At 44.2% G+C, this 247,058-nt stretch overlaps 2 protein-coding genes across 3 annotated transcripts; one reads left to right on the top strand and one right to left on the bottom strand.

The window, feature by feature from the left end:
- The first annotated feature begins 17,630 nt into the window (after positions 1 to 17,630).
- SOBP (sine oculis binding protein homolog) lies at positions 17,631 to 133,410 on the top strand. Of its 2 annotated transcripts, XM_065681111.1 has the most exons (7): positions 17,631 to 17,813; positions 27,278 to 27,416; positions 29,263 to 29,448; positions 41,586 to 41,737; positions 82,542 to 82,637; positions 117,076 to 119,030; positions 133,323 to 133,410. In XM_065681111.1, the coding sequence occupies exons 1-6, from the start codon at positions 17,718 to 17,720 to the stop codon at positions 119,026 to 119,028; spliced, it is 2,622 nt and encodes an 873-aa protein (XP_065537183.1). In that variant the 5' UTR covers positions 17,631 to 17,717; the 3' UTR covers positions 119,029 to 119,030; positions 133,323 to 133,410. The 2 variants fall into 2 exon arrangements, with proteins under 2 accessions (XP_065537183.1, XP_065537184.1); XM_065681112.1 differs by lacking the exon at positions 82,542 to 82,637.
- Positions 133,411 to 171,607: 38,197 nt separating this feature from the next.
- SCML4 (Scm polycomb group protein like 4) lies at positions 171,608 to 215,223 on the bottom strand. Its single transcript, XM_065679134.1, has 7 exons — positions 215,068 to 215,223; positions 207,541 to 207,670; positions 204,779 to 204,979; positions 201,671 to 201,865; positions 185,267 to 185,536; positions 176,412 to 176,557; positions 171,608 to 171,733 (listed from the first exon to the last, which is right to left on the bottom strand). The coding sequence occupies exons 1-7, from the start codon at positions 215,221 to 215,223 to the stop codon at positions 171,608 to 171,610; spliced, it is 1,224 nt and encodes a 407-aa protein (XP_065535206.1).
- Between the last annotated feature and the right edge of the window lie 31,835 nt (positions 215,224 to 247,058).

Here is a 247,058-nt window from a genome sequence, read left to right as displayed (position 1 = left end):
AGCATACCCATCACTGATGCCTCTTTGCAGCTACATGCACCCAAAGATTTTGTGAATTCAGAAAATGAATTTTCTATACCCCAGAGAAGGAAAAATCACTGACCATCTTCAGAAATAGGGTTTATGTAACTTCCTCAATTCCACAAATACTCCAGCAAGAATGTGATCTGTTTGGTCTTTACAAACACTTTCATCCATTCCTCCTCTAACTTCCAGGCTTTGTTGCAATGAGTCAGGCAGAATTCTGATGAAAAAACAGTCCCATTGACTAGATTCTTGGAAAAATTATGGTGTTACATTTCTTACCTTTACAAGTACAAGATACCTGTCAATTTTGTTTGTATTATTCCACATGATTAAAAAGTTACAATGAAGTACACTGTTAAAGAAAGTGCAAATAGAAAACACCTCCATTACAAAGAAAGATGAAGTGCATTTCCAGAAAGCACAAATAAGTCTTGAAGTTACAAGGGGGAAGCTGCTAAAAGGAACGTCCATACCTGTTTCACATGACAATGACAAGGTATTTATTATTCTTTTGCCTGAGATGACTCAAAATGGGCACTGGAATTGTAAAAGTTACTGTCCTAAGGAAGGGGGTTTGACTGTGAAGTCAACAACGGCTGTACATGCCCATGGCATCTCATAAGCAGCTTCTCGCCAACTGGAGAGTGATAAAAATGGAATGGAGAGAACTCGCAAAACCTGGAAAGATGGCAGGAGCTCTAAGGTTCTGCTGTCAAACCGTCACTTTTTGTGCTGCCTTCACTTTTTGTGTTGTCTCTCAGAGAATAAAGCTTTGATTTGAAGGAGCTACCATTCAGTCAGTAGAGATAGCTAGTGTCACAGGGCAAACTGTTGCTAAATAGGGAGTTTCAGCTCATAAACACAGTCTAAAAATGACAGGATGCAATGGCATGTTTCTGTGCAGAAAGACTAAGTTAATGGAAATTGCTGAAGGGATGCACTTAAGAGGAGCTATCAAGGCACTTCATCCTGTAATGGTGACAATTCCTTGATTCGTTTCCCAAGCTGTATCCATTCTTGCACTTAATGGGGCAAGTGTTCTGTGAGACACAAACATGGTTATGCAATTAAAGTCTGCTTAAAATAATACGTATAAACTGAGGAGAATGAGGATTCTATGAGCAGTAAACCTACCATCTCCTAATGTGTGAGACTGGGTTTTCAAAATCACTGGTCTTTGTGTTGCAGTCTAAGAAACCGAACCCTTCATGTAGAATTCCCCTAAGTCTGAATGGTTTAGAACTAGGACAAGACCTTTGATATCCACAACATCTCACACTGCCACCAGCGCTTCCTCAGAATTCACCAGCAGTGGGTTGATGTTCTTCAAATGCAGCAGTCGCTGGAGAAACAAAACATGCATTTTGTCAGTGAGTTCCACAGTTTTGGTTTGGGTTTTTTTTGCCAAAGAGACTCTTTGAAAAGTTTTATGCTGTAATATCCAAGGACTCTGTCTCTCACTCTCAGCCTAATGCTTTCATCCCTTTCCCTTCTCTTAACAATGCAGCAGTCTTACTTTAGTAGTCCATTTCTGACTCCTGGTCCAAGTTCATGGCTTCTTTCTCCCAACATCCTTGCTTCTTTTGCTTCAGCCCCCCACACCATCTCTGCCAGCTGCTGTTCTTTCATTCTTGTCACAGCCTCCTCATCTTTTTCTCATTATGTTCCAATATCCTCGTGTCTGCACAGCCTGCATGGACTCTTCATACGTTTTTATGGTTGGGACTGTGGGGAGCAACAGCAGATCCCTCTCAGTTCTTGCATTCACCTCTACAAAAGGCCTCTGTTGCTAGGAAAAGCCATTGCTGGAAAGTCTTGCCTATCCCCAGCATATCTAGAGCAGATGTCTGTTACTGTTGGACTTTTCAGACAGTGGAATGTGAAAAGACCATTCTGACTAGAGGTCTGTATTTATGTGTTGTAATAGGGGCAGTCTGAGACATCCCCCACCCATCAAATCCTTGGCAAACCCTTTGCCAAATTTCTGCTGTATAGCACAGAGGCAGAGTTTCTTTCTCAGTCATGCAGTCCAATAATATTTTTTAACACAAGCAAAATGTATTTTTTGCCAACCTTATTTTGCAAACTGACTGAACTGCTTTAAAAACCAGCTTCAGGCTGACACATCGATTGCAGAAAAAATCATTACAAATTAGCTAATATTTGACAGTCACAGGCATCAAAAGCCAGGGCCTTATAATGGGTAATGATGCATCAACTTACCCATAGGCATTGCCGCTTGTTCTGGCTGTAATTTGGAGATTCTCAGTTTTTCTCTCTCTCCCCCCCCCCCCCCGAAAAAACCCAAAAAACCATCAGAAGTGAAAATATGATGTACTTACCATATTTTAAGTTGCGGACAAAACCACATGCCTTTTTTTTTCTTCTTTTTTTTTTTTTTTTTTTTACCTCTTCCTTCTCAGCTCAGTTCCCCTCAGGATTTGAGAGAAAAACCCACACTATTTCAAGAGCTTTAGTGACGATACAATAGATGTGTCTATTTCTTTAGAGTCTTAAGAAGACTAGAAAAATGAAGTTCTTTTTTTCTCTATCAATTGACTTTGTTAAGCCTCCCCAGGAGGAGAAATAAGCCACTGGAGGGGACCAATATCAAAGTTGAAGAACAAAGATGAAAAGTGAAGAGTCGCTTCTGTTTACATCAGCATGCTCTTGACTAATGTACCAGAGAATACATCAAAGCCACTACTCATGCCAGCTCCAGATATCTTTTCTAACAAATGAAATGTGGAAATATTTTTCCAACTACCATCTAAAGTAAAACAATTGCAAAGCTCTCTCATTTGATTGACCTTTCAATCTTTCAGTCACTCTGGCCTTATCCAAAATAAATGATGTCCACAGGGGAATTAGCAATGTTAATAAATTATACTAACTATACCCTGCCAATATTACATATCTTCTTCTAGATGTTGCTTAATTTTTTAATATATTAAAGCATGGGTTCACTCTTTGGCTGCTTACAAAAAATGAAAGCTAACAGAAATATGTCTGTTCCTTCCAAAACATCCAGGTAGTTTTCCCCCCACTGTTCCATACGTACAGAAAATTGATTTACTCCATATCATGACAGGGAAGCAGACAGTTATGATCATTTCCAGTTTGGAAGTCAGGAGGTTTAACAGAGAGGTTGTGTGATTTGTCCAAGGCTTTGCAAAACCCCTAAGGCAAACTGAGGAAAGAATCTACTTTTCTTGACCTCACTGTCTGTGTCTTGTCTACAGGGCTGCCTGTCTTCCCACTAGCTGACAGACTGCCGAGAAAGATGAAGGCCTTATTGATCCTATAGGTAGATGCTGAAAAAGCAGCATTGTTTAGCATCAGTTGATTTCAGTAGGAGTCATTTCCCTCGGACAGAATTTGTCACTAAAAGGTATTAATTTTTAAGCCTTCTAAGATACCAGTATCAGAACATAATGTATTGCTGGTTAATAAATGATAATAAATGCATAATTATGTAATTTTTTTTAATAAATAAATAAATATAGCTGTGATATATAGGGATCCTTTGCATGAGTAGGTGTGTGTTACCCGTTCCACTCTGCACACAAAACGCAGTGACACAGCAGCTCATCAGTGCATGGCACAAATGAGAAGCCAAAGCTCCTGGTAACTCCCAGCAGCGCTGTGCAGGCGGTAGAACATGCCCCTCCTGTGCCGCACGCCTGCAGATCACAGCTCCCTTCTCACAGGCTCACCAGCCAGCACTGCAAAGAAAACAAAATCAATTGAAATCCCTGCATTTCAACAAGCTGAGTAGGAACAGAAGCAGATCAGTGTGTGGCTGGTAACGCCCCTTCTTCATATAGTCAGTGTTTTATAACCTCCCAACCCAATTTCAATTGTAAGACAGCCTCTTAGGCCATCTCCTCTGACAGGCAGTGCTCCACTCTGGGGAATTTGGACAGAGACTCTCAAAACCGCAACATTTTGGAGCCAAGTAATCTACAGTAGAAGGTGGAGGAAGATAAGCACAATGTTAATTCTGGTCATATGCAATTGAAGCTGACAAAGCATCCATCATCCTGTACAATATTAGCCTTTAAATATTCAGCTTTATCAGTTTCCCCATTCTTAATCCATCATTAACCACCCCATGAAGCCTCAGCTGATTAGCCCCACCTCTGCAGCTTGGCAACCCATTAACTATTTATTATGTGTATTTAATTGCACTCTAGTAGCTTTGGAAAACTCCAACCAGACACATTTCAAAAACTGGAACAAAGGAGATGGTCCCTTGCCTGTGGAGTTCATGGTCTGGGCAAGAGTGAAATGCAGCAAAGAGGAAATGACAGCCATGCTAAACAAAGGCTTACCCACATGCCCTCTGTTCAACTCCCCACCCCAAAAATCTGAAGGTTTTCTACGGATTTTTTTTTTCCCGGTGAATTCCATTCCGGTATCCTTTAAAATCACTAAAGATGATGCATTTTCAGAGGGTCCAGTAGAAAAAAAAAATTGGGGGGATTTAGTATGGTAGGTGAAAAATAGATTGGAAAACTCTACGTAAGTCATTCCACAATTGCTAGGTAGTGATACAGGGATTAAAGTCATAGTATAGTAGGAAACTGGCAAACATATACAACATACATATTTTATGTGAATTTAAATAAATAAATGGAAGCATTTTTCGGTTAAAATGCTTATTTCTCAGGGACTAAATATATGTAATTTATGAAGTGTTATTTATATTTTGCTGCTTGCTATTCGCATGCATAATCCAAACACAGATACAATGCTAAATGTTCTTTCTGCTACTGATGCTGGGTTTGAGGGGAGAAGATCTGTACACCTTTTTCTGTCTTTATTTCTTTTTTGCTTAGATGGGAAGCTGTGTATTCTCCACCAAGGCTGGCTGCACATTTCCTCTGAAGTAAACTTTGCAGAAGTCACCAGTGCCTTTGTTACCCCCTCCTGGGTTCCCGTACCTGTCTATTTATGAGTACCTTTTGATCTGTGTCTGAAAGATCCAGTTCCCAAGACAGCCACTACCCACTCCTTGAGCAGTGCCACACAGCATGAGCACTCCACACCAGAGACTCAGTACTGGCTTGCTGTTTACTGATCAACTTTAAAACCCAGAGCACTAGAGGAAATGGTTTTCTAAGGGGTCCTCTCCCTCTGTGCCCACCCCACTTGTCTTGCTACCAGGTGGAGAGTAATGTCTGTCTGGGAGCCAAGTCTCAGTACATGAAAGTCAAGCTGGATGATAAAGAAAATGGGCTTAAAATTTGGGTTAGAAGCCACAAGTTAAACAAAATCATGTGAATCCATCCTTGTAATTCTGTGTCTGAACAAAATAATGTATATTAAGTAGCATTGAGTAAGTGGCTGTGAGAGACTATCTGTAATCAGACTCCACTGTCCATTGTCTCAAAGACTGGTATGAGAAGCTGAGATAAGACTCTTCTGTCCATTGCCTGGAAGACTGGTGTGAGGAACTGAAATGGAACTCCACAGACCATTGTCTCAGACATGGGTGGGAGGAGTTTGGATAAGACTCTTCTATCCATTGCCTGGGAGAAGGGAGTGAGGAGCTGAACTGGGACTCCACCATCCGTTGCCTGAGGGATGAATAAGATAAGACTCTTGTGTCCATTACCTCCAGGATTGGTGTGAGGAGCTGCTGTCCATTATCCCAAGAACTGCTGCAGATACCTGTGTGTGCAGACGCTCACAGTTGGAAGAGCTGGCTGCGAGACCAGGGAAACTGGTCCACTAGGAAGAGGAATATGTGGCATGAAGAACATAGGTACTCACCCCAACTCATTGTAAAAGGGGGAGTAAGACATCGCCAAAATGGGTACCTTCAATGGGACTCCAGAAGGACATCTCCTTGAGGACACCCACCTCCAATGGACTCTTGGGAGACACTCTGCTCCAATACTGACTACGACCCCTGAAGAACTCCCACCACTAACGACGATGACAACGGATCCCTGCGACACCGCTGGATCCACTGTGGTGACTCTCCCTCTCTCTGCACCCCGAATCCTTGCCTCATTTTCTACCTTTTTTCCAATCTGTCCTATCGCTATCCTCTTTATTATAATAATTGTCCTTTCATAATAAACCAACTAATCGCATATGGTACTTGGGATCACAGAATGAAACAGGGCACTGGGGTTTTCTCCAATCAGACCCTGACAGTGGCTTTGTGGAAATTAAAACAAGATAAACGAAGGTATTCCTCTGTACTATACTGTACTATCTATACACTTTCTTCGCCATCTAGGTAAACCCTTTAGTTCAACATAGATGTTTTCCAGCACTCTTAACTCTGCTTTTGAATTTATCCCGATGTCAGTCTGTTGGAGACAAAACAGTGATGACCTTCAGGGTACAAGGGAGGATGCATTTATTTTTACCTAGCACTTGACTCACTTGCATCTGTTCTCCTTTTAATTCCTATAATTAAAATGCCTGCCTGCCATTTCACTACATGACCTAAAATGATTATAATTTGAACATTATAGCAACCATAGTTACTGCTGCTGTACAAGAGGAAGAACAATTGATCTAGGCCAACACAGTTAAGTAAGCTATAGAAGGGAAACCACATGCTAGTAATGGAAAATAGAATATAAGAATATTGAGTCAGGTGAAAAGAGCATCTAAGGTAGTATACCCTGTCTCTGATAGAGACAGTATGAAACTGTCTTCATGAAGGGAAGAGCATGAGAAATGGAGCAAGTGTGGAGAAGTATGTCCTGTGGCATGTCTGCCCATCTTCCACCTGACTGCACTTTAGAGACTTCTTGAGCCAGATGCTTTTTCAAGTCTTTCATGTTTAATAAACCAGAATGGATCAGTTTTCCCTGACTCCCAGGTCCGGTTCCTGTAAGCTCTTCTGTGAAGCTGTTTAGATGTTTTCTCCGCTGAACATTCTGCGGACATGTGTTCCACAGTTTTATTAGGCATAATGTGAGGAAAAAACCCCACTTCATTATGTTTAATTTAAGCCTCCTAACTAATAGTTTGCATTCAGACCCAATGAGGCATGTCCAAGATAGTCTAAAAGAAGCCTTGAACAACATCTCCATCTCTTTCTGTTTTATTAATTCTCCCCATCTTAATATTTTTCTATCTCATTCGCTCTTTCTTTTATTCTTATATTTTCTCTGGATGGTGCTACAAGCTACATAGGCATCTGATTTACGAATTTATGCCTATTACATACCAAAATTCAAAAGGCGGAAAGCATGGCAGTCCTTCAGAGTCACACTCTTTCACAGTGATGTCAGTTGCTTGTAAGGTTAAGTCTTAAACTTTGGCACCTCACTTCCCTTCTGAGCTTCTGAATTGTGGTGACCTGGTTTGCGGAGGTGCTTAGCACCCACCACCTTCCGGGGGTTGCTGCAGGCATTCAGCACACACAAGAGAACACTTTTATGCAAAACATCTGCCTGGCTCTGGGCACTCAAGTATTAAATTGTTATTCTGCATTCAGCTTCACAGTGTAGTGATACATGAAATCATCAGCCCTGGAGTGAAATTAAGAACCTTAGGACTGGCGATGTAACCCTTACTTATGGTGGTTTGAGGGAAGCAATCCTCTTGAATTAAATATTACTAAATATGAATCTTCCCATTTATTTTCAAGATCAGTGGCAAATGGTGCAGAGGACAGTCATCTTACAGATTTTGTGTAGTATAAATGTCTAGATCATTGTTATATCAGGAATCCTGCTTGGACATCTGATTTTCAGCTTTATATCTGTTTCCACAGTAAAACACACCAAAACTTTAACTTACACGTTCACCTGCACAATCATCCAATAGATACTTTCCATCTGCCCTATATTTTTTTCTCTTTCTCTGCTCCTCTCTTGCTCTTGGAATTTGCTCAGACCTATTCTCTAGCCAAAAGTATCTTTCCCTCCCCCGGCCCCCCTTCAGTGTATTCCTCTTTGCATTTCTTTTTGCTTTCTCGCCACCTTTCTATGTGTCAGCCTTGTTCCAGTTCTTCTCCCCAGTGGCATTCAGAACTCCTGCTACTTTCATACACTCTCACCATTTTAAGCCGCTTTCCCACATGCTCCCTTTCACGGAACACCTTCCTTCCACTGATTTCCGAAGCACAGATGCTTGTTCGCTTTCCGTGATGGCAACAACAGTTCTAAAAGAAACATATCATTTCCCCTCCTGCAATTCATGCACAAATGCCTGGCATGTGCTGCCTAGAGAAAGCCTTTCAACTTTGAATTTCCCTGTCTTTGTGGAATCTGTGAAAAAGTCTGATAAATTACAGCTTTGGCAGTTATTTCAAATAACTTTATTTGCAGCCAACTGAGGCAAAATCTGTCAATGGTGCCATTCCCGTGTTCTTTCAAAGGTCATTGGTGTTTCATGAGTGAGCTCAAAGTCAAGCTGGTTCAAAGGGAGGCTCGCATTTCATTTTTTTCCAAGAAGGTTAGATTACATGTTCTAATGGTGACAGGACTCTCCTACAAGACATAAGAGCTGGGTTCTAGCTGAGGCCATGAGACTCTTCAAGTACATGTGTTTTGTCACTTTATCTATCTCCCTCCTGATGATTTTGCATCTGCAGAATAGCTGTAATGCTAACTGGTAGTTGTAATATCAATTAACAACAGACAAGAGGACCCTAAATAATCATATGGGTCAATAATCTATTGAAGTTGGCTTTGGACCTGGTTTTGGTGTTGGCCATTCAGGTAAAGCCAATAAACCTCAGTCTACAGCTCCTCACACTGGGGCGTAAGAGGCACGAGCTGCGACACACTTAAAATATGCAAGAGGCAATTTCTTTTGTTGTTCCAGGGGGTGAGAGAAAGCAACAACACAGTCTTGGCTCTGTAAGCCAACGTAATTGCTGCCTGGGCTTGCAGGTATGCTGTTGCACCCGGGGTCCTCTAGTGATACTCAGAATAAACCACAACATGCCAGGGTTGGCATGTATGTAGGCAGGATTTCAGTGCAAGCTAACTGAGATATACATGGAGTTCCTGACCCTCCAATCCCTGAAGCCTTCCGGCAAGCCTTCAGCGGGCCGGCTGGGTGGGATGGCAGTTGTACGCAACCGTCTCCAGCAGCACCCCCTGGTGATTTGAAGGGAAGCGGTGAGGACGCGTCAATTCAATTCTCTCTAGTGTGATAAGAAACTGATAACCACACTCCTCTTCAGGAGCCTCAGATGGTACTGGATACATACAATGATGCTCTTTTAAGGCAAAAAATCTCAGCTATGTAGAGGGCTCTCGGGACTGAATTTGAGTAAAACCTACTTTTTGTTATGGCAGTAAGAGACATAGGTTATTGTCATTAATATTACATGCATGATTTAATTAGGAAAAGCAACACAGTTCAGGAAAACAAAATCTTTCCAGATAATAGTTATACTAATTATCTAAAGATCATAAATCAAAGAAAATTTAATAAATTGCAGGAGAGATGAGCTGACAAGAATCTTGTGAAGTTCAAAGAAATCTGAAGTCCTGCACCTGAAGAGGAATGATATTTGTAGTAGTACAGGCAGGGGACCAGCTAGAATGTAGCTTTGCAGAGGAGGCCCTGGGCATCCTGGCATTCAATAGTCTGAACATGAGCCAGCAGTGCACCCTTGCAGCAGAGAAGGTTGGGGTGCATTGGGAAAAGCACTGCCAGCGAGTTGAGGGACGTGACCCTCCCTCTCTGCTCAGCCCTGGTGAGACACATCTGGAGTGCTAGGCCCAGCAGTGGGCTCCCCATTATGAGACACGTGAACTCACTGGAATAAGCTCAGCAAAGGGCCATGGGGAGAGGCTGAGACATTTGGGGTTGTTTAGTCAGGAGATAAGAAGGCTTGAGGGAGATTTGATCTATGTGCATAAATACCTGATGGTGGAGGGTAGAGAAGATGAAGCCAGGGTCTCCTCAGTGAAAGGACAAGGGGCATGTGGACACACATTGAAATACAGCAAATTCCATTTGTATGATCTCCAGAGCTACCTTCCAATCTCAGCTGTTTTTTTTTTATTTGCTGAATAACAACCGTATTCCTACACTGAAAATACATGGCACATCCTAGTCCTGAATATTTTTTTCTGTTATACATTCCCAAGATACATTTGGGGACTTTTTTACAGACTTTTGACCAACAGCAATGCAAATGCATTGCCGTTATGTATTAGGATGTGTAAATATAACTGAGAAGATCAAGAGATTGAATCACATGTCATGTAGGATTCTGGTGAGATGCTAGCAGAAAAGCAAGCACTGCACTAGAAAACTGATTGTCAAAAAATGACATGTGAAAGCCCAACTTTACCAAAGTCTAAATTATTTAATATATGTCACTGTAGATACCTTGACATGTTTCTTTGGGTCCAGGAAATACATGAATAACCCACTTTACCTTGTATATGTAATGCAGGGGTAATTTGGACAAAATGATGTAATGTTTTGGAAAGCATGACAAGAAAATTAAGGATGAAAAAACTCCAGAATGACTTTTATGAATGAAAAGAACCTGTAATTGCTTTCCATCCCTTGACAGATGTTACTTAAACTGACATACTATATCATGCAACAAAGCTCACAAGGGTAATACAGGATTATGAGAAAATGTATAAACCACTATCTTTATTGTAAAAAATCCTTTTGTTCTTCACAGAAAGGCAGAGAGGAGGGATGCCTTTTAGCTTGATGCAGATTACTGTAATAATATTTTCAGAAATGTATCAGCACAATTGATCTATTAAAAAACAAAGAATGAAGTTAGAAGGGAGGGAGAACTTTCTGCTCTACCCTCTCCCCTCTCCTCCGGTCATTGTAGCATCCGGGAGACTTCCCTGTTTATTAAAGAGAAAACAAGAAGACTCCCTCCTGCCTTCTTCTGTGTGGAGAAGTAAAAGAATGGGAAGGGGCAGAAATGGTCATTGTTGAGAAATTACAGGTGAAGAAATGGGCATGCCCTGGCTGTAGATATTCTCAGTTCGCCTCAGAGAGAGCTGATAGCTGTGGAAGAGCTGCAAAGAGCACAAGTTTCCACCCCTCACCAGTTTCACTTCTAGCTTTGACAGTTCCCTGCTTTCAAGGTATGTGAGAAACAGTGGGTGGACACAGAGACAGTAGGAGGGTCTCTCAGGTACCTCTGACCTTCTCCAAAGTATCCTTTGGAGGTCAGCATTTTGAGTGTCAGCGACAAGTTAAAAAGAACCCCTCAAGAAAGCAGAACTTGCTATATACTCTTACCAACCTGTATGACAGAGCAAGTACATCACTGGTTTGGGTTAAATGAAGCTGCAAAAGATTGACAAGTACAGTACAGTCCTTAACCTTCATGAAGTGTGGAGGTTTGCGAATGCATAGTTTGTCACAGGCAAGTTCAATCAGGTATAATATGTCCAAGTTTCTTGCTCATCCATAGGTCCTTCATTTCCCTCTACCTGATTTTTGGCATTATATCCAATATTAAAGCATCACAGCAGAGTCGCTGAATAACCGTAGTGGATAGATAGGGTGTAGCAGTAGACGGATGATAAAGATTTTTCCCCAAAGTCAATACTGGTGTCCGGGGCATATTTTACTAATTTGGTTTTTAATGCATTTTTACCTTTTTAAAGGTTTAATATTGATTGATTTTTAATGGCGTGGGTGCACTCTGATGCTGAAGAAGGAAAAGACTTCTCCTGGCTTCCTTTTGCTGTAGGGAACAGGAGAAATGAAACAAGAAACAAAAAAGCATTTTAACAGGAGTCTTAGAAGTATTTAACAAAGAGAAACAAATGAACATTTCTTTCTGTTTATCAAATTATGTGAAGTTTCAAGCAAGAGAAGCAATCACTAATTAATGATTTAATAAGTTATATAAAGTTTTTCTCTCTTTGCCAGAACTTTAAAAAGCATTAACAGTATTAAGGCTCTGTCTTGCCATTAATCTGTACAGACTTGACACTGATACTCTAAAACAGCACAAAAAAATGAAATGCTTATCAATATTAAAATACCTCCAAACATTTCCAGACCTTAGCATTTGGAAAGCCGCCACTGCTCCCATTTCAGCTGCCATACTGCATCTGCTTTGGAGAGGCTACCTCTTGACATTTTGCAGAACAGCCTCTAATCTTCTAAGGAAACTCTGGATTGAGATTAGTATCCACAGCAGAAAAGAATCTGCAGACACTACTGTGTGTGAGTAATGCTGCAGGCATTCGTCCAAGCTCAGGAATGAGTGGAATGTACCCTTTCTCAAAGGTATGGGTGAAGTAACATCACTGAAGTGGAAGTGGGGATTGGGTGCAACTGAAGCAAGGGGGAAGTTCACATGTGTCTTTTCCATGTGCATGAAAATGGCTGGCTGTACTTGTAAAAAAAGAGAAAAAACCCAAAATTGGGAACTGGTATTTTAATTATTCAGTGTATTTATTTGCTTCTGATGGCATAAATAATCTATCACCTTAGCGTGTCATACAAAAGTCAAAGGAACATTTCCGCTCCAAATCAAATAGAAAAAAAAAAATCAACATAACGGTACTTTTCTGTGAACACATATAATGAATTTCTTTGTTTAATTAAACACTTCAGCAAACCAAACACCTGAATTTAAATTGCTGTTTATTACGGCTTCCCTTCGGGTACAGGTGAGATGAGAATAGGTTGGCTTGTGAGAGGCTGCAGAGACATGCGTTTTCCACAGTGACTGGCATTGGTAAGCAAGCTGACAGAGAGCTGATAACACCTTGGCAAGCAGGGCACGGTGAGGTAAATTATCAGCGATATTAAGAAAAACCAGTTAAGAGCCACACCTTTACTGTGGCCTGCCACGTCTGCGGCTGCTGTTTGGGAAGAAGTACAAGAGACTCCCTGTTTAACTTCAGCTTTCTCCCTGGACGTGTGGGTGTACAGGGACGTTTATACGTGCATAAATGCACGCAGCCTGGTGCTTACACGCGTTTTGGTATCCGTGGTTCCATGATGCGTTTTTCCCACCGTGGTGTCGAGGCGGAGGAGGAGAGAAACAGGAGGGGGAGCTCTCGCCGCAGCTGCCACGCCGCAGCCTGGGCTCCGCCGGGCAGGAGGGTTACCCCGGGCAGGGGGGCTACCCGGGGCCGGGGCTTGGGGCCTGGCCTCCTCCTCCCTTCGGGCAGCAGCACGGCGGCTGCAGCGATCACCCCGCAACTTGTCCTAATTCTGGCGGCTTTGAAAACCGCCACGTCGTTTTCGGTGTGCCCGCAGAGTGCCGTTTGCTTGACTCCGCTGCCTTTAAGAAACCTTTCGCTCTGAAGGTTTGTGCCACTCACGGATTTACCAGCTGGGAAAAATCCGGGCTGCTCATTTATCTCGTCCTCTCCAGTAAGCAACCACAAGAAGAAATAGCTCAGTAGTAACATTAAGGACTTAAGCATTAATAAAGACCCTTTGAAGAACGTAGTTACAGCAAATTGTTGCTTTTTTGTTACCCAAAAAGCAACTCTGCCAAATGGACTGATGCCCTTTCAAAACACAGAAATACTAATAAATAGGAATATGATTAATAGAATGTAAATTAAAAGTGGGATGATTTATTTTCGGCCACTCATTTGCACCTGTCATTTTACGAACAATTATTTGGTTTTCAGAAGTCCAAGTCAGTGTGCTTGCAAAGACTCCAAGTGCAAATTCAGAGCTGGAAATGCAAAGCTGTGTAGAACAAAAATATAAATATACTTGGCAGAGCCTGGCAAAGCACCTTGGGTGTAAAACACGTGCTTGGGCAATGGAAGGAAAAGCTCAGGTTCTTGCTGCGACTCAGATACAGCAGGGACCTGAACCTCAGTCTTGCAGGTGACTTAGAGACCATAGAAGGGCAGTTCATGTGACGTTTTTCCTCCCAACTTTGAACCCAACCAATGAGCTAACCAAAAATATCCCCAACCCGAAGCCCTTGAACAGGCAAGGCAGTGAGAAGCTTACTCTGTTGCCCTGTGGTTAGAGCACACACTCATAGTGGGAAGCCTGATCTGCAGTTCCTACTCTTTTTTGAGATGAGTTACAATAAGGAGTAGGAAGCTTCTTTTTCCCTCACATCGAAAAATCCTATTTTTGCTTTGAGTGTGAATGGAAACATATTTTGAAAGCCCTGAATTTTCATTTACCTTTTTTTTTTTTTTTTTTAGAACATGGAATTCTTGCTTTCAAATGCACACTATATAATAGATTGATTTAAAAGCACCTTGGAAATTTCACAAGGAATTTGGTCTCATTAAACTCAGGAGCAAAATATTCACTGATTTCCACAAGATCAGGGTCCCATCTTTGGCTGAAATCTGCTTACTGATACCACATACCCCAGTATCTCTGGCTGGCAGAATAAATGCGAGCAGCCCTACTGGTCCAATCAGCCACCTATTTTCACCTATTTATGATGTTTGCAGAATCCATAGTGAGCACTACTGAACCAGGTTTCTTTACCAAAAATATGGGTTTTCCCACAAGAAATATGTGCTGTCACAGTTCAGTAAATGTATTTAATGTTAAGGTCTCTGTAATGTAAACAGCAGATTTATTTTCTCGTAGCTTTTTGGAGACGTTCAGATCAATGCCATTGTATGACTGACAAATTTAAGGCTTCCACAGATTCTGACTCTCTTTACAAGTTTATGAGTTACCATTAAAACCTGAAAGCGTTTTGGGTGGATTTTTGTTAGTCATTCCCTCTGCAGTAACAAATGGAATAATTAGACAGTTTCCAAAACTTTTTCAGTACCTACGATGTGTGTCAGATAACGTCAGAGCACTCTAAATGCATGAACTTCTGTGTTGACAGTCAATGGTCCTCCATATGCTCTCACTAGAAGAACAACTTCCCAAGAATATGTAGTATCATAATGTGCAATGTATAAAGGTAATAACAGCTCTAGAAAAGTAGGAATCATGATAGTTGCAGAAATAATCTGCCATCAGATGAAGAGAGATACTATTATTAGGACACAGGGAGGTTAAACTTTTGTATCTACCCCTAGACCGTATTAGATACTGGGAAAACAGGATATGCTCTCAGTCCATGGCTTTCATCTGGTGGTTGATGACATACGGAGGCGGCCTGGAGGCTGTTTTTAAGGTGCTCACCAGAAGTAGCCGTTAAAAGTGAGCCTCCGGTCAGGAGGCATAAGTTCACATCTCCATTCAAAAGTCCTTGGAAAAATACCGGGGAAAAAAGCCTTCGCTATTTTTGGTGATGAAGAAGTGAGGACCCGCATTCAGAATTGGTAGCAAGTGAGGTGGGAAGTTCTTCCATTCAAAACCAAACCTTCAGCTGTTAGTCAGGGATAGTGGAATGACAGATTTGATCCTGAAGGCATTTGTTTCAGTCTATTTACCGTAACCTGCTGAAGACAATTTGCATCTTTTGGGCTTGCAAATATGCTCTCCAAATCCCTTCCAACATTAAAGGAAATTCTGGTTTTGTTGGGATTTGGAGATTAATCTTTTTGTCAGAGTATCAACTCGGTTTGTTACATTCATGCAGCAAACCAATGCTTTATTACAGTATATGTAGTAAGTGTTGAAAGTACTTTTCAGACATTTCACTGGACAAGAACCGTTTGAGGCAATACTCTGTTTAGCAGAAGTTCTAAGGTTTTCAATAAATGTCTGCTACCAGCTCTACAGGGAAACTAGTGCTATATCCCTAGTACAAGAATTAACTTTGCCTTTTTCATTAGAATGACTGTGTGTATCAGCAAGGTGGTGGTGATTCAAAGCAGAATAGTTGCCTGAGATTGGCTTGCTTTGTTTCCAGCTAAAGGTTTCAAAGAACTCTGAGGCTATGTAAGACTGTGTTTATAAGCAACCTCCCCTTGCGCTGCCTGTCTTATCCCTACTGTGTGAGATGATACATTAGGATTCTGGGAATATGTCCTGTACTTGGTGAGAGCTCAACCATACCGATCTGTTTGTAATAGAATACAGTGAACAAAACATAGAGATGAGGTTGCTGCTGGTGGTGGAGGGGCATAGGAGGGAAACCACCCTTTGGAAGTTACTTGCAGAGTCCAGGTTAGTTTCTCCAAGTTTCAGAACTCACTGCATTGTAATATATTACAGGCAAGAAAAACCAAACAAACAAACCACTCCCCCCGATCTTGATTTCTTGTGCTCTTTGGTGGTGACCTTGAGGCCAGAGCTTGTGCTCCTGGGGTGTGCAGAATGGATGGAGCCCACAGCACAACCCCCGCTGCGCCTGGCTCCTATGGCTCCTTGCTGCCAGCGGAGCCTTCTTGAGGGTCTCTGCAAGGTTCCACTGCTCTGCCAAAATGAACCATCAGATCTGTTTTGTTCCAGCATCCGCCTGATTCTTCTGGGCAGGAGGGGAGTGGCAGCACTGTCGCTTCACAATGGCCATGACCTTACCACTGCGGATGTGCTCTGGGATTTTACAGACTGAGGTCTGGTTGCCACCTCATCTTTTCATGCTCGCTGCTCTAATAGCCAGGACTATGCCAGGTCCCAGCGTCTTCCTCTTCTCAGTGCCACGGGGGAAAATGTGCTCTGTGTCTCGAATCGCTCTGCTATCTGAAGCAGGCAAGCAAAGCTCATTTCAGTCACGAAACGAGCAACGGAGTTGCCCTCAACTTTTCATACCAGAAAATGTCAGTGATTTAAGCTTCAGAATCAGAGGATGTAAATTAGACTTTGTTGCACACAAACCGAACTTATCTTTCAGAGGCTCAACAGCGATTTTTATGGGAAGCCTACTCATACCCACACTGAGCATCGTTTATTTTTCGACTGCGGGTCTTCTTTCATTTTTTTTTTTTGGATGTTCCGTTTTAAGGTGTACCGCAGTCATAACGAGAAACCCCGTGCAGCTCCGATTTTGACTAATGGAACAACGGACACCCCCGTGCCGTACCGTGTTGCAGCAGGGCAATTAGGGACTGCCTGCCAGGGAGCGCGAAAGCACAACCCAGGAATAATCAATGCATCGCCCACAGCGTGCGCTGTAATCCAGCCCCTCGCCGCTGAACCGCGTCCCTCCAAGCCCTTCATCCTCCCCTCCCGGGCGCGGATAAAGGCGCAGCCAGGAGGTACCCAACCTCAGCACGCCGGACAGCCCCCTCTGACCCGCCCGGCCCGGCCCCGCGGGGAGGTGCTGGGGACACACCGGGGGGGGGGTGTGCACACAGCCCCCTCCCCCATCCCGCCGCTCCGCCCCCTCCGCTCCGCTCCGCCCGGTGCTCGGCGCGGCGCCCCCCCCCCCCCCCCCCCCTTTCTCCTCCTCCTCCTTCTCCTCCTCACCCCCCCGGCTCCCATGGCGGGCAGCGGCGGCCGATTCGGTGCCGGCAAGCCCCGCCCGCCGGCGGGCCGAGGCCGGCCTCCCCCTTTCCCCGGCCGCCCCCTCCGCGGCAGCCCGCCAGCAGCGCCACAGCAGGCGCGGGGCCGGCTCGCTCCGCGCTGCCTCTCGCCCGCCCGCCCCGCCGCCCCGCCGCGCCGCGCCGCTCCCATGCAGGCGGGCGGCGAGGCAGAAGATGGCTGACTCGCCGGGGCACCCGCGCCCCTGCCCGCCCGCGCCCCCCGCCCGCCCGCCGCCGCCACCGCCACTGCCGCCGCGCTCCCCCCGGGCCCTCCGCGGCGCCGCCTGCCACCACTGAGAGCCGCCGCCGCCGCCGCCCCCCCCCCCGCGCCCCTCCCGGCCCCCCCAGAGCACCAGCAGCCATTTCATCTCCACCACCAAGTAGGCGCAAAAAATGGCAGAAATGGAGAAAGAAGGGAGACCTCCCGAAAATAAAAGGAGCAGGAAGCCGGCTCACCCGGTGAAGCGGGAGATCAACGAGGAGATGAAGGTGGGTGCCTGCGATGGGGAAGGGAGCGGGGGTCTCCCCCCACCCCCCGCCTCCGTGCGGGGAAACGAAATAAGAAAGGATCTCTTGTCATTTTTTTTTTGTAGGATGCACTGAGTGTGTCTCAACTCCGCCTCCTGGGCTGAAAACAGAGACGAATTCACAGGCTGCAAGCCCTGTTCATTCACCAGCTTTATTTATTTTTTTTAGCATAACTCTCCCTCCTCGGGCTTTCTCAGCTCCTTGGGTGCCAGTGATGAGCCTTTTCCCCTTCCCTTTTCGTTTGTTTCTGCAGGCATCCCCTCAGGTAGCTGGGAAGCCCCTAAAGTTAGGAAAGAAAGGCACCTCTTTTAAACACTGTATTTCTCTCCTTTTCCCAGTAGCCAGCTGCAACTGTGTAATTAAATTGTCAAAGTACAACGCTGCGGTCTGAGCCGCGCATCGTCGTTCTCTCACTTGAGCGCGGGGACCCCTTTCCTCTCTTCCTCCCTCTCGCCTCGTCCTCTGCTTTCTGTGTTTCGCTTTCCAGTCCATCCCAGCGGCAGAGGTGCTGCTGGAAGCTGCCTGGTCGGGGTTGCTTTTGCTGGATGTGTATTACGCGGAAGGCTGTCCTGCCTGGTAGGAACCGGTGCCAGTCCAGCTGTGCTCTGAAAGTAGCGCTTGAGGCTGCCGCTCCAGATGTTAGGGTGGCTGCGATTGCACAAAAAACGTGATTGCAGGACTTCTTTCATCTTTAGGTCGCCGCTCCAGGCTTGACCGGTCCTATTTTTCTGCGCCTGTTTTCCATGTCTGTTCCGTGTCTGTTTATGTCTCAAATTCCCCAAAGTTGGGAACAATGTATTGGGAGACTTCAGCTGAACTTGTTGTTGTTGTTCGGTGTGCAGATAAGGCATAGTCTGGTTATGAGATGAAGCTGCTGCATTTAATTTGAATATGTCATTTATTAGGAGGCTGATTGTAAGTGGAGGACTGCCTGGAAAGTGTCACACGTTCGCATAGTATGTATAGTATATAGGCGAGTGTATAAATATGCATGATGCCTAGTGAAAATGTCTTTGCTTTCCGGAGCAGTGATCTCCCTGTGTAAAAATAAACGGGAATGCACAGTCCCCTCCCCTCTTCCCTCTCTGCACACCACTGATTTCAGTTAGGTGCCCTTTCCTGCCCAAGGCAGGCGTTCTTGCTCCTGCTGCCTGGATGATGAGCATGTACACAGTTCTGCGTGCACATCGACTGGAAATGTGGACAAGTGTAGTATTAGGGGAATGAACGCAGTAACGTGTCGGCACATATCTTTGGAAACAAACCGCACGAGTTTTGGGTCCTGAGGACCGGTATTACACTTTGCGAGATATACGGCACATCCTATTTTCGGAGAGGGCTCTGTGCAGGCACTGAGGATTGAGAGTCATGGCTCATTGTAGTACCACATAGTTTTGAGGACTGCAGAGGTCTGTAGTATAGGGCAGTGGCCCCTTAGAGCATCACCTAACGTGATCTATATGGATTGCAGCTTTTAAGTTTCATAGGTTCTAGAATTACAAATTAGCTGATTTTAATCAAAACATGTGAAATGTTATCCTGGCTGGATATAAAGGCTGACTGTGCTGGATCCTCTGGGTTTGTTTTGTTTACTTTGGCTGCAGGCACACTCAGCGGTTTGGGAGATAGTTGTTCTTCTACAGTATAACAGATGTTTGTCTGAAAGGGTGAGGAAGAAACAAAAACAACATTGTGTGAAGGAGAAAAATTACACAATTTCAAACTAATGCTTTGGTATTAAGCACTGGCGTTAACCTTCGTGTAGAATTTCTCTTTTTTTAATCACGGGTGGCTGCTTAAGCTTAGAAACCTCAAGATTTCAGCTGACTTAAAAATTAAAGGCGGGTAGAAATGGCATTTTGAACGGATTGGATTTCTGGTTGAGAGCAAGATAGCTGATGGCAGAACCTTTCACAAAACACAGGCCACCTTTCAATGTAAACTATGCTGTATATGCTATGCATTTTTAGTAGGACAGTTGGCTGCTATCATCTAAGAAGGGGAAAGAGGGGGAGAAAAAGAAGAAGTGGTTTGAATTTTGACTGGTTAAGAAAGTTATAATCCTGCGGCGATCATTTACTCTCTTTCTTTACTGATGAATTAAGGTGTCTAGCTGTTCTTCCTAAACCCAAAGAATACAATAATGTAACAAACTTGTTACACTGTGCAAAATGTTTGCAGCAAAAGGACGGAGGGAGTACAATGTGCCCTTGTGTAGGTTCATATCTGTAATGTTCAAACAGCCTGACTGTTTCCCTTAATCTGAACTGCTTTCATCTGGACCACTGTAAAATAAGCTCTGGTAAGTAATCACGGCAGAGCAGAAAGAAAGGAATGTATACAGCAATAGACAGCCTAAGCTGTAAAAACTGTAACCCGAGTATCAGCAGCAGATCAGATATCAAGGCTTTAAGGTAGGGGAAATGAAAGAGATGAAGGGGAGGAAAAGACGAGAGAGGGAATGGAAAAGTCAGCTTGGAAAGTGAAGGAGAAGTAGGAGGGCCCCCTCAGGGAAATCTGGCTCAGGGATTAGGGAATTTTATCATGGTGTACGGTGACCTACTCAGGTTTCAGCCCACGTTGGATCGAATTGCCTCCCTTTGCTAGCAGAAAGAAAAAAGGACTGGTGTATATGTGATTTTTTTTTTTTTCTCTCTCCCCTCCTTCGGATAATAAAAAAGCCATTGGTACAAGCATCTATTTTAAGTACAGCAAATGCAGGGCACTATGAATGAGCAATAAAATAACCTCATCACGGAGACTTCCTTCAAGATTCACTGTTTGATACGGCCAGATATTTACTCGAGAAGGTTCACAACACGTGACTGGCCTGGTTTGGTCCCTTCCGACAGCAGTGTCACAGCTCGGTTTTGACATGACTGGGTGGATATTCAGGTTGCTTGCTCTCTCCTTATGCCAGATATTAAGTTACGTTTTTGTTATCGCTAACCCAATGTACATGATGGTTCTAAGAAATTTTAATTTGATACAATGCTGTGTGCAAGAAGTACATGTCTGCGCGGTTTTCTGATATTGCGTTACAATGACAAGTATATTGAGGAGGAACTGTTTTGTTTCGCTCTGACCTTCACAGCCTCTGGGTTTTTCTAGTTATTTTTTTCCTTTTGTCCCCCATCCTCATTCAGACGATAGTTTCCATTTTTATTTCCCGAGGTAGTGTTGTTCACCTCATGCTCTGGAGGAGAGCAGATAGTTACTCCGAAATTCAGTTCGGTGCCATTTCTCACTTGCTGGTGAATAACGCCTAATAGATCCAAAGCTATTGTAATCAGGGAACCCAGTCCTGGTTTAAGACCAAAATATTTTTTCACAGTTTCGTTGATGAAAGCACTCATCACGGCGCTGTGATGGCTTCCCCATCCGTCTATCCCTCCCCAGCTGATTTCCATTTGCCATCCTGCTGCCAGGCAGCAGTGCTGCTCTGGAGGAGCAGCTAGGTGCTCTGCAGTGTTGTGAAATGAAGTTGTGTCCAATACTGGGTTGCACTGGAAGTTCTCCTGAACAAACCAGACAATGTGTCCACGTGTCTCTGTCAGTTGAAAGGCGAGCAGTTAATTTGCGCTATAATTTCACAGGGTTGCTCCATGTGCCTGAGGAGTTTACCATCTATAAATATTCTCAATAACTAATTTGTATCTAAAATTGGGCTTCGTTCCTGATGCCTAGAGCTTAAGACAGCCCCATCTGTTACAGTTTAATAGTAAACTCATCAGAAGATCTTTCAGTTTAGTGTTTTAATATTCCCCGTTTGGCATTTAGAAGTACTACTGTCAGAAGGAGGGAAGCAGTGAAGCAGGCATAGCAGCCCTGCGCCTGGAGCGAGCCAGATCCCTCAGAGTGCTCTGAAGAGTCCAAGGAAACTCCTCCCTTCTCTCCTGAAAAGCAGAAAATGTCCTTGGGAAAGTGGAGAAGCAGGGAGGCTTTATCAGTTGGACTATTTCAGGAGACTGATGTGGAGGGCTTGTTTTTGCAGTCTGCATGGAAGGAATTCTGTGGGATGAGTGCAAAGAGTTGTGCTGTCTGTACAGGGAGCCTCACCTGCCTGTGCGCCGCAGAAACAGCACTTCCCCAAAGTAAGTTTGTATTGCAGAGCCAAATGTGTATGTTGGAGCACAAAGGAAATCAAAGCATCAAGACGTTTTGCTTTCTCATAGCATAAAATTCAATATGGTGACAACATACATAAGCAAAGAAAGTGAGGGTGGTAAAAAAGACATCCGAGTTCGTATTGTGGCCATAGAAACCTTCTTATTTCCTTGGTGTAAGTGAAAAGTGAATTTGTGGGGCTTAGCACTGAGTGGGTTCTGCAGGCAAGGAAATGGAATGGAGCCACTGTGCTTCCTCCCAGATCTGAAATAAACATTCAGCAGTAAAACCTAGAAGAAAATGAGTCTGACAGACTCATTCTCCCCTGCGTTTCCTGCCTCCGTGTTTGCCAGGCCTCGTTTGCTGAAGCCAGGCCTTGCCCCCTGTGAATAATGTGCATAGAGAAGGGAAAGCAAGAGGTCTAAGATGGAAAGAGAAGCATGGCTCAGCTTCAGAATGTATTAATTAGCAAAGATTTGGGAAAATGATGCATTACAATGTAAAAAAAATCAAGCTGTAGGTGTCCTGTTACGATGAAATGAATCCTAAAGAGGGAATAAATGTGATATTTTAGCATATAAGTTAGTCTCACAAAGGAGAGAAACCACAGTCTGGCGAGTCAACACCCTCTTCTTCATCTTTACTATGAATAGGAAGCAAATTCAAGTCAAAATACCAATGAGCATAATAGTTAGGTAGTTATCCTGGCTCTTCCAGGAGGAAGGCTATTTCTGTACATCACAAGAATAGAGAAATCACACAGTTAAAACATGCAAATTGCGCATTGCCCTGCAGTGGTGATAAGTGGTTTGGGACTTAGCAGGGGGCAAAAGAAGAATTGCTGTCTATTAGGAAAGAAGGGTGTTGGCGGTGTTGTGTGACTGTGGCCATTGGAGCGTTTTTGGGCCAGTTTCTTTGGCAGGGATGCGCTGGTTGTGCTGCATCCACACTAAATGCCTGGCGGTTAGGCAGCTGCAATGGTGCGCTGTCAGCTAGAGGAGCATGAGAGATTTGGCTCTGGGAGGATGTTCACTGACTGCCTGGGTGCACTCGCAGCTGAAGAGGTAGTCGGTGTTTCCACCACAGCCTCGGGAGTCTGGCTGCTTGGTGCATGCACAAGAGGCTGAGTGTGGCATGGTGGCGTGAGCACGGAAGCACACGAGGCAGAATTTTGGTGCTTGTCTTCTCAGCTCTGGTGTTAGCCCAGTCTGAACAGCACAGAGGCTTGGTCTCTTTGTTTCCCTGCAGGGGACTGAGCATTGCCTCCTGGGGAGGGCAAAGCTAGTTTCTGTGCTGTAATTTTGCAATGAAATCCATGGATCCTGCAAGGCTCCCATTGGGTTCAGTGGAATTTGTATTGGGCCAAAGGGTCCCAGCTTAGCAGTGTGGCTGCTGACTTGTATTTTATTGATGATGGTCAGGGCTGTGGGGTTGGGCTGGCAGCCTTCAACCTTCAGACCCTCCACATTCTTTTTGGGAGTGAGTCTGAAAGTAGGCATGGAAGAACCCAGTGCCTCTGCTGTCCTGTTCCTGCAAAAGCTTGGAATTGCAGCTACTTGCACATCCTTCATCTGGTCATCCATACTTGTCTTTACATCTCCTTTTCTCTGGGCTTTGGCAGGTCTGTCATCTCTCAGTTCAGTTGGTTCCTGTCTAGTCTGCTTCATCAGTGCTTCTTCTGCTCTCATGCTTCAACCTCAGGTTGATCCCCCATTCTTGCTTTTCTGCAGCACTCTTTTTACAATCAATCACCCTTCCTTTCACAAACCCTTTTAATCTTGTACATCTTCCACTGAGGTTCTGCTGTCTGTGTACAGGTTGTGTATTAATTGTCTCGCTTCCTTCCCTTAACTTCATCAGGAACTGGGCTTTCTTGCCCTCCTCTGCCCCCTCCCTTTTTTTTCCTGCATTCACACAGAAAATTAGTCTTGTCTCATCTCATCATTTGTATTTTGACTATTGCCACCACACTGGTCTTTACAAATCCCATCTTGTTACTGCATCTTGAACCCACATAGATTGGGACTACCGTTGCAATGGAACGAGTGGAAACAATGAAATAAGAATACTGGTCATCTTTAGGGCAGCAGCTGCAGCAAGGATACGGGGAGGGACTTTATAAGAGCAAGTAGTGATAGGACAAGGGGTAATGGCTTTAAACTGAAAGATGAGATACTGGGAAGAAGCTCTTCCCTGTGAGGGTGGTAAAGCACTGGCACAGGTTGCCCAGAGAAGCTGTGGATGCCCCATCCCCTGGCAGTTTTCAAGGCCAGGTTGGATGGGGCTTTGAGCAACCTGGTCTAGTGGAAGGTGTCCCTGCCCATGGCAGGGGGTTGGAACTGGATGATCTTCGAGGTCCCTTCCAGCCCGAACTGTTCTATGGTTCTATGACATGACCTGTGTGACCATCAACTTGATTGACAGGATATTAAATGATGCTGCAAATGGGTGCTGTAGTTGGGGGTCTGGGGGAAGGTGATGTACTTCTGTGGATGCCTATCTATGTGAGAGAGTTAGTACTGAAGAAAACATCTCTCAACTTTGACTACCAGCTTTTATAAGGATGGGATCATCCTCTTGGTTCGATATGCATAAAGTACTGTGTAATGAAGCTCTGGCTGTCAGCCACAAAGAGAATAGTTTAAGAGTGATCATCACTGTAATAGGTAAGATAAATTATGAAAGAGTAGAATTTTTTTTTCTTTATCCATGCATCCATGTTGAGAAATCACGGTGTTAAAAAGGGGCTTACTTTTGTGAGTGCAATATGCAGCCTTGCTGTACTCTCGTTGAATTTAGTAGGAAATACCCCAGTGATATAATTATTTTTTTTAAGAGTCAAGTTTCTATGATGGGCGATTTCAAAATAATTTGTATTTTTGTCATAATGAGTGTTCATTTTTGTGTGTCACCTGTCATGGGTAGAAAATATGAGACTTGAAAGGTACTTAAACTTTGTGCCATTACAAACCAAATCTGGTCACTTTGATTTGATTCTGAAGAGACATGTACGTGTATGAATTGCAGGAGAAACATACATATAGCCTTGTTTACACTTTCTTTGACAAGTAATTAGAAATTACTCGTTGCCTGAGTTGAACAGCAGTGCAAATAAAACACAGAGCATTCACAGGAAGCAAATTTAGAGCTACTCAATTTGGTTGCATGGGGTTTGAGTCAGGAAGACTTTGTCAATTGGTCTCTACCTTGCTGGCTTAGTCTCTAGGGCTGTGTCTCCATAGCTGAAATTTAGCGAAGGAAGGGAGGCTGGCAGAAGCTTGCCTTTGTGCCTCCATGGACCCATCCAGGTCGTTCTGGGTGAGCTTCAGTGGCAAGGTTTCACTCCCCATCTCCAGGTCATTTTGTTGTTGGATTCTCAGCAGTTAGAGACAGGTTCTGTGCAGAGAGAGAAGTTTTCAAAAAACCTAAAAACCAACCAACCAAAAAAAAAATTAGAAAAATTTTGTTTTTGCTAATATTTAAAACACAGCACTGCATCAAATGAGAGTGTAAATGCATGTATTAGAAATGGGTGTGTGAGATAGCCACATGATGCTGTATTGTACTCATTGCAAACTCTAGTAGTGACATAGTTCAGATGTAATGGGTTGTCATACTTACAATGCTTACAGTAGAGGTGGAGGTGGAATGATGCAATGTTTTCTGGTGATTCAGGGCAGCACAGGACAGCCGTGGAATTGAGATTTCCAGCAGGAGGTCAAGTGAAAATGAAAGGGGGAAAAAACAAAAGGAAATTGATGCTCCAGAGGTCTACTGTGGGGCTTTGTTTTGGTTTTTCTTTTCCCGAAATGTGTGTTTCTGGCACAATTGCACAAATGATACTCCTGGAAGAGTACAAATTGCTTGTGTTTATTGCTTATAGCTGTTTTACAGCGCTCCTTGAGTGACAGGAACACCTATGCAATCTGGTGTGATGAATGAGCCAGGAGCAGTGCAGGGCTCTGATGTTCTGGGGCAGAGCGTCTGCTGTAGCTTTGAATTTGGAAGCAATTATCATCTGATTAATTTTATTTATTTATTTAAATGACTGGAGAATTGCTGTGTTCTGTCATTAGACTTGCTCCCACTCAAAATTAAGCTAGAGCAGCTACTAAACAAAATCTAGCAATGTGCAAATTTGACATGTACCATTTGTTTTGAATCGGTGTCATATTCTCCTTATTCATTTGCTGGTAGCCAGAGTCCCGGGAGATGGTGCATACCGGGGGCATTATTTTAGATGTCAAGATCTTAAAGGGAAATTAAATTTGGAATTTATTTTTAAAGAATAATGGTAAAAAGCCATGGAGACCAAATAGAAAGGCTTTGTGTGTGGCTTTTTCGTTTCATTTAATAGTTGTCATACTACTTTAAGCTGATCTTTGCCATCACAATAATTCATTAGCTGGTTTCCTTTGGTAGTTTCCTAAATCCATAAGCTGTAGAGCTCCATAGCACTATTTGGTTTCTGAAAGCTCTGTTGCCTGGCTGCAGATTTCTTAACTTATTCCACTAAATCTCCTGGCCCAGTAATGAGCATTTTCTGCAGAAATATTTTTGCCACGTGACCTAGAGGATGTGTTTTTAATAGAATTTCAGAGTTATGACAGTCATGTTCCATATTTTGCATTTCCATGCAAACATAAAACGTAACCACACGGCTGCTTGGAAATCGGTTGAAAATAAATACGGCAAAACTGAGAAAGGTTTCCTTAAACAAATATAAGAGATGTTTGTATGAAACGTTATGGTAAAATGCTTTCACGGTGAAGAGTTTTTAAGTGGTTTGACTATGTAAGGGCTTATAACCGAGGAAAAACGTCTTCACTGTGATTTTATTTGATTTGGTTCATGGGCATCTCAAGGAACTGTAATTGTGTCAGTGACCTGCTCCAGCTGAAAAGATTGTAGCACAGTAAGATTGATTAACTGCTGGCTGAAAAAAATCCCTTCTTTTCTGTTATTCTCTTGCTGCAGTCTTAAATATTTTATGGCAACACAGACAAGTTTGTATGACGAATGTATGTTAAAATATGTCTGACATTGAATATCAGAGCAAAAGTCATAAATAACTCTCCTTTCCATTTTTTTTAAATTACAGACATATGAGTCTCTGTCATAATTACATGTGCCAGTCAGAGATTTAAATGCATTACACTTTATGCACTTGACTTATGAAATGAACATTAGTCTTTGAGGAGGTGGGCCAAACCTGACACTTCCTCGTGTAGCACAGATACGGTTCGATTTATGCAGTCCTCCATTCTTTCCAAATGGTTATTGATTACATAAATAAGTAGGTAATTTTTCTCTTTCAGAACTTTGCAGAAAACACTATGAATGAGCTCCTTGGCTGGTATGGTTACGATAAGGTTGAATTGAAAGATGGAGAAGATATTGAATTCAGGAACTACTCAGCAGATGGGGAAAGCCGCCAGCACATTTCTGTTCTTAAAGGTAATGCGACTTCATGTTTCTGTGTTCATGCAAAGAAGGATTAATATCTCAACCTGTTGGAATTGGCATGGGTTGGGAAGCATGTTCTGCTGCTTGCTTTGTGGTTGGTTTACATAAAAATATCACAGAGTGCCTTCTGGTCTGAGGAAGCCAATAGGGTATGAGGAAAATCCCTTAAAATTACTGTTAGTAGGCTTACTAATATATCTTCACAAATAATATCTTTTGTGAGTCAGCTGAAAGTCCTGTACATGTGGTATAAATAAACTGCTCAGCTGGAAAAGAGGAGCACTTTCTTAGCAGTGTGGCTTTAAGGAACCCTTTTGCTTTCAAAATTGAGGCTTTTTTGGCTATGGCTTTTTAAAATGCTCAAGATTTTGAGCTGAAATATTCACAACACATGTAGGAATGAGAGTGAACATTCACAAAAGGGTCCTAACCCATGTTTATACTATACTGTCTTCTGCAAGTGCTGTAGAAGTTCTCCAGGGATGGGATTTGTTTGGAACAATACTGGATCTTCATGGTTCGAAATGTAAAGGATGGGATCCAGTCTGTTTGTTAAGCCCTTCAGTTGCTGCCTTCTGACTTTTCAGGCACAGGGAATGGGTAGGGACTTGTAATCAGAGTAAAGGGAATGCTGCACCTTGACTTATCCAGCAAGAGTTTCTCGAAGGTTAGGTAAAGAGAGGAAACTGTGGCAACTTTTATGTTCTTAGACTGCCACTTTTCACTACGTTTGTGGCCACCTGTATTTGGGTTTTCCTTCTGATGGCCCACAGCCGCTCTGTATTCAGTGAGTGTTGCAGTGAGTACTGGTATCAGAGAGACAAGTTTTGAAGGAGAGATGGTTAGGAAAAAGGTGGAAAAATTAGAGCTGAAGGTGAAATAACCTAACCGTGTTAAAATTGAATGTTTGCAGCTTGTTAGTTCTGTACTGACATTGGTGATCGATATGTATTTTTCATTGAAAATGTGATGTCATTAAGTCACCTTTGAATAAACTTGTACTTGAGTAGTGATATGATTCATTTATTTATGTTTTAATAAATAGATCTTTCATTGAATGGTTTATGGCTTCAGTCTATGCCTGATGAAATCTGTGATATACTTCTTTTATAGACACGTGATCTGAATCATATGTTATATGAACCAAAGAAAGATGTCAAATACCTGTGGCAGGTAGAAATCTTTGGCGTATGCAGTCTGTTGGAGGGAAAGAGTTGTGTTTCTTTTTCTGAGAGATGGGAGGAGAGGAAATAATAAGAATTAAGTCCTGCCCCATAGCTAACTGAGGTGCATTAGAGAAATTCCTACAGATAAGAATCCTGAGGTAACTTGGGATTGAAGAAGAAGAATAACAACTGTCATAATTTCATGTGCAGTTTGCTGTAATTTCAGTGTGTTGTTTTCTTTCTTTAAATCCTTTCCATTACTACTCCTCATATTATTGCTAAAGAATTAGGAATTCTTTTATTTTTTGATTTATGCTTCTTATTTTGGTGAAGTTATAGTACCCTGAGTGTGATCACCGTGCAAACAGTAGAAGTAAAGGACAAGAATAGGGTGTCATTGATTAAACCAGGCATACTACGGGTATGCATGAGGAAATAATCCTATCTTTTCTTAAAAAAAAAAAGAAAGTGAATTTTATTTTTAAAATATAGAGCATTTCTGAAGAATGCTGGCAAGTATACATTTTTTAAACAGAGGACATATATAGGGGTTATTGTGCACTCTGCTTGTATTAGGGTAAGTAATTTAATGAGGAGGTTGGTGAAAGTATGTAGGGGCATTTAAGAAATCTGGGTGTCATACTGTACAATGTGTTCTTTGTGTTTTACAGAAAATTCTTTGCCAAAACCAAAATTACCTGAGGACAGTGTTATTTCACCGTACAATATAAATCCAAGCTACCCAGGGCTTGCCACAGGAAATGGACTATCAGACTCACCAGCAGGGTCGAAGGATCATGGGAATGTACCGATTATTGTCCCATTAATTCCACCACCTTTCATAAAGCCACCAGCAGGTAAATCCTAACGAACATTTAAAAATGGTTACCGTCATTGACACGTCCTGAGATTGCTAGATCATGACGTCTTAGTGATGGAGCTAATTTCAAAGTGTTTAAAAACGGTTGCAGAGAACTTTAAAGCAGAGTGGGAGTGTGACTTTATTTGTTAGTATTCTTGAAAAACTTCTGCAAATGCAGTGACAACAGACTTGTGCTGCTTGTGACTCTCAGCACGCTGGATTATACTCTCAGCACTTCAAAAACATCTGCTTGTGAATGAAGGCTTTAAATAAGTTAATGGAAGATGATTAAATTAAAAATAGGCTCCATGAAAGAAACAGTGGAAGAGTCAAAGCCATCAACTCAGTATCATGCCTTTGTATCAGGTTAACAAGCTCATCCTGGGAAAACTGTCTTTTGACTGTTATTGAAATCCCTGACCGTTGTCTCTTGAGAGTTTAATACGATCATGACTATCAGGGAGACTGCACTGACGTGTTTTACATTTTCATTAGATTTTTATCAGGAGTGATTTTATAACATGTCATTCCTGAGTTTGCATGAAAAATGATGTATTCTACACTGCATGCTGCTTGCCATAATCTGTGACACGGCTACACCAGGGTGGTTAACTTCTGTGTTATTGTTTACTGCTGTACGCAGTGTGATAATTGGTAGATTTAGATAGGAGCAGTCTCAGTCCTACTTCCATGGATGTCCCTGGGTGTTGCTCTGGGCTCTCTTGGGTGATGAGGCATCAAGGAGCACAGGGTGACTTGCAGTACCTACCAAAGAGCAGTAGCTATCTGCATGCAGGGAGACAGTTGGCTAAAGAGTCCCCACCAGGTGTGAGGATGCTCCTGCAGAGGCAGAACAACTGGTAGGATCAGGTCCCAGGTGTGAAATGGTCACCACTGCCCTTTGTTACGTTGACTAAAGGTAACTATAAAATACTGACTGGTCCAAGAAAGCTTTTGCCTGCTGACAGTCATGGGATAGACTACAGTTGCTCCTCCCAAATTATTTTTACGCCATTGAGTTTTATCTCTAAAAGAAGTATACTAATATGCTATGAATAATTTTCAGATGTTACTCAGTATGCATTCTTTGCCAAAGACTTTTCATCTATTTTATATGATATTTGCTAATTACCAAAGCTATTTGGGCCCATTCCTGCAGCCTTTACACAGCTAAAGATCTCGGGCCATATGGGCTGGATCCTCAGCTGTTGTTGATTTGGCCCTAAAGCTTTAATCAAGGGCTTGTGCCATCCCAAGCTATTTTCTCCTCCAATCTGAGTCACAAATGAATTCGGGATGCTGAATTTGTGGTATGCGAACATAGGGCTATAACATGCATTGTGCAAACTGCCACAGTTGCTGGATTTTTATGACATCAAACAAGCAGGAGGAGATGGAGCTGTGAAGTAGAAAAACAAATTACTGCAACAGTAGTTAAATGGGCACAAGGGAACCTCGTCCAAGTCAACTGCCTTCTGTTCTTTGCCTGTCCACCTATCATGTGTGATCCCATATTCGAATGTAATGCTAAGGGTAATGTGCAGAGAAGGCTATTCGTAAGTATATTCCAACTTTAGGTTTTTAATTCATTAATTCATAATGAATATCATTATTTTACTCGCGTAGGGGATATAAATACATAATCTCTGCCTCCTCTGACTTAGTCCCATGATCAGTAATGAGCACTAGATTACCATGACTTCTGAGCAGATGAGCATATTTATCTCACCTTTGTTTTAGAGGGCAAAGCTTGGTAGGACCAGAGAGGGAGGAGACCCACAACCTTTGTGGGATTTGCAATAAGCATCAGTAGTAATTGCTTTGTTTTATCTTAGGGCGTAGGTGCCCTAGTCATGATCACCCAAAGAGCCTGGCAAGACGCAACTGGTGGATACAAGTAGAAAAAGGGAGTACAAAGGAGCCAGGAGAGCCAGCGTGTAAAGCAGTGGTCTTGGCACTGCACTTTGACACCATTATGTGGGCACTACATCAAAGCAGAAAACTTCAGAGTGATACAAAGCCAGACAAGAGTAACTCTGGGTATGTTTTCTCAGAGCCCCTCGCAAGCACAGGGACGACTTTGGAAACAGCATAAAGGTGCTTCTTAGAGTTGAGCAGGCAAATGGAAAAGACGTCATTAATTGCTAGAGCTGAAAGTCAACATTTTCAACATGGGAGAGAGAAGGGCTGTGGCTGACCTGCCACAAGAACAGAAGCTGCTTACATTTGTTCAGGTTAATAAAGGAAGAAGGGAAACAGCCGGGAGAGGCAGAAAGAGTCCAAGAGAGAGGTTCAAGGTTAAAACGCTGGGCAGAGAAAGGGACTTTTGCCACACATTTTGAGTAGAGGTGCATAGAACAAAGTTATCTTACAGGCCAGAGAGAAAACCAGGTAGTGCTGCACTGCAGTGACTGAAGTGCTGAGGACTAGGATGGGTCCAGACTTTGTAGATGGATGCGGAAAACTTTTATATACTGTACAGGAGAAAAATCTGCAAGATTTAAATGTGTCTCAAAAGAGAGTGCCTGTGGATGCAAATGGTATTTAAATAGTGAACCTGAAGGACAGGAAAGATGGTGGTGCGGTCTGCTGTTATTGAGCAAATAACAGCAGGGAAAAATTATTAATACTTAAATTTTTGTTGTATTGGTCTTGATCTGAAGGGTCAGCACCAGTTAGGAAGTGTCAGAGAGACAGGCTGAGCTATTTATTTAGACAGGAGAGCAGTGTGTGGAAAGGATAAGAGGAAACAGTCACAATGAATTATTAGTTGAATAATTTTGGCAGCTAAGATGCTATACAGGTAAGAGGCAGAAGGGAAAGAGCGGAGCATGGGGGTTGTTCACAGAAGCCTGAAGGGAGAAATGGGAAGGGTACTCTGCAATGTGCACTGGTATAACAGTTGCACAAGTAGAAGCAGCACTGGTGGAAGGCGAGTCAGGAAGCTGAGGGAAACAGGCTTTCCAGGGGGGCAGATATGATTCTTGGTATCAGAAATTGTTGCCAGAAGTAAGAAGGAGTAGGAAGGAATACTGATCCTCAGCTATGTCTAGGAAGCAGTCGATGAAGATTTCAGCAGATAGGTCTTTCTTGAGCATGTTGGAAAGCAGAGCATTGTCCTGTCTGCACTTATATTTTGTATGAATAGGCTAAAACCTTGAACAGTAACAAAATTACCTTCCCCCCCCCCGCTTATTTTACAGGAAAGTGTTGTGTGGGTTTTAGTTTTGGGTTTTGTGTTGGTTTTTTTCTTTTTTTTTTTCCTCCTCCTTTTGAAAACCAAACAATTATGAGCAGTCTGACTAAAATTGTACCTCCAAGCTGTTCAGCTCTCTGTTTTAGTGAAATGAAGTATTAGGTAAAAATGTGGCTATACAATCCAGGAAAACATTAGAGTTCAACCTGACCAAGTATGAACAGCTTCAATAAAGACACTCTTTCCTTGCTATACCTGAGAACTACACCTGAGAAAAGCTGAGTTGAATGCCTGGGCACTCTGTGATGCACTGACTCTCTACAGGCTCGGGTTATGACTTGTTGGTGCAGGGCACTAAATCCAGTCATGGGAAGCCTCCACAAAAAGGATGCACTTACTCAGATCTGGAGGCTATTAGCAAGAGCACCACCAGGCAGGTAGACCATACTCAGGCAGTGCCCAAATCAAGTGAGACTTTATCAGTCAGCATCAGCCATCTGACCTGCATCTAGAAGCAAATAAGTCAGTGCAGCCTCCAGAGAGTTGATGTAATAGTCTCCTTGTGGCTGATAACTGTTCTTCTTCTCCAGCAGGCTGGTAGCTACGTTTACTGCTAGCAGCTGATTCTGAGTGATCTTCAGGGTTAGTCTCCAGTGCAAACCTTTGCCACAAACTGATACTAAAATTGGTTCTGCTTGGTGTTAGAAGATTCTTATGTTCTACACAGCAACGTAAAGAAAGTGGTTTTTTTGTTTGTTTGGGGTCCCCCCCTGCATTAAAAATTGCACAGAAATAACGAAAAACCCAGAAGGAATGACCTAGAAATAGAAACCCCACATCTGTGCAGGGTATGTGTCTGTAGTGTGCATCATGCAAACATCATAAGTTATTCTGCAGCCCTTAGTGGTAAATCTGAGAGGGCACTTAGGGTGACTGCCCTTTTGCTCAGGCAGGTTTGAACGGCTGTTGTTACATGGGATGAAGGAAGGCTAAAATCAAGATTAGTCAAAGAAGAATGCAAAAAATTCTTTCAGTGCAGGTGAGAACTTGCTGCCTCCTTCCCCTGGCACCTGCAGCACCTGCTGGAGGCTATGTATGGTGTCTCAGTTTCCCCATTTTTTGAAGAGTGCTCTTTGGTTTACTTTCTCTTGTGATCCTCATGGCAGTGCTTCGGTAGGGGAGGTACAACTGCTGGTTGGTCTGGCCTTTGAGCACGGGTGTTGGCAAAACTCTTCCCTTTCTTGCCTCCTTCTGTGCGTACAAGTGATGCACCGGGCGCATCTGCTGTTCTAAACATCCCACACAAGAACCAGCTCCCTGCCATGCTGTGCTGTGAGGGAAGGTCGCTGTCAAGGGACGAGGTGGAAGGGGAGGTAGAGAGAATGATGGCATTCAGTCGACTGAGATTTCCACAGGGGAAAGAAACGCAAGGGAAAAATAATGCTCCTTCCCAGGGTTTTCACAAGATAACGAGTATTTGGGAAAGGAAATAGGATTAACATCCTCCAAGCTGCAGATCAGAGTCTCTACATAATGTTTGCTTCAGTGATTTACAAATGATAATGTTTGGGGTCATACCAAAAGTTATCAGCAACTTGTGAAAACAAAGGAGGAATGGGCTGGAGGAACTGCATCTGTTGAGACAAAATATCTTAAAGGGAGAGCAGAAGCATTTCCAGTGCTGACTACCTTGTAAAATAAGCCTGTGACCTAAGTTGTCAAGTAGATGTTATATTTAAATACTAAAGCAAGTAACTAGTATTTTATAGACAGGAACAATTGATTTTCTGTGTTACAGCTTAACATAGCTTTATATTTAAAGTTTATGGGATTTTTTTTTGTAAATATAAGTATACATGGGTAACTTGGTGAGATGTGTCGGATTAAATAGAGTCTCTGCCCTGTGAACACTCTGGAATTGCCCATTGTAACCTCTCTCCATATTTAAATTGTATTGGAGGAATCTGGAAGCACAAAAGCTGTTTTAAATGGTAGTTAGCAGGGCAGTAAAAATTAATTCCAAGATCATCTGTCTAAATTCACCAGGGAATTGGTTCTCTGACTGCATTACCAAGAAGTCTGATTCCAGGCAGAACCTTGTGGCACTTTGCCTTAAATAAAGACCCATATTATCAGATCTAATTAAGTCTGTATATTGAGGAGACTTTCATTTTACTATGCTCTGGATCCCTGTTCGGTATTTCTCAAATCTTATTTCAGTTACTGAACAGCATTAACAATTTCTCTAACTGCAGGTTTAGCTCTCTGGTAAAGACCACTGCAACAAATCCTGCAGTCGCTACTCTTCCAATTCTTTTTCCTGTTTTCAGTTTGAAACATCACCTAATTTACACTGATTGTAGGGGTATTAGTGCTTGGTTTTTAAAATGCCAATGGTTGCCAGAATGCCTGCCCCATCTAGCCCACTGTTGATGTCTTTTGCTCTCTGTTGAGGGCCAAGTGTTTCCTTTGTGCTAAAAAGAAAATCACTAAGTCCATGTATGCACTGTAATAGCATACATTCAAAATACCCAGGGAGTTCCCCCCCCATTAGCTGAAATAGGTGCCTTTTTGTTTGCATGCTTTAAACCTGCCTAAATGCCAGCTTTTAATTGTGTTGTGCATTCAGTCCTTACTGAACTATGCATGAGAATGTGCCTCAGCTCATGCATAGAAAACGTGGGCAAGCTGTGGTTCCCCAAAATGATTTTTTTTAAAGGAGCTGAGACACTTTGCTGTATTGGCAGAGTCATGAACTTCAAGAGACTGGTCCTTAAAAGGAAATGCATTGGAGAGCCCCTGAGGTATTTCCATAGCGATAATTGCAGCAAGCTTTCTGTTGTCAGCCCTTTTTTTCTCAGTCTTCCTCCTGTAATTACTTTTCCCAAGGTGCTTTTTGTACCTTAAGTTTGTCACATACCCCATCTATTTAGAGGATCAGTGCTTAAGTGCTATCACGAAGGGATCTGCAGCAATGTCTCAGGAGTTTTGTTTGTTCATTTTTTAGTTAGAGATTAGTCAGATAAAGCATCTTGAGTGTAAGAAAACTGACTGTAATGGTTCTGCCTTGCTTGGGATCATCAACCTCAGGAACTGCTTTGGGATGAAAAATCTGAATACATGCTACTTGGTTTTCTTCAGCGGCAAGCTGGGGTTTCAGGAGCGGCAGGCGGGTAACTCAGAATTAACCATTCTGAAATCCTGTTATGTCCCAGTGGAAACAGTGAGCCTTGACTGTTAATGCTGCAAATGCTTGAGTCAAGTTAAGATCTAGCGTCTTTAAAATGGGGTTTGCAGCTTTTCATTAGAAAGGAGTGGTGAAAACAGCTAAAATATTTCAAGGTGTGTGCCAGTGGATTTAGCACAGTTCCCAACAAAGGGTTAAAAGGGCTATTCTAGCTCTCTGCCCAAAAAACTGGGATCCAGACTGCCTGTGTGAGGGGATGGGATGCAGCAAAGGAAAAAAGAGAGGAAAACAGAAGAAACCACTAGCTTCTGATAGCTGTGGCGGAAGGAGACTCGTACCAGGAAGAGATGGGTGATGCAGAGACACTGAGGAGGGATGGGGTGCTGAAACATTTTCTGTGTCGGATGGCAGGTACAACAACAGCAAAGGTACAGGTTTCACACAGGCTCACTTGATCCAGGGGATATGTACCCTTTGAGATCTCAGTCCCAAACCCTCTTGGTCTTCCTTCCGTACAACAGGACTACTTCTGTACTGCGGCTGGGCACCTTCAAGAGTGATATTTTCTTCTTGCCAGAAGGGTTGAGTTTCTCCTGCTGAATTCCTTGCAAGGAAATGTGAAAAGTAAAGTTTTGGAGTACTTGCCCATGGATCATCATAATCTGCAGGATTAGAGCTGTAACCGCATTTAGTTTCACCCAAATTCTTGAAATTGGAGTTAAAATTGAAAATAGGTATCATTTAGGTCATGGTGGTAATAGATTGTTGCAGCCTGAAAGTTAGCAAACTGATAAGGATTTATCTCCAGAATTCTAGGGATTTTAGAATCATCCTGCTAATCACTGTGGGCCATGCTGGGTTGCTTAGATAAAGGGACAGAGCTGTAGATGATGGATTTACTCTGTTGTACTAGTTGCCTTCCTTCACTTCCCCCACCTCTTCAAATTATGGTTCCATATAGGATTGATTAGTGTAAACTGCTGCTCATTGGGTTTAAGAGGAACAATTTTCTGCAGCTCCTTCACACTGGTTTGAAAGGAACAAAAAAAAAACCCAACCCAACCAAACATTCTGCTTAATTAAGACCTAAAGAGGCGGTGCAAACTTTTGATGATTAATTGAAGCATGCTTTAGACTGATGCATATTTAGTTATTATAATGTGATAATTTTATCTTGTTATACAAACTACTCCCTTTGGGAACATGATTTAACACTGCAAACACTCGGTGTTTATTGCATTGTTCATTATGAAAAATAAACAAGCTAAAAACTGCAAGGAGATGCATCTGAACAAAATCTGTGTGGCGGGTGCAGGGGTTACTGCTTCCACCTGTAGTGACACAACCCAGGGGCAGAAAAACACAGTATTGGGACTTTCACAATAGCTCTCCCAGTGAAGAGTTGAGAACTCAAAAAAAGCAGATGTTGGGGATTGAGATCTTGTGCTGTATGTGGAAGGAGTATGTCTTCCTAGTACCTGGTGTAATCATAGAAAGCAGCAGTATGGATGTTTTACTGAAAACTCTTCTGTTAGTATTCACTTGTCTCTGTGCCAACTCTTCTTTGTCTCACTGTAGGAGTACCTACCTGTCGTGAGTGTGACAGATCTGAGAACATGCTAAGCACATTGCAAGAGCAGGTCATAAAGTTGCAGGCCCTGATGGAGAAAATAAATACAGTTGTTAAAAAATTATTCTTTCACTTCAAAATGATCTGTATCAGGATTTGAAAATGTTATTTTTGTACTTTACAAACATGTGTCAGCCTACTTACACGAGTCCTAAAAGTGATGGGGGATGATCTTTGTCAGAAGAGCTGCTCTGGTGAGAGCTCACATGATAGATGTAGGCATGCAGTCAGCATGAGCTCACGTTACTCCAGCAGATATGCTGAGCCAGACTACCAGCACAAGTTTGTCTGTGAGCAAAGGAGAACATTTCAGACGTAGTATACTGATGTAGTTACCGTGGAGAAGCTTTCTTAGGGCAGATCTAGCCAGAAAAAAATATTAGAATAAAAATTCAAGACTGATTTCACTTAAGCAGTCTCAAACTTCTGGATTTGGAATTCCCTGCTTCTGGTGTTCTCATTGCAGCAGGTTCTTCTTGCTGAGTGTTCTAGGAATGGGGATTTGCTACGTTTTCCTGAAAGAAGGGCAAAAGTGTGGTAAAGTGATGTTTAAAGACTTTGGCCTCATGAAGCAGAGGTCTGTGAAGAAGTGAGAGGATTTTATCTTGAACGGAAGATACGAATTTCTGGTTGCAGATTATTCCAATTTGAGTTTAGCAAAAGACAGCAATTAAGGCACGAGATTTTGGCTTTTCTTATTTCACACAGTCTTAGTGTTTTGAAGTTTAAGTTACTGCTTCCCACTGCTGTGGATTGTAATGGTAGAAATACATGGACTATTACTTTTCCGTTAATGTTGCAGTCCTCTTTTTCAGTCACTAAGCTTAATACACTGTAATGAAACATCCCTATTAATTACTTTCAAAACGTCTGCTCAGACCTCTACTGCAACCAGTGTCAAGACGGAAAGCACACGATCACGTTTGGACCTTTACCATTGTCCCCAACTGTCATCAAGCCCATAGGACATGGCTCTGTACCTATCCCAGGTACCAAGAATGGGCCCTTTTCTCCGCCGTTTTTAGCTTCACTTGAAGCTGAAGAAAGGATTTGATTTTAGAGCCAGTCTTCCTCTCACTAGGCTGCACAGGGCTCTTGTTGATGGTTGTTAGGGAATTAGTCATGTGGCACTGGATGTTTTCTTTTTCTAAGTGATGAACTGCATTACAAGAAGTTAAGAGTTGCATCAGAAATTGACTTGGGCAAACCTACGCCTGATGGAGCAAAGATGACTTAAAAAGTGACATATTAGTGCACCGTTTCAGGCAGCACATGCTCCAGACTCCCTTCTGAAGTACTGTTTCCTGGCTGCTTTACGTCACCATACTCAGCTAATCCTTTCGTGGCAGTGTTCCTGAGTCTATTAAATGGAAGAGGCATCTAGTTTTATTATTGCTGCTACTATTATAAGGATTATATTGTGTCCATTCTTTGATGTCTGGGGTGAGAAGGGAGTAAAAGAGAGAAATAATTGAAATTCTTTGTATTTAGGCACACTCCCTTCTTTCAAAATGATGAACATTTTCATTAGTATTGATGGTGCCTTCTGGATATCAGCTGTCTGTTCCTGGAAGCGCAGACAGTGGCTGGAAGTAGCAGTCTGTAGACCATTTTCTGCTGTTTTATTGACTGTCAGATCCATGGACCACAGGTGAAGCAATGCTGCTTCAAAGGATTCCTCTTGAGGTGGTGGTGACGTTCTACTGGTCAGGGCATGGTAAGACAACAACTCGACAGAGTAAGTGCCTCTTCCTCTCCTCCGTCTATCTCAGAGGAAGCTTTTAGCAGAAGGTGGTGGATTGAGCCTTACTGTCCTGCATAACCTCCTGCAGATAAGTGTGTAATGCGGCTTTTCCATGTAAACAGCTGTTGCTGCAGCTGGAATGCTGTGTAATTGAAAATGGACAGTTGTGTGGTCTTTCTTATCACCCATGAGAGAAGTTCATGTGTGTCAGTGAGCAGCAGTTGAACGACAGCTGAGGGGGTTCCCCAATGAAGCCCTTCATCAAAGCCCCTGAGAATCCCAGTGGTGGAGCTCTGTGCTTCTTAAAAGCTGTGCCCCAGATGAGCCAACCTGCTTCAGAAAGACCAACTGCAGCATGTACTGTGCCAGTGAAATCTCTTTCAGCTCTGTAATTTCCTTTTTTTTATTTTATGTCAGTTACTTGCACCAGAAATGAAGGCTATTAGAAAGGTATCACTGATCACAGATCTTCTGTTTTCCAGAGATAAAATACTTGTTATCGGTAGGAGAATATGTATTGCTGTTACCTGAAACAAGAGGTTTCAGTTTGTTTGCTTTGGTTCACAGCATCTTCTGTTGTCCTTATACATTCAAAGGGGCAAGTTCAGTCTGTAACGAATTGGTTTATTATGGTGCTGAAGTAGCTGAATCAATGCACCTTTGTACTTCAAATGGCTCGGGGTAAAAATGAGGGGGAAGAGCTCTTGGGCTGTGCTGGAGTAGTTAGAATCCTGGCCAAGGCCGGTCCATAGAGAAAGCTGTGATGACACTGTGCAACACCACCATAACAGCACTTTGTGCTCTTCTGTGCCTGGCTGAGATTGCAGCCAGCCCAAGGGCAGGCTTCTTGACCTTATAGATGGCTAGTGATAATTTTGGCGAAATTGTTTTGATTTCCCTTGATGTTCAGTATATGAAAGCATTTATAATATTGGCAAATCCCACTCTAAAGGGTAAGTGATAAAATACATTAAACACAAATCTATGTTATAACTTAGCCTTAAATATACTTTTAAAGGTAGACAGTCTGATTAAAACTAAAAGGTTATTATTTTACATCGTACAATTTTACTTGTAGCTATAAATCATAATACAATTTGTGGAAGGAAAAAAGTTATTAAACTGGCAATATTTATTCCATTAAGGTGAATAAAATGCAGCACGTAGTTCTGAGTTATGATAGCTGGGGAAAAGAGCCAAATCACTCTGCTAAAAATCAGTTTGCCAATAATTTTACAGAATGATGACAACGTAGCTTCAAAAACAAATCCTTTATAGGGAAATGGGATGGCTGCATGACAGACTCCCTGAGCTATGAATTCTCCACAGCTCATGGACCAGGAACTGCTTTAACAATTAGTCTCCGGGGATTACTTTTTTTTTTTTACAGAAGTTAGACAATGGCTGCTGTCTGTAACTGAAAGGTCAACTGTATCATAGACTGGACATGAGAACTGGAGAAGTCTGAGTTTTAAGTCAGGAACATTCCTGCTAACTTACTGTCTTGCTCTGTTCAGGAGGCTTAACTATTCATTGCCCAGTCTGTGAAGCTGGGGTGGGAATGATGACCACACAAGGATATCATTAGCACTTTAGTAGTAAGCCCTGGGTTTTTTTTACACGGCAGAAGGCATAGATGCCACATTTATAACACACACTGGAGAAGAGCTCGAAAGAGGTTCAGAAACTCTGCCTGAATTAAAATTTGACCAATGAGTGTGATGACTGGAAAGTAACCCAGCAGGCTTTACCACAGTGCTGCATCTTCCTTCTTGCTCGAGTCTGTTTCTGTGACTGCAGTATTCACACAAAAGCTCCCTGTTTTGTACACTTGTCATTATTTTGAAGCAACACAGAAACGGGGCATTTCATGTTCCTTCTTACTTAGGAAAGGCCTTATGTTAGAGACTTGCCTTGGTGCAGTACTGCTTGGGTGTGTTTTGTCACCAGCTTGCTGAGCAGAACTTCTCAGGGGCTCACTATAACAGACTGCAAGTAACAAGAACAAAGCAGCCATACTCATTGAGCCTCTAGTCTTGGCTACTTGTTTAACGAAGAGTTGTGCACTCTGAAACATGCTAAAAGCTCTTGAGATTTCCAGAGCTTTTCAGCAATGCACCATTTTTTTTTTTAAGCTAATAATCTTTTCCAGCCGTCTTAGAAGCTTTGCCAGTCTGTCGAGCCTGGCTGGTACAGGTCACTGACTGCCTGAGGACGAACCTGGTAATCACAGGCATGCACAGTTCAGCTCTCAAACAGTGAGGAAGTTAGAAATAAGATGAGCCGGTGCTGGTTGTAGCTAAGAGTAAGTGTGCAGATGTCTGAGGAAGGTGTTTGCCTCTCATGTAAACATTGTTCTTATATTTTTGTTGTAGAAGATGATGTGTCAAATGTACAAATAATGTGTGCCTGGTGCCAGAAAGTTGGAATCAAGCGCTATTCCCTGAGTATGGGAAGTGAAGTGAAATGCTTCTGCAGCGAGAAGTGCTTTGCAGCTTGCCGAAGAGCATATTTCAAGAGAAACAAGGTAAGAGAAATAAGGAAAGATGTAACCTACATAGACATAGCTTTAATGAGGCCCAGCCTGGGTCTCATTTGGCACCTAACAGAAGCTCTTTTCTTTTGTTTCTCTGTTTCACCTAGTCACTCCACTTTCCATCTGTATTGTCTGTTGGACTGTCAGCCCTTTACTAACCTTGTTTCTTTCAGTTTCCTTCAGCTCAATGTTTGGGTTTTGTGAGAGTCAGGGGATTTAAATACTAATAAGCATTAACATAAGAGTCCCAGTTTGGGCTCAGAGTCTCAGGATACTTGCTAGATATACACAATAAAGAGGAGGTATCATGGAAATAGAGTAGAGGAGGGTTTAAATATGACAGTGTCACTAAATCCCATGGCATTGGGATCATGGCCAGTGGGTAAATACTTTTGTGGCCTAAGTCTGGGTACCACCACAACAGCAGGCATCTACTCACTGTAGCTTGTGAGGTCTAGTTTCTTTGTTTTAAAAAGTATCATTATTAATAAATTATCATTGCTGCAAAATTCAGATGCTATACAGTTTTGAGGTTGGGGTAAGCAATGTTAGAACATCTAAAGTAGCATAAAACCCCCTCCTACTCAATTTAAATTTAACTCTGTCTAAAATTAGAATGCAATCCTAATATTGAGTGTCTACAAAAAATGCTGTAATCACTGAAGTACAGTGCCTGAAAATGCCCTCTAGGTTACTTCAGCAGCTGTTTTTCTGCAGCAGAATGTGTGATGTGTCATTTAAAGAAAAATAATGAAGGAACACTCCAGCATTTTTAGTTGTTGAAAAAGTAGCTATGTCCTTTTGGTACTTAATAGCATGAGTCTTTGTATAGCCTTTATTGACTTAGATATGTTTATTACTCATAAAACCCTTTACATTTTGGATTTCTAAATGATGCCATTTTCCCTAATGCTTCAGAACATTCAAAGCCTGTCAAGTTCAAACTGAATTCAGGTCTCTAAATCTGGTGTTTTACATTTGTGGTAATAACAGATAAGTACACATGGATCCTAGATTCAAGATGCATTGTTATAGCAAATTACCCTTAATAAAATTGGGTCACATAATCCTTAGAAAAAAATAATAATAAACCAAAACAAAACCAAAAAGCCTGAAGAATTAGGTTGCAAAAATCAGCAGAGTGGAATTTTAGTGGCAGTCTTGGAGAATCAAGCTCATAATGTCTACTGGAGCAGACAGGCAAGCTAAAGTCACATGAGCCTTCTGTCAGAAGTGGTGTTTGTATCCTTTTTTATCTAGGAAAAAGTGTAGGGGAGGAATGGATATTCACGCTCCTTAGATGCTCCTCATTTGAAAATAAGTTCCCATGGATGTATGTGTGTGTACGCACATGCACATTTACGCACATGCAGTTCAACATCCTTGCAATGTGTAAGACACTCTGGGTTGACAGGACCCAGATCACCATCTGCTGATGCTCCTGTGACTTTCAGTCACAAGTGAGGTCTCACAAGAGCAGAGTAGAGGGGCAGGATCACCTCCTTCGACCTGCTGGTCACGCTCCTTTTGATGCAGCCCAGGATACGGTTGGCTTTCTGGGTTGTGAGCGCACACTGCAGCTGGCTCATGTTCAGTTTCTCATCAGCCAGCACCCCCGAGTCTGTATCATTTCCCCCCCAGCCTATACCAGTTCATGGTGGATTCTCTTTCATCTACAGCTTAGATCCTGAAATAGGAAGTTTAGATCCCTACTAAATGAAAATAAACACGTTAACATAATGCATAGGTGTATTTCAGCCTTCTAATAACCTGTGAGTTGTAGGATTGACTACTGGTTTATGGCCATGAATGTAATCTGTCAGGCAATATTTGAAAAAGTCCACTTTTACCTAACTCACTATTTATTACCCATGTGCTTTGTTTGGGGCCTCCTTGTCCGTATGTTATGAGAAAGGATGAATTAGAGCATCTCAGTCCCCCTGGTTCCCTTTCCTACACCTCTACTAACTTCTTCTAGAAGCTGAAAGACACTGAATATTTCCATTCAGAAAGCTCAATGTATTCATTACTTTGTATGTATCTAAATAACAATAGATGTTCCTAGGCTTTTCATATACCATCATATCCCAGTGGAGTGTCCTATTCTTCACTTAAGAGGTTGCAAATAAACAAAATGTCATATGGGAGGACTTGGCAAAACATGGTGAAATAACATATAATTCATAGCATGTTGGTTGCTGCATTGGCTCTGCTTCAAAGCTGAGCCAGTGAGTCAAATTTTCTTCTTCTTTGTGCTCTGCAGAGTCTGGAATTGCACAGGATCTGACCCAGCAGGGGAAATCTGGAGCTGCCCCTTGCATGTGTAGTTGTGGCATTAGATGAATATTTAGGAAATGCTGCCATTAAAATAAGACAAATGCAGCAGAACTCAGCAGACCCTCTTCTTGTTTTGCACTTCACCTGTTAGTAATAGAGCAGAGTCTTGAGGAACAAGATCAAAGGAACAGGGCTGCAATAGTTTCAGATTTAACTGCTGACCTTTAATCCGTTATTACTTGTCCAACAGGGTACCTGTCTTCTCCATGAGTCTAATGCTTATTTATGTATTTGAGAAGTCATGCTGCTCTACACTTTCTCATTTTTCAAACAGAGGAGTAAAATAGTCACGTTCACCTGCCTCATGTGTGTTTTAAACAGCGGATCTGCCACAATATTGGGTAGTGTTACGCTAAATATGTACAGCTGCTGCATTTCTGGGAGCTGATAGGACTTTGTGGTCACTTCATTTAAGGCTTGAATTTCCTAATGGATTGTGTTAAGCCATCTTCCCCCCGTCCCCTGGATAAGAAGTGCTGTCATAAGCACTTGCTTAAAATGATATGGCTGTTTAAATAGTAAAGGAAAGTCATCACTAATGTCTCAAAACAGCACTAAGTAATGCTGCAAATTATCCATCCCTGAATAGTTGCTGTGTTCAGAACTAGGACTTTTGTCATCATCCTAATAACAAAATATTCTCCCATACACAGGGCAAATGCACACTGAAGCGATGCATGCCCACAGATTCCCAGCTGGGAGAAGCCTTAGCATGAGACCACCTTGAAGTGCCCCCAGAGAGCAACAGAAGTGCTCCGCAAAGCCCTGGGTTAGCTGGGTACTGACTACTTCCAACCTCTAATTCCTTCCTCGCGGTAGGTTTAGCAAAAATGGCAACGCAGTGAAATGAGATGGTACCTTGCTGACCTTGGGAGTGTTTGAACCTAAGCAGTTTAGTTGGTGGTGCACATCCAAAATGCACTTCCTGCCTTTTGTCCCAGCAGAGTTGTGTCCCTTTGTGCTCCAGAAGCTTGCCCCTGTATCCTCTGCATCCATATGAAGAGGATGCAGAGAATCCTCTGCAGCTTCATGGGGATGGGGAGTTTGTAAGGAAAAAGACTTGTGCGACTGGAAGTTGCTCTTCTTGTAAGAAATGCAAGTTTTGCCACAGCTCTTCTTCAGTCATGATCATTTAAAATTATCTATCTCAGCAACCATGCCTTGAAAGAATAGAAGCTGAATTCGATTGTTTTGAAATGATAGGGGGTCTCCCCACAAAGTTTAATTATATCTAAAATATCAGAAATAAATAAAAAAATAGAGGGGTTTTACCACATGAGGCAAAAAGTGAAGTACCCCCAAAACCACCCACCCCCCCAACCAAAAATAACTCAAATCTGCATTCATGCTCTTACTGTATAATGATAACCTGTTGTGCATCATAATAATACCAATTAAAGGGAAGTGTTGCAGGAAAAGGGAACATTTTGTACTAATGTTTGTAATTGAAGATTTAAGATTTGGAGCTGTTCTGATGCTCCCTTCCTTAGAAACTTAATTTTATAGGCCATCTAATAAAAAGTTAAGTACCAAAGAGGCACATAAGGGCAAAAAGCACTAGACCACCAAGTTTTAGAATATTAAATTTAAAGGGAACGATTTGATTCGTAATTGGATCCAGTGAGTTTGAAGCCTGAAAAGATTAATTTTGAAATTAAGTTTATTGACTCAGTGGGTCAGAAAACAAATTTATTATGGCCAAATAGCCAAACCTGGAGTGAAGACTGAATTCATAGAGGTCGTAGGCTCACTTCACAGATCTATTAAAGCATAATTTACTTGATTTGACTAAGACTTCAAGAGATAAAGTGACTGCAAGGTCATCAGCCCGTATTTTATACTTGACCTTGTTCCTGTTCCACATTGCCTCCCAGTCAGGAAAAAAGATGATAGATATTTTTGTTTACAGTGCAGTCAAATTTCATTTATCCTAATTAAAAAAAGGCATACATCAAAAATTAAAAGTAAACTGCTGTTTAGCAGCATAAAGATGTAAACAGTGATGGCTCTTTCCTCCCCACACAGAACATGGATGGGCAGCACTGTGTGTGAGTCTGTAGCACAGACAGGCGGTGTGTTTTATGCTCTTTTATCTACTCTGTGTAGTAAGAATGAATGTGAACAATCAAATAGGGCTGTAAGAAGTTGAATGTTTATTTAGTCGTGAGTTCTGTTGCATTAGACAACTCCTTATGTTTTCAAATTATATTTAAAGATGATAAAGTGCACAGAACTTCATAAAGCCTTAGTACTCCTGCCTGAGTAGCTTTTTGGTTAATTAATGTATATCACTACGTGATTAATATGGACATGTATATACAAACACATACTAAAACCTGGGAGTAAACAGAAGCTATCATTCCCCAAAATTATTACTGAGTGTTGTCAGAAAAAGTTCTTCTGATTTCAGGCTTAACCGTGCAGCCTAACAGTGCATAAGAAACACTTAACGATCTCCCTGTTAAGTCAATGAGTAATGGCAAAAAAACCCAGTTTCTTAATTCTGTAACTTATGCACCTGCAAAATTTAATTTGAAAAATTATCATCATTCTTGTAAGTTTGGAAAATTGCTTAAAGCAGCTTGGTGCAAATAATGCCCCTGACAAAAAAAAAAAAGGCTTGACTGTTACATCTTCCTATAGACTTCCTTTCCATAATAAGTTTTGAAACACATGGGGCTCTGAATAGAAAGCCTGTTTCTCCTAGAGATCTAAATTGCATTAATTAGGTGTTCAGAAAGGTCAGTGTAGAGCCCGTGTCCTACCTGGTTTGCATAAAATTGTCCGTATTTGGTTCTGTGCAGCTGTAGAGAAGCGGGATTTAATAAATGGTTCACAAAGGTGCTGCTTCTGCTGTGGGTTTGAACAGAATGTGTGCATGTGTATTTATGTGTGCTTGTGTGTGTGCACATCTGTATGTGTGTGCGTGTGCACATGCGTATTTGCCACAGCACCCAATTCATAAGGTTTCTTGCAAATGCTTGAAGGTAGATGGGGAAAAGACAACAAACCTCTCCGCAGCTATGATCGCTGTGTTGAGATACAAATGAATGCTGATAAGTGAATGCAGATGAGAGGCAGAGTCTGCAGAGGAGATAGTTCAAGTGTGAGGCACAATTGCAAACTTCTTTGAGTAACTGTTTGGAGAAGGAGGGAAAAGGAAAATATCCTCCCTCAGAGGATGTTTAAAGTTTGTGGAGGGTAGAAGGTTGCAGGCAGTGACCAAGAATGAGGACCAGACACTGATGTCTCAAGCGAATCCTGAGCTGTGAAAAGAGGTGGTGGCATCAGTCAGAAAGGAGAAGAGTTGGCATCATTGCCTAGCTGTCATTAGCTGGCCTTTTTGCTTACTGGATGCTAAACCCAGAAATCTCATAAAACTCCTTCCCTAAACCAGAGCTAGGATTTTTCATGATTAGAAGAGGCATATGAAATTCCAAATTAACCTACTGAGACCATCAGTCAGAATATCCTCACTGCTCACCCACGGCAAAGCAAAACATATTAACATGGCTAACAGTGAAATGCATCAGCACCTGACTGATGCCACCAATGACTTAATGAAGGGATCTGGCAAACCTAGAGTGCTTGCCAGTTTGCAAACTCAATGGACATTTTACTGTCCATCTGCTGCCATTCAATACTATAAATTTGAATCAAATTCCCATTGTCTGAATTACTAGCAGGTATCCAATCCAATTAAAAGGCGTGTTCACTTTAAATTTTAACCACCATGTCACATTACATCAATCGTGTTGCATTCTGGCTACTTTGGTTATATCAAGATGAATATGCTAATTACAGCTTGAGAATCTGCTGCCTCCTGGACAGCCGGCGTTTGATTCCAGTGAAGTACGCAGTTCACGAGAGGTGCTCTCACGTCAGTTCTGGACAGCTTCACAGATTACATCTCGACAGAAGTAGATTTTGTTTACACACAAATACTACAACAAAACGCCACTAATTGCATTACAACTTGACTAGAAACGCTTTTAAGTTTTTTGCACGCTGGGTGTAAGCAGTTTAGAGCAATGATTTGGATTTAAATAGATGTTACAACACACTGATACGGGAGAAGTCAAAGAAGTTGCTGCCTAGCAGAGTGACTGAGGAAAGATGGCCAGTAGCTATTTTTCTGGAGGTTGCTAAAGTGCTCTACAGAAGTCTTCAATCACTTAGGATGCATTTTTTGAAGTGAAACAATTTGCTCTGTTAAAGAGTTAGGCAAGATAGGCTTCATGATCTGTATCCAGGGCATTTTTACATCAGCAAGGGATTTTTGGTCAAAGAGTTTAAGTTTGTAACAACGATGTGTTCAGAAAATAAGCAGATAACACATGGGTATTTACTTACCTCTGAATAGTTATGGCTCCAACCTATGTAAACTAGGCAGTCACTCAATAAAATACTGCTCTTCTCTATATTCCATGTCTTGGTTCAGGTTACATTAGATTAGCCCACATTGCCTTGGCCTTGTGTGAAATTATGCATCTTCCAGCTTTATTTCCACATGATCAACACAGAATGAGCATCGAGAACAGTCTTTATTCTGATGAAAACTTAGGCTAAATCTCCAAAGTGAATCTAATTTGCACACATTATACTTGGTGCCACTTTTCCCTTTTTTAACGAACACATCAAACATAAATACTAATACGAGCTGGGCAAATAGTGAAATGCATATTAAATAATACGCTTGCTCAAAAAATATCATGACATTTGAATAAATTATTGCCTTAATGCATCTGTTCACTTCTCAGTCAGCTCATTAACTTAGGGAAATATTGAAAAAGAAGCTTGAGGGATTTTTTTCTCTATATATTTTTATTTAAAAACTAAAATCAAGCAAATATGGTTTTCAAAAATATGTTTGGATTAGGAACAGTGTTGTGAATGACACCTTCCATACACACTCTTCAAAGGATGTATGGAATATTGCAATTAACCATGTAGTTTAACAGGATGAAATCCTGCCCCGGCAGGGGACCACGATGGGCAGCGGTAGAAAATCTGAGGGCCCTAGCTGAAGGTGGAAATTATGTCTAGTCCTAAAGTTTCTCATTAGAACACTGTCACATTGCTGTGGCATTTCAGTCGCGGCGAAATAATTTGTGCAGGTGAGATGGCAGTTCAGTGGAGTTGCAACATTTCTTGTCAGATGACAGTCTGCATTTGATTCCTCTCTTACTCTCCCATCTTCCCCCCTCCATCACACATAGAAATCTTGGGAAATTCAGGGATGAAACTGAGTCAGACCACGGTGGTAAATCATATTGTGTATCTTTTGGCCCCTTCTAGGTTGGAAAGTTTAATCCCTTTTAGGTTTCTTTGCAAGCATTTGCTGGTTTATGGGAAGACTGAAGAAACCCTTACACACATTAACCTTGAATCTGGCCTCGTGAGTCTAAATGAGGCTAGGAGAGGCCAAGTGGGTATAACTTACAAGCTGCCGATGAACAGGGAAATCTACTACCGGGAATTGTTAGTTAAAGTCAGTTTCTCCTATATATCATGCCATGCTCGATGAGCAAGTGTTAAACTTGCTGGAAGAAAGAGGTGGGTTTTATAGAGCAGAAGTCTGAAAATGTGAAATATCTTTCCCAAAGAAAATTGTTTCTGCAATGATAAAGGACTGTGGCCAGCTAAGTTCAGTGACAGGCTGCATTCCGTTAAAACCCAAGCATTGCAACTCGCCCGTTTGAGTTTAAATTGGGCTGAAAGTAAACATATGTTGCAAGTTGTAGGCATGGATGCAGTTTGGTATCTAAAATAAATGTACTCATCTGTTTATTAATTTTTAGAAACAGTCATAAAGTAGCTGATGGTTTTGGAGGTGGGAGGGTGTGTGTGTCTTCAGGCTTTGGTTTATTTAATCTCCTGCCTAAGAAACAGGAGGCCAGACTGCCTCTGTGGCGTGGAGGGGCTGGTGGAGATGCTTAGACAAGAGCCAGCTCCTTCAGCTGGCAGGGGGAGATGTGGCTTCATTGCTATCCATTTACTTCAGAAGCAGAGCAGAGCATCCCTGTGGCTTTTACCTAGACTTTATGAGAAGAACGATCTTTAGTGGGGAATGGTATCTCAGCACAGCTTTACTGGGGTGTGTGTGAGACCGTCAAGGACTCAACTTCCCCAATGGCTGAATGCAGTAATTTTCCCCATATAGCAGAGATGGATGCAGCAGTGCTGTCCCCCATATGACTATTGTCATCCCTTCCCCTGAAATTTGGACTGTCAAATGAAAGGGGAGACCTTTTGAGTTAGAAATCAAACAACTCGGTCTCAGTTACTCTTATTAATTTTAATTTAGCCCCCAGGCTTTCACAGTTGTCGTGCACAGCGCTAAATCAGGTGGAATTGAGCTCGTAGAACTAAATGTAAGTCTTAAAAGCATAATCTAGAGATTTAAAATGAATACTGACATTTAGATATTGATGAGGAGGTAGGTTTGAATAATTTCATGATGTAATAATGGTTAATTTTGGCCATTGTCAAATGGTTCAGTCTCATGCCTCCATTTGCAGAAGCAATTTATCAGTATCAATGCCTTGATAATGCAACTCCCCACTGAGTTTCATCTAATGCTCAGGCGAAAAGAACAGGTAACTATACTCCCAACTTCTGTGGCAGAGGATGTTAACTTCATCCTAAAGAAAGGAAGCACCAGGAGCTCTGAAAGAGAAGTCTCTAAAATACTGAGGAAAAGGGTTAACCAAGGGAAAGTTTAAAAAAGGGGGAAAAAAGAAGCATTGAATCACTCTGGAGGCTATTTAAGAACACCATATTAGATGCACAGATGGTATGTATACCTCTGAGCAAGGAAAAAGTAGAAAGGGGAGAGTAAATCTGGCATAGTTAAGTGAGGAAGTGCATAAGCTTAAAGGGACACTGTCAACTTAAAAATCACACTTTCATTGGAAAATTTGTTACCTACAACAGTTACAAACAACACCTATGATTACTGTAACTGAAGGATGAGACAAAAACCTCTCTTTGCTTTTTGGTGTGCTTCCTTTGGGCCCAATCCAGATTCCATTAGTGTCAGTGGGCGACGTCCCATTGCTTGTAATTTACTCCAGATCAGGCTCTGTGCATGTTTGCCTGTACATTGTGTATGGGCAGTTTCATTACTTTGTATGCAGTCTGGTTTCTTATTGTTTCTGTGGGTTTTCACACAGCAAGAGAGAAAAAAACTTTTTTTTTCCAAATTGGAAGTGCAGTTGTTAAACTATGGAAACTGCAGCGCTGTCCCAACATAGCAAATGTTTTGTTTTTAAAAGAAACCATTACTCTTCAAAAAAACAGAAGGAAAAATGTGATCAAGTTGGTTATAACCAGAGATCCCTGGGATAAAGTGCAGGAATAAAAGGACAAATAAATTATCTGAAAGGCATATATACAAGGCACTGCAGAAAACAAAAAGGCACACGCACACCTATAGGCCGTGCAGCACTGACTGTGGTCCCTTCCAAAAAAGCAGAACAGAGGAAAAATGGAATTAAATTTTCTGCATCTTTTCATCTTTGCCATAGAGGATGATGAGGAGATTCCTGTCCCAAGGACACTTTTCACAAGAAACCGAGAGTGTTGCCTTACAGCAGAAATTGGAGTCTCTTAGGAGGAAGTTACAGAGCAACTTCAGCAACTCAAGAGCAGTAAATCACCAAGAGCAGATGGTACTCAGCTGAGTGTTCCTAAGGAAATAAAAGTGTGAAGCAGCAGAGATATTGACAAGGATCTGCAATATATCATTAAAACCAGCAACTGTTCCTGAAAATTTGGAATTCATTTGTATGGTGCTTAGAGAAAAAAAAAAAAGAGATAAGAAGGTTGCTTTCTTCTTGAGCGTAGGAAATGAAGCTGGGAGTTCTTAAGTAATTTTTATTTAATTTGCTTAATGGCAGAATAAAGTAACTTTCAGTTAGGCATGACTTGACAGGTTATACCATTGTAAAGAACAGCTGGGATACAATTTTTATACGTAACAGCTTTCAGACAAAGATATTTAAGTGAGCATAGTTTGTTTGAACTGAGGATCACAATTTGCTGGATAAAATTTGTTGGTTTTGATCTGTTATTTGGTGTCTGTGGTTAGTTTGATGCCCTCCATGGAAACAATGGATGCATTTTGGCATAGCGACACAGTTTGGTCCATGTTTTCATACGATGTTGGACATTTAAATAAGAAGCTGATTGCATTCCAAAGGACCTGAGTTTACTGCTGGTACTGAAATTACTTCATAATGCTGAGGAATGTTTTCATATGAGCTATGAAAGTTTTTAATTGAATTTGCAATAGAAAAAAAATAATTGTTTTCAGAAAAAAAGTTGAATTTTTCAACAAAAAGCAAATACTTCGATGCACAAGCCCACTCAACCAAATCCCCAATTTTCTGCGGGTCTACCATATGGGCAAGGAGTAACAGAGGACTACAGACATTTTGCCAAGCAAACACAGCTATTATGTACACACACGCATGGAAATCAGCAGAGGGAGGCAAATTAGAAGTTCTAATGGATTCGGAATTTAGTAAAGCACTTGAAATAGCATCTCATGAAATCTTACCCTCGGATTAATTCAAATTACTTTGGATATGAGCACTGTCAAGTGGCTCAAGAAATAAAGTAAAGGGTGATGATTAAGAGCAGCATATCAGGTTGTGGATAGAGAAGTGCCAGAGGGACTTCTGTGAGGTTGGTCTCGTTCCATGTTTCATTGATGATCTTCAGGAGAGAACGAAGAGCAAGTTCACAAACTCTGCAGATGATACTAAACTAGGAGGAGCTGCAGATAGCAGACAGGATGAAAAATAATTCTCTGGAGGAATTTGAAATAATGAAAAAACCCCAAACCCCAAACCAGGTAAATTACCTGTACTTTGACAAACGTGAGTTAATGTATCTAGGGGAAACAAACAAACAAACAACCTGGAAAAAAAAATCTTCGTGGAATGAATGAAGCTGGACAACAGGCTGAAGGTTAGGATAGGTAAGGGACAATAACTTGGCCTGTGCAATGTAATGGTAGCTAAATGGCCATAGCCATGGCCTGGAGTGTGGGGATGTTGAAGAGGATTCTGGGGTGGTTGCTGAAACATGGATAGAGCAAGGAGTGGCAGGATCTGGAGGGAGTTTGTATGGGCATGGTTAGGGGCTGAGCAGAGACAAAGATGATTTAGGGAATATGAAAGTGTTAAGCTTGTGGAGAAAAGGAGGAGAAGGCTGGAAAGAAAATCGTTTAGTTTCAATGTATAATACTTCAATGTGTTAGTACTTGGAACTGTGGCCTGAAATGATCCACTTTGCTTGGGACAGACTAAGCTGAGACAAGCAAACACTAGTAAATACCAAAGCTGGTACTGGCAGAGAGAATGCATACACCGTCTTCTGTGTATTTTCCATCTCTGACTTCTGCAGAAATGAAAGGATAGAATACTTGTATTCAGCAGGCTTCAAAGTTTATTTCCCAAAATTACACTGCCCGTTTTTAGACTGAACTATCAGAAATAATAGTTAAAGGCATGAACCATAAGCCACTGAACTAAACAGGATTGCTCTGTCTGGAGAAGCAGTTGAACTGGGTCTGAAATTAAATAGTGTAGTTGCATAGGTGGGATTAAACTAATGAATATTAGCAAAATATATAGGTAAGCCAAGTAACAGAGCAATAGAAACCAAGCCTCATTCATCAGAAATACTGTCTGCCAGTGTAAGCCCCAGATATATCCTGTAGCGGCATAGATTATAGGGTATTTTTCACTCCTTCCTTCAGGTACTGGCTATTGTTAGCAGCAATTTGCCAGACGAGATGAGCAAATGGGCTGATCAGTATGGCGAGACCCATCTTCCTACTCAGAGTGGTTGCACGGATGGCATAGCAAGCGTGAAGGGCTCTGTGACATAATCCAGATCTAAATTGACATGTCCTATTTGGTCAGCCAAATACGTAACCGGTATAAGCAGGCGTAGCTTTATTAAAATCAATGGGGCTATTTCCATCATCTATAATTTTGGCCCAGTGTAGGAGTTGTAATAGCTCCATTCAATTCCTTCTGGGTCTGGAGAAGCAATAGGTTTGCTATAGTGTGACAGGAAAGTTTTTAATTATCGTTAAAATGTTTTCTCTCACTTTCAATCATCCTCAAATCTCTCGTAAAAATTTTCAGCATTCAAAATGCAGCTATCAGTGTCACCATGCTGCTCTTTTGGAGTATTTTGAAAATGTCACTATTTTCTAGTATTTGTGTTGCTGAAAATATGGAAAGTGTAGAGGACTTTTATAAAAGGATTAAAGCGATATGTGAGGTTGTGTACAGTCTTATATAGAAACGGCTGTTTTTAAAGTAGTGTCATGTAGAAAACTAATTCGTTATATTTGGACACTTCAGTGTAAAATGTAATGTGTAGCACCTTCACCATGCCTAACTTTTCCAAAGAACACAGCTTGAGATATTAAAGCGTATTGCATAGTTTGTAAGATGCTTCCTAAAATTGGTTTCCTAAGGAAAGCTAATCGCAAATGTGGTCATTTTGAGCTTTTTTGTTTCTTTGGCCTTGAAGATAGGTTGACCAGCTTTATAAATGGCAGAACAGAATACTCAATAAGGTACTGACCACCAGTTTCAAAACAAAGGCAGTATTTTGGTCTTGCGGATGTCAGGGACAGTATTTCCACTGATGTGAGTAGTAGGATGAGAACTGAATCCCAAACTACAAGCCAGTGGTGGCATTTCAACAGGAAAAATGAGGATTTAAGTATTTGTCTGTGTACTGTGTCATCTGCAACTATCACTTTTTGCTGATAAAGCTGTATAAGGTATTTAACCTGGTTTATATTAAATAAAAGAAAGCCCAGCCCTCCCACATTTAGGCTGGATAGTTCTTTGTTCTCTAGTAGCCCAGGGCAGGGAGGTAATGCACATCTTTCCTCCTTCACCATTCCGCCTTATCTTTCCCTTGCTTTATTTAACTGGAACCTTTCCAGCCTTTGCAATACAGCTACCAAACTTTTAACCTCTCCCTGGCTGTCTTCCGACATTTCCTAACCTGTTTCTGCATTTTCACTGGTGAGGTTAGGATGTGGTATGGCGTTTACTGTTCCATGTTGTGTTCTGTGTTTGCGGCATGTCTTGCATTGTCTTATGGATGTTTTCTTAGTTTGAATTTTTTCTTTCGGTGAATAGTACTGAGGAGTTTCTCAGTTGTTTTTTTCTCTGTGCCCTTAACGGGATTTAACTTACCACCCCATTTAACAGTAATTTCTTATGTGCAATTGTGCTTACTGAAATGTAGGTTGCTATTATTAATCATCTTTCCATTTGTACGGTTATATTAATCATGTGAGGAGACGCGGGTGTGAGTTTGGATCCAGCAGGATGACAACTTCTTGTTCACGGTGATCCGAAATTCAACCCGTGAAGCAAAGAATGACTTTTACAAGTCATTTTCGTGTTTGCCAATTTTGAAGGCAGCTCTGTGCCTTTTTGCAGTACTCCATGCTAATTGTGACCTGTGTGGATTTAGGGATTTCATGAATAATACAAGAGATGCAGGAGCAGTTGGAAAAAAAACAGTTTCGCACGTTGTTTGTGTCAGGGCTCAGTAATGGATTTACTCTCGAACGCAGCCACTGCTAAGAAGACATTCTGGTTTCCAGGGCCTCACACTGTGCACGCAAGAGTCATTTCAGTTTTGCACGCACGGCTCTCTAGCTGCTCTCCCTTTGTTCCCAAATAGCATGTGCTCTGCCGCATACATGTGCCTTCACATATTCCTACAGGAAATCTACTTTCACGCCCAAGAGGAAGAAAGTCTAGCACGTTTTCTGCAAATAAGCGTGCTCCTTTGGGAAGCGTGCTTGCAGAGGAGCAGAGAGGACAGTACAGCTGTAAACATTCTGCTCGGAGATAATCAGTGCCCCAGCAGGAGCACCTTCCCCGCACAGCTGTACAATTCCCTTTGCTCTCTAGAAGGCCCTGCACCCTACGTGCAGTTTCCAAGCTACATTTAACACAATTGCCCATCAGCACTTAGGAAGCAGTTACCACAGAAACCCAGCAGAGACCAATTAGTCACATGATTAAATTAATTAAAATAACCCAGGGTATCTGCCATCTTGCTTCTTTCTGCTATGCATAGCACATGACCCAGGTGGAGCTGTAATTGGGCAGCATTATTGTGCCTTTTAATCCTTGAATCATCTTCATACTGTACTGGAGTCAGTCTTTGATTTTTCTTTTTCTACTGGTCTGAGTAAATCCCTTCCCGGAGAGCCGCGTTACTCCCTTGCCGCAGAGATGCATGATTCCTTTTCTGGAGTTCTGTGTTATTGCACAAAACACATTCTCCAGCCCCCTCAATAAGCCAAGTAGTGTCAAATTTACAAAACATCAGATTTAACAACAGTGAGATTTGTTATGTTTGGGATAAGAGGATTTGGAAACGTTCAATTGCACAGCTAAGACTTTTGGAGGTCTTTAATGACAGCTCTAACAATACTTGCCAGAGAGAGCTCTGTAATATGTATTAGCACTTGACCTGAGAACTGTAAAGCACTAAGAAAAGACTGTATGTTGTGTCTTCATTTCCCAAGTAATACTGTTACTGCAGTGGGGTGAGTTTAAGTGGAACAAGCTGTCTGCCTTGTAATGCTGCTTCCTGGGAAAGGCAGGCAGTTTGGTTTCCTCACTCAGTTTTAAAACCTAGAAATGCACAGTCATATTCTAACTTAGTAAACCAGTCCTTTGCCCTTGGTCTCTTGGCTGCTTTGATAACGGCATCCCCTGCATACCCATATCACCTGGAGATTTCTTCTGTTATATCAGTGTCGTACTTCTGCATATGTACAAATCATCTCTACCTGAAATGGCATAAAACACAGAGCATTGCAATTTCTATCACATTGAAGATTTGCTGGCGACTGCTCTGAAGTTGCCTTGATCCATGGCACCAAAAGGAAAAAAAAATAAATGAAATATTTCTATCTCTGGCCACAGAGTAGAGAGCAGCTTGTCTCCCTTTCCAAAGCAGATTCCATACAAACAGACTTGACAAAATAGCATGCATAAATTACATGCCTCTGATGCATTAATTTGTGCCTAACAGAGCAAGTGGCAACAACACTACATCTACAATGGATGGGTATAAGATGGAAGAAATGAAATCTGTGGGTTAATGTATAAATAATCAACTGTTACGGAATTTGCAAATATTATGGAAGAAAGCTAGCAGGTTTTGCGTGTGCTGTATTGCTAAAGTGCCATGCACAAACACATTTGCTAGGCTTAACTGGCTCTGACTAGCCCGTCAGGAAGGATGTACATGTTTGGCAGTGCTGAGGCACAGATGCTCCAATATCAGATAGGGTCTGGTTGTGAAATGAGGTCTCTGTCCACCAGAATAATGCCAGTGACAAAAGCGAGCCCCCAGGAAGTCGTAGCACATTTCCTGAGGTGAAGCAAGCCTTGTGCCAGGTGTAATGCAGGTCTGTGATTTTATAGAAATTACCCCCAACTGACCATCATCACCTGCATCCAGGGGACACACACACAAACACAAATATTACTAGGCGAAATGAAACCAGTGCTCTGAGTGTTTCCATTCTACTTGTGTTTTACTTGTAAATTGTCATGGGCTGGGGCAATGTATATAATACCCGCGGAAAAGTTGCCTCTTGTGTAATGTTTGATCTTGCTATTTTTCGCAATAAATGACAATAAGAACACTGAGAAGGAAATTCTCCAGTTTTACAATGTAGTAATCCCATAGAAATTGGTTGAATTCTGTTCTGATATAACTGAAGTAAACTAGTGGAAAATCTGGTCTGAAGATTGTAGATGCAGCAGCCACATGCTGTTGTTTCCAGAATTAAAAGATGTCCCATAAATATCCTCATGAAAAGGATCATGAGGAGGATGCTTTCTGTTTCATATTTAAAGTACTTCATCAACAAACCTGCCTACTAGGTTCTCAAAGTGTTTCTTCCTTTATAAAGCCAAATAAAAGTGTTTTGTTTTTTTGTGGTTTCTTTTCAGACTAGAGCAATTAAAAGTCTTGACTGTTGTTTCTTGTCATCTTACAGAAAATGAATGTGTCCAAAAGCAAAGGAAAAGACAGGCTCTTCTGTAAAAGCTCACGTGGCTCTTTTGAAGTTCTTAATATAAAAAGGGAGGGAAGGGTTTTGCTTTTGTGTACAGGGGCTCTGTGTTCTTGATACAAGTTTCTTGGTAGGGGTTTCTGGCTTTTCCCAGGAAGCAGGCAAGGCCCCTTTACCCAAGTATTATAGAGAAGCAAATGGTGATGGAAATAAGGGTCCTTCTCCCAGTTGTCCTTGGGGCTGTATTGATAAACGAGAGAGCAGAGACTGAAGTAGGTCAGTATGTATCTCTGTGCCATATCTGCATTTGAGAGAGATGTGCTGAGCTCTTCCCAAAGCAGGAGGTGGAGCAGTCCCATGGGTGCTGTTCTCCTCGCCAAGTAGTTGTAGAGTTCATAAGGGCACTTTAGAAGTATGGTCACTGAGCTGCTGCTGGGATGAGCACTCCAGGAGCACACAGATTAGAGGCAGGGATTACAGAAGAGAAGTACTGGGGAGTAAAGAACATAATGTTTTGATTGTGGAGGTATTGGGCAGAATCAGCAGGATTCCAGGCTTCCTTTATGAAAAGGTGAATAAATTATATTTGCCCTCCTTGCAGTAAGAAAAAGGGAGGATATAAAAGAAAACTTGATGAAGTGCAGTCAATTTAGAAATAACTACCGTGAATGAATGTTATAAATGCACACTGTATTGCATGCCAGAATAAATGAAAGCTAATCAAGATAGCAAAAGAATTTTCTGCTTACTACAATAGCCAAAGCAAAGAGTAAAAAGCCTTATCATAATGATTTGATTTTCCTAGGTGTAGTAAACACCTCATCACTCAGGAAATGCGATGAGGCTTACAGCTAGACATCCACATCTGGGAAAGTCAGGTCATCTTTGGCCTGTTTGTGGGTAGGCTGAAGTCAGTAGGAAGCCTGAGCTGAGTGGCAGTGAAGTGATTGGCATTTGGCTTACATGATTTTAAACAGGAGGAATGGATAAAACATGTACTTCTGAATAATTGATGTATGAATATTTTAGTGTGGTAGAGGATATGTAAGATAGTCTTCAGGCCTAAGTAAAGAGTCTGATGCATCGCATGAGAAGGTAATATAGGTGAGAGGAGGTTAATTTGGGGAAGCTTGTTTTTGTCAGAAGTCACTGCTGCCAGTTCAGGAAGAGCTGGTGAACCTACTGCATTCCGATAGCCAAGATTCATCTGTCCCTCATCTCTGCACTCATTTGTATTCCTAAAATGGCTCAAACATGAAAGTAGCTAGGGCAGATATAACCTCCTGGAGGCCTTCCAGGCATTTCCCTACATTGCAAGAGGGTTTCTTTAATTTAATCCTAGTCTATCCTCATGGCATTACTAGACAAAAAAATATAATAAATAGTCTGAGGGACTCTAAGGAGGTACTCTCTCTTTTGATATATTTCAATAGATTTCCTCAACTACTTGAAGTCCATAAAGTGTAACAGAATAAATAAAAGTCCACAACTAACTTTCCCAACTTGTATATACTATTAAATATGTAGGCTGTGGGGTTGAATTGTGGTCATTCTCATCCGTTTGTCTCAAGTGATTTTAATAGATTAACTATTCATTTTGGAACAGCTGTATTCACAAGTGGGCCATTGCTTTAGGATGTGGACCTGTTAGTATGAAGGATGTTGTTCGTATTCTTGATTAGAAACAGTGTACCATTTTGGATAAATGTCAGGTGACACTTATGCAGCTCAAAGTGGGGGACATGTTTCCTAGTCAGCTGGGATAAAGGAAGATCCAGGTGATTCCAGTTTAGACAAGTACAGCTTGTTCTGAGGCCATTTGGATAGGACCCAGTTTCCAAAGCCATATCCTCTATGGCTTGTGTTATCATTCAGGCAGGCTTTATGTAAACTGGATGGGAGTAACTTGCTATTGTGTGTTGTCCAAAATTCCATTGTCTGAAGGCTCAACACTTTCTGCTTTTCTGAGCAGCGTTTCTGTTACTTTTGATTTACTTTGCCCATCCTTCTCTCCCTCTTGCCACCAACTTCTGCTTGCTCCCTTGACTCTTCCAGTCTGTTGTACGTGCTCTCTGTAACTGCCCTCATGGATCCTGGCACTTTCTATGCACCATTGACATTTCCTGTGGACTCCACAAGAAATCAGAAGAAAACTGTTTCTAAATTCCGTATAACAAAGACTTTTTCCCTAGAAGCACTACATAGTCTTTTAACATATATTGATACATATTTCTTGCGTTAGGAAGTGACAGTCTCTGTTATTCCCCTGGCATTGCTGGTAGATTCGTAATACTATGGCAAAATAACATGGCTCTGCCTCCGGAGTTTGCTGCCACTGCAGGTGGCAAGGAACAAATGCCAAATAGGTAATGCTTTTATTTATGTTCAACAGATTCTTAGTAGTTTTTCCCCACATTCCTGTAGCAAATTGCACCAAATTCCTGGTCCCCATGAGGGGCAGAGTGACTCTGGGGAAATTTTGGTTTATAGATATGGTCTGTGGATTTCCATGCCCCTTTTGCTCTCCAGCTGTCCCCTCTGCTCTCCTGTCAGCACATACTCTGTTTCTTTCTTTTTCACATCTCCCTGGGGTCTAAATCCTGACCCCTTTGAAAGTAAAAGTTAAAACTCAGCTGGTTTCAGATGGGCAGGACTTTAGCCCAGCCATTCTCATTGAGCAGATGCCTGTCCCGTGTTGTAGGTGGGTGTGCGTGGCTGGGATGAGGCAGTGGTGTAGCAGGCTTGGTCAAGGGAGAGCATGCTAGCAAGTGCCAGAGGAGAGGCTGAGGACCCTGAACCAAGTTATCTCAATGTTGTTATCTCTGCATTTCAGAGCTGCTTAAAGCACCGCATGCTCCTCTGTCAATTGCACACAGACTAAAAACCAGAGTGAAATGTTCATTTTTGTGCTTCTGCACGAGAAATCAGAGATAACTTAGATACCTAATATGAATCTGAAAAGATAAGTGGGTTTTTTTCCCCCTTCCATTGAAGAGTGTTGCAGAAAGAAACAGTTCTCATGAGCTATGTATAAGATGGTTCCTTTCTCCAGAGAGTTTATTACCCTTCATCTTTCATTACCCTAGGATATTTACAGGTAGCATATTCATTACCTTGAACATTCTGGCATGCTTGTACGAGCACACAGTGTGCAGATGCTAGGAGACAGGCTCCTTAGCACCCAAAGACAAGGTATTTTCATTTAATGTTTTCATTTCACTGCACCAAACTGTGGAGCTGCAGCATAAGCGACTCTGGACTTATTTACTCAGCGTGCGAGACTCAGTGACACAGAGAGTTTTGACTGGTCACATTACGTGTCATGTTAAAGAGCCTTTTGTCTTCATTCAAGCATTCTGAAACAAGACAAATTATGATATTTTCCTGTTAATTTCTGTTAATTTCTTTCCGTAATGAGTTTCATTAAAATCAAAGCTTCCGGAAGACTGAGCCATGACAGCTGCCTAAAGACTGTTTCACTCGCTATGGGCTGTTTGGGCTGAATAATTATTCCAGCTTTCTGAGGATTATTTCTTTAAATAAGAACAATGATGCTCTGTTTGGGAAGGGAAACAAATGCTTGGAGTGGTGCAGCATAATTTTATAGTGCTGACTTGTAGTACTCAATGGCTTTCAGGAATACCTGGGAAAAACACATCTTTCTCAGTCTGACACGTTTTGTAATGATTTCACTAAAGGATACAAAGGCAGCTATTTCAGTTGGCAAGAGGAAGAGGGCTTGGCTTTTAATGAAGTAAATCAATTCTTCGAAAGAGAGAGAGGCTGATTCTTTACTGTTGCATTGCTGTGAATATGGCCCAGGAATGAAAAAGCAAGTCTTTTGGTTTGCCATTCATAAAATATTCCTGTAAGCTGCAGGCAGGCCTGATACTTTGATAAGATAATGGCAAATATTTCAGTTCTTTTCTATGAACAGCACTGTAAGATCTTAAATATGCATCGTATATTTCACAGCAATTGTAAATAAAAAGACAAGGCTTTTACATCATAGTTCAGTTTGCTGAGCTGACCATTTTCTTTTGACATGGAAATTCTTAAATCACAGGGTGGGAAGATGGGAATTTTACAGTAGTCTGTAGTCTTCCAAGTCTGAACTGGACACTCACCACCTGTTTTCATGAGCTGTTGCACCAAATTCCTTGTCCAAGTTGCAGAGAGCCCCGGCTGGTTTAACAGAGCTCGTGTTCCTATTGTGAGTCTCAGATTTCAAGACCTGAATGGTAGATTTTTGTTTGGGGAAAGTGAGCATTTTCTGAGATTTAGGGACACCCTGTCAACTTCCTAAATCCATGCTCTGTGCCCACTGTTTCTAATCCTGTGTCCTTCCTGGTGCTGATTTTATCATAGTACTCTTATTTCTTAGATGATAGAGGCCAGTGACCTCCACTTAAAATGAGACTGAATAATAACCAAGAAAATGGTTATTTAGAAATAGCACCTTCTTGTTTAACAAAGAGGCTCTGTATGCTTTCTGTGTTGACCCAGATGTCCCTGTTGGTGTGGTGGGAGAACAAGATGACTTCCCACCTCGGCATAATTAGGGTAATGGTCAAGAAAGCTTGACACACAGAGTTTTGTGACAAAATACCGAAAGAGCATGGCTTAATTTTTGAAGCACAGGTTGATTTTATAAGACAGACAGGAAAACACAATCCTGTCCGCCCTCAGAAAGCCACTGCTATAATGAAAAATGAAGTCAAGCGTATCTGATGTAGTAACTGTCAAAAGGGAAGTCAGGCTCGTGTCGGTACCGCAGGACTGGGCTCAGACAGCAGCGGCTGCTTGATGGATACTCAGGACACAGCATGGGTCAAGTGTTTAAGGTAATTGTTTGTGAACTCGCCAGCTGACAGCTGAAGATCTGTGGTGAATTTGCAGCTTGGCGAGAGTTTCACCAGGAGCAGGCTCTCCCACCACCAGACAGCTACATATCAGGAAACGATGCCGTTTTGTTTTGTTTTCCTTTGTGATGGATGGCTGTAGTGGTTGGAGAGGTGCATGCTCCCAGCGGGAGAGGACAGGTGCCCACAAGGCGTGCAAGCCAAGGGGGGGTGTTCCTGCACCCTTCCTCCGAGGAGCACCTACAAAGGGAGCAGGAAGGTGTCCTGGTGCCCCCTGGGGAGTGCCATGCCTGAGCAGCCCTGATGCAGCTGGGCACTTGTGGCCAGTCCTGTCATTGTTGCAGGTATGGAATGAGGGAAAAGCTTTCCTTTGCTCCTCTCTCCAAGGCTGGGATTTCCAAAAGGATGGGACAAAACTAAGCAACCAATTTTCTCTGAAGAAAACCAAACAGTGGGCTTTGTTTGCTTAACCTGCACCAGGTCTTCTAAGAATCCAAGCCCAAGTGACCTTGCAAGAGGGAATTGCATGGGCTTTCAGCGCCGGCACTGTCGCATAAATGCAGAACCCGCATCGTAATCTCCATCTGTCATGTCTTAATTACTGTTGTGACATACTTTTAATGGGAAGTTTCTGGAAGAAATCAGTCCCTCTTAATACTTTACTCTGATAAAAAATGACGTTGAAAGTTACAGTTTTGGGCTGGTTTGAAGAAGGCTGCTTATTTATTACTAGAAAGGCCAGAATAGCTATTGCTATTTTCTCCTCATGTTCACGTTCGTATGATCTTCCTTTTACTTCTGGGGTTTTTTTCCCTTTTTTTTTTTTTTTTTTTAAGAAGACAAAAAACCCAAAGAAAACAAAAAACCCCAGGATGGCCACTTTTCAGTGTGTCACTTTATAGGCAGCCAGTGTCGAAAAAGCAGGGGTATGTAAGCCTGTTTATAAAAATACACCCACCATTACCTTTTTTCTAGTTCAGATATTGTAAGAACTGTAAATTTAGTTGTTGCTTAAAATCAAACATTAGCACCAAAAAAGCAGTCACAATTAAATGCCTTTCCTAAGAGACTTGCTGTTTTGCTAGTCAGTTTTTGGCTTGTTTTGCTCCAGCAGCACAGGACTTGTCTCTCTGCTGTGTCATGAAGCTTCACTGTGGAGACTTGATCTCCAACCATGAGAGCTATTTCAGGTTTGCTAAGAGCCCCACAGCTTCTGCACCCTGGGAGCCCATGGAATGAAAGCCTTTGCGTTCACAGTGGGCTCGGCTCTGCTGATTTCTGTGCTGTGGCTAAAAGTAGCTGGTGTCAAGATTTGCTGCCTTTCTTGTTAAGTGGAAGCTTTTAGAAATCAGCCCATCTCCTGCATATCAGATATAACTAGTATAAAGGAGCCTCGTGCTTCATTATCATATAATTTGGGTTGGAAGGGACCTCAAAGCTCATCCAGTTCCAACCCCCCTGCCATGGGCAGGGACACCTTCCACTGGACCAGGTTGCTCAAAGCCCCATCCAATCTCGCCTAGAACACTTCCAGGGATGGGGCAGCCACAGCTTCTCTGTGCAACCTGTGCCAGTGTCTCACCACCCTCACAATAAAGAATTTCTCCCTAATATCTGATATAAATCTACCCTCTTTCAGTTTAAAACCATAACCTCTTTTATCACCACATGCTCTTGTAAAAAATCCCTCTACAGCTTTCTTGTAGGCCCCCTTTAGGTATTTTAAGGCTGCTGTCTAGAGCTTCTCTTCTCCAGGCTGAACAAGCCCAACTCTCTCATCCTGTCCTCTCATCATCTTTGTGGCCCCTGCTCTGCACTTGCTCCAACAGGTCCCTCCAGCATGTCGACTGCACCACACAGCTTGGTGTCACTGGAAGACTTGCTGAGGGCACATCAGTCCCACTGTCCATGTTGCCAACAAAGATGTTGAACAGTGCTGGTTCCAGTACCAGCCCCTGAGGAATGCCAATTCCTTTTCCACTGAATGGTCCATCCATCAAATCCATGTCTCTCCAATTTAGATGCAAGGATGTAGTGTGGGACAGTGTCAAATGCTTTGAAGAGAAGATACCCTTGAAGGGATGATTAGAGTTCAGCCTCCTTCCAAAACTGTTGGTTATTTTTTCTCATTAATCACTACTGACCAATACCCAGCCTAGCAGACAAACTCCAGAAGTCTCTGCTTTCAGCCTCAGTCCGTGAACCTGGAACTCAGTTATTTTTAGCATATATTGTGCATGGATGTCTAGCTGCCTCTCAGTGATGTGCAAGCTCTTAATTGAATGTAATCCATAAAAGATTTACTCTCCCAATCAGCTTTCTCGCAGGAAGTGATTTTAGACTCATCGGATTCCAGCTGTTGCTTAAATCCACTCAGCCATCAAGCCTGTCAATTTTATTGTGAGTATTCCAGGTCAGCTCCCTGCTGAGGCCTAGATATGGGCCTCCTATTTTGCTGTTTTCCATTTACGTCAATCTGTAGAATAATACAGGTCTTCCCCACTGTGTGGAGAGATGAGCAAGGATGTAGAAAAAATGGAAGTTGGTCTGATCTAGCTGATCCAACAAGGATGGTTTAAAGATCCCTTTTCAGGTTTGTTCTTAAGATCTTCTGCTTCCCAGTCTTCTGTCTACAGCAGCCAGCACTCGACTCCTAACAGGGGGTGAGAAAGGATTCAAAAAGAAAATAAAAACTCACATAGGCTTTTGTGAGCTTTGACCAGCCTCAGCTTTATATGGCAGCTGCACCCTCTTGTGAAGCAACGCAGTTGTAGTTTTAGGATGTTAAGGGTTGACTTCAGAGTTTCCAATTACTTCTCATGGGTGGTGGAACTAAACCTAGAGATGCATTCACATCCACATGTGTGTGCACATTGGGAAGCTGCTGTATCTTCTCCTCTGGATGTTCTAAAGTGAAATGTCATATCTTTGCACAGCTGGTAGGTTTTTCTTCTTTTCCATCACCACGTTGTCCTTTCCATGTCTCAGAGCTAAATGTTCCCTGTTCCACCAGTCACAGTGTGTGATTGACAGTAGCAAGAGATTTGACTTGCTACAGGAGATTTGAGGGTCTCATAGAAACCAATGGAGCTATTGAAGGTGATTTTGAAAGACCTGGGTAATACAGCTAGGAAAACTGTATTATCAGAGTTTGTTAAATATGTATCCAAGGCTAGTATTTTCTTTTTTAATCCCCGTTTTAGTAAATGCCATGGTTTAACCCCAGGTGACAACTAAGTAGCACCCCCCAGTGGGTTTGGGAGGAGAACTGGAAGAAAAGTAAAACACATGGGTTGAGATAAGAACAGTTTAATAATTAAAATAAGGCATAGTATAATATACTACTAATACTAATAATGAAAATGGAAGTAACAAAAAAGAGAGAGTTCAAACAAACCCAACAAACAGCAATGATGCACAATACCATTGCTCGCCACTTGCTGACCATCCCGAAGCAGCGATTGGTCCCTCCTGGCCAACTGCCCCAGTTCTTGTACTAAGCATGATGCTCTGGGGTATGAGATACCCCTTGGGCTAGCTCAGGTCAGCTGTCCTGGCTGTGCTCCCTCCCTACTTCTTGTTCCCCTCCTCACTAGCAGAGCATGAGAGATTGAAAAGTCCTTGATCAGTATAAGCACTACTTAGCAAGAACTAAAACACTGGTGTGTTATCAGCATTGTTCTTAGACTAAATCCAAAACTAGGAAGAAAATTAATTCTGTCCCAGACAAAACCAAGGCAGTAGAGAAAATGTTAAAGGTCCTGCTAAGGGTCTAGACAAAATAATTTCCTAACATCTACAATTACTCTTTCTCTTCCCGCTCGTGTATTGTAGGGAAAGTTTCTGTGCAGTTGGCAATACCTTAGCAACCTCTCATTCCAGTAGTGGTGTTTTCCAGGATGCTCATTTGTAACTATCTGAATTCATCTGAGGAGTCCTGCATTCCTTAGATCAGGAGAGAAAGATTTAAACTCCTGATAAAAGGCATCATGCGAGTGATGGCATTTCTGGTAACTTCATGTATCTCTAGGAGTGTAACCTGAGTTGGTTTCCTAGATAGCCAGGTACTTGAATTCAGAAATACAGGAGAAATAGAAGAAAGAAAATTAGGAATCAGAGTGAAATTTATCTCAGCTGTGCTTCTCATGACATCTGCATGTTTCCCTGTGGATATTTACGTTTCAAGTCTAGTTATCTGATTTTGGCCCAAGTCAGGATATTTGAAACTGTTTAGTTTTAAGAGCACTGTACTTTCTCACAAGAAGGGTAGGCACCCAGAATCTTTTCTGTGGAGTGAACAGGCACCTGGAAGGCCAGAGAAGCTGTGATCTCCTGGCCTGCAAAAGCCCTTCAATGACAAACCTTTCCTAGAGCACATACAAGAAGAAAAGCTAGTCTGTGTACAGTACCTCAGGAGAGGTGCGTATGTTTTGCCATCCCACCATTCAGCCAGTGTGTAGTGTAACCAGGTGTGCATGCTGTGCATGTTAAGTCTCTCACCAGTTTCAGAAACAATTTATTTACTTTTTTCTGGAGGTAGAAATGCAGCTAATTTCCATGGGTTACTTTCGAGGTTTGAAAGCAGATCCAGAGTGCCTGCCTTCAAAGTGAATTCCTAGAGCTTGACTGCAGATAGACATGAATGTCCCAGAAATCCAGCTGAAATCAGCCTGCACCCTGCCATCCAGACTCATGGCTCTTCACATCAAGGCCATCTCTGTACAGTTCCTTGAAACTACTTTGTTGTGAGAGTGCTTGTACCATAGCTGATGAATGTGTCCTTCCAGAATGCATTACATGCCTCCTGGGTGCATGCATAGTTTTGGCTTGCAAAACCACCCAGCTTGGTGACTTGTTCTGCAAAGAGTTATTTTCTTGCTTTTTTTTTTGCCCATTTATTGAATCTCTTCCTTGTTGCATTGTGAGAAACAATGGATAGTTAATGAATAGCTAGTAGCCACATTTTTTTTTATAAAACAAAAAGTATGGGGGGGTTAACATAAAAATATAGCAGCTTGCATAGACTACTATCATGTTCATTGTCTTTTTTTTGAGTAAGTCCTTGTTCTTCAATATCTCACATGAGAGCTGTTCCAAACCCCTCATGACTGTTTGCTGATAATATTTCCTTTAGTGCAGACCATGGCCTGGCTATAAGGAGGAGCCTGCCGTGTCTTTAAAATAACATTTGAAAAAGAAGGCTTACCAGTGTGCAGATGCAATTAAAGTCAGTTGTTGAAAATAAACTGCATCTGCAGCAATTAGAGCTTGAGGCAAGAGCTTGCTACTTTCCCCTTTCCTTGCTTCTCTTTTATTTTCGTATCTTTGGTAGGAGGGGTCTACCTGAGCCTCAAATAGCTGTTTCTTGTCTGTCTCCCCACAGAAGTGCGACAGCCGTGTCCCCTTTCCGCTTTGCCATGGAGTAGGCAGGGCGTCACCCGGAGGGCAGGGGGAGAAGGCTGTGGACACAGGCCAATGGCAGAGCCATGCAACTACGATCCCACGAGATCAGGCAGACAAACTAAACTTAGCTGGGGGTTGTATTTTTTCCTCCTTGGTGATGCGCTGTGCAAAGCAGTCATCCTTCCAGGGAATTCCCAAGGGTGCAGGGCTGCCATGGGAGTGGGCTGAGAGCCAGTGCCCTGCCGCAGGACTCCTCCGATGCTTTCTGGGCAGCCCCGAGGAGCAGCTGGGCTTGGGGGTGTCATCATGACTGTGTTGGCAGCTGAGGGATTGGTGGAGGCTAGGAGAAAGCTTCCTCATGGGATACCTTTCTCCCTCAGCTCCTGTCAGCAGGATGGATGAGCTCTTCCTTCTCCTCAGGATCAGATGGGCTCTTGCCTGAGAGTAATGTTTGGATGAAAAGCAGAAAAGAGTGTGATTCCCTTGGCTGAGTGTGGGATATTCGAGTGCTCTCCCACCATGAGGTTGTGCTCTCTACAACCTGTAGCTGTAAAGGAAGCTGCTGGAGCCAGAAGCCCACTTTGGGACCCAGTATCATCTCAGGCAGTGGTGAGGCCGGACAGGAGGGATTTTTACCTAGATGTTAGCCAAGGCTTCCTCTGGCCAGGGAGTCCTTACAGGATGCAGAGGAAGCACCCAGGTCAGCCCTGACAGCTCCAGCACTCAGCTGTGTGAAGAGTTCATTCCTATGGAATCAGGGAGGAAATGTGATCTCCCCAGACAGTTTTCTTATCAGGGCAGTTTCCTCTGCACCCTAAAAATGCCATCCCACCTTGTGATTTCCTTCCCTCTTTTGCTTTCTTGTCACACTTCTTCTACCTACACATGCAGGCACATACGGAGTCCATCAGTGGGTAGGAAAGGCAATGTACAGTAAAATATATGTGAGAACAAATCAAGGGGCAGTGGGCAGACAGGCCAAACTCATTTGTCAGACCTCTCACACACCCACTCCCACCACCTTCATGGCAGGTCTGTAGCTGTAGAAGGACTGGTGGCCCATTACTCCTCAGGTTGTGCTCAAGAGGGTGATACTGGCTGCTGCTGGAGATAAGCTTCAGCTAGGGTACCTTTATATCTGATCCAGTGGCCACTCTTATTCATAGTAAAATAAAGAGTCCATGTTTCAATGTTGTGGTGGAAAAAGCCCTACCAGACATCTGGTCCATTCAGTGCAGGAGAGTTTCCTACTATGTGTTTCCACTACCTTCAGCCCAAAGAGGCGGGGGATGAGGAGACACAGGACTGATCACAGCTTGAAAGCTACAGTGCTAGGCAAGGAAGAGAGCCATGACCACTTTTTGGCTGTTGCCCACCTCTCCTTGAATCCCTTCCTAATGCGGGCTGCCTGCGAGCACAGTGGGGCACTGGGGGGATGATCTGCATGTTTGCTTGCCAGTCACTAGCTGGAAGCCATGCACCAGGGTTGGGAATCATTGTCCTAGAACAAAACAGCAATGCTATTTGTGACCCACGGCAGCAAAAGCCCAAAACATGAAGTTAGGACTGACACTCCCTCTTTAACTTGAGCCACTGTGCTTTTCATCACGATGCCAGGAGTTGTCAGCTGTAACTCCAGCTTTTTTTGGCTTGTGTCACAACCTAATAAGTTATAGGCCAGCTTCTCCTGTCGATGTTTTTGCTGCACAGAAGGCTTCACATTTTGTAAGCTTTTACAGCACAGCTGTGCTCAGAGATAAAACAGAATGTGTATACAGTACAGTATGCATTCAACTGATGCACTAGATTCTTCCCACCATATGTATGGAGTGGTGTGCATTTCACTCCGATACCTCACTGCCAAAACTGCCAGAAGCAAATAAACAAATGGTGGAAGAGAGACACCATATGACGCAGTGCCAGGCATATGACCTAGACTTTCAGAAAGAGACCCTGGCTGCTTTTAAAAGATTACAGTGGTTCAGTTTTCTAAACCTTACCTCCCACTGTGTGAGATGTTCTGCCAGTGTGCACTAGGAAGTGTGCTGGTTGTTAAAAGAACGCATAGATTTCCCTTCCTGCTAAGCAGCTGATGTTGCAGCTCCTCTTGCTCAATACTCATTTCCCCTTCCTTTGATTCCAGTGATTCCCCATCAGGTTTCCAAACCAAGAGCAATGAACAATGGAGATGTGTGAAATAGTCTAGTTCTGGAAGGAATGCTACTGTAAAAAGACAGAACACATGTAGTTAGGATGAGATTAATAATATTAGTTGCAATTTAATGATTAATATATAAACAATGCAAGTGAGATAAATGGTTGTTCCATCTCGTTTCCCACAAAAGAAGTCATGAAGTTGCATTTCACAGCATCGATGGTGAAGATGCCTGTAATAAACTGACACGAACATTAATTACATGGTTAGATGTAATTAATTTGAATTGTAATTCTGGTCCTGGAATTCACGCTCTGAGTAGGAAAAGAGGATTCCTTAGCTTCCTTTCTCTCTGACCAACCTGTTGCGAAAGAAAAGATGATAATGGTTACCACTACAGTGCCCCTCCTGCTAGTAGTGCTGCGAAACACAGATGGATTTTCCTGTCTGTTGGCCTCAGTCTTGTGTTAGGCTGAACGTCTGTCATTAGTTGTCTGGCCTTTGCCAAAGCTTAGCTTTACTGGTGATTGTGTGAAGGTCAAGCAGGCGCTTCCTTCACTTCAGAGAAGCTTTAAGCGCAGTCTGGAAAAGTGCACTGGGAACAATAGAGGTCAAGACCATTACTGCACTTTACAAAGCTGATGCCCAATGCAAAATAGTCTGGATACAGTCGAGAGAATTTAGTCTCGGATTCTGGTGGAACTAGATATGGAATAGAAAAATGCGTTAAGTGTTTTTCAGATAAAGGTAATATTTAGTCGAGTGAGAATGTGCTTAACGTGTATATTTAGAGCTGGTTCTTTGCTTGATGTTTCTGTACTTCTGTGTAGTGTAGGTAATAAAGGCATCTCAGCAAGGTTTCCCAAGCCTTGCTGTCTCCTGCTGTAATGTACATGGTGATGAAGATAAAGACCTCTAATTCTTGGCCAAACAATGGGCAATTTGTGGAGCTCTGCATGGTGGCTGAAAGGCCAAAAGCCACATTTCTGCAGGTTTCTCTAGACTGCTTAGACAGACATCTTTTTGACTCTGCTGTAAAATGAGACATTAAGTCTCTGCACTGGTGACAGAAGAGGCAGGCCTCTTAACCTGGGAGTGGAGAAGCATGAGGAACACTTCACACTCTGAATATCGCAAAGCCCACCTGGCTGGTTCAGGCCAGCCCTTGAATGGAGGGGACACTCACTGTGCGGGGGGTGTGATTTTGGCAGCTCCCAGCTCTGTAGCTGTGGTACCCACTTTGCAGAGGGATGTTTTAGCTCCATCTCTTTTCTTCCCTGTGGAAGCAGTAGCTCCGTCTTTGAGGAAAATGGGACAGACCTATGACAGAAGACCTATTGCATAGGCCACCAGCTGGACTTTAGTGGGCGTAGCAGTGCAATGGGTATACATTTGAGGTGCCACCAAATAGTCTATTGGACAGTGAGGAAGTATTAAAGATGGCCAGACCTTTAAACAAAGTTATTGGCTAAGTGTTTGTTGGAGGTGTTGGGCAGGTAGGAGTTGCATAAAGGGCCAGTACACCAGGGGATGGAATAAACCCATGAAAGCTTTAAAAAGCTGATGGTGCCACCCTGAAATGGTAGGGGTGGCATGGACATGCTCATGTATATGCACAAGGAGACAGCAGTGCTAGCTGGGAGTATGCAGGAGCCTGGTGCAGCCTCCAGGGGTGCTTTTGAAGACAACTGTGACTTAGAAGTAGGAAACAGCAAATCAGGATTGCAGGAGAAGTGGCAAAACAGCAAGAAATGCAAGCCCCTGCTGTGTGGTAAGGGGCCAGGCAGGACAGGCTGGCCTGTTTAGGTAGCAAAACAAGCCATTGGAGCCATTGCAGAAGACAAAAAGGTGGTAAATGTGTTTTTGCCTGCTTCTTTTTCTAGTGGAAGCATCTTCTGTCTCTAAGAGTTAGAATAGGTAGGGATTTTTTTTTTGCCTGTAATAAAAATGCAGAGTTGAAAAAAAAGTGTAGTCTCATAATCCCTGGGGATTGAAGTAAACTGCTAAGAATAGTTAAAAGTGGGTTCCTTTAGGCTCAGAAACCTGGCCAAGGGTTTACTTGCAGCTGCTCCCCATGGAAGATGGTAGTGAAGGAACCTTTGAAGACAGAAGCGTTTTTCAGTATATTTCATCTTATTGTGACAGAAAGGAGAAAAATCAGAATGGGACTTTTCAAATCCCAAGGCCAGTTAGAAAGACAAGTTATAGCTGGTTGCCTCCCATTGCCTGGAAAGATCTGTGAACTTTCTTCTGAGTTTGAACAGACACTTCCCTGGTTTTAGACATGATACATGTAAGCGGAATCCTTCAGGGTGACAGTTGCAGTGGGCAGTGGAAAACACGGGCACGTCACTGTGATTTAGAAGTAACTTTCTGCCAGCACTGGGAACAAGTTAAGAGGTGTTTGAGTTGTGTCCTGTTTGTCAGTGAGAGCATGGCGTCCCCCATGGTCATGACTTCTTCAAAGAAGGGTGGAAATCCTGGAAAAGGAGGGTACCTCATTTGGACCATATCAGCCTGTTACTTCTCAAAATGCCTTTGAAAGTAAAACTTTGAATAAAAGCCTCAAAAAATGTGGCAGGAGAAGTGCTGTACCTGGCATTAGACCCAAAGGTAGTGGTGATATTGTGACCTCAGTCCCTGACCTCCAGCTGGGCTGTTGGGAATTAAGACAAATACTTCTCATCACCAGCTGGGTTTTGCTTTTGTCCTGCTTATAACTGCCACTATCTCACCTTTTATTGCAGCCATTCATCATCAGCAGAAAGACTGGAAGATGATGTTAAGGTTGTAGAAGATGTCGTTTGTATCAAAGCTTCCCCTCCTTTCTTTTCACCCTCTCTTTGCCCATTATCCTGCATACGCTCTGTTCCTGTTGGGTTTTGCCCCCCTATCTCTAGACCAGTCATCCCTTTACCCAGCTCATAAATGATTGCTTTAATAATATAACAGCCCCTCCATTTTCATGTGTAAATGGCCCAAGTGGCATGTCGCTCCTAACCAGAGGAGGGAGAGATTTCTATTTTCACCCTTTAAAAGGCCACAGAAAATACAGAGAACAGGATCTTGCCTATCTTGCATGGATCCCAGACAAGCATTTATTGCTGCAGAATGACTTGCAGAGACAGCCCATTTGAGGGAAAGCTTTACCAACCAGACCTGGCCAGTATTTTTCTTTCTCTGCATTTATTCAAAGTGCAGAACTGTTTGTATACCACAAAGATGGGAATTAAAGAAAAAGAGTACGTGTAGAATTTACCAGCTGTTTAAGTCTTATTGTTACCTTCTGTATCGATCAAATCCGTTGCCTCTTAATTGGATATTGACTGTTGTGAGGCAAATAAGGCAAGCTGTCAGAGGGGGGAGGGATGGGGCGCGAGGTTTATCTTAATGGTATGTTGATCATGACTAGTCTATAAAAGCCAGTGGGAGAGGAGTTCATTAAACCAGCCTGCAATTGCGTTAAAAAAATATGCTCTGAGTCGAGATGATTAATCATATATGTGACACGGCAATCAGAGAAAATCCGCATTGTTGCTCTGGTATTTACAATGCCGAAGCTCAAAATAAGCAGATGCATTGAAACGGATTCATTAGGGACAGTGATTTGTTTGGCCTGTGAGCCTTAGCTAACCGTAACCAACATTTGAGGAGGGTTTTTTGCTTTCCTTTCTTTTCCTTGGTGTTGTGTTTTGTTTTTTCTGTCGCTCTGCTTCTCTGGCAGGCTGATTGGAAACGTGTGCTTGCCCTGCACAGGAGTCTCTCATGTGTGCTGGGGAACCCTTGTAGAGATAGCAGCAGTGAGAAGGGATACTTGAGCTACCTGACAGTGAATCACACGGAATACTTGGGGAAACATTTTTATCTCATCAATTCTAATAAGCAGGGAATGCGAAGAGAGAGGGAAAGCTTATCAGCTACGCTGGTGTGAGCTACCCATTACAAAAATACAATCTGCTGGGAAGCCTGTAGTTTATTTTCATTCCTTTCCTAGCCATATTTTAGGCTGTGTATAGAATATGTTGCAATAACTGTCAAGCACGGTCCATTAGTGTCTCTGGATCAAGTCTGTCGTGAATCAGGAGTGAGATTAGTAGGATAGGCTCACTTTTATGAAGGTCCCACACAGCTGTGACTTGTCAAAGAAACGTTCAAAGGGGCAATAAACAAAGTTTATTTTGAATTATCTCAATGTTAGTGTTTGTTATCATATTTATTCTTTGACAATTCGGAACTGGTTATTAAAAATTTATTATATGAGTAAAGGTTTGTGCAGTTTGAAAAATGAGCTTTTGAGGCAGCCACCTGAACACTTCTCGTATATCAACATGCCATAAACTGTCAGGGAAAGGGTAGTGCAGTCCTGCGAAAGCTGGTAAAGCTGCAGAAAGTGCTCATTAGCCAACAGAGGAAGGAAAAAGGTGCATAAGTCTGGAATGCAATTGGAAAATGAGGTTTAATGGGGAGTTTTCATTTAAGAGCAAAATGCAGTTCCCTGCTCGAGCAACTGGATCTAGACAGGACCACCTTTGCTTGCTTGTGGGTTATTTAATGTCTCAACCCTTCTAGTCCTCTTCCTATAAAAATTAGAAGAGTGGCCCAGGGCAGTAGACACTGCTATTTTTGCTTCAGTTGCTCTTTCTTGATGTATTGTGAAACTGAAGGCGATCATCAGTTTTTCCTAAGTATTTTATGACTGGTAGAAAGAGCTATAAGTGTATGTACAACATTGCAAGCTGCATAGAAAGAAAATCCTGTTTTTTGCCTGTAAGGGTGAGAAGTCCAGCAGGAATCAGGGCTGTTCTACAAAGTACATGAAACAAAACTGGGGGAAGGCAGCTTTCAGTGAATTTTAAAAGCAGTAGGAATAAAGTTATGACTTTAGCAGGCACTAGGGTAGTACTGTTACTAGTATTTCCTTTTGATTCACTTAGAATATTACTTGCTTTATAATAGAGTTTGCAGCTTGCGTTTTAAATATAAACTGTGGATAATTTTATACTGTGAAATTCTGAGGAAAAAAATGTAATACATAAAGCTGGACCATTCGGAGCCATAGCCTGTGGAAGACAAGCATTTTTCAAATAAAGAAGAGATCCATAAGTAATCATTTACAAAGTTTTCAGGCACATTTGTTGGGATTTTTTAGTGTGCTTCAGTTATGCAGGAGAATGAATGTGACATTCCTTGGTTGCTTTGACAAGGATAATTTCAGAAACACTGCCCTATCATTCCACAGATTGGCACCTTCTTCTTCTTTGTTGTAACGCATTTTTCTGGGCAGCTTTTCTCAGCGAAACTGCCTGTTTCCCAGGAGTTTGTATACGTGTTCAGAAAGGGACAATGAGGGGGTGTGGGTTGGGTTTGGTTAGAGTAGCAGGTTTGACCTGGTGACTATTTATTTTTGAAGTCAGGGAGTATTTCTTCTGTCAGCACAATGGAGAAGGTTGCAGGATATTCCGAATGATGTGTTTTCTCCGGTTTTAATCATACTAGCCAGATCGCTTGCTCCCGGAGGCATTTCCACACCAAACCTTCTCCTGAACATGTGGATTCAAGACGCTTTTCTAATCCAGACTGCCGCTAGTGATGTTGCGTTCAGATTTTGTATTCGCTTTTGAAATAGCAACTGAAATTTGAACAAAGGTTAGAGTTTGGGTCTAGATTCATCACGGTCTACAATGTACATATCACAGTAAAGCATAAGCAGCTCTTACCAAGAGATATGCCAACAATAGGGGCCCTTGTCTTGCCAAGGATGCCTGCAAGGAATTGGACCTCAGGGTATACTTAGGGACTGCATCTTTGCAGGGACATCTTTGCCCATTCTCAGTGACCATGTAGCTTCACTCTGTGAAAGGAACTCCACAACTATGGAGTCTGTACTGTTACATGTAGGAGCCAGGAGCAGCTGAGTGCCAGCGAGGGATTTCAAGGAAGGCTGTGAATAGATACCAGGCAACGAGATGGCCCAAACCTGTCTCCAGCAGTACACCTTCTGCTCAGGACCTGGGAAGAGTTGCACAGATAGTCCCAAGGTTTTGTTTGTCATGCTGATACTGTTCCACTGGTTTCTATCCACTGGTGACTTCTTCAAGCATAGACAAGACCTCAATTCCTAAGTTAAATAACAGGTGGAGAGGTGCACTCTGTGTTGGTATGTGTGTTCGTGTGCACATTGGGGTGGCGTGTGTGGGGAGAGGGCGCAGCAAAGTAAGTCAGCAAAAAAGCCCTTCTGGTTTTCCTCTGCATACTTACTAAGGAAGCTATAAGAGGGCATATTCCCAATTTCTTTTTAACTTTGTAGATCACCTCCAGTAGACAGATTGTCTCGTGGACCACTTCCCCTCCCCTTGGCGATCAAATAGCATTCCTGTGGTGACTACAGCAGTTGCTTACATGGAAAAATAGCATTAGGAAAGTATTTAATGTATTTTTAGCTGTCTTTAAATGCATTTTAGCAGCTGGAAACAAGGGGAGTTAGTAGCACGTGACCTGCAAGCGCTCTGCAGACCACCACAGAGTGTGCAGAGAGCCACTGCTGGGAGAGAGACCCCAGGCTGGGAATTGTTTGATAGTGTGGTCACCTCTAACCTGGGTGGTCACAGAAGGTCAGGCAAAAGGTATAACCTCAATTTTAGTGGGATGTAAACGATAACAATGTAATAAATAACCAGTGTGATTTTAGGTCCTCTGTTTTCACTGATCTGAGTTTTGGGAGAAGTTGTGAGATATTGTTTTGATACACTTCAAAACTTTTTTGAAAATCTTGAGAAGATTTTAGAAGCTTGGAATGGCAAAATATTGCAACTGTAGAGATTAGCAAATAGCGTACAGCTGAGAGAGGCAACAAGCTTGTAAATGTCGCTTATTCCATCATTCAGTGAATCAAGAAAATCCTGAAATCCTTGTGAAGAGCAAGCCTCTTGTCAAACATTAGTGGAAGCTTTCCCTGAGCGGAGACTTTTCCTTGAGCTGAGGGCTCACTCACTCCTATAATTGCACACTTGCTGAACCAGGGGTGTCCTCTTGAGACCGTTATCCCTGGCCTTGCTCCACTCCCGGTGTGGAGCCATGACCTGGCACCCTGATGTCGGGCTCCCCCACCGCCCCTGCCCACAGCAAGTCCATTCATATTTCTGGGAAGAATATACCCAGCAGATGGAAGTTTAGTGCTATTTTTACCATGGTTGGTACAGTGAATGTAGAGAGCATGATAATTGATTATCTGGGACAACAGAAATGCACAGGAACTACGATTTCAAGGATTAGGGTCTCCCCGAGGATTTCCTTCGAGATTCAGTGAAGGGAGAGATAACCTTTGTGGTGGAAACGGAAACATGGCTTTCAGTTCCCATCTGCGGCCAGCCTCTGGAGAACAATAGTATTAAGGGTGATGTGAACTTCCTCTGTTCATCGCCATGGGGTAGGAGCCCCGACGTGGTTATCTGTGCTTCTATAGCAACGCTATTCAATTTCTCACTATTTTTTTGTCCTGCCAGAAACAGTCAATTAATGCCTGCATTTAACATGTCTGGTGTAATGGTCCCATGTTTCACCTGGTTTAAAGGACATTTATGGAAATCAGGCAGCAATTTTATCCTGAGTAAGCAGCCTAATATTCTGTCATTCTGCATTACTCAAGTGGCCATTGCTCTTAGAAAATACGTGTTAGGTGTTTTCAGTTAAGAGGTATTAAACTTTTGTGGACTGAGCAGTAGGATTTCATTGCAAATGCATTGTCCCATTTTAGTGGAAGCTTTGCATTAACAAGTTCCATCTCAATAAATTATTCTGTTCAACCTGCCTTGCGACTTACACTATCATGAGATTCTGCCCTCAATATTAAAATGTAAGCACAGATTTCCTCTCCCAAGGATAAGGCTGCATAAAAAGGCTTACACTGAAGCTAAGAAATCCTCTGTCTGGATCAAGATAATTTTTCTCAGAGAATATGGAGAAACAAATATCCATGCACTTTGGAGAGGAGGGAATTCTGCTGTAGATTGTTCTTTCCCTGTCTTGTTAAAAAGAAAGAATTTTGTCTCAATATATAGTCTGTTTCCAAACTATTGGCATCTTCCGCAAATATAGGCTGGCTGGCTTATGAACAAATAGCACAGTTTGTGTAGCCAAAGATAGTTGTCATCATGCACTTATTAATGAGTACACATATCTCTGAACATCAAATGCTGTGCTATTTTCAGAGAGGTCCTTTCAGATCCTGTTTTCTGTTCTTTTTTCCTAATTTTTTTCCTTACCCGCCTGCCATTTTCCTTCAAAGCTCGGTGCTGGAAAGCAGAGAGGGAAGGAACCTGGGAAAGGAGATGTTCTCATCTGTCCAGCTCCGCTATGTCAGGAGCTACTCTGTGCATGTCATTCCTGACAGATGTTTGCCTCATCTGCTCTTAAAAAACTCCAGTGATGGGGCCTTGACAGTCTCCTTAGGCAATCTGCTCCAGCGCTTTGCTGTACCTATCATTAGGAAGGGTTTCCTGATATCTAACCTGCAATTAAAGGCCACAATTTCCCACACAACCCATCATCACGCTGACCTTACAGCCAAGCCAGCTCCACCACGTTGACTGCTGTTTCCTTGCTAGATCTTCCTTGTCAACAGTGCTCCTTGGGTAATATGCTCTCTTCTGCCGGGAGTAGCCAGGGCAGTGTGAGTGCCACCGGGTTTGTTGAGTGTCCAGCCTGGCATCCCATGGGCTGCCGATGGGCAGATTTCCCTCTCAGATCAAATGCAGCTGACGGGAAGGCGGCTGCCTGCCAGTAGAGGCTATTGAATCAGGAGATTCAGTAAATCCCAGGAGAGGCACTGCCACAGTGAAGTTGCAGCAGTTTTGTGTTGATAAAACTACCAGTGCTCACCATGGTCCCAGGCTCAGAACAGGAGCTGAAGCCTTTTTTGTCCTGGAACAAAGTAAGCTGTGAAGACAGTGGTACCATATATTGCATACATGCAATCAGTCACATCAAGCATACATTTTGGACATACATTTTCTGATTATAGCATTTCTATAACGATGTTAGGAGTTTAAAAGCATTTTAAAAAAATCAGAGGCATCACAGATTTGGCTTGGGTTTTTTTAAGTTGCTTTCTTTGAAACAATAGCAGGCAAAGTACATGCCACGTCAGCCCTGCCTGATGGAGAAGCTGTAGATGCCAGCCATGAGGGAGGTCTAGATGCTGGGGAGCTGAGGCAAGCCCTTACTGATGTGCAGCAGCAGTAGAGAATGAGCCAGGGTAGATACAGGCACATCACAATGTTACCATGGCAAGATAAACTCTGAACCACATTTTTAATGCACTTAGAACAGTGCTGGACATTGTGTTTCCTTCTGCAAATTATTTACAACTGAAAGACTGTTAGTAATGAACTAATGTAAAGCTCGAGAATTACCCCTGAGAAACCCTGGAGAATTAACTGCTGAGAAAAGGGGTTTTTTACAATGGAAACCAGCTAGCTAAATACGGTGTGCTTTTGCTGCTTGAGTAAATTATAGCAGTAGGTAGCTAAACTGGTTTTGAGACTAGAAAATTTTCATAATGTCCAAAGTTAAGTAAAATAAGGTTTGGATCAGTAGGAGGGAGGGCATGTTGCCATCAGCGACGGTGAATAAACCCTGTGCAACTGGCGCTTTTGGTAAGCAGGTCAGGCTCAGTGTGGTTTGTCTGTGTCCTGACACATGCACTACAAACACCCTGATATCCATTTCATTTTACAAGGTGGGTGCGTGCACCAAGATAATGCTCCAGAGGGTCACTGGCAGGTTACAATGTGCCAGCCGTCACACGCACAATGTCCAGAATAGTGCCAAGATACAATTTCAGGGGTCTGAGGGCACCGGTAGCGTTCAGAGCCCTACATAACACCTGTGTCCCACACAACATCTCACTAGCTCTCTGTCACTGAGCATTCCATTGGCACCTGTGATCCCGAGCTGACAGGTCCGTTTCTATTTGTGCGAGGCATTTTTGAAGGCATTCATTCCCCAGTTGTCTTTTAGATGACCTGGAAGAGCTTCAGGGAGTTGCCTGTATTCCTTCATGGATGAAGGAGAAGGACAAAGCTTGTTTCAAAACTGAAAATTGGGCGGGTTTTCTTTACAAAACATAGTCAGATTTAGACTTTGTATTCCACACAGCATGGGAGGTAGATTTGTTGTGTGAGAGGGGTTTCAGTTTCAAACTAATGCTTAGAGTAATACATTTAAACCCTTGTCAGTATAAAGTGATTTCAGGTGCTCAGGAACGCTCTGCCTCTTCCTTGTGGTTTGAAGGAAAAATTTTAAACATTTTCCACCCTGCAGCTACTGAGGGCAGTGTAAGAAAATACTTACAAGCTGCTAGGAAATGTGCAGAATAAACTCATTTCCCACTTCCTGCTGCTTGTAATAATCATCAATTGCAGACACCACTCGAAACGTTGTTGGACAAACTTTGCATTTTAAAATTGTTGTTTTCTGTCGGGCAGAGTTTGTTCACACCCCGTGGCTGACAAGGAGAGGCCCAAGATGAAGCCCTCAATGGGCTTTTCATGAGGTGCAGCCCCTTCATGTTTTCCTGGAAGCCCCCAGTGCTATTAACCCACGGCTCCCCTTTCCCACCCTATCTCCCCAGGGAGAGGCAGAAGCCTATTTGAAGGCAAACAAGCCGCAGAGCCTACAAGGTGTAAATACCTTTCATAAACGCCAGCGCTGGGTTGTGACACACGACGACAGGCAGTTCGCTCCGCGTGAGGGGGAACAGTATGCCAGCACTGCTGCAGCCACCAAGGTGCATGTGCATTGCAGCTGGGCACCCCCGGACCCCCCTGCCCTGGGCAGACACATGGGGTGGCTGGAGGGACAGGGAACAGGGCTGCCTGCTCCTTGCCCATCTCTTCTGCCTGCTTTCATTGCCCCCTGCTTTGGTCACCCCCCTCTGCCCTCTTTCTCTCACTGGCTTCTTTGGGCAGGGTCTGATTTAAATAGGTTGGCAGGGAGCCAGGAGCTCATCATTTTAATGCAGTGTAAAATGGAATGTGCATAATTATATGCAAGCCATATGTGAGGGAGACAGCTCAGCTGTGAATTTCGGGAGGCTGCGAGAGGGAGAGAGCGAACAGTCAGGGATCAGATGAGATGGAGCGGAACGGAGTGCAAGTGTCACTGAAATGAACAGTGTAATGAGTGTATTGCTGACACTCCTCCTTTCACCTGCTTCTCCCTTTTGCTCCAACTCGAAAGCAGAAAACACTGTAGATGAGAAGGGAAAAATACTATATGCAAGCAGGATTGCTAATGGGCTCTGGTAATGTCTCCATTTAAACTTCAGCTTTCTTAATTAACAGCATAGTTCCGAATAACCGGTAACTTTTAATGCATCTTTGTCATTAAATATTTTGACCACATTTGACTGAAGGATCATTGTTCTTGCTAGATGATTGCTCCTTTCAAAGCTTCGCTTAAACATGGAGGGGGAATCCATTTAACTATAATAGTATTACATGTAAATTATGGGTATGAAAACTGACTTATTTTTTGGGGCCTTGTTATTAAACTGAAAATACGAGTACATTATCTAGGGATTGCTTGAGCATGTCAAAAGTTTTATACGAATACGTATGTAATGTAATCCTGAAAAATGCAATGAAGTAAATTGAAACCCTGAGTTACTCACAGTCTTCAGCTCAAATATTTCATTTTGGGTTTGTCTTTTGTTGTTGTACTTATTACACCACAATGAATTTGCATGTTCAACCTAAGTTATGTAAGAAAACAGCATCCCAAGTTCTCATATCTAAAAGTTATACTGCGTATTTAAAGAAACTTTAAAATAATGTTGTATTTTGGGGTTCCCGTCTGTTTTAATGATCTGAGCTGTTATGCTTTTAGCTATTTTTTTTCCTTCCATTATTTGTAAGTCCCTAAATAGGCCATTATATTTCCCTTCAGGCTAGAGATGAAGATGGACATGCTGAAAATTTTCCCCAGCAGCACTATGCTAAGGAAACTCCAAGACTTGCCTTCAAGAATAACTGCGAACTACTTGTAAGAATAACATACTTACAACAAGTCTAGATTGTTACTTTAGCACAGTGAAAACCGTTTTTTTTCTTTTTTTTTCTTTTTGAAAGGCTTTTGTTCATTATGACATTATGAAATATGATAGGTTTTCTTTTTTCCTGTTCAGTGTACTAATGCTAGTTCTGCTATCCGTGAACAATTTAAGATCTCAGATTGCTTGAAAAATCTCTTGTATTTGATGACAGCACGTGAATGGCCTTGTACTACCTTGTCTTGCACGGTAAATCAGGGAGCTCCTTTCAGGGAATGGCTGGTGATGCACGAGAAGCACTCCCCCACCTCCGAGGCACCCCAGAACTCACTTTCCCATCCACCTTTTATTTCTGCCTTGTTTTTGGCTGCGGCGTGTTTGTTCTGCTGACAAGCAGTACTCCCTTCAGAGCTTGCCTGTTCCTCCCCTTCCTAGCTGCATGCAGGCGGGAGCATCCCCTCCTTTCCATTCCTCTCCTCTCTACTCCTCTCCCATCCTCTGCTATGGGGAAAGAGCAAAAGCCAGGAAAGCACATACAGGGAGTCTGGAGTGTTTACAAGCCATAAGAGAGAGGATAATCAGCTCTGAAAGGATCTCTGTTCCAAGGCGGGGTTAATTCACTGTTCATTTTAGCATTTGCAGCTAGGCAAGATTAAAAGCAAGCAGGAATGCCTATTATATTTCTATTAAATGAATCTGTTGGGACCTAATGTTCTTGATTAGCTTTGTGAAAATGAGTGCTCCACGATGAGTTTTTCTGTTTGCCTAAAGTAAGCAGAGAATGACTTGTAGTACATTTAAGAGAGATTCATGCATGGCTTTCGAATTAGATGAATTGGTAGATCTCTCCCTTGCATTCTCCTTTCTTCTCTGCCGTACTGAAGTAAAATGTATCATTTGGCTAAATGGGAATAATTTGTGGAGAGTCAGAACACGGGGTTATGTTTTGAAACAACACCAGTTTTTTTCCTCGTTATAACTACAGAAGAGGCGGGTGGTGATGGAGGAGCATTAAAACCTGTGTCTGCCTCCCCCATAGAGGATGCATGGCCAAATGCTAATCTTGGTGTCCCAGGTGCAACATCCAATGAAGTCGAGCTGATTGATAGGCTGATGTAACCCAGTGCTGAAGCCGCCCCCCAGATTCAGGCAGTTATCAGAGAAGCCCAGACTGGAGAGCAGCAGCTCAGCGGTGATGACCGGTTCCCACTCACAGCACTGGCCAGAATGCAGAGCATGTTAGCCACACCTGCACTAGTGAGCCCACAGGCTTTCCTGTGGTGTCCCCTGTGCTGAGCCAGCCCCTGGTTAGGTAATGACAATGCTGTTTAGAGCCACAGGTGTCACTCGGAAAGGTCAGTTTGTTCCCAGTAGAATTCTCCGCAGCCAAAAGTGACGTGACCCATAAGACATGATCTTGCTTCCTTGTAAACCTTTTGCAAAATTCTTGTTGGTTTCAGGGGCAGGAGGGTAATGTCCTAAGGGGAGGAAAATAGACAAACACAGAAAGCAATTCCCTGGTGCAATAACAATTCTTGTGCCAAGTAAACACAACTCTTTCTTCAAGGCCATGCTTAATTACTGTGCCGCTGGTCAAATCAGGCCTGATGAACCATTGCAAAACACCAAGATGCCCTTGATGTCAGTTGGGCTTCTTGGTGTTGGAGGAGTTCAGGACTAGAGTTGGGAGACAACACGATATAAAACAAGTCATGTATTATTTCGATTGAAGATCTCCTTTATTTTTAGTGCAAGCAACCAATGAGCTGATTAACCCTTTTTCTGCTGTTGAAATCAAGCATTCTTTTAATGCCCAGTTAACTATTCCTCTACTAATATACATTGAAGTTTTTGTTTTATTGTATCACTTCTGTACCTGGCAAAAGCTCAAATCATCCAAGTTAGTCTTTCATGTGCATTTTGGACAAGTTTCAGTTCTTGTTTAAGGAAGTAATAAAGGCAATTTGTGATAGTTTTATTTTTCCTGTGCTGTTGGAAAAAAAATTGGCAGGGATGTAATATGTACTCAGTTTGTATGTGAAAAAAAGGTAGACAAATAATGAATATGTACCTCTGCTATCTTTAAAGATGTGTTTTAGGAACTTTCAGTGAAAATACAATGTTGAGCCTAGGCTTTGGTGGTGGGGAAACTAGTGTTATGTATTGAAGATGCTACGTATTTCACAGGGGGGTAGTGGTTTTCCATCTATATTTTTACTTTTGGGGAAACAATGCTATATTAAAATATGCTTGAGAGTAAAGTGAATTGCGCAGGACCTGGCCAGTAAGACAGCATCTTTCTCCTGAAGGCTAGTCACTATTCCTATGTTTGTGCTAGGAAATGTCTTCTTGGAAGGGAAGAGGGGGGGGGGAAATGAAAGAAAGGAGTGGGGACAGCTGCTTCCTCTGAAAAATATCTTCCCAATGGTTAAAAACTTACCCAGAGTCTAACAGCGCAAATCAGAAGCTGGCTGAGTGAAAAGCCGAGATTTTTTAAATGGAAGAGAAACTGAAACTTGTTTATGCTTTTGAGAACTGGGAAATCCTTGGAGTTTTCTCAGTGCAATTGAGAGTAAGTATGTAGCCTGTGAGGTGAAATTGGAGGATTTGGCTCAAAAATGCTTTCTTTGCTTTAGGGTTCAGCTGCCATTTTCCAGCAAGGTTTGTTCCAGCAAGTGCAGGCTTTTCTGTTTGGGAAATGCTTGTGTTGGGAGGGTGCTGCCAGGCAGGATCCAGGGGCTGGGGCGCTGCTGCTGGGTCTGTGTGCCAGGCCCTCCTGCTACACCAGCTGAATCTTAACATCCCAGGTCACGGACAGATAGGGCAAGCTTTAACGCCTCAGTATTTGGAGAGATTTGAAAGCACAGTAACACACTATTACAAGTTGTATGCTTGCTTTATTGTTTGCTCCTCCAAAGAGGAGATAATATGGATAGTGAGGTACAGCTCAGCTATTTGGTGGGTTTCGTTTTGTTTTGTTGGGTTTTTTTTTGAGGGAGAGCTTGATTAGGAAATAGGAGGAAGAAAGACATATGATTTAGGCAAAAGAAACCCCTGCAGTGCTTACAGTAGTTCTGCACATTAAGAAAAGCAGTGACAATTTAAGATTTTGGTTGGTATAGAAAGCCATTGTGCAGTTAGGGGATTAGATTAGGGCATTAATTTCCCACGCTAAGTCCAGATACATTGTGTCATGCCATTTGTTGTAGAGGATAGAAAGCAAAATGGTAAAGATGCTGTAGTCAATGAGGACGTCAAATTTTCCTTTTGAAGTTTTCAGTATTTTTGAGAATCATGATTTCTTAAGTTTAGATAAATACCAGGAATTACATAAAGCAAATCTATTTTTTTTAAGAGCCAGGTCAGCATGCTGTGTTGGCTAGCCATCGACTCTTCTCCCATAGGCACTGCCTCAGGATTTTAATTTCTTGTTCTGTGAGTGGCTGGCAGCTTTTCTCTCAGGCACATCTCTTTGTTTCCAGAAGGAAAAGGCAAAATTTAGACCTCTGGAAGCTGAAAGTCACAGGAGTAGTACAGTCCAGCTAATAGTGAATGTGGGGAGAGAGATGGGATTAACTACAGAGAAAGGATAGGCTTGAGTCAAAAGGCCAGTGAGAAGCCCACAGCCCCTGCTCTAGCTGGCTGAAATTCCTAAGCCATTGCCTAAAGAAAGGAAAAATCCATCTGGCATCTACCCAGGTTAGTGAGGGTAGAAAGAGCCATGCTTGGATGCCTTTTAACAAAAGTGGGAAAGAAAAACCAGCAGCTAGTCTTCCCCCCACCCCAAGTTGCCCAGAATATTGCATCAAGGTTTCAGATTGGCATGCTGCAGTATGAGCAAAGAAGGGTTTGATGCGTTAGGGAAATTAAACATCAGGTTGCTTTCCAGATCATTTGTTTATGGGGATGATCTGAGTACCAGCTACCACTATGAGATTAAATGTAAAGCAAACAAAATACAAACACCCTAGGAAAAAAATACTAATTTCCAGTCCTGTGTCCAGCTTTGACCCACATTTTTCCTACAGTAAAATCAGGGTCTTTTTCTCTTTGAAATCAAAAGGTCTGCTCCTAGTTTTGTTCTGGGAGGATAAATTCATGAGTCCAGTATGCAGTGAATTATAAGGTAGTCCTTGTGCTTGGAAGCTGTTACGTAAAAGACACAAAATAAAACATGCTTGCTGCTGGATTTAATGCAAACTCACCTATGGCAAATAAACTTTAATCACTAACAAGAAGAGGTGGAGAAAGCTCCGAAAACACATCTACAACTGAAACATGAAATGCAAAATGTTCTCCTATGAGCAAAAGGCCTTTGGGGAGGTTTTGGCAAGGCTGAGAGGAGCCAGGGCTACAGCTGGTGCTTCGGTTGAAGCCATGTCACTTTGCTCTGATTTTCCAGCACTAGAGGAAACATGAACATGTGTGATATCCAGGCAGGGCAACAAGGGGCAGGCAAGTTAACCTCAGTGTTACGGTACTGAAATGTGGGAAAGATATCATACCTACAAGACTGATTTTAAAGAACAATGAGAATATTTGGGATCCGATGAGGCCAGTTGTTTTTGTAGGTGTAGTAAATTTAGATGTAAGTATGCATGTTGGTATCCTTTGGAGGCCATGGAGGTTTTGGTTCTAGAAAGCTAGTGCTTCGGCATTGAAAGAAAATACCTGTCAGTCCATTTATAACCACAGTGTCTTCAATGAGGACTGAATGAGGGGGAGATGGCTCTGCATATCCCCTCCCTTTCTGTTCCACCCTTTTTATCTCCTATGCTGCCTCCTTATTCTTAGCAGAAAGAGAGAAAGCAAAGGCTCTTCCCCTTGCAGCTGTCCCTGGCTCTTTCTTCACCCTTTTAGGAACAAACCAGCAGAGGGACAGGGAGAATGCTTCCTTCATCCTGGCCTAGGTTTTGGGTTGGGCAGAGCTTTTGGCTTCAGTAGGACCGCCACCCAGCAGCTCTGAGGGAAGCAGGACCACATCTAGCCTTTAAGGCACTAACCTTGTGGTCAGGAGGAGATTTTGCCACCCTGAAGAGGCAGAAGAGGGGAGAATGAGACCTGTGACACCCTGTGGAGCTCCTGGTCATAAAGCCACTGGTACCAAGCCTGCCAAGAGTTAAAACCTCCATGGTGGTGCAAGCCACTGTTTCAGCATCACTTGAGGTTTGTTGTGTTTCACTGCTGGTACTATTTTTGGTGGTTTACTGATGGATTTCATCAGTTTCTTGCTCAGTTTACTGCAGCAGTTTGAGAGCAACTGGTACTGCTCCGTCAGCTGCGCTGTGGTGTACGCATTGATTTGAGCAAATGGCCGTGCAAAACCCGTAACAGCCAACAGGGAGCCGGCCTTCGGTTTCAGGGACTTTGGATCAGGCACAGAGAGCTGTCAGAATGGCAGTTACTGCTCTGGAACAAAAATATTGAGAAAAGCAACTGTAGCAGTCGATTGATACTGATATTCTTAAAACCTCAGTAATCTTGGCCACATGAAATTAAGCCTTTCTTGTGACTGAAATAACAGCAAGGCTTAGGTCATATCATAGACTGATCGCCTGCAAAATTTCATTTAAAAAAACTAAATTGTTCATGAGTTAGAGCAGAATATTTTAAAGAGAACCTCCCAAAACCCCACCAGACCCCCTCGTATTCTGTTTCTTTTCAAGCAAGGGCAACAAACCAGGCAAAATCATTGTGAAGTTTTTTTGGTCCTTAATTGCTGCCAGGTTGAACGAAGGGCTATGTGGTGTTTACCTTACACACGTTCCTATTGAAGTCCATGGGTGCCAGGTGAATGCGCTGAAGAAAGGCACCACTCAGCCCCGGGCAGATTTGCAGCCCCAGGAGGGGAGAGGGGAGCCCCAACACCCAGCTCTGCCTGACCTCCATGCCTGCTGCCTGCCTGTGCAGGTAGCACTCATGGGGCACTGGCCGCCTCAGCCCTGCGCCGTGATAAGCATCTCACGAGGATAATGCAGGACCAAATAGAGAGCTGCAGCCTGCCAGCCGCCCCGCTATACGCTGTCCCAGGAAATGATGGGCTCTGTGCCTGTCTACACTGATCTGTTTACTGGTTTAGCACAAATGCGTCCACTGTCTTGCCCTGCACGTGAGCTGTGTCCTTCCTGCTCTGCTTTAGAATTATATGTTTTTCTACTCTGGAATGGAAGTGAAGGCTGTTGCTCACATTGCAAGTAAGAAATAAGGAAGAAATATATATATAAAAGCAATATAATATATAGGGAATATATATGATGTACAATATATAGATTATACATATATAATATATATATAATATATAATAATTATATAATATAATATACATATTCAATATGTATATATGGGGAAGAACTTCTTTACTGGGAGGGTCATGAGGCTCTGGCACAGGTTGCCCAGAGAAGCTGTGTCTGCCCTATACCTGGCAGTGTTCAAGGCCAGGTTGGATGGGGCTTTGAGCAACCTGGTCTAGTGGAAGGTGTCCCTGCCCATGGCAGGGGGTTGGAACTGGATGATCTTTAAGGTCCCTTCCAACCCAAACCATTCAATGATACTATGATTGTGACATCATGGGCTGGACCTGGGAGGTTTGGGTCCTGTTTCTGGACCTTCTCAGCAGACTTTCCAGGGGTCTTAAAGAGATTTTTTTTTCTGTCTTTTAGGCCCTCTCTTCCCCTTCCCCAGTCCTGCACCACTATCCTGCTAAAGAAATATGCTTTTTTTCATTGATTCACATCATATTTAGGACTTCACCACCTCTGATCCAAAGCCCAGTGAAATCAATAGGATCCCTCTTGTTATCTTTAAGTAGGCTTAAATACCCTGTATTTGGTAGACAAGAAAAGACAAACAACTACTTTGAGATATCTTCCCCTCTCTGACCAAAAATTGCTGTAGGCCAGCTAAGAGCTAATTTGAAGTGTAGAAAATACGGTCTTTATTGATAGTATTTAAGCTGAAGGCAATAATCAGAGACCAGCTGTAGGAACTTACAGAAAGTACAACCCTGTCATAGCAAGTCTGAGATAGCAGCCCTGCTGTAAATAAGACCCAAACCTTACTCCTTTTATACTTGGGGTTAGTGAGTGACCATGACTTACACCCTTAAGAAGAGCAAGGGATTCCCCATGCCTCCTGCAGAGGTGGGCAGGGAAGTGCCATTGACCCTTGAAAGCAGCAAGGAGGGTAAGTCTCTGCCAGTTCCCAGTGGCATATAAAGTACAAGGTATAAAATCCCCAGGAGCATGGAGAGCAAGGAGAAGGAAGGGAAGGAGAAGGGGATAAAAGAAACAAAGCTCCCTCATGGCCAGGGATGCAGTTTCCTGCACAAGCAGGCTGGTACCCACAGTAGCTCTACATAGTGCTTACCTGTTCAGTCTACTGAATGGAATTGAGGAAGGTGATTCGGGGAGCTAAAGAGATGGCATAAAAGGTGTGGCAGTGAGAGGGGTGAGTGGCATGGGAAGATGGACAATGGGAACAGAGCAGATTTGGGAAAGACCATGGCTATCGACACTGGATGTTTGGCCTTCCAGAGCCAAGAGCAAGTCATATCCCTTCACACAGCACTCGCTTGGGTGCATTAGAAAGAGCAAGGAACTTTGCCTCAATGTCTCGTTTAGCATTTTCCTTCATACCGATACAGGAACATTATTTCAGGATGTGACACTTGACATTTTGTGAGCACAAACCTGCCTTTCCTCAGAAGGAGGCATGTTTTCTAATTCTTAACATCACCGTTATTATTTCAGAAGAGAAGCAAAATGCATTTGTTTAAGAGGCAAATAATTAAAACCCCATTACAGCTCCAATTCTGTCATCTTCCTTCCCAGAACAAGCATTAAAAAATTTATTAATAAATGTGCAATTACTGGTGACCTCTGAATAATTTCTCCAACCTTAATTTCTCCTCACTGCAATACCCCGTTGTATTACGCACTTTTTACTCTTTGCTTTCCTTATTTGATGTTTTTACTGAAGTTATAATTTTCATATTAAAACACGTTCTCGTTGAAAAGCTGCTTTTTCAAAAATGATTTTTAAAAAATACCAATCTTTTTACTGACTGGGAATTTAAACAAGTAAAAAGGTATGAAACCGTCCGCTGAAAATGCATTTTTTAGCAGACCGCTTCTGAATAATTATTTCAATAAATATTAAAGAAGACTGAAAAAAAGTGTCAGCTATTGCCCCCCCAAACCTCTATAAAACTGTGGGAAAAAAAGCAGGTTTGTATCCCTTGGAAAGAAAACCAGTTGTGAATCGTGGCTTTGCCTTATGAAACTGGCATTCATAACCAATTTAAATAAAATTCAGACAGTTTTTATAGAACGTTAAAAAATAAAGATATGCCTTGTTCCAAAGCAAGTGAAGTGCGGCGAAATAAAATTCATCCGATTTCCTTCCACATAAGTTGGAAATAAAATTCCCAAAGTCATCACCCAAAGCTATGAATGTTTTGTTCTTGGGGTCTGTGCAGGAGATGCAGATGATTCAGCAGCTACTTCTCGCGCACGGCATCTCTCCATGGCCATACCTGCAGCACAGGCTCATGCCGTAAAACTGGAGTTAGTCCCCTGGTGCTCAGGTCTTTTTGCACCTCTGACCCTGGCTCTCACTCATGCAGGTTGTTAATGAGAACGGGTTTTGTCAGGTCTGAAAAGATGCCTCCATAGACCAGTGTGACTTTCTGTAACAGTGCAGTTGGCTTATGCTTTATCTTGCTGCATGTGTTGTCTTCCCCATTAAAAAGGAAAAGAGTTTGAAAGCTCTGACTCCTTTAAGAGCCAACATAAAGCAGTAAGAGAGTAGGATTTTGAAAATCAGAGCCCATACTCTTTTTCTTTCTCAGAGTGAAGATCCTACCCGTAGGAAGGAGGGTTGAGAAGAGCCTGGCCACCATTCAGCTGAACTGCAGGGAGGCTTGGGAGCAAAAAGGGATATTGAGTGTGTGGCTTCCTTTCTTTGGGAATGCCTAGAACTGTTCAGGGCTTCCAGGAATGATATCCCCAAAAGGCAGATTAATTAAAAGGCACGTAGTTATTTGAAAGCGAACTGAAAAAGATGTGCCTGCAAGGAGCATGTATCTCACTGCTCCCTGCTTTCTGTAGCAGACACCTTTTTTGAATCTCAGCAGTAACGTGTATGATACTGCTTTTGGGATAGGAAAAAAACCCAAAATATAAATCCTGTGTTTTATTACAGAAGTTAATACCAATAATTACTTAAAATCTAATGAATTTGAGTTCTTACTTAATTGCTTTTGAGTAGTTCACTTAACTTATTAAAAAGAAGCGAGGACATACTCATTTAATGAGCAGCAGCAGCCTTGGCCTAGCATCTGCCTACATTCTCTTTTCAATTAATCAATTATAGTCCAATGGTGTGTAATTACACATTAAGAAAGTTATTGGATATCACAGCATGGCTGTCCCAGGGGGCTCATGAATACACTAATATAACACACCTGTAATGACCTGTTCTCAGATCTGCAAATTGCTCCCATTTCTCTCTCTCTCTCTCATTGCTAAATGAAGATGAGAGCAATTACCATTAACTTTTTGAGTCACATCTAGTCAATGAGAGAGAAAAAAGATCCCTACCAGCATTCATAATAAATCTGCCTGTCGGTACTGAGTATTTTAACTGCACAAGGTGTCGAGCTGGAAGGCAGTAAACATGCATTGGAATTGCACAGGGTTGTAGGGATCTTGGGGCCGATTGGCCTGAGTGCACTCTTCACCTGTAGAAGAGAGAAATGGGCGAGCAGGAAAACCTCATCAGATAACATCCAAGCATAATTTGCCTGGCTTGGTTCGAATCAAGCCAAACTCTGGAACTGATCCCTATGCAGTGGCTCCTAGTCTTCGCATAGCAACTAAGCCATGTTGCTGTTGTGTTGAGGTTTTTTTTCGAACACTAGAAAGAACAAAATTTACTATGTAATGGCAGAAAGGCTTTGGTTGTGCAAGAGATACAGTCAGCAATGCTCTCTTATTAATGCATAACAAATGAAACCAAGGAGAGACTCTTAATCTGCATAATGAAGTCTGACAGACTCTAAATTGGTGATTTAGTCACTTAAGGGTCCAAAAATGCTCCATGGAAGTGAGCTGTTGATGGCTCCATAACTCAAATGGGGAATGATATCCATCAACATCTTTTGCAAATGTTGCCTTGCGCAGCATGATTTTGCAGTGCTGCTGTCTCCCTCCGGAAGAGGTGTCTGTTTTCCTACACAAAGGTTTCTTGTTCATGCTTTCATTTGCAGACTGGGGTCTTTCGGGTGGGTGGGTATGCAGATCAATGTTCACTAGTGACTTGAGCATAGTTGTTCTTTATAAGCAGGGTCCATTTTGCTCATAGTAATCCGAATTCTTTCCATGCTGTATGCCTTGCACCAAACTAGCATTAACAACTTAAGCAAAACCTTAATCATGCCAGCGGTTACTTCTCTCTTTAAGGACTGTGCATGTCTCCTTGTGCTTGATATCCCTCAGGACAACACTCCTGTGGGATCTGGGTGCTCAAATGTTGCTCTCAGTTGTACTCACAGTGAAGCAATGGATATTTGAGCTTCAGCTGAGTCCACACATTTCACTCTGGTTTTCACCTGTGCCACATTTCTTTACACTTCCATAGCACCCTTTGGTTTAGGACACAGTTCAGTTCACGTGCCTAACTGTAGCATTTCAGTATTTGACATCTGGTCTGGACTCTCTAGGTCCCATGGCTAACAGAGGAAGACAAGCACTTCTAGAGTGTGATTTACTCAAAATAATTTGGTGTTGATTTGGGATTGATTAAACCACCTTTAGATGTGCCTGTGTCTGTCCATTAACTAGATAAATACCTTCCATATGACATGTGTTTTCGATAGCTACAGTCATCAGTTGAACTGCATCTTTGTGCATGCTTGGAGTTAGCTATTTGCTAACTGTGCATTTAGGCGTCTGGTCTCCAGCTTTGAAATGGGGATGCTGTTATTTAATTGCTTTTGCATGCTCTTCAGGATTGATATTAAAATGTTAGAAGTGTAAAGCGGTACCTATTCTTTAATGTTGTGTTGTCCTCCAAGTAAAGAACAACAACACTCTTGGTATTTGCAGAGTAGTTAATTTATGAATTATTTTCTGACACAGTCGGAGAAAATAGGTTTAGGGGTTTACTTTTAGGTGTTTAAAAACAACTTGACTGCCCAGCCAGTGCACAGTAACTGAAGCAAGCAGAGCAGTGAGTTTGGACCTCACAAAGCGAACTAATTGTGCATGTGTACAATGTTCTCAAATTCTGCTCAATGTGCAGCTTTGTTTATGCTCAGGACCAATTCTGTGTGCTTTTGTGGTGTTGGGTTTTATTTGGGGGGGGGGGTGGTGCAGAGTTGGGAGTGGATTTGGTGGGGTTTAGTTCGGTTTGGTGTGGTTTTCTTTTTTATCAGTGCCTGAAGGGTCAATTAAAAATATTTTAAACAGAGAAGGGGACACAATTATAGTCTAGAGCTTTAACAGACAATACAATATTTGGTTGTAGAGGCTAGTTAAATGTTGGTCCTAAAATGCCTGTCATTTGGCTCTTAAAGTTGTGCAGTCTCTGTATGTGTGATGGGGAGGAGGGTGATACTTCATTCAGCTGCAAAAACTCAGTTCTAGCTGCAAAAATTCATTTCTGGCTGTATTCTCTGCATGGCACTGTAACGCTTTGCATGTCACTTTCCTAATTGAACAATAAACTCTGTATTGCACTAATACTTTTTATTATGAGGAGTAAACATGCTGCTTCTAGACAGACAGAGGAATAATTGACCACCTGTGGCCGGTTCTGAATAAACATTACTGCACATGCCACTGAAATTAATGTCCCCTTAGTCAAGAATGGAGGCAGTCATTTTCTGAGAGATGCTTTTTGTGGTTAGGAAGCTAAGACACCCGATACATTTCCACTTTCTAACAACGTGGATTCCCAACTGCCAAGGGAAGAAGTGCTTGGTGCTCACCCAGTTACTGACCCTCTTTCCATCTCTGGGATTCAAACAGCAGCTTCATTTGTTAAACACATTAAGCGAAGGGCCAGATTCTGACTCAAGCCAGGGATGCTTACATCACTCTGGCAACAGAAAGAAGTCTCAGAAGGTGGTGTGCATGTAATTGTAATGTGCTCCCGTGGCCCCTTTCTGCAGCCAGAGTGGTGCAGAGGAGCTCAAAGGGGAGGAGAATCTGTCCCAAACATAGGTTTATGTAATGCCGGAAGATAGGGCTAGAACATTGTGCTGATGTATCATGTTACAGCTGGCCCAGCACCAAATCATAAGGGCTGAAGGATGCTGGAAACAAATATTCAAGAACTATGAGATTGACTTTATGGAGAAAAATGGTAAATGCTTCTCTTATCAGTTAGTTTTTGCTTTGTATTAATAAATCTCTGGGACCGTACCTCATGTAAATCACCAGGTCTTTCAGGTTCCAGTCTCTTCATTAAACGGGAAGCACAGAGTGCTATGAGAAAAGCATGAAGGTGAGACTCCTGGTGTGCATGCACCCAGGGAGGAAAAGCATCCTCAGCAGGAGCACACACACCCTTACAGGCACAGAGGTTGCATGAGGCCCAGAAAATGTCTTCAGTCTTATCTTACCTATATCCTATTTCTTCCTTTCCAAGAGATTGCAGGGAGCAAGTGCTTTTCTCCCCAGCGGGTGTGCTCAGTGTATTGCCACAGGGCTCTGTGCTGTCTTCCTTCTTATTCACCACAGTGCATTTATTTAATGAGAGGTTGTAGCTGATGTCCTTGCACAGTCCGGCAGTCCAGCTTTAGGTCCCTTTTTCCTCCAGCACAAAACAGGGCTGGAAGTCTCCCCAGCAGCAAGCCCTGGCTGAGGCCTGGCTGAGTGCAAGCTGTTCAAAGTTCAAACAAGATTAGCTCGAGATCACTGCAGTTGGTGAAAGGAAATAACCAGAGTGCCTGGCTGCTGACATTCTCCCTGCATAAATGGAGATATTTGTCCACACTGGCTATCAAAATCCTTCTGTGGGGACCTCACTGAGATCTCAGCTGCCCTGAGTCACCACACAGCTGCAGTGACAGAAGTGGTGGCTTTTCTCTCCAATACTGCCCTGGTGAGATGTGTCCCTTTGGTGTCCCCAGGCTGCCATCTCTCTGTAGCTCCCGCTGAGCTCAGCCAGGAGGCGAGGGCTGAGCAGAGCAGCCAGCTTGTGTGAGCTGCGATACCTTGCTCACATACTTGGAAAGCAGGCTATGCTTGCCTCCATCAAATTTACTATAATCCCACCACTGTTTGCCTCCAGCCCGGATGAGTCAGTGTGAGTGCTGGGAGGAGTCATCATGCAGAGTTTGGCCCAGTTTGACTCCCCGTGCTGTTAGAAAAACCTGCTGAAAGCAAATCTGATTAACACAGTGGAGAAAATAGCTCTGCTTTAAAACATTGAGGACTGCCATTAATGCAGGTACATTGTGCGCAGAAGGCAAAATGACTTTTTGAATGTTTGCAGACGTGCACTGCAGTGCATGGTGCCTGCTGGCTGTCTGTGGGTTCCTTGGTGCGGAGCTAGGAATATCCTGCATGGCCTGGGGAATCCACCTTTTATTTTCAGAGCCCCTTTTTGAGTAGCAGTGGCAGCACATTGATACCACAGTGCTCCACAACAGTGTGTGTTGTGGAGGTTCCACAGAGCTCTGGTCCTGCACCAAAATCAATCTGTATGAATGCAGGTACTCATGCCAGAGGTAGGAGCTGTTGTGGGCATGGGGAACTCCCAGTGCTGTCAGGGTTAGAAAACAGCAAAGAGGGCAAATCCAAAGTAACCTGGACCTTATCGGTCCTCCAGGAACTCTGTGTAGCTCTGTCTTAGAGGAGGGATTTGGAGAGTGCCTGGATTACAGCACTCAGTGGGAATCAGGGGTGTTTAGATTTCATGTTGTGTATTTTCTCACTGCTGCTTGTTTCCTGGGTGGGATTTGCTCCTTCTCATAGCTGTAAACACAGCGCCTGGGGGAGATCTGAGAGGAGGCTCACTCAAGGCAGGTCATCTTGAATTTGAGATAGATGCTTCATCTGAATTTATATACAGTGAAAACCTAGAAATGGAAAAGATATTTTAGTTCCTCCAGTCAGTGCTTCATTTCTAAAACATACCTGTAACGTGCTGTAGGCTGGGGTGGGGAAGAGAAAATCATTCACTCTTCAGTAAATGGAGAAGCAGTGAGTATCACGATCTGTCCTGAGAGAAAGTGCTCTGCAGTCTTGACAGTGTGTGCTCCCTTTTAGACAACCTCAGTCTTCAGCGAAGACACATTTTGAAGCTGTGCCTGGTTCCCTGCCTGCAAGCATGATAGAGAAACAGAGCAAGTGAGAGCTGAAGAGAGAGAAAAGGGCAAAGACTTTTGGTGAGGACAGGGAAGTGATTTCAGGTGTTTGTGACACCACATGAACCTTGTGTTGTTTGTATCTTCCTGACACGATATACCCTAGAGGGTGTCGGAAATGGTAATGGGTAGAGATGGGGTGAAGGAGCAAAAACTACCTGCAGATGTGTCATCTGAAAATACCCAGAGACTATGTGACTATTTTTAGCAAAAGTGCAAACAGTGATAGATGCCATGGGGTTGCTGTCACTAAAATTTGGCTATAAGCAACATATTCATATTTAAACAAATCAGCTTTGCACATTGAAATGAGCAAACACTGCCTCTGCTTGTTTGTTGTGCAGAAGCCATCAGCTTTCACTCCTTATCCCTTCACTGTGGTGGTGATACAGAGTCATGATGATGGATCAGCTGTCTATCTAGTTTATCTGCGAGGCCACTAAGCATTTATATCTTACACAGCATGATAGGCTGTTCTCGTGCAACAGTGGAAGATAGGAATTCTGGGCTGTATTTGCAAAAGTACTATCTCCTGCACAACATTGCCATTCCGGTAAGCTCACTTGGCACAGTTTGTACAGCTAAATACCTCTACTGTGAAATCTAACACTGGGATGCACATGAATAAAATCACACAAAGTCGGGAGAGGAGCGAGCATCAGAGAAGCTTTTGAATGCAGGGGGCAAACCAGCAAGGATGTAGTTCCTGCAGCTTCTCTCCCGCTTAGAGGGGGCCTGTGTCACCTCTGGTAAAAGGCCTCCAGCTTACACCAGCATTATACTTGGCCAATTATCTTATTTAGCTATCTTATATGTATTTAGGTCTTGAAAAGGTCAACAGCAGAGCGTGGCTGGGAAGGGTTTTTTGAAGCTGCAGGACTGGAAGCTTTGCTTCTAGCATCATTAGAAAATAATTGCTTGTGAATGTCCAGGGATTTGAATCTACATGTAGGGGCTCTCAAAAAGGAGGGCAGGAAGGTTTAAGACATTATTGAAACAGCTGCTGCTAACATTACACTTGCTGCAGGCACCAAGTAGGGAGCAAGTGGAGTGTGCCGGGGCGGGGGGGGGGGGGGTGTTATGGCTGCTGCCCCTCACCTGCCTTGGTACCCTTGCTCTGGGAGCCTGTCTCCTTGGACTGCTCCCCAGCACAAACACGCTCCTCCATCCAGATTCACGCAAGCTGGTGTATGCTTGCTGAAAGCTGTGTTGAGGCAGGGATCGTCCCTGCGGCTCTTCAGCTGAGCTGTTTTCACCTCAGTATATCTGCTCTTCTCCCATTTTGAGTTATTTTTGTGGTTTGTCTTTGGTTTTCCGCTCCTTGCAATTTTTTCCTTAGGTCCCTCTTCCCCTTCCGAATACCTCCCTTCCTCCATTACTCTTTCCTTTCTTTCAGTTTAACTATCATCTTCCCCGGGTCCATGATAAATCACATCACTTATTTGTTATGCACCCACTTGTTTTTACACAACTTGCTTTCAAAGCTGCAGTAGTCTTTAGCTCCTCAGTGCTGTTAGCTGTAGAAAGTCCCCTTTCCTAAATGTTGTAAGGCCCAGATGTTACTAAATGGGTTTTTTACCATCTGAAAGCCTGTCAGTTACCTGCCACTGCTCACAGCTTGATTTCTTAGTATGACCAAACAGGGTGTCTTGTGACTCTGAATGCAAGCTCTGAGTTTCTTGCAAGGAAGATTTCCTCAATGCCTGGTGTTAGACCAGTCTTTAATGAGGCACTTGTTCTTGCCTCCGCTCTGTTACAGATATTCCCCACAACCCTGGCCAAGTCACTTCATCTCTCTTTGTCTCTGCTCCCCATTCATAAAATGGGCATAATTGCACTTTTGAAGCTCATTTGGAATTGCGAGGATGAATTCCTCCTGCTTGCTTTGCCTTTGCCTCATCCCTTTTGCCTGCATGATTGTCAGCTGGAATAAAATGCCACCAAATCAGAGTTAGCCATGGTCAGAACAAAGCTTACACTCCAAGCAGCTGGCCCAGCCACTCGCCATATCCTAATAACATTACCAGAAGATGGTCGGGTTTATTACTGCTTGCATAGCAGTCTTGTGTGGTTTGAGGTGCTTCCTATGCTATCTGTGGATAGCAAACAGAGAAGTTTCTGAGGCCAGGTGCTCAGGAGTGCACAGTGATTATTGCAGGACAAAAAGATAAAATGGCTTCCTTTGAGGACTTGCTCCATGGGGTTACTAGCAGAAAATGTGGGGCCTTGGAAGTACCAAACGAGAGGGAAGGAGGCAAGGCAATAGCTTCATCTCCATTATCATCCCTATTGCCCATCCTCTTTCCCGCGCCCTCCCCCATGTCAGTTCTATGACAATAATGAAATAAGGGAATGCAAGGTGAAGGCATCCTTAAGGCTGTCACTGCTGCCAAGTAATGCTAATAGCACTATTGTGCTGTTGCAAATAAAGGTGACCACACACAAAGTCAATATGGATGTAATTGTTAGAGCTGGAATGACAATTAAGCACACACCAAAAGCAAGCTCGTGGTGTATTTTTGATTTGTCATCCAATTTATTATCTTTAAGGAGCCCTTTTTACATAAAGCTCTCTCTTAGATCTACACGTCACAAGAAAGCAGCAACTGACATGAACTGACTGGGTTTTTTTCAAATACAACTGGGAGTGTAGTTTTGAAGCATTCCCTCCATCTCAGATTAGGAACACAAGGAAGGCATGACTTTTGCTAGGTAGATACATCTCTCCAGAAGAAAGCACTGCGTGCAATACCATTCACGTACATACCAGATGTCAAAAAGCATTCAGTGAAAATCCAAATTATACAAGAAAGAAAACCCAGCCTGCAACCAGTTTAAATGTGTTGGCCAAGTCAGCTAAGAAGATCTGCAGTAGCTTGGGGCACATTGCCTGCCTACCAGGTAATTACTGTTTTTTCAATTTTCATTTCTCTCCTAGCATTGCATGTTACAATTCCAGTCAGTCAGCCTCACACGTCAGGGTGAGGTGCACAGTGCTGGTGGAGCATCTTGCCTTGTGCTGCCAGGGCACATTTGTAATGTTCTCCCACTCTCCCAGCCTGTAAAGAGTCCCTCTGAATACTGTGCACTGCTCACCATGCAAGCAGCTCATTATCCCAGGCATTTCAAGACTAATTTATAGGACATTTGGTTAATTTGCATAAGCCATCCAGTACACAGAACATGTCTCCACAATAAAGTAATACGCCAAAATCAGGATTTATGTGAAAAATTAATACAGGGGTGAAGGGGGAACAACATGGCATTTTTAAGAAGCTGTCATTAGCACCGATCTCTACACGAATACCTGAATACCTCTGATAAAAAGTCATGGAATCCTGCCTCTCCACCTACTGTATGTGAAGCTCCCATATAATTTTCTGCTTTGAATCTTGCTCGTCTTTTTATTAAGTAAGATGGAGTTTGATCCTTAAAACAGCCTTGAAATATGAATACTTGGCGCTGTTGGCTTTGTCTAAAAAGGAAACAAAATCCCCCAAAACTGAATCCAAATCAAGGGCTGCACATTCAGCTATCACTGCAAGGAGCCTCGCGCGTCCGCTGCTCTGATTATTACCTTGACACCAGAAACAGGAGGGCCTGTAATCCTTGAAACAGCTGACATCTGAAGCGCTGATTCTTCCTGTGCTTTGAGTTAGTGGGTCCTTGATCTCTGTGCCTGGCATGCAAGCCTGGCTTTCACTGAAACCTGACCTCACGCTCCTGTCTTCTGCAGCCCTGTTTGTCTGTGCAGCTTCTGTCCTCAGGACTCTGAATTAGAGCTGCACGGGTCAAAGGAGCAAACAGGAGAGTTGTCATTATTGGATCCAATGCCTGCCCTTGATTTAGGTGTCCTTTCTGAGTTTTTTATGGGTTTTTTTGTTTTGTTTTGTGGTGTGGTTTGTTGGGATTTTTTGTTTTTAAACAACATTACAAAATCAGAACGTTGCAAGACATTTTTTTTAAAGTTAATTTTTCCCCTGCAACATGACACTGGCTTTCTGTGATCTCTTAACGCACGACTTCTTCACCTACAGATACAGACGGTTTTGCTCCCTTCCTTGCAAAGCCAGCCTGGGATCTGAAAGTCAAGGTGGTTTGTTTCTTCTCTCCCTAATGTATCTTCTGCCATTATGAGGCCTCTGAAGAGCACATTAAGTCCATATTTACCTCTGAGCAATCTGATTAACTTCCAGAATAACTGTGCAGGTGTAACTGAGATCCAGTTTGAAGGCAGCGTTGCTCCACTTACTGTAATTGAAGGAACTGTTTGGCCAGCAGCATTTCTATTAGTTGTAATGCTGTGCAAAAAAGAAATAACTTAGTTGGACTTTTGGACTGAATTTGTAGGAATGCCAGCTAGAATTGCATAAGTGAATGCATATATATCTGCTTACTTGTAAATAGAAGCTAACTTGAGCTGGAAATCACATGTACAATAAACGTGTAATCCTGATGCCATTGCCACAGATCCGTTTCCCAGGGCAGAGCTATGGTTTCAAGAGCCCTTTTCAGTGCTTTATTGTTTTGAAGATTTGAACAGTGTCAGTTGTTTGCCTTGATGCATCACATGTAGTTCCAGTTAGGTGAAACCTACTGGGTATTTAACGACTTGTTCAGCTTGAACCGGAAGCGAGTAGAGGGCAATAACATGTTGCAGGAAGAAAAGTACTCTAAATAGTGGGTTTTGGTTTTTTTTTTTTTTTGCTGTTCTAGATTCTGTAGCTCTCTTATATCTGTTATTCTAGGCTTTGAGATTAGTATTTTCGATTGCAGGAATCTGTGAGGGTTTTTTAATCAAACTGAACTGCAGATTACATGGAACTGACATCATTAGCTTGAAAAGAATGAGTATGTTCAATAGGAACAATACATGCAGTTTTTTGGTTTGCTGTCTTCCAACTTGAATCACTTCTTACTATTCTAAGATGTTAGAAGCACATTTTTTTCCTCTGGGGATTTACAGTTTCTCTTAGTGTTTTGATTACTTGTGAATAATTTGATAGAAAACCCCTTACACATGTGCCTGTGATGCACAGCATCTAGCTTGGATTTGGTTTTTGACTGATCCCTAATAGCTGAAGTTACTGTATACAACAAAAAAACATTTGCAATGCTGTCAGACAGGAAAAATCTCTCTTCTGCAACTTGACTCAAATTTGTTACATGTATAGCTCCATGAAGTTCAATAGATGTAAATACAGATTAATTATTTAAAATGTAATAGGAAGGAATGAGCTTCCAAACATGTAGTGTTTAATTATTTAAACCCTGTAATGGAATTTCAAGCCTCGCGCGTACCTCAGATCTCTCGTTGTGCTTGGACAAGTGCCTGGGGTTAACTGGCATGTCCCCACCTCCAATGTCATCTCCCTTCGATATCACAGGGTAATAAATGTGCCTGGTGGATGTGAAGAACAGTCAATAATCTCAGTCATATCTACTAGTAAATATGCTATACTTAACTCTGTCTTCCTTTCCCCAATTACTATATTGCATCCTGCAATAGGTCATTCCATATAGCATGTCATGTAGCAAGATGTGTACGAGTGCACAAGTGTGCACACATCTGTACCTAGCCACACAGAACCAAATCCTCAAGTCAGGGCTTGGCCAAAGCCCTTTGGGATTCCTGATCCCACAGTGGAAAGAGCCCCATAGTAATGTTGCACTTCGGTTGGTTGATGGTGGTGGTTCAAGGCACCCGCTGTATGTGATTGATTGTACTTAGAATCATAGAATCATAGAATAGTTAGGGTTGGAAAGGACCTCAAGATCATCCAGTTCCAACCCCCCTGCCATGGGCAGGGACACCTCACACTAAACCATCCCACACAAGAAACCAATGTGAATGTTGTACACGCATGTAGGTCAACCTGATTCCCATTTCAAACACCTCATGCTCTGAGTGGGCTAGTCAGATGAAGCGAAGTCTTCTACCCATTTTAAAAGGTGGATCAAAGATACAGACTGAAAATAGAGGACACAGAAGCCTCCCAGCTTCAGAAACCTGCTGGATCTCACTGATGCTTTGTGCTCTCTGCAGTGGGTGAAGAGAGTTCTGATGGGACCAGTTAGGTTCCACCCTCCTGAAATGCCTAATTTTGTCCGCAGACCTGAGCTGGACAATCAAATTAAATACCTAAAACTGGGTTGTCTGGATTATTTCACTGCCTACCCTGCTCCTTGTCCAAAATTACTCAGGAATTTTTCTGTTTGTGGGGAATGATTAATGCCAATCTGTCAAGTCCCATCTCAGCATCCTAGCTACATAACCTTCCTTCTTTTACTGCTGTGCATAATGGATGAGGAGCTCTTCACCTGGGGAGGGTGTTAAAATAAATCTAAAGAAAAGCCCTTAAAAGAAAAGCAAACACTTTAGTTACACGGAACAAATACACAGTTAGGAGTCTTTGTACGTCGTTTCTACTGGTCTTCATTTGCCAGCCAGATCTCCGTTTGATGAGGAATATTTCCAGTGGTGCTCCACCCTGTGAAACTGTCAGAAGAAGTTTTGTGGAAAGACCTAGAGAAGGAAAAGGGCTGAAGAAAGCAAGACAGAGTTAGCCCTCTTTGAGGAGGAGTCTAAAGAGTACGGCACTCTTCAGATCCTTGCTTGCAATATCCTTGCAGGGTGAGGGTTTAAATACATTTTCTCTTGTCCTGGTGTGCGGCTTCCACATAGCTGCTTTGTTGTGCCCGTCATGCAATGAGAAAATCAGCTGCATGATCTTGTAAGCATGAAAGGGTTTGCCATGATGCATTTACATAATAAAATCTATGCTGTCGCAGTGTGCATCATATGTACAGGCAAGGAGTGAGTGCCATCTACAGTGGCACAATGCATTACTAAAGGATCCTCTGTAATTGTGTTCTTTACTGAATAGTGCGTTTGATGCCTTCTACTGTAATGTACCCTCCTTGGTGAGAAATTAATACTTTGTGCCAAATTCAACTCTCAGTTACATGGTTTAGGTTGAGAAAAACAACACTGGCTTCAGTGGAGTTATCCCAGATTGATCCCAGAGTTACTAAAAATAGATCTGATTTATGTAAATAGCTGGGTGTCAGGTATGCTTCAGCGCTAAAGACTTTCAAAACAGGGATAAGTAAAACATTTTCATTTGCATAGGAAAGACGTAGTAGGATGTTTTTCCCCACATCTGTACCCTACTTAGAAAGAGGTAGATGTAAATCACCAAGGAATAAGGTGCATTTTCTGTTTTTCTTTCTATACTTTCTATTCTATTTCTGTATTCTTGAGAACTAGAAAGAGTTTTGGGTCTGACAAAAGCATCATAGCAGTCAGCAGGGTATGTGAAAGGCTGGTCCTCCTTCCCTCGGGCATTGGTCACGAGTTAAGCTGGTTGCTCCCCACCACCCTCACAGCTGGCGAGTCCTGTCAGAGGAAGCCCAGTTTCATGGCAGGAATGTTCTTAGTAAAACAAGAGGGGCATTAGCAGAAGAAGACAAGGAAGTTTTCACACACATTAGTTCACCATATGTTTGGCTCTAGGCTGCAGTTTCAGACCTTTGTAACTCCTCATTTATTATTTTTAAGGCTAAAGTCCTGGAAAACAGTGGTTTTAAGATAGCTAGAGTCCATGATAGCCATGGTAAGTCCTACCTACCAGACACACAGTACATTTTCTTTTCTTTTTTTTTTTTCTTTCTTCTTTTCTGTTTTTCTCTTTCTTGTTTCTCTTTTCCTTTCCTCTTTTCTCCTTTCCTCTCTTCTTCTCTTCCCTCTTCCCTCACTATTTGGAGGGTGTGCAGACTGTTGCAGTCCCTGTCTCTTCATTTACCTGGCCCTTATTTCAGTCTTACCTGCTCCATATGGGAGTGCCCAACAGTGAGCCTAACAGATGCTCAGAATAAGCCTCTCTCCACTGGTGATTTTGTGCTAATAGAAGCGGGGAGGGGAGCTGGGTCTGTACCAGCAGGCTCTGGGTTTCATCCAGGACCAGTGCCTTGCAGCAAGAGAAAGTAGAGGACGCAGAATGCTTCCTCTGTGTGCGGCAGAGCAATTTCCCCTGCTTGGCTTCGTCTTCTCCAGCCCCCAACTCCAGAGGAAATGGGAAAATGAATTCCACTCTCTATGCCCAATCTGCAAGCGATGTGACACGTCTCAGTCCTGGGCTGAAACTGATGTGACACACTTTTCCTTGATCCAGGCAGATTTTGGATCTGGCCCAGAGTTGTTCTAATCAAATGTGGTTTCCAGAGAGAGGGCTGCTCTTTAAACTGAATGTATTCTGGGATGCGGGGTGGTGCGTACCATTACCAGCAGCGAAACCAGCAATTCTCAAAGTGTGAATCACACGCATTCAAATCTGGAACAGTTTTGACTCCCTTCAAAGCTCTATAGACTAAAACTCAGCAACGCTCCTCTTGGAAAGTTTTGATTTTTTTTTTAACCCATTTTTACTAACGGTCAAGTCAATCTTTCCCTAACATAATTTTTCCAAGTAAGTAGCTGATGCAGTCTCTCAAGGATTTTATATGTTTGGGAAAGGTGGGGAATTGTGTGCGGGGAGTCTGCCTCAGGTAGACACTGAGACCCAACCAGTTCTGCTGCAGCCGACACTATGGCCATGTATATGTCAGAGCACATAGTGTAATGGGTCCTTGCCTGTAAATATTATTGCATGCTAAAGATTAACGTGTAATAATAAATGCTGAAGATCCCTGACCTGAGAGAGGTGGAAAAAACCCATGTGTGTGTATATCCCAAAGCACCCAAAGACTTTTATTCTGTAAGCCTCTTGCTTGTACAAGCATAAATCAGAAGAAACAACGCAAGGCTGTGAGAGTTATGCCACTGTAAAATGGGAGAGGTGAGAGAGAAATTGGACTTAGAACCCTTCGTTACAGGTAAATAAAGATTTCTTAAGGTTTCAGATTGCATTCCTACTTGCTATTCTACAGACTAATGATATTTCAAATCTGGATTACAGTAATATTCTCTACACCCATTAATATTATGTTTAAGTCTGAGTGATTTAATGGCTGTTCAGTGATGAATTTGATCCAGGGGAAGTGGTGTTGGCCTCCAGCAATGCCTTTGGCTAAAAGCATCATGTGTTAGTAAAAAACATTAACCTGCCCCTCAGACCTCCTCATTATTACACTCACACTCTTGTCGACCAACCTGTAAGCCTGGAATAGTAATGGAGGGGGTTTTATTGTTATTTTTATATTGTTTTGAATATTAAAAAGAAAATATATTGCAGAAAAAATACATATAAGATATTACTAGACAGAATTCTAGACAGATGAGCCACACGGGTTATTTTCCATCTCACAATGTTACTTTGCTATATGATGAGAACAAAGTTTTGTCCAGAAAAGAAGGGAGAGCACGTTTATTCAGATACTGAATGAAAAAGGTGAATTAATTAGAGAACATAAATCTTCATCTGGTTTCTGAAGTCATCTGCAGACTTGCTAGCAGCTTTCTCATTTGGAGAGATTTTGGTCACTCAGTAAGTGAGATACTACTTAAGGCTGGTGAAATGCCCCTTTCCTCTTTTAGCTGTAAGTTTTCCTGTGCTTAGCAGCATCTGTAATTCTCAGAAGAATTTGATAGCAACACTTACAGTGTTAAATGCTCTCAATTTTTCTTTCTTTTCCTTATTGCTGGGGCTGGATGCAGGGAGTGATGCAAAGCCTGGCACATACAGGCTCTCTTTCCTAAGTGCACTGGTTGACAACTGCTCCGCAGAAGAAACCTTTTCTGGCTGGTGTTTGGACCTGTTCTAGCAAGGAGCAGGATCTCCCTAGCCCCTGTGTAGGAGTAAGGAGCTCATGGCATAGCAGCAGTGATGGTCCTGTTGACTGTCCCCGAAAGAGGGGCCAGCACTGGTTCTTCGCTTGGGCACTGGTAGGACCCCATAACTTGGGCACCCTGGGAATGGAGAAGCTGATCTTCTGCCTCCTGTAGCTGAGCATACGGAAATGTAAACTGTGCAGGAGGTTCTCCCAACAACATGGAGGGTATATGTGCTGCTGAAGAAAGAAGTCTGTTTCCACTCTCTGAGGAAGAGGAAGGAGGGGTATTTCCTAGTACAACCTTCCCTTGCTGCCCCAAAGAAACAGCAGGCCCTGGACACTGAGGGAGTATTTCTAAGCCCCAGAAATGTTTTTTCAGCTTCTAGCTTTGATGTCTTTCTTTTGCCTTCCTGAATATTCGAAGCTGACAGTTCTGGTCCTGTTCTCAAGGTGTTCACGATGCTTTTCACTGCCAGTACTTTGCACAACTGTAGTGGAAGTAGTTTGAGGAGGTACATTTGCATCATCTTTAGGAAGAAGCGAAGCTCTCATTGTGGCACTAACAGCTTAAGGATCATAGAATCACAGAATGATTTGGGTTGGAAGGGACCTCAAAGCTCATCCAGTTCCAACCCCCTGCCATGGGCAGGGACACCTTCCACGGGCAGGGACACCTTCCACTAGACCAGATTGCTCCAAGCTCCATCCAACCTGGCCTTGAGCACTCCCAGGGATGGGGCAGCCACAGTTCCTCTGGGCGACCTGTGCCAGTGCCTCACCACCCTCACAGTGAGGAACTTCTTCCTACTATCTAACCTAAATCTCCCCTCTTTCAGTTTCAGCCATTCCCCCTTGCCCTGTCACTACCTGCCCCTGTAAAAAGTCCCCCTTTAGGAAGGTTGCTGTAAGGTCTCCCCTCAGCCTTCTCTTCTACAGGCTGAACAACCCCAGACCATTGCAGGACCAAGGGAATTTGAGATTGCACATGATGGGAAGTCATGGCCTGGAAATCAGTTGTCGGACATCAAGGTGACCAGTGCTCACGTAACCCAAATCGAGCTGCTTGCCTGACCAGCAAATATGTCTGTGCCACTCATCTGCCAAGCTGGCTTCTCCTATTGCCACCCATGAGCTAAGAACTATGAGGAACATGGCGGAGACACTCAGTTGACTCCACAGATCCCAGCCCTCAAATTAGGCTCACCAAGAAGGAGGCTACAGAGACACTTAAACGGTTTCCTGTCAGACCAGGTTAAGTCTGGAAGAGGAACTGCCTCTTGGGTGGGCACGACCTACGCAAATGTTGGGCTGCTGCTTGCAGACCTGTGTCAGCCATCTCATGAGCTTGAGGCTTGACGCACGCTTGAGAGCTGAGCTTGGGACTTGATGTCTGGAGACAGGGTTTGTTCTGCCCCACAGTCTCTTTGCGTGCTCAAAGGCCAATGGACTCACAGTGGGATGAGGTTTCTCAGGGCCTACATACCTCTGAAATGTGAGTCTTGGCAAGACAACCTGTCTGTCCTGCTGAGGGCATTTAACCCCCCACCTCTCTCCCCTGCTCTTGCCCTCCTTTTGTCTTCTGAGTGATTTCGGTTGTATTTAGGACTTCTGTCACTGCTGGAGTGGTGGCTTTAGCCAGTACTGGAGCAGCAGTGCCTGGGTGCCCTGTAATCAGATCTTGTGTGGCACAAGTGTAAAAACCCCACATCAAGGATTTCAAGGTTTAAATGCTGTTATTGTCCCATTCAGTGTTATTTCAGCCAGGAAGGTTTCTGGGGAGAAGAACTTCCCTCTTGGCAAGCTGCACCTCACACTACATTCATTTTCCCTGAAGTTTCGCCCACCATATTGTGGGCTTCACCAATGGTTTCAGATCCAAAGCTCCTCCTGTGGTTTCAAAGCCTCAGCCTGAAGTTGAAAATACGGAGCTCAGCTGTTTATATACAAAATCAAATACGTAACCACTCTGATGAAACAAGACCCAACCTGGATTTCCACTGAGCATTAGCATAACTTCCATTCACTGCTTTTGGCTGGGAGCATTGAAAAGCCCCCCCAGCACAAAGGAGCACGAAGGCTTTGAAAAAACCTGTGTTTTAAATATCACAGATGACAACTGCAATGATTCAAAAAATGAGATCAATTTATCATTAGCCATTAATTACCAAATAACCGTATTTTCTCCTTATGCTTCATGTAGCTTAGACTTTCACATAATTAGGATGAAAAATGGAGACGGACTGGGTCTTGCATTTAAATGACATGAAGTCAGTGTTCACTCCTCAGAAAACTATGGTAGAGGTTTTTAGGGGGGCAAGAAGCTTAGGATGGTTACAGCAGGGAAAGGAAAAGCATGTAAGTAGGCAAGCTTTGATCTCTATTAAACAGAGAGAAACTTGTCACAGGACAGTTTTAAGTTGTAGGCAACTGCAGTGTTCTGTTTTGTCAACTGTTTTTGCACAAAGCTCCAAACATTGTGAAAATCTGTTTTCCTTCACACCTAGCATTGCTACGAGCTATATTGTAACCGCATTCACAGTGTGTTAGAGCCTGCCTCGGGGTTCCTTCGCAGCAGGTTTCAGCTGGAATGATTTTTTTTCATTTATTTTTTTGTAATAATCATTCAAATGGAACAATCATTATAAAAGATTATCACGAGCCACCTTGGACAGAAAAACCCTGCTACAGTAAACATGCTGAATATCTTGCAGTAAGCACATCCAAAATAGTGATGGAGGCTGGATAACTGCTTAGAGCCACATGTTGGGATGTGCCTGTGACCAGTATTGTTTGGCATTGGGCAGCAAAAGAGCATCAATTCCCAGCTGAGGTGGGGAACTTGGTCATAGCCATCTTGCAAGCAGATGCTGTAAACTGCCTTCCCCTTTTGGGGGCAGTCTGCATCCTTCGAGGGACTCCTGGACCAAAGCTCCCTGCCCATGGGCTAGTGTGCAGCAGCTGTGCTGCTGGACACACAGACCCCTGCATACCCTGCTCAGCCACTGGCCATGCTCCAAGCTACCCAGTCCCTCTTGGGAGGAAGCAGGTCCAGGGTGGGTGTTTTGGAGGAGGATTGGGTAGGGAAATGTGTGACACCTTGGTGAGCTGCAGCAGGTTGTGCAGCTTCTGGCAAGGCTGCAGCCACTCCATCGCTTGGCGCAGGTTGCTGGCAGCTGAATACCTTTTGTGATAACTCAATTAGCTGGGAAGCAAGCACAACAGCATTAGGATAAGCAAAAAAGCCTTTAAATTATGAATTTCAATTCCATTATGCTTCTTATCGCTAACCTCTCAAAGGAGTTTGTCATTTGCCATTGTCTCTGGGTGGAACATAGTGCTCTCCTTTTCCTCACTCTGACCCAGCACATCTGAGCTGAGCATGACCATGTCCTTCTGCAATTTTCACCTGCTCACCTTTCCCATCGGCACAGCAGGGTGCCTACCTTGAACTTCTTAATGCTCCTCCTATTTCTGAGTCAGGAAATGCTAAAAGGAACTCCAGTGCCTTGGAACAATCTTGATGTCAAACAAATCACCGTGTGTTTGTGTGCTAACAGCTGAGCAGTTTCTCTGTGCTTGGCCATGCAGCAGACTGCAGAGATGGGGCCATGTGCAGGATTTAGGGGATTTGTTTCAAAATTACCATTACCTTTTAGGTGGTCTGCTCTGAAGAGGAGCTTTGGTGGTGGATAAATGGAGGAAAGAAGGGAGGGAGCAAGTAGCTATGTTGCCCAACAAGCTGGGGATGCTGGCGTGACATCTGAAAGAGGTTTCACACTCCTTTTCCCTGTAAAGATAGTTAGGCACATCAAGACACTTCAGGACATGCAGACCTAGGTTTCTTTCTTTATGATAGACTGAATTTTCCCCTGGTGTCCTGCTGGCAGCACTTCACAGCCTTACAAGGGGCCCTGCTTGGCAAGGAGCCATGGTGTCCATGCCACGGCAGCTGCTGGGTGATCTGCAAAGTGTCTGACTGAGCTGTGAGCAAGAGCACTGGTTGTGACTCATTTGGCTGTTTACTACAAACCTCTGTATGTGTGTTTCAAGCCACTTCCTAATTTCTAGATTGCTGCCGCGTCCAGTGTTGTCAGGCTTCAGAAGCCTTGAGCCCTTGCTGAAAAACATATGTCTGGTGTGTCAGGTTCCCTCTTGGCTGCAAGGCAGGACTGGGTGCAGGGGGAGGAGGGTTGTTTCCTTGCCTTGCAGCTTTTGGGATCGGGTGGGAACCTCTGCCTCCATGCCTTGCACATCCTGGTGGGAGGCAGGGTTGGAAACTGCAGGGAAGGTTCTGAGACCCAGCATGGGCTAAAAAGAAAGGCAACCAGGGCCAGAATGGGGTATGGGAAATGTGCAGTGGTGTCTGTGAAGCCAGAACATGTGCCTGAGCATATATGAAGAGACAGCAGCTGGATACCAGAGTGGGAAAAGGGAGCAAATTGAATACATGGATTTTATGCCAGGAGGCAAGGGTTTGGTGATCTTCAGTCCTATGTTTTGGCATCTTTGATAAAAACGTGGTCCTCAGGAAGTGATGCAGCCCTCCCTTGTGCAACATGTCCCACGACAGCATTTTCCTGAGCAAGGAGAGGAGCTTGGTTAGTCACCCTCTGGTTCTGGAGAAGTTGAAAATGGACTATCTTTGCTCTCGTGATCCCTTTCTGTCTTCTCATTAAGCTTTACCAGGGAGCTGATACCAGTCCAAAGCGCTGTGTGTAAGGCATAGGCTCTCTTCCATCACAGTGGTGGTGTCTGCATGGCACTCGTTCTTGGTTTCTCTCAGGCAGATGTAAATACCTCTGCAGACAGATTTTAGCAAATGTATTGCTTAATGAAGTAGTGTAGATTATTATTCAGAGGTTAGGGGTGGGCTGCAGTAATGGATGAACTTTGTGCCTGCATTTGACAGCTGATTGAGTAAAGTATTAATTACCTTGTGCCTGAAGCCCAAATATGTCCCTTTTAAGCACAGCAGGATGCCCTGTTGTGCTCACAGGGCAACCTCATGGCCACATCTGTACTCTGCTTTGGATGTTTCTATCAAAATAAAGATATGGATGCCAACAGGAATAGTTTCACCCTAATTTGTGTTAGAGAAATCCAAGTATTACAGGATCCCTTGGACCTGGCTTCCCTGGCGTTCCCGTATTGGGTGTGAGTTGTGTTTCTGCTGATGCAGTGTCTCCTGAGTTGTCTCGTGGTGTAGATTGCTGCATGTTTCACAGGAAAGCGGATAAATGATATCAAGTCATTGAGCTTATAAGTAGCACACTGGCAAGCCGCCACTAAAATATAAATACATTAAATGTACTGAAGGAAATGTTCACTCTGTTGTTTAGCGTTGGACATGCCCCAGTTAGGTAAATTTAATCTTCTTGAGGGTTGTTGCATTACAGCTGAATGAGATAGGCAGTTATCTTATTACTGATCTTTCTCTCATTCAGGGTTTGTATTCTGGTGTGAAGCGCACTTGCCCAAGAGCAGTCCTAGGAGTATTTTCCAGGGGAGTTGAAGGAGTGTAGGGGAAGTGTTAGCACTTTGCAAGGTCTGACTCTTTATCTTGGAAATGTTCACACTTCTTGTCAGTCGTGGTGTGCGGGTCCCACCTCCTTTTGGATAGAAATGTACAGAATGGTTGCTTTGCCCGTTTGTCAGGAAATGTCTGAAACTCAGCCTCATGACGTTTTCTTCTTGTATATTTCTGCCAGTTCCTTCCAAAATCCCTGGCTGTGCCTCTGTTCCTGTTGAGATCAAGGGCAAGGCTCCAACTTATTCCAGGGTGAGCGAGGTTAAATGTCATAGAATCATAGTTAGGGTTGGAAAGGACCTTAAGATCATTTAGTTCCAACCCCCCTGCCATGGGCAGGGACACCTCACACTAAACTATCTCACCCAAGGCTCTGTCCAACCTGGCCTTGAAAATGTCAGACCCAAAGCCAACTGATTGCATTAAAGAGGAAACTATTGTTTTCCACAGGTGCTGGGTCAGGCTCTCCATATGCGATGCCACAGCATTAACTCTCGTGACAAATCCCACTGAAACCTAGGGAACTACTCCCATGTGTAAGCACTACCGCATCCAATGTGCGGTGTTAACAAAGACGCTGCAACAATTTAGCTTTTCTCTTGGTCATATGGCGAAGGTAAAAGATAAGGCAGGAAAAGGGAAGCAGAAGGAATAAATGAACAGAGAGATTTTGATCTGGGTGTAAAGAATGGTGATGTTCTGTATGGAATGCAAGTACTAAAAAAAAAAAAAGACATTGGATGTGTTTTCACATGAGAAAATGTTATTTTATTGAATGGAAAGATATATATGTTTCACCTATCACATCTGAACTAATCAGTGCAGGCTTTTAGAAGAAGTCTGTAATTACTCTGAGCATGTCATTAGTTAGATGTAAAATGAATGATATTACTCCATTTTATTACCTCTAGCGATATAGCCATTTGTATCATAAATTCATTGACCTCATCTTAAATGATCAATCCTGCAAGACAGACTTGATTCATTAATTCTTAAGTGACATTTTTTCTCCTCCAGTAATTTCCTCCTCATTGTAGGGACTGTTTGTCTGCTTTTTAGTATGGTCTTATAAGGTGTCATATTACCTGCATACGACATGCACATTTTACACTCATATCTTAAATAAGTGACATAGACTGATTGGATGGAAGGATGGATAGATGATAGATAGATAGATAGATATTAATGAAATGGTGCATGTCATAGATAGACATTTCTCACTGACATTAACTTCAACACATGAGGTGTTGCATAAAATCAATGAGATAATTATTAGATACTTGGTTCTTCCAGGATGTTCAGAGGAACAGAATTGCTGCCTTTAATTTCTGTGGCTTTAATTAATTTTATCTAGTGATAAAATATACAGAACGGTCTGTGATCAATATGTGAGGCAAGCAGACTTCAGAGTTTCTTGTACCTCAGTGAATTATTGAAAACAGGAGAAATCGGTAGAGAATTTCTAAGCAGGATTTCTAAATATTTTACTGAGGAAGAGAAAATATTTGTTTAGCTAGGGGTGACAAAGGAGCCCACTTGAGAAAAACAAATCAATACAGCAATAAAACACTAAAGTATTCCAGTGAATGTTTCAGCTGATAACTAATAAAATGAAATTATTAGAAAAGATGCCAAAAGTTTTTCAGGGACTGTATTTTTCTTCCAGTCTGTTAAATTAAAGTCACTGAGGGGGCTCTTCCTAGAAAGATAAGGAGGTTGGGTTTACTCTCTCGTATTTCTCTGTTGCTTCTGTGGCAGCAGACTTACAAGTTGGCTTGATTCCTTTGCCCCAAAGGAAGGACAGGTCTTGGCTGTACCATCCCAGGACTAAATCAGGGAAGCAGCTGCATCTGAAGTCCTGCCCCATCTCATACAGCAGCTGCCTCTGGGGCCTGTCTCCTCCTCATCTTTTCTTTGCAAGCAGTCACTGGTTTTGTGGGTGGTCAGAGAATTGACTAGGCTGGAAAAGACCTTTAAGATGGGTGGGCTTCATCCTGCCCCAGCCTGCCCCAGGAGATGGCTGGGAGCTCCTGGTATCTCCTTGTGCATCTCTTGGGGTACATGTAGAGACCCCCTGGCTCTTTGCACTTTGCCTTTGGGGCAAGAGCATATCCTGCTAGTGGTAGAAGGAGCATGGCGGTGTACTTTCTGATTCCATACATGCAAAATAGATGGCATTTTATGGCTACTGCAGTGAGCTCTTGATCAAAAATTACTTTAAGGTAAATTCACAGCTTTACTGAGTTAAATAGTACCATACTAATTTGTGGTGTAGACGAACAAATTCCCATTTTGTCTGCTTGAAAAAGAGCGGAAGCCAACAAATTTCAGGAGGTCAAGATGTTTCCATCTGTGCTCACTTGCCAGGTGGTTGGCAAAACCCACACCTGTGCCAAATACCCGGGATGGTTCAGTGCCCACTGCTGCGTGTTTGCACTATCTGCGGTGAGGGTTTACCCAGCTCCAGTGCCATCTGTGATGGCTGCTGAGCAGGGCCACTGCAGGGAGCAGAGGGACTGCCGATGCCTGGTAAAAGCTGGGAGCCCTTGGAAGTAGGGGTAGCCCTGCTTTGCCTTGCTCAGTGCACTCACACTTCCCATCTGCTCCATGCCCAGGGAGGGTGCATGAGCTGTGGCAAAGGAAGCATTTATCTTGACCCTTCTGTGCATCTGACAGCCTTTTTGTCCATGTTTTTTAGGGCACTATACCGCCAATATGTGTTCAGTGCAGGGCTGGACTTGTTTGTAACACACTGAGAAATATTCTTCTTTGCATGGAGCATCATGCTGGAAATACGCGTGTCCTAACGCCACATGCGCTGAGCAGCACCGGCGTCCCCTCTGCTTTATCTCACGTGGCACTGTGTCTCTGTGCCCAAGCTAAAAGTCCAGGCCCTGCATTCCCAAACTTCTGGGGTGTCTTAATAGCTGCTACTTCTCAAGTGATGACTTAGTTTGATTTAAATCTACCCTTGTGGTAGAGAGAGGCAGTGTGTGTGAGAGTGCATGAATGAGGAGGGAAGGTAGGAGAGGGAACCCGTCTGGATAACCAAAATGTTGCAGAGTTAAAATAAATGGGCTAATAGCCACAGCATATAGTGTGTGTATGTGTGTGTGTATATATATATATATATATTAAAGATATATTACTGAAAACTCAGAAATGTCACCACTGTTTATATTAAAGGAAAGCTGAGAGTTAAATGAGATGGGTAATCAGATGCCTGACATATGTTGTTTTGAATTGTTTATATGGCCAATAGTTATTAAAATTAATTATCCTTTTAATGCAGTCTTTTCACAATCTTTTTCTTTTCCTTTTCCTACAAAAGATAGAGTAATTTCAAAACAAGCCTATATGGGCTATTTGGAAAAGGCAGAATAAACAATACCAGGATGTATCCTGACGTGGTCATAGGCTCAACATGCTAATAGAAAGCACCAAAAATCTCTGTCAGTAGAGTATTTTGAGAACTAATGTAAATGACAAAAATGGGGTTTTTGTGTGTGTAAAATTCTGTCAAAGAAGTAAGGCACTGAAAAATCTGACATCTGTTTATCTGTTTATAGCTATGGCAAGATTACTCATATTAATTCTTGTTTAAAATGCCATATGAAGGAAAGGCATTTGTGCAAACAAGAGTCATATTTGAATTGTAGATCATGTCTTCACCATCTGTGAGAGCTGTTGGTGTTGCAAAATTAATGTGTTAATGAAATCACAATAATTTCTCTGAAGTAATGGATTCTGAAGCCTAGAATGACTATTTTTTGAACTTTGGTGTCTAGTGGTTTATAACTGGGAAAACCTTTCACAGCTTAATTAGTTCTGCAGCCCTACTTTAAAAAAAATTGGCTGAGCCTTCAGCACACCAATAGTAACACACACACACACACACAAAAGGATTAAATGGAAAGCAGAGAAACAAAACACAAATGAGCCTGCGATGCAAACTTTTTGCCATAGTATTTGAAAAAATTGCTAAATAGGCCCTTGCTTGCCAAGAAGTTTTACTCAAAGTGACTCGTACACAAGAGTGGGCAAACAGCTCAGAACATAATTCCAGCTCAGAACATAATTTCAGCTCAGAAAATAATTCCAGCTTGCCGAAACATCACAAATCGGGACTATTCAAACCTTACACAAATGTCCTGACTATTTCCAAGTTTCTCCTTGGAATGAAGGGCAAAGGATGAATGATGCTTTTTGCTTCACGATGCTGTTTGAAAACACTACACCTTTTCCAACTTATTATTTGATACCCTTAATAGAATACTAAATGTTACAGTGTGCTGAAGTCTAGCTGAAATGGTTTGCATGCATTTCCAGAAACTTTCTGAGTCCTTTTCTGGTTATCATGCTCCTTGCGCAATATGGCATCTCAGATGGTAGAGGTGTGCTTAGATTACCACTGAGAAGTAATCAACAGCCATACTCATTCGGATTTTGTATACTTATATATGCGTGCTATAACAGTTTATGCCAACTGAGGATTCTTCTCTGCGGTATGGGTTTAAGATATATAATGTACTGTATAAGGTATAATTGAGATCATGGGAGCCAGAAAAGGGAGTGGCATTCAATTCGCCAATATTTTGGAGCAAAAAAAAAGAGCATAGTTTTCATAAATGTAACCTTTTTTTTTCCTAGAAAAATAATGTGGGTAATTTACAAAGCAACTGAAAATTTACTTTTAAAATAACACTATGAAGAGAAGATTGCTTTTCTTACCTGATTTGATTTTATTACTGTGTTGTAGGTATGTGACTGGTGTAAGCACATAAGACACACAAAAGAGTATCTGGATTTTGGGGACGGGGAAAGAAGGCTTCAGTTCTGCAGTGCAAAATGTCTCAATCAGTACAAAATGGACATTTTCTACAAAGAGACACAGGCCAATCTTCCAGCTGGACTGTGCAGTACATTACATCCTCCAGTCGAAAATAAAGCAGAAGGCACTGGGGTGCAGCTGCTGACTCCAGATTCTTGGAATATACCGCTAGCAGATGCTCGGAGAAAAGCCCCATCCCCAGCGTCTGCAGCTGGCCAAATTCAAGGTCCTGGACCATCAGCGTCTACCACTGCCTCTCCGTCTGACACTGCCAACTGCTCTGTCACTAAAATCCCCACACCAGTTCCCAAACCTATTCCCATCAGTGAGAATCCAAATATTCCACCAGTTTCTGTCCAGCCACCTGCTAGCATTGTGCCTCCAATTGGTGTCCCACCTCGCAGTCCTCCCATGGTAATGACAAACCGAGGGCCAGTTCCTCTGCCCATATTCATGGAGCAGCAAATTATGCAGCAAATCCGTCCACCATTTATTCGCGGGCCGCCTCACCATGCCTCAAATCCTAACAGCCCTCTGTCAAATCCAATGATTCCTGGAATCGGTCCGCCACCAGGTGGCCCCAGAAATATGGGGCCGACCTCTAGCCCCATGCACAGGCCGATGCTTTCCCCTCATATCCACCCCCCCACAACACCTACCATGCCTGGGAATCCTCCCGGCTTATTGCCGCCTCCCCCTCCTGGAGCTCCTTTGCCCAGTCTTCCCTTTCCCCCTGTCAGCATGATGCCAAATGGTCCTATGCCTATGCCCCAGATGATGAACTTTGGATTGCCATCCCTTGCCCCGCTGGTGCCACCCCCGACTCTACTAGTGCCATATCCTGTCATTGTCCCTTTGCCTGTCCCTATCCCCATTCCCATTCCCATCCCTCACATCAACGACTCCAAACCCCCCAATGGCTTCTCCAGCAATGGTGAAAGCTTCATTCCGAGTACCTCCAATGAAACATCTGGGGGAAAGCCAAACAATAGCTCTTCATCCCCCCGAGAGTCGAAGCAAGGATCATCTAAATCCTCTGACTCGTCACCGAGCTGCTCAGGCCAGTCCCTAAATCAAGCTCAAGTGCTTCAGGAGCACAGTAAAAATGAAGTTGTTGACTTGACTGTCAGACCTAGTAGTCCAGTGAACAGTAAATTTGGTTTCCCCAGTGTGCTACAGGGTCCACAGGACGGTGTGATAGACCTAACAGTAGGCCACCGGTCTAGGCTGCACAATGTTATCCACAGGGCTTTACACGCCCAAGTGAAAGTTGAACGTGAACCTAACAGTGTTGTAAATCTGGCTTTTGGTAGCTCAGACAAAAGGAACTGCAGTGACTGCAGGGACAACTGCAGCCCAGTTGACTCAAAAACATTACCGTGCAGTGACGGAGCTCACTGCTGTCCCGTCTCCTTGGCCTCCGGCACGCTGGGACTGGAAGCTGGTGCAGCGGTGTGCAACGTCATTGTGAATGGCACGAAGAGCACGGAGGGTTCCAAGAACCCGGAGCCGCCCCAGGAGCTGAAAAAGCCCCAGCCCCCGGAGGAGCTGGCTGTGAGCGAGCTGGAGTCTGTTAAGGAGAATAACTGCGCCTCAAACTGCCACCTCGAGGGAGATGCTGGCAAGAAGGCTGGGGAAGAGCCCCTTGCTGGGGGAGACAAACAGGACCCGAACCTTAACAATCCAGCAGACGAGGACCATGCGTATGCTTTGCGGATGCTGCCCAAGACAGGTTGCGTGATCCAGCCTGTGCCAAAACCAGCAGAAAAGACTGCTATTGCACCGTGCATTATCTCAACACCAATACTCAGCACAGGGCCAGAGGATCTGGAGCCACCATTGAAAAGGAGGTGTCTCCGAATTCGAAATCAGAATAAGTAAAGGTTTGTGTAATCACTACTGCCTTCTGTGTGAATAGAATGAGTATTTTCAGGTATGAGGTCAAACTCATGTGGATGTGGCCTTTGCAAAACAGAAAGTTACTGATTCCAATTTATCAGCATTTTCACAAAACTATTGGTATTTATGTTTTAAGATTGTTCTTCGTGTTGTATTGCATCTGTACTTGTCAGTACTCCATTCATCAGCAGCCTCATTATACTTTCGCTCACAGAACATTTCATGATAGTGCTGGCTGTGAAGTTATTGTGTTGTGTATGTCGAAGTCAGTGGTTTTCTGCCTAGGATATGGTTTAGGTCTGGGCCATTAATCTGCTTACTTATTCCAGCTGAGTTAGGCAGCGACTCAGGCCTTCATGCTGATGATTGAAATTGCCCTACAGCACAGCATAGAGCAGGATGACCCAGCTGCTTCCTGCTAGCTCAAATCCAATTGATTTACCAGATGGTCATCTCCAGTCATCCTAGTCTGGTTTGTCTCCAGACTGCACCCTGGCTTTCAGCTGGGCTGTTTTGGGGGGATTGAACCCCCTCTCTTCTGCAGATACTGGCGCTTAGGGACTGCTTGCTGTCTGGAAGACAGCAAGACCTATAGCATGGGGCTTGGGTCTCTTACCTGAGTTACCTGCTTTTGGTGCAAGTCTCCCACCTTAGAAAAGCAGCTGAGGTTTTCCCCATCCCTGCAGTTGGTATATGTGTGTGGTTCCTGGCAGGGCTGTAAAGCAAGGCAGAGACAGGGGTAAGTCCGCCAACAACAGTGGCTTGTCCAAGGACAATGCTCTAGAGACACACACTACCCCTTCATTCCCTATTCCCAGCCTACTGAATCCCTCTGATAAAACAGCACCTTTGTAAAAGTGTTAGTTTAATATACGTCTGTTGCTTCAAACCTGTGAGCAAGAAACAAATGTAGTTGCATTTGTTTAGATTCACAAGCATGGAGAGCATCTCTGAGGAAAAGGGAAAATGGTGGGTGTTGCAAGAAATCTGTTCAGCAGTAAAATACTGACGGCTTGCCGGATGTGGCTTGGTGACGTGCCAGATTTCATTACAATCCATGGAATATTCTGTAGCCTCCAGTAAATCCCTGTCCCTGGTAGCACAAATAGTGACTGCAGTGGTGCTTGGCACCTACAACCATAGATAGCAGCGCATGCTGTGAAATCTGTGCCATTGCAATATCTCCCTGCTCTGTCAGTGCAGGCTATTTGCAGCATCAAAAATACTGCAGTATAGTCAGAACTCCCTTTTTATTTGTTAACGCCACATTCCCTGTGCTGGCTGCAGTGCCGGATATGTTACTTCCCTTGATCACAAATAGTATTTATTTACTTTCTTCGATGGAACAGAACCATTATTCTTTGCTCTCGGCATGTGCTGACACATTTAAAAGATACATTTGTAAGAGCAGAGGACATCTATAACTTTCTTGGGCTATTCAACAACATATATAATAACTCAGAGGTCGAATGAATATTCAAAGTCTTTACACAATCCTAAGTCCTGCTAGTGGGGATCCCCTAACCACCCCTGAGGTATGGATGGACTATACACCCTCTCAGCAGCTAGATCTTGATTGCAAACCGCAGTGTGCCGCTTCTAGAGCTTGAAAGATTGTCTCTTCATAAATGTATGCACGCTTTTACCTAGGGGTAGTGATTTGATCTGGAGAGAAGGCCACTATTTGACTGCATCCCTTTTATTAAATTTTAGGAGAGCCATGGTTAACCCTTCCTCTCCTACCTGTTCAAACACCCCGTAGCTGTGGTTTGCTTCAAGCCAGTGCTAAGAAAGAGGCTTGCACATTTGTGTACTGACATGGTACTTAAAGACAGGCTCGTTCTTAGCATCTATTTATGCTTGTCTGGACCATCCTGGCTGCAGTAATGCCACCTCTCTGAGGTCCCAGTCCCAAGAGGGCTTTAGCATCATTCAGAGCCAAAGCCCTAAAACATCAGAGGGAGTTCTGGCTTCACTGAATTGTGTATTTTTGCCCGTTGACATGATTATATATGACATCATTTCACGGGTAGTATTTGACAGAAAAAGTGGGCACACTGAACAAGCTGCATTGAAAAGGCAAGAATCACTCACTGTCCTCAGCTTTTTGTGTTCTCTAAATGTCAATAACTGCCACTGTGGTTATCCTCAGGAATAACCATTTTCCTATTCACCAAGAGTTGTATGTATTCCTTTGTCCCAGCGTAAGGATTGCCTTACCGAAAAGTTTTCAGGTTGTCAGGCAAGATTAATCTGACTCAATATAGACATCTGGAATGAAGACACAGCTGAGCTAATTGTCTAAATTCTCTTTAAAATCAACCTACAGAAGCAGGCACTTCAAAGAGACAGCTGAGCTCATCCTGAAGTCAACAACTAAGACAGCTCAGACAAATTGTGCCCTAGGAATGCCTATTTCTCCCTGCTGTGAAGGAAACTTAGTGTGACTGGCACAGACATGGATGTCCCCACAGACACTGTAAGTTAAAAAGCCCAGCCTGGGTGTCTGCCATGCCTCTGGGGTTTGTGCAGTAGCATAGTATGGCACGGTGATGGTTATTAGTCAGTCTGTATTCGTCCCCTCCTTTCTTCACAAGAAAAGATGTAGCCTCTGTGAGGAAGAGAAGTGAGACCAGGATCCTTGTGTGCTTCAATGGAAAGAGGATACCCAAAATACTCTGCAGAAATAAACAGCATGATAACCATCTCATTCCAGTGGGTACCACAGTGAAATGCGAACAGGTTTTGAGCCTTTCAAGGCACGCACGAGTGGTTTGTGCAGCTCTGATGATTGATTTGAGGTGAGGACTCTTTGGTTTTATGCAGACCCTCCCCCTTTTGCTAGTGCTGGTCATAGGCAGTCTAGGGCAGCAAGAAGGCCGCTTAGATTTCTGGCCTCCCAGCAGTCTGTCTGTGATGACTGCACAGGGCTCAGAGCCTGCCTGTCTGTACAGAGCGGATGAGTAGAGGAAGCAAGAGGCAATAAGCAGGGGAGCAGAGCATCAGCGCAGCCTCTTGCACCGCAGCCCTGACCTCAGCTGTGCCCATGAGTTCCTCATGTCCAGGCCTGGGGAAGAGCAAAGGTAAATCCTAGCTCCTTTGGCAGTCTGGTTGTAGGGAGGATTCCTCATGGGAGACTCCCAGCTCCTCAGAAATTATAATAAAATACAAACATGGTAGGAGCTGGACTAATAATTGTGTTGACTTGGGCCCTTGGAGGTTTGTATTGATTGCACCGGCCACGCTAACCCGGGAGACAGAAAAGTCCATGGAATTGTCTTTTTCTCTCTTGCTCCCCACCTACCCTAATTGGAAAATCTGAACATATTGCCCTAACATGCAACTTTTCCTGGGTTTTATTTCCCATAAAATTGTATGAAAAGAAGGAAATTAGCCAAATATTTTTACGCTAGAGTTCTGGACAGACAGATTGAATTTGTGTAATAGCAGCATGGGCTCTCTAAAAACGAATCAATGCAAGCATGACCTTTTCAGGCAAGTCGCCAAACTCTGGATTATTTAATGTACCAATTACTTGATTATTGGAAGTGCTAATCAGCAACATAATCCTTGATGTTAAAGTTTAGTCTCTCCATCAGGATGTGGACTGTCAAGCTGTTCTAGCTTGATGCAGTTGGAAGAACCAGTAAAAGGTGCCTCTGTGCCAAAGTCCTACAATGATAAAGGAATGAAGCTAGGAAGAATATTCTGTTGAGTGTTATTTTTTCAAGTTTGAGCAACACGAGTTTCTAAAATTAGCAGAGTTAGTGTTGACTGTCTACATGCTTTATGTCCAGGTGGGATCAGTTTTAACCCTCCAGTTCTGGTGTCAAGATTTCCTAAAGCAAATAAATGAAAACACTAGGGTCTGCTTGGATTTAACATGACAGTTATCATAAACTAAATTAGAAAACTAAGTGGCACATGCTAAACTCACAACTAGCTTCTGTTCACTAATCCTGTGTTGGGGGCAGAGGGGTAAGAAAAGGAAGGAGTTTCTCTGCTTGTGTCAGCAGAATTTCTCCAGAAGTAATGGAAGTAGTAGGAGTATGGCCACCTACAGAGCCAACCTGTAAGTCCTGGGGTCAGCATCTGCTGAGTTATAGGCCCAAACCTCCAGCTGTCTAGTCCATACATTGTAGTTGTAAAAATGTACAACATGCAGAATGCTCCAGTTCAGAGCAGAAGTAATATATATCCCACTGCGAGCTCCCCTGCCCATAATGGTCCAGCACAAAATTTCCTGCTCTGGTCAGGATTCCTGAAGCAAGGGGCATAGCTATTAACCTCCCTTTCTGCCTTAGGAGTTTTTATCGCTCCCCTGTCACTGTAGCATCTATCTACCAGCATCTTACCCTGCCCTGTTTCCCATGGTCAGGACAAAATTTGGCCATAAAGGTATACTTGAAAACAGATTTTCGATATTGAAACACGTTTTTATGCTAGTCATCTTCGCTGACACAGTACTATGGGCCAGAGGCTTCGCTAATTTTAACTGGATATAGTTCCACTGGTGCTAAACTAATTTAAATCAGCGGAATAACTGGACTCATACACTTAACACCTACTCTTCAGGTTCAGAAGTTTTCCTTCACCTGGCTCCTCAGGAGCCTACAGAAATTTTCCATTTCTCCAAAGAGGGAGAGGAGAGGCCGCTAACACCACAAAGCCTTAAACGCATTTGCTTGGAATGGAAGCTTTGCCCTTGAGAGCTGCCTGGCTCTAGCAGTGTGATCTTACATTTCAAAATTGCCTGTGTAGCTTCTCAGATAGATACATTAAATCAGAAAAGGGATTTCCCAGGGAAAAAAAAGGGCTCTCAAAATGGTGAAGTATAAAATGACATACTTCCAGGGTAGCTTTCAGCTCCCACATCTTGCTGCCGGGGTGTGGGAGTGCTAACTTCCTTCTCAGTGGCAGTAAATAGCAGGCTTGTGGTACACTGCCATCAATTGCTGCATACTCTTTGAATCAAAGGAACAAGTGCTGGTTTCTGGTAGGTTCCTCCTGCTTTTCTGTAAAACCTTTTAGGGCATATGTTTCAAATATGATGTCCGATTCTTGAACCCAATTTAGAAAACAATTTCACCTGGTCTGATTTACAGAGGTAGTGAGCATCTAGGCCTGTTGGCAAACAAAACACATGGCCAGAACTTCAGCGGGTAAAAAATGGCATAACTCAATTGACTGAAATCTGCAGACCTTGCAGCTCCTGGAGACTGTAGCCTACCTGTCAGCTCCCAGGGTCTGGGACCACTGACTTCAGAGATGTTTTTGGTGCTTACTTGCCCTTACTAGTTGTAATTGTCTTGTGAAATGAAAATTATTTGAACTGAAATAAGCATGTAATCCGTGCCATTCCCTAAGCCAGTACCACCCACATTCATACTGAAATGAGTTTCTCGCAATTCTTTGCCAGGCTTTAAAGACTGACCAGGCACTTTCATACATACAAGGCTGAATACTCCTCTTATTTAAGTTGGTGCAAATCAGATTGGGCTGCACTCAAAAGTGTAAAGTGTGAAACAGGCACAGGGGAGAGTAGCTCTCCATCTCTCTGTTCTTGTGCTGTCGAGCTACCAAAGGAAAGTTTATGAGGGAAGAAAAGCACAACTCATGATTAAATACAGACTCCCTAACAACAAAGACCATAGTAAACCAGAGCAGTAAACCAGAGCAGTAAACCAGACAAGGGTTTACAAACCCTTGTAAAAACATCATCTGAGACAATGGTTGCCATTACATCCAGAGGCTGAGATGCTGTACGGTATGTGTCTGATTGCTGCTGAAATCTGATAAGGAGCTAAGCACCTAATAACCTTCGTGAAGCTTGAACCTGAAACAATCATAGCCAACTTCAGTGCAGAACGGTGAGATCTGAACAACTGTTAGGAGTTTATAAACTATTTCTCAGTATTAGGAGCAACACTTGAAAGTGGGTCAGAAAGAAGCAAAACACTTTCGGAGACTGTGGTTGTGAAAAATATGGACATACTCAAGCAGTGAGCAATAGATTTTAAGATAAAATTAAGTTCTTTCTAAAAAAGCAGGGGGAGATTCAAGCAAAGCAGAAGCAAAGCTGTTTGAGCAAGAAATCACGAGGAAATCAGACTGTGACCAGCAAGCCTTTCAGAAGCACTTTTTGTTTCCAGATTACCTGCTGAGTCTCTCCTGTCTATTTTTAGGTCTATTTTTATAGAGCAAAACAGGCAATTTAAGCACATTCCTGGGTGCCTCCATCAGTTGAATTCCCATGGCTGAGACCTACTAATCACTACCTTACTTACGCTATTCTGATAACGAGCTGCATTTCACTCCCAGGACCAGAGGTTGTGTTTAGAAGCATGTGTGATCATCCTGTGAGAACTGTGAGTCAGAGTAACCTCTGACATTCTGCAGAACCCTCCACTATTCGACATTTTCTTCTACCATGAAAAAATTACAGCTAATTAAATATCTGGGTTTGATCCTGTGCAGTACTGTGCACACTCAGCGCTCAGTGCCTCTAATGCAAGTTGAAAGCTCTCAGCACATTACAGATGAGGTCCTGCTTCTGACTCATCTGCATGGCTTTACTTCCCCAGACACGATTTTGGTATTTGAAGAGATTGGTATTCCTGTACAACATGTGTCTCAATTTGTAATGGTATCCTCCCTGCAGCTGGCTCGCTTTTCCAAGGGTTCCTGAAACATTACTGTCTTAAATTCAAGCCAACCTACAATAACAAATTATCTAGAGGCACAGAGGCTGAACTGTGTTTGTTGAGAGGACGTTCCCATTCTCTGCTGCACTCCATCTTCCCAGTTTCAGACTTTCAGGCTGTGTAATGTAATCATCTTCTATGGAAGCACACATTTCCCCCCCCCCCAAAAAAAAAAAAAAAATCTCTTATAAAAATAGGGGTTTTAGGAATTGGGTAGTGCAGAGAGAAATAACTATCAAGTTCCAGCCTCTCTGGAAAGATCTGCATCCCATCATCAGCCGATTGATATTGAAACCTATGGTTAGAGCAATTTTCATCTATTTATTTGGGGTCCACGTGGTTAAATGTAAAACTTTGTGTTGCCTGCTTATGCTCCAAATATTTATAAGCTTTCATGAACCACTTGTGCTGCCACTTCTAAGTTGCTTATTCAAAAGGAGGGGGAAAAGAACCCTTTCCCACAGGAATTCAACTGAGAGATGCTTGAGTATGAGTAGAAAAGGAAAGATATGTGATGAAGTCACTGAAAGCTTAAATTCTGACCCTAAATTTCAAATAGCAATTAATATGCCAGTTCAGTTTTATTTGAAAGAGTTTACCCATTATTGCTGAAAAAGTTATCTTGGTGGTAAAAATATTGTTTCTTTTTTCTTGAAGTGGGAGGGAAGGTGGGAAATAGAGAAAATCTGTAACAATGGTGTCCAGCAGTGCTGCGGATAAAGGATTTGTTCTAAGCTTCCTGGCACTGAGGTCTATGCCAGGTCTCACCTGCTTGCTCCTTATGCGTTCTGGTTGGGGTTTTTCTGCTCCTCTCCCCCAGTATAATCTACCTGACAGTTTGGCCACCTGAGCATGCCCCCTTGCCTTTGGATGAGTCTGCATCTGCTCTTCCTTAGGCTGAAACGAACCAGGATGGGGGCTGGAAAAACAAGGGAGGGAAACACCATGGGGCCAGTAGAAGGCATACAGACCTGCATGCTTATGGATGGAGGGGTTGTTTGTGGGAAAATGTGAAAATGTTGATTGCATCCTGATATGGGATGCTGAAATTTTCACCAAAAGAGTCAGTGCTACTTCTGGGGGGAGGGGGGAGAAATTATTATAATTGTTGCTGTTATTGTTGTCATGTTATTGTGGCCCACAATAGCATTTCAGATTAAAAGCCAGGACCAGGTGAGGAGGAGGACTCCCACAGGGAGGTACAGGCTGCCCCTCCAAGAGATCGCCATCCTCACCATTCACTCTCCTCCACAATGCTGCCCACAGTTATACTGCCTTGTTCTGGCTATTTAGCTAGTTTTACTGAAGAGATGAGCTTGGATAAGAAAATTGAGAAGCACCTCAGAATAGCCAAGAAGCCTAGTGGTTTGGGCCCACAGGAGGCTGCTGAAATTCAAGTTGAAGCTTCTATTTTTATTCAGACAAAATCAGAGGCTTAAAGAAGGGTTATCACATCACAGTGGTTGCCTGTTTTCAGGAAAGAAGAGTAGAAACTAACTGGATTTGGTTTTCTTTCTGTTTTAGTTTGTATATTTTGGGGATTTTTTGGTTGGATGGTTGGGTTTGGGGTTTTTGTTTGTTTGCTTGCTTGCTTGTTTGTATTGTTTTGCAAAGTTTCAGCTTTATCCTGGTGCAGAATAGGAGAACTGGATGAAAATTTGGCTGGATTTTTTGAAAGGAAAGATCGTATCTTCTTTCACATCTGCACAAGAAGCATCAGTGGGAAAAGCAAACTATTTACAGGTGTGCCAAAAAGCTGGTGCTGCACCAACTGTAAGGCAATGGACTGTCTAGTTGTTGTGGAGATATACCTGGTTATCCCACTGTAAAGCAGGATCTGGCCCAGGCAAGCTCTGAGGTCTGCCACAGGGGACATGGCCAGGAGCTACAGCTGAGATTAGAAGTCCAGAACTGTGATGGCATTTTCCTCTTTGCATTATTTGCATGCATACCTCAAAATGCCCCAAAATGTAATCCAGAGACCACCTATCAGTGAAAACCTGGAGAAAGATGGTGCCATGGGGCTAGGTAGGAGAGCCTGATTGATAGGGGGTTTATCTTTATTTCAGATAGATAGATTGAAAGTGAAGGGGAGTTTGAACTCGATGAGCAATAGTTCTATAAAAGGTTAAACCATGAGAAACTTCACTGAAATGGTGAAACATTATATGAAGAGAATAGTTAGAGAGATTCTGTGAAGATGGCTACTTCGAAAAGTAGAAAGTGGTAGTGGGGAAGGAAGGATGACAACAACAACAGAGAAACCTGACAGCAGCACCGATGCTAAAATCTGGTGAACTGAGCCCAAATCTTCATTTTAGCCTACCAAGATTGATCTCCTCTGCCTTCCTCCAAGGTTGGTGGATAGAGAGGCTCTTCCTGCATGTTTCAGAGCACCAAATGCAGTGCCTGCTCTGGAGCACCCCTGGGTGTGGGGAGGAGAATGAGTTCCCCCGGGTTAAAGTCATGAGACCCTACCTCTGCTCTGCCCGTGCCACAAGAAGGGAAAAGGACAAAGCAGTGCAATTCACTGGGGAGCTGCTTCCACAAAAAGCTTGACAGTGATGGGAACATGAGGAAATGCAAATTTGAAAAGCTGCATGGGTTCCTGTTTGTTTCCTGGTGGCAGATGTTTGGCCCAGGAGAATCCAAACCTGAAGGGGAGAGGAGGTGCCGCCTCTCCTCGGTATGTGCAGAACAAGTTGCATGGTGAAGTTGCGTTGCTCTTTTGTGGTACAGGGTGGGAATTACAGCAGCCCAGTCCATTCTCCCCAGGTATGTGGCAGCTGTCTGCTGAATTTAGGGAATGCTGTTTCCACTGGCTATAAAGAAGAGCTGCATGCTTACCCAGGCCAAGACTGTACCCCTGTTTTGGGGGATAGGACTGTCTGTAAGGAAATGTATAACAGAGGGATGAGACTCCTTTTCCCTTTGCCTTATGCTCTATCCCTACCACAGAGCCTGACTGGAACAAACCAGTCAAGAGCAGAGTCTGCTGTTAGATAGCTGGGGTTTGAATGATTGTCATCCTTTTTGAAAGAGGTAGAGAGGGCTTCATTTCTGTCTCACTTCTCTTCAGTGAAGAGAACTGGCTACCTGGTAAATCCAGGAGTGCAGAACCCACATCTTGGTGACTTACAGTGGTGATTCCTTTCCTGCGTCTTTCTAACAGGTAATTTTCCCTTGGGCCATGCAGGAGCATGAAGAAGGGCCTGGAACTCTGTTTCTACCATTTGCGTACTGCGTAACAAGGTCACGATGACATACATCCCTGTTCCTAGCTTCACTAGCTCGTTTTAGGTCTCAGTTTAGCATACATTGAATGAGCATAGTGAGAGACGGTACTAAATGTACCAGCAAGGGTCCAAACACAGTTGTAAAGTGGTGAAATTTCCCCAAAGGCTGTTCCAAGAATAGATGCAGGGAAGCAGGAAACAGCACACAGCAGACCTTCTGCCTTCCAGTTCATGTTTCTCCCTTAAGGTACTTCCCTGACTACAAGGCAACTGGATACGATTGCAAGCATGGCCTCTGGTGCATCCCTGCAACAATTCAGGCACAAAGTTAGGGGTGATTAGGCTGTCCCTACCACTTCTTCTGCCTAGGCATAAAAGGAGGGCAAATCCCAAGCCCTTCCCCAGTGCACTCTTTAAAGTCACAGTGTCTGCTCAGATTACAGCTCACATTTCAGTACGCAGGAGAGCCTGAGTTGCATATCTGACCCAAAGTTGAGAAGGATCTATAGTTTACAAGACCAGAGCAGAAAGAAAACACCACCTTCAAAATCAAGGGTTCATGCTTAAGGACCCTGATTGTTCTCCCATTCGTGCTAACGGCGTCTTGCAATGTGGCATCCCCATCATCAAGTATTCAAAGGGGAAGGTTTTAATGAAGAAGCTTGGACTGCTTGAAGAATTGCTGAAATAAATAAATAAATTAATAAATTACAGACCATTACAAGCAACAGATGATTCCAGAGTGTTTCCAGGGCTGAGCTTGCTCCCATGCTGACTTTAGCTGCGCTCCTGTGGTTTATCTTCAGAGTAGTTTCCCTGAGAAAATAACTGCAGTGCCTTTACTCTAGGGCCATGCATGTCCCAGATGAACTAGGCTTCTTTTAGCACATCAGCATTCATTGTCTGGGTGAATTAAGTGCTGTGCTAAATGACGGAAACTCTGCCATGCCAGCCCACATCAACAGTTGCCCCAGCCTTCTCCACCCAGTCTCTCATCTTTTTCTGAACAATAAGATACGTATCTGGAGACAGAAATGATCAATGGAGCACAGAATGGGGAAGCAACCATGGAAAAAACTGTGTGTGTCTGTGTGCATGCATGTGCCCAAAGCAATGTCAATGACATGGCCCCTTTGAGGAGGTAGGACGTGTCTGGGGAGGGCACTGGGTAGAAGCAGCTATTCCTGGCAGCTGTCAGTGCCTGCAGGAGTGTGTTGCCACTGTGGCAACACTTGGCTTATGGGGCAGAGCTGGGAGCAGCCATACAAGCATCGGTGCTTGGGTATGGGGGAGCGGGAGAAGGAAATGCCCCCAGAGCTGAGCTGCCCAGCTCCTCAAGTGTGGAGGCATGTAGTGAGGAGTAGTTCCTGCGATTGGCAGGGCCAAGCTCCCCACCCCACCAGTCCCAGGGCTGTGCAGGATGAAGGGCTGTAGGTCTGTAGTGGCACCTGGAAAGAGCTGGCTAGCTGCAGAAAGGGAGGAGGGAACTTGCTGGGGAGGCATTGCCCTAGCTGCCAGTCTGTTCTGATGAGCAAGCATTTAAATCCTCACGTGTCGGGGCATAAACCAAAGAGGAAGCTCTGCCTTGGTGCAGCCTGTGTCATAGCTGCCCATTGCTGAGGTTATGACTAACAGCCACAGACGGCATCAGTGCTGCTGTCACCTACTGTTCAGGGGAACACTGTGTCACCATCGAGCCTGCACAGATGAGCCTCAAAGTTACCTGCTTGAGCTGAGTCATCATCCAGTTGAGTTATTCTCCTTTCCCTGCCCTGCAAGGACAGTAGGGCACAAATGAACATACCTACTTGTTCTCTTTCTGTCATCTTTTCCATGCTGCCTCCTGGGGTTGGAACTACAGCCTACCTCTGACTGCTAGGTGATCTTCCACCCCAGGATCAGCCCAGCTCTGCTTAGCTTTGGAAAGCAGGCAACACCCAGTGTGCTTACCTCAGTGCAACTCACGTAAGCTCAGCTCCATGGCTTTATGCTCATGAAAATTCTTCTGTGGCTGATGCATTTTTTGTGTCTGATCAGCAACATTTGATGTGTGTTGAGGACAAGTTCACCTGGGGTGAAGAGCATATGTCACTCTCCTGAAAACTAATTTGTTTTTTGGGGGAGATATAAATAGCTGACTTTATTGTGCTGGTCATGCATGCTAGTGTTGGCACGAGGTGTGTAACATCTATCTGTGAAGTGGTGATGACCAGTGTGTTCTCATTTCTTTATAGAACTTTGCATGCTATGCCTGATATGAGCTTTTATTTTGTCACTTGATTGCTACAAAGATGCATTCATCAAACACAATTACTGCCATATGAGCCAATCACCATGGAAGGTCCTTCTCTCCAATCTGCATACTCTGTTACACTGAATCTATCTGCAGTAAAGGATAATAGACAGGACTTACAAAGCCAGCTGACTGCTCCAGGCAGAGAGCTAGTGAACTTTATGCCCTTCCTCCCAAATCGTTTATCAGCTGGTGCTATGCCGTGCCATTTGCGACTGATTAGTGAGGGATGGAAATCTGTTTCCGTTGATGTATAGAAAGAGAGGAGGAGGCAAAATTCCTAAAGCACAGAATGAGGTTTCATAGAGACATTACAGGTTTTATTTTCTCTGCTGGCCTTTTTAGTTAATCTCAGAGCAAGATTTCAAGCCAAGAAGTGACAGAAAGCAGTTGTATACTTAATGGAGAGTACTCAGTAGGTGGATACCTCCCAGTTCTCAGTTCTTGTCCACAGCGCTCTGTACACACAAAGCTGCTCAGTCCTGCTGGGCACATTGCCTGAAAACCCAAATGCTGCTCCTTAACCTAGATACAGTGGTCCCCATGCTCTGGGAGTTTATGCTGGTCAATCTATTCAATATGCCTTCCAGTCTCTGCTTCGAGAAGGATGGAGGTTTGGCATGAGGATACAAGCACAGTGAAGAGGGAGATCGCAGAGGAGCCACTGTGAAGGGAAGATCATGGACCAGACTGAGAAAGAAAATGTGACCCAGAACAAAAATTAAGACCATAAGTACTTCAAAGTTTCAGTCAAAATCTGTAAGGGACAGCAGATCCCATCCAAGGAGGCACAGTCCAAAGCACACTGTGTTAGAACAGTCCCTGCTAGGCAGTCTACATGGCCAGTTGACAAGGGAAGCAAGCACATGAGGCCATGGTGTATCACCCAGTAGCCCCTCGATAAACTAAGGTTTCAGGAGCTTATAACCAGTGGGATGTTGTTAGCTGCATTAGACTGATAAGGTGATCTGGGTTTTCAAAAACATGAGTCCAGAGTTTTTCGTGACCTTGGCCTTTGTCGTGACCACTGACAAAAGCTCACCTTATTTTAGGGGAGCTATCATGCAGCTTCCTGGAGGGCTCACATCAATAAAGCTGTGTTTGCTCCTAGTATTGTTCACCCAGTCAAAGCACCTGTGGGCTCCAGAAGGGAGTTGTCTGAATATGTCCTGTGGAATGCATCCCTTTTGTGTCCTAAAAAAGGAGAAAAGAAAGAAAACAACAGCAGTCAGAACATCCGTTTGGATAACAGGGGAAAATGGACCTGGAGATGAGGACCAGGATAGAAAAAAGAGAAGAACTGGAAAGTTAAATTCTTTGCCTAATTCTGTGATCTGGTCTAACAGGAGCTGGAGGGGTTTGTTCTCATCTCACACATTGTCCATGGAAATGTTTGTGTTCAAGACATCAGATCTTGGTAGCAGTTCATCTAAGTGAGAGTAATGCCTAGCTCTTCTTTGGGTTCTAAAATGCCTTTATTTGAATTCTGTTTGTCATGCTAGCCAGTGTCAGTCCTATGCTCTGATGGTTATGATCCCCTGCCACACTAGCCCCATGCAGTGAGGTGTCTCTGGGGAGCCCTGGCATTCCCTGTCCTATCCCCATCCCAGGTGCTGGGGGATCCTGGTCCAAATGCTTCTCCTTCTCTGACTCTTCTTTCCCACCTATGTGATGTAGAGAGCAGTACATCCCATCTCTGTAAAGCACACTGAGTTCAAGGGTGAAGGGTACTGTATAATTGCAAGGTATCGTTATTCACCCATGCTCTGTAGGATGAAAGGCGCTCTATGAAACCCAGAGAATGGACTATTATTATATCGGTTTCCAACTTTTTATCACAGGAATTCCTCCATCTCCCTCTCCAGCAGCCTCAGAGGCTGCATGTACCAGTTGCCTTGTGGTACGAGGGGCAGCCAAGGCCGAAGCAGTGGGCTGGTGTCTCAGTGTGAAGCTGTGTGCGATGTGAGCTCAGGCGCTGCCCAGCCCGCCTGCAGTGAGTCTCCCATCACTCGCCCTGACCACCTCTGCTTGTCTGCTTTGCAGGAACGCTCGCCGACAGGGTACCTTGCATGGAGAAAGGGAGCAGAGCAAACCACGTCACTCCACCGAATGACACCAGCTGGTCCGCTCACCACCCCCTCTGGCTAAAAGTCCAGCATTGAAAGCAGCTTCCTGTCACGAAGCCCCTCCGAGGAAGCCTCGGTCCCACGGGTGCCTTTGACCCAGAAGACAGCACATCATGGACCCACACAGTGTGCTCAGCATTCCTGCAACCACCCCTCTTCTCCTCCAAGGAACGCTTTTTGCCTCTTGGTTTCTTGCTGGGGGGGATTTTCACCCTGGTTTCAAAAACCACACGGACCAACATAGGTACTTTTCCCTCTCTGACTTCAAAGTTCAGATATTTGAGACTGGACAATGACACAGATTTTTTTTCTTTTTTTTTTTTTCTTTTTTTTTTTTTTTCCTTTGAAAAACTGCTGTGGTTTTGCTGCTACACTAAGAATCGTGATTTGCATTGTATGGTTTTGGACCTATTCAAGTTTTGATGGGGGAAAGGGGTAATACTGGAGTAGCAACGCTTCAGAGTCATCTCTGTCCTACCCATGATGCACTTTTAAATGAAGAGTTAGAATATTTTATTGGCTAATATACTTTCCTTGTTATTTTTTACAAAGGCCACCTTTATCCTTTCTAATGCCATATTTTCAGTGTTACACTTTTATGGCTTTTAATTTTTGATTTGACAGATGTAAGAAGCAGCATGAATAGTTTATACTGTGGTTTTTCAGAGACTGAATGCCAAGAGAACTCAGTAAATGTTTATTCTTCTCAGCTTTCTCTTTAAATTCCCCTAAATAGTGCCCCATTTGGGAACAGAGCAAGAGTGTTGAACTAAAGACCAAAATTCCCTCAAGGTGTAAAATAATCTGAGGGGAATATTTGCTGGGCGTCACGAAAGACTTGGATGAAATTTCAACCCTGATGGTTTTCAGTGATCCAGGAAGGCAGTGAGACAATCTCTCCATATGCATAGCCCTTTCATGATAATTAGAATGGTATGGACAAACCAATGAAAACAAGGGTAAAGTGAGAAAGATCCCCCATGATTCTGTTTCACTGTTTGCTTTCTCCTGTCATGGTTAAGAGAAATGTGCAATTCGATCCTCAATCAGTGGGTGGAGGATAACAGGGTAGAATTTACTTGTGTGCACTTGTACAGTTGTAGCCAAGAGTCCAAAAGTACACTAGAGCATGTTATACTGGCACTGAATTGGTAAGAGAGTTGTGGAGTATCCCATTCTGACAAATAAAAAAAAAAAAAAAAAAAAAAAAAAAAAGGAAAGAAAAAGAAAAGAAAAACATACAAAAAAAACCACAAAAGAAAAAACCCACAAAAAAAATAACAAACAAAAAAATAAAAAAAAAATCAGATCACCTTGTGATTCAGTGTAACTGTTTACTAACTCGAATAAAGCAATTGTTCACTCTCGAGTGTTCAGAGTACACCTTTTCTATAAGGCTCCTGCGGGGAAGTGAGGAGCAGTGTGAAGGAGCAGTGTCTCTGCCCGTGTCGGTGGTGTTGGGAGCAGGGTAGCAGAGCCAGTTGAACCAGAGCCTTGTAGTGATGGTGCACTATGAGCACTATGTATATACTGTATTTCTATATTTTCCTTTGTACAGATTCACTTAAGTCAAGCTACTGTTTTACAGGTGCTCCTTATTTATTAGAGCTGTGAAAGCTTGGAAAACACACGGGCGAGTAAGCTCGCTTTTTAAAAAAACAAACAAACGAAAAAAAAACAACAAAAAAAAGAAAAAAAGGGAGGGGGGGAGGGGAACCCAGCAACTCCTGAGTCTGGGGAGAGAGCTCAAACTATGAAACATCTTCAAGAGAGCAAGAATCTGAAGCACCCTCAGTGTGCTCTGCTTTCCTTTTGGGCTTGCAACGCTTTTCTCTCTCCCTGACTGGTGTCAGATTTATTAAAACAAAATAAATCTCCAAGGAAAAAAAAATGCACTTAAACGTGCTGTTGTTTTATTATTCTTGTTTTAATCTTTTTTGCGCATGTGGTTATTCATTCCTCTACCTGCCTGGTCAGAGACCAAACAAAACTCAGCCTGAAGTCTCATGAAAATATGTATAAGTGTTCTTCTTGAAGGCTGTACCTATGTCCCTTCCATTTTCGCACTTCTCATGGTCTGCAGTGTTTAAGGCACGGGGAGGCGGGCAGCCCCACAGCACATGGCAGAGTTAGGTCCTGTCTGAGAGAAGAGCCCTGGACGGATGCACTAACTGCAGCTTCATTCATTTCATGGGGATCTGTGCAAGCGCGGTTAGCTCGTGCTTCATTTGGGGCTGTGTACAGAGCGTGTTTTGCCTGCCTTTCGTAAGGCTGGGGGTTTTCTATGCATGAACTCCCCCTGAAATGAAGCCTAGCTTCTTCAAAGCACCAAAATCCTCCCAAATGCCCCCAAAACTCTGCAACAGCAACAGATTTGCAGACCCTGAGCTATCTTGCACAATAGCTCTTGCTTCCCAGCCCTAGGCCAGCACTGCTGATGGAGGGGTTTGAAATGTCCGGTGAGCTCTGTAACTATTTGACTGATTCCATTAACCAGCCATGTAAGGCAAACAACAGCGTTAAGTGTGCCTGCTTGGAAGGGCATGTAGAGCAGAGCTTGTCTCCCTAGTAAACAGCTTGCTGCATCTCTATTTATTCATTTGAACTTGGCTGTAAAATGAAGGCCGTGTGTATTGATTTTGCTTTTGTCAATGGTCCAGAATTGTTAGCACACATTTTCACTCTTCTGAAAAACAACAGACTCTTTAAAGAAATCTTTCTCTCTCATGAACTGCTTTTTCCAGAAATGGAATCAGCTTGTCAAAAATCATCAGGACAGCAGAGGTAGAGAAAGCAATCCAGGCTGGAGGTGGCTTCACGCATTTCCAGTGCTCACAAACTTACCTAAGCTTTCTTGAAAATTTGCCCACCTTACACTTTCTTAACAGCTTACCCCAAAATTCACAATTGGAACAACTGCTTTGGACAGTTGAATCAGTTCATTGTTTGCTATTTTAAAAATATCTCCAGCTGCATATCTGGGGAGAAATATCCAAGTACACATAAACCTTCAGCAAAATGTAGACCAAATGGTACAATACATTATGCAAAAGAAACCTGCTTTATTTTTGAGGCCAAATCCATCCCTTGTACGATGCCAGCAAAATGAATGGGATTACACAAAGGATGTAAGAAGGTCCTTTGCAATTAATGGGAACCCAGCAAAGGCTTGCAAGAACAGTGCTTGCTTGCTGCTGACATTATTTATTACGCACTAAGACCTAATAGTCAAGCCAAGCTCTTTCCTGGAGAACTAGCCATCAAGAAGCCAGACAAAGAAAAGCCTGGTGCATTGGGAGATACACAGGAAGGTTCCTGCGTGCAACGGCAATCACTCCAGCTCTTGCACAAGTACAGTTTTGAGATGCAGAGGCTGTCTTCATGAACACAGAGAGTAAGCTTTGCCTTGGGTCTCTAAGCAGCCGGCCCTGCGCGCATCCCCTCACACAGCCAGGGCAGAGGGGGAGTTTGCTAAGATCATGCTGCACAGGTCCTTCTGTTGGCACTGAATTCTCGCTGTCAGCGGGAATTTTGCCCTTGTGACAGGGGGTCTGCGTGCTGAAAGCACTCTTCATTAATTGCCTCCTGTGTTGTCTTAGATGATTATGAGGGCTTCATTTTTTTAAGAACTACAACACATGTCCGTATTCGAGTGGCTCAATTCTGCGGACAAGAAGGTCCCTCAAAATGAAAGCATTTCATGCTTTTTCCTTGCTAAATGATAGAAATAAATTTGCTTTGTTCAAATAAGTGCTGTGCGCCAAATTTGTGAGGATGCTTATCCAAGTGAGATATCCCATTCTGAGGTCCATATTTGGACACCCGAATCAGCACTCAGCCAAACACATGCATGAGGCATTTCAGTGCCATTTGGAGTGTCCATATATAGAACTGGATGCCCTAACTTCATTGCCTTTGTTTTAAAAATAGGCCTGGAATATGTAAAGGCATCATTTAATAACAACATTCTGTGCTCAAACTAAGAACAAATCTGCTGGTGCTGGTACAGGTTGATTCCCCTGGAATTCCTCTGGATTTACAGAGGTATAACTTGGAAAAAAAATGGCCCCTTAAGTTGCTTTGCCTTCCACTCCTACCCAAAGCTGACTTGATGTTTGGGATCTTTAGGTTAGGGAAGGAGGTACTCAGGCATGTCTGTGCAGTATCCACACACATGCCTGCAGCAGAGGGAGAGAAATGGAGTCAGGAACTGAGTCGAACCTGCTTTGTATTGAACATAACTGCTCAGATATTTTGAAATGGGTAGAAGAGCTTTACATAAACTTGTAAACATTTTACTTGTTTATGTGGTACTGGGCAAGGAAATGCAATGCTACCTTAAGCAACATGGTATTTTCCACAAAGTGTAGGCTGAACCAGCAAAAATACAGCTGAACAGCAGCTCCTGGATGTTTTCTTCCAGCAACGGTGGGAGCATGGCCTTTCAGAGGTGCAATGGATGCTGGCTGCAGCTGCTGCAGCACCTCCAAGGGAGATGGGGTCTTTGACACAGCGGTGCTCCTCCAATTGTCATGTTGGCTAGTCAAGACCTGTTGGGACTTGAACTTCTATGACCCTGCGAAGAACTGACCCAGCCATGAGGCAAAAAAAGAGTAACTTAGGCTGCTGACAGTCTCTTTTTCTCAATGCTCACAGTTTCTTTTTCTCAAAGGTGTTCCCTGTTCTCTAAAGCATCACCTATCTACTGGAGCAGGTGAAGGTCCTAGCCACTTCACCCACTACTCTACTGAAGCAGTCTTCCAAGGACATATAAGCTCAGGACAGCCAGGTGCACTGACTAGGACCTTTCCTTAGAGATTATATTTGTTATTATTAGCCAATAGGATAGGGGAGGACAGAGGTGTGATTCCCACCTCTCATCAGGCCTGCTTTTTCTTTGAAAGACCTTGCTAGACATCTTTAGTAAAAGAAAAAGGCTTGAGGAAGAAATAATACTGCCTTCTTTTCCAGAAAAGCATCATGGTTCGGAGGCTTGCTGAGGGGCAAGAGAGGAGACTCGGCTTCATTCCCCTTCTTCAGCTGAAAGAATCAAGCCCACATAGGCTTACACAAAACAAGTTGTTGAGAGAAGCTCTTCACTCCTCATGGAAGAGACATGAATGCGATATCCACAGGGCTGAGAAGAGGAGCACAGCCCCAGAGTTACCTCTTGAGACTGTCATCTGGAACAAGGATACCTGCTTCCAACAAGGCTTCAGAGTTGCTGCAGTAAACACTGACCCATTACAGAGCCTGCCTCTGAAGCAAAGGGAGCCTTCCCTCAGCCAGCTCTCAGGGTCCACCTCAGCGTGTTGCAGCCCTGTGGTCCTCCATGCTGCCAGGGTCCCCAGCTGAGCAAGGCAGCGAGGGTGCGTGGATGGCCAAAGAGGTCTCTGGGGCCGCAGCACTGGTGGCATCACCTGGTCAGCTTTAGAGCAGGGAAGCGTGCCAGGCTGGTGGGATTGTACCAGCAGGCCTGCCCCACATTTGCTGTGTGGTGCTGGGTCTTCATATTACCTACCCTCTCCTTCTGGAGTACCTCAGGAGACGTGGTTTTCAGTTCTTGCCAAGGGAGATTGATTTATTGCCTCCCAATTGCTAGTGTGGTCTTTGGCATGACAGGCATTATGTGAAATGTAAAGTTTGGAGTGGGGGGACACAGCTCAGGAGCAGCCCACTATTTGGGTATAGGTACTTTTCTCAGCATAAGTCTAAGCAGGACCGCAGGCGCTGGAGCACGGCTGGATGCTGGGGAAAGCTGGCTGCTCCCTGCCTGCCAGAGAGGTCTGTCGAGATGATTTACAGGCAGGGTCAGGTAGAGGAGCTGACACAAACGGGTCAGAGGGGATGGGTGCCAGCCCACAGGCTTATTGTCAAGTCGACATGCAGGGAAGGAGGGGGGGAATGACTGAGCGTGAGTTGAATTCCTTAATAACGTGAATTATAAAATCATTTCCTGCGTTAGGGGTTAGGAAAGAGAGTGAAGGACCCGGAGATCTTCCAAACAGAAAACAGCTTTTGTTAAGGCTTTTGGCCTAAGGAGTTTGGGGGGGTGGGGTGGGAAGGGAAAGTGCTGGCACATTTTTGGCTGGAAGCCTCAGACAACATATTTTTTATTCTAGCCTTTATTTTTCAAAATAAAATCATGGCGAGGCAGCAACAAAGAGGGGGGAAGAGGGTGAAATTAGGGGGAACAGTACCCAAGTATTTCCCCCTTCTTTCTGTCCCTGCCATTAAACACACAGGGACTCCTTTATTATATACAGTAGCAGGATTAAGCCAGCAGCCCAAAGGCTAGGAATGCAATGAGATACTTTTATACTTATTGATCCTTTTCTTGTTTTTTTTCTTAGGGAGATTGTTTTCATGAAAGTTTAATTCACCTTTTTTAGCTTTTGAGTCTAACTGCCACACATTTTATCCCACTTCTTTGTGAAATGCTAAATCCATCGGTAGGTTTTAGTTTTCCTGGTGTAACTTTTCAGAAACTGTATATCTGCATAGCAACCCCACTGCAGGCAGCTTATGTCACGGTATCACATGTCAGAAAGATGAAAAGAACTCCAAATCTGAGCTGCTCCACAAACTTATGTCCCCCATTCTCGGGCATTTATCTTCTGTACTTAATACAAGTGTCAGGAAGGCAATCTCAAGGCCAGAGAGGTGCGAAGTTTTATCTCAGAAATGACAAAAAAAGGACAAAAAAAAGACACATGACCTCGGTTCAGCCTTGTGCGGACAATCAAATGAGAAACAAAGATTGTCTTTTTCCTCCTCTCCCTGCTCCCCTCCGGTCCCCACCTCCCCGTGTCCCTGTTGTCTGCTTCCAAATGCAACTTGAGCCTGGATCCTGAGCCTGGTGTCCAGATTAGAGATTGTTGACTCAGATTTAGTGGTGAAACTTGAGCCAGGCCCTGTTGATGGCATAGCCTTGAAGGAGCAGGTTTACTTAAAGCCAAAAGAGAGATTGCGTGTCAGTCCAGAGACTGCCTTTTCTTTATCACAAACTTCCTGATCGCCCCCTGCTTTAACAGTGTGTGTCGCGTCCCCCCCCACCATGTTCCCACTTTCAATTCCATCTATAGGGTGTCATAAATCAGGAAATTAGCAAGTGCGTAGCTGCCCTTTGCCACAGGCAGAGACAATGTGCTTGGTGTGTTTTTAACCAGTAGGTAGCACTTAACATAATCAATGGAGAGCTATGTGCAGAAAGGATGAAAAATTGGGTCTCAGTCTGACCCCTTACAGGGTATTTCTCATCACCAAGGCAAGCTGCTTTTATGAGAATATGACATGCCCTGGAAGCTTGCTCTCCATTTTGCAGGAGAGTCATTAAAAGAAATCATTACATGTTTTTTTTTGTTCCTTGGCACACACACTGCTTTTCCTTGGCTTCTGATTTCATCCATCTTTCAGGCGCTTCGTGCCTTTAGTAATTTATGTGCAAGATTTTTCCAAACCTCCAAATGTTTTTCCATTTGGCAAACTGTGGAAGCCTCCACAGAATGTAACTGTAGAGTTTTCTTGTACTTCAAAACATGAGCCCTGTTAGCACAAAGATGCATCTAATACTTGTAATCCTGTGCATAAAAGCTGTAAATTCATATAAGACAATCAAAGACATCGTTCCTTCTTGTGCGTCTTTACCAGCCCTGCTGCTGTAACCCCTTACTTGATACACAAAAGGAGAATTTGTCTATGAGCATTGTTGTTTTCTTTAACTATAGTTTTTGGAAGCTTTACTGTACCATATGGAGAACTATTTTATTCTATTGCTGGTAGCTTTCTCAATACTGGCTATAAATTAGATAATTTTCCTTGTGTCTGATAGCCACACGCTATCAGTCAGACACAGTTGCTCTCACAGGAAAATCCACGAGAATTTGATAGAAAGCGATAACCTTCCCACCATATAGAATTTAATGGAAAAATTCTATTCCCTACTCTAATACTTACAACAGTTGATTAAAGAAACCCCTTGTTTTTCACCCTCCATCAAGTACATGGGTTTGCAGACTGTTTTTTACAGAAGTCTCCTCACCTTGCTCCTGTCCATCCCCAGTTCTTATGAAAGGGACACGTGGTGGTGGATGCCCCAGCTGGGCTTTTCAAGGGCTCCCAAGGGGATCAGGCACTTGCACGCATTTCAGGGAGACTTGATGAGGTTGCCCAGTAGGATGAGCAAGGGCTCCAGAAGCAGTCAGGTTGGTGTGAGCGACAATCTGGGCTGCTGTGGCTTTCTTCAGGAATGCAAACCCAAGGGGAGATCATTAAATGTTTTTTTATAATGCAGCCCAAGAGTGACACCCCCGAAATGGCGGGGTATGTAACCACGAGAAAAGAGACCTTTCTTTGGCCCTCCATGCTCAGGCATTGAGGAACAGCAACAATATCTTTGCTCGTATTTGTTTATTTTCAAAATCCCCAAGTAGTTTACAAGGTTGCACTATAAAATACTTCCATTTGTTGGAAGTCCCAACTGGACTAACTTCCTGAACAAAGAGTCTGTTTTGCCAGCAGAAATGGGTCCAGATCAGGCCTAACGTATTATTTACACCAAGTTGTGCTCCATCTCTCCTTCTCAGCATGTACTACCCTGCTTGCCCTGGAAATAAACGCTCAGTGAGACTATAGAATAACTGGTTGGGTTAAGTTGCTTCAACAGTTCTTTACCCAGACTGCATCTAAACTGAATTTACATGGAAAGAACTATGCATGTTTCTCTTAAGAAAGGCCAGATCTTTTGTCAGCTAGTTCAAATCCAACAATTTCTCCAGTATCAGTCCGGGTCTACCCTGGCACAGGACAGAGGCAAATCAGAGCAGTGACAGGGACTTTGTTTTTAAAGAAATGAGGATGAACATTGAAAGCTTTGACAGTCCAGTGTTGCCTTCATTTCCATCTGTGTCAATCCAAAGTAACTAGAGGGAAGGGCCTGTGAAATTCTTCCAGCTGACACTGCTGTGATGGAGAACAGTTAGTTTTCATACATTGTTCTTCAGCCTGCCAAACTATGGTGACATTTCTGTGAGACACACATGACATCTACATTAATAGCAGAAGATGTCACTGGAATCCGGACTATTACATAGAATTTATTGCTATTATATCACTTTAAAATAAACTATTCCTGGACTAAATCAAATTAAGGTCACTTAATTTGATAGGCACAGTATAAGCATGTGGCACATTTTCTTCTTATAATTTACTTCCGTTACGTGACTCTAGATTTTTGTTTATCTTATTGAGTCGATAAAGTAACATGCTCAATTGTCAACATGCATTAAAAAATAATATCTCGTTGTCAAGGGGAAGAACGCGTGGGAAGCACCAAGGACAGTGGGACACAAGCATGCGCCTTGCCTGGTCTATTAAGCTGCAGCATTTTAGCGTTTCCACAGCTCTTTATTTTTACCTAGTTTTTATTTTTGACTGGCTGAGCGCTTTTCCTGCTCTCTCAAACTCCTCCGCATTGCATCCAGTTTGCTCTTCCAGAACTGATCGACTAGTACAGCAGGTCACCACCCCTGCTGAAATCAGCCAACAAGCCGACCATAACCCCAGCAGATGTTTGCAGTTTATAGGCCAAATGAGAGCCCCGCAGACCAGCGAAATACCAGCACCACAGATGTGGAACCTGGCCACTTGACGCGAGCAACACAAAGCCCTGTCCTGCCCAGCCGGGCTGGGACTTCCAGAGGAGCAGAAGGTCTGAGAGACTAATTAGCCTGCAGAGCCAACACGCTGGCCTACGCTCCATCATTTTGATGGGCGCAGAGTCCTTTAATGAAACGCTGCATGAGCAAAGTCAGATGAGGCCCTCTGTAACTTTACCTCTGAGTCTGGCAATCACCTGAGTTCATCATGTCCCCGAAATGTGCCAGCCGGCTCTGCCAGGCTCTGCCACTCACCCCAGCTGGGCCAGGGATGGCCAACCGGCCTCATTACCACAGCCCAAACTGTTCCTGCACTCTGAATGCAAAAATGGGGAGCTATAAATGTGACACCGGGGAGAAAAGTCTTTTCTGTTTCTTAGTTTAATTACAGATGCTGCTGGTGAGTAATGAAGAAAAGATGGACCAGCGGCTCTCAGCAGAGAGACCGAGGATGGCACAGCCAGTCCTCAACCAGGCTCTTTTGTTCCAAGCACACGTCCTTTCTCTGCTGAAAAAGCCACACTTTGTGCTTTCTGATCCTGACAGGATGGAGACAAGTATTCTTTGTGGTTAACGTTAGCTCTTGAGATCTCCACACCTTGCAGGACACCTTCAGTATGGACGGCCACCGGAGCAAGGTGCTGGCAAAGAAAAGCTAGGGGAAAACACAGCGTCATGAACACAGCTCCAGGCACAGAGACCTCAAACCCGTGTGCGTGTTGCTCCTGGTACAACACGCATTTTCCCTGGCAGTGGTTGGAGGGATGGTTTAGTGTGAGGTGCCCTGCCCATGGCAGGGGGGTTGGAACTACATGATTTCCGGGTCCTTTCCAACCCTAACTATTCTATGGTTCTATGTGCCATTTCCGATGTGAGTAATTATAAACCCAAACCGAGTATTTCGGTGTGACAGTGTGGGGCTGAGGGGAGGGCAGCAGCAGCGACGCTTTTCCAGGAAGTTCTCCAAGCGTGCTTCCGTCTGGAAAGGATGCGCCCGCTCCCAGCGCCGGGCCGGGCTCGGCGCCTGCTCGCCCGCCCGCCCCGCTCTGCGCCCGCACAGCCCCGACCTCCGGGCGCCGCCCGCCCCGGCGGCAACAACCGGCCTCGCTGCGGCGCCACCTGGCGGCGCACCGGCTGCGGGCGGGAGGCTTGCCGGGGCAGCGCAGGGGCAGGCAAGCGGCTGGTGACCGGGGGCAGCCCCGCGGCGAGCCCGCCGCCCGCAGCCCCACCCAACGGAAAGCCGCCGCCGCCGCCGCCTTTCTCTAGCCGCCGCCTGGGGCGAACATGCGGCCTGGCAGCCACAAGGTGTCAGCCGCGGGCCGGGCGCCGCTGGCCGCGCAGCCGGGTCTCTTAGGGCTTCCCGCGGCGGGAGCGGAGGCTGCCCGCTGTCCCGGGGACACCGGCCCTGGGTGCCTCCTCCTGCGGCGGATGCCCGCGGGGTGGGCGAGCGGATGGGTCGAAACCTTGCCGCGGCCCCTAGGGCCCCGCGCGGGCAGAAAATGGCCGCCCGGAGCCGCGGCCTGGCTGGGGTCAGGTCCGGGAGAAAGGTCGAAGTGCGACGCCCCCCCCCGAGCCGCATCTCCTCATGGAGCAGCAGATAGGGAGCAAAAGCTGTCCCAGCTCCTGCTGCTGGGGGACTCGTACGAGCTTTCAGACCTTGGCGGTGGGTGATGTCCTGAGCTCTGCAGGGGCCTGTGGAAAGTACAAGCACTGGGCTCAGGGTAGATCCTTGTTGCCAAAGAGCTTGTTCGCATCGAAGGCATTGAGGCTGCCTTCTTGTGCTGGGATTTTTGCTACAGGCTTCAAGGGATCTGATCCCTTCAGTAGGAATTAGAGACCTAAGCGTTGGCTGAGTGCGTATGATTCAGGGGCAGAAATGCTAGCACAACTCTTGGGGATCAGTGCTGCCCTGTTGTGAAAATGGCAGAGCGGGATCACTGGGTCGGGTGGCCCCGTTCAACGTAGTTTCACCGGCTTCTGTGGGCTACAGGGTTTTATACCTGATGCGAGCAGGTGAATCTTTTGCAGGACTGCTCCAATAGCACACTTGATCTCCACATGGATGATGATCCCTGCCATGTGATACTTCTCATTCCTGTGGGCAATCCTTCAGGCTTCTGTTCTCCAGACTGTAATTCCCTGCGGAGAAGCCACCACACAGGATCCAGCAGCTCCAGCAAACCTGGGATCAGTGTGCCATAGGACTTTGCTAACGTGATCCAAAAGCTCGTTGTAAAAATCAAGTGACTGTATTGTGGACCAGCATGCATCATACATAAAGTAAATCGGCTTTTATTGGTCGGAGAGAGGAAACAACAGAGTGATTAACTTACTCCTGAAGTATGTGCTTAACTCACAGAAATAAATTAAGGTGTTTTTTTCCTTCTGCTATGTGTGTAGTTATTTATGATGTTTAGTGAGGAGCCAGGTCCCAGAGCAATGTGCCTCATTCCCTAGGTAAAGAGCAGGAAACTGATTTCTCAACTGTTCTTCATTATGAACTCTAGGGTTCATTGTAGATTGACATTTACTGTGAGTAAACTTGTGGCTGCCCCTTTGCAGGGCTGTGAACAGCTAAATGATGCCTCAGAAAATGCTTTGTCTACACCTAGAAATGGAGACATTAGAAGGTAAAGCAAAGCACATCTTAAAGGAAATTATCCTGATTTAAGAATTTATCTGGTTCTAAGAGTCCTTTGCGTGTGATGATTTCTTGGACTAGCTCTGTTAATCCCACATAATGTCAAGATGATCTCTCCATGCTTTTCCTTTTGTGTTACGCTTGCAGAGCAGAGGGTGAAGGCTGCTTCCCCTGTGTATGGTCTGTTACAGCTAAAGAGCCGAGATGGTGGTTTTGGCAGATGAGGTCCCATTGAAGTTTACAACAAGATTTCCAAGAGTTTCAATTGACTCTGGATCACACTTCTATGTAACTGCTTTTATACTGTGTTCTCTATTTATGCAGAAAGAATGAAGAAGTTTTCTTTCGTGAAATAAAATGCATGTGCAGATTTCCTACAGATTATACTCCATAGAAACAAAAACAAAACTAAAAGAAGATAAATAAGCCTCCTTGTATCATGGCCCAAGGCAGGACAGCCCTAAACAGAGAAATTAATAGAAAACATTTCACTTTAGGATAAGAATTAACCTAAAGTGGATGTAGATAAAAATAAATTCATGATGAGCATTTTTTCATGTCCAAAGAAATATTATTTCAAATGTGAACAGCGAAAAACAGTTATTACCATTACCACAGCTGTAATGAATTCACAGAGGGAGTGTAGATCTTTAAACAGTAGTGCCTGCATACTTCCCTGGACTTCAAGAACTGCTGTAAAGTTTCTGTATCTTCAGCTGTGCACCTGCTTTAAATATCTGACATGAAATTGACATTATTACATCTAATTAATTTTGCTGTTAATTCACCTCATTAAGATTAATTAACTAAATATCAACAACCATTATCTTTGAGGGAAAAAAAAAAGTTAATTCATGAAATGGGATTCCCAATAGGTCAAATGGAACACTTTTCTGCACCTTTTTTCTCCAGGAATCCCTTAAAAATAAAACACAAGAAAGCTTTGTGGTGAAGAGCAGTGACGCTGTTTTCTTTGAAACACTTTTCCGGATCTCACCTTTCCAGATCTCACCCTGATCTCCTGTCCTGCCTGTGTCCTTGGCAGTCCTGTTAGCTTTGTGGTTTTCCCCACCTTTTTCTGACCAAGGGGAGAAATGCATCTGATCTTGCTCTTGGGGGAGATGCTGGGGAAAATAACGTGGTGACCCATAGGCCATGTAAGTAAAGGTGCATGCATCTGTATGGATGTTTCTAGGGCAGGCTCCGTCCATATAGAAGAAACCCTTCCTCAGCAGCTGTGAATAGCTTCAGAGTGCTGACACAGAGCAGAGCTAATGAATTGTCTGTTAATGCCCCATCCGTGCTTATGACAGTTAGTAAAGGCACTGGTGACAAGGTAATTTTTAATAGGATGAACGGTGTGTCAGAATACTAATAGGGCACTAAAAGGAGTGGTTTTCAGGGGAGTCACCTCATTGCTCAAGTGAGAGAGGGGACTATTTCCTCCGGCCCTTTCTTTAACACTCTCATGGACTGTCACGTATAATGATCCAAACCCCACAGCCTTCTCTGAACTACTGCTTAATGGGGAATTTCAGAATAAAAAAGAGTCAATCCTGCAAGCCACCAAGCTTCCTGAACCTCACTGAGCTTAACTTAAGCCTTCCTGAGTTCTGCTAGACTTGGAGGATTCAGCTGGTTGATGGTTAATTATTTGTGTTGTCTAAATAAACCTTATCACTGACTAACCACCTCAGGTCACAGACTGTCTAAAGAGTGGGAAAAAAGCAATCCTAGTGCCAAAGTTGACGTAGTGATAAGATGAATGGCGTCCCCTACACATAGACTGGCAAGGGAGTACTAGGAAATAGTAAGTCCGTGCTGTTGCTTACCTGAACATAACTGTGGGAGAAACGGATGGGTAACAAGGATGGGTAGCAAAAAGTGTGAAAAGGCTTCCATGCAAAGGATTTGACTATCCTTTGCAAAGAGAGAAGCAAAGAATAATGGCATGGGAGGGGTAGGTGAAACATAGCCATCTACCCTGCACATATATGAAATATATGAAATCATTGAAAGGAATATGAAAGGAAATTAAATATGAAAGGAAATTAAAAAATCTGTGGGTTTTTTTTTTTTTTTTTGGTTAGTATATGAGGCTACCATTGCCACAGGCAGAAGAATTTTTAAAAGGATTACACATTTACAGAGGGACGAACATTCAGAGTTATGTTTTCCAGAGCACAAGCCAGCTGTTAGCTGATAGTGACTGGCGAAACATCTGGATACATTTGTGGTCTTTGCATCTTTTTCTGATGGTCCCATTGAGGGCCAGGCAGAGAGATGTCACAGTCAGAAATAGACTTGAAGCTTCTAGACGATTCTGCTATGGGTAAGGCAACCATTTGCACAAGTGAAAACCGGACCAGTTCAAGCCTTCAACTACACAGTGGTGAGCCCTGAAAATACTTGCGTGTAGTTTTTGGCATTTTGTGAGCCTCATGCACTTTCTTTTAACCCATCAGTGCAGTAAATGAGAAAGAATGGTACTGGCACAATTATTCCCTTTTGTGGTAGCAAAACCATTATACCTTTTACCATTTACTTACGTGCTGGTAAGTAAGGTATCAAGGACTGCTCCACAGAAAAGTGCTGTCTGCTATAGATCACTGGTTTCATAATGAAAAAGAAACACACTGAACCATCTGTTTGGGAAAGTTAGTAAGTTTTACTGCAAATGTGCATGAAATACATTGGAAAAAAAAATATGTCTCTATCAGATTTCTTCCAGAGAAACCTTACAATGTTCACTTTTGCAAGCAACACCACCAAAATCAATGAAACTATTCACTATTAAAGCTTATTAATGTGAGAGCATGTTTCCTTTACAGGAACCATCTGCAAAAGTCCTTTCTTACCAACTGAAGATTTATCTACCTAGCGAAGATTTATTGCTCTGAAGCTAAGGTTGAAACGTGCATATCTGTATATCCCTGTAATTACAGTATGTGTCCTTTCAATTGCTTCATATATCTAGGTACTCTGAGTGGTCTGATAGCTGTATGTCAGAGGGATGTTATGAACTGATCCTTTAAGAGCCTTTCTGCTTAAATGTAATGTTTTCCAGGCACATGCCATCACTGGTATTCCTGGTTTTAATATTAGTATTATTCTGGTCACAGGTAGGGTTGTTAAACAGTAGCCAGTCAGCCTTTTACAAATCATACCTGGTTTTTATTATTATTTCACATTTCCTTCTAACCTCTGCCAGCGGCCTCAGCTGCTTGTTCCTAACCCCTCCTGGAAGCTTTTAGCCCTGACCTGGACTAGCTCTGCAAAATTCCTGTTGCTGTTTGGTTCGTTCTGGGGGAGGAAAGGACTTGGAGGAGCAGGGAGGCAGAAATGAACAGTGAAGCGGGGGAGGCAGCAGCCTTGTGTCAGGCAGCTTCTGACACAACAGAAACTTTCTCTGCCCAGTGGTAGATTTGCTGATAAGAGAATCCTTTACCCGTTCTTTTCCATGCTTCTTGTTGGATGCTAAATCAAGTGTTTGTCTGGCAGTTCTCTAGCTGTGGGGCCAGAAACCTCCCTCTTTTAAGGGGAGGAGAAACACACAATCATTGTTTTTTACTACTTTCTCCCAAACCAGTGGTCAATTGCATCTACAGAGCAAAATCAGCAGCTATTACCACAAGTCTGACTCACTCCTGACAGACACCAAAAAATCTATGTATATCAATATAGGTCAATACTCACATGTTTATAGAGATGCGAGAGTTACATGGATATCCAGGTAATATGCGGTATATGCACATATGAAAATATAACCAACCAGCTTTAGACCTCAGTGAAGCTCAGTGGCCCAAGGGCCAAAAGGACAGTATTTCCTTCTGCTCTGTCTTTCATTAACAGGATCCAGTAAGAAGATGGTAGTTTGCCAGCTACCTGATGTCAAAAACCAGGCCTGCTGTTAATTTGGCTTCAGTGGTTGCCCCAAGGTTGTGATGCGTGTACAGATTGCTCTGTGCCTGTGCTACAGCCCTTTTGTACCAGAAAACTGGAATGAAATTTCATGTTCTGATGGTGGGGAGACCAGAATTTTGTGGTTGTGGCTGCTCAGCCCTCATTCATTAGAACTGTGCCTACCTACCCCAGCTTTATAACGGTATACCCTGTGGCTGGGACACTGTGGGTCTCCTGCAGTATTATCTGAAAACTGGCAATGGGGCCCTATGCAATGCATGGGCAGAGAAAAGACACCAAGAGAGGGAAGGGTATTCAGCCTATTCATGGGGCAGCTGCCTAAGGCCATCACTTAAGCATGTGGTGGCAGAGGTCTTTCAACTCCTAGGCGCTTCAGCGGTAGGAAAGCGTGCTATTTCTCTTCAAGAATCAGCCCTCAGGCCTCTCTTGAAATTAGGTACATTATAAGACAATTAGATACATAATAAGGAAGTAATCATAGAAGCATATAATAGTGGGTTGGAGGGACCTTTAAAGGTTATCTAGTCTAACATGTTTCCTTGGGCAGGGGCATCCTGACCTTGAATGTTTCCAGGGATGGGGCACGTACCACGTCTGGGCAACCTGTTCCAGTGTTTCACCACCCTCATTGTAAAAAATTTCTTCCTTGTACCTGTCCTCTTTCAGTTTAAAATCATTACTCCTTTTCCTACCACGACAGGGCCTGCTAATATGTTTGTCCCCAGCTTTCTTGCAGGCCCCTTTTTAAGTACTGAAAGGCTGCAGTAATGTCTTCCCAAAGCCTTCTCTTCTCCGGTGTGAACAATGTGGAGTTTCAAGACCATACAGTGGGTGTGGATTGCCAGGGGGGTATAATCTGAAGCACATTTTACCCCTATGTGTTGCAGACCAGCCAGCAACGGAGATAATAACAATGAACTTTTCTCAAAACTCCAGCTCATCATCTAGAGCAAATGCAGAGCTTCTGGGGCCAAGGGTGCCCCAAAAGGCTCTGCAGCCTACACCCTGCCCTGGAGAGGGCTGTCCTGGGCATGGTATAACTCTGTTCCCTTGGCTGGGGCAGAGCTATAGTGGTGGAAGCCCTGGTGCACCCCTTTACACTTGGCTGAGGGGCTGCACCGAGGCTTGCGCTCTTGACCTTGCAGGGCACAGGGCTGCCCCACAAAGGAAGGCAAGCCAGGAGTTGAGGGCTGTCTGCCTGGGTCTCTAACCCTGCTGGGAATCCGGTAGTTTAGCACACATTTCTGTCTCCTGTCAGGCAAGGCTGAGTGTCTTTTCCAAGGAAACTTGGTGGGCAGCAGGACGGCAGGTCCAGGGAAGCTGTCCAAGCAGCACCGCTGGTGCTTGGGGAACAGCAGGCAAAATCCTGCCTGTGAACCAGGAATGCAGAAAGTTCTTGTCCTATCAAGTCATTGTGGCCTCTCACCTCCAGGCGGAGGGGATTAAACTCTGAGCAGAAGTAACCTGGTTTACATGTGCAAGCCCCTTCCAATATTGAGCGTGGTTGCCACAAGCATCCCTCTCTGTGTTGTGGGGCTCTTCCTGCCTGCAAACCACGTTGAGGTCAGGAAAGGCCTGCTTTGGGTTAATGTGTCTACTGCAGTCTTACTTCAGGAAAGTTTTCATTAGGGCTGGAGCATTGGTGACAGCTGCAGCTAAGGCTGCCAAAGTGTTTCCATTATGTTATATCTCCCTGTGTTCACTTGCTTGCAACTATCCAAAAGTTTCACCTAGAAGGCTGAAATTTTCCAGGCCTTCGCTCTAGCTGGAGGTGAAGGGTTTTGTGGAAAGCTGGAGCTAAAAAAAGCCCAAAGAAAGAAAAAGAGGAAAAATAAGGTTCTGCTCTTTTTCAGAGGTCGGCATCAAGGCAGAGGTGATAATTTAAGAAAGCAAAATTTAAGAAAAGCAAACAGCGCTATTGCAACCTCAGAAATGACTGACACTGAATTTTGGATGAATCTCCAAAGAATATTTTTACGTTCGGCTAATTTTTACTTGGCCTTTTTGCTGCATCCTTCTCTTCAGCTCTAAGTGTCTTCAGGCAGTGCTGCCTGCCTTGTGCTGCTCAGCCTCCAGCTCCCTCCTCCTGCTCTCTGTCCATGGCTCCAGGCTTGACAAGGCTCCAGGCTGTGCAACCTAAACTCCTCCTCACAAACCCACTGACAGGGGCCTGGATGGTTCCTGTGACCAGCAGGGCTTTTCCCCCGTTGCACTTTTACTGTCAGCCTAGTGGCTGTTTTCATCACCTTAGCATAGGTCTGGTGAAAATCGGACTCCTCTGTTGTGCTGGACCCTGTCAGGGTGGATCTGGAAGCTGCAATATGGAGCTTTAATGGAAGTATCCATTCTGAACCTGAGGTGGGCTGCAGACAGTAGACTGTTAAACTATGTAGCCACGTAGCATGAAACTCTAGGTAATAAATTAACAATGTAAAAATCAATTAGCATTAATAGAGCTTTTATTAGCACCAAATATAGGTGCTATGGTTTCTCTGGTAAGCATGCAAAGGAGAGAAATCTGAAGCTAATAAGTTGTAGCAATTAATTATGCTTTTTAATTCAGTTTACTCCTTAAACTGGAGAGTCTCTTCCCCAGATTGCTCATTTGAAATTGCTACTGAACTAAACAAGGGTTGCAGTTCTGGGTCTCTGCAGCTGTTGCATGGAACCACACACTTGGCTTTAAATGAACCAGTTCACATTTGAAAACCCACGCTTCGCAGTTCTCTGCAAAAGAAACAACCGGTCATCTCATTAGCATTGCCAGTAACCACTAAAGGAAACCCAGAGTAATCTGTTTGCTCTGATGGAGTGTTTTTCCTTCTTATATAACACATTGGCTTGGAGGTTTTAATCCTCTTTTGGGTAGTTTTTCTCTGGAGAAGATGGAAGACCACTGCTGCCCATGGCTATTCGTGATGATTCTTGCACACAGGCAGTAATAGGACATGGTTTTGGTTGTGAAGAACCTATTCTCAGTCCCTGTTGATGACAGATGGTGGAGACAACAAAAATACCCAAGTCAATAAAACCACTACCAAGTTGAAATACTTCAAACTGGATAATTAAAACAAAGGAGACAGACAGCTTCGTATGTGGAAATGGAAAATCAAAACATGGAAATTTAGGAAAGAAAAAGACTAAAGAAAAACTTCAGGTCCTTCCTGCCTCCCCCATGCCTGCAGTCCACTGTGACTGTTGTTTTCAGATCAGAGCTTTCTCCTGACTCAGCTGGGCTTAGCTGACTCTGTTAACTACTCAGGAGGAGATTTGTAAATCACCTACTTCGTAACAGTACTCAAAACTGTGAGATCTAACTTTACGTTCCTGGTTGTTGCACAAGATGCTGAAGTCCCTTCATTTGTGGGTGTGTGAAGGTAGAGATCACTTGAAGCTTACTGATAAGAAACATTACAGACATGGGCTCATCTTTAATGTTATGCCCCTCTCCCAGGGTGGATGAGCTCTATATGCTGAAGGAGGTGCTTTTATTCAATCACGGTGTACAACCCTAAACATCCTGGAACTAAAAGCCAAAGCCTGTTTGTTCAAAAACTCAGAGGAGCTCAGTCCTTCCAAAACACAAGCTGGTGACATGGTAGCAGGTCTTTTATTTGGCAGGTTGGTGGCTAGGTGACTTGCTGAGGTGTGGTATAAGCCATAATAAATTTTCAGCCTCAGTGAATTGATGAAAAATCTGAATCTCCTAGGGCAAAGCTTAACTTATTCTGTGTATCCCGCAGGTAGGGATAAGGTACAGCTTCTCATACTGGTGCAGGCTTAGGAGCTGCTGCCCATGCCCAAAACCAAGTTGTTAGGGTCTCCAGGGAACTTCCTGGTGAATGCTGAGATCCCTATGTTGCCTTTTGGTGGAGGTGGCATTAAAAAAGCTCTGAGGGTCACAGTTTGGGACATTATCCCTAAATTAAAAGTAGATGTTCATGGCAATGGAGGCATCAGTCATAATGACAGGTCGCTCCCTCACAGAGACAGGGTGTTGTATCAGCATGGGGACTCCATGGGTAAAACTTGAAGGATCTCGGCATCCCTGAACATCTACCGCCTATCTGAGTGCTTCAAGTGGTCTAAGTGCTAGCAGGAAGGAGGTGAAAAGGAGATAGATAGGAAGACACCAAGCCTTCCTTAGGAAGCCAAGCTGGAAAGAATTTTACTGGCACATGTCCGAAAGCTCTCTCTGTGCAGCACATGGAGGCAGTAGTTCAGGGAAGCTGAACACCTTGTCAGTCACCTCCAGGGTGCTCAGGAGAGATGTCAGATACAAACCAGGTTCATCTCCTGTCTCTGGGATGCACAGTTTGCTGTATGTGGTGATCACTGCTCAGGGGTGGGGCACAGATAGGCATTGATATGTGTGTACATATGCGTATACATGTATATGTATTGGGTCTATAGATCAGACAATTTGTACTACTTCATTATGCCTAATTTTAAGCTTGTAGCAGCTGAGACTTCAGGTGAATGGAAGCACCTGAGAAGTAACACGTATAATTGCTCATCAAGAGAGGAACTGTTATTAACTCCCCTTTGCGGGTAGGTGGACTGAAGCAAAGCTCAAGTAACATGACTGAGGGAACACTGACCCTCCTTGGCAACAGGAAGAAAAAACCTAAGAAGTGCAGTGGAGGTCACTGGCCTGCTCTGAGGCCACATGCAGCCTTTCATGTTGTACAGCTGCAACAGAAAATGAGTTCCCAGCTTTCTAGATGTGCTCCCTGCAACTTGAATTTCATGCCTGTCAACATTTCCCAGTTTGAGGCAGAAATCTCCCAGCTGACATCCTGTTTCCTAGATACAGATCCTGAAAGAAGGATCCACCTGGAAGTGGATTTTTCTGCTGGAAAATGCAAAGCCGTAAGAGAAGAACTAAGCTGTTTTAAGTGGGGAGAGCCAGGGAGAGGGAAGCAATGACTAATACAAGGTTAGTGGCTCAGTGAAGGAAGGTTACAGAGGTGCAAGCAAAAGTGGGAAAATATGCGCAGAAAATGTAGAAAGTAGAGCATGGCCAAAAAATACAGAGTTACACCCAACAGGAAACTGTACATAGCTCTAAGACATACCAGAGAAAGCAGAAGATGTGTTAACAGAGAGGAAAGTGAAGAAGAAAACACCAGACATCACCAGCCGGCATCATCTTGACTGAGAAATTCGCAGATGAGTTTTTCAGTGCCAAGAAAACACAGCGCTGGGGATTCAAAAAGCACTTTGGTATCAGGCTCTGACCCTTTTGGCCCTGAGCCCTTCTTGACTTCTGACAGGCACTGCTCGCTGCCGTGAGGATACCATGGAGAGCACAACATATTTTGTGTTCTCTTGGGCCACATATGCTTTTCCTTCAAAACAACTGTTGTCTCTCAGCTTTTTCCCTGTGAGGGAATAACCTTCCTTTCGACCAAAGCACACTGTTTCCTGTCTGCTGCCTGCACACCATTACAGCATCTCCCTTTCCCCAGGGGCCCATGGCTCTGTGCATGCTCCAGAAAGGGGCTGCCTTGCAGCACTGGGGGAAAAAAAAAGGGCTTTTGGTCCTGAGCACAACCTTAGTAGCACCAAGAGAAGAGCAGAGAAATGTCCCTATCATCACCAATACCAGGGCTGCCTTCCTGCACCCACCCTAGCACAGAGGCTGAACAATGTGCTCTGTGGTCAAACCGACATCTACCAACACTGAGTGTTCCCCGTGGTCACTGCTGCAGGACTGGTGTGTCTCTGCCTGGATGTGTACACCTGTTTCTGTGCAGATGTAATAATACAGGGCAAAATCCTGCTCTCACCAGCAGCTGAGTAAGTCTGGAGATGCTGCCGAAGGTCATGGGAGGGTGCCAGGTATGTAGACATTTTCGTATGAAGTGGTCAGCAGAAGTGAGGCTGCTGTGTCCCTGCAAAAATCATTTGGCGCTAGAGAGAGGAGCTTTGCGTAAGGCAGCCTACTTTCGTATAGCTCTCTCTGGAAATCTAGAGAAAAAACATTTCATACTGGAAAGAAGCCCTGTTAGCTTTTGGCACTTTTCATCTTCCATTTCCAATCAACTGGCCAGATTCTGAACTTGGTTGTGTCTGGGGCAAGGAAAATGGTACAAAATGGAGTGGCATCAGGGAGTGCCTCCAGCTTTCTAACCATAATAAAACTCATTTTTATACTCTTCTTTGGACATTGATGGCAAGAATCCTGCTCTGTACTACTAGAGAGTTGAAATCTGGAATGACGATTGCGTCAGTGGAAGGAAGCCAGATTTGCAATGCTGTAAGCGAGCAAAAGATCTGACTGACAATCAAGATGCAACATTATAATGAAACTTTCGGGGTCGTTTCCTTTCTAATTGTGTCCTAAGTCACTGGGCCACGTTCTGATTTCACTTACACTGAGCTATGGCTGACTTTAGGTTGCCTCTCATGCAGCAGCAGCATAAGCATGCCTGAGATAAAACTCAGCCCTCTAGTTTTCCATTCCCCTCCTAAATATAAATTTCAAGGTGGTAATAAATACTGGAACAAAAAAGAGATGTAATTTTAGTGACAGAGAAGCAAATTGATGCTGAGTGTATGTGACACTTTTTCAATTTTCCTCTTGTTTTTCCTGATAGTGTTTTGTGCTAAACATTACATTTGCAGATGCAAAATTTAAAGAACACTTTATCTTCCGCACTGAGAAACACAACATGTAATTTGCGGCTTCAGCCAAGAGTGATGGCCTTATTAGTAATGGGAATTTACTGATTAACTGCTGTTAGCAAAACATCATCTTCAAACCCGTTAGTCTGAAACTGGCAGCCGCTCTGTCGGCAGGAGCTTTTTTATTTCATCTCGGGGGAGTTCTGTAGAAATACTTCTCATTTAAACAGCTTTAGCCTTCGCCTTTCAGTAATTTTTATGGTCTCAACTAATAGGTTAACAATTGGTTAAGAGCAACTATCAGCTTAATGTGAAGTCATTCACAGGGAAAAGTTCAAGGAGAGAAGTAACACTATTTCAAAACATGGCTTATTTTCAAACAAAGAGCTCCCATCAGTTTGGAAAGCCAGAGGGGTAAAAATTAATGCAACAGAGAAACTGAAAGATCAGCAATGGGGGGCAAAAGCCTGGGGTCTGAGTGGGGCTGGGAGAGGTGCCAGGGGAGCTGGAGGCACCGCAGTGCCCAGGGGGTACCTGCACTGCCAGGAAGCTCATGTTTGCAGGGTGGCAGGGCTTCACTCCTTCCTGCAGCTACTCCTGAAGTGCTGGCAGGGTGAACCTACACTGCTGTGGTCGCTGCTCTTCACTTGTGCTTCAGGTCCCTGCAGTAATGCCAGGATCAGAGAGTGTGCTTTACCCTAGCTCCTAGCTTCAGGATCGTGTCCTCCCACAGACCATTACAGTCTCCTCTCTCCTTGTTCATAGCTGATTCACCAGCTCATCACATTTTATTCTCTCTTCTTTTTTTTTTTTTTGTTTGTTTTGTTTTGTTTCAGTGTTTTCTCTTTTTGCTTACAATTCCTGTCTTTCCTATTTTCTCCCAGTCTCAAGCAATACCATTAGCCTTTCACCAGCTCCCAGTGTCTCATTTATGTCCAGGCTTTTGTCCATTCTCCTACCACCCTGTCCCTCAGACCCCGCTCTCTACCCATGCTTAGGGTGCATCTTTCTCCTTCATGCTTTCTAGGCACCAACAGGGCACTGAGCAAGCCTACAAGGGATATGTATGTTCTTCCTCTTAGCTTCTATGCCAGATGTCACAGTGGTCTACACACAGCTGGGAAGGAAAGTCCTGCTCAGCCATTGGTAGTGTGTGTGCAATCAAGATGGCATTGCCAGATAGATCTGCTCATTAGAACAAGTCTCATTGCCAGGGCATGAATGGAGATTGGTTTCCCCCTGCCAAGAGCCCTCGCCCGGACGGATCTTGGAATTATTACAGGGTTGGAAATGTGCGCCTTGCTCCCTCCAGAGTAAATCTCTGCTAAACTGGAGCTTTCTGATCTTTCTCCTGGATGTGCAGACTGAGTTAAGTGCATTGGAAGCAACTTCTCTGTCCCAGTAACTTCTTCCAGCTTAATGACTGACAATGACTCATCTTGCCTGGGCATGATTTGTAACCAGAAGTTTTCTTCAGAATGCAGCCAAATGAAAATCCTACTTCACAGGTGTGTTCAGTGTAAATGACCATGGCAAAGGAGGACGGGTTTTCCTTACAGAGATCTGAAAAGGCTGAAAACCCCTGGCATGTTACATTCCCCTTTTGTCTGGTAATACCAGATAAACAGTCTATGCAGAGGGCTGCATAAAAACTTCATCACCTGCCATATCCCAGCTCTTGGACCACAGGTTCCTGACAGATGTGCGAGAGGTAGACAGCCGTATGAATGACTGACTGGTCTTATATGGGGCAAGTTCTTTTAAGGGGAAGGACAGTCAGGCCACTACTGCCGTCCCACCAGGTAACTAGGGGAAGAAAAGAGCCTGCTATATTTACGTAACAATTATAAAGTGCGTCCAGATCTTTCATGTGCTTTGCACTACCAGTTTTGGCAAATGGTGTTTCTTTCTTTCTCTCTCTGCATGTGTATTTTTTATACACACACATATATTTATCCACTGCTCGAGATCTAAATCCTGATCCGTGAGCTGTGCAAGGCAGGAATGCTGATGTCTTATTTCCTTGTGTGATTCCTCATGGAGCTGGGACGTGAGCCCCAACTGGGATCTTTAGACAGAGTAGTAAATGAAACTGCTGCATGGTGTATGTTATTCAGTGATCTTCAAGATCAATGCTGGTTTCCTGAAGTCCAGTCTGCTCTATACACTTTTTATAATCAAAGGAAGGAGCTGTCTCCCTCCCCCCAGTATTTATTACAGACAGTGTCTGAGCTTCAAACCAAGGCAATGGAGCACTTTGTAGACACATAAACCAACGATGAAGCTAAATTGCTTCACCTCAGAAACCAGGCTCTAAATGACTTCAGACAGCTTCTAAATACATTCTTTCTGGCTTTACAGCCTGGAGATAAAAGAACTGTCTGGTTAAATAAAGGCAAATTTCTCATAGCCAGAAGAGCCAACAGGCTGCAGTTGATTTTTTTAGTGGCACAAGGGAGGTATATGTCTGAGGTCAGGCTTGTTGTATGAACTGGGTCCTAATGCAGTGATCCACCAGGAATGTGAGCACCCATGCCATGTGGTTATCTGCAGGAGTTGGCCCAGGACTTCCTGCTAATTCTGCCAAGGCCTTTGGCCACTCGGTGCCGGGATGTGTACTTTCCTGCTCTTTCTCCTGTCCCTTGAATAGAGGGGCAAGCCGCAAGCCACAGCCGGGGATGAACTGCAGCAGGATTGCTACATATTTCACAAGTCTTCATTTTTGGTTTTAGTGTGGGAAGGAATAGCATAAGAGGAAACAACTTTAACACATTTTTTTAAGTCTACCTTAAATTTGGAATGCAGAAAGAGGGGCCAGAATCAATGAAATCAAGGGGTGACCTGAACCCACTTTTCTTTAGTAGAGTCCCTGGGATATGTTCATCTACCTTTTCTGTAACATTAGATTTTGCAGCTGATTTCTATCCGATTACAGAGAACAATAAGAAGATAGGACCCAAAGACTATTATCCAAGGGCCTATTCTCTCTTTCACTGACATGGATGGCAAATTGACTTCAAGTGAAACTTCATCATGCTGTAGTGTTGATAGCATCGGAGAGGAAAGTGTAATTAAAGGGCAAGAAAGGAGGGAAATCATTCAGTGCAATGTATTTCTTGGATGGCTAGAGCTGACTCTACATAACAGGCAAAGCATTTCTTATTTTCTAGGGGAAGTTTTTTAATGGTAGTTGAGCTGAGATTTTTTGGCTCTTTTTCAGGCTTTTTATTGAGACATTTGTAGAGTATTCCACTAGCTGCCAGTGTGTAAAGTGGGCAGATCAACCTTGAAATATTATGGTCTTGGGATAAATTTTGCTCTTGTTTTCGCCCCAGTGTAAATCCAGAGTAACAGTAATGACTTCAGCTGAGCCACTTCAGATTTACATCAGCAAAAATGAGAGCAGTGCCTGCCCATGCAGATGCAGCCTGAGGGATTAGGAGTCTGTCTGTGTGTTGTACCCCTACTTCCAATTGACACCCTAGCCTTAATTCACTGGAGAGCCAAAGAAACTGCCTGCCCTGCAAATGAGCATGGACGCTAATGTATTGCAGTAGGGATTTATCAACAGGCTGACACCTCAGTATCCGTTGCTTATTTGCATAGCAGAGAAATTTGAATAAAAACATGAGATGAGCTCTGCAGTGGTCAGGATAGGGTGTAATTCTGGCATTAGCAGAACTGGAGACTCAGCCACAGAGCATTTGGTAGGTAAAAATGCTTTGTGCATCTGTGGACACTGCAGGTGTGTAAAGACTGAGAGCAGGCCCTTATTTAAAAAATACTGTTTATTAGATAAAACATACATAGAACCAAGTAAATGCAATTCTTTATTAAAAATACAGAAATAATTTTGCAATAGTAAAAGAAAGTACTGTCTTTTTATATGAAACATAAATCTGAAGGTTTGGGACCTTACTTTATCACAGACAGTCCCCCTCTATACTACATTCTTAAACATACTGCATCGAATTGTGAAACCCAAGCAAATGTCTGTTGTACAAAATTAAGAACATTTAAACCAGTAATACTCAGCTTAGTTAAGATGCAAACAGGAGCATACAGCACACAGAACAGTCAATATACAGCTATACATTAAAACATGCCTCTAAGTAGTGACAGAGAATCCACTGGAAGGAATACATTACAAATGATAAAAAACAATGTCTGGAGAAATAAAAAGGGAATCACAGTTTGACACTATATTTGTTAAATGGTGGCATATGCATTGAAACACTGTACATATTAAGGATGAATATGTTGGACCCACCCGTACAGAACATGCTAAATTGACAGTTATTATTTCGTTTGGATGCATGAATATGTATGAGGTGTACATACGGTGGGCAGATGCGTATCTGTGTACATACATCAGACCTGTGTGTATGTACATATAGAAAGGCATACACCTCCATAGCTGAAGACAGATCACTTCAATAAAACCCTCCAAGGCAGAGTGAGAACAATACTAATATGCTGTTTGTCATAATCGTGCTGCTCCTGGGACTCCAGTCATTTTATTCGCATGTTATTCTCACTCTAAGTTCCACATTCATTTTACCTCAGCTCTCCCTTGTTTGCGTATTTGCAAAGTGAATACAAAACTATCCAATATAATGCAATGTTCACTGTTGGAAATGATTTATTAGGGGAGGTTTTGATAGCTAAGGAACAGCAAAATATTAAAGGATTTGCATTACTTTTCCAATAGGTGGAACTAAGGGGCAGATGTCTTGTACCTGATTATTGTTAGCATCATATGGTAATCCTGGCATAACTAATGACATATCCTATATGTCATCTTTAGTAAGAATTCTTGGTTGAAAATGGAGAAGGCTTACATTAAGAGAAGTTGTAGGCATCTAAGCCCACGTAGGCACCTAAGCAACCCAAATAGTGTATCACCTCCTGACAGTCATAGAAAAAGAAAGTAATGCTAAAATATGGTGCTAAGTAAAATAAATGGAGAGCAGAATGAACTTTAAGTGAAAAAATTACTCAGGCTTCACAGAATTAGAAATTACCTAGATTCAGAAAAGCACATTGACTTGTCAACTTGAAACAGAGCTCGAGTCTCATGGCAGTGATACAAAGGTGCAGACTTGGCACCAAATGGCACAGAACTGCATTGCTGCACTGGGATCTTGAGGTTGTCCTAGGGTAAAGATGCTTTTTTGTTCCTCTCTCATCAAAAGAAAGCAAACCAAAAAAGTGCTAAGGCAAAGGTGTGTAAAAGATAGATACAGAAATCCTGACTGTTCTCCCACCAGTGAGTGTGACATCGGTACCAGCTCACTGATTCTGGTAGCGACAGTCTAGATTTATATCAGCATCAGAAAACAAGCAGCCTAGGAAGGTTTACCCAGCAAGACATGATTGAGACACCCTGGAAAACAATGGTGGGTGCACTGAGGTGAGTTGACACAGTCTTTTCTTTCCAAGGGGGCACCCAGGCAGCATCACCTGTGTCGCAGACCACAGGGCTAAGCTAACAGTGTTATACTGGCAGTGAAATAAACGCAACTGCCTCTTGCTGTCAAAAAGAGAGTAGGAGCCTGGTGACACCAGCGTGGCAGCGCTGGCTGGAGTAAAACCAGGCAGAATAGGGAGAGCAAGTGGGACAGTCTGAGCCAAGGACTTTCAAAATACACCAGCCTTATGTACACCTCACATCGGGTCACGAGACCTAGGAGTGAAGGTCCTTCAAACCCCTAATCTCACCATGACAGAACATTTTTACTAAAAAAGGAAATCTCATTATTTACATCCTGTTTTTATTATACACGCAGGCAGGTGGAGGAAGCCTGGTGAGGTAGTGTATGTGAGCTGATTTCTATGTTTTGATAATAGCCATGGAGGAGAAACCCATGCCTTGTGCTAGACCGCCTCCTGTACCTCCTGTGGGATTTGGATGAGAGCAGTCACAAATGCATTATTCTAATGATGTGAGGTGTGGAGATGTGTCTATCAACAGTAAGTGGTATAGGCTGCAATAAATTTTGGAGTAATGGAATGAAAGACAGTGTTAGCTTGAACTCTTGATTGTAATTGAATTGTTTGTATGTTCATTTTTCTTTTCTCTGGCAGATTTTGCTTAAAGAGATTCAGTAACTCGATATCTGATGTCCCTTTCAAAATGTGCATTCCTAAGGTTGTCCAGTGCTCGGGAAGACATGTCATTCACCTTTCAAGAAAGGCAAGAATAGTGTATGTATCATAGTTGTACAAAAAAGTCCAAGATTGTGAAATAGCTGCAGGATGTGAAGAAAGCAGCCCTACTTATACAGCTGCTGCAGAAACAGAGGCTTATCTAGCAAATTACAGAACATTAAACATCAAAGCTAACACACTTTGAGCCCAATTAGCAATAGAAAAACTGATAGCTGCACATACATCAAAAAAATCCCTGTCCATGCTTCAGTGGCTTTGGAAGCTGATGCTGAGGAGTTGGAAGAGAGCTCAGAGCAGCATTAAAAAGCAAAAAAAAAGGTGTGAGCAGGAGTTGCACTATTTTGTGGCCTGATGTAAGGTTGCCCCTTTCCAGCTGGATAGAAACTGTTCTGCTCTTATCCTTCACACTGTTTGGAAACAGAGACCCAGAGCCAAAATCTGATCTCATTCCCACTGGTAGAAATATGCAGTAGCCCCACAGAAGCTGCAGTCATTACTCTAAACTCACACTTGTGTATCCATGTGTGAATCTGCCCTGCTTCATTGCATGTATTTCAGTATGAAGGATGATGCGGTAAATATTGCAATGCCAGCTGCCATGCGTTTTTTCTCATAACACAAGCGTGGCCTTACCTCACTGCTGATTTTGTCTATGCCAACACTGCTTTTCTTCCCCCAACTGATTGGCTTTTTCCTACCTTATGTTGTCTTTATCACTGGCAGTGGGCAGCCTTTCTTCACAACCAACTTTTTGATACTGGCTGAAAGCAAGTTGGATCTTTTCCAGTTCTGGGGGAGTGATGCTGCTGTCTCTGTGCTCAGCACACATCGATGCTCGCACCTGCCTAATGGTGTGTTATTCACAGGACCAAGCCTGGTCCATGTGGCCAGCAGCAACAGGATGGGAGCCAGGGATTCACTGCAGTGAGCAGTGTAAATGGGACAGTTCAAACCAGTAAGTATTTAAGCAGCTTGAATATCAAGAGGCAGCATAGGAAAAGATGGAAGGTAGAGGGGAAAACTGTATTCACCTTGCATAAAAGTGCTGAACCTTTAATGAGGTATTTATTGCAAATAGTCACCAGCCAACTAGTTGAAAAGGATCTTCAACAAGCGCCTTTCATGCTGGCGGATGAAAGCAGTGGAAGGGGTTTTTTGCATGAGGAAAAGAGTATGTAAAAAAGAATACAGACAACCTAATTCGAAGATGTCAGTGCATGGTAGTCTTTGCCACAGGAGAACTATGCTCTATTCCCCCAGTGAGGGAATAGGATTGGAAAGGGGTGGAAGTTCCAGGGAAAAGACTAGAGAGCAGAGGAGGACTGAGATGGAGGAAAAGGAGGGCAGGGTGAAGGTCTACCTGGCTATTAGAAGCCAATTTGGGTGCTATAATTCAGGTGCATAAGGAAGATGTAGGCAAGGGTTGTGTGGGGGGAGTAAGTCAGATGTGGACAGCACAGGGAGAAAGGCTGTGAGAGCAGATGGTCCTGTGGGTGCAGTACTAGATTCAGACCAGGAGGTCTGGGTTCAAACTCCTGGCTTCACGAAAGGTCAGGTTTAACAGTGTTCAGTGTGTTGCCTTCTGTTTATGAGGAGGCAATACACTTTGCCTTCATGGAAGTTTTGCTTCATTTTTCTCCATGCTCTGCTATTTTCCCCTTGCATGGCTCTGGGAAATTCATGCCATCAACTTTTATCTGTTTTCAGCATTTATCTGCAATAGGGAAGGAAGGCTGCCTCTAGGATGCCCTTCTCCTTAGGCTGTCCCTTTTGCCTCATCAAGTTGTCAACTCTCTAGGCCAAGCCAAGTGTCTCATAGTATGCCCGCACAGTGCCAGACACAGTCTCTACATGTCATTGTGACACAAATACTGATATTGAGTTTTTTGATAACAGCAGCCAATCACACTTGTATTTGAACTGTTAATGTTGTCAAATGGTAGATCACATATTGATCTCATTTACACTGGTAAAAATGTAGAATAACCCTACTAAATTTACAGCGGAATCAATGGAAGACTGGAAGTTAGGTTGGCTTCTTGAAAACATATAAATTGCGTAAGCAAGAGACTTTCTTTTACTACTAGGTTTCTGACAGGCGTAAAATGAAAAGCCTGGTGTATGCTGACCTGCTACACAGCTGTGGCTATATCTGCTTTCTGAAGTTTTTGTGCCATAAGAAAATTGCTCTTACTAAGCTGATCAGAAGCCTTGTGGATGCTACAGCACATTAGAAAAGCTATGAAGAAGACAGATAGGTTTTAGAGACAGTCATTTGGTTCCAGTGGAACCTCGACATGTGGATCAATTCACAATACTGCCACTGCAGCAAATGCTTGGGGCCATAAACCACATTACAAATCAGGAAACCATCAAACTAAGGGACAAAATTAATCACTCGTCTTTCACTGGCTCAGATTCACTGAGATTCTGAAGCCCTTTTTCTCCCCTTTTCCTATGTTTCAGCTGAAAGACACTGAAAGCTGTGAAACCGCTGCACTCTGAAATGTCCTTATTCCTGTACTTAGACTTCAGGTTTTTCCCATTTCCCGCTCTTTTATTGATCTCTGACAATAAGGAATTGGTTGCCTGCATTTCATGTTCAAAAAGAAAAGGGCAGCACGATCTCAGTTTTGTATAACACCAAGGGAAAACTCTGAGTGATAAAGACATACTGCTCTATGCAGGGAAAGCACAATAAGATCCCTGAGACATGGCACAAACTCCATGAGAAGCCAGTGAAGCTTGGGACTTGCCCATTTTTGAGCCCACCCTTCCTAGCTGCTCTGCCCTGCACTTATTTCTCCCATTTCACAGCCTGTCTGTGCAGCCAAACAAGCCTCTTGGAGCAGCACACATGCTCACACGCTCTCCTGTCCGGCCTCAGATGCTGCTTTTTGGCAGCTGCCCATACATAGACCAAGAGGAACAAGACTCTCTAGTCAGAGATGGAATCTCTTCTGAAGTCCTGTGGGCTATTCCTGTCCGATTATGGTACTACCAAGAGACTCAACCATTTGAAGTATAATGAAGTGCCATGTATGCTGGAGGAGCCAAAAATTGTGGGTCACTGGGACTGATCTTGAAAAGTTTTATTTTTAAATTCCACCCAAGGCTTTGCCTCGGGAACATATGGAAATGTCCCAGTGAAGTCATGTCCGAATCCAGGCGAGTTGCTGACTAGTGGCACGGCTGAAATCCTCAGTGCATGGGCTTTGGTTTTCTGCGAAGTGGAAAACCCAAACCACCCTTCCTGAAACTCGTAGCTAAAACACAAAGCTAACTGGAGAAGGTGTTGGGATCAGGTAGAGGTGCAGCTGGAAGAGCTCTCTACCAGGAAGCTAGCAGCTCTCCTGGGAGCACGGGAGAGCGGGCTGGCCAGCGGCAGCTGTCTCGGCTCTTTGTAAGGCAGGATGAAATAGCTTGTTAGGCTCTGGTTACTATGGGATGTGGCTGAAGCCTGACCTGGTTTATGAGCCAAGCCCTAGTCTTATGAATTCAATAGGCGGACCTCAGTGGGACCTGGGTTTGGACTAACATGCTTTATTTAGCATCTTGAGTGAGGGGAACATTTTTCTTTAGATTACAGTTGAAAGATTCTTGGGTTTCAGTTTAACTCTTATGGTGGCAATGTATTGCACACTCGTATTTCTTTCTTTTTCTTTAATAAATCACATCTCTCCTGCACTTAGCCTCTGACCAAAACCTGTCTGCTTGAACTGCAATAAACCTGACCGGTCAGTGATGTCTGTACTGAGAGCAATCCCCTCCAACCACACTATTCATGCATGGGCTGACCTCCAGGCTACTGCATCCCTACCCACCCCTCTAGCTCCAGGCACCTGGTGGGGAGTGGAGGCTCTGGGAGCAAAGAGAGGCAGAGACTGTAAATCCACATTTGCATAGCTGTACATCTGAGGCATGGGGATTTGCCAGAGCTGGGGCCAGAATGAGTGAGTTCTGCTAAAGTCTATCAGGTTTGGGAAGTACAGATGTGATAATACCACTGCAACCACAATAGAATTTACAACAGGAAGTGTTGCAGCTGTTGCTTATTAGCATTAGTGCAAATTACACAAAGTAAATTGTTAGCAGACATGTTACCATAATATTTAACTCATGGCAGTGAATAAAAGTGATTATTTTTCAAGCGAAATTTTAGATTTTGAAGGGAATCAGTTTCCAATTGCCCATGAAGGGAGCATGGATTAGAGAGTAGCATGCAACTCTTGCAAAGCACCAGGGGCAATGTGTGCAGCAATTTGCCTGCTTTCTCTGGTGAAAGTGTGTGAATTTGGGACCCTATTTCTTCCTGAGAGAAGGAAAATCCAAATGGCTCCACATGACTCAATCACAAGTGACAGAGAGCAATGGTGTATGGGTCCTGTTCAGGAGCTGCCTCAGTAAGGTTCTGCACGTGAAAGTGGTTGGAAAGGGAGGGAAGCTCTTGCTGACCTGCCATTTCCCTGAATTTTTGCCCCCAAAGTACTTTTAATGACTTAGTTCCCTAGCAACCCCAAGCCTGTTGATGTGGAAGCAGCCATGCCAGTAGAGCAATCACCTAACACAAGCTCTAGAGGGTGGATTTGGAATCAAAATCTACACAGCAACAGACAGAATGTGCATTCTGAAACACTGGGGTGTGATCCATGAACAACTGACAGCAAAATCCCCTGGACCAAAACCCTGGGCACAAGGCACAGTGCCTCTCTACACCCAAACCAGTTTCAAACTAGGGTAGTGGCTGGTTTTGTTCCTACCGTACCTGCCGCCCTGCTGGGCCAGCTGGTGGTGGGCAGCCCTTTTGGGCACCTCCTTTGGGCATCCCCTCTGCCTCCCTCCTTGTCCCATAGGGAAGAGCCAAGCAACCAGCCCTGGCTGGGGGAAACCTTCCCTCTTGGGAGGGAGGCTGCAGTTCAGAGAGGGAGAATGCCCCAAAAGTATTTAATACTAATTAATAAAATTGGGGCATTTAATTCTCGCCTCCCTCCCCAGTGACAAGGCAGGACCAGTTGCATTCTTGTGGAAGTCTGATCCCAGAGATGCTCCTCCATGGGGTGAGCTGGGGGGGTCACCCACAGGTTCCTGATGTCTTTTTCCAAAGGGAAGCCACTGAAAGGAAAAGAGAGAGACACAGAGGAGGAGTGGGGGGAAAGAAGGCACTAACTAATTAACTGAAGGGTTTAGTGTATATTCTGGGGAGGCAAGAGCTGACAAATTGCTGCCTGAGCTTGCTTAGATCACCAAATGGTACATCCAGGAAGGGAAGGGTGCACCTTTTGCACATGAAGGGGCCATGGGGTGGCTGTGCCAGGGCTGGAGGGAAGGCCGTCTATTACTGCTGGAGTAGGGGCCAGGCTTTGGAACTGCTCCCTCTCTAAATTTGTATACCTGCTTGCACGCTGTCCTTTCATCCTGCCTTGCTCAAGCAGCGCTGGTTGAACCAGAGGATGGTATGTGCTCCTGCCACTAGTCCAACAGAGATATCTTTTCGTGCCAAAACTCCATTAGCTATTACTGTTTTGCTAATTTTTGCTGGTTTTGCTGATAATGTTCTGCTTAAACTCTCACATACATCCTTTCTTTAAGAAGGAAAGAAGTGAAACTCATGAAGACTGCTGACAACCCATAGGAATTCAGCCATCAGTTTAAGGGCAATAACAGCCCAGAGTGATGCTTTACATGCCAGTCCCAAGAATGCCCGCCTACATTAATCATGAAGAGCAAAGCTGCTAATGCTGCAAAGGCCACCACAGTCCTCAGCCTACCAAGTAAGACAGTGGGCTTGGAGAGATGGAGGCATTCCCAGAGGCTTTTCTTGAAACTCAGGTCTGGCTGGAGAAGGAGGCATTTGTTGGTGCAGGAGAAGAGGACATGACAGCAGGGTGGCCTGTGACAGAAGCTGAGCTGGTCAGCCACAATAGATGCAAGAGGATGGTTTGCCTGGGACCTGTGCTCCTGATGCACTATAACCATCACTCATGCAAGGGAAGGGCTCTCCCCAAATCCTTGGACTTTGCCTGCTTGCTTTTTTTTTTTCAGGTGAATGCTCACAGAGTATTGGAACTGTCTGAAGCAACCAAGAGTGCCTTTTGAGCAAGCTATGAGTGCCTAGGAGTAGAAAAGAGGCACATGTATTGTGTGCAAGGGGAGGCACATGTATTGCTTGCAAGGGTATGCACATCCACCCACCTGTTGGGAACAGTTGAAAAATACAACTGTGTTGGCTGCAGTCTGAAGCGAGAGAGTTGAGAGAGCTATGAATGGAATAGCAAGTGATTTGTACAAGCAATGTCTAAAGCAGCAGCTAATGGAGAAGCAGCTGACATGCATGTTCTGGCTCTTTAGTGCTTATTCTGAGGAAATGGCCTGATGCCCTCGGCACAGTAGAGCTGCTTAACTACCCGCTCTGACAAGAACTGAAAAAGAAAAATTAGTTACAATTGCAATATTCCTGCAGTAATGTTTGCATCCTAATTGCCTTTCAGTGCAAAAACAAAAAAGAAAACAAAACCATCCAGTGAGGTCCTGTTGTACCTGCAAGTGTTATAGCAAATAAGATAGCACCACTGACTGCATACATCAGATACACGTACATGGAAACTATTTCAGCATATTAAATGCATGAACATCATCGTCACCATGGGGTGTTTAAATACTGCGCTCCTATTATCAGCCCCCTCAGTTGTAATGCCTGAAGTAGGGGAGGTGGAGGGAAGGGGTGAGACGCTGAGCTGAATAGGAAGGATTCTTGCTCAGGAAACTCCGTAGTTCTGGGGTGGTTTTTCCCCCACTCTCAGAACAAAATGTGAGCTTACAGATTCTCTGGGAAAATACAATAAAATGCAAAAATCTTCTTGGAACAAAAATGTTCCATTTCCAAAATGTCAAAATGATGTTTTGACATTACCAAAAGCTGTAGTTTCAGTTAAATAGACTTTTATGTTAGGAAGTGACATGCTTTTATGAAGAGTTTTGATTTTGACAAAGTGGGATTTTCTAGCATTGAAGCCATCTGATAAAGTCAAACCAGATCTCACTATTGATATGCTACAGCAAGGCGGGGTTTAAGTGGAGGAATTAAAAAAACCTTTTTTACAAAAGGAGAGGTTAACTAAGCTAAAAATTATGGGGGGAGAGGGAAGAGGGTGAAAGAAAAAGATTGTTTGAGGACTCATTGCAGGTAATGCTATGAACACAGCAATTTTTTTACATATTTTGGGGATCTTTGTGGGGAATAAAACCCTTTTTTTGAAAAGTGTGAGAGTGAAAAATGTACTGCACAGGTTTGATGCTGATGTGAAGACACTTCTGCCTCAGACAAAAAGCCGCACAGATTTCCATTCTTTACACCACAGACACAAAGTGATGCAGGTGGCTGTTACGTTCCAAGCATCAGCACAGTTATGGTTCGGTATATTTCATCACTTGATAGGATACATCTTTCTATTTAATACATTTGTTCAGATACTCCTATTAAGGTTGCTTCAGCTTGCCAACAGGATTTGCTGAAAGCTGGTCAGTCCTGTAGAGATCCAATCCTGCAAACATATGCAGACAACTTTTTTAATGCGGGGGAGTAGTCCCCACGTGTTTAGTGAAAGTCTTGTGGAGTACGGTTTCTCATATTACGAAGTATTTTCAGGATTAGGCCTTGAACAGTTACCTTTTTGTAGGAGTTCTAGTCTAGAAACATGCATCAAGTTGAAATGTATTCCATGAGGTATTTTTGGTCTGTTCTACATGAGCAGGGTCAGGCAGTATGATGTCCTGCATATTATCAGGACCCCATTTCTTAATTCAGTTGAGGCTAGCTCTAAAATGACCTGCACATCTTGCAAACACTTGCTACCTCTCCTTGTCACACACGAAGGTTTTAAACTGTATGGATGTGTCCCTTTGTAGTCCTCCTTTGGAAGGATGAAAAAGAGGGCACACCTATGTCACCGATTACTTCCTCAGCCTGAGACATGTCCTCTTCCCCTTGGCTACATGGAATATCAGTTTGTACCTTTAAGATATGGGTGAGACCATTACTTTTGATCCACTTGAGAGGGAAAGCCTGGCACATCTGCCACATGCTGAAAGCCACAGCGCAATCGGAAACCCACCCACAGCCTCCAGCCTGGACCTGACCGCAAAGTGCAGAGGTGTGCCCTGCATTGCCAGCTCCTCACGGGGAGCACTCCCACCCGGCTCCCTCGCTTTTTAAAATGCAAACAAAACCAAAGCCAGAAATTCTGCTTTTTCTTAGAGTGCCACAAACTGTACACCAGAGAGGAACGGCTCAGGGAAGGGAGCCGATAGCTGAGCGCGCCAGACATCGTGGGAGCCATCCACCCCCTCTTCAGTGTAATGGGAAACATCCTGTCAGAAACACTCTCTGCATTTGGGTTTTTCTTGAATTAATTATCTGTAAGCGGTGACGGGCTTATCCTGCTGGGAGCCTGCGATTCCTTGGTGGTATTTACGGATGTTCTCCATAGCAGAATCAGGGCGGTCAAAGCTGATCAGACAGAAAGCACCATGGCTTCAGAGCCCCAGCCTCAAGTCTATTAGGGCTGCTCCCTCTAGTGGGAAAAAGTACTTTAGCAGCAAAACCCCTCTTTTCCCCCTATTTTCTTTTCTTTCTTTTTCTTTTTTTAACTTTTTTTTGTTTTTTAATTGGAGAATTCAAGTTTTCCAGATAGTGCAAGACATGGGGAGGTTCCCATCAGACAGTAAATGAACAAACACTGCACTTTCCCAGCTCTTGAGCATCAGTGGTTGGAGCTGGAGCCCATCTGATGCAGGTCAGCAGTTACTCCTCCAAGGTGGACCCTTGGCAAGCGAGGGACCCTTGGTTAGTCTTCCAGCAGTGCTCAGTGTATGCCGTAGCTGTGTTTGGTTTTGATTTTCCACTTCTGATTACAAAAATAGGACTTACTATAATCATAATATTAATGATACAAAATAATTATTGTAATTATATACTTTTTGGCAAATTATTAACACAAAGCATCCCAAAAGACTCCATTGGATTAAAAAAAGGTGACGATGCACAAATGTTAAAAAGGACAAAGTCTTTGTTAAAAAAGAAGGAAAAGCAATCTGCAAATGAATGCATTTCTGTAAGGCAACATGTTACCTTTAGTTTTCCATTTAGATTTAGGTCATATTCTGTTGTTGTTCAAGAAATTGTTAGAACTTGGCTTGCTTGAGCTTATCGATGTGGTAACACAGTTTCAGCGCAGGTCCCAGTTTCAGCCCCAGGTATTTCATGATCATGTCACTTTTCAGCAGTAACAAAGCATTGCCATCAATCTCCTGGTTTCAAAAGAGAGAAAGAGAATCAGAATATGTTAACCCCCTTCCAGTGCTGTGCCCTGACACATGAAACAAGGTGATTCAGAAACAGCATGTGTTTTAGAGTAGAGCTAGCTGAAATGTCATGCATTTTGAAATTTCATTTAAAAAATTGAAACCCTAGGTATGACAGAATCAAGCTCTAATGGAGGGTTTAAGAAAGTACTACTTTTTATTCGTCAAGGAGTATAAGCTCACCTCCGAATCGCAGTTCCAGCTTTGTTCCTGGCTGGCTGCATGTTTCACCTGTCTCCAGTATACTTATATCCAGTGAGATATATATGTATGTTTCCTTTTCTTAAATTGAGGACAGCAATAACTTGCTTATTTCATTGGATTTATTAATAAATTTTGTTCACATTCAATTTAAACCTCATGTAAATGGAGGGAATTGCCACCAAGTTCAACTGTTTATCCCAGACCTTGGCTGGCTTGAAAACCATTTGAAATTACTGGCTGTACTGAGCACAAAGTAGCACAGGTGCACAGAGAAAACACATGTTTTACCATGGAATGTAAAACACAGAAGCTTTCAGTTATCCTGTCTTTCCTTGGATACTAAGCTTGTCTGTTTTTTCCTGGCTATATTAGTGGACCTCCTAAAATATATTACCCATCCCCACAGCCTCCACCACACTTAACATACCTAGAGATCAGAGCTATGATCTCTAGAGCTATGTATGTGTGCATACATGTACACACTAATGCTGTATATATTGTATTCTGCAATTTTGATGGTCAGATCTTTCCTCTGTGATCCATTACTTACTAATTAAGCAATACTATGGATCCTAATTTGCCCTGATCATTATTGTTCCATTCAGTAGGTGATTTAGCTGATGAGCAGTTAAGGTCACTTTCTGATTAACTCTATCAATTAGTGCTCTTCTTTTTGCAACCCCCACTTTATCCTTAATAGAAACTGTCTTCACCTTCCCCCTCTCCTTCCCATTATTTTAAGGAAGCTAAGGGAAAGAGTATTACATGCAGTTAATATTTGCTTAAGAAAGAAAGAAACCTCTTGTAACTGTGGTGCCATAGGGTAAAAACAGTCAAGGGTTTGGTGCGGAGGCAGCTGTTTCTAAATGTTGAGTTCAGCATTTTAATATTTCTTTTGTTATTACTGTGTAGGGGTCAAAATTAAACTCCATGAAAAGAGTATGCCAGAGGGAGCGTTCATATCCAATTAAATATCCCATATTAGCCATGTCCTGAGCATATCGTTGGCTTGACTTCTCTGCAGTATGACTGTGTCAGCCCTTTTAAAAATAATTTAAAAAGAAGGATACTATAGCATGGTCCCCAAATCTGCAATAGCTCCCCCAAAAGATCTTGAACTAGGTCTGGAGCTGGTAAAATTCAATGCCATCAGTGCAATGAGCTTGTTTCGCATGAGCTGAGATCTGGCCCACTGCAAGTTAGAATATTGCAGGAGATCGTTGTTCTCTTCCTGCAAGGGGGTGGACACAGCATACATATGAGAAGGATGAAAGTCCCCTTCTTCATGGGTATTTAAGCACTTAATTCTGAGTGCAATCAAAGACTTCAGGATCTATAGTCTGGCTGTGATATATACCACCCTTCTTTTGTATTGTGCAGTGTCATGAAGAGACACCAGCCCTGGCAACGCTACCGTCAGCGACAGGGAGTGCAGCAACTGGCAGCTCTGTGGTCAGTGCTCAGGCACCCAAAGATGGAGTTCTAGAGAAAGACGCATGCTCGTAAGTCTGATGTCCAGCACTGGCAGAGACAGGTTGCTATTTGAATAAATTGGATTAACTATGTTAAAGGTTTTTGTCTCCTTCATACATGGATTTGCCAATCACTGGCCATAATTAAACTGTCAGACCATAACATTGCTTCGATCCCTTCCAGCTTCAGTTTTCTACCTGCTAACTCCACGTGTAACTCTTTCCCCTCCTCCATTTCTCTTCCCCAGTCTTTCTACCAAGTCTTTCTTGCTGAGAGAGCACTGCATGGGGCTCTTGCACAGTGCTGCTACAAGGTCCTGCCAGGCTGACAGCTCCTTTGCGTGAGGCCAAAAGATCCATCAGCTACAGGCTCAGCTCTCCTTGGCACACAGCCCTGCCGAGGGAGCAGGGAGCAGCAGAGGGGAGGTAGTGGGCACTTTCATGATCTTTGGTGGACTCTCTTGAAAGAGAGTTGCCTGTGACAGAGCTCTTGACAAAAAGCTCCTGCTCCTGGTGGGAAGAGCAGAGACAGAGCCAGACCATCCTGCAACGCCTGTTGCAGCAGTGGAGAATGCAGGCTGCGTGCTGGGAGGGCTGGCTCTGGAGACTGTGGACAACACCCAAACTGCTTAATATAGCAATGGGAAAGCACACTTCCTGCATGCAGGGTACCTTCCCCAGCCTTTTCTTCCACGTGGTCCCACCACCCTCTCCCTCCCAATGTCATAGCTCAGATGAGCTGATTGCCAGCGCAACGATTTTAGGTGATAGCTGGGCCTTGTCAATGACAGTAAGTGCTTCTAAGTAAATTATGCACCTGCTGCATAGAAAGATTGAACGTACAGGAAGATATGGCTAAGGTTAATGGACTAATCACTTGTCTTTCACCCCTGGGGTCTCCATGCTAATCCAGATGAGATTTGAAGGCTGAAAAATTGCAGGGACATATATAACTCAAAGGCGTAATTGAATTGAGTTGTGTGGTATTCTTACCCAGGTTCTTACACCTGTGGCATATTTTACAAGGAAACCAATGATAAGTAGAGGCCATGGGTGCTTGGTGTTCAACAAACGATGACAGGGACAGTCTTTAGTGGCAATTTAGCTTGATCTCTTTGGTCACAGAGTAGCTGTAGTATAGTGGTATACTCAAGTGCAGTTGGTACATGACTGCCTGGAACATGTCACTGCTCTGTTGCTAGATAGAAGCATGCTGTGCTATCCTTTGCTACAACTGGAAACTAGTCAAAAATGGTGCTTTTGCACTGTTCATATTAACAAGCTCAACTTTAAATGTTTCTTTTCTTTGGGATGTACCTATATGCCTCAGATCATGGCAGTTCTCTCCCTCTTGAATGAAGTTTTCTCTTGATGTACAGACCTCTCTGATAGCCTCAAAACCTCATGATAAAGCAAGTTCCTTTAAATCTGAAAGTGGCTTCTTTATCTGCCTGGTTACCCACATGGCCAACATAGGCCATGTTTTCATTATCAGCTTACAAGGCAGATCTGACTTCTCTGCAGAAAGCAGGGAAAGTAGGCTGGCATTTGGCCTGTAGTTGCAGATCTGGTCCTAGCACCACTATGCATTGCCTGCTCTGTTGTTTTCATCCCACTGGCCTGTCTAAAGAATGGAAGATGTCTTCAGCACCTGCCTAGGGTGAGCAGACACCAAGCCTGTGTTCATCTTTGTTTTCGTTTGCTCCTCAGCCACCTCCTCTTCTCAGCATGTGGAAACCCTGCATCCAGGATGTATCTGGAAGTCCACCAGTGTCTCCCTCAGCTCTTGTCCACAGCCCACATTCCCACCTGTTCCTGCTGGCACATGAGCAAGGAGTGCTCATGGACCTGGTGATAGAGCCCTCTCGCTTGCTTTGTAACCTGAGGTGCTGCTCAGGACTCAGGGCTGGGGAGCTCTTCTCTTTAGACCTAGGTCGAGGCATTTACAATCCAAAGTTATGACCTCCAGCTGAACATAAGAAAGTCATTTTTAGGGTAAAATTAATTTTCATAGCCAGACTGAATTGATCAAGGGGAGATGGAGGAGGAAGCTGAAGCCGCTATTAGACTCACTGGTGCCAACTCCAGATACAGCAGCAGAACAAGAAACTGTAGATCATGTGTCTGTTTACAGTCTTCCCCTTTATCAGTTAAGGGTAATAACATTTCCACCACTGGAGATTGCCTAGCAAAAACAATCATCATATTCTCCAGTGAGTCAGTAGGTCTGTTAAATTTGGTTATGTAGTTACATAATACTGAGGGGAAAAAGATTAAAAGCTTAGCTGTTTGGGGTTTCTCCTGCTAACTATCTGGAGACACATAAAAAATGCTCTTCAGAGAAGAATCATAGGTATCCTGGGAAAAAATTGTCATTGAGATGAGGCTTTTTTGTGTCAATCTGACAAAGAAAAATGAGCAGATCCCCAGTGCTTTCTCTTGGGCTTAGCATAGAAACAATTTACACTGATGTAGTTGGGAACACATAGTCAGCTTTTCCTAAAGACATTGTTAGGGTCCCCCCATTAAAGAATAAATAGCATAGAATGGAACAGAACAGAACAGAATAGTTGGAAGGGACCTACAGTGATCATCTAGTCCAAATGCCTGACCACTTCAGGGCTGACCAAAACCTAACACATGTTATTAAGGGCATTATCTAAATGCCAGACGCTGGCAGGCGTGGGACATCAACCACCTCCCCAGGAAGCATGTTCCAGTGTTTGACCACCTTCTCAAGTGGTAAATAACATTTTGTCAGCCCAAACCCTCCAGCAGTGCAGAAGTCCTTGCAGAGCCCTGTCTTCAACCTGTCTAAACACAAACACTGCCTATAGCAGCCAAAGTCAGCTGAGGGGGTGTGTATGACGCGTAATGGCTATCTCTTGGGACTGGCCATGCACTTGGCTTAAATTACCCAGAAGTCGTAAGAACAGCCTTCTACATACGTGTTTTCTGAAGAGCTCCACGTGGGGACCTAAAGCATGAGGGTCTGCATCCTTCACAAACCAAACCACGTCATCCACTGTCCAGGTCGAGGGATTCTTGCTTGATGGCCGAGTTGTGTCTTGCTGCTCTGGTGAAGGACTTGAGGCTATTGGTACAAAAAAAGCCCACAGCAGTGCATTACAATGGCGTACAGCAGTTTCCTTGGTTCATGAGTGTGCAGGGGTAAGTCAGCCTCACTGCAGCATTGGACATTGGAACTGTGCGTGCAAGTATCAGCCCGAGATGGTGGGGTGGGGATAGAAGGGGACTTGGAGCAGTTTCCATTCTGACTGACTGCTTATCAGGAGACACGATCCCAGCTGGCGAATTGCGTTAAAAAACATGAAATCCTCAGGTTCCTGCTGGGGAAGGAAAAATGTGCCAGCTGCCAGGCTCTTAAACGGAGCTGCCCTGCTGTCTGATCTGCGAGCAGCAGGGATCTTGGCTCAAGAAGACACCACCCTCCCACCTGGAGAGAAAGTGCTTCAGCACTAAACAAAGAAGTTTGCCATTGAACGTGAAGGCTAGAGGATAAAACCAGGATTTAGCAAACAGTTTTTTTTCTGTGCATTCAGATATTCGGACTTATTGCTTAAAGGAAGGTTTCTAGTCTGTATACACCTAATCTTACACTCTCATGAAGCTGATGGTCCCCAGTGAATGCCTATTTGGAAAGCTACTAAAACACGTGAAGATGAACATTGCAGATGTGACTTTTTAATGGTATAAGCCCTGGATGATTTAAGGTCACTTTGGCTTGCTGTGGTTTTAAATCAAGTGAATAAAGGCACATTGGAATGAAAGTGCATTTATATTTTTATTGCACTTATGTCTCTGCAGATTTATAAATCTGGGCCTCCACGTGAATATAATTTGCACCCCACTTATGCTGCTTCACTATTACGAGAACTGTATTATGCTAGGTTACAGGAGAGCTGTTTAAATTTGTTTATATCCACACCAAGCAAACTTTGCATTAGTAGGCAGCAGCACACAGAACTATAAAATTTTACTTGTCTAGACCTGCTTCTTTCTTTCTGTTAAGGCCCAATTTTTAAGGAGAGAGTTGCAAATGGTAAGCAAGCAGACATTACAGAAGACAAAAAAGGAAACCAAAGAGTGCAAGTAAAGAGAGACCACAGATACCTAAACTGGAGCCTGAAGAAGCCCCAGGTAGCCAAGAAGGCAATCAGAGCTGCTGAGAAGTGCTGAGCTCTCCAGGGAAATACTGGTCTTATACATACAAATGAAGTGTATGAGAATCCCCAAAACGCAATCCTAATGTGTGTGAGCAAATGTAGTGGGCTGGGTTTGTGGCTTATGTAGCTTGTCATTCCAGTGACTTCAATAGAGCTGTGCTGATTTATATTAGCTCTGACTCTGCCTATAAATGCCAAATAATGGCTCTATGTGCATATTGGCCCCTTTTTTCTTGCCACCATGCTCATCGTATGGTATAAGGGAATGAGGTATATTTTGCAGTTACAAAGGATGAACTCCAAAAAGCAGCAGTGCTATGAATGTGCAAATCTGGTCGATGGGCTTCATAATGGGATGTGATGTAAATATCATGATAATTACACTCTCATTTGCTAAGTCACTGTTCTGGATATAAAGGACAAGGAATAGCCGCAGGTCCTCTTAATTAGACAGCAAGGATTGGTGTTCGTATGGACTCAGGCGACCCTGGGCTCCACTCACAGAATAAATGCAATACACAACGGTACAGACACCATCTGGAGCCTTTGGCGTGAAATGATGAAGACAAAGACTGCAAAACGAACAGGGTAATCTTGGCCAAGCCCTGGATCATCAGTAACATCGAGTAACTTTCTCAGGGACAAGTGGGAGAACTGAGACTTGTCTTGGAGGCAGAGGGGCGAATATTTCTCCCCTACCTGCTCTGCCAATGGTCTGGATGCCAGCTGATGTGTGGAGATATTGGGCACCTCAGTACCTCAGAATCAAGGTTAGGGAGAACACTAGGCTTTCACAAAGCAGCTGAAAGTAGAGGAGGGGAGAGATAGGTTTGGCTGTGCCCAAAGAATTGCTATGTGCCCAAAGAGTTTCTATGTTACTGTCATAACATGGTTGGGGCAGATGTTTTGCCACTACTGAGGATCACAATTTTCCCCTTAAATCTGTATGAACGTAAGGAAAGCCCAGGGGGCTTAGCCTGGGATTCACACCGCATGCAGAGAGATCAGCCCCCAGACCAGTGACTCCTGCCTCCAACCTGCTGCTTCCAGAAATGCCAAGAAAGGGCAAAGGGGAATAGAAAGCCCCGAGAGCAGTTGGAAGCTTTCCCAGGTATTGGAAATATCTATAATGAAAGGAAGAGGGGATGAGAAGAAAAGGTTGAAATGACAGGGGAATTCTATTCACTCCTTTGCAATCTAGCAATCAATAGAATAAATCTAATTTTTTAAAAGACAAGTATATAAATGACCTTTCTAAAGAAACCACATGACTAGAACTCTGCCAGGCTTGAGCAGGTGAAGATAACCCTCTCAAATCCCGACCGAAGCTGTAATATAGTAATATAAAAACAAGAATTGTGTATAGATACTAACTCTTCAAAGATTGTTTCATCTTTATTTACCTGCCTAGAGACAAGTCCTGGATACTCTGCTGGTTTCTTAATAAATTCAGATGTGTTATTTGAGTTGTGTGTAAGGGCTACATTTAAATGTTGTTAGTAAAATGGGGATACCACCAGTTTGCAGACAAATATCTGGAACACAGTTTGTAGCTGGGAAGTCTGGAAACAGCTTTTCTGTACCTCTTAAAATGTATTTTAGTGTTTAATTTGCTTGGCTTTTTAACATTGTAGTTTACACATCTGAGTGCAATCTCTCTGTTTACAAAAGAAAATGAATCATTTCATGTCTATACAAAGGCATAGGGTTTGTTTCAATAGCATCACTTTGCCGAAAGATTATATTAAGCATGAAAGTGTTTGATGGCAGCAGGGCAAGTACTATACATTTTTTCTTATCTGAAGGTATTCACACTCAACCTAAGAAGTAGATAAATGAGGAAGTCTTATGTCTCCCGGGTATCCTACGCCATCCTGTCATCAGAATTAATCAAGATGATAATGAATACTCAGATTACAAAGAGATGGGAGTGCTCGAGACCAATAATTATTTTTAGAGACCATAATCTAGGTCAAATCCAATTTCCTGTTTTTGACAGGTGGCAAAAATTTTTCAAATTAATGGAATGGGATATGGAAATTTGGGTAATCAGAGGGAAGCACTTCCCCCTCCTGTCTGAAGCCGTGTGAGGAAGGAGAGTGAAGAGGTTCCTCTGCAGGGGAAGGTCTCCAGGCATCCCAGTCAAGACCATTGCCTATGCAGAAATGACTGGAGATACCGGGTCTGTGGCTAAAGCCCTGCAAAGCCAATGGAAAGATGTGGCTTGGTCTGAGCTATGACCCCACACAGGCTTTTCTCTGCCCCCCACCTCTGTTCTTGTGACCTTCCTGAGCAGGAGAATGGAGAGGAAGTCAGTCAACAGCTGAATGGCTACAGAGGCATGACAAGGAAATCCAATGCTAAAATGGAGCTAAATCTGCAAAAGAAGGAAAGATAAATAACAGACTCCCTAAACATGTTCTTGGCAAACAAACAGAGCCCAGAGGGAGTATGGTCATTGATAGATAAGAGTGGAAAGGGAGTGACAAATGAACTTTAATATTGCTGCAGGCCTAAATGATTTCTTTGCCTCAGGGGAAGGGGGTGGGAATGAAATTTTAAAAGGCTCTCTGATTGCACTGGAGCGGGTAATAAGGAGCAGCAGATCTTCTGAAACTAAGCAGAAGTAGCAGACCCTCAAAGGCGTAGAGAAATGGGAATTGGTTTGAAAACAAATCACGTCCCACTGTAAACAAGGACAGGAGGAAGACTTCACAGCAGAAGACACTTTTCTAAAAGTCTATGGCACACCGAGCAGGAGAAGAGGAGAGGCTTCAGAAAAGCAGGTGTGAAGAAGAGCACAGTTACTGGATATTCATGGATGCAGGGAATGTTGAGGTCTGAGAAAAAGATTGGGCTTAGCACATCAATTTGCACTGGCAAGCACTCGTAGGAGATGCCATGCACCGCCAAGCAGAGGTCTTGTCCCACCAACAAAGCGACTGCTCGTGCTCCTGGCACTGTACACATGGTGCAAGAGCATCATCCTGCTACATGAGATGTGGCCATGGGCTGGCATTAAATATTTATTTTGGCTTTTCTTGTTTTGCCTCTCTTTTGCAGAGGGAAAAAAAAAAAAAAAAAAGAGGAAAAAAAAAGAAGAAACAAAAAAAGAAAACCCAGGCAACTGACTGAAAGCATCGAAACTTTCAAGCTGTAAATGTCCTAAAAAATTAACGAGCATGCTGTGTTTGCCAAAGACGTGGCACCCAGCACCGAGCCCTGCAGTGCCGTCAGCAGCTCCTCTGCCAGCGCCCTGGGGAGGTGCTGGATCCGGCACCCGCAGGGTGCTTTCAGCATTATTCTGGAAGAAGAGGAACTACAAACCCTGCACCCACAAATGTTTTGAGGAAATAAATGTATTAGCAAGCAGGATTGCCTCTTTAACAAAGGCCCTCAGGTGATAATAATTAACTGATAATATTGGATAATAAAATCTACATTAAAATAACAAGCTACAGGGCAAGGTTAAGGTTATTATATTATGGTTGAACATGCAATTCTTCTTACTTGGAATAAAGGCTTTGTTTGTTATGTAAGCAGGCTTGGAAAGGTTTATGATGTCCTTGACTGTTCCTTCCCTGATTTAAGAGCTTCAATTTGGCAAATGATGACAGGAAAGTGCATGTTTATCTGTTAGCAGCCCCAACTGGCTTTCTGAAATGAGATTTTTTTTTTTTTTCTTCAGAATTTTTTAGCATAATCATGGAGAATTAGGCATCAAGCTTCTGATTGCATTAATGAGAGCTTTGAGGTTTAATCTCATCCATTCCGCTTGAAAGACATGTTCTGCTATGCACTGCGATATGTTTTATGGTTATGGTTTTTTCCATTATATTTGCCCACCATGATAAATAAGGCAAGCTGTTTTCCAAAACTATCCATACATAAAGAGGATTGGTTTGAGGTTTCAGAGAGAAATTCTTCTTCTTTTTAATGAGTCCTGCCCATCCCTGCCTTGTAAGTATGCAAACTGAGAAGGCTAAGAACGGATACCGGCATGCACCGCTTACTCATCCTTGCTTACTTATGATTCAGCAGCATATAAATTATCCATAGAAAGAGGAAAAACAGAAACATCGTAGTGAGAGCACAGATTCCAAAGACCTTTGCAAGAGAGATTTTTGCAAAGCCAGCAATCAGACTTCAGTGTGGCGGCACTCAGGCCAGAAAGATACGTAGTTTTAAAAGTCTGGATTGCCAGTAAAAGCGGAAGCAACATGGTGGGTGAAAGAATTGGTAGCTGTGAAGAAATAGGGTGTCTAATTTTAAGGAGGAGCAGGCAATGCTTTGTAGGACTCTGCTGTGGGAATTCCAGTGTCACAGAGGTGATGCTATTGCAAATGGAGTTGGAGATGAAACCAGGCTGTGATTGGAAACAGCACGGTTTCTTTAATGCTAGAAGTGACATCGTAATGAATCTGTGGGCACCTCAACGTCATGGATGTTACTGTGTTGCCTGTCACAGGCCCTGAAAACTGCCTGGCTGTGTCCAAGAGCAAATAGCTCTTCTCTGCCTCAGAGGACCCAAATCCTGCCATGGACTGCAGGAGAATCTCTGCTGGAGTCTCCAGAAAGCAGCTGAGTGGGTCAGAGGGAATGTGATGGGTGGTGGTGGTGGCATAACAGTGTGCTAGCTTTCTGTGCTGCTCTACATTGGTGGGGCACAGGGGATTGCTATTGCCCCTGTTAGAGACCTTGACAGTGAACCAAAATGCATTTGCATGTACCTCTATGGCAGACCCTAATCAACAATGGATGATACTGGGACTAATAAATTCATAATAAACATAAAAAAGCAATATCAAAGAATTCATAACCATTTTCATGATGTTCACTGCATAACGGTCAATTTTAGGGAGTCTTTACTGTTGAGATGGCTAAATAACCCAGAGGTCCCAGAGGAGCTAGTCTATACAAGTGTCAAATGCTTGCCACATAAAAAATATTAAGCAGTTTTGTGATGAGTCCTGTTACCCCAGAATGTATGTGACAGCTTAAATTCACTTGTAACTGCTTCAGAGACACCCACGTGTCATGGATATCTCGTTCAAAGACAAAAGCGATCTCTTCTCCTTTCCTCCTCAAAGTGCTTTAATATGTTTTAAACTAGAGAAATGTAGGAACCTGCGAAGTCTATTGCATGGACACTCTATGACTTCCCTGCTGGTTCAATTCTGGAAAAAGGACATGCCATCTTTTAGGCTTTATTTTGTGAATACTGCAGATTTTGTTGGAAGTCATAATAAGAGAGATGGAGTTGTTTCCTGAAACTTAGGTTCTTGCTCAGGACCGTACTGAGCTTTCACAAGACATTGGCTGAGGCTGGGAAACAATGACATTCTAAGTCAGAAGCAAGAAGGGAATGTAATGCAGCCGAGCAAGCTCAAGGAGTTCTGATTTTAAACTTTCAAACCCTTGATACCAAGCCTTTTCTCCATATGACACATCCTTAAGCATGGGCATTTTGTGGATGCTGAAGAGGTAAAATGTATTCAATAAACCACTGAGTGACTCAGGGAAGAAAAATCTATGAAGGGTTGCTAAATGTGAATCCACCACCTCTGTTTCAGGAAGTCCTTGAACCACAGATTTCTGAAGGCGGATTGGGTAGTGGGGAAGTACCACCATCTCTGCACTTATCCCTTTCCTGGGGTGTGCTGCTGTCTCATGCTGGAGACAGGATGCATGGCTAGACACACCTTTGCTCTGAACTGCTCCGACCCTTCATATGTACTACAAAGAGGTAACGACTGATCCCAAGCAGAATAAGACAGATTTTCAAAGTGAGCAAGTAACAACACTGCAAAATCTTGGCTCCTTGTAGCTGCCAACTAAAACACTTGACGAAAGGGTCTCAGTCCTGACAGGAGGCTCTGAGGAAGCAGTGGGAGAAGGGAAAATGAATCCTGTGCACAGCAAGCCTCTTTGTACTCCCAGTACCCGATTACGCCAGCCTGAGAGGCACTGAACAAGATCTGAAAGAAAGTGGCTTTTCATTTCCTCTTCTTTGTACTTTAGGCCACCATTTCTTAGTGACAACCTTTTCCAAGTTGTTTGCAGTAGTGCAGTTCTGTGCTATCTACTCTATACTATCCACTTTGCTTTGAATAAAGTTGACTATAAGTAAAGGAAAAAAAAATCATGAGAACCCAACACCTATCAGTGTTCTGTATAATAGCGTAACACAGGAATAAACCAGGGAAACAAGTGTGCAAAAATAATAGCAAAGTGAGTAATGGGTTTGGGTAGGTGTTGAACATTTAAGAAGGCAAACACAGATAAACAAAGAAATGCAAGGATAAATACTGGCAATACATAATTTTGATGAATAATGTTCTAAAATATTAAATAGTGAATGTTTGGGAACAAGAAATAATAGAGACACTGGGGGGGGTGAACGATGTGAAGGAATTAAGCAAAGATCTGTAGCAACTGGAAAGTGGTTCTGGAGTGGCTACCAAGCAAGAATATGCAGGATCACTTACAGTTTCCAGGGGAAATGCAAGGGCAGAAGGACAATGTAATGAGGTGATGGCAGGCAAAGGGGCCGGGGGAACCAGCAAGACTTCTGCAAATATATCAAGATTAAAAAAAAAAATAAAACCAGAGTGACAGTAGGTTCTATTAATACATGAGGAAGGCACAGAAATTAATGACTCAAAAACGGCTGAGATATTCAACTCCTTTGTTAGATCTGTCTTGAAGATGAAAAATGCATGAATGAAGTTTGAATAATTAGTAAGGGGTGAAGACACTGCTGGAATCACTACTGATAAAGACCTGTTAATGGAGAACTTGGAAAATGCAAACAAAGACAAAGCTAACAGAAGTCCAGGGAATTAGCTAACGTGTCTGACGACCCAGGACATTCCTAGAGAAGAAAAAAAAATATCATGGCTAATAAGGAATATAGCTAACGGTCACAGTGATTGACCCAGCAAACATAAATCCCAGCAGATTTATGGACAAATATACAAAAGGAGGGAAGCAGAAGGGTTGTTGAATGCAGTGGTTCCCATGGCATCCCTTGAATTTGCAGATAAACTTCTTGTGACTTTGCTTCCTGGGGGATAAAAGAGCCTTGAGCAGTGAGCTGGATGATTTCTAAAAATACATGTTTTTCTGGGCAGTCTTTTTCAAGCAAAAAAAACCCTTTTGCTAAAATGCTTTCAGGTGGGCACTAACATTTGGGTTTGCTTGGCATTGTATCTTGTACACAGTTGGTGTCACACAAATAACAGGTACCTGTCTGTAGGCAGTATCAATCTTTGGGAGGAATGCCTTATACATTAATATTTATATCTGCAAGTTGATAATAACAGTTGTGATTGCCACACAATTATACATAATATATGTTTACACAATAACAGCATTAGAAAACATTCCCCTTTTTACTCAGTGATGAACAGATTGATTTTGTGTTTACATAGGTTGTTATTTCTCCTTCTAAATGGAAATGTCAGTGTTCTGGATGGATGTCAAGCCAAACCCACCCCACTAATTCAACCCAAACTAACCCCACTAATTTTCTTGTGGAATCTGGGAGTGAGTTAAAACTGCAGTATGGCATCAATATAGCAACACACATTGTTAAATTGAAGATATGATATTACCACTTCTGTTTCCTTCAAGATAGGTCCCATTCCTTGTTGGGCTGGAGGTTTGATGATGCAGGCCAGTAGATGAGGAACCCCCTGAAGACATCTGGGCAGGCCGATGGCTACAGGAGGAAGAGGAGCCTCCAGCAGGACGTCCATCTGCAGGACTCTGCCGCATAGAATACATGGAGCCCATGCAACTGAAGGCAGAATCGGCAGGATCCACACTATACCGCTTCATGTTCGCAGGATCAGCCACATAGTCCTCAGGTGTGAATGTTTCTGCTCAGGAAGCCAAGACACAAAAGAAACATCAGTAAAACAGAACTAATTTTAATTAAGTCCCTGAAAAAGAAAAAAAAAGGTTATTTATATATTTGCCAAAATTTCCTCTTTTTTTTTTTTTTTTGGCAAAAAGCTTAACTCCATTTTCAACTTTCAGTATAGACAGCTAGCTCTGGGAGGGATCCTCAATGAAAATTAATGAACAACAAAGGGAAGCACAGCCACTCAGAAATCAGCAGGATCGTGACAGGGGTACTATGGCTTGATGTGACTCATCTGTCAGCTCATGGCAATATTCTCTGTAAAGTACGAGGACACTGATTGGCAGGTCCCATTTGCCTCATGGTGCTCCCCAAATACGACCAAGTCTGGAGGACTTTGCAGCTATTTTTTGCTCTGTCTTTCATTTAAACACATGGAAGTTGAAAGAAAGAAGGCAGAGAAGGACAACAGGACAGGTAGTTTGTTGGGTTCGTAATGCCTAGCAGTCGGTAGGAGGGAGTGAAGGTAATAAACCAAAGCTTTCTGGCTGCAATTGCCAAAATTAATCAGAAAATATCTTCAGCTTCAGACATCCATCAGACCTGATATCCCACAAGGAGAAGAGGCTTGATGGCTGATGAGCACGCCCAAGGTTTATCATGGGCAGAGATGTGTGAGTGAGTCACTCAGACTCAGCTCCTGTTCAGACATGTGTGATGGCATCATAGTCAACTGCAAATCATTGCTCCAGTTCCTTTCCTCTGCGTTGCACTTTGCAGACTGTGTAGGAGCTAAATACTTTGCTGTTCTGACTCCCAGTTTTGCACCATTTTAGAGACCTATATTCCCCATTGCTTGGCAATCTAACGCATGGGCATGAGGCAGGTCTAACCCCAGGTTTTGCAGTACACAGACTTTTTTGCCAATTCCCCTCAGACCTAGGTCCAGATCCATCTTGCTTTGCTGTCTGGGCAGAGACCCCCATGTCTGTGTCATCATACTCTTCTGTTCAGTGTCAGTCTTATCCAAACAGGCCTTGATATCCAGGCTCCTTCCTACTTGCTTTTTTTGTCTTCACAAAACACAGTCAAAGAAAGATCTTCATCCTACTCATTCCCACTGCTGTTCTCCCCAGAAAACCAGCCATCCCCTCACCCAGCCCCAGGACCCTCTGCACCACCACCATGATCACCATCACCACAGGGATACAAGCAGAGCCCCTGGAAACCTCCCGGAGATCCAAACCTTCACATAAACCCTGCAAATACTGGCAACCTGCACTTCAGAGATTCCCACTGTCACTGCACGAAACAAGGTGCTAACATCTGGTAGGTAGGGAGCCCATAGATCAGGAAAGTGCTTCCCATTGCCCCATGACATTTTTTGAGCTCTTGAAAATGCCACTTTCCTCATCATGCTTAATCTCCTTCCAGAGGCACCTGAGCAGGGTGAAATTACCCCTGTGGTGTTACACATCTTTCCTGCCTGATCACTGTTATCCTCCTGACGTATTGGGCAGCCTTACTGAGTAACAGGAAGAATTTATGCTGTAATTTATGTTACAAGATCCAAACCCTATTGCTAATAGATGTTGAGACTGTGCATAATAGTCTTCCTTTTAATTTACGTTTTACTCTTTTCCTTTGAAAAAAAATCCCTTGGCAGCTGTATACAGAAGTTGATGTTAAACAAACATGATTTAGTTTGACAACTCAAATACTCAAGATTTGTGCCATGCCAGCATCCTGGCTCGTGTGTCAAGCCACAGCACAGATTTTTATTATACAATTGCCTGACTTTCCATTTTCTTGCTGTTGTCTTGAAACTTTTTCCCATTCTGGGCCAAGGCTGGGCTTGCCATAAGGCAAACATCAGATCGGAAGGACGGCTGTAAATGTGAAGTTTCTTTGCTTTGGGCACTTGCCTTTGCAACTGCAAGTAACTTTCCTTTAGCATGGGGTTTTTTCCTTAGATAATTTGGATTCTTATAGCATGCATTCAGGTATCCTGCTGCTTTCTGCTAAGGATTTTAGAGCCTGATTCTCACACAAATACAGATAGGGAGTAATTCAATTGAATTCAGTGGAGTTCAGCTACTGCAACACTAGCATAAGAGAAATGGGAATCAGACACCGAACCTTTCTCCCTAACCTCCGACAGATGCCAAAATTGTATGGCAATTGAGCTAAATACCTTGCTTTTCAGACTCCTCCCAATAAACCAAAGAAAATCCAATCAAGCTTCCTCATTCAAAGGAATTTAATTACTGTGTAGAACACTTGCAATAAAAGCCTCTTACGCATAAAGAAGACAGCTTTTTCTGCAGCATCCTGCCTGCACCGCATGGAATAATTATGCCTCTTGTGAATCATTACCTCTTTATTCCAGGAAAAGAATGCTCTTTTAATATGATTACAATATGAAGAAGACACAGACTATAAAAAAAAAAAAAAAAAACAAACAAACAACAAACAGCACATTAAAAGAGCCCTGCTAAATAAACAGCATACAGTTTTTATTGCTATGGATATAAATTGCTCCAAAATTTGTGAGCATACACCAGGGAATTTTTGACTTATGTCAGACTCCCTCAGTAGTCTGAGTGAAATAAGACATGTGCAGGTGAAATATCCCTGTGGAAGGACGCCCACAAGTTGTGTATGACAAGGAGCCAGATGCTGCCAGTTCTCTTCCTAACCCTGCCTCCCACTCTTTCCTTGATCTAGATCAATTTATTCCACATGTCTCTGCTTTGGGCTCCAGAATGGGAATAATGATGCCTATTGCTGTGGAACAAGCAGGAGCCTCCATCCATTACTGTTTGAAACATGCCACAGTGGAATGTGCTCTGGGAATTAAAAAAGTCCTACTCATGTCTTCATTGACAGGAGGTGAGCAGGGATCATCTCGAGCAGCCAGGTTTCTAAGCGCCTGATCTTCAAGTTGACATGAGCAGTCAGTAGATTACAAGAGCAACTCATCAGAGTCACCTCCTCCTGACCAAAAGAAGCTCATGATGAAATGCAGGTCACAATTAGCTTAAGAAAAAGGAAGCTGTGCATTCAAGTATGTATTGTTACAGGGTTTAAATCACACAGTTTTAAAAGGTGCTGGTCAGCTTCTGTGCTCTCTGCTGAGCGCAGGCTGCTTTGTAAAACTGCACGAGCTGGTGCACCTTGAGCAACCATGTCTCCATGAACCCATGCCCTGCAACAGTCTGCCCAACTCCAAGAGAGACCCACCACATGGGAAGGAAGAGGCAGGTGGGCCCAGGAGACTTTCAGGGCACAGAGAGATCCATTATGCCCTGTGGGGTTGATACAGCCCCTGGTGACACTTCAGCTCAGGAGGAGACACCTGCATTTCATGACACCCCTTCACAGCAGCAGAGAAGGAAGTGAAGGTGATTGGGGACAGTCTGTATGGGTTCACCAAGGATCAGTCACACCTGACCCACCTGACTGCCTTCTATCATAAAGAAGTTGGATTTGTGAGCGAAGGGAGAGAAGTGGTTGTTATTTGCCTTGCCTTCAGGAAGGCTTTCAACACGGTCTCCTGCAGTATTCTTGCTTCCAAATTAGAACATTATGGCTGGGATGAGTGAGAAACTGGTTGGATGATCACGCTTAGTGGGTAACAGTTAATGGGTTTTATGGAGGCAAGTAAAAAGTGGGGTACTGCAGGAGCCTAATCCGTCTTTCCACCTGAATTGCCCTCTGATCCTATGACTGACATCTTCTCCACTCCAAGCAGCATAGATGGCAGGAGAGGACCATGGCAAGGGCTCACAGGGGCTGTCCAGGGTCCTTTACAGTGGCACAGAAGGCAGAGGGAGGGACAGGCTCCACTGTTTAAAAACTACAAAAGACTGTGGAAGGTCTTTGTGTTCATATTTCTCCAGCTCCTTGTTAGTTTGTACCATGAAAAGCTGCATGAGCTGGGGTTCCACCAATAAGTGTGAAAATATCTGCATTTTGTAAGCTCCCAGAAGACTTTGTAAAGTGCATGGCTTTCACAGCTACTAATCCCACTTTGACCAATTAGGGAAAAACATGTTTTCTAAGACAATAAAAGAAAACATAACTCTCTGTTGAAGTTTAAAATGCAACAGTTTCATAAATCTGTAGCTTAGTGCTTTTGTATTCTGTCGCCCTTCTGTATTTTATTTTCTAGGTAGTCAGCAGAAGGGCAAGCACTAGTACGAAATTGATACACCATGTTTTAAAGCAGGATTTACGAGGAAGCTGCTTTGAGCCTTTGCTTTAAGCACAGTAGTGCCCATCACAACTGTTCACCTCCCTGAGATGCTCAAACCTTCTTGGTGGTGTTTTCCTTTCCATGAATCGTCCACAGGCAACTAGATTGAAAAGCCCAACCAAGGTGGTTACATCCAGCACACCTTAAAATGCAGCAAAGAGGAGAGGAAAAAAAAAAACCAGCTGCTTTCTCAATTAAAAATTTCACATTTCTTTAGCTGAGTTCCTTCAAAGTAGCAGCCTGCATGGTTTCTAGCCAAGTTCCAGAAGATGGGTCAGGTCAGCTGAGGGTTAAACCAGCATGAGAACCTGCAGCTCAGCTCACATCCCAGCTCTGCTGCAGACCTCTGGAGTGACCTTGGTCAGGTTATCCATCATCTCTGGACTCCAGTTCTCCATTAGGATGAAGTAAAACACCCGTTTTGTCTCTCATATCTGTAACATGTTAAGTCATTTGCCTCGGCGGTATCTTTATGCCACTACAGTGCACCTCAGGGTTGTATACTGCATATGTGAGTGCAGAAAATATACCGCGCACCTCTGCTAGCATCTGGGGATAGACATACTCCAGAGAGACAAAAAAATGATGCCTTTCCCATCGTGCGTTAGGAAAGCAAATGAAAATCAATTTTAAGTCAAGCTGGAAATGAAGAAGAGTGTATACCAGGAAAGATGATCGTTAGTTGACATTTCCCTGAACAGATCTAATCTCTCTCTTTTTCTTCTTTATCTAAAAAAAAAACCAACCAAAACCCCAAACAAACATAGTCTGCTAAAATCTCTCCTATAGATAAAAGCTCTTTCTGCGTTCCAGAGACACTCTCTAGTCTGTCTTCTCTCTTCTCCTCCCAGACCAAACACATCTTCTGCCACTTTCCTCACCCACTGCTGCTCCTTCATCACTTCTCTTGTTACATCCCTGTCCTGGTTTGGGCTGGGATAGAATTAATTTTCTTCCTCATAGTTAGTATGGTGCTGTGGTTTTGGCTTTTGTCTGTTAATTTGTTTGCCCTCGGGACAATCCCTCTCTCCCTTTAGCTCTTTTAGGCTTCCTTCCCTTACACCCCCTACCTGCTCCTCCCTCTGTTCTTCCCTATAATCTCTTCCTACTGCTTCTTCCAGCATAATTCCCACTATCTTGATCTTGCTCTGATGCTGCTTTTCCGCACCAGCAGCATCACCCTTTTTTCCATTTGGCCAGCTATTTTCCTGTCTCCTTTCCTATTTTCCCTCCTCTCACACTGCTGACCTGCATAGCCATTTCTTCCGCAGGCTGTTCTCCTTCCATCCATCCCACACTTTCGTTCATCCAGCTTTCCCTTTCCTGATACCCCCTTGCCTTTCTTTGGGTTTGTCCCCAGATTACCTCTTGGACAGCAGAGCCTGAGGTTGGGGCCATGAAGTGGGACCAAGGTCCCTGTTCCTACCTAACAGCCATGTCCAGAACCACCATGGAGTGGCTGCAGCTGAGTGAAGGTTGCATGATGGAAAACCCAACCCCACCTCTGAGCATGTCACTGATCCCCAAACCAGGGGGTCCTCTTTTCACACACTGGGATGACTGCCCTTCCTTCTAGGCTATACTTTCATGTCATTTCATAACCCTTTACTCCACCACCTGCCATGCTTCATCATTTGTATTTGCTCTAATTAAATTCACCATTAACTTCTTTTCCTCACAGTCAGTATAGATTTATTTCTTTCTTTCTTTTCTCTGCCCCGACTTTTACTCTTTTGTGTTGTCTCCTATTCTTCATATTGTTTAGTGATGCGGTTTGCTCTCTGACCCTTCCTGTACCTTTTTAAGTGCTACCATATATTTTCTATAATGGGTTGACCAGATGTGAACTCCATATTTTAAGTGGCATGATATCATAGCTTCCTCAGACCTCTCCTCTCTCCCAGCCAGGGCCAGTCTTTTCTCATCTCCCAGTCATTTTAAGGGGAGCCAGCCATACCGTCAAAATCCTACTGAGATACTTCTTTGTATAGTTTTAATCTTCACCTGTATTTTATAGCTCCTGTGCTTGGCTCCAGTTCCTTGCACAAGGACAGCATTTGCCATGTTTGGGAGGCCGGGAGGGGATGGGGTGGGGGCGGTTTTAAGCAGATGTGGAGGTTAGAAATCTCAGCCATCACGGAAAGAAAAATAAAAGCAGGGAAACACAAAAAGCAAATGCAGATGGAAATACTTCAGGTGAGTTTAACCATCAGGCTGGTGTAAACCAGAAAGAGAGAAAGCACAGAGATCTAAACAGTTTAAGAGTGTGAAAGATGTGCCTTGGTTCTGAACTGCTGTCTTCTGTTTCAACACCAGCTCTTAAAGGATCAAAAAAGAATTTCTTCTGTGTCTGCCAAACAGCCTCACATATTCCTGTCCAGTCAGAAATGGACCTTATCTTCTTTGTAGCTTGAGCCTGCATGCATCTATCTGAAGATAAGAGCTTGCTGTGACGGATTAAGACTTTCCAGCTCCGCCTGCTGCAATTTATTCTGGGGTTAGAGCACCAGCCCATTCCTTTCACCCATCCAGACATGGAGCACAATGAAAATATGATGTCACCCCTTAGCAGGCGTTTCCACACTGTGTCAACACCACCCTCCGGTGCATGCATCTGCACCCCGCACAGCTGGACAAGGAACAGACCTTTTCCACACCGGCCTGTGGCTGCCGGTTTGGCTGAACAAGGAGAGCATTACAGGGAGTGACATCTGGTTCGTGGCTGCAGTGCCAAGCTGCTCGTTGCTTGCCAAGGCAGAGTGGCATTGAGACACATCCCTGAGGAACCACAGCATCCCTGAGGCTGCTGCAGAGAGGCAGAGAGTGAGCAGGCAGCCCAGAGCATCCTCCTACAGCAGTTCAGGGCTGTCATGCCTGTGTTTTTCAGTTTATGGGATAACTTTTGCATGGGTTATAGGAACATGCAATTGCATCCACTGGGGAGAAAAAGGAGGGAGACACCAATCAGTCAGAACAGGAAAATGTAAATAAGCCTCATCCACTTGTGAATGTAGATATTATGAACACTGAAACCATGGTCACACTGTGGAGATAAAACCTGCAGTGAATTCTCTAGGGCTTAGTGTGAAGCTTTACTGCACCATGTATCATCTCACTGTGTCCTAGCTGCTAAAACATATTTTGCTGTAACTGGAATGCCAAATCCCCCAAGGAGAAGCTGCCAGTCAATTAACATCAAAAACCTGAATTTTTTAGAGAATTTTCCAAAATCCAATGTTGTCCTGATTGCAAGGACTTCAGCATAGGCAATTTTTTTTCATTATTTTAACAATTTCCCTTGAGTATTTGCAGCCCAGCTAACAGCCACATTGTGTTTAATGCAGTAGAACCAGGGAATGAAACCAGCTGGGAACAGATCAACACAGTTTTATTGTCCAAAATGAGTAAAAAGGTAGAGTAAATTCACAAGCTAGCTGCTGACAAATATATTATGTTTAATAATAAAAGGTGCTCATGTGTATGAATAACCCATAGATGATATATATATGTATAAACATATATATAAGTGCTTCGTGATGATTGAGTCTTGTGTCACAATGGAGAGATTTCAATTCTATCTTACAGCATAGGCAAATTGTTCAGGCACTGCATACCCATAAGTGAGGGCAAAGAAATTTCAAGGCATAGGGATCCAGCCTTTAGAAAAAGTCTTCCTTTAGCCTCTTCTTCCTGTTTTCAGACCTTCTCCTCCATTCTCTTCCCTTCTCTCTTGCCTTTACATTGTACCGAAGTGTACATCAGGAACGGGAGATTTGTCAGGGTTGTGTGGTTTTGTGTCTTCGCACAGCAATAGTTCTGCACTGGTAAAGGGAGATGGGAGAGGCTGCAATTGATCTTTCCTGTCTCCAGCTTCTAGCAGTACCTAGAGGGACTTTTCTATCCAGGTAGTTTATAATATACGCTGTATGCTTGTAAATCAGCACTGATATAAGTCACAAAAAGCTGTATACAGAATAGGCTAGGTGAAAATGACTGTGTTACTTGAAAATTTCAAGGTGTTATGTACTGGGGTTCTCTGTACTGATTTAGTGCATTTCTGTTCTGCTACCATCACAATGAATCTCCCTGAATTATATTGCTTAGTACTGGCTTAAAATATTTAACAGCAAATTTTTGTTTGAAAAACAAATAATTTGTCTACGGAAAAGTGCAGTAACTGCAAAATAAACTGTTTGCCCATTAATAACTAATAATCTCATCCAGAAATTAAATAGAACAAACACAAAGCATGAGCCTGTGCATGTGCTTATATGTAGGTATGAGGTCTTCCATAAAGTCTTTGCTTTGTTTCTCCCTGCCCAGTGCCGCAGCTCAGCTGGACTTTCTGGTATTTCTTCTGGGGTTCCTTCTGCCATATAAACACAACATAGCTGGGCCCTACAGCCTTAGTTCCCTTTCGCAAAACCTTACTTTTCCTGTCTTCTCTGCTGCTGCTTGTGACATCCCTGGCCAACCTCAGTCCCAGCAGCTAAGAACTCACCAGTTCCCCTTCCTCGGGTCTGTGAAAAACCCCTCCTTGTATCTATGACAAACCTGGTGGATCAGGCTGGCTAGCACACACGGCACTTGGATAGGTTTTCCACCATCAGTTCTGGCCTGTGACCTGCTGGTCTTGCTGCGTGAAATATGCATATATTGGATGGCAGGTATTTGTATCAATATTTAAAAAATTTAGGAATGCAAATTCCTGTTTCAACTTTAAGCTATTTAGAATCAAAGCCTGGATTCCCAACCTCAGTCACTTTCTAAAGGAATCATGTAGCTCTATGGGAAAGTCTTAACCTGCTAAAACAAAATTAAAGCCAAACCAGAGTTACATTCTAATGATTTACCTGACCAGGGCTCTAAAAGAGCATGCATGCTTCCTCCACGTGACTGTAGTACATGCAAAGCTTGAATTAAATGCTTATATCCAGGGGTATTTTTCTCTGTAGTGGATATCATCTCAGTCATCATGCTTCATGCATTTATGCCCATCATTTCATCCCCTTCCCTTATGCGTATGCTTTGATATGGAAAAACAAAGCATCTTTCCTACTTTGAACTTCATTTCATAGCTTAGCTCTCTCTTCTAACCTCCATGGCTGCAACCCAGGCAATCTCCAGCACTGTCAGTGCCTTTGCATGGCTCTGAGCACATCTTGGTCTGAAGGACAGAAGGGCCTTTGGGCTTCTCCTCATCCACTGCTGGGAGCAGAGTGCCTACACCCCCTCAGGGTAGCTTTTCAAAAGAGATGTATTTTCTTGCACCGTCTCAAGACTGGAGCTAATACAGCCCAGCAGAAGGTGGGAAGGAGGATTTCCCTTGGCCTGACTGCGGGAGGGATCTGGTGCTTCATTGCTTAGCATCCACAGGGAGATACAAATTCATAAACTTAAAGGAATAGAAAGGGACTCCTTATTTGGGGGTTAGCAAACAGTAATCACACATCTTAAAAGTCATAAGGGTCAATTTATCCAATTCCACCAACTCTGTGGAGTTCAGATAAATTATATCACAGACGAATTTCATCTCTTCCATCTACCTCTTCTTTTTCTTCCTGCCAGGATTTACCTCTTACCGTACATTTCATTAGTTTGTTCTGGTCTGGGTTCAAATCGCCTGAATGCTGTCTACTAACACCCTCACGAGCCCTTCCATAGGAACATTGCCTGACTGTCTCTTTCAACTTCCTGCTTTTAGTTCCTAATTCTTGTACCATTTTGAACTGTTCCTGTCCCTCCCTAGGTTTTTGAATGACAACGTGTGGCTTCAGCTGCAGCTACCTCTCTTTCTGTTCTGCCACAGTTATCACCTTGGATACCTCCTTTCAGAAAGCCTGTACTGGGGTTGGTGCTCCAGCTGCAGGCAGGACCCCAGTGTACAGGTCCTCAGTAGGATGCCCTGCCCTGGGGATGGCTGGGTCAGGTCCGGAAAGGGAGGAGGCATGCAGCCTGCTGATGGATGCATGGACTCCTGCGTACATGAAAGGAAGGAAGGAATGCCTGCAGCAATCCCATCCTTTCTGCTCTACTGCAGGTTCTGCCATCAATTCCAATACCCCAAAGACCAGACAAACTTTTTATATTATACTTTGATGTGGCTGGATGGCTTGTGCAGTTCCTCTGCTCCCTCTTTAAGAGTGACCTTAATATTTTATTTATTGTTTAAAGGATAATGTTCATGGTGAAGGAATATATGAGGCAATAAATGGCCTTTGCAGGTAATTAAATGCTGAAGAGAGCTGAAGCTATTGATGGCCATAAAAGCCATTTATTCTGAGTGTGCTGAAAAGCCAGGAGCACTGCTCCTCATAGCATGCAACAAGACAAGATTAAACAAGCCATGCTACTAGAAAGGGGAAAGACAACATTTTTCTTGCCCTCTTAGGGCTTGAAATTTCTGAGCTGCTGTTTATTTGGTGCTTGGAACAGAAAATATTGATTGTAATAATATGTGGTTTTCTATCCTGTTACTCTTTTTTCCTAGCTGTTGTAGAAGGGCTTTGCACATGGTGGCAAGAATTATTGCTCTCCTTGGACAGACGCTCAGATAGGGAAGGATGACTTGCCCTTACAGTCAATGGGAAAACCTCTGGCAAAATCCAGCTCACATCCTAGTGCCTTGCCTACTGGTCACAGTCTTATACTGTATTGCTATAGCACTTCTCGTACCAGTTTTCCAAGTGCTTGTAGATAGGAAGAGTCCACCTTCCTTATATACAGAAGCACTGATGTAGCACAGGGTACCTCTACCTCCTGCTGTGCTTCTGCTACATGTGGGGCACTGCCATGAGGAAAGGTGCTGTGGACAGTGGTAGGGGACACCATATGGTATCTCTGCATACAAGTTTGACTTGGCCATGATGAGGCAAGCAAGGCTGAGGACCTTATTCACAGGCCTGTCTGTCTTCCCACGAATGAAAGCAAGAATACAGGGTGGCCACAGGAGTCCTTGCATGAAGAAAGATTTGCTGCAGGTACATGCAGCCATGCTCTGCATGGATCACAGCAATTGTCTAACAGTACAAAATAACCAAAACCCAAGGTTCAGGACAGAAAGAGCAAGGAAAGGATTGACTGAAACTGAAAAGAAGATGCCTATTGAGTTTGATGTTTCCCACATAAGAGAATCTACTTCAATATCTTTGCCTACCATTAGGTTGGCAAGAAGCTTTATAGCAGACTTTATTTCCTCTGAAAAATAAGCATCTAATATGGCACAGGTGCATGTCAACAGTACGTAGGTGTTCCAGAAATGTCCCTTTCCCATGCTCACATCCACACCTCCGTAAGCTCAGCATGGGAGGACTTGTGAAAGCTGAAAACAGAGAGCATGAATGGAGGCACTTCACAGGATCTCTGTTAACTTCCCATCCATATAACCCCTGGCACATTTGACAGCATTTTATGCAGATGTCACCCAGACTTTGCCATCGTTTTAGTTTAAACTACACTGCCTCTGTCATGGAAAATTCTACTGTACAGGTCCAGAGATGCTTTGAACTCAGATGTTGTGGGAACAGGTAACATCTCAGGATTTGCTATAACGCAGACCTGAAGATGGGCACTTCCTGGATGACATCCTAGGAGTCATCCCACAGCTGCTACTCACAAAATGCTCTCATGAGCCAGAAAGTCCCCTCACAGCTGAGAAAGAGCCGTGGGGTATGTTCCCAGACGTGCCAAGACACAGCAGTGAAGCCACTGACACTGGCAGACAGCTGGAGACGGACCCTTGCCCCATGTTCAGAGCCACTGGGTACCAGCGCGAGAGGCATTGGCAGGGCAGGCAGAGTGTGGGGGTTCAGGTGCAGGGCAGGTAATGCGCAGCCAGCAAGGCTCATTGCAGAGACCGATGCTGCGTACAGCCCGGTGCATACATATAAAATATCATTATGAGTGATATGTGAGTGTATCAACAAATCCCACCTGTCTAGTACAAGGCCATTAGCATCTGGCAGTTTGCTGTGAGCACAGGTGAATAATGGCTTAGGGGCATGTGCTTCAGGGTGAGGTTAAAAGGTGACTCCTGTATGGTGTAAGTGGATTAATATGACTGGACATGATGCCGGCTTTTCCTTTCACTTCTGGCAGTGTAAATCAAGAGTAACTGCGCAGAAGTCAATACATGCATTAAATTCATTGGTACACAGGGGCTGAAAAGCACATGATTTTAAAAGAACATCTCGATTACAAGCTGGAGAACAGAAACAATGAAAAATGTGGCTGCTTTGCACGGCTTCCTGTGGTGCTCTATTATGGCCCTGCTCCTTCCATGAGAGCTCTATCCCAACAGGCGCCCTCACAGACTCATCTGTGAGAAGAGCTCCTACTGTCCTTCTTATTATTGCCACTACAGGGAAACCCCATCTCCATTCTGTGTAGCAGAGGTCCCCCCTTGTGCTGACCTTGCTGCAGAGAAGTGCTGGCTCGTGGGGAGGTGGAAGGAGATTTAGGCAATGCAGCATTAAACATAGACACAGTGGCTCAAGCCCCAATGCCTGAAACTAGAGTTAATACCACTGGTGGCAAAAAGCTGTTGAATACATCCTGATATGATGAACAGGAATATTATGTATCTGCCTGGCTCCAGCTGAGCGCAGCACGAAGGTGCTGTAGGTGGGTTTTCCAAAGCAGGACGTGGCTGCACAATGAAACCAGCCCCCAGCTCTTGAGCCTGTATACAGCAATGAAGGCAGTGGTTAGCTGGTGAAGCTGCTGAACTCCCCCAGCCACCCCCGGGCTCATGGATAGGTTTCGGCAGGGCAATCTGGGTTCACCAAATTGGGTACACCAGGTCAGTGGTCAGCAGGGTGCTGAAAGTATTCTCAAATCTTGTCTCACCATATTTCTGTTAACCTTTGATGGAAGGAGAGTCCCCTTTCGGGGCTGCCAGCTTAGAGAGCCACCTGAGCACCAGGCTGCTCTGGAAACAAACAGTGCTGCTCACCACAGCCTCCCTCACCCAGGCACCATCACCTCTCCCATGTCCCCACTTCAACAGGGAAGCACCCAAATGTCTGCAGGGCATGCTGACCGATGCTACGGCTCTCTGGCTAGCCAGCCAGTGGCTACCAGACCTCAGGGTGAGCAAGCTGGAGCCTGGTAGGGAGTTTTAATCCTGTGTATAACCGCTGCCCGCAGCTATTTTGCAACTGACATTCTCCACTGTACCACAGTGCTGCTGCTAATGGAGATATAAAAGCCCCCAAAGCCACTGCCTCTTCCCCCATCCCTCTCAAGAGAGGAGGAGAGCCCATGCCAGCACTAGCTCTGACTAGCCTGGGCTACCCAGCATATGCTACCTCCAGAGGGGGCTATTAATTGCCCCTCCTGCAGTGGGAGAGCCAGGGAGGAGAAGCTTTCCCTACATCCACATCTCCTGCCTAGTCTGGGGCAGAAGAAACTTTTGCCCTTTCCTCAGTGCCCGGGCAGAGCCAGTGGGAATGGTGTCAAGGACATGTTCATTGCAATTATATAAGGAAGGAGATGCTCAGAGTGTAAGAGCCACTGTACAAACTTTGGTCGTGGAGTTGCCTTCCATCACATACAGCCTTGCCATACAGAAGTAAATGCAAATGTAAATGCAAATTAAAATGCAAATGCAAATGCCAGGCCTCCTGGGCTGCACTCACTCAGTGCTACAGAAATCCCTTGACCTCTCAGAAACATTCAGGTTGCTGCAAATATCCTAGTCCAGAGTAAAAAAAAAGTATTGCTTTTCAGTCTGGGTTCCTGCCTTTCTTGCCCTGCCTGTAAGAGTGGCAGCTGCATATCTTTGCATAAAAAGGCTATTTCTGCACTGTGTGCACAGCCCACTCCCAGCTTTAGTGTGTAAAGCACACGATTAGGGTCTTCCTGGCAAACGGGTGATTCATGGGTGATTATTATGGACACTAAACCACCTTTCTCTCAGCTGCCAGCGTGTATCTGCCATTAAACTGAATGCATGAGAGAAGTGTGCTCCCCAGACACCCACAGCGTTGTTACTAAAAGAGAAGGAAAAATACTTTAAATCAGGAGGAAGCCTGCAGGTGCAGTGAAGGTTCTGGGCCATAACTTTGCATCTTTCTTTTTCCTAAACTAACTTTTGCCAGGTCTGTAGCAGAGCCCCAGGGCAGCTCTCTGGCCACTGATTGCAGATGGAGACTGCAGGCATGTCCCACATCCACAGGGTCTGCACAGGGCCAGCACCCTGTCCTAGCACACTGGGGTATGGGCAAGAAGGAAGCCCATGTGCACCATTCACCTGGGAGCCTAATGCTGCTCAGGGCAGGTGCTTCTCTGGACCACCACCATCCTTGGGTACATCTGCCCCATGCCACAGCCCCTCCAGGCTTCAGCCCACATCACCAAGCACTAAGGGACCTTGCTGGTGCCCACAGGCATTTTAAGCTAGGAGAAATGCTCCTGCAAGTAACAAAGCAAACCCCTTAGCAGTCATGACTCTCACTCAGTTTACTCTCATGGGTAGTGGGAGCAGATTGGGATCCAGGCTGAGTGCCAGGTAATGAAACTGCATTGCTGTGAGTGGCTCTCTCCCCTCTCCCAGAAAGAGGTCCCCTCAAGTGAAGGCAGACCGTGCTGCTTTGTAGGTGATCCTTAAAATGACCAGCATGCAAGCAGGGAAGCACATAGGGGACAGTGCTGGGGCAGAGCATACCCACTACATCTGATTTCCTATCTGTGCTGTGGTAACATCGAAGTTTGGGCTGGGGTCCATGCACTCACCCAGCCTCCCACCTCTTGCTGCAGCCAATGAGCCAAGGGAGTGCACAAGCAGTGGGGTCTGGGGAGCAGGGACAGGCAATGCTCTGTGATGGGTCTGTAAGCAGAGGAGGCTTCATAGGCAATGGGGATCCTTTAGTGTCTAATATGGTGGTAGAGCTGGGTGGAGAAATTTCCCCTCTACTTTCCCACCTGCCTGAAACTTGAAGCAACTTAATCCCTTTGAGACTTCTACTCTAGGGCCAGGTATGCTTGAGGAGGTGTCGTGGTTTAAACCCAACCACAAACCTCGTTCACTCACTCACCCCCTTCTTGCCCTCCCCTCTGCTCCTGGAGGGACAGAGAGGAGAATTGAAAAGAATGCAACTCCCACAGGTTGAGATAAGAACAGCCCAGTAACTAAGGTATAACACAAATCACTGCTGCTACCACCAATAATAATAATGATAAGGGAAATAACAAGGGAAGAGAATACAACACCTCAGCACCAGCCAACAGATAACTCGCCCCACTCCCCCCAGCCAAGCACCGACCGATACCTCCTCCAACCCTGCAGTCCCAGCCCTTCCAGGTAACTCCCCATTACATCCTGGGCATGCCGTGCTGTGGTATGGAATACCTCTTTGGCCAGTTTGGGTCAGGTGTCCTGTCTCTGCTTCCTCCCAGCCTCCCCTCCTCCCTGGCAGAGCATGAGGCTCAGAAAGTCCTTGGCCAGACCAAACATTTGAGCAGCAACTGAAAACATCGGCGTTATCAGCACCGTTCCCAGGCCAAAAGATCAAAACACAGCACTGTACTAGCTTCTAAGAAGGAGAAAAAATGGCTGCTACTGCTGAACGCAGGACAGGAGGGCAAAAGCTATGGGTAATAAGGACAATGGGATCATATGAGCCTTGTTTCCTTAGGAAAAGAGATAAAAGAAACAAAAAGATATAAAATAGTTTCATAAATTATCCCTATCACTGCTGGCGCTCCTCAACACAGTGGTTTTCACCCAAAAGCCTCTTCTATAGCCACAAGGGAAATACTGCAGAGCATCCCACTGCCTCCCTCTGCAAAGTTCCCACAGAGACCTGCAGTTCTCCAGCACGTACAACATAAGATCAAAAAGACAGTCATTTCTTCAGCCCTATTCAATCTTGAGCCCAAGCTGATCAACCCTACCTGCCTCCACCCGTCTGTTCTCATACGCCTCTGGGCTTTCCGACACGGCGTTGTATTGCTGGAAAGGCTGGTTGCTGAAGAGATTGTCACACAAGAGGCTGCGACAGAGCTTCTTCAGGAAGCGCAGGACATAGCCAATGCTGTTCACTACCAACACGTTCATGAGATGCTGCTTCCCCTCAAAAGAAGCTGAAACTGGAAAGCAAACAGGAACAATTCAATACCTGGGGATGCATGGCAGGTGAAAGAATGACAGCAGGGGAGAAGGTATCACACAAGTATTTGTATGCCTTAAAATATTTTACTTAATTAGCCCACCTGAAGAACAAAAAATATTGGAGGAGCTTAAGGAGCTGAGTTTGTGTGAGTGAGATCACCTTCCCCTTGGGACACGGAAAGATGCATGGCCAACAGCACAAGGATTTCTGATGCATGCATCCAACTGAAAACTGTACTGTACGATTGGAAGGAGGCAATTATTATACCTTGGTCTAAGGAAGGGGAAAGCGATCTGCCAATGATGGGCTATTGGGCTGACTTCAGCAATACACAAGGTTTTAAAAGATAATGGGGAGACAAGGAATAAAGACATGGCTGTGGATGAATAAAAGGTACCAGGGTCGTACTGAAGCAAGGACTACCAGCTTCCCCATGGATCTTTATTTATGGATTTAAGTGTATGTATAGGCAAGGGAAGGTTGGCAGCGGAATTCAGTAAAGTATGAGAAATTGTTCATCAGACTGGAAAGGATTGCATATGGAAGGTGGGTCAGGAGACAGCAACAGGCTCTGCTGGCAGGTAACCCCAAGCACTGGAGAGGAGCCGGCAGTAGTCTGTGCTGGCACAGAAAGAGTTTGTTGATGCTCTAAGCTAGAGGCATTATCAGTGAGGACTGGGAGATTGTACAGAAAGGACTGGCTGATCTTGAGCTCTGCAATAACAAAAAAGGGTGGAAAAAAATACCAGAAAATAGTTGGCAATCCATTATCTTTTTAAGGAGCTTCAACATGACCTGATGGGAGGAAAAGGATGGGACAGGCTCACCAGATGTCTATGAGCCTCCAAGGTGACACAGCGATGAGAAAGTCAGATATACTTCAAGAAAACATTGAATAAGGCAGTTCCAGGAGAAACAAGGGAGTGTCAATTCTACTGTATAAAGTCCTGGTGAAACCTTAGCTGGACTGACAGGCACCATACTGGTCATCTAGGCTTGAGAAGGGTGAATTCACAATTCACACTTGCAGATATGCACAGGCAGGCCACAGTGATGTTCAGGGAACAGAAAGTTTCCCTGTGGCACTGCAGCCATCACCATCTGTGGGAAGACACTTGCACTTCTTTCACTAATCCAGTGACCTTCCTCACAATGCAGAGAGAACCTGAGAGAAACTCTGCATTTCAGGCCTAGCAGGATGAAGACTGCTCTCTAGAAATACATCTAAGATTGAACTCAAGGGTGAGAGCAGAGCAACTGAAATTCCTGGACAAAGCTGTCAGGAAATATATTTAACCAGGAATCAAAAAGGGCATAGGTCCCAGACATCAGAGGGGTCAAAACAGACCCACCAGGATCAATTGTAGCAGGTCACGTTCAGGTATCCACAGGTTTTCAGGGAGGGCTACATGATCTGGCTGCCTGAGCTCCACCACCTGGAAGGTTTTTTCCAATCCTATAGCCTCCCGTCACTACTAATAAGTATAAATTGCAATGGTAGGTGTATAATGTTTGGGATACCTTCAGAGAATTCCTGCTGGCCTGAGCTGCTGTAAGGGACCATGCTTCACTGCCAGCTGAGCATCTGTGAGCCGAGCCGTGCGAAGACCAGAAGGCCCATGAGAAGACCCGTCTGTGCTGCTGCTGGGCTGGGACTGAGCTGCAAGCTCGAAGCCACACGATGACTGTGAGGCCATTCACCCCTCCTTGATGATTAGAAAAGGCATGAAGTTGGGAGAAATTCTGACCAGCTGCTTTTAGCTCAGGTACTTGAAGCTGAGCCAGCTCAGAGTAATTGAGACCAAGGGGTCTGGCAGGCTTGGTGCAAAAGGTGACTCTCCTGCTTGTAATGAAAATCATACACACAGCACAGAACCAGGCAAAAATGAAGCTTTGCACTAAATTGCTTCAGTCTTGTGTCCCTGTGAATAAATCTGGATCATTCTTAGAGTATTTCTGATGCCCCTTAGGGAAGGCGCACCTGTGATTAGGAAGAAGGAGAGGGAGGAAGCAGGATTTATATGCTGTATAGAGGTCCAGAGCCTGAGCTCCCACACAAGTGGGTCCCAGTGGCACAGCTGAGCTGCTTTGGTCTCTGCAAAACTGATTGGACTTGCAGTCCTTGGCTTTGTGTTCATGCCTGACTCACCAACTGCAGCTCACTGGAGAGTGTTGTTCCTATATTCCCATCATTGTTTCATTCCCACTGCATCCCTATGTGCTAAAACAATGTTGCAACACAGATATTTTACTGTGATTAAAAGAAAAATTCCTGCTCAGTCTGAGAGCCAGGCCAGGGGATTCAGTGTGGGACATGGGAGACTCATCAGGACACAGGAAGAAGTGTCGCTGTGGGAAGATGAGATGCCCCTGGGAAGTTCCCTCTGGGCTTTGATTCTCTCTGATATATTTGCATATTCCTGCTGCATGGGGAATTTGCAATTACTGCAGCTGAGAGCGGATTTGGTTCATGAGTTCAAGGCAGAGGACACACCAACAGCTGAGCTCTGTGCAAGTTTTCCTTTAGAACATGTGGTGGCAACGTGTGGCATGGAGCGGGCTTGCAATACTGCTCGTCCATGTATGGCTGCATGAAAACCTCAGCTCACAGGCTTGGCCTCAGCACTGTTGCAAAGAGTGGTAAGAGCAGGACTCTGGAGCTAGCCCTATTTCACCCCTAAATCACTGCTGCAATGCGCTTTACCAATATACTTTCCTCTGACACTGAGGCAATTCCTGCAGCAGCTCATTTTACAAAGCTCTAAGTGATGTTCAAAAGCTGGCTGCCAGCTGATGTGACTGGGACAGGTAGGACAGTCAGGACTTGGGATCGGGTGAAGATGTCGAGCACATTCCAACTGGCCCCACACCCCTTGCAAAAATGCTTTACCTGACACTGTCTCTCCTCCGTAGCCCTGCTTGATGAGTGAGAAGACCGCCTTTTGCTGGAGCGCGCAGTCGATGCAGGCCTGCACAGCCTGCTGCAGGGCTGCGGATGGTCTCTCTGGCCCAAAGTGCTCCGGGAGCTGCTGCACTTTTTTTCTGTCAAGGTACGGCCCCAGGTTTGCTTGTTTGTTGACATAAATGCAGACTGCAGGCACAAAATCCCAACAAGGTTATTGCAAAATGGCCCTGAGACCATCCTAGCAAATACATTTCTATATATTTCACAAGCTCTTCCATTCATTGGTGAATTGTGACCATTTGCCACGGCACAGCCAGGCTTCCTGGCACTGATCAACCATTGCTTAAGTGAAGTGAGCTGAGTTCACCGAGTTCAGCTGAGTCTTGTTCAGTGTCGCGGGTGAGGATAAGCTACATGCAACTAAAGAAGCCCTTGTGCATGCCTGGGGTCTGCTCTCTTGCAGACTACCTTGTCCTTGCAGCTGATGACCAGAAAAAGGTGCCCAGGGAGTGCAGGACAGTGACTAGCAAGGCTGACTATAGAGCAATGGACAAACTCCAGCCTGAGGTGTGTTTTTAGACTGGTTCATTGAGGGGGCCTCTGAGAAGCACTGGTCTGAGGTGAGTTTTGGGAAACTTTCATTCGTTGCTGCTCCTGACCTTAATGCAGCTGTAATTTCTGGAGGGCTATGCTGTGCTGGGCTGTGCTGCATGGTGTGATGACAGAGACCCTAGTCTTTGGGAGCTTCCTGACCCTCCATGTCCAACCCAGCAATCTGCAAACTGCATCACCTTGAGGGAAACTGTACATCGCGTATAATGTTAAACCCCCATTTGGTACCACAGCCACCTGACTGCGCTGCGCAGGGGGTCTGCAAAAGGATACCTCATCCTCCCTGCAGCCAAGCCCTGCATGGCTTCTCTCATATGCCACTGCCTGCAAAGGCAGCTTTTCTACATGCCATCAGGCCTGCCAACAGTAGCCAGACAATCAGTGTTCTCTTCCTAGCATGAACTTATTTTAAGCTTGGCTAAGACTAAGTGCATCTTGGAGGAAGCAGAGAGAACGCTGTGGTAACTAAGGCCGACTAAGACATAGCCTAGAGTCAGGCTAAAGTGAGACATATTATAATAGCTGGCTGAGTGTGCTCAAGCTGTCATCTCTCAAACAATACAACATTATCCTCTGACAGAAATCAGATATGTGACGAAGAAAAACCATCAAGCAGAGTGGAGGACATGATGACAGCTGTGTTAAGTTGGAAATAATTTACAGTTTGTATCACCATAATGAAAATCTACTGCGACTGTCGCAGTGCACTCTGCTACCCCATCTCTCACTGAACAGCAGAAGGGGCTTTAGCAGTATATCCTGGGTGAACAGGAGGATTATAGCAATCATACTTATCATTACATAGCACTTTACACCTTCCAAGTGCCAAACAAACAAAGGGAAAATGCACCAGAAGACAGCAGTAGCATGCATGAATTGCAGGAGGCTGTCAGGGTGCAGCTTTCCTGGTGTGCCACCATACCAAACCTCACCAAATCTGCAGGATATGGCTTCTGCTGTGACAAGCCACTGGTTTTGCCTGGGGCTCAGCTGCAGGAGGGACTATGCAGCCTGCAGGAAATGTGCGGGGAACCTTGTGGGGGAATGGGGACCCTTGTGGTCCTTTCCGTGCAGATGGGGAGGTAAAAGTTGGCTTGAGCCTGTCTCTGCTTCCTGCAGCTCCTGCTCTGCTGGGAGCCTACGCACACCATTGGGAAGGTGCTGGGAGAAAAAGTGCCAGCGGCACAAGGAAAGACAGATGGAGGTGTGGGGCGCTGCGTCCCCAGAACCCAAAATGATGCATAGAACCTCTGCCTTTGTGGCCACTCCGTCAATGTGGTGGGGCTCTTGGATTGTGCCTCTTTGCTCCCCCCAAAAAACAGCACTGGGCACACTCCTCAGGGCAGCACTATGAAACACCACTCAGCTGATGTTTGCCAAGTGTGTTGCAGTGTTAGCATGTGAAGGGGTAAATGAGAATAAAATGTATTATTGTCATCATCGTCACTACATTTAGTATCATTCTGCTACCAGAGCAGATGGAAAACTTCTCCTCTGTGCATCCCAGCTAAGAAATAATGGGATTTATGCGTTGTGTTTAGATTCTAATGTTATCTAACCCATTTATCTGCTGAAGTCTCAGGGTAAATCAACTGTCTTGTTGATTTTCTTCTCATCTACATCAGTTTAAAGACATTGACCTATGTTACTTCCAGTAATCTAAGCAAAATAAAAAAGAATAAAGCTGTGTTTTCCCAGTCTACACTCAGAAATGACCAGGCCTGCTGCTGTGATAAGACATTGGGGTTTATATGTGCTGGTAACCCTGCCTACCATCAGACCGTGGCTCCTCTGTCCTTCTTCTCCCCAGAGCTGTACGAGATGCTTCGTGTTCACACTAGGTTTTAGTCTGGTCATTGCAACAAGTTTGGTGGGGTGAGATCTGGGTATAAAATTGTAGCACTCATGGGGTGTTGATGTCTACATTTCAAGAGGAATGGATCTGACATCTTCACTAAACTCGACACATGGCAGTCAAAATACAGTCTTGCATGGCATCTCTTTTCTTTGTCACTGATCTAATGTGCAAACCCCCCATTTTCATGAGCTCTGGCTATTCTGGAAAGCACAGCATCTGTCTGCCAGCCCTTGGTTCCTGCTCACCCCATGGCCAAGGAGCACTTAAGGCTGGGTACCTGTGAGAGCCTGTGGTGTGGCGGAGTTAGGTATCGTAGCTGCATCCTGGGGGATTGAACTAATATCCGGCTCTGGTGTGCTTCTTGGCGGAGAGATTGCTAAGGGAGTCATCAGGACACGAGACTTCAGCTGCAAAAAATAACCGGTTGGGTAATGAAAGTATACATAAAATATTCCAATTTTATTCCATCTATGTCACGCCCCATGAACTCCCACTCATTAGCAATCTGCTATTGCATCACTTTCTCCAGGCCACGAGCATCCGTTCTGCTCCTGGGAGGATACTGGAGCCTAAAGCCTGACTGATTTGCAGCAGACAGCAATGCCTTAAGTTACAGGATGCAAATATTATGCCAGCCCCCAGGTAGTTATTTACACCTGAGAAAACTGGGTCTAACACTAACAAATCAGCACAATGGCATATCACAACCCTTTTCATGTGGGTGTAAACTGGTTTCCACAACTCAGAAACACGGAGTCTTTAACTACACCATAATTTAGGGCCAAATTCTGCTCTTGGTTACAGGGGTGCAAATCTTGTGTAAATCCAGTGGAACCAAAGGCCTACTTTGGGCCGACACGTATGTAAATAAGCTAGGACCATGGTCCATAGTGTGTTATCACCAGGGAGTAAATACAAACTTCTGCACTATGGCACCCTGTAATCTGTGTGACCTGCAGCCCAACTTGGGAAGTGAAACACAATGGAAATTTATGGTGCAATATCATTACATCTTTACACTGCTGGTACCTGGCAACCTCTCAACAGTCAGGTGATGATCAGGTCCTCCTAGTTACAAAGGGCTGACATGACAGATGTGACCTGAAGGTACCACCCTTGCTTTTCCTTTCACTCTGAAGGGAAGTGGGCAGAAAGCAGAAAGCCAAGCACAGAGCTGGCTGGTTTATATATTTACATATACTACACCAAGCTGTTCTTCTGGAAGGTGATTTTATTTTTGTTGCTGTTTTTCAGTGGCCAAAGGTAAAAATGCTAGAAGTGACAAGCATAAGAATGAAAAGGAATTTTTAGCCCTGTTAAATTTGTAGAGTATTGCTTCTCTCACAGCATACAGCCAAACAGAGAATAATGTACAAAGTACATTTTAGGTAGAAATTAAGCCATACCACTACCTACAAACCAGATCTTGAGCAGGTCCTGGTACAGAGTAGAAGTTATTTTGGATAAAGATTGATGTTGTCCATGGTTATGATTACAACTGTCTAAAATAATGGCCATAGTTTCAGTGTAATGGTAAAATCAGAAAGATAGAGAAGGGAGAGGGAAGGCTGTTGCACTTAGTGCCTCCCAAGTGAGTTTTTAATCATTAAATCTTTAGGAGTTTGGATCATTCCTCAGTTACTGGCTTATCCCAGCAAGGGCTTCACAAAGAGAGAATTCATGGTCTCTCTTGGTTTTGGTAGCAGGCTAGCCTGTGCTGGGATGGTACCCGTCAAAATAAAGAAAGAGGCCATCTTTGCTAAGGTAGGTGTAATTTTTGCCTGCCTGAACTTCCTTAAGCCCTTCCTGAACTTGCTGCTTTACGCAACATAGAGTTTCCCTCTGAGAAGCCTCTGTGGAAAGGTGGGCATTATAAGCCCAAATGGAAATGAAAGCTGGCTCTTTATCCTGACACCATCCCCTTGTGGGCACTGTTCAGTGCCTGGGGCATAGGATGTATCCCACCTGTCTCAGAAGTGAGACCACCTCCACATAGTGCCACTACCTGCTTTCCCCTGGCATGGGCTAAATCCCTTTAGATCTAGCCTGGACAAGGGAGAAAGTGTTCAGTAAGCGAATCTAGGGCAAACTATGGATTTGGTCTCCTGCTGTGTGGCAGCATAGGGTATTAGAGGCCCTGAGCCAGCCCCTGCCTAGTAACAGTCCTCACCTGCCTGTGTTGTCTTGTTTTCGTAGGGTTGTCTTGCCTTCAGATTGGGATCAGGAAAGATGAGTAGCAAAATGCTGTCAGCTTGTTTTCCAAGCAATTAAAATAAAAGGGAGGAAAATAGTGTTTCAGAAATCAGGGTCCCCCTTCCAATTTGGGGTTTACCCCGTGTGAAAAGGTGAGAAGCAGCACGACTTTATATATTCTGCAGCAACATGTTGATGACTCACTTTTCTGTGATGAAGTGGGGCTGGCACTGTGAAACTTTGGGTAGCTCCTATGCCAGGTTTCTGGGCTTGCGTTTGATTGTACACATATATACATATATAATAAATGCATATATACATACATGTGTTTGTATGTAGTATATACAGATATAAAAATATAATCACTTCTATGGTGATGTACATATATACTTGTGCATATATCTATGTGTACATATACATAAATATATATATATGCATTCACACATGAACACATCTATATAGATGCTATTTTGGAGACAGCACACCTAATAACTTCTGTTTCACTTGCATGTTGTCTCCTTGACATCCTCACCTGCTCACAGCCCTTTGGCCCCAAACACAGGTGCACAAGTCCCCTCTCCAGCCCTTGAGCCTCATGCACTGTGTGAGTATGCACTGCCCCACCAGCACCATCAGCCCAGTGGATGTGGGACTGTGCCCAGTAGACCTCTTTATCTGCCTGTTCCCTGGCTTTTGAAGGCCCAGGCAGGCTTATGTTCTACAGCAAAGAAACAGAGGTCAAGACTTTTGCAAACTCTCTAGCTTGGAAGCCTCTTCTTGGCAGTTTGCTGTTTTAGCAAGCAGTTTACTGCAATCTTAATTGCAATGGTATGTGCCGTACAGCCTCTGGATACAGATAAATTCCATTTTATTAGGGGCAGCAGAGAATGTGCCTTCATTAGATTAAAATGAAACAGTACCTGATTACAGGAGACAGTACACTAGAAAATACGGCTTAAATACCTCCTGGCCACTGAAACCTTGAGTAGTCCCTGAATATCACAAAGTGCAAATCTCAAAGCATTTCTTTTAAAGATGTCTTTTCTTGGACTGATTCTTCTCTATCAAGAAGCCAACCCATCCAACCGGTTGACTGATTGAGAGCTTGGCAGTAGAGAGCACATACACATGAAAGTGAAAAAAAGTGGTGAAGAAGAGAGTTGAGAGAGAAAAGGAGACAGGGAAAATGTGTCAGAGCACTTCGGGAAATCCTCACAGCAAGGCATTCAAATCAGTTTTTGAATATAAAATGTCATAAATTTTAATATGCACAGCATGAGATATAAAAGGCAATGGCTGCTTTAAAACAAGATGTATAACCAACACCCCCCACTCTCATGGACCTTCTACTATGGAAAAGAGATGAGAGAAAGCTGGTCAGGGCTTTAGAGTAGGAAATAAATGTGTCTGTTTCACCAAAGTCACAGTACGTTAGATGTAGAGAGATCATGGGCTCTTGTGCCATTGATGCCAGCTGCAGGCTTGTCTGAGTATGCAGTGGCCATGTACAGGGAGGACTCTTGAATTCTGGAGTTTCTGTTCTGGCCTGCACACCCTTTTGGAGCAGCCAGGATTCATCTAGCTGGTATTTCTGTCATCCCGCACCAGAAAAAGTGAAAGAGGGTGAAGAACATTTCCCAGATGATAACTTTTTTTTTCCCTCTGAACAAGTTCTCTTCCAGATTGTATGATAAAACGCACAGGAAAGGAACAAGGCAAACCATGACGCAAACTTTCCCTGTACTTTTCTTAAACCACTTACATCCTGGTTGTCCCTTGTCCTGGTAAAACATTTCTTAGAAAAGGCTGAGTTTCACCCCGTCCCCATGGGTCTTTCCAGCCAGGAAGAGAAAAACACCTCCATCCCCTGCAGATGTGCACCAAGCCTGAGCCAGCTGGGTCCTGCCCCAGGATGGATGGGCAGAAAGGTGCCATTAAACCTACACCAGGAAAGCACAGAGCTTCCAAGTACATATTCTGAGGTCCTTGGCTATACCTCCCACTCTCTGTGCATTTGGCTGGGGTTAGGGAGGTTCAGTGTGAGGAAAGTCAGGGCTCAGCTCAGTCCCTGGGGCAGAGAGGGGTCAGCTCTGTGCTGGCAAAGGCAAAACACAGTCCAAGGTCTTTACCGCCTTTTCTCCTTGTGTCATGCAATACCTTTCTTCCACACAGCAAATGATGCAGGGGAGTCTGCATGTAGCCTCCTACATCCCCTAAGTGTTTTGCAGTGAATGAGGCAGGTAACCTTAAAAGAAGCTTATGCAACCTTGAAATCCAAGGCTGTATCACAGGGCAGATGAATAATCAAAGGCGTTTTAAAGTTGTCTGTACAATCTCAGTCCCAGTGTATCTGAATCCTGAGTGGTTATTTGTCATCATTAATAGTGACTTCTAAGGCAGCAAGGAAGCCTATGCCCTGTAATGGAAATTGTCACTTCACACACTGTCCTGCACAGGGTGGCTCTTGCTGCCCAACCTGCCTGGCAGGAGCCTGCAAGGTCCTGGCTGACTGCTCATCCCAGGCTTGGGCTGGAGCCACTTCCCCAGGCAGAAGCTGCTTTGGTAGGAGCAACACAGGAACAAATTGCCCTCGGGCTGCTCGGGTGGGGCCATCGCTTTGTTGCCCTCTGAGTGGTCTTTGTTGCCGTGCTGCCCCATGTGAGTGCCAGTTCAATGTCCTCTAGCACCACAAATCCCCCCATGAGGCTAACTAAGCCTTCCCTCATACACGCTTTTCCAGGCAGCCCTTTGAGGCTGCCCCTCACTTACAGCCAAGGAAATAAAACTTGGCTATACCTACTAACCTACCAGAATAGAACTTTTCCTAGAGATTTAGACAGTCAGAAAGAATATTGTATTTAGGGGAAAATGTAGCATTTTCTGGCAAATAGCTCTGCATCAGATACAAAACAGTTTTGGGGAAAACAGCTGACAAACTTTTATAACCAAAGCTGTGATAAAATAAACAGGATAGCGAGGAAAGGACTTTACGTGGTGGTGAAGCGTGATGAAATGTCATTTTAGGAAGACACAGATATTTGCTTTAATATCAATGAAAACAGGCAATGGGTCATCTGGCTATAAAGAGCATGTGATTAAAAATGTCTGTTATTCACATCTTGGTCAAAATATATTTAAATCTAGGCTGTAAAACCCTAGTTTGCTAAAACTTCAGAAGTATTTTTCCATCTGCTCTGTAATAATCCAGCTATCTGGTTGCTATAAAGAATTTGGTTGTCTGCCATTTGGGCAGGGAGTCATTTTTTAAAATGCATTTAAGTCTCATGGTATCTGAAAGCCATACAATTAGCAAGCTAATTAAATCAAGCTAGAGTTCCCTGTCAAAAAAAATGTAATCTTCTCCTTGCTCTGGGGGAGAGGTTTTGTTGGAGAGGGGTTCACTTCAGCTGAGCGCACAGCGTGCAAAGGCACATGACAGAAAACGTCACCTCGGTGTACAAATCCTATAGTGCAAATAAACAGCACCAGGCCAGATACCACTGATGCTACAGCTCACGAGTGTCAGCTCCAGAAATTTAAGCCATCAGGTATAAAAGGATGCCTTTTCACTCACCATCAATCACCAAGAGCTGACATCATCCCAGTTTCACTGCCTAATGAGGGATGCTGTCACCTCCCCACTAAGTCCCTATAGATGGGGAGGAGGCTTGTGGTACCCAGCTTGGGGAAAAGCTTCCCTCCAGAAGAAAAAGGGGAAACAGTAATAACGTTGCTAGCTATGTCTAAAGCTCAATGTTGCTGCAACATTTTAGGCAATTTTAAGTCTCCCTTTCTGCTTCTCCCACTTACAAATCTATGGTGATTGGTGAAAAGCTTTTTTACAGGTGCATTTGGGGTGGAACAGAACATACTCCCCAGCAGGTTTTTTTGGTTTGTGATGGGGTTTTTTTTCCCAAAAATATCAAATCAAATGTAAATGCAGGAGTAAGAAATGGGGTCTGCAAGACAAGCAGGGGCAGAAGAGATGGGTATGCTAAAACTCCACATGCAAAGTCATTGTGGTGTTTGGCAAATCATTTAATCATCTCAAGGACTCAACTTCACCACATCTCCGAAGTATTATTATCCCGGACTTGGATGGTTTTGATCTAAAGAGCCTACAAGTGACCCAGCTTTCCTGATAATACTATAAATTATTACTTGTAGTAAATAAAGTACAAAAAATATAATAAATAATAAACTTGCAAAAACAAATACCTCAAGTAAAACAATTCAGATGTTTCTGTCCCAGAGTTATAACCTAATACTAAAGTGAAAAATAATAAGTCTTTTCATATCTCACATTTAACACTAGAATATTTGCCCCAGTCTTAGCTTGGACATGCAGTTCTATTATGGGCTACAGCTATAAAACTGTGGTAATCTCAGGAGGGACACCTGAGCCTGCTGACAGGTTGGCCCTGCTTGACCACTGCTGTTTTTATCATTCCCGTTTCCAAAGTTAAGGCTTTTCAGAAGAAATGGGAAACTGCAGCTGGGACTGTTCCTTAGCTATGCAAGGTCTGTTTTTGGCACACACTGAAACACACTTCAAAATGTGCCCCCATAGAAGAAAGGGGTTGTCTGATGAAGAAGAAAGCGTGGAAAGATGCAGCAGAATGCAAAGGATGAGGAGAAAGCATTAAGGGCTGAGGTACTGATGTGTACTGCAGTAGGTGTTGCACAGGGAGACCAGGATGGAAATGATGGAAATGGGATGCAGAGGGGTTGCCTGGAAAAGAGAAAGGGAGGATGGAGAATAGAAGCTGGAGGATAGCAGGAAGAAGAAGGTTCGGCAGGAGGTGAAAAGGAGGGAAGGGCAACAATTAGGGTACCCTGCCCTAGATAAGCCCAAACCTAAGGAGCTGAGACATTTGGTCCCTGTGCCCAGAGCTTGGCCATGAACAAGGAGAGACCTAGGGAAGAGCTGGACAACAAGCAGAGTAAGACCTTCTCCAGGGAAGGCTGAGGCAGGCCCTGTGTATACATCACTCACGTTACTCGCTCCTCTGTTTTGACATCAATAACTTAAGCTGCTATTATTTTCTAACAGTCTGCAATTTGCCCTCCTTGTGTAACAGACAGTACACCCTCCACTTGGGGTCACATTGAGAGATGGGCATGATTTTCCCCCAGAATGAGGAGACAAATAATCAAAACTGCCTTTCCCTCAGCAAGCGAAATCTCCCCACTTTCTAAGATGTCCATTTTTTTCTGACATTAACTTTATTTTCTCTTTTATTCCGCTCTCACATATTCCTTTCCTTTTTCCTTTCATTTTGTTTCATTTCTAATCACTGTTAGAGAAGGAAAAAAGTGATAAATCAGAAACACTCTGCAGAAGGTGCGCAGCCATCTCACACAACACTGGGGAACAGGTTATTTTCAAATAACACAAATTAAAATAACCATACACTTTACAAAAATAGATTCCCTCTTTTCTACCAGCTCAGGGAGAAGAGAAACCAGCTACTTTTACTTTTTTTTTTTGCATTGCTTTCCAGCACTCATACAACTTTCCCTCCATGCCTGCATTTCACCTGAAACTCTAACAGAAAATGTGTTAACACCAGCAGGAGGTGGAGAAGGAGTGTGAAAATCATGTACCTACCTTGTACCCCGGCTTCCTCCCTCTCTTCTTTGGAATCTTCACGACTGGCAAAGCAGCGGCCGGTGTGGAGTACAGGTTGTGAACAGCCACTTTGATGGGTGCCGGCTGGAGCGGGGGCCGCCCTCGCTTCCTCCCCGCTATTCGGGGGGACTGCATCTCCTCTGGGGCCAGGCTGGCGGGCAGGCACGGCAGGTGGCTCATCTGCCCTGGGGCTGCCCGGCAACCAGAAGAGAGAAGACAAAAAAGGAAGAAAAGGAGGTTTTTACCAAGTTTTTACCGTAGGTTTTTCATATGAAGGAAGTTTTCTCATGCTGTCGTTTTCCATCTCAATCATTGATGATAAAGCAGCAAGAAGTACACCTGGGTGGGATTCACCTGTCCACAGCTGGCTCAGTTTCTCCAAATCAGGACAAACACCTTCTCATGCCTGTTTGCTTCTGCTGACTGCCAATACAGTACAGGGATGTGGCTCAGGTCTCTATTGCAGATGTTTAATAGGTGAATCCCACAACAGACACCTTAACCCTGTATCCCGCAGATAAGCATGATGAAGGCATGAGCTTGCACCCATCAGTCAGTTCCTCCTTTCAGAGCGGGTTTCGAGTAGATGACCTCCTGAGGTTCCTGTCAACCTGATTTTTCCCCAAATTTTCTGTGGTTCTGCAAATCCTTCCTCACTTCAGAAGTGCTACTGATACCAAAACAGACTTCCATCTGTTTCATATGCAGCAGTCCTGAGTAGGGTGGCTGAACTGCACCACGAGGCTGCCGGCACAAGTTAACCATGTTAGAGGAGAATTGCCAAACGCTTACTCCCTGCAATTTTATAACAGCTGTTACCACGCATGTTAGTAGTGAGCTTTTGGATGTACTCCATCAAAAGCTGTTATTTCACCCCAACTCCATGCAGCTGATGAAGTTGAGCAGGGGTAATGGAGTGGAATCTCGTCCATTTTCCTCTGACCAGGTTTTAATAAAGAAAACAAATATGCAACCATACAGAGAGTACCAAGGGAATATACAACATTCTTCACAGCTTCTGGCAAGGGTCACATGCTAACAAAGGTCAATTAATAAAAAAAACAACCTGCAGAAATACATTTTCAAATGTTGGTTCATCCAGGCATCTGCTTTCCTGCACGTGGGCAGAATACGAGCCCCAGTCCCGCCTGCATACATAGTTAGACATAAGGGTCTAAGCAATCCTTATGCTTTTATGATTAGCCTTGCAATGGCTGACATTTTCAATTTCATGCTCCCTCAGGCCAGTGATAATGGAAGATTCTCTGTTTTTACAGAGCAGACTTATAGCCGTCTCAGCTTCAGAGAAAAGCTTAAAGATGTGGTCAAAGAACATCCCCTAAGCTTAAAAAAACATTAACCAAGTAGAGGTTTGTTTATTACTGCAAACAACCTACATTTTTTTACAAAGTCGACAAACTATAAAATCTACAAATTTCCCTTCAAATCTCACAATTTCAGAATCCAGTGTGATCAGACCGATCAGAGCTGACATTGCGGGGAATGAAATTGGCATTGCTCACCCGCATAGCGGGAAGGGTAACACTTGGTAGGTGCCTCTGGTGACAAGTGTCTGCAGCTAGGGGCTTCTCTGCTTCAAAGGCAAACATGTTTTGCCTAGGTAAAACTTTGTAAGCATGACTAACAAGCGTCTCACTGCTCTGGTCTTACCCATAGCCCAACATCAGCTGCCCAAAACTCTCATGCAAACACTGAATGCCTAACATCAGACCGGAGCAAACCTGCGGTGCCTAATCTACCCTACTGTCCACAGCCACCATAGTTGCACTCTCCAGACATGCTCAGCCAGCTCAGGAGCCACCTGAGGGCTCTGGTATTTATCACATAAAAATCTCATCTGACTGAGGGTATCCTTTCAGGGTTAAAATCATCAGGCTTGACACAGCAGGAGTCAAATGGAAAGGCTCTCTCTATCCTGATCATCACTGCTTTCTTTCTGTCTCCAGCAGTGTGCATTTTCCTCCCCATAGTGCTTTCTGAGGGACACCCTGAAACTCTCTTCCACCTCCCAGAACAAAACATCCCCAGGACATTATATTACAGGCTGGCTGCAGGCAGGGAGTTCAGCAGGGAAGGGAAATGCAAGGATTACATTGGAATTGGCACAAAACCCCACTATGACAGCCCACTGCTTCAGGCTTTGCATTTTGGTCTGCTTTAAATAAAGCCCGGCAACACAGACTTTTGCAGAGGAGCTGGGCAGAAGCCAAGGAAGACAATCCCAGCGCAGGTTTGCTCCCTGCCTGGGGAAGAGCAGTGGTGGGACCACTGGTGGCCATGAGACTGTGAGACAGAGGATATGAACCTGCACTGAACACCACACTGCATTGCTTTTATTGCATTGATGGTAAATGTAGCTGGTGGCAAGTCAGGAACTCTGAGAGTTAACAGCTCCCGAATCAAACGAGCTGCTGACCTAAAGCACTTCTTCGACTGTGTTGCTTTCTTTTGCAGCTGGTGAAGTCTTAAACATGTGGTGGTCAGAAAACAAACTAAATATTAGCAAACAGTTTTCTTTGTCCTCACTCTCTGGTCCCCACACTTGTGCTTTAGCAAAACCTCTTTAAACTACTTGCCACATTTGCTAACATACAAGACTCAACGGGACTGTGAACAAAATTATCTCAGTGTAATGTATCTGAATTGATTCAGCAAAGACAAGAAGGCAACTGAAGTAGACAAGCTGTTGTTATTACAAGCCCAACCATGACTTGATATCTTATATACTAAGGGAAATGGAGAAAGGGAGAGCGTCTTTGTGGCTGTGTTATGCTGCTGCAGACCCTGAAAGACAAATGTGCTCCCCAGCAGTAAGTTGTCTTGTTCAACATCTTCATCGCTGACATGGACAGTGGGATTGAGTGCGCCCTCAGCAAGTTTGCCGATGACACCAAGCTGTGTGGTTCGGTTGATACACTGGAGGGAAGGGATGCCATCCAGAGGGACCTTGACACGCTTGTGAGGGGGGCTGATGCCAACCTTATGAAGTTCAACCATGCCAAGTGCAAGGTCCTACACCTGGGTGGGAGCAATCCCAGGCACAGCTACAGGTTGGGCAGAGAAGAGATTCAGAGCAGCCCTGCGGAGAAGGACTTGGGGGTGCTGGTTGATGAGAAAACAAACATGAGCCGGCTGCAGTGTGCGCTCGCAGCCCAGAAAGCCAACTGTATCCTGGGCTGCATCAAAAGGAGCGTGACCAGCAGGTCGAAAGAGGTGATCCTGCCCCTCTACTCTGCTCTTGTGAGACCTCACCTGGAGTATTGTGTGCAGTTCTGGTGTCCTCAACATAAAAAGGACATGGAACTGTTGGAACAAGTCCAGAGGAGGGCCACGAGGATGATCAGGGGACTGGAGCACCTCCTGTATGAAGAGAGGCTAAGAAAGTTGGGGCTGTTTAGCCTGGAGAAGAGAAGGCTGCATGAAGACAGATATAAGCAAGAAGTTCTTTACTGTGAGGGTGGTGAGGCACAAGTACAGGTTGCCCAAATGCTGTGAATGCTCCATCCCTGGCAGTGTTCAAGGCCAGGTTGGACAGAGTCTTGGATGACATAGTTTAGTATGTGTTGTCCCTGCCCATGGTAGGGGGGTTGGAGTTGGATGATCTTAAGGTCCTTTCAAACCTAACTATTCTATGATTCTGTGACTTTCCTGGGACAGCTCTGAACACTGCCACAGTCTGGGCTTGACCCACAGCTCAGCAGCTGGAAAGTTTGGTGACTTCTAGGAAAGTTAAGAGAATGTGATGCAGCTTAAGGGCAAATTCAAGGAAACAAATTACAGGTTACTGACAGAGTCACTGCCTCAGTTCAGGAAATCACAGTAGTACACATAGCCCAAGAGAGTATTTTGGGAGGGAAATCAGTATACATTTGCCCTGTCCTTGTACTTTTCCTAAAGCAGAAGCTTTGGATGACTGAGGATGGTGGAGCTTCAGTCTGACCCGGGTCTACCACTTTGCTGTTCTTAGTTTAAAAATAACAGCAGGAAACTGCTTTACATTTATGGACTCCCATCACTTAATGCAGGTCTAGGCACAGGGTAACCTTTCCTTACTTGTCTCTCAAACACTGTCATCTGGGCATTTAATTTCCAACCCTGCCTTCCACATTCCCCCATCAAATCCCAAAGAGGAGACAGCAGGGAAACATCTCCCCACCCTGACACCTGGGTCAGCACTGCAGGAAGGGTGAAGTCTTGCCCCCTCTGGGCAGCGGAGGTTCTGCTGTGACTTTAGAGGATCCTGAGGAGCACGCTGTGCACAGCAGTCTGCCCCAGGGAATGCCGGGGTGGGGAGAAAAACGTGCCCTAAACCAGTGCTGGTGACCTGTAGGATGTTTCTAACAGCCTGTGCTTTGCACTGTGCTTGCCCTTCATCATGTTTTGGTTATATGCTGTATGATTAGCAACACAGCTTACCGTGCTGGTAATTATAGCTGATAGCATAGGGAGCTACAGTACATTTCCTCCTAAGCTGAGTATTTTTGATGGACTGCAAAGATCTGTTCTCAATAAAAATAAATGCCTGCAATAAATGCAGCTTTTAACCTGCGCTCCAGTAACTGCAAGGGCTGAAGGTAAAAATATCACATTAAATTTTATATCAGTAATTCCAAAGGATGATCATTTAAACATACTTTACACCAGGTCTCATGAAAACCTGCGCCTGGACTGGCACAGGGGTGAGACATACGGAAGAAACAAGCTATTCATGCCTTAAGCCAAAGGAAGGTGCAGAAGTGCAGTCAAGTAGAAAATGCGCCCATTTCACAGCAGGTGAAGGAGAATGCCCTTTGCTCCCAGTACAGCCACTGGTCCCAGCTGCAGAAGGACTCTGATTCAGGAGTCCCTGCCAGCACTTGCACCCCTGCATCCAACTCTTGACTCCTGCTGAGCTTCATGTTTACCAGATCTACATACCCAACAGCATATGTGGAAAGATACAAAGTCCTTGTAGTCTTGTCTGTCTTACCTTCAGGGAAGCACACTCTGAAGGGTGTCATGGTATATAACCCTAGACAGCAACTAAATACCATGCAGCTGCCTGCCCACTCCCTACTCCAGCTGATAAAGATGTACTGGCAGCTTATGAAGAGAAACCAGGGCATGGGGGAATATGCATTGTTAAATGGGAGGGAGGGGATACTTTTCAGCCAGTAGCAGGACTGTTTTCCCCTCCTTCTCTATGCACAGCAGGGCAGCCCTTTGGCTGTGACCGCTTGGAGATGATGGCCTGCAGAGGAGGTGAGCAATATGAGAAGCATTGCCTGATCTGGAAGCAAATCTTTATACCTGTGTGCTCCTCTTCAGTAGTAATCGGGGACATGAGGCGTTACACATCTCTTCATCACGAATATTAAAGCAGCACCACATAGTACATGAAAGGTGTTTAGTGGAGCGGACAGTAGGAATTTTTGCTAATAAAAGCATTGAACCAATATTCTCTGCATGTCTGCATGGGATTGCCTAATGACATTGCATGGAGAGCACCCGTCTCACCATTGCTCAAAGAAAGGTCAGGATAATTTTCAGCTGTGGTGCAAAGTGATTCGCAAAGGTCTTCTCTTTCCTTGCCTATTGCCTTAGGGATTGAAGGATTGAAGTGAGAGCCAGCTGTTTCTCTGGGGAGCTCTCTTGCCCATTTTGACCCCAAGAATAGAATTTCTACATAAAACCTTTGAGACTGCCCAGCCAATAGGATCTGAGTAGAAAGGCCCATGTTCCAAAACCAGTCTTTAAAGAAACAAACGACACAAATATCTGTGCTAGCTGTGGGAACCACAGTGGGATTCACCCCACCTAATTTCAAACCTCAGTTTGTCCATCACCTCAGTATGGGCCCTCCAGTGAATTTAGAGATGGTCTTTCTGTGTCACAGCTGCCAAAATATCTTGGGTACCTCAGGTCACCTCAGGTCATCTCAGGTGGCACTAAACCATTTTAAGCAACCACTCTTAGCTATAGGGAACAATTCAATCATGAATTAAGACACCCAAATGTTTACATTCAAACCCTTACATGGAGGTGTTTCTGTGTGTGCTAGATATCTGACCTCCCACGGTTTCAGTGAATATGGTTGAAGGCGTGCAGTCATTCAGCTGGCCAGATGTAGATGTAGTTTGTGGTGCGCACAGCGGCTCTAGGGTTCACTAACTAAGTGCAATCTGTTGATCTTGGGAGCTTTGTCACTTCCTTATAGACACCTATATTTGAGTGTCTTAATCCAGAAATAATCCCATTTCTAAAAACTGGGAACTGGGTTTGATTTGTCTGTTTTATATCCAGTGGTGAGGTTAATCATATCCTATATATATATATATATATGTTTCTTCTGTTTATAAAATAAGCCCAGGAAAATGAACTCATTTCTAGATATCTACAATGCCAGCGTGAATCCTAGCCTTGGTCACTCATGTCCACCCACAAACAGCCAGTTCTGTCCTATAGTGTGTTCAGGATATTTCTGGTTAATAACATATTGCACTGCAGAAGAAAGCATTGCCTTTTCGGAAGCGAAAACTCAAGCTTCACAGGTGAGATAGACTTGAGATTCCTAGGCTTGTCCCAGCCTCCCTGGGAGGTCCCAAGTGAGGAAATTCCTACATTTTCAGTGTCTTACCTCTCCCGCATGTCCCACAGCATCTCCTGCAGAAGGCAGGAAGACAACCAGACATGGGAAGCAACTTGCTCCGGACAAGGCCTGCTGATGGCAGGGTCCAGGCTCCTCACGCTCCCGTGACCCATATCCCAACCACTACCATGTGCTGGGCCTCAAGATAAAATGTGCAAAATACTTCAGGACCTCCCACTTGGACAAAATAATGCGTTTCCTCTCTTAGTTCCTGAAGTAGTTGAATTTTGCCAGCTCTCTTGTGTTTTAAACATTCTCACAAGCAGTTTAGAAAAGGATAGAGAAAATGCAAACACCATTTCTTCTGCTTGGAGCCACTCCCAAGGAGTCTGATCCTTAGGTATTCAGGAAAGGTATTTGTGAGTTTTCCTTACATGGAGCAGTGCTGCAGTGGAGCAGATACAAGAAGCACTGAATGTGGTTTTGTTCTGGGCTGTAAAAACATGGATTTCTAATGAATGAGCTCTAATCTTCTGTTAAAGCTGGTAGCCATCTATCAGTATCTCCCTGAAGCTCAGCAGAGATTTAACTCTTCTTGATAGAACTGAAAGTAGTAGCAGCATCTGAAAGCACGTATACCAGCATCCATCACTGTGTAGACTCTGCCTACCTTGCCGTGGAGGCATTGTGTCAGCCAGAGAGACTATGGGAGTGAGGGCAAAACAGGAAAGTTTTCCTTCAGTGCCACTATTTTGTGTTTGAGTGATGTACATGCGGTGCATTTTTAGTCGACTTTCCTGCAGAGCATGCACAAACTTGTGCTCCCCTTCACTCCTCATACGACTTTTTGACTCGCTGGCTTGTTTCAAACAGACCTGCTGGGGCACCAAAGCAAGGGGTGCAAAGGTTTGCAGGCATTATGGAAACGTGTAAAAGAGAGAGATGGGAGACCCCAGTTGTGCTCCCCTCCTTTTGTTCACCGGTCTTATCAAACAGTGAAAGCACAGGATGGAATATAAAAGCTTCAATGCTGGGAAAAATTCTTACCACACCTGACACCCTCTCAGACACCGGAATCAAACGATTACAGGGAACAAGTCTATAGAAAACTCAGTGTTCTTCTCTGCTCAGGAAGCTACCCGGGACTGTTCGTTTAATAACTTAGCATTTGAGTTTATCCCCTGGTTCATGGGTAGTGAAGGAGGTGCAGCAGCCACTCTGGCCATGGCGGGCTCACTGCTGTTTGGCTATTTGCATCTTGGGAAATAGCCCGTTTCTCTTTGCAGCTAGTTTCAGCTCTTTTTACCTGCTTGTCTCCAGCTGCAAGATGCACTGGTCACACTGCAGTAGCAATTGCATGGCACTTTATTAAACAACTTGCCAGAGGATCAAAATCAAGCTGAGTTCAAACAAGAAAACATATTTTTACTCTAGCAAACATGTCCCAGTGCAGCAGAAACCCAGCAGTGTTTCCACCACGGGTGTTTTGCTGGCTGCTTCAGGCTCGTGACAGGCAGGGCCCCTTCAGAAGGGGTCCTGCCACAGGCATGCTCTTCAGTGCTGAGAGCAGGTCCTGCAGAGCTGCGACTGGTGTTTTTCACGGCTGTGTTGGGGTGGGAAAGGACTGGGCACCATGCGAGTGTCCAGTGCTGGATTGTGCCCTCTTCTCCCATCTCAGCTGGGTGCTTTAATGAAGGAGCAGGGAACTGGTAGGAAATAGCACAGGATTCTTCAAAATCCAGACCAGTAAGTATTGATGGTGTCTGATCCTTTCCTTGTTACTGAGAGCAAAAGAAAGGAAAAATGGTTCCCAGTGTCATCCTACAGCCTGATTTTTTTTTTCCTGAAGTTAAATTCAGCAGCAGTGACAGTGCTGTCCTTGAGGAGGTGTTCTTTTGAAGGATAGCACCCTGGTGACAGCAGGTAGAGAACTAGCTGCATGGCCCCTCTCACTCAGGTTTGCTTAATGAGCCAGAAGAACTTGAAAACCCTAGTGAGAATGAGACCCCCAGGAGCAGCTGAGGCCAGCCTCGCCTCCTGATCTTACCTTTCTTCATTTGGCCTGACGTTTTTGTTGCAGACGAGTAGCCTGTGGTGGAGAATTGAGAAAATGAAACTTTACAGAGAGCGAGTGGGCGCAGGCAGAGCACCGAAGGGAAGATGTGAAAAATGGATGCAATGAGGCCATGTGAGAGGCAAGGGCCCTTCTGCTGAGGTGGTTGAGCCAAATGTGCACAAAAAAGGGATGAAACAAAGGCAGTTCTTTCTTTCCTTCTCTCTCTCTTATGTAAAGCCAGTAGCACTGCTTCTGGTATCGCAAAGAAACTAGTAGAAAAACAGTGCCTGGACTCAGTCCCCCACCTCGAAGAGCTGCAGGAGGGGACAGAGCTCCTCTTGCAGGTCTTTGCCTCAGACTGTGGTTTATTTGCAAGACAAGGTCACAGCAAAACAGCTTGAGTCCCTCCCCTCACTACCCTGAGACCTCCTGCCTCAGCATTTCGGTATGCAGAGGTGCCATTGCAGTGTGCTAAGAAAAGCCTCTTAAAAACCCCTGCCCTGAAATCCTGAGGGTGGTAAAATGTAACAGACTGCTGGTGGAGCAGTCCAAGAATTGTGCTGAACTCCCTCTGCGAGCCTGGAGAGGCAGGATGGAGAGCTGAGGCCACAGGCTGAGTATTTTCAGTTTTCAGTTTATTTCACAAGTAGTTACACCTGCAGAATTGCAGTCTGTGTTTGCCAAGCCTTGCTATCAGCCGACATGCCCTTCATCTCTTCATGCCCCACACCTCATCTGAGAGTCCTCCTCTCAGTGCCGACAGACTGCAAAGTTTCCAAAGGAGGTAGGTCCTTTCCCTCGTTGCTTCTGCAAGCCATTACTCTCCTACTCAGGAGGCTGATGGGACCCTGCATCCCATAACAGCATCCACCCGGGTGTAAGAGATGTGTAATGGAGGGCTGCTACCTTTCCAGACTGAAGTCAGCTGAAGATACGTCCCCACTTCGCCATGGCCCTGCCTCTGGGACCAGGCAACTTTTCCAGTGACCAGGACATTGTTGTTCTTTGACAGGGCAAGGGCGAATGATAGGATGAGGGGAAATGGCTTGAAGATGAAAAAGGATAGATTTAGATTAGATATTAGGAAGTATGAGGGTGGTGAGACACTAGAACAGGTTGTCCAGAGAAGCTGTGGCTGCCCTATCTCTGGCAGTATTCAAGGCCAGGTTGGACGGCGCTTAGAGCAACCTGGTCTAGTGGAAGGTGTCCCTGCCTATGGCAGAGAGTTGGAACTATACAAGCTGTAAGGTCCCTTCCAACCCAAATCATTCTATGATTCTATGACTGTAATGTAGATCACATAGCTCTTTTCATCCTGGACCATTAAATGTGATCTCCAACACCAAGATCCTCCAGTCTCAATTTCTGCAGCTCAAACTCTGATCGCTGGAGATGCAAAGATGCCCAAGATATGTTATTAATTAATTAGATGACACTGGAACAAATCTTTCCTTAAATACATGAACGTTTATAGCTCTGATAGGCTTCAACCTATAAAACTGATGCTGTGATTCTGAACCAGCAATTGAAATTAAATTGGACTTTGTATTGTAGCCGGTCCTGTTTCGCATATTCAGCCGAGCAATTGCTAGTTGAGATGCCCATGTTTGTGATCACAAGCTTTGCCAGAGTAATTTACAGGTTGCTTTCCAGAAGTCCCTTTCTACCATTAGCTTTGTTACCAGGGTACTTGCACAGTTAACAAGCTAACCTTCCTTGAACTACAGGCACAAAAAGCAATCTTATTTATCTACAGCCTTCAGACCAGCAAAGAAAGCACCAACTTCTCTTTTGAACGCAGTTACTTTCTTTCTCATTGTCTGTATCTCACGCAGAAGCCAGATATTTTCATCACCCATAAGCCACAGATCCTTTCTGCTCTCTGTTAAATTTTCAGGGGCAAAGATTTGGAACAAATGAGTGTGAAATGAGAAACATTTATATTATGGCCATTTGAGTTCTCCAGCTGAGTCTGTAATTGCATGATACTCATATTTTTCCCCTCTTGCTCATCTGGCAATAGTCTGGCCTCTTCTTTTATAGCTGCTTGCCTTTCCCTATAGTTTTCTATAGTGTTTAGATTTATGGGACATCTTCAACTAGTGTGTGCCATAAATGGATAATCCCCACAAATCTGCTAGCTCACTTCAGAGAAGGATGCCTCATTCCCAGAAATATACAAAGTCAGATTGGATGGGGCTCTGAGCAACCTGATCTAGTTGAAGATGTTCCTGCTGCTTGTAGAGGGGGTTGGACTACATGACTTGTAAGGGTTCCTTCTAACCCAAACTATTCTATAATTCTAAGGATCCAAATATCTAGATAATTTTCCTGAACTGCTTCCAGTGTTTCTTGAACCAGCTATGCATGTCCCTTCCCATAGGGAAAAAAAAAAAGCCAAAGAGTTTGACATTTATTTGTAGCAGGAAGAAGAAGCAGGTATCCAATACCCAGGTCAATATATTCAAGTCAGATGGTGGGAAATGGGAAGGAAGAGGAGGCAATAGCCCCACACTTCTCATTTTTTCTAGATCCTATGTGCTCTCTCACCACACAGAATCCCTCTGGGGTGCATTGAGGACAAGACAAGTTGAGAAGAGATTTTGTACGCATTTTTGTGGAGGTGATGCAGGAGACTAAATAGAAATAGACCCTGAAACCATGTAGAATTAGCAGAAAGAGTCACTAGCACAGAAAGCAAGTTGAAAAACTGCCTGTCTTCCCCAGATTCAGTGGACCTCCAGCAGTTTTATAAGAAATATGAGTTGAACTATATAGTGAAAAAAGAGAAAATAGTCATAATGAGCAGCTTGAGGTGGTCTGGTTGTTTTCTGCTGGCATTTATTGCCTCCTGTGCTACTCTAGGCATTTCATTACGGCTTACATACTATCATCCTCAATTACTTTTCCAAATAAGTACATTTCTAACACAGTGACAGCCCGTCCTGAGTACAACCACCATCATTCCCTACCTTTCCTGAGCCCACAATATGGGATAAAGCTTCTGTGCTTCCTTCCTTGCCAAATTATGTCTACTGAATGAAATCATCAGGACTAACGTGCCCTTATTGAAAAAAGAGGTGGGACACCCCTCTTTCCCATTAAAATGTGCTCTCCAGGCAGTCTGTGTGCTGAACAAACAGTCCACTACTTCCCCTGTCCCACACAAATGATACCCTAGCAGTGGGACTCAGCAGCGGTGTCCAGCCCCCCTGCTCCCATGAAGCCCATGCTCTGCCTCCTTTCACCAGTAATAGCCAGCCACTGACTGCAGGGTGATTTCTCTCCAGCACCAACACACATGACTGGGTTGGGCGCACCAGCTGATATGCCTACCACAGATATCTGTCCCAGGAAATAAATGAACTCCCTAAATCTGAAGAAGTGATATTACAAAAGTCAATAGGGAAATATAATTTCTTAGACAGAGGGCAGGAATTTCACACATTTCTCACATAAAGTTATCCTTATTCCTTAGGGACCTGCTACACTTTTATATTGGATTTTGTGAAATAATACTTATAAAAGATTCATCCTTTCTGGCATAAACTGGAGTAGCTCTTATGTTTCTGTCTTCAGAGATTTCAGGGACCACAGCTTCTGAAGGTGCTCAGAGCTTTCACTTCCACACAGGAGACATATTCACACCACATTTTAACACTGTAGTTGGACAGCATAAATAAAAGGATATTCATTTAATCATTAAGTTCAGGAACAAGAAGAACATGTGCATCACTTGCTAGAGCTTACTGTGTTACCCAGGACTGCTTGGGAACTAGACAGTCACCCCAGTGCCACTGCTTCCCACTCCAGAAGGAAAACTCTGGTGCTTAAGTGACCACGGGGCAGTCTGGCAGAGGCTGGTGCGGTGTTTCATGTCACCACCTGTGACTTGATTCTGAACACCCTTCATGGGGAAGACAAGATCTGGCTACTCGCAAGCTTGCTGTCTGTCTGGATGCTGGATCTGCCTTTGGGGGAGGCTGCAGGTGGCTCGCAAAATGCAGAGCTATCACATCTGGAATAAAACATGCTGGGAAACTGCAAAGTATCCTGGTGCTGAGAGCGAATTGTGGGAACATCACGTGGCAAGTTAGCAAGGTGCGACTCACTGTGACTGGGGAGCAAAGCTTTGCTAACGGGCTGCTTACTGAAGCGTGCAGCACCCAAGAGTAAATCTGCCCTTGTCTGATTATATCTGCTATTCATTTTCTAAATAAACGTATAGCCTTCATTTTTCAGAGCTGTTTTGATCCATCTCCCCCTCCAACAAACCAACATTTCCCATTTTCTTGATGACTTTTACAGGGCGTTTGGCACCCACCCCGTTTTCATCACCTGGAAACTTGATATTCAGAACAAAACTGCTCCAGCTGGCTTGTGTTTCATCCTCTGCATACCTTGGGCAATAGATTTCGCAAAATTGTACTGATTAAGTATCTGCTTTTGCTGTGTTTTAAAAAACCACACCCCAGCTGAAAGGTCCCATTGAATGCCTTTTCAGTCGGCTTGTGCTTGCAAGTGCCTGTCAGTAGAAGGCACACTTCCAAACCAGCTCCAAGGGCAACTAACAGAAAGCTTTCAGGCATGTTATGGAAACTAATCACAGAGTTTTGCCCCTGTGTAATTCCAGCACTAACTGGTGAGACTAGCACAAAGCACCATCAGAAGGCATAAGCAGTGTTGCAGTCCAGCTTAAGCCTCCAAACAGCACTTTGTAGGGCCAGAGAAGAGCTCGTGTTGTGTACTCACCCCTGTATACGGTGTAGTTTTCCCCCACAGCACACTGAATTGTTCTCTGGTTCTTGAGATGTCATTATTTTCGTATTTTCTGTGTCTGGATCACAAAATTGGCAAGAGATTTCCAGCAGAGAATGGCAATGTCTTCCATTCCTGGCTGCATTACTTCTAACTAATTGGGACAACAATTTGAGTAGCTAAGACAAGTCATCACAGCTCTATGGAAATACCTGGAGCTGCCAAGGGAGAAATGTCACCATGCACAGGCTGAGGCACACAGCAGGCTGAGCCTGACAGCAGCCACTCACTGCACCGTATTCTGATTTAGCACAGAAGTTTTCACTCTCGGTGGCAGGGGGGCTCTGGGAGCCACTCGCTGCCTGAGGACTCTCCCAGGGTGTGAATGACTAGAGAGGACACACACAGTCATGACTGGTGGCATCTGCTTTTCCCCTGGGAAGGGAGACCTGAGCACAGCGGGCACTTAGTGACAAGCAGCCAGGGTGCCTGTGAGCCACAGTCAGGAAGGGGGGGTCTGCTCTGCTCCCCCATCCCACAAATCTCCCTCACCCAGGAGCCTTCATAAGAACCTCAATGTCCCAGCACCTCTCTCCCTTGCAGAATCATCTCAAAATTGTTCAGCAATGGCTTTTAATCCCTTTCTTCTGCAGTGAGAAGCAGTGACTCTAAGATGAGTATCTGCAGGCCACAGTTCACCCTGCCTACTCTTGCAGAGGGGATGGGGACACTGGAAAGAGGTAAGCCTTTCTTTTTGGTGTGTGTGACCACATCATTCAGGGACAGGTTATAAGCTCTTTGGGGCAGAGCGGTGTTCGAGACAATTAGTATTTATCTCTTCATGAAACCTCTGTGAAATTGCAAAGGAAAGAACATGGCAGATTGAAATGTTCCTCGTATCTCCCAGAAATCCAAGGCAGTCCCCTAAATACCAGTGGATCAGATGTGTTTCGGATACCCACAGTAGAACAGGTGATGTGCCATGCTGCAAACTCCTCCCTCAGCACCTTAAAGACCGAAGTGAGATTTACTGTCTTGCCTTGTAATTCGTATGGGATCCAACGCCATCAATGTCATCATTATGCCCCAAATTCTTTGTCTGAAGCCATTTCTCCACTTGGAGTTTACCCTACCTTTCCCCCAGGCTTTCTTAGCTCCTTCATCATCTCGCAGAGCAGATGATTTTAACCACTTCCTTCAGAGAGATCTTCCACGCTTGTAAGGAGCCTGCCAGGGGCTGTGGCACAGAGTCATCCGCAGCATGTGATAAATGGAGCCTCCTGAATATCTGGAGGAATTTTAGAGTTAACTTATTTCACTTCCTTCCACTTCCCTCTAATTTTGTGTTCCCTTGTGGAGCACGCTCTCCTGGCCTTCCCAGCACATCATTTCTCTCCTGATGCTTTAAAACCCCGATGTTGACCAGCCTGGCCCGCCCTCTCTAGCAATCACTGGCAACACGACCTTAGCGACAAACTTTTCACTGTCCCCAGATTAGCATAAGAAATCGGCACATTGACTGCGGTTGTAGGCAAATGTGACCTTTTCAGAGGCTGACTTTATTTATTCATTTATTCCATTTATCTCTCTGTTGCAAAACCAAAACCAAAAATCATTAAAAAAAAAGGAGCACCCTGTCTCCCAGACTTACTAACAACAATCATTAAAATATCTCTGACTAGCAACACTTCTTTATGGAACAACAATTAAGGTTGCCGTTGCAGCCTGGAACACAGGCTGAGCACACGACAAGACCATCGTTTCCAGCTCTAGTTCCTCTGTATTTTCACTTACCTGTTAAAGTGCCAGACACGAGTGCCCCCACTGTTAGATGTGTACCCACATGCTAGCACTAATTGGTAGGAATAGCTCAGGAGCAAGCACAGCCCTGTTGCCACTGGAGCTATATATCACGTGTTTCTACAATCTCACCTGATGTCTGAGAAAACCGGCTCCTGTGGTGTCTAAAGCACACAGGTGAGCACTCATGGCAATTTTCACTTGCTCTGGCAAGCTCTCCCCTTCTTTGGCCCTGGGGACCGTTTCCCTCTGCGCAATCTCCTATGAGGCTCGCTATCAGCAGCACTCACCAAGCCGTGCCCCAAGTCCCCAAGAACATTTGAATGGGGCTGGAGCTTCACACCTTTCCCTTCCTGACTCCCTGCCTGCTCTGAAGCCCTCACCCAGGCAAGACGATGGGCTCCTGTGTGCTCATCACCCCCTCCCATATGTGTCTATCCACGAGACCTCCGTATCCAAAGGTCTAAAGATTAATGAGTTGGGAGAACGCCCCAGCTTCCAAAGTAATTAGAATAAATCACCCACCAGAAGCTTCGCTCAGTCCTGCTCTCCCCTTTTCACAGAGGAGGATGTTCCTGTGTGCCTCCCTCCAGACTGCACGCCCAACCACCCTCTTTCCTCTTCAGCATGGGGCAGTCCCTTGCCCACCCAAGTAAATAAATACCTGCATCATAGGATAATATAATCATTTGGGTTGGAGAAGACCTTTAAGATCATCACCGCTGGCATTAACCTAGCACTGCCAAGTCCATCACTAAACATCAGCCCTTCCCTTGACTAACCCTCTTGCTCCATGCAATCTAAGCTGATGAAAAGACAAAAGCTGTGGCAGAAGGTTAATGGTAGCTCACCTGAAGAGATCTTTCTTTTCAGCAAGACAAGTAATTGAGTTTCTTTGCCAGCGCAGCGCCGGTCCCTGTTGTTGACAGAGACTTCTACTGCTAAGTGTGTGAAAATAATAGGCAAGGATAAAAGATCAATCATAATTTTTGCAATATTGCCTCCCAGTTTAATAAACTCATTTAATTAGAAATCGTAGGCAGCAACAACCGCAAGTAAATTTAATATAAGTTCTGAAACACCTGAGATTGCAGGATTTTACCATCTCTAGTATTCTTGTTAATAAAAATGTCTCTGAAGTTGAAGGTTTCTCCCAGGAGTCTCCTCCATACTACACAGCTCAAAACCAACCATCCCAGAGGACTGGCACGGGCCACCAGCAGCACATCTTCATGTCTGCTGCAGGGTGCCCTGATGTGCACCTGACAAGCAAACACACAAACCTGTGTCCATGAACGTCTCATCCCGTCCATGCATGCGTGGGTGCGACGTGACTACCCAGATGAGCTGCACGGAGCAAACACCCTGGCACCTAAGCGCCTCGCAGCAGCAGAACTGCATTTTTGCTGGTGTGGGTTTTCCCAGATGGCTCTGGGACAATTTTGTTGCTCAGCCCTGAGTCCAGGGTGAGGCATGTTGGGTACCCCACCAGGCTGGTGAGGATGTGAGACTGCCTGGTGTAATGCCAGGTAATGAGCTCATCGCCAGAATCAGACAGAGATTGGAGATAGCTCTGACTGCATGGGAAGCAGGCTGAATTAGTGATATTGTGATCAATCCCATTAGCCTAATCACTTGATTTTTTGTTTCAGAGCAAATTTACTTTAATCTAGTCAGCTGTAAAGAACAGCAGAGCTATGATTTCTGGGATTTTTTAGCATCACCTAAAAAAGTCCATGTTCTGAGAGGGAAAAATATTGGTACAGGCTTACCCTCAGTGGCCTGATACAACTACAGCAATCACATGAGGAACATACCACATTAATATATGTCAAATAAACACAATCAAGAAAAAGCTACGAGTGGTAAATACCTGTGGACTAGCGGACCCATGAGGTGCCTCCTGAGCAGTGGAGCAGCAGTGCCATGTGTGTCCATGCAAGGGTCGAGATGCCCCTAGAGTTTGCCCTTACTACCAGGTTTTTATTGTCCACCTGCCTGGCTTCTGTCTCTGCTGGCCAATGGGACAAAGAAGATGCTCAGCACTGCCCAGGGCTTTGTGGCTGAGTGGGGAAGTCTGGCAAGGAGGACAGAGTGGTCAGAGGGCTGGGAGCATCTCTATCACCTCTCTGCTCTCCCACAGCCAAGATAGCTGAGAGGACAGCAACTGATTTGGCTGCCCAGCCCCAGTTCCAGCTGCTGCTGGCAAGCCAAGAGAAAGGCTTCCCATCCTGGCCCCAGGGCAATGCAAGCACCCACGCTAATGGAGCAGAGGTCCACAAGAAAGGGCAAGTTCAGATTAAAACACGCCTCTGAGGAACAACACAGGTCCACTTCACCATAGCTTGCAGATTTTCTCTCCCATGTCCCACTGAAGCCTGAGGGACTGCAGCCACCCCCAAGTGTGTGCCAGCTCAGGTGTGACACAACACCCTACATGAGCAGCACCCTCCCTTCCCACATTTTAATGAAAACTGTCAGAACCAGAGCAGTGCTTTGGTTGCTGAGCATCCTCTTGAATGACTAAACAGCAGTGAGTAATATGTATTTACATACATTATGATCTATTCCCCCACTGGAAGGTGATTTGTGTAGATAACTTCCATTAATGTTAAAGGGAGCCATTCACATAAATCCTTGGCACATTAATGGCCGACTAGCCTCCTCTCTGTAGTATTTCGTGTTGCTGCATTTAGCGAACACAATATAAACGTGGACGACTTAATATGCAAATAAATTCAAGTATTTACTGAGCCATAAGAGACAGTTACTAGGCACATCTCATTCATTGTTTGTAGGGAAATAGATGGAAGCTGCCAGATGAAATCAGGAGATAAATGCTATAAACGGTTTTTTCGAGGCAGCAGGGGAAAGGGTACTGAGTCTCCACATAAACATAAATAACGGTCAGAAACAGTTTCTTGAAGGCATCCTCTCCTCTATTCATTTTTACTCTGTGTGTGCGCTTACTACACAGCTGCACTGAAGCTCTGTTTGTTGCTCTGCCGTTCCCTGCTGATGGCACCGGAGTCCCTCACATCCCTCAGGCACAGTGGCAGCTCAGACCCAAACAAAAACGATAGCAGAGACAAAAAATACCAAACAGTCTCTGTGCTTAATATTGCCCCGTGGGTTTGCCCTCAGCTAAGACCCCAGAGCTCCCCTTTCCTCTGTTCTGTGACCAGTTCCTCCTTCAAAAGCTCTTCTGTTCAAGTACTGTCCCATCACAAGAGAAGGTCTTGAGTTAAAAACTTACCTGTCTGTGATGTCCTCCCCGCAGGAAGAAACCATTGAAGACAAATGCTGCTTAGGAGCTTTTCAGTCACCAAGGACTTCTGCATTACAGGGACATGGCAGCTTCCTCCTGCTAGTGGCAGGGGGCTAACACATACCACCACCAAGAGCCCCTGCAGACCGCTGCCTGCAAGCCAGCCTGATCAGCTCGGAGACATCTCAGGGTGGCATCTTCCTCTGGGGAGCTGTTTTGAGAAGACCTTCCTTGTAGGAAATGCTCATTGCAGCCTGCTGGTAGCCCTGTTGGCTGTGGGGAAACTGGCTCTCAGGAGTCTGCCCTGCAAGGCTTGAGGTGTGGGGACAGAGGGTCCTCACCTGCCATTAAATCTAAAGCAGTTTTGAAAGCAAAAGCACTCACAGTTTCTGTATGGAAACCTCAGGTGCATGACACCTGCAGGAAGATAGGGTGAAAGTAGAATGCATCTCATACCTTCTCTGCACTTCTCACCAAGTAAAATACACAACACTTTGTGGTACCCCTTTCACATCATTGACACACAAGCAGAAGCATGGAAGGATGGAGATAAGCAACAGGAAAAGGTATTTACACAACAGAGAGGCAAGGCAGCTCTTGAAGTGTGGTCCCTCAGGAAAAGGCACACACACACATGCTGGTCATGTCCCAAGGAACGTGTCAAAGAGAAATACAGCTGAGTTTTTATAAATTGCTTGTGCTGCTTGAGACCATGGAGGACGTCGTGAGGAATCACCTATCACTGCACGTGCTGCAGGGTTAACCCTTTACAGCTCTCCCTGGGAAAGCAAGGCTTGCACAGGTACCAGCAGAGGTCCAGCAGCTGAACTGCTGCTGCTCCCCAGCACCCTGGGTCAAGGTGGGAGCTGGTGTGCAGAACCAGGCACCACTTTATGTGCAGCACCAGTTCCAGAGGTGGAGAAAAGCGTGTCTATGCTTGTATGCCTTTGGGGTAGGGCTGCAGGTGGCTTTAGCCAGCTGCCCATCCCATGAGCAGGTACCCTGGAGCTGCAGCGTGGTGGCAGGAAGCAAGTGCTGCCCGCACACCAAGTGAGACCTTGGGATATTCCCTGCCCTGCACCAAGTGCAGCCCCATTCCCTCCTGCCTGGGCACCCAGGGCCCATGTGTGCTATGACGCAGGCCGGAGCAGACCCTCTGTGAGGACTATGGTAACCAAACACCAAGAGCAATTTAAGGCACTGCCTGAAATGCTCAATTTCAGTCACACCTGCAAGGCAATACTCCTGGGAGCCCCAAGTATATAAACATCGGAAGCAAAAAGAGCAACAGGGGGCCCCTGTGACAGCTTTTGTCAGTCTGACATTGCCAATGCCGAGAACTCCAATGTCTGCACATGTGCTAGGTAAGAGGAGCAGGAAACCAGAAGTGTATTCCCAGTCCCAGTGCTGACCAGGGACAGAAAGAAAACCCTTTGCATCGCACACGCAAACTGAACAGAGCAACAAACTCCAACAGGCAGAGAGCAAAAGGCTGGCACTTATAGCACCATTTCTGCTGTACAGTGAGAATCACCTCTAAAGATGGGGTCGTAGGGTCAGGATAAACTGCAGGGCAACAGCAAACTGTTCAGTTCATGAGGAATTACTCATCCTTCAGCAGAACATAATTACACATCCAGGCTCCCTCTGGGCAATTCTTTATTTGGGCCAAATTTATACTAGCTCCTAAAGGGAGCAGTCAATCTTAACAAATGACTTACAGTTTCATCATCTTTATAAGGCTTTATTAAAAAATGAGAATATCAGCAGTTTAGATCTTTAATTAGTAAATTTTAACCCCCCCCTTCACTGCACATCACCCTTCCTTTTGTCAGCTCCTTCGCTCTCAACAGAAAAATTCAGTGCGAAGTTGCTAGTTCAGATTATAAATGGTTTTAAATGTTACTAGTCAATAGCAAATTTATCCAGTACTTTTAATGCACCTGTGTATCATGATTCCATTTGGCAGAGCAGCGTGAATTCCCCTGACACGTGTTTTAGAATTATATCCTTTTCTTAATATACAGCAAAATACAGAGAAAATTTTGCTTCCTTTGCACAGAAAACCAATTCCTCATGAGGCAACTTGTTACGACAGAATTAATACACGTAATTCATTTATTTCCTTTAAGGTGAGCATACGTTTTCTTTGCATAAGTAAACCTATTATTGTTCATTCCCACTGCAGAGAGCTGGGTGGTGACCGTCACCTGTTAAATACTGTAGCTGCTCTTAATGGTCAGCTGGAGAACTCAGCTGGGAGTGTTCTATGTAAATAAAGCTGACTCCTCCTTTGCACCATTTTAAAGCTGTAGGGAGAGAACTAGGGCAGGATTTTAGGGAATTGGGGTATATTTTCCTTACTGTTGATTTTGGTTTTTCTCATAATGCCACTGAATATACTTTACAAAAGTGAACTAGCATCCTCTGAAGATAAGAGGGCTTTGCTGATTTCAGTGTTATCAAACGTAAGTGTATTGCTTCACTCCATTTTTAACAGAAATCATTGCTGTCTTATTCTCACTATTTCCTGAAGGTCTTCCTTACCCAAACCTCGCTTTTATGCCTTGTGTTTATTTGCCAGGCTTGTGTGGTTTCCCCACTCTTTGCAGGAGGAGAGCAAGCCTTGGTCTCTAGTTTAAAGTACCCCAGATGTTTTCAAACTAATGCTAGGAATATTGGCTAGCCTTAGGGATGTGAGTTCAGTCTGCAGCAGGAAAGCAGCCCCTGGGTACCTCAGGTCAGAACCCAGTGAGATGTGGTGAGGCTGAGGAATCGGTTCACTCATCCCTTTTCTGCTATCTACTGTGGGGTTTGGGTCAGCTCCCACCACAGATGGGTACTGGGGGAGCCTGCAAGAGTGCCAGCAGGTCCCAGCATGGCCAGGGATGAGGAGGATGGACATATCCCCACGGAGGGCAGCCCGTGTCCCAGCAGCAAGACCTTTGCTCGCCTGCCTCATCCCAGCAGGGCTGTCCTGTCTCCGATTCCCAGGCTGTGAACAGCCAAGCATCCCACACCCCTCTTCCTCACTTCACCCTACAACCTCTGCCTTCTCTTGCCTTTTTCCTTCTTTCCATGTTACCTTAAATTTGAAGGAGGGAAGTCATTGGGAGACATCTGCCTAAGGTCAGACTGTAATCTCAGCCTCCTGAAGCTCAGGTGCGCCATGCTGGCGTGCTCCATAATGTTTCTCTTTTAAACTCTTTTCAGTATGTGTCAAAACCACAAGTGTTCATGTCAAGCACAGAGCTAAGGGAATGCCTGAGGGAAAAGCATTCCTGAACTTCTTCTTTCTAGGTACCACAGCCACCATCAACCACATGTACACTCATGTGTTCCCAGCAGGTGAGAAACCTCAGAGTAAGGCGCTGATTGACCAAGAAAGAAACTTGCCTCTTTCTACACACTCTTCTCCACAAAACATAGGAAAGCACTCGAGCTCAACATTTCCAATAAATGAAAACAGAAATATCAGCGTTACTGCGCTATACCAAAAAAAAACATTTCTTGCCGTATACCTTCTGTGTTTCTGATCTAATTCGGTTCATGTATTTGTTTTCCATTGGTAGATTCTGTTCCTGTCCCCCTTCCACACTCCATCATTAAAAAGCTCATTCCCCTGCCAGCCTTTCTCATCAGAGTAACACGTGCACTGGCTACATAACTTTTATGATGGGGCAGAGGGGCTCTGCCTCAGCTGGAATATCAGTGAGACATCTGAATTAAAATACGAAGTCACCTGCAGCCACGGGCAACTGGGAGACACCTCATCTAAATACGATCACAAAACCTGAACTTGCAAACCTCCAAGCCATATCCTCAACTGGTGTCAGATGGGGCTGGAGCCAAGGAAGTTATGCTGATTTACACCCCCAGTGTGCTCAGCTCTACCAGGGACTGGCAGAACAGTGTGGTGAAGGATGCTGTAAGTATTCCTGAAGCACAAAGACACTTTTCAGACACCATCCCTGCTCTCACAAATAGCAACATCCCCACACTTTACAAGTATTTGCTGCTTAACCCCAGTTTATCTCTTTTCTATTTCCCTCTGTACCTTTATTCAATCTGAAAAGCTCTTGGTCTAACCTTGAGCAAAACGTCTTCAGAAGCCTCTTGAAATAAACCAAGGATTAAACAGCAATCCCCCTCCAAGCAGAGAATTCAAACAACTTTGCTTCTGCCGCTTGCCAGATTAACTTTATATTCCTCCAGAAGCCTCACATGCACCAAAACCAAAAGCAACTTCTTTCTCCAGACCACTGCCATTAGACAAACCCGAGGCAAAGAAACCAGTGCTCAGAGCCATTCACCAGCTATGGAAAGGGAAACGGCACCCAGATGTCAAAGGCTAAATTACTCACTGAACCACGCCGGGCTTCACCCTCTGTCAGCGAGCGGTGGGCTGGGGCGGTGTCGGAGGCTTGGGGAGCTAGGGAGGGACTGGCTGGGCTAGCCAGGCACCCGCACACATTTCATCCCCGTGCTCTTTCTTCTCTCGAAGTTACCTTTAAGACACCTGAAAAGAAAAACAACTCTGCTAAAGTATGCTCCTTGGCATCTCTCATAAGCTAGCTGCCGTTAGTCTTGAAGGAAAAACACAGCATATAAACAGTATCTCTCAGTTTTCATATAAGGATAACAATTCAACTTAGCATCTGTTTTAAAGATGCAAGATTATAATTGAACTCATTGCTCTCTGAACTATCCAAAACTCAAAATCTCTGATATAAATACTGCCTGCTACAAATATTGTGAAATAGCTTGCTTGTAAAATGGAAGATGCATTTACCTGGCAGCAAAAATATCCCTGCTTAGACTCAGATTTGGAAAAGCCCGAAGCTGCTCTGCATGCAGAGTGCTCTGTAGTCAGAAGTCTTCATCAACTGGTGCACACACACACACACACACACACACACACGCACTCCCACTGCCGAGCAGGCAGCACACACTGATCTGCTGCCCCTCTCATCACACAAACTGCTCCCAGGGTTAAGGAAAGGTGTGCTTTGGTGAAGAGGGTCTCCAACAGAGGAGCTGCAAAGTTAGCATACTCATACCATACACAGAATGAGAACTGCTCCAACAAGGCTCAATGACAGACATCAAGCAGAGAAGAAGAAGCATGCTTTCCCCTTACCTATTGCTTAGGTTAAAACACTGAGCAGTGTCTTTAGAGAGCCCGGGCATTGGGACCCAAAGGGCAGAGGACTTTCAGCACAGTCACACAGACCCTGGCAAAAGCCATCTTCTCCCTGTCTCTTAGCACAGTGCAAGTCTCCAGCAGCTCAGCTCTCCAGCTGCAAACATCTCATTAGACTAATGCATTCAGCACAGGCAGAAAACTCGATTTACCATAGCTACAGCAATGAATTTCCATTACGATGACAGCTTCAACCACATCATGTCCGGAAAGCAGCCAACCACTGCCTTTTAAAGAACACACACATTTTACACGCAGAAAACGAGGCCTGCGCGCCGGGTTTCCTTTCTCTTCACAGCTACACCGAGAAGAAAAATTGCCATTTCTGTTTATTTCAAGAACTCCGCCAAGTTGAAAGGTAAAGGCATTTGGACTCTTCCCTCCCACCCACAGCCCCCCCGTCAAAAGCAGCATCTTTCGCAATACCGTGCATGGGGTTGCAATGAGCAGAAGGGGTGTTTGCAACATTTCTGGTTTCGCTACCCCTCCTCTGTTGCCATGGAAACCGGACTGTAGCATCAGCCCTTTGTCCCACTCCTGCAGCAGCCCGGCCAGATGCTGAGCTTACATGATGCCATGGGTGGGAAAGACCAGTCACTTAATTTTGGATAATTTACATGGAAATTTGGGAAATAGCACTTGGGTTGTTTTTGCCAGCAACACCAAGTGTGTGTGCACACACCTGTACACAGACACACAGAGCCTGCTGTGTTGGATAATTTTACAGGTATGGCCAGTCAATGATATCCATAATATGCAGAAATATCAGTTACTGCAGCTACGCCATGGCATTTAGGCAGGATGTGGGAGCAGATTTCACTGCATTTCCAGTCACTCATCACAGAAAGAAGGCACCAGCTCTTCCATTATTTAGAGCAGCACTAGCAGCCCTTACCATCCAAAAAAACACCAACAAAAAAAGTGTAATACATATAATAAATAATGATCATCATAATCCTGCCATGCTCCATTGACTGTGCTAGATCAAATTATCCCAGCAAAGGGTTTGTCGCAATTGCTTGCCAGTGTTGCACAGCTCCCCGCTGTCCACTTCACATGCTCACATACACTGCTTTTCAGTATTTATCACAAGCCAAAATGTGCTCCTCACCTCTCTTTCTTTCCAGTCCCATGAACACTTCATCAGATAGGCCTGCAGCCACAGTTGCTGGTTTTGCTAGGTCTGTGGTTCATCCACACTGATTTCGTGCTAGCCTGGTTTTACAGGTTTTAGGGTGGTTACTTCCAATTTGTCATCGCAGAAGCTGAGATGAGCATTCAGCCTGTTCTATTTACTGAGGAAGAAGAGGAAAAGCAAGAAACACCAGATCTGGACCATTTGTACCAATAAAAGCTGAGGTTTTGCTGGTGCCCTTCCTCAGCAGCAGGGAGAACAAGCACCTACCCACCAGTGACTGTAAGGAAGGTGGGATGCTCAAGTTTACACTACCAGTTCCCTGCAAGCACAATATGGTCAGAAGAATGGTTGGGGTGCTCATTTCTTTCTTATATTCATGGCTAGAGAAAGACTTTATACATTTAACAAAAGAAAAGAAAAATAACCGAAGTTTGGTAAATCTGGGAGAAACAAGGTGGCATCTTTTTTCCTTTCCTTTTTGTTTGCTTTACAAACAAGATTACACTTGACAGACATTGTAGGTGTGAAAAAAAACCCACACGTATTATCAGCACAGAATTGGAAAAACCATAGTTTTCACAAGCATGTTGGGTAAGGGAGTACACAAGCATTCCTCAGCCCAGCCTTCATCCCAGCGAAGACCCATCATGCTGCTCTTTCCTTCTTCTCTTTTTGTTTTGATAAACTCAAGGTCAGTAGGCCAGCACTCATGGATTCCCATACCAGAGTAAGGAACTGGAGCACCATGCAAATTCCTGATTTAAGTTCCCTAATAGGATAAATGGGGAAAAGTATTAGTGATTAAGAAAAATCATGCCAGAAACTTTGAAAAAGCCCCTCTTCTCCTTTAATCTACCTAAAGTATTCTGAGCAGGAGCCTTAGCCACCCCTGTCATTTCACACCGCCCCAGTGGATGCGCTGCTGCTGTGGTCTGTCACACTCAGCACTGCTGGTTGTGTCACACCATGTTACCAATGTCACCTAGCATGGGAGGGCTGGCAAAACAGCAACACAGCACGGCAGCATCAGCTGTGGCCTCACAAAATGTATGATATTAATACAATGAAACAAGGAGCAAAGAGCTGGGGAGGGGACTGGAAACGTTTCTTTTTCGTCACCGTTCTTGTTAACACCGTGCATAATTTTGCAGGTCTGGCAGTAAGTTTTGCTCAGTTAAGGACTGCAGAGTTCCTTGGACCATGCTCTTTGCAGGGCTTATTTGACAGCCTTGAATTAAAAGTTTAAATTAAGAGTCCTGAATTTTGGTTTAAAACATACAGCTGCTCTGGGGGGCAGCTTAACTTACGGCCAAAAGCAAGGGAGGATGAAATAGCACCAGGGGAACAGTTCAAAGTATTTACATCTACTGTGAAGTCAAATGGCTCATTTCCAGATCTTGGGCTCCACGAGAGAGAGAGGCTGTTTCAGGTAGAGGATAAATCTAGGCATGGCCTGGGTTCCTGGAGGACAAGCATCCCACAGGGTTGTCCCTCACACAGGACCATGCCAGATCCTCATGCCATCGTCCCTCCCAAGCCATTGGCTCTGCAGCATACCCAACCCTGCAGCTTCACCCAGGGCAGGATGGCACACAGCACTCCGCCACCGCTCTCCATCTACCACCGGTATTAATAAACACCCACAAATTGTAATTTCACTTCAAGCATTACCCTATAATTTAACTAAATTCTTTAAATAATTATATTCAATTACCTTCAGATTTCCATGAAATCAGAAAGCATTCAGGGTAAGTGAGAAAGGGAATTAAATATCCCAAACCAGCCAAAACGTGTGCAGCCCTACCTGGTATTTGGGCTGGGGGGGGGAAGCTTGGAGCACTTCTTCTTGCCACCAGCAAATGCCTGGCTGCAGGGGTGACATCCAGCCCATCAGTCATCCCCGCACAAGAGGCAGCAGCAGGTTGGGGCAGCTGCCTGCCTGGGTTATGCCCTGTGTGCGATATTTCCCTGCATCTCTATTAGGCGTTTCAGCTTAACAAGATTTTTACCTACAAATCTTGCTGGGTGCTGAATCAATCTCCTGACACCCACCCTGACCCTCTCCAACCCCCCCCCCCCCCGTGCTTGTGTAGATACAGTTGGTTAAGTTATGATAGGGTCCGGTTTAAGGGAATGAATTTAAACAATTACCTTAATTACAAGAGCAGTATCATCTTTCAAGGAAGCGGGTCTCCAGGGAGGACAGCTGCTGAGAAGCCATTTAGACGTGTGAACCTGTGAATAAAGTGGAGAGAAGGGCTGTGACTCCAGCCCTGGCTGCCACCGCTCCCCATTCCCACCCCAGCTCCATCCCACATGCCCAGCAGCAGAGGCAAGGTGGAATAGCAGCAAGCAAGAAATGCCCAGCCTGCTGGGACCCCACAGCACCCGCCAGTCCCCTCCTGTCCAGCCCAGCCCTGGAGGTCACCTTTTGCTTAGGCACACTGCTAGGTTTGAGTAAAGCCGCAGAGTCTTACTGACGCGCTCCAGCAATCTGCTCAGGAGGCTGAGCTGGAAATTAAACCCACGCTCCAGGCAAAGGGAACTCCCAAATCAAACTTGGCAGCAGCCTGGAAGGGCAGGAAGTGATAGGGCAGAGTTCCCAGCCTGTTCAGACCTCCACCCAGCCCAGCCTGCACCCCTGGCACCCCACAGCCTCCTTCAGCCCTGGGACAGGCTCTGCCTCCTCCATCCCCTGGCACAGCAGTCCTTGCAAGGTCACCCTGCCACCTCCCCACCCCACTCACTGCTCTCCTGGGACATGATTATTTCCTAAATCACTAAACATCAGGAGCAGCTTTGTAATTTGCTTGGTTCTTTATTACATTTATTGATTTTAAAATATTTTAACGGCTCGTTTATTACTGTGTTAAAGAGCTCGGAAAGGCAATAAAGTCACGCAGCATCCTTAGTGATGAAAGAAATAACCCTTTGGGGCTGCAGAAATCATGCTTTCTCCCTTCCCTTCTGAGCTCCTTTCAAGCAAAAAAAATCCAAGAGCAACTGCACCCAAAAGGCTGAGTGGGCAAAATCTCCTACACCCAAAGAGGGCAGGTAGGATGAAGTACAATAAATCATAGCCAAAACTCTGGAACACCAAAGCAATCTGCAGCAGCTAAGAAACAAAGTAACCTTATTCATCCCTCTTGGTTAAGATGCTTGAGGCACAAGATCATTTTCTATATGTTAGTTTATACACCCGAGGTGACCGGCCATGGACCACCTCTGACTGTCCAGCATCAGCAGTGATGCTAAAACAGTGATGCGCATCCAGGTCCAGTGCTAGGAGGTTGCACTGATGGAAGCTGGGGTGTAACACACTAACTTACTTAGCTGCGACTGCTTTCTGACATTACTCCTTGAGACCCAGTGCATGGCAATCTGCTGGGGCAGAGTGGAAACAGTGAGGTGGCTCTGGTGCTACAAAGGGAAAAGCTGCAGGTGTAGGGGAAGGAGCCCCACTCTCCCCTCCATCCCCTGACCCACTTCCAGCCTTATACATGTCACCCTGTGTGGTAACAGCCTCACCATTCAGCATTTGGGTGCAGCTGGAGCCTTCACCCGTGCTGTCGGCAACCTGGCAAACAATCCTGTGAAGGGGAAGAAGCAGCAAAAGAAAGGTCCCACAGGGACACGATGCCAGCCTTGGGCCTCTGCACTGGCAAATGTTGCTCCCACTGGCTCCCAAATTAGTGTCTCCAGAGGCTTTTCCAGTGAGAACAGGCACACCACTGTGGCATGACATGGCCCAGCATCTTTGTTCAGTGCTAACTCAGCAGACGATGAGCAGAGGGGCAAGTTCCAGAGGGACTTGTTCCGGAGAAGCGTGCTGAGATGGGTGGCAATTGCCACATCTCGTTCCATGAAAAGATGCAGGAAGAGTCAGGATTAGCTTTCTGCATGACTTTCTGCTGCTGTTTATCCTAGAAGTGCCTTACAAAGGTGAGAGGAAGAATTAGAAACTCTTCTCTGATTGCACACCAGAACAGTGAGACAACACACTGAAACATTAGCTTCTTCTTCAAGGATGGCAACGATACACAGCAAAAGGGTTTGCATGCAGCCAGTACATTCCCCACACACATGGGTACTGTAGCTGCCACCAGGCACCATGCTCCCCTCAGGTGGTCCGGGGCAGACCCTGGGGTGACCTTGCAGCAGACACAGCCCATTTCCCTCCCATGCCCAGAGCACAGGCTATGGCACAAAAGGTACTTTCACCTTACAAATAAAAGGAATCTCTCTAGTACAACAACAAATGCAATGAACAGCTCAATAAAATCACTGTGGCAGCAATCTAAGCAGTTCTTATTTTGAGCGTCTTTCTCAAACAACCTGGCTCAAACAGCCTAACTTCCTGCTGTAGAGAGAACTGCGTCTGGGCAGTAACTAAAAGAAATCCTCCAGGTGAGGGGGTTTGTTCCTTGGATTACTCTGCTGCTTTTGCAGTCACTTCCATCCCAGGGCTTCCCGTAGCACTTCGCCAATTAAACACCTACAGCCAGCAGAAGCCAGCAGCTCTCTGCTTGGCAGCAGGAGACCTCAGCCAGCAAACCCCGTTCCTGCTCAAGGTAACACTGGATTGTGTTAACGGGCCCTCATTCAGCACACGGGTGGTGCAGGTGCCCGTGCTTCGCTTCCCTGTGTGCTTGGCCCTGCTGTACAGACACAAACCCTGAGGCTGCTGGGCTTGCTGCACGGTGCCATTAAAAGAGAAGCTATGGAGAGCTGTTTGGCAGAGGAGAGCATCAAACAGGGCTCTTCTCCTTCCCCTGCAGCCACAGTGCATGCTGTGCCCCCCAGGCCAGAGCAGGATCACACCCTCTCTGGCTTCCCTCTCTCCTTCCTCAAGCCTGGAAAACTACTCCGGCACTAAGAAAGCAGATGTTATTCTGCTTTTTGTTATTCCCACCCTGAAAAATATGGCGCCCCTGAGAGCGTGCTAGCACAGAAGTCCTGGAGGACATAGTGCTGAAGATGCTAGGTGGTGATAATAGCTGACACATACCACACCTGGGGGGATGAAGGCCAAAGAAGCCATTCCCAGCTAGGGATTCACTTCCAAATACCTGGTCTCAAAACACTAATGCCTGAAGCAAGGAGGAAACTCTGCTTCTACAGCAGGTCCTCCGCAGCAGCCCTACAGAGCCCTGTCACACTGAAAGCCTCTCTGCCCCGGGCTGAACACTTGCTCGGACACCAGAAAGAGGGGGAAGATGAGGTGCGATGGTGCCATCTCCTGACTCCTGCCAGAGAAGCGCTGCATCTCACTAGCTGGGGTGGGCTCAGGCGCCAGCCTCAAGCAGAACTCACCAGGGAGGAGGCCATTAATAGCAATTTCGTGCAATAAAATGTTATACAAATATCCAAGTCCAGTAGATTTCACTTTTCTCCGCAGCTAAAAGAGCAGTAAAGATGTATGTCTCTTTATAGGCTATGTTTGCACACTCATGTTCCTTAATTCAATGGAAAAAACAAACAGTTGATACCCAAATTCGCTGTAATTATCCTTTTTTTTCTCTTGGCAAGTGCTATTTTTAGCCAATCCGCATGCATAGTCATACTGTAGCATAGCTGTTTTTTAAATTACATATGCCAGCGCAGTTATGGATTTTAATTAGCCAGGGAGTTGCGTAGCCATCAGCAGTCAGGAGCTGTATCTTGTTTGCATACACACTCAGATGAGAAACTTCCCCACACAGCATCTGCTTGTACAACCAAGGAGTGGCAGACCCTCCCAGGCAGCCAAACTATCCAGAGCCAAGGGAACCAAGGGCTCACATGCCATGGCTTTTCACTTGGGGTACAGAAGTGGGGCCTGGATGGAAGAGGGCACTTCAGTGACAAGCATGGATTTAGGAACTTCCCAAAAACCCAACGGATGGGCACATGCAACAGGCGACCCTCCTCTGTCAGTACGTCAAAATGCCACATCCAACACTGCCTGTAAAGGCCAGATTCTGCCCAGAGTACACCAAGCATATCCCCAAGCTGGAGGCAATAGAGACCCTTCTCCATAAACACGTTTGTTTATGGAGTGAGGGCTGTGAGAGACACAGGGAGCCCCAGCGCTCTGATGATGGGTGTGATGCCCACAGGCAGACCCAGGGAGCAGGGCTGTCCTGCCACTGGAGTGCAGTGCAGCTGCACAGCCACCCAGGCAGCAGGGGTGCCTAGGCACACATTCACCTCACTAACAACACTGCCACCAGCTACATCTTTTGGCCATACACCATTTTTTCTCTAGAAAAATAAAATTCTAGCAGAGATAAAAGTATATCAAAGCTTCGTCATTTAGTCAGCTTCTGAGAATGATCTATGTCTGGATTTTATTTTACTGCGAGGTGGGGGAAGTACTTTACTTTAGCCTCAAAGTCACAAGAAATCCAGAATCCCAGGGCAGGTCCTGTTGTCTTTCACCCATGTGTAAGTCTGCAGAGAGTTGTTGGATCCTGTCACAGATGAGCAATTAGTTGAGCTAGCAAAGGAGGTTTAAACTTTCCAAGTGGCCTCTGCTGTACGCCAGAGATGGGACGAATTTTCCATCCAGCCGTGGAAAGCTGCCAACAGAACAAAGGAAAAAACACCCAACAGAACCAAAATATACTTCCCAGTCATTATCTGAGGTAGCTGATCAATTGCTCACACGCTGAGCTTCAGAAATCATACAACCTCCCTAATTTTAGCGGTGATGTATTTGAAATAAAAGGCTCGATTTTAGGCTTTCCCTTATACTTTCCCTCCTCTGCTATTTTACCTCTTCCATCATTTTTGAGGCTGGCATGATGAGCATGCCAAAAAGCCTTGCCTGTATCTAACAAGCTGAGTTATTTTATGTAAGCATAGCCTACAACCTCACACCTACAGAGGCCAGGATTACAAAGGCTGTTGTCAACCTCCGCGTTCGTGTCATTGCAATATTTAACACTGAGCACTTACATAAAGATTCGAAGCAGCGCAGTGATTAATTGCTGTCAGTCCCATGCGTCTCCCAGGTTCACATTTGACCGAGAGGGCCATGCTTCCCTTTTAAGCGATGTTGGGGTTTGAACAATATTGCTCTATTTTTTGTTTTAATTGGCTTTTAGCAGCAAGCATGGAAAATGCTGCAATGGGCAGAGCTGGCAGGGCAGCTCGTGCTGACCCACGGCTGCTGCC

Source organism: Lathamus discolor, chromosome 5 (assembly GCF_037157495.1).
Source record: "Lathamus discolor isolate bLatDis1 chromosome 5, bLatDis1.hap1, whole genome shotgun sequence".
Lineage (NCBI taxonomy): Eukaryota > Metazoa > Chordata > Aves > Psittaciformes > Psittacidae > Lathamus > Lathamus discolor.
The sequence above is the reverse complement of the archived record's forward strand: the minus strand, read 5'-3'. Positions and strand labels throughout refer to the sequence as shown.

What these genes read in the sequence shown, in the direction of transcription:
- SCML4 (XM_065679134.1), bottom strand. Translation starts at nt 215,223, where the DNA reads ATGCAGTCCCCCCGAATAGCGGGGAGGAAGCGAGGGCGGCCCCCGCTC. An exon ending in GGAGGAAGCCGGGGTACAAG is followed by an intron (nt 207,671 to 215,067) that starts GTAGGTACATGA and finishes TATTTTTTGCAG; the next exon opens with CTGAAGTCTCGTGTCCTGAT. An exon ending in TCTTGAAGGAAACAGAAGTG is followed by an intron (nt 176,558 to 185,266) that starts GTAATATCATAT and finishes TTGTACCAATAG; the next exon opens with CCTCAAGTCCTTCACCAGAG.
- SOBP (XM_065681111.1), top strand. Translation starts at nt 17,718, where the DNA reads ATGGCAGAAATGGAGAAAGAAGGGAGACCTCCCGAAAATAAAAGGAGC. An exon ending in AGATCAACGAGGAGATGAAG is followed by an intron (nt 17,814 to 27,277) that starts GTGGGTGCCTGC and finishes TTTCTCTTTCAG; the next exon opens with AACTTTGCAGAAAACACTAT. An exon ending in AGAATAACTGCGAACTACTT is followed by an intron (nt 82,638 to 117,075) that starts GTAAGAATAACA and finishes ACTGTGTTGTAG; the next exon opens with GTATGTGACTGGTGTAAGCA.